At 38.1% G+C, this 288,358-nt stretch overlaps 5 protein-coding genes and 3 pseudogenes across 5 annotated transcripts; 1 reads left to right on the forward strand and 7 right to left on the reverse strand.

Moving 5' to 3' along the window:
* Nucleotides 1-22,778: 22,778 nt before the first annotated feature.
* LOC131903779 (vomeronasal type-2 receptor 116-like) lies at nt 22,779-68,826 on the reverse strand. The gene is made up of 7 exons (XM_059254545.1): nt 68,771-68,826; nt 38,658-38,825; nt 30,207-30,507; nt 29,047-29,853; nt 28,058-28,276; nt 26,249-26,372; nt 22,779-23,707 (listed from the first exon to the last, which is right to left on the reverse strand). Exons 1-7 carry the CDS (start codon nt 68,824-68,826, stop codon nt 22,779-22,781), a joined length of 2,604 nt encoding a protein of 867 aa, XP_059110528.1.
* A 9,727-nt stretch (nt 68,827-78,553) lies between these two features.
* On the reverse strand, nt 78,554-83,017 carry LOC131903790 (vomeronasal type-1 receptor 4-like; annotated as a pseudogene).
* Nucleotides 83,018-92,022: 9,005 nt separating this feature from the next.
* On the reverse strand, nt 92,023-126,632 carry LOC131903796 (vomeronasal type-2 receptor 116-like). The gene is made up of 8 exons (XM_059254565.1): nt 126,559-126,632; nt 109,409-109,594; nt 99,555-99,855; nt 98,392-99,198; nt 97,411-97,629; nt 95,605-95,728; nt 94,935-94,937; nt 92,023-92,951 (listed from the first exon to the last, which is right to left on the reverse strand). The coding sequence occupies exons 1-8, from the start codon at nt 126,630-126,632 to the stop codon at nt 92,023-92,025; spliced, it is 2,643 nt and encodes an 880-aa protein (XP_059110548.1).
* Nucleotides 126,633-136,960: 10,328 nt separating this feature from the next.
* On the reverse strand, nt 136,961-196,501 carry LOC131903803 (vomeronasal type-1 receptor 4-like; annotated as a pseudogene).
* Nucleotides 141,061-142,193, reverse strand: LOC131894502 (poly(A) polymerase alpha-like). The gene is given in 2 exon segments (XM_059244777.1): nt 141,061-142,067; nt 142,070-142,193. Coding segments are annotated over 2 exon segments (1,125 nt in total). The 3' UTR covers nt 141,061-141,066.
* A 15,620-nt stretch (nt 196,502-212,121) lies between the features above and the next one.
* LOC131903813 (vomeronasal type-2 receptor 116-like) lies at nt 212,122-229,672 on the reverse strand. Its single transcript, XM_059254586.1, has 6 exons — nt 229,461-229,672; nt 220,190-220,490; nt 219,029-219,835; nt 218,081-218,299; nt 216,443-216,566; nt 212,122-213,050 (listed from the first exon to the last, which is right to left on the reverse strand). Exons 1-6 carry the CDS (start codon nt 229,670-229,672, stop codon nt 212,122-212,124), a joined length of 2,592 nt encoding a protein of 863 aa, XP_059110569.1.
* A 22,381-nt stretch (nt 229,673-252,053) lies between these two features.
* Nucleotides 252,054-253,022, reverse strand: LOC131903820 (vomeronasal type-1 receptor 4-like; annotated as a pseudogene).
* Nucleotides 253,023-271,732: 18,710 nt separating this feature from the next.
* Nucleotides 271,733-277,526, forward strand: LOC131903826 (PRAME family member 8-like). Its single transcript, XM_059254610.1, has 3 exons — nt 271,733-272,019; nt 275,043-275,630; nt 276,959-277,526. Exons 1-3 carry the CDS (start codon nt 271,733-271,735, stop codon nt 277,524-277,526), a joined length of 1,443 nt encoding a protein of 480 aa, XP_059110593.1.
* The last annotated feature ends 10,832 nt before the right edge of the window (nt 277,527-288,358 follow it).

The following is a 288,358-nucleotide window of genomic DNA, read 5'->3' on the forward strand; positions in this document are numbered from 1 at the left end:
AGTCAGTGTTGGATATGGATTTTATATTGGGGAGTGGGCTTTAAGTCAAATCTCTTAAAAGATGGTGACTCCCACAAGCGTTGAGCCTTTATTACCCTAGCGTATCTTGCAGGCAGTAAACCATTACTGATATAGCGTATATGGCTAACTTGTTTACATTTCTCTTTTGGCAGAATGCAGAGTAAGTTTCTGAACAAAAGATGCTAGAAAGTAAGGGTAAATATTCTTCACAGCCACCAGTTTAATATCTTTTTTTTTTTTTTTTTGGTTTTCTGAGACAGGGTTTTTCTGTGTAGCTTTGTGCCTTTCCTAAAACTTACTCTGTAGACCAGGCTGGCCTCAAACTCACAGATATACTCCTGCCTCTGCCTCCTGAGTGCTGGGATTAAAGGCATGCACCACCACTGCCGCCCAGTTTGACATCTTAATGCTCCATGAGTTGTATAGATATTGTCTTCAGGAATGAGACCTTGTTATCAGTGTAAGGAGAAGAAACTTGTCTTGGCCATTGCCTGGATTGTTTGGGGATTCCCAGGGTACCTCTTGGACCAAGAACCCAATTAGATATAGCCCAATCCTATTCTGCAGTCTTCATTTGGGACAAGAGATGGTCAGTTGGGACTCACTTCCCTTTATATTCCCTTTATATGACAACTTCCTTTAGATCACCTACATATGCGTGTGTACGTGTGTGTGTGTGTGTGTGTGTGTGTGTGTGTGTGTGTGTGTGTATGTGTGTGTATGGGACTTTTTAATGTATTAAATTTCCATACTCATACTATCCCTCAAATACCCCTTAAGTTTCTTTCCTACACTTTACATTGTCCTCCATTCCAGCTCCTATTCCAAAAAATATATACTGTAGAGAAAAAGAATGATCAATGTTATATCTGTTTATATATGCCAGAAAAGTATAATGCATATTTCTTAAAGATTATGTAGTTAAGTAAGTAACCATTTATCTTTTTCAAATGATACTTAAGTATTCATTCCTCTTAGTAAGAAAAAAGTTATGAATATTGGTAAATATGAAAGTTGGCATGCATTTCCAGCTTTAAAGTAAATATTTCAAAAGTGAAAAGAAAGAACATAAAAAAGTAAAGTGTTTTTTAACCTCCTGTGTTGCACGAATCTTAAAAGGGCTTATTAATAAAATCAAACCTGGGGGCTAGAGAGATGGCTCAATGTTTAAGAGCACTGCTTGTTCTTCCTAAGGTCCTGAGTTCAATTCCCAGCAACCACAAGGTGGCTCACAGCCATCTGTAATGAGATCTGGTGCCCTCTTCTGACTTGCAGGGATATGTGCAGACAGAACACAGTAAACACAATAAATAAATAAATCTTAAAAAAAATAAAATAAAATCAGACCTGAAGCCAGGTATTGGGGTTGAACGCTGGATGATCAGAGAAGCAGAATAAGCCACAGCCACCTCACCTCACCAATTCTTCAGCTGATCCTGTTTCCTCAGACTGGAAGCCTCTGAGTCCTCATCCATATGGATCTCAGCTGCACTGCTGCTCAAAACCCTAAAAGCATAACAGACTCTTGTCCCTGGTTTTCATGCCTTTTGTACCTTTTTGCTTGCTGCCATCACTTCCTGGGATTAAAGGCATGTGTCACCATGCCTGGCTGTTTCCAGTGTGACATTGAACTCATAGAGATCTGGATGGATCTCTGCCTCCAGAATGTGAGGATTAAAGGTGTATGTGCCTAGCTGAGAAGTGTCCTGGAGCTTGGTGACATGTTTGCTGCTTTGTGTGTGAGCAGCTGCCTGGCTTGGGCACCCTCAAACAGAAGCAGGGCCTTCTGCCCAGCCTGTGAGACTTCTGCGTGGGTACAGGGCACCCTCCTGGGCCTGGCCTTGGCTATTCAGCTAGAGCCACTCTGCAGGCTTGAGGAAACCAAATCGCACTTCTGAGGTTCTTCTCCAGCCCTGGTGTATAGGGTCTCTGTGCTCTTGAGCCAGGAATCTAGTAGCCTCTCCTCCACATTCCTCTCAAAGCATGGGTCCCCGGGCTCCCAGCCCTGGCTGGCAAGGACGACTAGATCTGCTGTGTTGCTATGTCACCTAATGTGAGGGGTAGAAAAAGGGGGAGGGCATAACTGAAAACAGGCCTCAGGTTAGTACATACCAGCTCTGCCCTGTGAGGCCACATTCCTTTCTCCTCTGTCACTTTCCAGACCAAAAAGAAAACAGAAAGAAAAGAAAAAAAAGGTGTATGTGCCACCATTTTCTGGCCTCTAAGTCCCTCTAGTGGCTGTTCTGTTCTCTGAGCCAGATAAGCTTATTAGGGTGCAATATATTGGGGAACACAATATCATCTGAAGCAAATATTTATGCTATGAATGCATAAAAGTGCTTACTGAAATGTTATATCTATAATGATATTATTATAGATATATAGTGGACAAATTGCTAAAATTCTAATTTTCAAGTATATGTTCTTTGATGTATGAGGATTTATGATGCTATTAACATAAGAAATGGATGTGTATTTGCTGTAATCCACATTAACATAACAAGTAAATCATAATTTCAGTAACTGTAAGAGAAAAGACTCTGCTACATACCTACTTTAAGAGATATTTTGACACTTTGAGGAATAGACACCGGTCATATATTTACCATATGGGTCACCAAGATTGCTCAGCCAGTTGAAAATCCTTCTCATGATTTTGACAAGCTGAGTTTGATCCCAGCATACAAATCAGGGTAGAAGAGAGTCTTCTCTTATGGTTATACACTGACCTACACTTGAGAGACAGTACATGAATGTGTGGGGAAAATCAAACAAAAATAATGAATGGGCTGTGTGGTGGTGGCGGTGGCAGTGGCGGTGGTGGCAGCTGCAGCGGCAGTGGTGGTGCACGCCTTTAATTCCAGCACTTGGGAGGCAGAGCCATGTGGATCTCTGTGAATTCGAGGCCATCCTGGTCTACAAGTGAGTTCCAGGACAGGCTCCAAAGCTACACAGAAAAACCCTGTCTCGAAAAAAAAAATGGAATAGAAAGTTTCAAAATACTTTACAATGTTTCTGATCACAATCCAAACCATTGTTACTGTGGAATAATGCTTTTGTACACTATTTTAATAAAATGCTGATAGGCCAGTAGACAGGCAGGAAGCATAGGTGGGATAAGCAGACAAGGACAATTCTGGGAAAAGGAAGGCTAAGTAGCGAGACACAAGCCCACCCTCCAGGAAGCATCATGTAATGGCACACAGGTAAAGCCATGGAACAAATAGTGACAGATAGATTAACAGAAAATGTCTGAGTATAGTGTAAGAGCTAGTCAGTAGTCAGCCTGAGCAAATGGCCAAGTAGTTTTAATTAATATAAGCCTCTGTGTGTTTACTTGGATCTGAGTGGCTGCAGACTGGGCAGCACACAGGAAAATGTCCAACTACACACTGTGTGCCTAGAAATTAGGAACCTAAATTCAAAGTCCTATGTTTATTCATGTCCCATATCTAACAAATAATTTTATGTACCATCTAAAGAACTGTAACAGCATGAAAACAAGTCCAGTTGGAAACTTGAACCATACCAAAGCTAACATAATAGCCCATGACACTTGTCCACAACTTAGGACATTTTATAGTCATGAAAATGATGAATATTTTTGTGGGTACAAAAAATTAACAAAAGCAATTGGAGAGAGAGAAAGTAAGAGAGAGGGAGGGGCAGAGAAAGAGAGCGAGAGTGAGATGGGCAGATCCACATATTTGTAAATACAGAAGGCAAAACATGTGCTCCACACAAACATGCACTACCACTGAAAAGTGCACATGCCACCTGAACAAACTGTTGAACTCCTGTGTATTTCTATCAACATACCACATCACCTAGATACACATTTATTTTTGTTTGGCACTGTTTAAGACACAAAGAATGTCTTAGGTGCCTAATAAGATATAACTGAATAAAGAAAATGCAACTTATATACATGTATCTGGATGCACAGACTAACATGATGAAGATTTATTTGCCTGCAAGGAAGTAAAAAAATAATAACTGCAGGAAAAAAATAGATAGAAATGGGCACCAGAATTTTAAGCCAAATGTGTCATAATCTGAAAGTAAAACACCATATGTTTCTTACATTTATTATCTACCATATATATTGGAAAGATACAGGATTAGATACTCCATAATTTAATGGTAAAACCCCATTGCTGAAGACACCACATGCTCAATTACATAAAAAAGTTACTTATTGGAAAGATGCACCTCCTCTGGTTTGATTTTATAGTGCTGGGAAACTATGAATCATCTCATAGAAAAAATACAATCAACACATTCACCCAGCTGTTAACCATGATAGGTACAGTAAAAACAAGCCTGTGTGGGGGTAAATGGACAGAAAGTTATGTTTATAACCAACCATTTTCTGATTGGATATAAGGTCCATCCCAGGGTATGGAGCACATGACTGGAAATATAAAAATGACTAAATTTCTGTGGCTAGATTGTTTCTAGGGGAGAAACAACTCTCCCCTAGACTCTAGGGGAGAAACAAATGCTAATATTCTGCAAAATGGACACAGTATTAAAACAAGGCCTAGTTAAATATTGATATACCATAGATTACTGAATCTCTCAAACCTCACCAGAGAAATCCTTTTTGAAGTTGATGACAATTCAAACAGAAACCTACAACTGATCATGTTGCAGACAATAAGAGACTGTGATTCTCACAGCCATAAATGGGGTAAACAATATATTCATCCTCAGGAAACATAGAGATTTTTGGTGAAGGTCTGTAGAAAGAGTGTAAAAGCCAGAGTGTGTGAATAGACTGAGGGAAACACTGTTTTCCAAAGACCACAGGGCAGATGACCATGTGATGTTACAGTGATTGTGATGGTATTCACAAGAGTTGTGAATGCTTAAGTGAAAAAAATAGCATGGCACTGGGAGGTAGGCACAAAATCCCAAATTTCTTTTACAGATTATAGATTATATTCAGGATATATTCTCATACAATATATCCTGATTATAATCCTCCCTCCCTCTACTCCTTCCAGTTTCTCTGACCTCTCCTCCTCACTAAATCCATTCCCTTTCTGTCTCTCATTGGACAGGAACAGGCTTCTAAGAGAAAATAACCAAGCATAACACCCTAAAACATAGTAAGATGAAGCAAAAATATCATATCCAAGTTCAACATAGAGCGAGTTGCCTTGTTTTGTTCCAGATTTTCATGGAGTTGTTATGATTTTTTTTCTCTATTAAGTTCATGTTGGTGATGGACTGGCTGTAAACTGCCTTTATTATGCCGAGGTATATCTCTTGTATCTCAAATTTCTCCGGTAATTCTATCATAAAGAGGTGTTGAATTTTGTCAAAGGCCTTTTCTGAATTCAATGAGATGATCCCGTAGATTTTTTCTTTCAGTTTGCTTATATGGTGGATTACTTTTACTGATTTTCACCTATTGAAGCATCCTTGCATTTCTAGGATGAGGCATAGTTAATAATAGTGAATGACCATTTTGATGTGTAATTGGATCCCTCTGTTTGGAATATAGTGAGAAAATATTCATCTATGTTCATGAGGGAAATAGGCCTGTAATTATTTTTACTTGTTATGTGCTTAATTTGGTTAGGACAATGAATTGGACAATGTTTCTTTACGTTTTGAGAAATAATGTGAGGTGTATTTATATTAGGTCTTCTTTGAAATTCTGGTAAATTTTTGCACTGAAACCATAGATGATCCTGTGGTGTTTTTCTTTTTCTTTTTGGTTGTGCGAGTTCAAATGATTGCTTCTATTACATGAGGAGCTATAGGTCTGTTTAAGTTGTTTGTCTGATCTTGATTTAACTTTGGTAAGTGGTAGGCATTGAGAAAATTATCCATGTCTTTTACATATCTAAGTTAAGTGGAATTAAGTTATTTAAAATATGTCCTTACAATTTTCTGCATTTCCTTGGTGTCTGCTGTTATGTCCCATTTTCTTTTTGAAGTTTGCTAATTTGGGATTTTTTTCTCACCAACTTTAATTAATTTGGACAAGGGTATTTCAATCTTATCATTTTTTTATGGAACCAACTCTTGTTTCATTGGTTCTAGGACTTATATTTGTTTTCATTTCTATTTTATTGATTTAAGCCTTGAGTTCAATTATTTCTTGCTGTTTAATTTTGGGTGTGATTTCTACTTACTTTCTACAGATTTCATGTGCACTGTTATGTTAATAGTGTAATTTATCTCTACTTGTTTTCATGTAGACATTTAGTGCTATGGACTCTCTTTTCAGTACTGCAATTACTGCTTTGAAATAATTTTCAATCAATTTTTGCAAGTCTTTAATTTCTGTCTTAACCCATTTTTCATTCAGTAGTTAGTCCTATATTTTCCATGGGTTTGTAAACTTTCTCCTGTTTCTCTAGTTGTTGATTCCAGATATAACCACAGTGCTCAGATAGGATGCAAGATGCTCTTTCAATTTTTCTTGTATCTGTTGATACTTGCTTCGTATCTGGGCATGTGGTCAATTTTGGAGAAACTTATATAAGCTGCTATGAAGAAGTATTTTTTGTGCATGTTTGAGTGAAAAGTTCCCAAAATAACTCTTAGAACATTTTTTTTAAATATCAGCAAGCTTCAGCATTTTCCTGCTTAATTTTTGTCTGCATGCCTGGTCCATTGATGAGAGTGGGACATTGTAGTCTTCCACTATCAGTGTTTGGGAGTCAATATGTCACTTAAGACATAGCAGTGTTTTATTTTTGTACTAGTGTATCCTTAATTTTAGTACATAGATGTTAAAAACTGCAATGTCCTCTAGGTGGAGTATTTCTTTGATGAGTATGTAGCAACATTTCCTATTTCTTCTCATCAATTTTCTTTTGAAGTGTATTTTATCACATATTAAAATGGCTACACCTGAGTGCTTGTTAGGTCCTTTGCTTGGAATATATAGTTCTGATCTGTTTACCTGAGGTGATATCTATCCTTGATGTAAAGGTGTGTCTCCTAAGCAGATGAATGGATTCTGTTTTCACATCCATTCTATCAGTGTGGGTAATTTTATTGTGGAATTGAAATCATGAAGATTGAGAGATAGTAATGACAAATGATTGTTGATTCCTGTTATTTTGTTGTTTTGATGGTGGTGGTAGTGCCTATTTCGTGTGTGTGTGTGTGTGTGTGTGTGTGTGTGTGTGTGTGTGTGTGTGTATGTCTTTACTCTTCTGATTTGCTTGCCTGGAATTATTTATCACCTAGGGTGTGATTAACCTCTTTAGGGTATATGATTTCTCTATTGCCTTTTGTAGGACAATATTTATAGACAGCTATTGCTAAAATTTAGTTTTATTATCAAATATCTTATTTTGTCCATCAATGGTGACTGTAGGTTTTACTGGGTATAGTAGTCTGGGTTGGCAGCAAAGGTCTCTTAGAGTCTGTCTAATATTTGCCCATGACATTCTGACTTTTAAAGACTTCACAGAGCCAAAAAAAATGCCAGGCGGTGGTGGTGCACATCTTTAATCCCAGCACCAAGGAGGCAGAGGCAGGTGGATCTCTGTGAGTTCAAGGCCAGCCTGGGCTACAGAGTGAGTTCCAGGAAAAGTGCCAAAACTACACCCCAGTCTCAAAAAACCAAAGAAAAAGAGAAAGAAAGAAAGAAAGAAAGAAAGAAAGAAAGAAAGAAAGAAAGAAAGAAAGAAAGAAAGAAAAAGAAAAAAAGAGAGAGTTCACACAGAACTCAGGTGTTAGGCTCTGACTTTATGTGTTAATTGGTTAATTGATCATTTTCCATTTCATCTTCTAACAAACTTTTTTGTTTTATACATTCAGTATTTTTATTATGAACGAAGGGAAATTGTCTCTGGTCCAGTCTACTTACTGTTCTGTTTGCTTCCTGTACCTTTTTAGGCACTTCCTTCTTTGTGTTAGGGAAAATTCTTGGTATGATTTTGTTTAAATATTTTCTGTGCCTTTGATTCGATTTTCTTCTTCTAGTCCAATTATTCTTCAATTTGGTCTTTCCATAATATTCCAGATTTTCTGAATGCCTTGTGCCAGGAGTTTTTAAGATTTTACGTTTTCATTACTAAGGTATCTGTTTCTTCTATTGTGCTCAGTACCTAAGATTCTCTTTTCCTTGGTTTATATTTTGTTTGTGAGGTTTGTACCTGAGGTTCCTGTTTGAGTTCCTACATTTTTAATTTCCAGATTTTCTTCAGTTAGGGATTTAGTTATTGATTCTATATCTACGTTCCTGTCTTGAATGGTTTTATGCATTTCCTTCCATTGTTTATTTGTATTTTCATAGATGTCTTTAAGGGAATTATTTTTTTCATTTTTAAAGACCTCTATTATATTCTAAGTGGTATTTTAACATCTTTGTCATGTGTTCCAGCTGTGTTGCCCCACTCAATGGATACTGTACTAGTGTTGTGGGGCTCTAGTGGAGACATAGTGTTTTGATTATTATTGGTTGTATTTTTACATTGATGTCTATGCATATAAGCTTAGTATGATTATAATTCTAGGTGTTGATATCTGAACTAGTCTTTATTTTGTGGACACTGTGTTTTTTAATTTCTTTTGCCTTCTCCCATTGTTAGGAGAGTATTGTGTCTGATGTTACCTGGTAGGAATTTTGTCTATGATCATTATAAATTCGGTCACTGATCCTTCAGGGTAAAATATGTTTCTAGTTATTGTGAGATGACACTTAAAAATGGATGAGCTCGGAAGGTATCTGAATGAGTCCAAAGGCAGGAGGAGACAAGGTGTTCCACTGAGATCTGCTTAGTTTCCAGGGAACAGGCCTGAGGAGAGTCTTGTTGGCACTGAAGATTGAGATAATAGTGCATGTGGTGAGGAAGGCTGGAAGAAAGGGTCTGCATGATTCACTGGAGATGGGTCTATCAGAGAAGGGGGCCTCAGTAGGTGATCTGTTACAGAGCTGGGGGTGAGAGCAGGGGTTGGAGGTGGAGTGAAAGAGTCAGAGATGAAGATCTGCAGTTAACCTACCTGCATCCCTGGATTGGAAGGAATCCCTGCATTCCTACCAATGGGAGGAGATAAATAAAACAGTTCAAGACATGGGAGAAGAAACAGAATCAATAAAGAAATCCATAACTGAGGAACATCTGAAAATTAAAAATTACACATTTTACTTGTATTAAATCTTCTCATTTTGCTTTTTCTTACCTCTACTCCACTGAGTTTATCCTTAGCTCCCCTCCCATCTGGATGTACCCCTTCTGTCTCATTAGAAAAAAAACAAGCTTCTGAGGGATAACAATAAAATAAAATGAGCCCAAAAATTAATGGAGTAAAACAAGTCAGCAAAGAGATGGAAAATATCCCAAGAAAAGGAACAAGAAACACATAGTCACAGAAAGAGCCACTGTTTCACACACTCAGGACTCAAAAAAAACCCACAAAACGAGAAGCTACAATATTTATTTATGCAAAGGACTTGTATGGCCAAGATACTGAGAGAGAGAAAGAGAGAGAGAGAGAGAGAGAGAGAGAGAGAGAGAGAGAGATTGAGAAAGAGAGAGACACAAAGAGGAAATAAAAATAAAAATAATTTAAAAATGCATTTAAAAAACAGAAAGATTAAATTTAAATTTTTTTTAAAGTTCTGGCACAACACAATGAAGCAAAGAACCTCCTCTCTACTCTGTGAAGATAGAAGAGCTGTTTGGACCCAAAATCATCAAGGAAGTCTTTCCAGTCTCAAGCAGCCAATGTCTGTGGCACTCCTCTACACAGGGGAGTTAACGAGTTGGCTGCAACCAAGTGCTGCCAGATCCAGTCTGTGTATCCTAGCCTGCACCCAATGTTGTGAAGAAACAGAAAATGGTAGAGGAGAGAAGAATTTCCCAGGATTCCAACAACAGTCTATGCAAAGAATATCACCTCCATGGCCATCTCACCTTCAATCGTGCTTTCAAATCCTGCTTGCTAAGGATGAAACTGTGCCTGAAAATGTTAAGCTCAGGCTGCATGCACCATGTGAAATCAAGTCTTCCAATTCATAGTTAGTCTCTCACTGTGCTTCTCTAACTTGTTAGGTCTTAGGATAAAGATTTATTTAAAAGAATTGCTTTATAATTTTAGACACATAGTAGTGTATAGGAATCTACTATGAATGAATCACTCAGTTGTTCCATGAATATCAATTAATTGAAAATCACTGCTACAGAGAAAAACAATGACATCATAAGGTTTGTAGACAAATTGATGGAACTAAAAAATATCGTCTTGGGTGATGTAACCCAGACTCAGAAGAACAAATATAGTATGTACTCACTCATAAGTAGATACTAGATATAAAGCAAAGGATAACCAGACTGCAATCCCCAGCTCCAGGGAGGCTAGGTAGTAAGGAGGACCCTAGGAAAGATGCAAGAATCACCTAGCAATGGAGAAGTAGATGAGATCTACATGAGCAAACTGGGGTTGTGGGGCTATAATGGAGGACAAGGGACCAGGAAATGAGAGTCTAGGGAAGCAGGAGGTTTGAGCTGGAATGGGAACAGAGTGGGAGAACAAGGAAAGCGATACCATGATAAGTAAAAACACCATTGGGGGTAGTGAGAAACAGAGTGCTAGGGAGTTTCCCAGGAATCCACAAGATGACTCCACCATAGACTACTGGCAGTGATCCAGGGGTTGACTGACCTGACCTACTCTGGTTATCAGATGCCTGAATACCCTAACTGTCATTATAGAACTCTCATCCAGTGACTGATGGAAGCAGATGCAGAGATCACGGCCAGGTCTTAGGCAGAGCTCCAGGAGTCCAATCAATGAGAGAAAGGAGGGATTCTATGAGCAAGAGATATTGAGACCATGATTGGAAAAATACAGAGACAACTAGCCAAACTAGTGGAGACACAGGAACTGTAGACCAATAGCTAAGGAGCCCCCATGCTACTGGACTAGGCCCTCTGGATAAGTGAGACAGTTGTTCATCTTGAACTGTTTAGGGGGCCCCTAGGCAGTGGGAATGGGACTCATCCTTAGTGCATGAGCTGGCTTTTGTAGCCTCGTGCCTATGGTAGGACACTTTGCACTTTGTGCAGCCTTGGTGCAGGGAGGAGGGGCTTAGACCTGCCTTAACTGAGGCTCTGCTGACTCTACATGGGAGACCTTGCCTGTAGGAGGTGGGAATAAGGGATAGGTTGGGTGGGAGGGCTTGGGGGTGGGAGGAAGCAGGATAGAGGAATCAGTGGTTGGTATATAAAATGAATACAAAATCTGAATAAAAAAAGAGGAAAAAAGAAAAAAAAGAAAATCACTGCTACAGCTAACATTAAACTGGTAAAGAAAAGTAAGAGAAGTTTTGTTCAATTAAAAATTTGGGTATTAATACTTGATTAATGTGATCAGATAGGATTTAAACTGACAACAAAGATAGAGAAAAACAGGATATATATATATCAAGTAAAACATTGGTTAGTTATAGAAATAAAGAGCAACACAGACTTATTTTAATATAATTACACCATTTTTATCTAGCATTGTATACTTTTGTAGTAAAATACTCCAAATTTATAATTTATTACTAGGAAAAATTAAGGTATCTCCATACATGGAGGAAAATAGAGCTAGAAACTGTCTCATGACAGGTGTGTATTGTTTGAAAATGGTCCAAGGGGCTGGAGAGATGGCTCAATGTTTAAGAGCACTGACTGCTTTTCTAGAGGTCCTGAGTTCAATTCCCAGCAACCACATGGTGGCTTACAACCACCTGTAATGAGATCTGGTGCCCTCTTCTGGCCCGCAAGGACACATGCAGGCAGAATACTGTATACATAATAAATCAATAAATCTTTATTTTTTTATTTTATATTTTTTTTATTTTATAATTTAATTTAATTTTACATATCAGCCACGGTTTCCCTTGTCCTCCCCACTCTTGTACCGCCCCAACCTTCCACCCAGCCCACCCCCCATTCCAATCTCCTCCAGGGCAAAGACTCCCATGGGGATTGAGTTCAACCTGGTAGATTTAGTTCAGGCAAGTCTAATCCCCTCCTCCCAGGTTGAGCTAAGTGTCCCTGCATAAGCCCCAGGTTCCAAACAGCCAGCTCATGAACTGAGGACAGGTCCCGGTCCCACTGCCTGGATGCCTCCCAAACAGTTCAAGCTAATCAATTGTCTCACTTATCCAGAGGGCCTGATTCAGTTAGGGACTCCTCAGCTATTGGTTCACAGTTCATGTGTTTCCATTCTTTTGGCTATTTGTCCCTGTGCTTTTTCCAATCTTGGTCTCAGCAATTCTTAGTCATACAAACCTTCCTCTATCTCAATGATTGGACTCCGGAGCTCCACCTGGGGCCTGGCCATAGATCTCTGCATCCTGTTCCCTCAGTCATTAGATGAGATTTCTAGAATGACAATTAAGGTGTTTAGCCATCACATCCTATCACCAGAGTAGGTCAGTTTGGCTTTCTCTCTCCCATTGGCACTAGTCTATTGTGGAGGTATCTTTGTGGATTTCTGTGGACCTCTCTAGCACTTTGCTTCTTCCTATGAGGAAATCCAGAGAATCATCAGGTCATACTTCAAAAACCTCTACTCCACAAAACTGGAAATTCTAAAAGAAATGGATAATTTTCTCTATAGGTACCACATACCTAAGTTATATCAAGACCAGATAAACTATTTAAATAGTCCAATAACCCCTAAGGAAATAAAGTCATTCATTAAAAGTCTCCCAACCAAAAAAAGGCCAGGACCAGATAGTTTCAGCCCAGAATTCTACCGGATCTTCAAAGAAAAATGAATACCAATACTCTTTAAATTATTCCACACAATAGAAACTGAAAAAACATTGCCAAACTCCTTCTATGAGGCTACATTTACCCTGATTCCTAAACCAAACAAAGATGCAACAAAGAAAGAGAACTACAGACCAATCTCCCTCATGAACATTGATGCAAAAATACTCAATAAAATACTGGCAAACAGACTCCAAGAACACATCCAAACAATTATCCACAATGATCAAGTAGGTTTCATCCCAGGGATGAAAGGGTGGTTCAAAATATGAAAGTTCATCAGTGTAATACACCATATAAACAAACTCAAAGAAAAAAAACACATGATCATCTCACTAGATGCAGAAAAGGTATTTGACAAAATACAACATTCCTTCATGATAAAGGTCTTGGAGTGATCAGGAATACAGGTAACATACCTAAACATAATAAAGGCAATTTACAGCAAGCCAACAACCAACATCAAATTAAATGGAGAGAAACTCAAAGCGATTCCACTAAAATCACAAACTAGGCAAGGCTGTCGCTCTTCCCATACTTACTCAATATAGTACTTGAAGATCTAGCCAGAGCAATAACACAAGATAAGAAGATTAAGGGGATGCAAATTGGAAAGGAAGAAGTCAAGCTTTCCCTATTTGCAGATGACATGATAGTATACTTGAGTGACCCCAAAGATTCAACCAAGGAACTGATACAGCTTATAAACACCTTCAGCAACATAGCAGGATACAAGATCAACACAAAAAATTAGTAGCCCTCCTATATATAATTGACAAACAGGCAGAGAAGGAAATCAGAGATACATCACCCTTTACAATAGCCACAATTGATATAAAATACCTTTTGAGTAACACTAAGGAAGTGAAGGACCTATATGACAAGTACTTTAAGTCCATGAAGAAAGAAATTGAGGAAGATATCAGAAAATGGAAAGATCTCCCATGCTCATGGATAGGCAGAATTAACATAGTAAAAATGGCAATCTTACCAAAAGCAATCTACAGATTCAGTGAAATACCCAACAAAATACCAACACAATTCTTCACAGACCTAGAAAGAACAATACTCAATTTCATGTGGAAAAACAAAAAACCCAGGATAGCCAAAAGAATCCTGTACAATAAAACAACCTCTGGAGGCATCACAATCCCTGACCTCAAGCTCTTCTATACAGCAACAATAATAAAAACAGCTTGGTACTAGCATAAATAAATTTTAATAAAAAATAATATTCAAAAAAAGGTCCAAATCCCAGATTGGTACATACATAATAATTTATTCATAATTATGTAAAAATCACAAATAAATTATAATTAAAAACAGCTTAAGTCAAATGCAATAGCTTAATAGTTATAAAGAAGAAGTAACACAGGATGAAACTTGGGAAGTTTGCCCAGCATTGCCATTGGTCAGAGGACACATTGAATGGCTAATTGATAACTGAGCATGTATTTTTTATTTCTAAGAATGTATTTATTTATTTATTTTACTTAATTAATTTGTTAATTTTACATCATGATGGCAGTCTTCCCTCCCTCCACTCATACCACTCACTTTCCACTTTCCCTGAACCCTGCCTCCATCCACTCTTCCTCCATATTAACCCAGAAAGATGCAGGCCTCCCAGGAGCACAAGAAAACATGCTATATCAAGTTACCATAAGACCAAACACCTTCCCTTGCATTCATTGCTTGTGGAAGTCTAGCCTGAGGAATAGGTTATTAATAGCCAGACAAAACACTGGGACAACACACACTCCCATTGCCAGGAGTCTCAGAAATAGACCAAGCTACAAAATTGTCACATATGCACAGAGGTCCAACAACAGTTGCATACAGCTGAGCGTATAATTTTCTTAGGGATGGAGGAGGACTGATAAATAACCCTACTGTCATGGCAGTGTATACATACTGCCCTATGTTCGCCTGAAAGTTCTTGTTAATTGTATAATTGAAATAATTGATTTCCATACATCAATATATATTGATATTTACATAAGTTTTAAGTTTTTAGCTGTACAGTGCAACATGAAAAGAGTCTAAAGTGCACTCCTAAACTTTTTGCCACATTCAGCACTTGGGAGGCAGAGCCAGGTGGATCTCTGTGAGTTCAAGGCCAGCCTGGGCTACCAAGTGAGTTCCAGGAAAGGCGCAAAGCTACACAGAGAAACCCTGTCTCGAAAAACAAAAACAAAAACAAACAAAAAAAAGAATATGTATGTTCTAGGGGTGTTTTTATGATAAAAAGGTAGACAATTCTTTAAACAAAATGTGTGTGGGGGGGGAATCAGGAACATGGGTTCAGTAAATCTCACTCCAACCCCTCTGGGAAAGCGTCAGCAACCACAATATCATCTGGACTGGCATTTCTCTCTTCTGTACACCACACCAAATGCTGAGGCAGCCATATAGCTTCATTTTCTTCCTGTGAATAAAGGCAAAGATGCCCTCGACCCATATCAAAAGAGGGTTGTGTCTCTTCCATAACCTAGTGCAAAGGTCCGTCCATTTCACCTCAGCAGAAGTTGTTTGAGAGCCATCATGCCAAAATCTATATGTGGCAGATTGCTCATGGGCATCCCATTTCAAAATATTTAAAATAAAGATAGAGTAATTGAATGCATCATATGGAGACTGAGGATATAAGTCCCCTTTTTTATTTTTTGAAGATGGATCTTGAGACTACCATGGGCTCATTCAACAATACCTAGTCCTTTAGGATTATAAGGAATGACTGTGTTATGCTCAATTTTCCATTGGGAACAAAATTGCTGAAATGCTTTATTAATGTATTCAAAACCATTATCTGTTTTTATAATTTTAGGAATTCCCATATATGAAAAACATTTTAATAAATGAATTTTCCCATGCTTGGTAGCTTCCCCAATTTGCCCAATAGCCATCAAAGAACCTGAATAGGTATTGACTGTCAAATTCACATATTTTAATTTGCCAAATTCTGCAACGAGAGTAACATTTATTTTTCGTAAATGATTGGGAAGATGGACTCAAGGATTTACCCCTAAGGAAGGCACAGGCAAATACTGTGGACACACATCACATTGTTTAACAATTTGACTAGCAACTTCCCTAGTAAGGCCAAACTGTTTCCTTAACCTTTGCTATTCTGATAATGAAGGACATGTGACTGTTGAGCCAATTATACCTGGGACAAGGTGGCTATCTGTGTTAATTTATCAGCTGATGTTTTATCATCAGGTAGAGGGGCAAGAGGTTTGTAATGACCCTAATATGAATCACAAAGCATGACAACTTTCTTTGATGACTGGCATCTTGAATTTGTTGAAATAACATCCTAACATGACCATTAGTAGTCCCAATGCAGGAAACAGTCTCTATAAATTGAAGGGCTCAAAAATATAATGACTATCAGTATACAAATTAATTGTGCTATTTACAAAAAAAACTGGAAAACCATAGACACAGATCAAAATTCTGCTACATGAGCTGAAGCTGGAGCTCTTTGTACTGCATAATGATTACCATTAATGACATAAGCACCTATTCCCTTGAAGGAACCATCAGTAAAAACCAGCATAGCATCTTTTATGGGATCTTTTATCACAAATTTAGGAAATATAAATGAATGCATTTGGGCAAATTGAAACAATCAATCAGCTGGAAAATGTTGATCAATTTGGCCCCAAAACCGAGCAAAAGCAATTGCCCAAATATCATTATATTAAAATAAACAATCAGCTTGTTGTTTAGTAAAAGGAATGTTGATCACACTTGGTTCTCTACCAAAATATCACTTAGAATCTATCCAGGTTTTCTGTGTTAAACAAGCTGCTGCTTCATAATAAGAGTTCAGCAATCAGGCTGGTGAAACAGCTAGATTCAAACACAATAACAGCCCATTTTGCAATAACACACCTATTGGAGTATGTCATGTAGGAAGCACATAGATTCCCCATGGTTTTGCATAGTCAACATAGCATACTTGCTGATGTTGAATGGCATGCTCCACCTGAGCCAGTACTTGTCCAGCAACATCTATAAGATAACTAGGGAAATTAGGATCACTATTTACTGTAAGAATCTCACTGAGGGACACCAGATCTCCCACAAACAACTTCAAATAAGGCCATAGCCATTAAATATCTCCAATATTTTTTGAAAACCATTCAAAGTTTGCAAGCTATGTTTCCTAATTTCCATTTTCTGAGGTTTAATTTCTTTAGAATACAATATATGTCCCAAATACTGAAAAGGCAGCTGTCTTTGCATTTCCTGTAGCAATTAACAACCTTGCATGAACAAGACTCTGCTGAAGCTGTATAGATGTGGCAAGAAAAACTCCTTTATTTTTATGGGTAAGCAAAATATCACTGATATAAAACAGTGGGTTCCCCTGGCTGTCCTTCTTTGATTTACATTTATTAGCCCAATGCTTCCTTCTCTTGAATTCACAACAGGTAATCCTCTCGAGACAGGCAAGCTTTGGAAATCTGTTTCGAATCTCTGGGAGGCAAGGCTTCTATCAGTCCCTGGGAACATTTGAAATCCTTGTACATCCTTCCCTCTGCCAGCTGCCTCTTTAACACTAGCTTTCAGGGGAGATGCATGACTAAGGGTGAGGGTTTGACATGTTCCTGGAGGACTTTGCACCATAGCAATCATGGGCAAATTTTCTACACTGACAGATAGATCTAATCCAGCCACTACAGTAGAAAGAGGAGTGCTCTTCCAAGCAGAGGAGACCTGCAGAGTCTCCAATTTTGTGAAAAGGAAACTACTAAATCTCTCAAGCCCTTCAGCTCCTCCTTAGTTTCATCACAAAATCTGTGCTTCTTAACATTCATGGTAAGAAGCAGAGCAGGTGAAAACTCCTGAATATGCTATTTAGTGGCTTCTTCCTTAAGCTCAGCTTCATCACCAGGATTGAACTGATCACCATTAAACAATTTTGTAAAGGAGTCTGTGTCTAATGGCTCCTCTGGTCTCATGGAGTGTTTGTTTCACTTCTAACCACTTCAGGGGGAAATACCTTCTGCTGTTCTTGGCACAAATTAAAAGTGTCCCTGATAGATGCCCACAGAATAAGTGCATCCATTGTGACTTTCCCAGGCCCAGGCTCATTATAAAGCTGTTGGATTTTGACTACAATTATCCTCCATGTGTCTGAGTCCAAGGTCTCATGCTTGGGAACCCAAGGGCACACCTGCTCTACAAACTAAAATTTTCTGTACTGGCTGCTGCCCTACTTTAGCTCCTCTGACTTTTAAAATATCTTTAAGCAAATGTATAAACAGTTGTCTACTATTACCCTGCCCCATATTTACAATTCCACTCCCAAGTTACTCACTGCACTTCCACCACAATAATATTTGAGTGCTCCATTCACCTGAATGTCCTTCATGAAGCCCCCATTTTCAGAACCCTGTTTGGGCACCACATATATGGACCAACTGACCTGTCCAACAGTACCTAAAATGGGGAGTGTAGATTAAAAAAAAGACAAGAGACACAAGATATAATTGGGAGGTCTATAAATGAATACAGCAGTAGCACTAAATTTATTTTGCAAAGCATTTTTTATACACAAAGCAAGGAGGAAAAAATACCTCCTCACCATGGTTCAAGGAACAAATAAGCATAAACATCTCCTTGTTATCAAAACATCTGGTAACCACACCTTTGTCCAAACATCCTGTTATTCAGCTTTGAGGAGCAAAGACAAGCTTCAACCATCTGACCTTAAGTCAGGATGGAATCAAACCACAAGCTGGAGTCAGTGCGGCTCCCACATGTATGTCCTTATGTTTCTCTCAATTTCCTCAGGATCTGTTGTAATGTCATCTCTTTCATATCTAGCTTCATTAATTTGGATATTCTCTCTCATTTTATTGAATAATTTGGCTAAGGCTTTGTTATCTTCTTGATTTTTGTGAGGAAACAACCTTTCATTTCTTTTATTCTTCATTTGGATTATGCTGTTGCTCTTTGTTTCTATCTCATTGATTTCATCCTTGATTTTCACAGCCATGATTTGTAGCCCTCTTATTTCCTTTTTATATACCATTTTCAAATGCTGTTTTTCTAGAGATTTCAAGTGTGTAATGAAGTTATTAATAAGAAATCACTCCAGTATTTTTATGTAGGCATTCAGTGCTTTGAACTTGCCTCTTAGAACTGCCTTCATTGTGTCTCATTGTTTGGATATGCTGTGTTTTCATTTTCATTCTTGGTTTCTGTCTTGACCCACTGTTCATTCAGTAGTGAGTTGTTCAACTTCCATGAGTTTGTGTATTTCCTGTTGGCATTGTTGTTATCCAGGTTTAATTCTTAGTGGTGGGACATAGTCCAGGGTATTATTTTAATTTCTGAATCTGTGGAGACTTGTTTATTCCTTATTTGTGGTCAGTTTTGGAGGAAGCTTTGTGAATTCATGGAAAAAGGAATATTCTTTAGTGTTTGGTTGTTGTATTCCATAGATGTCTGTCATGTCTATTTGATTCATGATGTTATCTGACTCCAGGGTTTCTTTGTTTAGATTATGTCTGGAAGACCAGCCTATTTGTGTGATAAGGGTATTGAAGTCACCTAGTATCACTGTGTTCGGGATCAATATGTGATTTTAGCAGCAGTACTGTTCCTTTTACAAAATTTGTGCCTGGCATTTGGTGCATACATGCTTAGAATTGTTATATGTTTTCACTATATTTTCCCTTTGATTATTGTGTAATATCCTTCTCAACCTATTCTGTTTAGTTTGGGCATGAAATTTATTTTATCATATAATATAAAAATAGCTATGCCTGCTTTCATCTTAGATTCATTTCCTTGTAATATTTTATAATCTTTTTAAAGTATGCAATGACTGACCTTGATTGTGAAGTGTGTATCTTGGAAGCATCAGAAAAATGCACCTTGTTTTTTACTCAATCTGTTAGTCAGTATAGGATGTTAGTAGAATATTAAGCTCACCTGTCCCATAGTTAAAATGAATAAATTATTATTTTCAACATGTTTTTAAAACAAAAAATGTCTATACTATGAGAAATTTTAGTCTCTTTTTTGTTTTTTTAAGACAGGGTTTCTCTGTGTAGCTTTGCTCCTTTCCTGGAACTCACGTGGTAGCCCAGGCTGGCCTCGAACTCACAGATATCTGCCTGGCTCTGCCTCCCAAGTGCTGGGATTAAAGGCATGTGCCACCATCGCCTGGCTTTAGTCTCATTTTTTACTATTAGATTAAAGCTGAGAGTAAGAAGAGTTATCTCCATGCATTCGTTGTCATTAAAGTATAAATCAATTTATTCCATTGTTTTTATTAAAGGACAACTTTTTTTTTTACTCTCTATTGATTTTAATGTCAAGATTCACCTTTTCTCATTCATCTTTACCCTTTGGAGGGGGCTAGCCTTAACACACATTCCCTTGGCTAACATATTTGGTGTACTCTTTCTCTCTTTTTTTATTCATTTTTCATATCATCCACAGAACCAACTCTCTACCCTCCTTCTGCTCTGCCCCTGCCTCCCCAACCCACCTCCAACAGGGTAAGTTCATCCTCTCCTCTAACAACGTAAGTTCTCCCATGGGAGGACAGCTAAGTCTGGTACATTTAGATGAGGCAGGACCAAGCTGTTCCTGACCACATCAAGGATAAACAGGATGTCCTACCACAGGTAATGGGATTCAAAAGCCAGTTCCTGCACCAGGGATAGATCCTGATCACACTGCCAGGGTCCCCTCAAACAGACCCAGCTACACAATCATCTCCCATATGCAGAAGGTCTTCTCTGGTTCCATGCGGGATCCACAGCTGTAGAGGACAACTCTTTCAAAAAAAGTTTGATGTGAATGGAAGGATAATTTATTTCACAACATATTTAATTACTTAGTAAGGAAAGCTAAAGAACAACATTAAAAATATAGATGATATAAATCAACTTTAAATGACAATTAATAGAACTGCATTGTTATTTTTCATATTATAGTGAAATTACATCATTTTTCCCTTCACTTCTCTATGACTAAATGATCCTGAATACCTATTCTTTCTCTATTACAAACTCATGGACTTTTTTTTCAGTTGTTTTTACATATATACATTCAAATATCTGTGAGTATATATTAGGGATATAAATGTATTATAATTCCTATATAAAAATTATACCTTATATAACATACAACATATACATATAATTGAAATTATAACATATAAATTATGTACTATATGATTCATGTATATGAATACATATAAATATACAATCCTAAATTGTATATGAATACCATTTTTGTCTTAGAAATCATTTAGTGTGCTCTGCCTCATGGAAGACTTTTTCTTCCTCTGTCAGCTTTACTTTGTTCCCTGTAATCCTTGTATGGTTGATGTCTAATTAGGTTTGCCATTCACATCTGCATGCCTATTGCTGTGTTCCTAATTCAGCTCATATTTATGAAGTCATGTTGATCATACGTTATGTGTCTTTATGGTTAATGTATAACATTCCTAAGAGACATAATCTCACAGCAAACTCGCAGGTCCTCAGGCACTTAGATTCTTTCTGTCCCATCTTCACCAATGAAACCTGAACCTTAGGGGAATATTTACTGCAAATGTATCAATTGGAACTGGGATCCACAATTATTCAATTTGATTGCTTGTAGCCATGTATAATTTTATGCAACTCTTTCAATATGACATATCCTTAAAGAGATCTGAAGAACAGACTTAATTGTATGTATGAGAACAAATATTTAGAATGTTTAGGGACTATGCTAATTTAGTAAAATGGCAGTTGTGGCTTCTCCTCCGAGATGCAAGACTTCAAAAGTTCTTGGTTGTTGCTTTGGTTTCCATAACTAGGGTTGGTTTCCCTCTTGACAACAGTAATTATATTCAATTACAGCTAACAATAGCATTTGTGAAACCTCCTAGCCTGGGATATACACATAAAAGCAAAAAGTCACCAGAGCTAGGACAAAACTCACAGTAGTAAAAGTCTAACAATTTTATACAATTTTGTGTTTATTTAATAATGTGGAAATAGAAAATATTTTACTTCATATATTGTATGTATTTGTATGAAGTGGTGATGAATTCTGGAGAAATATGTAATAAGAAAGTGGCACGTTTTTACCTATTCATGATTTTAAATGAAGAGTATATACTAATTTGAGGAAAAGCAGTTAATTAGAAGAAGCATTCCGATAAATGATGTGAAATTCCCAGATTAAAAAAGAACTGGGTTTTAAGCTAGACTTAAAACAGGTGGATGTGACATACATCATATGAGGGCAAATAAGGGATCCGTGTAGTTAGACCTAGTTACTTGTTCTGATTGACTGACATTTGACATTGGGTAATAAAATATAATTTGAAGTAAGTCTACATTCTAACTTAGCATGCAACATATTATTCAATGACTGATGAAATATTATGTTCAAGAAGATTATATTTACCTTTTGAAAATCCCATATTCTTCAGTATAATTACATAAACATGAATGAAAGCATAATAATTTAGTGAAGAGCCTTGAGACTTTAACAGGTGGATATTCTTGTAAAAATCTGTTATATTAAAATTTGAATATAAAATAAAATTTTGATCTATATATTTTACCACTGTTATTGAAAGACAAGATAAAATTTTACTAGGATACACTTTCAAAATTGAAAACGTGATGAGTACAATTGGAAAAGAGAATATACTTGATGCTTTCAAGCAATTTAAATAAATAACATGAATTTAGCAGTCTATATTATAGAAGGTTTCAGACAAGCCCAGATATATACTGAGGTCCTGCTCTTATGAAAATACAACCTGGATTTCAAGTGTGGATAACTCCAATAGCTCCACTACAAAGAGACTCTAATACTATTGGATGACTGTAGACAGAAATTTTCCTATAATCAGACGACCATGTAAAAACACAAAGGATCAAACCCTTACTCTAACTGCATAACACATATTTTCAGTAGAGATCAACTGGACTTCATTGTGAAATCATGTTTAATATAAGAACTATGTTGAGTTTTAAACTAGGTTTTGAGAGGGTTATTCTTTCTAGAATGTGGCCTGTTCCTGATATGATGAACTGAGTTCTTATCTGGCCTTATTAAGATAATATAGCACTTAGGGACAAAAATGAACCCAAGGAGGGCTGAACTAGAAGCCAAGATAGAGAAGACTTCCATAGCCACCATGACCTTCCCCTTGGTGCTGTGGTAGACAGGGAGGAATGTGATCCACACACAGAAGAACACCAGCATGCTGAATGACAGGAACTTGGCTTCATTGAATGTGTCTGGCAGATTCCGTGACATGAAAGCCATCGTAAAACTACCAAGTGCCAAGGAGCAGAGATATCCCAGTACACCATGGAAGGCAAAATCTGAGCCTTTGTTACACACAAGGATGATATGTCCATGTTCAGCATGATAGTCTTGGTCAAGGAAGGGAGGAGAGGTCCCTAGCCAGATTCCACAGAGGACAATGTGGATCAGAGTACATATGGGGATGATGAAGTTCGGAGCCTTGGATATTATTAACCACCTTGCCACTCTCCTTGGAAAAGTAACCTTGAAGGCAATAACCACAGTCATAGCTTTGGCCAACACAGTGGCAAGAGCCACAGTGAATGCACATCCAAATGTGATCTGCTGCAGGATACAGGTTGTGGTGTTGGGATGGCCAACGAAGAGCAAGGAACAGAGGAAACAGACAGTGAGTGTGATAAGCAATGTGTAACTAAGGGTCCTATTGTTAGCTTTGACAATTGGAGTGTCTCTGTGCTTCACAAAGAGTCCAAGAACCACAGTTGTGAGTACAGAGAAGCACAGAGCTATGGTTGTGAGAAACATCCCCAAGGGGTCCTCATGGTTAAGAAAGCTCACAGCTTTCTGGAGGCAGTGTTTCTTCTCTTTCTCTGCATAATGACTCTCTGGACACTTCATGCACTTTTCCATATCTGATCAGAAATGAGGTGAGATTTAATCCAAGCTGAAGTTATCCCTTTTATTCTAAGCCATTTTTCTGTACTTTTGGACAGAACTACTATCTATATCACTTTCCTGTTTTCTCAGGGACAAAGAAACACAAACTCTATAGTGAACGTTTTCATATTTATACCACCCAACTTCCTTATCTGATATTTCAGTTATTATTTATGTGAACTTATAAAGTGTGTTGATCCAACTCAGCCCTCTTTCCTCTTGCTCCATTCCTCAACTTCTCCCACTTTTACTTCCCAACTTAATGTGCTCTCTTGTCTCTTCTTTTTACATTGTAATACTCACTGAGTTTATTCAGTGATGGTAGTATTTACATATTATGGAGGCAACAACTGGAATATGGGCAACATTTCAGAGTCCACAACCTTAAATAAAAAGTGATATTCCTCTTTTGGTAGTAGTTATCAATTACTAGTAGCTTCTCATACAACCCATCTTCTTTATAGTGATGTAAATTAAATATACCTTACAGTTTTCTCTCTTATATACCTTCAGGCCTCTTGTGCTATTGGTGTATCTCTTTTGGAAGTTATTAGAATACTGAATTACAATACATAAATATACTTTATTTCTGAAACCACATCATAAGTCATACCACATTATTAATTTGATTAGTGCAAAAGAGTGAGTATGCTCTTGAAATTATTTTCATAAAAATATTGACTCTTCTCTGTGGAAGCTTTAATGAATAGGCATTACTACATTGTTACAGGCTTGACTAGTGCACTAGTGAATAGTCGTCATTCAAACTGGGGAAAGGACAGAACTATTGAGACAGTTTTAGGGTATGAATTAAACAGTGTTATAGTATTTGAAGTACAAGAACAGTGATTTATGCACGCCAGATTTCCATTGTCATTTTTTGTATGATTTTACAAAGAAACTAATCACCAGATTTTCAATTTTATTTTGTTGACAAATTTTATTAACATATTATTGAACTCACTTTAGTAGAATAAAACATATTTCTATATACCTTGTAAAAAATGTTTCCTTCAGCTATCGTGACACATTGTTATATCTGTTCTTAGGACCTACTTTCAAGATATAAACTCAGGCTCTGTTATTTCCTTCTCTTTTATGTGGAGGTGTTCATTTTGTTTTAGTTTTCTAAGTTTTAATGGAGGACTAACATGTATAACTACATTCCTTACTAAAGGCAAATGATACATGTAAGAAAAACGACAATGTGAGTGTGTGTGTGTGTGTGTGTGTGTGTGTGTGTGTGAATTTGTGCATGCATATTCACTAAAAGTTTGGGTTTTTTTAATAAAAGCTTGAGGGCACAATCTTTTACATCTCAGTGTGGGAAATCCATGAAAGAAGTTGCAGAAAAATGTAAAAGTCAGAGGTCCTGAAATACTTCAAGGGAGTAGAAACTTGCAGACACAGCTGGGCAGTTGAATATATAAATTTGAGGTTTGACACCATGCATATAACATGTGAAACCTCAGGGCAGACCAAATATCATTATGTATTGAGAGTTGGCATAAAATACTACACTTAGCTGAGAAGTTATTTGACCTTATAGCTGGTATAATGGAAAGACACTTTAAACTTTAGGAATGTGGCAGTAGGAATTAGTCCATATTCCATCCGTAATTGCACTCCAAATAGTATTTGGGTAGCAGAAACTGAATTCAATGAGTTTTTCTTAATTTTTTTTAACAAGAGAGAAAAGAAGTTAGGTAGGAAAGTGGAAGATTTGGGAGGGTATGAATATGATCCAAATACATAGTATGAAATTCTCAAAAAGTAGAAAACATTTCAAAATTTCAAAATTGAAATAAACCTGGTCACAAATTTAGTATTAGGTATGGAAATATGAGCTTTTAAAGATTTTTTCTTCCCAATGAAATGTGTTGTGAATATGTTCAGGACCTCTTCTTCTAAATGGAGATTCTATATTCCATTGCAGCTCTTAGGTCTTGGTACAACTCTCAGTAACAGACCCTTGGAACTGCTTTGAGGATATTGTTTTATATATGGTTCTCAGAATTGGAGCATAAAAATGGACATAATCCTATTCATTAAGGAAAATTGAAATTTTAGTTATGCTCTACAGTCAAGAATTATATAGTGGGGATATTAAACACAAAATGCTAATTTTCTGTTCTTGCTGGGAAGAATCATTATTAAAATAACCTATCCTACATTTAGGTGAGTTCTAATCATTATTAAAATACAGTTAGGGAAACATCCAATTTGCACACTTTATTACTATGTGTTAAATCATGTGGGGAAATAAAGCATATTGATTAGTACAGAGAAAAGGTGTTTCCTGCAGAAAACAATAGCTGAAATTGATCATAGATGTAAATCAATTATAAATTTCTGTGCCTACTCTGCACTATTTCAAGACATGGTGATGAACATTTCATATACTAAATAAGAGAAGGAATACATTTTTCTGACTTCTTTCTAGATATTTTTCAGGTTTTAAGATAATGCAGAATCCTGTAGAAATGTGGAACCATTCCTGGAAGATTTATTCTTACCTGTGTCATTGGAAATCTCATTGTCTGCACAAGGAGTGCAATCATAGCAGCAAACAGCCTTGCCCTCTAGGGTAATTTTCCTGAATCCAGGCCCACAACTCTCACTGCACACAGAATGAGGAATCTGAGAGAAAATGGAGCAAAATTAACAAATTCTCATGGTTTATTGAAAGTCTCAAGCCGGGCGGTGATGGCACACACCTTTAATCCCAGGACTCGGGAGGCAGAGCCAGGCATATCTCTGTGAGTTCGAGGCCAGCCTGGTCACCAAGTGAGTTCCAGGAAAGGCACAAAGCTACACAGAGAAACCCTATCACAAAAAAAGGAAAGAAAGTCTCAATAATATTTTTAGTATCACATAATTAATTTGCAAGTTTTATTCCTATAAAAGTAGAAAAGGAATTTGAGCATCTGTGATCTATGCAAAACTGGTCTGAGGATTATACCATTATTAGACAGTTTGGATCATAATGAGGTAGGGACAATTTTGATGCACGGAGGTCATAGAAGACATGACCTAAAAGGTCATGCGGTCCTTCCAGATGGATCTTGTCTCTGAGCTTGCTTTCTAATGCATTGAGAAGCTTTTATTTCCAGTATGATCGTAAGTCTTGCTTGTCAACTTAATAGTACTTATAATCACCATGTAAACAAATTGTTGGGCATCCCTGTGAGTGTTTCTAAAGAAAAGTTTAAAGGATTTACTCTAAGAGTGAGCATCATCATTCTGTAGGCTGTTTTATCAGAATTAAGAATGAGAAAAAGGTTATTCATTGTATTCACTTTTTTTCTATTGACTGAGAATATGATGTCATCGGGAACCTCATGCTCCTAGAGCAATAAATTTCGAAAGATAAGGGCTGAAGGTTCATACTGTCATCCAGAAGAAACACCTGCTTAAGTTACATTAGGTATGTATGTATCTTCAGTAGCAGAAAAAGTAATAACATAAACACATGCACGCTATAGTATTTCAATTCAAGGGGTGGATAAAAGAAATGATAACTGTTCATCTTCTGTAATTTTAAGCATGGAATCAAGATGAACTACTCAAATTTTAGATACAGTGAAGGAATTCTAATAGAGACATTGTGTATTGGTTTGAATGAAAAGTGGCAATTATAAACTCAGATATGTGACTATATATTTGCTCAATGGTGGTGCTATCTTGAGAGTTATTGCAACTTTGAGAGTTGCAGACTTATTGGCAAAATTATTTCAGTGGTTGGAGATTTTGAAAATTTATGATCCTCACCTAATTTCAGTATTCACTCTCTGCCTCCAGTGTGTGGACTGAGACATTTTATTTTCAGCTTCCTACCCATCTCTCCACAGATGCGACACACTGGCATGCCTCCTGAATATAAAGCACACTCGAAACTCCAGAACCATAAGTCAGATAAACTCTTTTTTCCAAAAGTCACTTCTGGTGATGGTGTTTGATCATAGCAAGAAAATATAACTTATTCAGTTTTCTGTTGTGAATGTAGAGATTTTCTACATTAGAGTGTCCTGTGAGATATTATGAGGATTGCATATACCACTTCTCAGGTGTACTTAATTTGTTTCAAAATGACAAAATTTAAGCCATGCACCACTGAATATTAGCAGACATTTAAAGCTTAAAAAGTCCTTTTTAAATAATCAGGTGATTATAAAGCACTGTCTTTTAATAGTTATTTTTTTGTCTTTGACTACTGAAAATTTTATAGCATTGGGATTTAATTTCAAAAGTAGAAGTTGTTATACTGGAGGATATATTTGTATTATTATGATAACTTTAATGCATTGAGATAATATATAACCCACCTCTGAATATCTTTCTGGCCATCGTATCATCTTCTCAGATAAAGTTAACTGTTGACTCTGTGGAGCATTGGGCAAAAAATTTCCTACTTTCACTTTAAGTCCAAGACCCTTTGGAAAATTCCAAAAGTTGAGAATATCATACTTATCAACTACTAACTTCTGTTTCCATTCTAAAGCCATATTGGCTCCTGTGTGAATATTCCTCAAGAAAGGATGAAGCTGAAAGTGATGCAAGAACATGTTTTAATGTAGATCTGAGAGTTTGACCACCAATGGATTATAGAATAACTCTCAAAGTTCATAATCTGTGGTGTAGGACACGATAATAATGTAGGTATGATTGAAGATCAGCAATGGTGACCTATGTAAATGGGATACAATTCTACATCTGTGGAACACACAGCTTCAAGAACATCTTCTATACAAACTTAGGAATGGAATCGGTGAGTATTGATTGAAGCAAATCTCAATTTATTTAAAAGAGAGCTATACTCATTTACACACAGGGTTCATCCCAAAGTTCATTAAGTAAAATGTGGATACTTATGACTAAATAGTAGTTAAAAGAAATTATTTATGTACTAACAACTTGGGATAATGAGCTTTCATTGTTTCACTAAGAAAATTCTTAGGTTTCTGGTGTAATCATTACAATGAAAAAATTGTGCAGCTATTTGTGACACAATTTTTATATTCATTAAAATCATTTCCTCCTTGCCACTAGCACCTTATTCCTCAGCAACATGAACAGAAAGATCTGCACTGACATGGAAGATAGGATAACACATGAAAAATCTCCTGTGGATGGACACACACACACACACACACACACACACATACACACAAATACACACACACATGTGTATATGAATGTATACATACATATACTATATGTAAAATTCTGAAATATGTAATACCTAGTTTGGTGCCTCTGAAGACTGTCAAAATTTCACATTGTTGATGCTCTAATACAATGGAAGGAATATTACCTGCCATGGGAAGAACACCAATCTTTCCCCATTTCCAAATGGTTGCATTTGTACTTGATGAAGACTCATCTCATGGAGACTATGGGCCACAGTATAGACAGCCTTGTATGTATTGTAGCTGTCTTCACTCATTACCATGTCAAACATATGTCTAGGCAGTAATTCCAAGGAAGAATTGGGTTGGCAGTTCTCCAAAAGATGACAATCCAGCTTTGAAAATGAGCACTTGAAGAACAGAAACCACAACTTAGGAAGGTAATTGTCTTCTGGGTATTTATAAGGATTAACTGTTTGGATAAAATTTTTAAATTCAGCCACCTCCTCATGGTGTTGTGAAAAAATGAGACTTCCATGGAATGAATCCAGCAAGAAATAATCAGCAATATTAGTAACATCCCACTCAGAGGTCATGACCCAGACTTTTCTTGTCAAAATTTGTTGCCCTAGATTTGTCATTAAACCTTGTAACAAATCATTGTCACCATAAATGATGATAATATTGGCCAATGTTTCCTGGATGATGCCAAGACTTTTCCAGTATTTGTATGAAAATGAATTCCAGGTGCTTTGGATCACTTGAACAAAAGCTATGCAGACTTGATTTTTCTCCATTTTTTCTCTGATATCTGCTAGAAACTGAGTCCCTCTGTGATCATCTGGCATGAGCAGCCCAATCCAGGTCCAGCCAAAATGAAGCATCAAAGAGACCATGGCAAGGGACAGAGTTGTGCCTTGGGGGGCCATCTGGTAGAGAGAAGTAAAATGACCTCGGTCACTGAAGATAGGCTCAAAAGGACCAACAGTGAGCTGAAGAGAAAAAAAAATTGGAAACAAGAGAAAGAACAATGGCATTACGCACAATCCTTGTTCTGCAGAAACAGGTGGAAATGGTAGCAAAATGATGAATTCACCCTGATTTGAAGACAAATTACTGGGAGAGAAGTTTTCAGAAAATTACTGGCCTGTTTTCTATTTTTATTAATCCTCTTTGTACTGCAACCTCCCCTTTCTTTTCCCAGTGATTGAAATAGAGGTCAATATCCAATTGTCTGGACAGTTGTCATTGATATCTAACTAATCCAATTATAACTTTTTACCTATGGACACACCGGAAATGTCAGCAAAGGAGATCTACATTGTTTTCCCATACAACTCCTCACCTGTGGAAATTTGTAGAGCTGAAGCAGTGTCCCAATATGGGCAGATTTTACCCACGATGGTCCTGTTATCACAGCACTTGTCTTTCTCTCCTTTAAACAGTTATAATTACAGTGAAGACTGCGAAGGTTACTCAGGCCTGTGAGCCAAATAAGAGCATTCATAAGAATGTTTTTCTCACTGTATGGGACATTATAGAAGTCAAATCCCAGAGATATGTTTGGTAAAAGATGAGGGTTCCTGTTGATCTCCTCAATGGCAAATACCAGGGCCAGAACCAACTGGTGTATTTTAAAATTATAACTGCAGAGATTGAATAAAAACATACCTGAGGAAATTACAGACCACACAGAACTGCAGATTCCAACTACAAAGACTAAAGCACAGATCCCAGAATTCCTGGGTGCAGCTGGGTATTTCATTGTTTGTGGAAACTGCAATGCCTATACATAAGCACAAAGTAGGAGAACTAAGACCCTAATCTTGACTGGGACTAAATAAAAGACATTCAAGACTTTAAACATATCTCTGATTTTGGCTCAAGCCCTAGAACTTCCAGATGCCCCAAAACCTTTTCATTGCCAGTCCATGACAAAAAAGACAAAGGGGTTTTACCCAAATGTTGGGACCATAGAAATTCCCTGTGATACATCAATCCAAATGATTGGACCCTGTAGCCATACTGAGGAAAAAAAATCATCAACTGTTTAATGACTGTTTGACCCAGTACAAGACTCTACTCCTGGCCCCAACTTGAGTTCAGTTTGTCATGAATCAAGCTATCCCACTTGCCTGATGATGACCTACTACTGCTCAGACAAGACTGTCACCAGATGAATGATGAAACCAGGAATGTTGGAGATGCAATATGTACTTTTAATAAAATTATTAGTGCCTAAACCAGGAACCTCATCCCAGGAAGAGGAACTGATTGTTCTAGCCCAGTATCTCATATGGGGAAAAGAAAACTCCACTACTATATACATGGACCATCAGTTGATATGATTTTACAAGTGGGTATGTCAACTGTGTGATCTATAGAGAAAGATGGCTTCTTATTGTTGGAAAAAAAGGACATTAAAAAATCTGGGCCCTCCTATGGACTATGTGGCTTCCCTAGAAATTGCTGTCCTCCATGGACACACAGTTTAACTCACTGTCCGACAGCTGACACTAAACTTATTGATGTTCTGATGACACATACCACAAACCAGTGCTACCTATGACTGCAGGGTAAAGAAAAATGGTCAGTACAAAACTATATGTAGTCAGGAGGTTTCCTAGGTCCTGGCCTGATGGCAGTTGGGGCAAATCTCTCCCACTTGCATCCCCTAAGTAAACACACAGAGGTTTATATTAATTATAATTGCATAGCCATGGCTCAAGGTTTTTGCTAGCTACCTCTTATATCTTAAATTAGCCCATAACTGTTATTCTATGTATCACCACATATTCTGTGGCTTTACCTGCATCCCATTAAATGTTGCTCATTCAGTGGCTCGCTGGTGTCTCTCCCTCCCTTCTTCCTGTTTGTCTTTTTGAATTTCCCACTGCCTCTAAGCTGCTTTGCTATAAACCAAATGGCTTTATTTGTCAACCAATCAGAACAACACATATTTGTAGTATACAGAAAGACATTCCTCCATCACCTATGTATTGATGGAATGTACCAGAGGAAAAGTTCATTATCTCAGAAATAACTAGCTGGATTCTGGTAACAAACCTTTACCAGGCTATTCCCCTGGGTACTACAAAACCTTCTTATTTGTTCAGACCAATGTTTGTTATACCTATGCGTGACACACAAGTATGGTATATCTCAGCCATATACCAGGATTGTGTTAAAATAAATTGAAAACAGACAGTCCTTACTCAGGAAGGGATCCAAATGAAAGATCAACACCCTGTCAAACGTTGGAAAAACTGATTTCAACCAAGATCTGCCTTGCTGGGGAAAAGAAAAATACTTGCAACTTTCTTAAAGATACTGTTTTTGAGTGGTTAAAAGTGTTCCCCACATAGACTAAAAGTGTTCAAATAGCTAAAAAGATCAGAGATAAATGAATGTTTCCAATTTGACTGCCTTCTAGCAATAGGGTCCAACAATATCCTGATTTTCATAACTCAAACCCTCTTAAATAATAGCTATGGCTTTAGATATAGAGCAGAAACTTCATTGTGTATCTAGACCTCAGAGTTCTGAGCTGGCAGAAAGAATGAACAGGACATCAAATGAAACTCCAACAAAATTCTCATTAGCATCTAGAAAAAGGTGGATAGGCTTCCTCCTTTACTGTGCCTCAGTTTACTGTTTCCCATATAGGGAGGGATTAACTACCCATGAGATAATATTTGGAAGAATTCCCCACCTTCTTCCAAGGCTCAGAGACAAGCAGTTGACAAAACTCTTTAATCATTCCCTTATCAAGTCACTAAAGGCATTCCAGTTCTCCACACAGGGTATTCACTGAATTATCTGAGATACCCAGCCATCTTCTGAGTCCACCACCAATTTCACCTTGCTTAAGTAGAGTGATATCCTCTATGTCAAGTGAATAGCCAAAGGGACAATGGAGCTAATCAGTTAAGGACCCTACAAGGTCATTCTCTTTACTCATATTGTGGTGAATTAAACAGACTGTCAGCCCATTGACTGACATACTTATAGTGACTAGGGCTAGCCTTAATTAACAATAGGACACTTACAAGGGACAAAGAAATTTAATATCCCAAATTGAACCTGCACACTTTGCCTTATTGGGTAGCTGATATTCAGCCTAATGGGATGATTTATAACATTATATATATATATATATATATATATATATATATATATATATATATATAATTTGTATATGTAGTATTATTGGGTCTCTGGGACTACAGTGGTGATTGTAGCAGTGCCCCAGTCCTTAGTAGGCCTCCAGAACTTAGCACAATTGACTGGATGGTGGAAGTGCCATTCAGGATATAAATATCAGCAAATAGACAGCACCACCTTATGAAATGAGAACAACACACATAGTTTTCAGAAAGACTTTAAATGTATTAAACTTGCTTTTTGCTTCTGTGGTTTGAATTCTTGCTCACTGTTCTTGTTAACTGATGTATTTTAACACAGAACATTTTTTTTGTACTTAAAAGCTCATCCTGAGAAAGTCTCCATGCTACCCTGGGATTCTGATCACCCAATATAGTTGCAGGCTAGATAAGAAAGGTTTTCTATTGGCTTAAACAATGTTCCAAAATTCTCCTCTAGTGAATACCCTAAACACTAAATTGTATATATCAAACCAGGAATACAAATTAGTTAACATCATCCAGTTATGAGCCCTGCAAGATGCAAAAATAACTGACCTAATAAGACATGCCTTCTGATGCAATAGGAAAAGAAATGTTACACAAATATTCAAATAATTTTCTGTTTGGATCATGGACATGTTCCATGAGAAGAAATTCATTCATAGCATGGTTATTTGAAACACAAAAGAGACCATAAGCCCAAGGAGAGATAAAAAATATTATTATGCTAAACAGATGTAGAATTGTCATGATTCCTAATAATTTATTTTTCAAACCATAGATGAGAACATTGATCCATTTTTGTCACAGAAACCTCTGCTTGTAGGTGTAAATTAACAGAGACCTTTAACTGATCATTTTGGAGAGAATGAGGCACTGGATAATGCTCAACTTCAGATGAGGAACACACATTATTCTCAGGCGCAAAAATCTCAGTGTTCTTCCAAAGGTTGTAGATAATTAAAAGAAAATTATTTTCCAGATAGAACAGAGTAATTGTAGATACAAATGCATAGTATCAGGGGCACCAGAGCTGCAAAACATCATGCTAGAAAAAAAAACCTCAAGCATAGAGAAGAGAGTTTTGTGTGAAATCACACCACTAGCCGTGGGGATTTTGTCCTTGATAGATTTTGTGATAGTCAGTTATTTTCAAAGCTTTGAACTCCAGTAGGTTTACCATAGTCGAGAGAAGGCTACAGTTTTATGAGTAATACCACAACATAGACAGGATTCTTTGGGGAAAAAGAAGAAATGTCAAATTGGTTGAACAAGAGGGTTATTATAAAGGAGCACATATGGAAAGAGTGGGAGCTGGAGTGAATATAATCAAAACACACTGTACTTAAGTTCTCACTTAATTCATGAAAGCATTTAAACACCAAAAAAGCAGCCAGACACACCAAAATGATAAGTAAAGAAAGGCATGTACTGGAAGGGAAATGGGCCTAAAAGTCCTTCATAGTGGAAACCAAGTTATCTTTCCTAACGGAAAGATTTGAATGTGTGTGTGTTTGTGTGTGTGTGTGTGTGTGTGTGTGTGTATGCATATGTATATATGTACACACATAGAATGCATGCATTTTGAGAATTTCTTACATGTATGTAGTCTTATGAGCATATTATATTCATAATCGCTGTTGTATTTTCCATGTAAAGATAGCAGAGGTGCTCAAAGCCTCCAACCACTAAGCAGTGATAAGGGGATGAAAACTTTAATCACAAAATCAGAACAGTATATGTTAGATCTTTGTTTTTTCTATATATAGAACATCAAAAATTATGTCAAGTTCATATATGATACTAAAATGTGTGTTTTTTGCTGCTTGAATGCTTTATTATTAGATTTTTAAAATGAAAAAGCACTAAGATAGGCCTGAAGTACATCATATTAGTTTCTTGGAAGAGGACAATGGGAGAGAGAAGAAACACAGCCATGCTTAAGTACTTGAGTTCATCAAACATGGAGGTCAGACAGAGATGGAGAAGCCACATTGCAGGGAAAATGGCTTCAGAAAAAAAGAAAGGGAGCCCAAGATATCACTGAAGCATAGTTAGGATCTGCCCAGAACCCAAAAGAAAGAAATAGAAAGAAAAAAAATGAAATTAGGATTTTGAGAATGAGCACTCAGCTGCATTCAAAACCAATGAAAGTTATGATATACACAAGTACGTAAATGTTGTGATCTCGATATTCACTATTGTTATACGCAAGAAAGTTCAATCCTATCTCCTATGTACTAGTTAAAATTGATTCTGGATTTTAAATATATTTCATGGACATTAATTTTTAAAAATTTTGACCAACATGAAAAACATAAAAATTGGCAAAAATGGTGAGAAAAAAAATACAAGATTCTGACTCTTCATAAATATATTTTAGTAACCTATGATGTACAATATTGTCCCAGGATGACAGATGTAGATGATGGACAGACATACTGAAAGGTTTAGAAATCAGAGAAGGAGATGTAGGAATTATTATCCCTGCATTGCCTAATTTCAACTGGAAAACATAGATGTCATTATTTATTAACTCAATTACATTAGGTATGAGAGTGACATTGGATAAATTAATATTTATTAATCTTATTAGACAAAATCAGTCTAAAATGGTCCAAATTATTACTGAATGTGAATACAGTGATAGATAATAACATATATTTCTGAAAGTGACACATTGAGGTAAGTAATAAAAGAATTCCCATAGTGCTAACAATGACAGCTATCAGTATTCACTTCTGCGAAAACCCCAAAAACATTCTTACACCAGGTAGGCTGGTGTGTATCTCATTAGCTGTATGTGTGTTTCTTGCTGTGTTGTAAAATAACATGGAAGATTACACATTCTTTGTGAAACACCCTAAGAAAAGGGGAGCTACCAAATAAGATCTCCATGCTAATGAAAAGTACCAAGTGAGGATAAACAAAGCACAGTGGCTAAAACAGAATGGACACCAAAGAAGGGCTTTCTAATAAATTAAGGCAGTCCACATAGACCTTCATACAAGGATGTAGAGAGCTTTCAAAGATTACTCTGCCCATATGAAGGGAAAAGGCCACAGAGCTTCAATTCATGGAAAGAAGAGATCAATTATAAGGCCACAGGCAGCAATGGAGGGAAGAGCTCAGAATCATGATATAGATAGACATCAAGATATTTTCACTGCTAATACACAAAAGGAAGACAGACTGGGCGGTAACATGAAAGCTGACTTTACTGTCTGAGTTATGCTCCAGAAAATTGATAGATATATCTCTTTATTGCTTTTTTTCAATTCCCCAAAAATACAATGTACCTATATTTATGTGTATGTGGTGTTGCTCTTAACTATTTGTCTTGAAAAAAGATAATAAAAGCATTTATTGTTATCATTAAAAAGCAATGTTGATAAATCTTGGTCATTCCAAGTTAGGTTATTTGTTTGAAAATTTTTACATTTTATAATCAATGTCTTATCCTGAAAGTTTCATGAACATGACTGCCTGAACATGATATGAATTAAGAATACAATAATAGATATACCGAAGTGGCTGGGAGAAAGATCATAGGGTCTTATTTCTAGACAAAGAACTAGAGGCAACTAAGGAAATCAAAAGTCAAAGAAATAGTCTTCTACAAGGAAAAGCAAAACCATCGAATATCCAATATCAAATGGTCATCCTCAAAACTATGCATAGGAGTACATTAATGGAGACTGATCTGTTTGTAGTTAGGAACATGTATATATATGTGCATCCTTATGATTATGTATTAATAATTTTTTAAACAGTCAATAAATTTGGAAGGGAGGAAGAAGAGTTATGTGACAAAGTTTGGAGGTAAGGAAGGAAAAGAGAAATACTCCAATTACATTACAATTTCAAAAATAAATGAAGTAATAAAAAAATTTTAAAACAAGCATCCCACTGCAAAGCATTTTAAAATAAGATGCAAGGAAATGCTTTTCGATTTTGATGTATGAAACTGCTCACAAAAGGGCATATATTTATAGTAGAGGAGGAAAAACTCCTAACATCCAAAATGTAAAAGATAATATTCCTCTGATACATGGATTTTTGTCACATTATTAACATAAGAAATGTTTGGAGATTTGAGGTAATCTACTTTGATAAATCTAGTCAACCAAAATTTAAAGACAATGGGATAGACATGTTCTTCATCTCATACATTTCTAGAGACAGTAACAATTTTAATTTGGAAGGATAACAGGCACCATGTATAACAGGATTTGTCATATGGAAAATAATATAGTTCACCTAGGGCAAAACCCTAGAACTGAGTATGGGATGAATTTGATGTCGACACACACATGGTGGGAGGTTAAGTTGTCCTTCACAGATGATCTCTCACCTGCATGTGAGACCTGAGGCAAGAGTGTCCATGGACACACACAAAAATTTTGGTAAAAATGTCTTGTAAAGTCTGTATCATGTGCACTCCATTAGACTAAGTCATGTTGCCTCAAAAGAAAACTTACATTAATCTGGAAATTAAGATATAATTTTATGTTTGTATATCATATCATCTGAATAGTTATAATATCCCTAACTAAAGTAAAATCTGTTTAAAAATTAAGAGCACACAAGAACCAAAGTAGTGAAGAAAAATTCCTGCCCACAGCTAAGATGTTTTGTAATCTTGATAATTAAGATGATCATTTCTAGGCATGTAAAAATTATATGCACGAAAAAGACAAAGAAAATTAGAGAGCAGACATATTCCCTCTTTGAAAACATATCTGCACTCTCTCAGTGTAATAAAGAATGTAATCAGAAGCCTTACAAAATAATCTTAGCTTTAAGACATATACATTTCTTGTTCCTCAACATGTGTGAAAAATTAGGAAAGGTATTGTACATCGGAAGATTTTGAGGGAGTAATAGAAAGTGAGAAACACACACATATTACTCTTTTGTAGTAACAAAAATACTTCACTACCACAAACTTAATTTTATTTCTGACTTAGTAAGAAACAAACCTAAGTGGCCACAGTCTTCTCTCAATGTTTCTTACGACCACATCCATGAAAATGAGATTAAAAACTTGTTAAAAATGAATGGAAAGACCTGTAAAAGAGAAAATTCTTCTGGTAGTAAGTGATTAGTAAATAATTAATTTAGCTAAAAAATTTTGAAGACAGGCATAGCTGTTTTAACAAGAAGAAACTATTGCCAACTTCTAAATCTGACACCCTTACTGCTAAATCAGTGATATCTAGTATATGCAAACTTGTTACTCTACCATCACATCCCTCCATAGTAACAACTTTTGGTGGCATCACCTCTTTTTACACGATTACATATAGACTTTTGAGTGTCCTGAAGAGCCAGATAAACTTTAATAAACCCATCCTCCCTCTGAAGACCTAATATGAGAAACATGTGGCTGTAAAGGCGTGGCCAAGGAAGATCCAATATTTCAATTGTCATATTTGGAAACAAAAATCAATAAACAAACAAGCAACTTATTGTATCATTTTTGAGAATAAAAAATAAATGAAGAATAACATACAATTAAATAAGGAATTTTTGATTAGAAGAGGGTTTTTCATGATAAAAATAAGAAGCATAGGAGCTTGAATACACATATCACCTGGATCATTTGTAACATGAAATCTGAAAGAGCATAAATGAAGAGCAACACTTACTGTATGCGAAAGTCAGTGTAAATGTTTGGCAGATAAGGATGTGGAACTTTGTTGTCTGTGTACAAAGTATGAACTGGGAAAAATACACCAATGGTTACATCTCCTTCATGGTGAAAATCTTCTTTGATTCTGATATAACACTCAGCGGAGCTATAGGCATATGCATGACTGTGATTAAAGAAGATCCTGATAATAATAACCAAAAGAAAACATCCCACCAACACACATGTCTGCTCAAACATAAGTCTGATGGATCCAGATCTCACAGGGTCCTGCAGGTTTATACTTAGCTCAAGTGTTTCTGACCATATGCGCTTCTAACTTTGTTGATGGGTGAAGCTGTCACAATAACCCAGAGAGCTGTCACAGTGTGAGCACTTTCTTATACCTCTTCCACTGCCACTGAGAATTCTGGAACTCTTTCTTCCCTTGGGCTATGCATCTGAGGCCCTGTGTTCAGGTGAAAAACAAGCTGGAAAATATGTTTATAGATTTTCTTCTGCACCCTTAGGCACTGTGATTTCACCTAAAACAACAGGCAGTAAGAGCTCAGGGATGAACTCCTCTTTGGATAATTTGGTCACAAGAATGAAGCAAGAAACTTTTCAAATGAAAACAACTGAGACTGGTGTTAACAGTCGACATTGGAGGATGGCATTCCAAGTGTAGTGAGTAGAGAAAGGCCCAAAATCCCATGATGTAGGGAACCCAGCAAAATGATTGAGACATCATGATTTTCCAAACCTAAAGAAGTCAGTAGATTCTACCTTGCATAGTGTCTGTGTCTCAGAGATTCTTTGCTTCTATGATACATCTATATATGCTTATTAATACAATGTCCACATCCAGTAAAATCTGCTTATTTCTCACTTTGAGAAATTAATGATCTTACTAAATTATTCAGCTTCAAATGGACCAACTAACTGAGACATGAAGTTTCTTGTTTAGATTCTATGCTTTGAGCTATTGTACCTCTGCTGTCCTAGTTAATCCTCAGTAAATAATTGTGTAGATGTGTTGTTCTGATAAATACCTGTACCTAGTGCAGTGAGTTGACCAGCTACTTACCCTGTTCTGAGAACATGAGGATGATAGGAAATCCTTCTCTTTTCTCTATAAAGCATAATAATTTAATAGCCTCTAAATGTACTCTTCACCTAATAAACCAAATGAAGCTTCTATAAGCAGAGTTCTATTTACTAGTTCACAGGATAAGTTAACACATTGAAAGTCTTTTGTATTATGTTGTATAAATGAGTTGATGCTCCAAAATATTAATTAGTTCCCTAAAGAAAGGATGGAAGAGTGTAGTGAATAAAAACCCACAGACAATTGTCTGAGGATTGATAAACTTTATTTCTTTTGAATCATGTGCATTAGAAGACAAAATTAAACATCAAAATAGTCCAGTTGGCAGTTAAATTAGTAAATCCCTCCATCACTTGTGCTTCAAGAACATAGAAAGCAGGAGGAACTGAATTAACCAAACAGGATATCTAGATGCTGTGTGAATATCTTCTAAGGGATTGCTATTTATGCACAACCCTATTTGGACTTAGTCACTTAGATCCTATGATATTTTGGTTTTTGTTTTAGCATATTATATCTCATTTTATATTTTGTTGTTACCTCTTAGAAGCTCATTCTTTTTAAATGAGAGCCAGAAATCAAGTGAATCTCGATATGATCGAAGAGTGAGAGGGAGTGGTATGAGTAGAGGGAAGGTAAATTGATCAGGATATATTGCATGAGAAAAGTATCTGTTTTTAATAAAAGGAAGAAACTTAAAAAGAAGAAAGCAAAATACTTTCACCTTAATGGACTACATACTTATTCCTTTTATGAATTTGCTTGTCCAGAGCATAATGCACATGTCAACACTAACATTGAGTGCCTTATTGAGTATCTTACACACCATCATGGTATTCCAGACAGCATTGTTTCTTTGTCTGTGTGTGTAGTGTGTGTGTGTGTGTGTGTGTGTGTGTGTGTGTTTCTTTTTTATCACAATCAGTTTCAGCTCCCTCCCCTCTTCAAGAGTCCTCCTCTCCTCCCTATTCACACAACAGACACATCGAGTTCTCCTTCCCTGTTCCTCTCCAGAGACATTTGGGCCTCCCATGGATATCAGACAGCCATGATATATAAATTTCTGTAAAACTGGGCACTTTCTCTTCTATCAATGCTAGAAGAGGCAATCAGAAGGAGGAATCAGGTAACAGAGTCAGACACAGCCCCTCATCTCACTGTTAGGATTCACACAAGAAGACTAAGCTATACCACTGTAACATATATGCACAGGGATTAGGTCAGTCACATGAAGGAGAGTACTTACATAATTGGAATCTGAGGACAACTCTGTGATGAGCTAGAAACCCAGAGGAATGGAAAGTCCCAGGAATAGATGAGAGTGACCCTAGCCAAGTCTCTTAGCAATACAGGATATGGAGACTAAACCAGTCACCTTCAGTGACAAGACACATCTTTCAGTGGAGGGACTAGGACACTAACAGAGCATGACTTCTTACAAAGGAACTCTCTTCACAGGAAGGGAATTACAACATTAGGCCCATATTCATGGAAACCACTAGTTTAATGTGGCCTCCACCATCCTTTATCAGCAAGCTTGGTATAATGGTAAAATGGCTTTTCACAGGTAAGATACCATTTATGTGGTGTTTGCACAAAGGGCTGTGACAGCACTTTCCAGAAGGTGGTAAATGCCTTGAATCAGGATGCAGTGTATTGTATGCTGTCTTTCTTAGCCATCAGTTATGGGTCAAGGAATTCTGTTGTGGAAATTGCAATGTTTCCACTCAACAGTTCCTCTCACGTCCCAGGGAAAAATGCTTATTTATGCAAGGACTTTATGGACTGCTGTCCTAGAAATGTGCTTTCAAGAGCTGGAGTACTACTGCCTGGAAACACTATAATGATTTCTTCAAATTAGAACTTGATATTTAATCCTGGTCAAGTTGAGCTTTCAATGGCTTCATGTGAGCAGGTTACTATAGGAATAATGGTGCTAGGAAATAAGATTAGTCCACACTACTGAGGGAAATACTGGTTGTTTTTGTACAATGAAAGAATAGAAGGTTGTGTCTGGATTACAGCAGATCCTTTAGGAATATGGTCTATGTTACTATGTCCTGTGATTAATACTGTAGGAAACTGAAACCAAAACCAGTCCATGTAGGATGTTACAGAGCCCATGACTTTCAGAATGAAGTTAGACATCATACATTCAGGGAAACACTCAAGACCTTCATAGGTGCTTTGCTATAGTGTGGGGGAAATGAATAATGAGAGATAGTAGAACAAGTTCATTAGTATCGGCACTCACTCTACTGACTGTAACTATTGTTTTCCCTTGCCAGCCTCTCAGGTAGACCCAAGAGTCTGGGATACCCAAAACCCTTCCATTGGTGGACACCATTTGCCTATTGTCATCAAGCTACAAGATCCTGCCAGATATATCACCCAAGCTCAGTACCCTCTCTCACTCCAGAGCCTAAGAGGACTTAAGCCTATCATTTCTGACCTTCTCAGGAAAAAGCTGCTCTGCCTAACCTCTTCACCTTTTAACACCCCCATACTTGCAGTTAAAAAGTCTAATGGAATCTACCGCCTGGTTCAAGACCTCCAGCTCATTAATTCTGCAGCGGTCCCCCTCCATCCTGTAGTGCCTAACCCTTATACTCTCCTGTCCACTATCCCTTCAAGAACCTCTCACTTCTCAGTTCTAGATCTCAAAGACACCTTCTTTTCTATTCCTCTCAGTCCTCAGTCTCAAAATATCTTTGCTTTCACCTGGACTGACCCTGACACTCACCAGTCCACACAGCTGACCTGGACTGTTCTGCCACAGGGATTCAAAGACAGTCCACACCTATTTGTTCAGGCTCTGGCCTCTGACCTGATTTCTCTGTCTCACCCTGGCTCTAAACTAATACAGTAAGTATTATATTATATATGTATGTAAGATATTTTACTCTGCAGCCCATCCTTACAGGTTAGCCAAACTAACACCTTTGCTCTCCTAAATTTCTTATCCAGTCGGGGTTACAGGGTATCTCCTTGTAAAGTTCAGCTGTCAACTCCCCAGGTCACCTATTTGGGTCTATCCATTACTCCAACTCACAAGGCTATTACTATAGACAGAAAACATCTAATTCAGTCCCTCACAGTCCCTTCCACTAAAAAGGAGATTCTGTCTTTCCTAGGAATAGCTGGCTTCCTACAGTCTTGGGTTCCATCTTTTTCTCTCCTTGCTCGCCCCTTGTACGAGGCAGCTTAGGGCTCTCCACATGATCCTCTCATCCATCCTGTCACTAAACCTTTCCAAAAGCTCCAACAGGCCCTTCTTCAGGCCCCAGCGCTTCATATCCCAGACTTAACCCATTCCTTCTCCCTCTATGTAGCAGAGAAGGAGGGATTTGCCCTGGGAACTCTAGGACATCAGCTGGGACCCTCCTTTGCACCTGTAGCCTATCTGTCAAAGAAGCTAGACCTTACCAGTCAGGGCTGGGCACCTTGCATCCGTGCCTTAGCAGCTGCAGAGCTCCTTATTCGGGAATCAAAAAAGATAAGCTTTGGGTCACCCATTATTGTGTTTTCTCATCATAATCTGTCCCATCTTTTAACTTATAAAGGCTTACAAACTTTACCTCCTTCCCGTGCTCTTTCTTTCTAGTTGGCATTACTAGAAGATGTCACACTTACTTTCTAGACTTGTCCACCTCTTAATATTTCAAGCCTCCTCCCTCAACCTAATGCTGACTATTCTCCTCATTTCTGCACTGAAATCTTAGAGGAACTGTTTCCTCACCCTTCACACATACAGGAGGGCACATAGCCTCAGGCTACTTATACCTGGTATACAGATGGCAGCTCCTTTTTATATGAAGGGACCCATAAAGCTGGTTATGCCATAGTGTCAGATACTGAGATAATAGAGGCACAGGCATTACCCCCACACACAACTAACTAACAGGCTACTGTTAGTTACACTACTGAGGGAAAACTTGGTTGTTTTTCTGCAATGAAGGAGTAGAAGATTATGTCTGATTTCCAGAAGATCCTTTAGGACTATGGTCTGCATTACTATGTCCTGTGATTAATGCCAGTAGGAAACTGGAACTAAAACTAATCCATGTAGAATGATACAGAGTCCATGATTTTCAGAATGAATTTAGAGATCACACATTCAGGGAAATAGTCAAGTCCTTCAAAGTTGCTTAGCTATTGTGTGAGGAAATAAATAATGAGAGGTAGTAGCATAAGTTCAGTAACACCAGCTAAGATTACATGAACACCTGTGGAAATAATGATTTTTTTTTGGTTAAAAACAACTTTTTGTGTATAAACAAGCATATATATATCAGTATTTATGATTTAATTAAATATTTCTTATGGGTGAAGACAGTGATTGATATATTCATGGTTACTAAATTTATAGGGAAGAAAGACTAAGTATTCCTTAAAGGACATCACCATCTACTTTTAAATGTATAATGAATTTGACATTGTATTTAAGATTGTTGTATCATATTATTTGGAACATGTGACCGGGTTATTGTTTTTATAAATAATAAAACATGACAGAAAGAGATTTGATTGTGTGTCATGTTGATGTTCGATGGATTTTGAGTGGTTAACCTCTGTTTACAACTATATTGCATCAGAAATAATCTAACAAGCTATTAGGAAATCCTGTATCATATTATCTTAATGAGTTTACTGGAAGCAGAAAGACCTACCATAGACATGGGCATCATTTTCTGGTAACAGATCACACAAAGTGTATAGGACAAAAAAATACAATTTTCAGAGACATGTCCTCACTCATCTACCAAGTCAAACTTTACTGCTGCTCTGGAATTAATTCACTGATATTAGTTCCAGAACCGTTATAATTTCAAGTAAAATGACAATCAGCATCTCTCCAGGAATCTTCACAGACTACAACACCAGATTTGGACTGCTGAGACATCTAGTCTCTTGAACTGAACTACTGGATTTTCTGTCTCTCCAGTGTAAGATATCTATTTCCATTGCTGACCAGCCTGGAACACAACATGGAAACCTATCTCATAAATCCCATAAATATACACATATATGTACTCATTCTCTATGCTGTCTTACTTTAAAGAATCCAGACTAATACAGTGCATTTTCTGTACCCTCATCCTCAACTGTGTAAGTAGTGGATATTTTAATTTCTTATTAGTCTACTCACCAGTCCTAATACTATTTGTTCTTTCATACAATGGTCTAAAATCTCTTTAAAACAAAGAAATAAATAGTACTGTATGTTTTTATAAGCTTCATACTCCATAAACTCTCATAAAGACAGAAATAGTTAAAGCGAATACTTAACAGTTATTTTCTTCTGGATATACCTTTCTTTCTTTGGATCCATGCACTGATGTATTTGCAAAATTCTGCTGCAATAATGAAATGCTTGCTGGGCAGTGGTCGTACATGCCTTTTATCCCAGCACTAGAGAGGCAGAGGCAGGTAGTTCTCTGTGAGTTCGAGGCCAGCCTGGTCTACAGAGCGAGATCCAGGAAAGGTGCAAAGCTACACAGAGAAACCATGTCTCAAAAAACAAGAAAAAATTAATAATTAAATGCTTGGCCTGCAGATATAAACATTACAGATGTGAATTTACTTAATATGTTTATAGTCTGAGAACTCAAACATCATTGCAATGTCAAAGAAGTACTTGTCACCAATAACTTTTGGTAGATGGAATGCAAATGAATAGAGAGAGAGACACACACAGAAGGACACAGAGAGAGAGAGACAGAGAGAGACAGAGATGAAAGAAGAAAAAGTAATATTGAGAAAAGTAATATTGAGCATAGTGAAATATTTTCATGTTATTTTATTTTTTTAATTGTAAAAATATTTTAATTTCAAATATATTTCATTCATATTCTTCCCCTCTCTCACATCCTTCCATATCCTCTCCTTCCTATCCTCCAAATTCAATTTCAGTCTCAAAAAACAAACAGAAGCTCAGTAAAAGAAAACACCCAAAACCCAAAAGAAGAAAATAAAACAACACTAACAAAAAAAACCCACCAGACTACAACCAAATAAAATCACACACTCAAAACTGTGGAGTTTATTATATATTGATCACCAGCTCCTGAACACAAGACCTGCCCTACAGTGGTTGATATACATACTGTTACTCTATAGGAGAAAACTCAATTTCCCTATCACAATAGGTAAAAAAAGAGTTCATATTTAATGTTTGTGTTAGTGGAAAGGATTTTATTCATTCATTCATTCATTCATTCATTCATTCCTTAATTCATTCCACCATCCATCCATTTATATAAAATAAAATATAATGAGATCAAGCAAAACTGTCACATCAAAGTTGGAGAAGACAAATTGAAAGAAGGTAAAGTGCCCCAGAGATGGCACAAGAATCAAAGACTCACTAGTTTTCAAATTTAGAAGTCTATTGAAAGCTTTTGGGTCCCTTGATAACCTTCACTCAGAGTTTCAGAAGAGATGCTGCTGGTGACTGATTAATCTGAGGGATACCCTAATAAATCTACATATATGAAACCCTTTAGTCCATACACTTTATTCTTTGGAGTCAGTTCTCTCTCTACACAGCTTCTTCTCTGCTCTCATAAATTGCTCCTTTCTTGCCTGATTCTCTCTCCCTCTTTCTGCTGTTCCCTCTAAGTGCTATCTTAATTCCTCTTAGTTCTGCCCCACCTAGGTCGTTCTCATCTTGTTCTTATCCACCTAGTTCTTGGCATTTGGCTCTTCCTCGTTTTCCATCTCATCCTTCTTGCTCTCCTTCTAGTTCTCCAGTAAAATATTGTTCTCAAGTCTCTGATGTGCTGTGGGATGGTCTGTATGTCGAGTGTGTTGCTGATTGGTCAATAAATAAAACACTGATTGGCCATTGGCTAGGCAGGAAGTGTAGGCGGGACAAGGAGAAGAATAAGGCTGGAAAGTGGAAGGCTGAGTCAGAGAGACACTGCCAGCTGCCACCAGGACAAACAGCATGTGAAGATGCCGGTAAGCCACGAGCCATGTGGCAAGGTATAGTTTAATGGAAATGGATTAATTTAAGCTGTAAGAACAGTTAACAGGAAGCCTGCCATGGCCATACAGTTTGTAACCAATATAAGTCTCCTTGTTTACTTGGTCGGGTCTGAGAGGCTGTGGGACTGGCCCAGAGATCCTGACTCTGGGCCAGGCAGAAAAGCTCTAGCTACACTGATGTTTACAGTTATACATTCATTCAATAGCAATGCTCTGGCTAAGGCAAGGTCACCAGGCTTGAATTCCCTCAGGATCAAAAGGAGGGACAATAGGATCCACACAAACGAGTAGTAATTGCCAGCCACCATATACAACCCAAAAGGGAAGTGACTGATGGGGAATAGAATTAACTGAGGGCTAAATTCAGTGACCAAAAGGGATTGTATTGTCCAACTTTATTCTTAGATGTAGCTAGTTAAAGCTTTAGGAGTCTATCAGTGACAAATAAAAATAAAACTGCCATATTTCCCTTTGGCCCCTATCTGTCCAAATATTTTGGCTACTGTCATTTTCTGGCAGGGCAGGGGAGTGAACTCCTTGGCTGGGAAATCTGAGTCAACTTGATGTACCTGTAAGCAGAAACCCTTTATTTCTGTGTCAATAGTTAAAGGTAGATCAAAAACTAGAGATAAGACTTTGGAAAGGGAGAAAGTTAGGCTGCATTAGCACATCTGCTAGGCCTTCTCAAACAGTCTGGATGCTTAAGTCTGCTGATAAGATACTTTTGTCTGTCTGGGAATAGTACTGGCCAGATCCTGTTAATGATGATAATTACAGAAAGGCCTGAAATTAGGGATCCTGACCACATTAGTGCACAGAAGGTTATCTAAATATTCCTTTAGTAGAGGGGAAATGGTGCCCAATAAATGATGGAAAAGCTATAATAGCACATGGGAATTCATAGCAGGAAATTGCTAATAATCAAAAGCCAATATCACCAAGATTCCTTGAGCCTTGGCCTCATCCTCTGGAAGAGTTCTTAACTCTTTTAGCTATTGCTTTGCCATAATCAGATAAATTTCTACAGCACATATTTTTTTGCAGCTTGCAGCAGGAATCAAATAAAAATACTAAACTTGAAGCTGTAATCCAAGCAAGGGGATCTAGTGCAGACCTGTGCAAGCCCTGTGTATGCTTGTGTAGTAACTGTGAGTTCATATGAGTTTGATCATATATATTTAGAGACTTAATTTTTCTCATCATTCTTCACTGGCTCTTAAACTCTTTCTTCCCCCTCATACATGTGGTTACCTGAGCTCTGAGAGAAGGGATTTGATGGAGACATCCCATTTAGGGCTGAGTGTTACAATGTCTCATTCTTTGCATAATGTAAGGGGGTCATATATATTTGTTCCAGTCTTCTGCAGGAGGAAGCTTCTCTGATGATAGCTGAAGAAGGTCCTGAGTATAACAGAGTATCACTAAGAGCTCTTTTATCACTACATACATACCCCCACACACACATACACACACACACACACACATATATACATATATATTCTTCATGTCTATACATATATAGATACATAAAATGTAAAATACACTAAATAAGAAAATTTATTTCATGATTAATTTTATATTATCTAATTAATATTATAGATTATATAATAAAAGACAAAATACATATTTTTTTTCTTTTTTAGGCCAGTATTATTTGCTTTTACTGTAGATCCCTAGGCAATCTAATCTCAGGATCTTGTTCACCCAGTATTGGGTGTGGATTATGGAGTGGGCTTTAAGTCAAATCTCTTCAAAGCTGGTGACTGCCATAAGCATTGTGCCTTCTTTACCCTAGCATATCTTGCAGGCAGTACACCATTGTAGATAAAGGGTATGTGACTAAGTTTCTGTTTACACATCTCTTTTGGCAGCAAGCAGAGTAATTTTCTGTACAAAAGATGCCAAAAAGGAAGGGTGAATATTCTACATAGGCACCTATTTAACATCTCCATGCTCAATAAGTTGAATAGGTGTTGTGTTCAGCAATGAGGCCTTGTTATCAGTTATCAGTTTAAAGAGAATAAACTTGTCGTGGCAATAGCCTGGGTTGTTTGGGGATTCCCATGGAGTCTCTTGGAGCAAGAACCCAGTTAGATATACCCAAACTTATTCTAAAATCTTCATTTGGTGACAAAAGATGGCCATTTCCTTTATATGACAACTTCCTTTAGATCATATATACATATGGGAATTTTTACTATATGAAGTTTCCATACTCATACTAGCCTTCAAATAATCTTTAATTTTGGTTGTCTCTCCATATGTTCTCTCCCACAATTCCCTCTCCGTTCCCACTCCTTACTTTATCCTCCATTCCAGCTCATCTACCAAAAAAGTATATACTATAGAGAAAAAGGAAGTTCAATTTTATATTTGTTTATCTATGCCAGAAATGTATAATACATATTTCTTAAAGATTATGTATGTTCATAATTAATAATTTCTCTTTATCAAATGATACTTAAGTTTTCATTCATATTAGTAACACAAGAATGATGAATGTTGGTAAATCTGAAAGTTGGCATGCATTTCCATTTGAAATATAAATATTTCAAAAATCAAAGGAAAAACATCAGACTCTAAAGTATTTCATAAATACTTAAAGCAAATATTTATGCTTTTTATGCAGAAAGTTATTATTAAGAGGATATATATGTACATATATATAATACAAATCATTAAGGATATATGTCTATGATACATGATTTTTATGATGCTTATTAATGTAAGAAATAACTTGCTATAATCCACATTGACATACCAAGTCAATCACATATTCAGTAATTGTAAGAGTAAATACTCTGTTTCATATCTATTGAAAGTGACATTTTGAGATTTGGGGGAAGAATATTAGCCAGCAGATATAAATATAATTACCATAAGGCTCAACAAACTTGCTCAGTCAGTTGAAGATCCTTCTGATGATTTTGAAGAGCTGAGTTTGATCCCAGCACACAAATCATGGTTGTAACTAGAGTATTCCTGCCTGGCCCACAGTCAGGACAAATCTCTGTCACCTGCCAGTCCCACAGCTGCTCAGACCCAACCAAGTAAACACAGAGACTTATATTGCTTACAAACTGTATGGCCATGGCAGGCTTCTTGCTAACTGTTCTTATATCTTAAATTAATCCATTTCTATAAATCTGTACCTTGCCATGTGGCTCATGTCTTACCAGCATCTTCACATGCTGCCTTTTGTGGCGGCAGCTGGCAGTGACTCCCTCCGCCTTCCCGTTCTCTCAGTTCTCCTCTCTGTTAGTCCCACCTATACTTCCTGCCTGGCCACTGGCCAATCAGTGTTTTATTTACTGACTAATCAGAGCAACACATTTGACATACAGACCATCCCACAGCACATGGTAGAAGAGAATCTACTTTTATTGTTATACACTGACCTGGACTTGAGAGACAGAACATAAATATGTGGAGAAAAATCAAACAAAAATAATGAATGTGAGAAGTTTGAAAATACTTTACAATGAATATGACCACAATCTAAGCCACTGTGTGCTAAAAAATAATTACCTTAAAACCTTGCTGAGAGATGTTTGCCAGAAGTAATTGTGATCAAGAATAATTACAATCTTATTGATCCTATCTCTTAATGGGAACACTCTAAATGATGATCTGATAATTGTTCATCATGGGAGGAAGACAAGATCACACAGGGAGTGAGAAAGAAATACTGAATTATGACATGTGAAGGACTGGCAGGGAGCTATGGAAGTTCAATTTCATTCTTTTCTCCACCAAGGAAACAGATTTAGTTATTTCCTACTTGTTTTCCTCAAGAGACTAAATCATTTAAGTTACTAAAGAGAAATGATATGAGACAAATGAGTGAGGAAGAAGACTAAGAGAAAAGACTACCAGATTGATCTCAGTCTGTGGGGAAGGCTTTGCCCTGGAGGAGATGGGAATGGGGGGGCGGGCTGGGGGGAAGGTGAGGGGGGTGGGAGGGGGGAGAACAAAGGAATCCGTGGCTGATATGTAGAACTGAATTGTATTGCAAAATAAAAATTAAAAAAATAATAATACTTTATGGGATGTTACTAAAAGGAAAAACAAAAAAGAAAAGGGTAGTGGAAGACTTTTTTGTCATCCTGAAATTCATCTGTAAACTGGAAATGATCCTTAGCAATAGTCTAATAAAATCCACATTTGAACTATTCCCAGTTTAGAAAACTATTTTTCATTTTTTTCACACAACATTGTTGCATGTACATCTTGTATATTAAAATTTTCTCCACTCTTACATTAATAGCCAATATTTTTGTATTCTGCTGGTATTCGTCAGGATTTAGGTGTGTGATCTGAGACTGATGATAGATTATTCCTATAACACACAATATTTAAATGTATTTGATTTATTGTCCAAAATAAATAACATGGTTTTTAACAGTTCTGTGACATATTACACTTATGTTCCTCTCATGGATCCAGGAAAGGCTTTATGAAACCATGCAATTATAGAGGCATTAACTCAAAGTTTGGCAAGATTCACTATGGGGCAGGTTACTTTCACATTATAGTGTCTGGAAATATTCACTCATATTTTACATTGACCTGAAAATAGAACTTTACATTCATGTGAACACATGATGCAAAAAAGAGGTCAAAGCAGCACCAATGTAGGGTGAGCAGCTATGTGTAAGCACAAAGGAAACACAGCACTCCTGTGTTTGAAGAAGCCACCTGAGCAGCAGTCAGGGAACTACACTGTATCTTTCCATGTTTTCTCTATTGCCATTCAGCCAGGTTCAAGTCCTTGTTCCTATAATCACACCATGAGTTTACAAATCCCTAACCACTCTCTGCTAAATTCATTTTTTCTGTGCTTAGTAAAGTCATGCTCTGCTCAAAGATGGAATAGTGCAGGAGTTATCAAGTCTCCTGTCTCTGAGGCAGCTCTGTGTGAAGGGTACATGCTTAAAAACCCACATAAACATCTTCAAACCTTCCCAATTTCTCAAATAATCATTGTTTCTAGTGAAGGTTTTGTGGACAGAGAATGTAAAATTTTGTTGGGACAGAAATTCAGCCCATGCCTCATGTTCCCCTTCATGATCCTCACATTCAGAAATCAGGAAATTACAGGATGACAGGTATGAATCTGGCTCTAGGAATGATCTTCTTATCACAGACTACATTTGGACTTCTGGGCAACTCTTCTGTCTTTTACAATTCCTTAATGCTTTACTTCACAAGGTACAAGATCAACTCCACAGGCTGGATTCTTAACTATTTGATTGTAGCCAATTTCTTTATTTTATTTTATAATTTAATTTAATTTTACATATCAGCCGTGGATTCCCTTGTTCTCCTCTCCTCCAGCCACCCTCCCCTGCATTCCCCCCAGCTCACCTGCCATTCCCCTCTCCTCCAGGGCAAAAACTCCCCTGAGGATTGAGTTCAACATGGTAGATTCAGTCCAGGCAGGTCCAGTCCCCTCCTCCCAGGCTTAGCCAAGTGTCCCTGCATAGGCCCCAGGTTTCAAACAGCCGACTCATGCAATGAGCACAGGACCCGGTCCCACTGCCTAGATGCCTCCTACACAGTTCAAGCTAATCAACTGTCTCACCCACTCAGAGGGCCTGATCCAGTTGGTGACCCTCAGCCACTGGTTCATATTTCATGTGTTTCTGTTCGTTTGGCTATTTGTCTCTGTGCTTTATCCAATCTTGGTCTCAACAATTCTCGCTCATATAAACCCTCCTCATTCTCGCTAATTGGACTCCCAGAGCTTCACCTGGGGCCTAGTCATGGATCTCTGCATCCAGATCCCTCAGTAGTTGGATGAGGTTTCTAGCACGACAATTAGGGTGTTTGGCCATCCCATCACCAGAGTAGGTCAGTTCGGACTGTCTCTCGACCATTGCCAGCACTCTGTTGTGGGGGTATCTTTGTGGATTTCTGTGGGCCTCTCTAGCACTTTGCTTCTTCCTATTCTCATGTGGTCTTCATATACCATGGTCTCATATTCCTTGCTCTCCCTCTCTGTTGTTGATCCAGCTGGGATCTCCCGCTCCCCCAAGCTCTCTTTCCCTCGACAATTGCCCGTCATTACCCCCACTCATGTCCAAGCTGTTCATGTAGATCTCATTCCATTTCTCTGTCATTGGGCGATCCCCGTGTCTTTCTCCGGGTCCTGTTTTCCAGGTAGCCTCCCTGGTGATGTGAGTAGCAGTCCAGTCATCCTTGTTCCACATCTAGTATCCTGCTATGAATGAGTACATACCATGTTTGTCTTTCTGAGTCTGGGTTACCTCACTCAGGATGATTTTTTCTAGATCCATCCATTTGTCTGCAAACCTCATGATGTCATTGTTTTTCTCTGCTGAGTAGTATTCCATTGTGTATATGTACCACATTTTGTTTATCCATTCTTCAGTTAAAGGGCATCTAGGTTGTTTCCATGTTCTGGCTATTACAAACAATGCTGATATGAACATAGCTAAACAAGTGCTCTTGTGGTGTGGTTGAGCATTCCTTGGGTATATGCCCAAGAGTGGTATAGCTGGATCTTGGGGGAGATGGATTCGCAATTTTTTAAGAAAGTGCCATATTGATTTCCAAAGTGGTTGTACAAGCTTGCATTCCTACCAGCAGTGGAGGAGAGTTCCCCTAGCTCCACATCCTCTCCAGCATAAGGTGTGTTCAGTGTTTTTGATCTTAGCCATTCTGATAGGCATAAGGTGGTATCTCAGAGTTGTTTTGATTTGCATTTCCCTGATGATTAGGGATGTTGAGCAATTTCTTAAATGTCTTTCAGCCATTTGAGTTTCCTCTGTTGAGAATTCTCTGTTTAGCTCTATAGCCCATTTCTTAATTGGACTGTTGGGCATTTTGATGTCTAATTTCTTGAGTTCCTTATATATTCTGGATATCAGTCCTCTGTCAGATGTGGGGTTGGTGAAGATCTTTTCCCATTCTGTAGGCTGTCGCTTTGCCTTATTGACCATATCCTTTGCTCTACAAAAGCTTCTCAGTTTCAAGGGGTCCCATTGATTGATTGTTTCTCTCAGTGTCTGTGCTACTGGTGTTCTATTTAGGAAGTGGTCTCCTATGCCAATGCGTTCAAGTCTACTTCCTACTTTCTCTTCTAGCAGGTTCAGAGTAGCTGGATTTATGTTGAGTTCCTTGATCCACTTGGACTTAAGTTTTGTGCACGGTGATAGATATGGATCTATTTGCAGCCTTCTACATGTTGATATCCAGTTTTGCCAGCACCATTTGTGGAAGATGCTTTCTTTTTTCCATTGTGCACTTTTGGCTTCTTTGTCAAAAATTATTTGTTCATAGGTGTGCGGATTAATGTCAGGGTCTTCAATTTGATTCCATTGGTCCACATGTCGGTTTTTATGCCAGTACCAAGCTGTTTTTATTACTGTAGCTCTATAGTACAGCTTGAAGTCAGGGATCGTGATGCCTCAGGAGGTTGTGTTATTGTACAGGATTCTTTTGGCTATCCTGGGTTTTTTGTTTTTCCATATGAAGTTGAGAATTATTCTTTCCAGGTCTGTGAAGAATTGTGTTGGTATTTTGATGGGGATTGCATTGAATCTGTAGATTGCTTTTGGTAAGATTGACATTTTTATTATGTTAGTCCTGCCTATCCATGAGCATGGGAGATCTTCCCATTTTCTGACACCTTCTTCAATTTCTTTTTTCAGGGACTTAAAGTTCTTCTCATATAGGTCCTTCACTTGCTTGGTTAGTGTTACCCCAAGGTATTTTATGTCATTTGTGGCTATAGTAAAGGGTGATGCATCTTTGATTTCCTTCTCCGCTTCTTTGTCCATTGTATATAGGAGGGCTACTGATTTTTTTGAGTTGATCTGCTATGTTGCTGAAGGTGTTTGTAAGCTGTATCAGTTCCTTGGTGGAATCTTTGCGGTTGCTCAAGTATACTATCATGAAATCTGCAAACAGGGAAAGCTTTACTTCTTCCTTTCTAATTTATATCCCCTTAATCTCCTTATGTTGTCTTATTGCTCTGGCTAGAACTTCAAGTACTATATTAAATAAGTATGGGGAGAGCTGACAGCCTTGCCTCATTCCTGATTTTAGTGGAATTGCTTTGAGTTTCTCTCCATTTAATTTGATGTTGGCTGTTGGCTTGCTGTAAATTGCCTTTATTATGTTTAGGTATGTTACCTGTATTCCTGATCACTCCAAGACCTTTATCATGAAGGGGTGTTGGATTTTGTCAAATGCCTTTTCAGCATCTAGTGAGATGATCATGTGGTTTTTTTCTTTGAGTTTGTTTATATGGTGTATTACATTGACAGACTTTCGTATGTTGAACCATCCTTGCATCCCTGGAATGAATCCTACTTGATCATGGTGGATAATTGTTTTGATGTGTTCTTGGAGTCTGTTTGCCAATATTTTATTGAGTATTTTTGCATCAATGTTCATGAGGGAGATCGGTCTGTAGTTCTCTTTCTTTGTTGTATCCTTGTTTGGTTTAGGAATCAGGGTAATTGTAGTCTCATAGAAGGAGTTTGGTAATGTTCCTTCTGTTTCTATTGTGTGGAACAATTTAGAGAGTATTGGTATTAACTCTTCTTTGAAGATCTGGTAGAAATCTGCACTGAAACCATCTGGTCCTGGGCTTTTTTTGGTTGGGAGACTTTTAATGACTGTTTCTATTTCGTTAGGGGTTATTGGACTATTTAAATAGTTTATCTGGTCTTGATTTAATTTAGGTATGTGGTACCTATCCAGAAAATTATCCATTTCTTTTAGGTTTTCCAGTTTTGTGGAATAGAAGTTTTTGAAGTATGACCTGATGATTCTCTGGATTTCCTCAATGTCTGTTGTTATGTCCCTCTTTTCATTTCTGATTTTGTTGATTTGGATGCTCTCTCTCTGTCTTTTGGTTAGTTTGAATAAGGGCTTGTCTATCTTGTTGATTTTCTCAAAGAACCAACTCTTTGTTTCATTAATTTTTTGTATTGTTCTCTTTGTTTCTATTTTATTGATTTCAGCTCTCACTTTGATAATTTCCTGGCATCTATTTTTTCTGGGAGACTTTGCTTCTTCTTGTTCTAGAACTTTCAGGTGTGCTGTTAAGTCACTAGTGTGAGATTTCTCCAGCTTATTTATGTGGGCATTTAGTGCTATGAATTTCCCTCTTAGTACTGCTTTCATAGTGTCCCATAGGTTTGGATATGTGGTGTCTTCATTTTCGTTGATCTCTAGGAAGTCTTTAATTTCTTTCTTTATTTCTTCCTTAACCCATTGGTGATTCAGTTGGGTATTATTCAGTTTTCATAAGACTGTAGGTTTTCTGTAGTTTTTGTTGTTGTTGAAATCCAACTTTAGACCATGGTGGTCTGATAGAACACAGGAGGTTATTCCAATTGTTTTGTATCTGTTTAGATTTGTTTTGTGGCCAAGTATGTGGTCAATTTTAGAGAAGGTTTCATGGGGTGCTGAGAAGAAGGTATATTCTTTTTTGTTAGGATGGATGTTCTGTAGATGTCGATTAAGTCCATTTGAGTCATGACATCAATTATGTCCTTTATTTCTCTGTTAAGTTTCAATTTGGGAGATCTGTCCAGTGGTGAAAGTGGGGTGTTGAGGTCTCCCACTATTAATGTGTGGGGTTTTATATGTGATTTAAGCTTTAGTAATGTTTCTTTTACACAGGTGGGTGCCCTTGTGTTTGGGGCATAAATGTTCAGAACTGAGACTTCATCTTGGTGGATCTTTCCTGTGATGAGTATGTAATGCCCTTCTTGATCTCTTTTGATTGATTTTAGTTTGAAGTCTATTTTGCTGGATATCAGGATGGCTACACCCGCTTGTTTCTTAAGACCGTTTGATTGGAAAGTCTTTTCGTAGCCTTTTATTTTTAGATAGTGTCTATCTTTGAATTTGAGATGTGTTTCTTGTACGCAGCAGAAAGATGGGTCCTGCTTTTGTATCCATTCTGTAAGCCTATGTCTTTTTATAGGTGAATTAAGTCCATTGATATTGAGGGATATTAATGTCCAGTGATTGTTCATTCCTGTTATTTTTTGGTGGTGATGTGTGTGTACTTCTCTTCGTTGGGGTTTACTGCTGTGGCTTTATCTATTGCCTGTGTTTTTTAGGGTGTATGTGACTTCCTTAGGTTGGAATTTTCCTTCTAGTGCTTTCTGTGGGGCTGGGTTTGTGGATAAATATTGTTTAAATCTGGCTTTGTCATAGAATGTCTTGTTCACTCCATCTATGATGATTGAAAGTTTTGCTGGGTATATTAGTCTAGGGTGACATCCATGGTCTCTTAGTGTCTGCCTTACATCTGTCCAGGTCCTTCTGGCTTTCAAAGTCTCCATTAAGAAATCGGGTGTTATTCTGATAGGTTTGCCTTTATATGTCACTTGGCCTTTTCCTTTGCTGCTCTTAACATTCTTTCTTTATTCTATACATTTAATTGTTTAATTATTATGTGGCGAGGGGACTTTAATTGGAGGTCTAGTCTGTTTGGTGTTCTATAGGCTTCTTGTATCTTCATAGGCATTTCCTTCTTTAAGTTGGGAAAGTTTTCTTCTATGATCTTGTTGAATATATTTTTTATGCCCTTGAGTTGGTATTCTTCTCCTTCTTCTACCCCTATTATTCGTAGGTTTGGTCTTTTCATGGTGTCCCAAATTTCTTGGACATTTTGGTTCATGACTTTGTTGGCTTTAGTGTTTTCTTTGACTGATGAATCTATTTCTTCTACTGTATCTTCAACACTAGAGATCCTCTCTTCCATCTCTTGCATTCTGTTGATTATACTTGCATCTGAAGTTCCCAATCGTTTTCTCAGATTTTCTATTTCCAGCATTCCCTCTGTTTGTGTCTTCTTCATTTTTTCTATTTCCCTTTTCAGGTCTTGGACTGTTTCCTTCATTTGTTTCATTGATTTTTCTTGATTTTCTTTCAGTACTTTATTGTTCTCTTCCAGGACTTTATTGATTTCTTCTAATTTGTTTGCCCTTTCCTCTAGTTGTTTACAGCGTTCTTCACATTTTTTCTGTCTTTTCCTCTACATAAGCCTCTAGCTTCTTCATGATGTCATTCATAAGGCTATTTTCTTCTGCTTCTTCCAATTTCTGATGTTCAGGTCTAGGTGTTTGAGGAGGGCTAGGGCCTGGTGATACTGTATTGCTATTCATTTTGTTGTATGTGTTTCTGCCTTGACGTCTGCCCATCTCCTTGTGGTTTATTCTTGGCCTTATCCGCACACTTGGTTCAGACAGAGCTGACAGATTCAGGAAGTCTCTCTCTCTTGTCCAGATGGGAGCTCTCTTGTCCAAATTGGAAGTCCAGGGCAGCATGGGAGCTCTTGTCCAGAAGGGAAGTCTGGGGCAGGATGGGAGCTCTCCTCTCTCTCTTTCTCTCTCTCTCTCTCTCTCTCTCTCTCTCTCTCTCTCTCCTCCAGAAAGGAAGTCCGGGGCAAGATATGAGATGGGGGCCGGCCTCTAAGTCTCAGGAAAAGGCTTGGGGCTCCGGCGGATGGGCGTGGGGGCAGGGCATGGAGACTGCAGGTTCTTCCAGGGGTCTTGGAGAAGGGGATCCTTCCCGGTGGGGCTAGAAGGGAACCTGCCTGGTGGCCAGAACGTGGGGCCAAGTTGGGCAAGTCTTCCCCTGAGTGGCTGGTGCCCAAGGATGGGGTCCGGGGCAACCTAGGGCACTCACCTGTGCTTCAGAAGGGAAGTCTGGGTCCCACTACCTTTTTCTATATATCCAGACTCATCACTTTCAAATTTTTACAACACAATGCTTTAATTTCCATGTGATTTCAATATTTTTAAAACTGACTGAAGGACACACCTCTAAGAGCTGACATCAGATAGACAGCTTTTCCTTAACTCTTTTTACATACATTTACAGAGAAAATGACCTAAGGGACCCTATACCAATCACACTTGTTTAAGAGATTCAAATGTGTCCATTTGTTTTGTTTTACTTAAACTGATGTCACAAAATCTTCCCATGAACACATGTACAGTCATATGGGAAATAATTCCATTAATATTAGAAATTAGTGCTGGTTCTTATTCCAAGTAGAAATCCATCATGCACACTACCAATGCCAATAAGAATATATTTCATAATTCTTATAATGCTAGTTAAATAGAAGATTATTAACATAATATTGTGTGTCCATGTGTATTTGTTTTGTTACACTTTTCTTCTGTGTAACTTAAAACATTTAATTAGCAAATATTGCAAATAGCAAGGCTATAATGGGAAGGTTGGGATATGTGATTTTTTTTAATTCTAATCACTACATTCACATTCAGTCATACATCTATCACCATTCTGCAAATAAGGGCTAAGGGCAACAAAACATATAATTTATCATTAAACAATATAGATTATGAACATATTCATCCTCCTTTCTTCTTCTCATTCATACTCTTCATAACTGAAAGATTAAATCCTTTAAGGAGATTGGGAGACCACCTTAAACCACTGTTTTCTTTACCCATGAGTTTGTCGCTGCAGAATGTATTAAATATTTGCAGAATCAGGATTGTAAAGTATTTAGAACCCCATGTCTTTTTTTTGACTGACCCTATTCCTCAGGGATGCCTCTCCTTCCTTGATAATTTTGACATACATGCAGGTTCTCTTTCCACTCCACTTTTGAAAGAGTCAGTAACACAGAATTTCCTTTACAAACTCTACTCACACATTGTGGTATGAGGCACATACACTAGTTTTTTTTGGGTTTTTTTTTAATTACTGATCTCACTTCCATAGTCTTTCTGCCCAGGACTTGTGCTATATGGAAGCAGCCAATGTCTGAGATATGGCTGTGTGATTCCATGTCCTCGCCCCACCTCAGTCATGCAATTATCATCTCTCATGTGAGGACAGCAAGTGTGCAGCTATGTGGAACAAAGTGTCGGGACCAGATGACCTGTCCAACAGTACCAGAATAGGAGAGTGAGGATTAAGAAAGAAAAGACAAGAGACAGAAGATAGAATAAGAATGGCTCTCAATGAACACTGCAGCAGCCCCGAATTTATTTCTCATATCCATTTTTTACCCAAAGTAATGGGGGCAAATGAACATTTTACAATGGTTCAAGGAACAAACCAGTGTAAACACCTCCTTAGTTCTCAAAACATCTACTAACCACGCCTTTGGTCCTCTTAATTGGACTTGAGGAGCAAGACATCTAGTAACCATGCCTTTGGCCAAGCATCCTACTGTTCAGCCTTGAGGAGGAAAACTAAACTGGAACTATCTGGTCTTTTTTTTTTTTTTTTTTGGTTTTTTGAGACAGGGTTTCTCTGTGTAGCTTTGCGCCTTTCCTGGAACTCGCTTTGGAGACCAGGTTGGCCTTGAACTCACAGAGATCCACCTGGCTCTGCCTCCCAGAGTGCTGGGATTAAAGGCGTGCGCCACCACCGCCCAGCCACAACTATCTGGTCTTAAGACAAGATGGAATCAAACCACAAGCTTAAGTCACTGTGGACTCCCACAATTCCCCCATTTTTTATTTTCTAGAGGTTCCCCAACTCCTCACATGACTTTGCCTGTCTTAGGTTGCCTTTTTCAACCAACCAGTCTTACCCATCCTTGGCACAATAATTCCACAATTCATGCCCTGTCTTGGGTTGAAAAGTGGTGAAAAGGACTTAACTCTTTTTTGACTGCCAGGCTCTGCAAAATTTCAAGGGAGGGTGCATAGCTTAATTCCATGTAGTTCTGAACCAACTTTCCACTGAAAGTTCACAAGTAACTTCATAATAATAGGCAAACAAATTATGCCTAGCAAATTATGCCTAGCAATATACATGCTCCTATGGCTGCAATACCTTCTAATAAGGGAACAAAGGATGACCAAGATGGAATAGGCATTTATATTGGTTCAGGATGTCTTCAGCAGTTTTAGCTGTATCAAAATACAACTTTGCCGTTTTAACCTCATCAAACCTAAAAACACTTTAGCACCATGACAAATTCCTCTCAGATGATCTCTAAACTTTTCCCATCCAGTAGCACTTTCATAGTCAATAGAAGAGGTTACAAACATTATCAAGTTAGCATCATAATTCTTGTATGACCATTAACAATGAACATATTATTGATTGAATTACAATTCTTATAACTTACCTTAAAAAGAGGGTACATTAACACAAACTAACATTTACACACATTCAAGAGATAAGAAAATGTTCTTGTGGTGGGTGTGGTAGGATTGACTCCATAATTATGAACCTACATTTTCCCCTCTCCTAAAATTCAATGCATTGCTGTCACCAATTTACAAAGATACCTTTGAACTGTGCTTGTCCCTAAGTACCAAATATCATCAGCAAAACCTTTATCCCACCCTTCCTCAGCAGTTTGGGGGGCCTCTTCAGTACCTCCAATTCGGTATCCTGACCAGTTAGCACATATCTCTGAATTCCAGTTATATTTTACTGAAGAGGGTCTTTAGCCATCCATTGCCTCTATAAAATTGAGCAATTGCTCAAATGAATCTCTTTCCCACAGAGGGGTAATCTCTGAGGCACCTGTTGTCCAGACCTTTTATTTCCTCTGGACAACAGCAGGTAGACACTATACTGAAAAAAAGTGACCTCTGCTTTCCAAGATATAGTGTGCATAAATGGACAAATATCCAGTCACAGGCTCATTTTTGAAAATACAGATAGATGTTCTTCAGCCATACACAGAATAATTAAAATTCACAGAGGTCTGGGAAATCTATGCAGCAGGTTTGTCAAGAAGCAGCGGATCATAACCACCACCATCATCTGTGGTGTTGTCTTGTGTCTCTCAATATAATGTGCCTCCCGTAAAATAAAATTTGCCTGGAGATTAGAGGAAAAAGGCAGCCACTATATAGAAGTCACACAATAGTAGCACACACCTTTAATCCCATCACTTGGAAAGCAGGGTTCTGTCTAGAACTATGTGAGCTCAAGGTCACACTGGGAATAGAGCCAGGCATGGTGGCACATGCCTTAAATTCAAACACTAGTTAACTGTGGAGTTTGAAAGTCTGTACATACAGACAGGAAGTGACAGAGCTGGTTAAGAAGATGAAGTGATGTAGCTGGACAGAGAGCGCAAATCAGATGACATAACAGCAAGGCATATAGGCATGGGTAGATAGGAAGTCTCATTTTTTGGAAGCTACAGAGTTTTTGAGGTAAGTTTACCTGTGGCTTTCTCTATTTCCCTGATCTCTCAGGTTTTCACCCATATATTTGGCTCTGAGTTTTTTCTTTGATAAGACTTTGCATAAATTCATTTACAGTAATCTGCTTTCTTTTTCAGAATACAGGATGTAATACGGGTGGAACAAGAAGATAGGTTTAGTAAATCTCACTACAACTCCTTTGGGGGGGGGCATTAGCAACCACAGTATCACCTGGTCTGGCATTCCTCTCTTCTGTATACCACACCAAGTGTTCATGCAGTCAACACATTTCATTTTTCCTGTGAAAAAGAACAAACATGCTCTCAGATCCATATCAAAACAGGGGCAGGGCCCTTCCATAACCCAGTGCAAGGATCCTTTCATTTCACCTGAGCAAAAGTTGCTTGAGTGTCATCATGCCAAAATGTATGCATGGCAGATTGCTCATGGTTATCCACATTGAAAAAAGGTAAAGAGGGCATGATTCAGTGCATTATGTGGTGACTGAGGCTGTATCTTTCCATTTTTAAATATTTGAAGTTGTATCTTGAGCCTGTCATGGGCTTATTAAGCAATATCTTGTTCTTGAGGATTACAAGGAATGCCTGTTTATGCTCAATTTTCCATTAGTAACAAAATTATTGAAATGTTTTACTAATATATCCCAAACCATTATCCATTTTTATAATTTTAGGAATCTACATATATGCAAAATATTTTAAGCTATGAGTTATCACATGCTTGGTGGCTTCCCCAATTTGTCTGATGGTTATCAAAAGCCTTGAATACGTATTGGCTGCCACATAGACATATTTTAATTTGACAAATTCTGTCACATTAGTAACATCAATTTGCCTGAAATGATTGGGAAGAAGGCCTTGAGGATTTATCCATATAGGATACAACTGTGGGCACATATCACATTACTTAACAATCTGAGAAGCAACTTCCCTGGTAGGGACAGAAGTTTTTATTAAACTTCTGCTATTCTGATGATGAAGGGTATGTGACTGTTGAGCCAATTCTACAAAAGACAAGGCAATCATCTGTGTTAATTTATCAGCTGATGCATTACCATCAGCTAGTGGATCAAGAATATTGGAATGAGCCCTAATATAATCCACAAAGTATGGCAAGTTTCTTTGCCTAATAACATCTTGTATTTGCTGAAACAGCATACTAACCTGACCATTAGGACTTCAAAACCAGGGAACAGTCTCTGTAACTTGAAGGGCTCTAGAAATAATGACTATCAGTATATAAATTAAATGAGCTATTTACAAAAATGTGGAAAACCATAGCTACAGCTCACAATTCTACTATCTGAGCTGAAACTGGAGCTGTTTGTACTACATAAACTTTGCCATTAATAACATAAGCAGCTCTTTCATTGAAGTTTTTTCTCTTCCAAAATATCACCTAGAATCTATCCAGCTTTTCTGTACTAAACAAGCTACTGCTTCATAATAAGAGTACAACACTTGGGCTGGGGAAACAACTAGATGCAACCACAACAATGGACTAATTTGCCGTAACACAGATGTTGAAGTATGTTGTGTAGGAAGCACACAGGTTTCCTATAGTTTCCCACAGTCAACATAGCATACTTGCTGGTGTTAAATGGCATGCGCCATCTGAACCAGTACTTGTCTAGCAGCATCCATAAGATATCTAGGGGAATTAGGATCACTATTCCCCTAAGAATCTCATGGAGGGGGTCAAGATCTTTTATAGATGACTTCAAATAGAGCTATAGCATTTGAATATCCCATAATATTTTTTGAAAATTTTTCAAAGTTTGCAAGTTTCTATCTTTCCTAATTTCCAATTTCTGAGGATTGATATCCTTAGGATACAATATATGTCCCGAATATTGAAAAGGCAGTAGTCTTTGCACTTTCTCTGGGACAATTAATAACCCTGCATGGACAAGGCCCCGCTGAAGCTGTAGATATGTTACAAGCAAAACTCTTTATTTTTATGGGCAAGCAAAATACCATCTTTAGAATGCAGTGGATTCCCCTGGGCACCCTTCTTTGATTTACATTCATTAGCCCAATGCTTCCCTCTCTTGAATCCACAACAGGTAATCCCCTCCTGACAGGTAAGCTTTGGCCATCTGTTTCCAATCCCTGGATGGCAAAGATTCTATCAGTCACTGGTAACATTTGCAATCCTGTAGTTGGAAGTTTTTGTGTGTCCCTCCTGTCCTACAGTCACTGGGACAAGTAAACACACAGAGGCTTATATTAATTATAACTGCTTGGCTGTTTGCTCAGGCTTATTACTGACTACCTCTTATACTTAAATTGACCCAAAATTCTTATTTATGTTTAGCCAAGTGGCTTGGTACCTTTTCTCAGTTCTGCCTTGTCATCTTGCTTCCTCTGTGTCTGGCTGGTGACTCCTGACAGCCTTCCTCTTCACAGAATTTTCCTCATCTGCTCACCCTGCCTATACTTCCTGCCTGGCTACTGGTCAACCAGCATTTTATTTATCAACAAGTCAGAGAAACACATATTCACAACATACAGAATGATATCCCACAGCAAACTCATTGCTCATTTTCCCCTCTGCTAGCTGCTTCTTTAACACTAGCTTGCGGGGGGGTGGGGGGGATGCATGACTAAGGGTGAGGGTTTGCCATGTTTCTGGAGGACTTTGCACCATAGCAGACACAGGCAACTTTTCTACTTTGATTTTTGGCCCCCCAGGCATATGTAATCCACTCCTTGCCGTAGAAAGAGGAGTGCTCTTCTAAGCAGAGCAGACCTGCAGAGTTTCCATTTTTTTGTGAAAAGGAAACTACTAAATCTCTCAACCCCTTCAGCTCCACCTTATTCTCATCACCAAATTTCCTCTTCTAAACATATGTGGTCAAAAGCAGAGGAGGTGAAAACTCATTATGCTGGTTAGTGCCCTTTTCCTCAAGCTCAGATTCATCACCAGGATTGAACTGATCATCATCAAACAATTTTGTAAAGGGGTCTGCGTCTAGTTTCTCCTGTGGTGTCATGGAGTGTTTTGTTTCACTTTTAACCACTTCAGGGGGAAATACCTTCTGCTGTTCATGACACAATTTAAAAGTGTCCCTGATAAGTGCCCACAGAATAAGTGTATACACTGTGACCTATCCAGGCCCATGCTCAATATAATGCTGTTGGATTTTGACTCCCAACTATTCCCCATGTGTCTGTGTCCAAGGTCCCATGCTTGGGAACCCAAGGGCACACCTACTGTACAAACGTTAAAAATTTTTGTACTGGCTGCTTGCCTACTTTAGCTCCTCTGATTTTTAAATTATCTTTAAGCAAATGTATAAACAGCTGTCTAATATTACTCTGCCCAATATTTACAATTTCACTCCTAAGTTACTCATTGCACTTCCACTTTAATAATATCTGAGTGCTGCATTCACCTGAGTGTCCTTCATGAAGCCCGCTGTTTTCAGATCCCCTGTTTGGGCACCACATGTCAGGACCAACTGATCTGTCCAACAGTACCTGAAAGGGGGAGTGTAGATTAAGAAAAAAAAGATGAAAGACACAAGATAGAATTGGGAGGGCTCTCGATGAATATAGCAGTAGCCCCAAATTTATTTTGCATAGCATTTTTTATACACAAAGCAAGGGGGAAAAGACTTCCTTACTGTGATTCAAGGAACAAACAAGCATAAACTCCTCCTTAATTATCAAAACATTTAATGACCATAGCTTTGGCCAAACATCCTGTTATTTGGCCTTGAGGAGCAAAAATAAAAAAAAATAATAAAAAAACTCTGTGACATTAAGATGGAATGAGTCCAAAAGCTAGTGTCAGTGTGGGCTCCCACAAGTATGTCCTTATGATTCTCTCATTTTCCTCAAGATCTATTGTAAAGTCATCCCTTCCATATCTACCTTCATTAATTTAGACATTCTCTCTCATTTTGTTGAATGATTTGTGTAAGGCCTTGTCATCTTCTTGATTTCTCTGAGGAAACAACTTTTCATTTCTTTTAATTCTTCATTTGGTTTATGCTCTTGCTGTTTGTTTCTATATCATTGATTTCATCCTTGATTTTTACTACCTGATTTTTCAGTCCTCCTATTTCTTTTTATCTACTACTTTTCAAGTATTGTTTTTCTAGAGATTTCAAGTGCTATAAGTATTATAATTATTAATAAGAAATCACTACAGTATTTTTATGTAGGCATTCAGTGCTTTGAACTTGCCTCTGAGAACTGCTTTCATTGTGTCCCATTGTTTAGATATGCTGTGTTTTCATTTCCATTCTTGGGTACTGTCTTGATCCACTGTTCCTTCATCAGTGAGTTGTTCAGCTTCCATGAGTTTGTATATTTCCTGTTGGTATTGCTTTAATCCATGATGATGGGATAGAGTCCAGGGTATTTTTTTCAATTTTCTTATAACTATGGAGAATTGTTTATTTTTTTTTTTCATTTTTCTTTATTAAGAAATTTCTACTCCCTTCACATACAACTCACAGATGCACCCTATGCCAACCAAGTACTGCCAGATGCAGTCTGTGGACCTTAACCTGTACCTATTGAGGGGAAGAAACAGAACATGGTAGAGGAGAGAAAAATTTCCCAGGATTCCAGCAACAGTCCATGTAAATAATATTACTACCATGGCCACCTCACCTTCTACTATGCTCTCAGATCCTGCTTGCTAAGGATGAAGCTGTGGCTGAAAATGTTAGGAACAGGCGGCATGCACTGTGTGAAAGCCAGTCTTCCAATGCATAGTTAGTCTCTCACTGTGCTACTTTAACTTGTTAGGTGTTAGGATAAAGATTTATTTCAAAGAGTGGCTTTATAACTTTAGACACTTTATACTGTGCCAAGGACGGCATATAAGATTCCTGACCTGCTGCCAGCAGAGACTGGAGAAAAGGGGACCCAAGATTGTGGACCATCAACCCTCTGTGTGTTCCCCTCCAGATCTTCTGCTTAGCAAGCATCTAGAGGCCAAGGCAGAAATGCCTATGTGTCCCAAGGTCATGCTTTATGGCACGCACATGTCATGTCCTCCTCCATATAAATACTTCTTGTAATACTAGTCTTTTTCTTCTATTTGATCTTCATATTCTGTGTTCCTAAATCAATGGTGATTTCTGTGATACAGGAAAGGAGTGAAGTAAATTTCACAGGAAATTACGCAGAGATGATCACCCAGGCTGGGGTTAAGGCAGTTATACAGGTCATGGGAAAGAACCTGCAGCCTGGGGGAGCTTTTCAGGCTTGGATAAACTGTACCGAATGTGTGGTCAACTATAGCACATGGTATGATGTGTGTCAACACACTGGACTCAAATTGGCCATTATGAATAATTCAGTTTCTGAGGATATTATAAGGACATTGTGTAAAACTTGAGACCCTAAGGGATATTAGCTGAAGACTGTGGATGGAGTAACATATAGATGGGATGACAAACTAAAAGTGTAGGAAACTAGAATAGGAGGAAAATTGTGGCTCCCACCAAGAAATAGAGATGGTAACTTTAATTCAGATATTTTTTTTATCCTCTTGAAGGCGTGTGGAGATAATGTGCCAATGGTTGGAGTGATTGCTACAAGTTTTATTCGGTTCCTAGAATAAAAAAAGCTGACTTTTGTAGAACAAAGGACAAGGTCAATAAGACCAAATGACAGCCTACAGAATGGGAAATGATCTTCACCAACCCCACATCTGACAGAGGACTGATTTCCAAAATATATAAAGAACTCAAAAAAGTAGACATCAAAATACTGAACAATCCAATTAAAAAATGGGCTACAGAGCTTAACAGAGAATTCTCAACAGAAGAATCTCAAATGGCTGAAAGGCATTTAAGGAATTGCTCAACATCCTTAGTCATCAGGGAAATGCAAATCAAAACAACTCTGAGATACCATCTTATACCTGTCAGAATGGCTAAGATTAAAAACACTGAAGACAGCTTATGTTGGAGAAGATGTGGAGCAAGGGGGCCACTCTTCCACTGTTGGTGGGAATGCAAACTTGTACAGCCTCTCTGGAAGTCAGTATGGCAGTTTCTCAGAAAAGTGGGAATAAGTCTTCCTCAAGACCAAATTAAACCATTCTTGGGCATATATCCAAGGAATGCTCAATCTTACCACAAGGACACATGCTCAACTATGTTCATATCAACATTATTTGTAATAGCAAGAACCTGGAAACAATGTAGATGCCCTTCAACTAAAGAATGGATAAAGAAAATATGGTGCATATACACAATGAAGTACTACTCAGCAGTAAAAGACAATGATATCATGAAATTTGCAGGCAAATGGATGGAACTAGAAAATATCATCTTGAGTGAGATAGCTCAGACTCAAAAGGACAAACATAGTATGTACTCACTTATAAATGGATACTAAATGTGAGGGAAGGGATGGCCAGACTGCAACCCATAACTCCAGAGAGGCTAGCTAATAGGAAAAGACCCTAGGAGGGACACATTGATGACCCTGTAAAGGAGAAGTGGATGAGATCTTTAAGAGGGGACTGGGTTTGGGGGGGTGGCAGAGGGTGATGAGTGAGGGATGAGCACAGAGAGAAATTGGAGGGTCAAGCTGGAACTGAGACAGTGGGAGGGCAGAGAGGAAGATACCATGATAGATGAGGACATCATGTGAATAGGAAGAGGCAGGGTCCTAGGGAGTCTCTTAGGAATGCACAAGGTTGACCCCACCTTCGTCTGCTTGCAGTGGTCCAGAGGGTGTCTGGACTGGTCTACTCTAGTGACCAGCCTAGCAAATAACCTAGTTGTCATCATAGAGCCTTTGTCCAATGTCTGATGGAGGCAGATACAGAGATCCACAGCCAGGCACCAGGCTGAGCTCCGGGAATCCAATTGATGAGAGAGAGGAGAGATACTGAAGGCGAGAGACGTCGAGATCATGATGGGATGACGTGCAGAGATGATCGGCCATGCTAGTGGAAGCCCATGAACTGTGGACTGGTGGCTGTGGAGCCCCCATGGGACTGGGGTAGGCCCTCTGGATACGGAAGACAGTTGTTTGCCTAGAACTGTTTGGGGAGCACCCAGGCAGGGGGATCTGGAATTGTCCCTGGTGCATGGGCAGGCTTCTCAAACCCAGTGACTGAGGTGTGACAACTTGCACAGCCTTGGCGCAGTGGGAAGGAACTTGGACTTGCCTAGGCTCAGTGTGCTGGGCTCTGCTGACTCCCCATGGGAGACCTTGATTTGGGGGATGTGGTGATGCAGGGTGGTTAGGGAAAGAGGGCTGGGGGTGGGAGGAGGGAGGAGGGGTGATCTGTGGATAGTATGTGGAGTAAGTAGATCATTTCTTATTAAAGAAATAAGAAAAAAAAAATAAAATGAGCTGCCAAGAAAGGTGAGCTTCCTTTCATGGAAGCTCTGAAAATTGGACCAGTTCTTCCTTGGAATTTTTGAGACAGAGAAGGACATAAGTTGCTGACTTTCAGGGACAGATTTCTTGTCTGAGGTCATTGTGGCCCACCAGGCATGGAGCTTGGTGTTCGCAGAGGGCTCAGGAGGAACTTAGGTTGCTGCAGGGGTCTTGAGGTTGGAGCAGGCTGTGTGAGAAGGAAATGACTGTCTGGTACATTCATCACTGTTCTTATTTTTATCTTTTTTGCAAAATTGCATGTTGCTAGCCTCTGGGTCAAGTGCTTAGAAGATTGTATAATCATTAATAATAAAAGTAGATTATGCTTGCTTTGGTGTTAAGCCTGGGATAGTTCCTGTGTTTAGTAAAAGTTGTTGAAGAATATGTTGATGATTTTCTAAGAATAACCTTTGGAATCATGAGAACATTCTGTATTGGGTGATTTCCCGTTTCTTTCTGTTCCCCCTTGCTCGTGATAATAAAAGACTGAGGTTACCAAGGCAAAAGCAGAAGCTAAAGAAGCTGTAGGAAAGAAGCTACTTAGCGACCACAGAAGCCCGAAGTGACCTGTCAGCTTGCACAAGCACTGTCTCTGAGCTGTTACTGCACCCTCCGGGTCCTTTGGACCCCTGAAACTGCTGAGGCTGGTCCCTGGCAATAGTGTATAGGTATCTACTATGAATGCCACACTCATTTCTTCCATGAATCTCAATGAATTGAAAATTCATTGCTATACCTGGCATTCCACTGGTAAAAAAAAAAGTGAGAGAAGATTTGCTCAATTAAATATTTGCATATTCATACTTGATTAGTAATTAGATAGGACTTTTAACTGATTTAACACAGATGCAGAAAAAAAGACATATCTTTATCTCAAGTAAAACATAGGTTAATTGTAAAAATTAGGAGAAAAACTTATTCTTATACTATTAGACCATTATTATCTAGCATTGTATATTTTTTGTAGTAAGAAATTTCAAATTTATAATTTATTATTAGGCAAAATTAAGCAGTCTCTACACATGGAGGGAAATAGAACTGAAACCTGTCTCATAACAGGTGTGTATTGTTTGAAAATGGTCCAAATCCCAGATTGGCACATACATAACCATTTATTCATAGTGATGTTAAAATCACAAATAAAATATAATTAACAACAGATTGAGTAAATGTAATAGCTTAATAGCTATAAAGAAGAAATAAACCAAGATGAAATTTGGGAAGTCTGTCCAGCATTGCCATTGGTCAGAAGACATATTGAGTGGTTAATAGAGAACAGAGCAAAAAAAAAAGAAGTGAATGAAAACCATTAATCTACCCTGCATATTGGGAAACAATTTATAAAACTCTTTCCATTTCCTCTACAGAAATGAACATCAAGATAGTTTGTGTGTATTCTTATTGTGCACTTCCATTTTCATTTATTGAGATAATTATTACTTTATTGAATGTCCTTACCTTTTGCAAATTATAATAGTTTTGACACCTTTTCTTAATGTATTGATTTTTAAAGCTTGCTAAGTTTTCTCATTTGAAGTAAAAAAAATTGGAGCCTACTTTAGAAAAGAAATAGGGAATAGAGCATGCATTTTTTGTTTCTAAGAATTTATTTATTTATTTTATTTAATTAATGTATTAATTTTACATCAGGATGGCAGTCTTCCATCCCTCCTCTCATGCCACTTCTTTTCTCACTTCCCTGAACCGTGCCTCCATCCTCTCTTCCTCCATATTCACTCAGAAAGATGCAGGCCTCCTATGAGCACAAGCAAATCATGATATATCAAGTTACCATGAGACCAACACCTCCCCTTTATTCAGGCTGGGAAAGGAAGTTTAGCCTGAGGAATAGGTTACCAATAGCCAGATAAAGCACAGGGACTGCCCATGCTCTCATTGCCAGGAATCCCAGAAATAGACCAAGTTACTCAATTATCACAAATACAGAGGCCCAAAATCAGTCCCATGAAGCTGAGCATATAATTTTCTTAGGAATGGAAGAAGAATGAGAAGTAACACTACTTTCATGGATATATATATATATATATATATATATATATATATATATATATATATATTCTGCCCTGTGTTGGCCTGAATGTTCTTATTATTATATAATTGAAATGATTGATTTATATACATTAAACTGATATTAATAGTTATACAAGTTTTAGGTTCATAGCTGTGCGTGGCAACAAGAAAAGAGACTGCAGAGTACCCCTCAACTTTCAGCATTCTCTGATTGGATTAGTATGTTAGATGGTTTTTTTTTTTTTGGTTTTTCAAGACAGGGTTTCTCTGTTTAGCTTTGCCCCTTTTCCTGGAACTCACTTGGTAGCCCAGGCTGGCCTCGAACTCACAGAGATCCGCCTGGCTCTGCCTCCCAAGTGCTGGGATTAAAGGTGTGCGCCACAACTGCCCGGCTTAGATGGGTATTTTTGTGATAAAAGGGTAGGCAATTCTTTAAACAGAATAAAAGATTTTACACACATGACTGGAGTTGTTTGGAGTGGATAACGCAAGTGCTAATGTTAATCTTAAGGTGCCTTAGGTGACTTTAAGAAGGAATACAACTCATCATGAGCTCAGAGAGCTGGCCTTACAGAAAGGATACAGTTCCTCTTCCCTAGTGTGCTGACTTAAAGGCATATCAGCCTCCAAGCACTAGATCCAATTTCTGCCCAGGATGACTGGATCCTCTTCACTGTGTGCATGGGGACACTGCAGGAAGAGCTCTTGGGAACCTGACAATTCGGAGGAGGATACGTGTGGAGGGATGAGCAACAGATGGGTTTTAAAACAACTGTCAGTACTTTGAAAAACCAGGTGTCATTATCACTTATATTAAATCAGAGCAGTGTGATTGTGGAATCCTATCCATGTAGGTGATCTAGGATTTTGAGGTCTACAACCTCAGTTATCTGTTGGTGGGTCATGTTTCTCTGGATTTGTTCTGATTGATGATCCTGTCTTTATGTCAGTTACAAACTCACTTGTATTCAGGTGAGGTTATTTACCTTGAATCTTGTGATTGTCTTTTACTTCTGGATTCTGCCTAGAGGAGTACACATGGAGACTATACCTGTAACATTCCTTTTGAAAACATACTGTTCTTGGATCCATGATCTCTGTGACCAGCAGGTGAGCTGCAGGGAGGAATCTAGTGCCTCAGACATGGGTTTTGAGTCTGTGATCTCCCCTCCCCTCAGTCCTGCAATTTTCTCCAGCAGTAGTAATGGGTTTACAGAGCTGTAGTGCCAATAACTTTTCTGAGCAATTTTTTTTCTGGTGACAATAGTAAAAAATGGAAAACATTTCTTGATATCATGGTGAGAACTCCTGAAAACTGCAATCCTGTAGCTCTCTATAGGGTGTGTAGAAATCCACACTGTGCCCCATCTAGGCAGCTAGACATTTGAAGCTCTCCTCCCATAATGCTTTTCTGCTTCTATATCACTGGAGAGAGGTCCTTGTGAAAGTTGCTTGCTTCTGCCTTCCCAGACAAGGGAATTGTTTTTCCTTGAGTACAGTGTACCTTATATGTCCTCCTGAGGTGCTGCTGTTTCAACTCAGAGGAAACTGAAATAAAACAGAGATGGCTGCACTCCCCAGTGGGTGCACAACTGATGACAATGAATATCCATTTTCCAGAGTTCATCTATGTTTATGCAGGGAAAAACAGCACCCAAAAATCACCTCCCTGGTGCTTGTTTGAATGTTGAAAGGCCCAATATTATACAGCCACAGTGCAGGCAACAACAACAGCAAATTGTCATGAGATCTTGACTTTAAGCAAAGAAAAGCAGCTCTGGCTCTCTAGTATTCCTTTCTAATATAGGTACTCCATGCAGGGGTCAGGGAGTTAGGTCAGAAAGTTCATTGACAACAACAATCCTGGTTTGTCCACTCAATCCCCAGAGATACATGCTGGTAACTGAAAAGTTGATTGTAAAAGGGATGCCATATTTATCATGTTATAAATTATCCTTTTATATGCATTCATTTAAAATTCTGATTAGGTTTCTAATAGTATATTATGATTCTGTAAATAAATTAATACAAGATAAAACAACAAAAACAGAAATTTTGTGGTTGTCATAATGCAGACATCACATGTTTAATACTTAACAAATATGCATCCCTGTAGATGAATTTCTAGGCTTATCAAATAAGAAACACAGAGCCAAATAGAGGAGTGCAAGCCATAGAGATCAGAGAAAGAGCCACCAACTAACCTTAGCTCACCACATTGCCATAGCTTCCCAAGAGAACCTCTTCTTATCTAACCTACGCCTTTAATGCTTTCCTGTTCTGCCTTCTTATTGGCTCTAAGCCCAGCCACATCACATCCTCATCACCCCCTGTCTATACAGACCTCCATATCTCTATGGTTGGTACTGGGATTAAAGGCATGTGTCACCACACTTGGCTGTGTCCTTGAACACACAGAGACTCTGGCTGCCATGTGATTGGATTAAGGGCGTGTGCTACCACCACCACCTGACTTCCCATTATGGCTGACTATGACCTCTGATCTCCAGACAAACTTTATTTATTAACATACAAATAAAGTATCACATGTCAGGACAAATAAAATATCACCACACATCCCATGTACTGGCACACACAAACAAATTACAATGTTTCAATTTAAATTGTGTGTCATTTGGTTAGTACCTTTTACAGGAGCTTCAGGACCCTGCATGGGTTACTTGTACCAGATTACCTAAATCCCAACCTTTGCCCTTCAACATAGTCCCAATGGAATTAAGATCAAGGGATTTACTGAGACTTAAGAATAGACTTGCAGTAGAGATCAAGATATGTAAGAAGAACAACATATAATATGTTCACTCTTTGAAGGCTATGAGCAGATATACTTAACATGTTATCACTGAAGATGCAGGACATTGAGTTACACTACTGTAGTTTAGTATTTTTGAAATACAGCTTGTTTGAGGGTATTTGGAGAATGGAACTGATTGGATGGTGATGAGTTTAGTATACAGTCATTCCAGAGGTTCCATAAATGATAGCTATTTTACTGGGTTTTCCAAACACAGAAGTGGCATATTTACTTCTCATTTTGTACTTCCTTATTATATCCTTCATAGCAAGAATTTTATTATTTCTTCTCTTGGAAGTATTGATTTGTTTGAGAATGTGAATAGTATAGGTAATTATCATGTAACAATGAGTACTGAGGTATTTTTGATCAAGAATTACAAACCTTGAAAAGCCCAGTATGTCAAAGACCTGCAAAATGATGTATCTGTGTAATGAACCACACACCTGAGGTGATCTTATGACTTATTCAATCCTCAGATGCCGACCACATACTAGTTAAGGTATGGTTGAAGGAAAGAACACATTATTTCATAAGATGACCTTAAGAACCAATACATAGCTGAGCAAAGCATTGAAACAAATCTGTAGAATGATTTTTATAACACAGACTGTGTACAAAATCTGGTACATTTATGACATGAAGCCATGTATATAACACATGATACAGTTTTTCGGATCAATTTTTATTCATATACTTGCCAAACCTTAGTGCTTAGATCAGGATTAAGTTACAAGCAATACAGAGCAGAGGTAGAGTCCTCTTGTACCTGGACTCATTCACACACTCTTCACTGTCAACAAAGAACATTTCACAAGGGTGAAACAGGATGTGGCTCCCCTGACAAGCTCTGCTATAACTTCTCAGTGTCTGTGTTAGCTGTCCCTAAAGGTCCTCACCAGGCTCACAGAGGAGATGTTCTCATGATCTAATATTAGCATCTCATTCACCTGCCTCCAATGCAAAGTTAGAGAAATTCCTCTGAGACAGTTTCCAGAAACTCACACTTGTCCACAGACCTAGATGCTTCCTGTATATGCATAACTCACTTGAATACAGACATTGACAGATTACCGGTGCCATGATGAAAACTCTCAATCCTGTCTAGGATTCTACAAGTGAGTTGTCAGTAATAGACTGATTATTAAACAATTCTGATACCCTGAAAATACAGTTTAATTCTCACTTGAGTTAAGCCATGTCTATGACTGTGTCTGAAAATTTCATTCAGTCAGGGGAATTGGGTTTGGGGTAGATATAGGAACTCATATTCTTTGCGACTCTGTCTTCATGAATGTCTCTGCTTAGTCTGTGGTGCTGTCACCAACCAACTTTAATCTTAAGTCTTATTTTCCTCATGTGATCATTTAACAGATTTTGGCATCACATTTCATCCATAAGCTCTAATTAGCAGACAGCTGTTAAAAAAGCTCACTAGCTGGGTGCTGGTGGTTTAAAAAAAACCTCACACCTTTCATCCCAGCATTTGGGATGCAGAGGCCATCTCTAGATATCTCTGAGATTGAGACCAGCCTGGTCTACAGAGTTAGTTCCAGAACAGCTACAACTGTTAAACAGAGAAACCCTGTCTCAGAAAAAAAATCACTAACTTTCTAACAGCATTGTTTTCTCCCTGATGTTGACTCAATTACTAGGTCTGGTGATTTAAAATGCCACAGATATGCATCTGTGATTCTGTACCCTCACCTTTCCTCAAAACGGCAAGTATCTTTTCACCTGCCATAGCAAAGGACATACAGACTCCAGCATCAAAGACCCTTCCTGGGAGATGTTTGCCACAAGTAACAGGGATCAAGAATAATTACAAACTTATTGCTCCCATCTTTTAAGGGATTGCTGTAAATAATGATCTGAAAATTCTGCATCATGGGAAGAAGACAAGATCCCACAGGGGGTGAGAAAGAAATATTGAGTTATGACATGTGAAGGACTGGCAGTCCTCTGTGGAAGTCCCATTGAATTCTTTTTTCCACCAGCAAAACAGATCTAGTTATTTCCTCTTTGTTATCCTCAAGAAACTACATCACTTAAGTTAGTAAAGAAATGAAATGAGACAAATAGATGATAAAGATGTCATGGATCATAAGAAAATGACAATAATCCACACTGAATGTTATTGTGTCCTCTGTTCAATCACAGTCTGACACTGTGTACATGCCCATGTCTCATTGCCAATGGGTAGTTATATTTTGTAGTAAGGTGTGGTTTATTTAGAGTGTTATTGGCCACAGGAAAAAAAGGAAAAAGAGTAAGTATAGAAGAAACACTGGAGGTTCTCATATCTCCTGACAAAAGACAGCCTCAGCAGCAGATGCTGTGACAGGCCAACTCTACCATGTCTGTAGCTGTCAGATACACCACTGCTGCCCAATCTGTTAAAAACTACAGAAGATGTTCTCATCAGAGTTTTCTCCATTTCTTCCTACATTCCCAAATCCACAAAACCATCAAGGACAGTATTTGATTTGAGATAAAATGAGAACGAGCATGCAGAGACAGGGATATTTGTCTTCCTGATGACAACCATTGACTGGGGGATGGGGAATAGCAAATATCTTTACCTTGCATTTAATTGATACAGATAGATATAAACACTATGTTTCTTTTTTCTTTTGACAATTTGTGTTTCTTCTACCAAGATCTCTCTGTGCTAATCATTAATGTATTAAGTAATTCTATAGTTCCTGGGATACAGTGAATTTTGTTTTTCATTTCTTTTCATGATTTATACACTAATGTTCTCAAATATTTTCTTAACAAGGATTTTATTCTCTTTTTGCTGTTCATATTCTTATTACATATATTTATTTGTTTTGAGGAGGTGCTTTTCTTAATGAGTTTGGAGGTTACGGGACAACTGTTCTCTCCATTCACATGAGGGCCACCAGAATTGAACACATGATCAGGATGATGATTGATTCAGTGAGTGAGTTTTGCTGAATTTTTTTTCTCTCTGGTTTTTCGGACACTCTTCAAAACATTGGTGTCAGCTCTTTAAAGGTTTGGGAGAAGTCAGCAAAGGACCCATCCAGTCCTGAGATTCTTGTGTCAGGACCATTTTTATGATGCTTCTTCAGTCTTCTATAATTGCTTATACCTTTTGGACTCTTCATATCAAGTCATATGTATATAGGAATTTATCTACTTATATATTTTTCACTTTTTTAGAACAGAAATTTCAAGATGTTTCCTAATAATTCACTGGATTTTACTGGGATCTGCTAAGACACCTGTTTTCACTGCAAATTTTATAATTCTTGATCTAAGTTCTCCTTCAGTTTTACAAATGGCTTCTCTTAATGCAGAAATCTTGGCTCTAAGTGGTTTCCTTATCTTTTTTATCTAATAACTTATTTATTTTGAGACAGAGTCTCTCCATGTAGCCCTAGCTGCCATCCACTTTTCTTCTGAGAACAAGCTGTCCTTGAATGTACAGAGATCCACCTGTCTCTGACTTGCCAGTGCTTGGATTAAAGCAGTGCCCTCCTTAAGTGTTGAACCACATCTTTCCATGGCTGCTAAGTAGATGCTAATGAGAGTCCTGACATCCCTCTGTTGTGTTTTCACTTGCAGAGTGATGTCATTTTCCTTTATATCTTGTAAATTGTTTTACTAGCTATGTGTTTCCCCTTATCTGACTACCAGATGAGGGACAGGGTTTCTTCTCTGGCCATATCTCTCTAGACTCTAAACACCTCTCTTTTTAGAATGTCCATTTCTTTCTCTTCATTTGAAAATTTTCTGTTTCTTCATTAAACACAATCTCTCTGATAACTTTTAACTTAGTTTTGTTCTCTTGATCGTATCCTAGAAATGTTGTGTTCTTTATACACCTTCCTTTCCACTATTGGTTTTTAATCACTGAATGTGGAGTTCCCAAAAGATATTAAAATATTAAAAATAAATAGAGGGAATTTGAAGAAGTGTCAAAACCAGAAATAAGATCATAAGTTTTCTATATGCTTTCATTGCTTTAGAAAACATGACCAATTCCAGTTGTCCCTGTAAATAATGTTTCATAGCTTTAAATTGGATGTGATTCTCAAGACATACAGATACTAACACAAGAATAGAATCAGAGCAAGAAGAAGTAAGTTCTATTTAACAAGCTAATCACCAAACATATCAAGAAAACCTGAACGTAATTGTTCTTTTTAGTCAGTTTATCTAGATCATAGTAATTTTTTTTCAGAATTCTGAATTCTACAGGTATGTTTTTATTTAGCCTTTGTAGTTACAATGTGTTACCAAAAATTGACAAGCACATTGTATGAAGCAGGATAAACAGAATCTGAGTGAGTATTTTTGCAAACTTGCCTAATATAGATGCATAAAAGCACATGCACTAATTAAACACAAAAGTTTATATATGAACACATCAGTGTTCTGTGATGGCTGTCCACAATGTACATAACATTTTCAGGCATGGGGGTTAATCAAGAACCATGTATGATGCTTCAGTTTGTTTTTAATCATATCAGGTTCTGATAAATTTCTCATCCAGGGAACAGAGTGGCTGGATGCTATACAATACTGACTCAGATAGTGACTCACAGCTGCAAAACACCCAGAGATAACTATGGATTGTTTTTACCAGGAGATAGCTAGGATTAATCAAGAACACCAGAAACAGTTGAACGAGACAAGGGATTACATAAAAGAAAACAAATGTACTCACTTCATGAAGGATGGTCTTGATAGCCCTGGAGTAGGTGGAAGAATTTGTGGGAAGTTTTGGTAGTAGGCATGTGTTGCATTCTCTGTTTGGGGCTATACAGGGTAAGAACAGTTGATATGCTGGCACAGACCATGAGGCCCCCCCATACAGCATCAAATAGAGGCAGGAACACAGCATGCAGAATTTTGCCTTTTTTTTTTCAAGAAAAACAGAGCAGTACCTACAGTCTTGTATACTTATGTTTCTACCTTCCAATATGCAAGTCCCGTAGAGGAGATTATAAGAATTTATGAAGAAGTTCAGAATGCAACAGAAGTATAGAAATAAACCACTATGCTGGAATGTTTTGTCTCTAATCTCTGCTCACCTAGAGTCACTGTGGCTGAAGGTAATGGCCTGGAAAACACTTATGAAGCTGCTACTTCAAATGCATGTACTGCTGCCCATTTTTTCAAGGTACAGAAAGAGCTTGCATCCAAAATCAGTTACAAAAACTTTCAGCCTAAAAGCATCCATGGTCTGCAGCAATCCTTTGTAAAGCAGAGTTAAGACAAAGGCTTGAACCTGGATGAATGGCAACGGAGAAAACGTGCAAAGTTAGTGTAGTGCTTGACTGCTGCTTTGATGGTTTCTTCAACCGCAGTTTACAATATTTCCTTTGTGCTTACACATAAATGCTCAGCCTACAATTATGGGGCTTAGAGCTATTTTTTACATCATGTGTACACATGAACATAAACTTCTATTTTCAGGTCACTATAAGTCATGGGTGATTATTTACAGCAACTAACAGATACTATAATGTGAGAGCAACTTGCCCCATAGTGAATCATGTTCAACCTTGAGTTACTACGTGTAAACCTGCATGGTTTCAAATAGTCTTTCCCAGGTAAACGTGAGGAATATAGGTGTAATGTGTTATAGAACTGTTAAAAACCATGACATGTATTTTGGACAATAAACACAAATACATTTTAAAATATTAAGTGTGAGAAAAATAATCTATCTTCGGTCTCAGATCACACACAAAAATATTAATGAATACTAGCAAAATATAAAAGTATTGGCTATTAATATGAGTGAAGAAAATTTTAATATAGAAGATGTATATGCAAAACTTTTGTGTCAAAAATGAAAGTTAATTGTCTAAACTGGGAAGAGTTCAAATGTAGACTTTTTTAGACAATTGCTTAGGATCATTTTAAGTTCACAGATGAATTTTAGGATGTCAAAAAGTTTTCCACATCCATCTTATACATACCCAAACTCATCACGTTCTAATTCTTATACCATTGGTCTTTAATTTCCATGTGATTTCAATATTTTGAAAACTGACTGCAGGGCACACCTCTAACAGCTGGCATCAGATGGACAGCATTTCCTTAACTCTCCTTATCTACATTTATAAAGAAAATGACCCAAGCAACTCCACACTATGCACATTTGTTGAAGATATTCAAAAATTTTCTCAATTAATTTTGTTTTACTTAAATTTATGTAAAGACATCTTTCCATTAACATATGGACAGTCATTCTGGGAACAATTACATTAATCATAGACATTAATGCTAGTTTTTATTCCATGTACAAAACCATAATGCACACTACCAACACCAATATTAGTACATTTTATGATTCTTATATTGCTAGTTAAAAAGCAGATTATTAACATAATATTGTGTTTCCAAGTGTACTTTGTTTTGTTTCACCTTTTTTTGGAAAATTTAAAACATTTAATTAGCAAATACTGCATATAACAAGCGTACAATGGGAGGGTTTGGGATTGTGAATTTGGTATTCTAATCACTACAATCACATTCAGTAGTATCTCTATCACCAACCACAGTGACCACTTTGCAAATGAGCCCTAAGTTCAACAAAATATGTACTTTATCATCGTTCAGTAAAAAATAATGATTATTAACTGCATTCATCCTCCCTTTTTCTGCTCATTCATACTCTTCATAATTGAAAGATTAAATCCTTTTAGGATATTGGGAGTTCACCTTAAACCACTGTTTTCTTTACCCCATAAGTCCTGTCACTATAGAATATATTAAATATTTGCAGAATTTAGCAATGTTAAAAGTCCAGAACCACATGTATCTTTGTTGACTAACCCTATTCCTCAGTGGTGTCTATCCGTCTTTACAATTTTGATATACACACAGGTTCAATCCACACTCCCATTTTGATAGGGCCACTTACCCACACTCTTGACACAGGATTGCCTTTATGAACTTTTGTTGTGGGCTATCTTTCTGTATGCTGTAAATAAGTGTTGCTCCCATTGGTTAATAAGTAGAGCTGCATTGGCCTATGGCAGGGTAGAATGGAGCCAGGTGTGAAATCTAAGAGAGACAGAGAAGAAAAGCAGGGGGAGGGCAGGTGCTGTGAGCCACTGCCAAGAGAATCAACACATGAGAGAACAGGTAGTGTCCCAATGCCATGTGGCAACACATGTCTCTGTCATTTCTAGAATTTTGGAAGTTGCTCACAATGCAATCCTGTTTACTTAGGTAATATTGTATCTTTCTGGGTCTTTGATGGAGTTGAACTAGATAGTTATAATTATAGTTTTTTCTTTGTTATGATAAAAGGCAAATAATATATAAAAGTTTAGCTTCACAAACATAAGATAGATGACAGAATATTTTCTTTAATTTTACCAAATACAAACAGATTAGATACTGTAACTCTTGCTTGATAACTTTTGTTATATAAAACTTTACTCTTGTGGTATGTCTTTCTATATGCTGTGAATATTTGTTGCTCCCATTTGTTAATTAATAAATCTGCATTTACCTATGACAGGGCAGAATGAAACCAAGTAGGAAATCCAATTGAGAGAGAAGAAAAAATTGGTCAGGGCAGATGCTGTGAACTGCTGCCAGGAGAAGCAAGATATGAGAGAATAAATAATTCCACAAAGACATGCAGCAACATGTGGATTAATAGGAATGGGTTGAGTTAAGTTGAAAGAGCTAGCTAATATGAGCTAAAGCCATAGGCCATAAGATTGTAAATAAAATAAGCCTGAGTTATAAGTAGCTGCAGTACCATGGATGGGGGGAATTCAGCCCAATTGCAGGGCCAGGCAGAAAGAGAGAAACTTCCAGGTACAAACTCTACTTGTACAATGCAATATGAAGTATACAACACTAGATCTTTTCTGAGTTACTGATCCTACTTCCAAAGTCTCTTTATCTGGGACATATGCTATAGGGAGGCAGCCAATACCTGAGATATGGCTGTGTGATTCCATGTGTTTCCCTCCAATTATCATCTCACCTGTGAAGACAGCAAGTATGCAGCTATGTGGAGTGTAATGTAGGGACGAGCTAACTTGTCCAAGAGTACCTGAATATGGGAGTGAGGATTAAGAACGAAAAAGACAAAAGACAGAAGATAGAATCAGGATGGCTCACAGTGAATACTGCAGCAGCCCTGAATTTATTTATCATAGCCCTTTTATACACAAAACAAGATTTGGGGGGAGAGGATGGAAAGACCTTCTTACCATGGTAAAGGAACAAATAAGCATAAACACATCCTTAATTATCAAAACATTTAGTAACCACACCTTTGAACAAACACCCTGTTACTTGGCCTTGATGAGCAAGACATCTAGTAACCAGTTCTTTGGCCAAACATCCTGTTATTCAGCCTTAAGGAGCAAAGCCAAATTTGAACTCTCTGAACTTAAGTCAAGATGGAATCAAGACACAAGCTGGAGTCCCTGTTGGGTCTCACAATTCCCTTTTATTTTCTAAGTTTGCCCCAAACCCCTCAGATGAATGTTCCTGTATTAGGTTGCCTTTTTCAACTAACCAGTCTTATCTATCTTAGTCTCATGAATTCCATCATTCATTCACTGCTTAGGTAGTAGAATGGTGAAAAGGACTTATCTGTCTTTAACTACCAGGCTCTGGAAAATTTCAATGGAGGATGCAGAGCTTAACACCATGAAAGTCTAAACCAACTTACCACCAAGAGTTCACAAATAACTTGATAAAAATCGACAAGCAAATAATGCCTAGCAATACACATGTTCCTGTGGCTGCAATATACTCTAATAAGGGAGTGAAGGATGACTAAAATGGAATGACCTTTTTAAATTGGTCAAGGATGTCTTTAGCAGTTTTAGCTGCATCAAAATCCAACATTTCTTTTTTAATCACATCAAATCGAGGACTCAATACCATCACACCAAATTCCTCTCAAGTGAGCTCTAATCTTTTTTCAACCAGTAACACTTTCATTGTTAAAGAAGAGGTTACAAACAATAATGAGTTAACATCATAATTCTAGTATGGTTATTAAAAATGGACACACAATTGGTTAATTCCAATTCTCATAACTTACATTAAAAAGATTGTGCATTAGCACAAGCTAATACTGATCTATTCAAGAGACAAGAAAATGTGTTTTTTGTTGTGAGTGTGGTAGGAGTAACTCCATAATTCTGAATGTCTTATTTTCCCTATCCTAAAATCCAATGCATCACTGCCTCTGGCTTCCAAAGAAAACTTTTGGATGCTACAGTCCCCAAGTACCAAATACCAACAGCAAAACTTTCATCCCACTCCTCCTATTCATTTTGGAGGGCCTCTTTAGTACCTCCTAATTTGGTTTCCTGACCAGTCTAGCACATATCTCTGAAATCCAGTGATACTATACTAAGAGAGGCTTCAGCCACACATCGCTTCCATAATAGTGTTGGATTGCTCCAATAAGTCTCTGTCCCTCAGAGGGAAAATCTCTGAGGCACTAGTTTTCAGGTCTTCTATTTCCTTTTGGCAACAAAAGATAAACACTATAATAGCAAAAGTGACCTCCTTGTCACAAGATATAGGGTGGATAAGTGGTCAAACACCCAATCAAAGGTTTATTTTGGAAAAACAGGGAAGCATTTCTCAGCTGGATCCAGAATAATTAATACTCACAGGCATCTGGAATATAGTGTAGCATGTCTATCAAGAAGCTGAGAATCATTAACTATAACCCTAATCTCCTTCTTTTTCCAGACTAGAGGATGAAATATTGGGAAATCAGGAACATGGGTTCAGTAAATCTCACTCCAACCCCTCTGGGAAAGCATAAGCAACCACAGTATCATCTGGACTGGCAATCCTCTCTTATGTACACCACCCCAAATGCTGAGGCAGCCATCTGGCTTCATTTTCTTCCTGTGAAAAAACACAAACTTGCCCTCGACCCCTTATCAAAAGAGGATTGTTTCCCTTCCATAACCCAGTGCAAAGGTCCTTCCATTTCACCTCAGCAGAAGTTGTTCGAGTGCCATAATGTCAAAATCTATATGTGGCAGATTGCTCATGGGCATCCAATTTCAAAATATTTAAAATAAAAGGGAATAATTGAATGTATTTTATGGTGACTAAGGATATAAGTCCCCCTTTTGATTTTTTGAAGATGGATCTTGAGACTACCATGGGCTCATTCAATCATACCTTGTCCTTTAGGATTATAAGGAATGACTGTGCTATGCTCAGTTTTCCATTGGGAACAAAATTGCTGGACTGCTTTACTAATATATCCCAAACCATTATCTGTTTTTATAATTTTAAGAATCCCCATACATGAAAAACATTTTAAGAAATGAGCTATCCCATGCTTGGTATCTTCCCCAATTTGCCCAATAGCCATCAAAAAACATGAATAGATATTGACTGTCATATGCACATATTTTAATTCACCAAATTTTGCATCATGAGTAACATCCATTTGCCATAAATGATTGGGAAGACAGACTCAAGGATTTACCCCTAAGGAAGGCACAGGCAAATATTGTGGACACACATCACATTGTTTAACAATCTGTCTAGCAACTTCCCTGGTAAGGCCAAAGTTTTTTCTTAAACATCTGCTGTTCTGATAATGAAAGTCATGTGACTGTTGAGCCAATTCAATCTGCGATAAGGTGACCATCTGTGTTAATTTATCAGCTGATGTATTATCATCAGCTCAAAGGGCAAGATGATTGTAATGGGCCCTAATGTGAATCACAAAGCATGACAGCTTTCTTCAATAAATGACTTCTTGAATTTGCTGAAATAACATCCTAACATGACCATTAGTAGTCCCAATGCAGGAAACAGTCTCTATAAATTGAAGGGCTCAAAAATATAATGACTATCAGTATACAAATTAAATGAGCTATTTACAAAAAAAAACCCTGGAAATCCATAGCCACAGCACAAAATTCTACTACCTGAGCTGAAGCTGGAGCTGTTTGTACCACATAACCTTTAGCATTAATGACATAAGGAACTCTTCCATTGAAGGAACCATCAGTAAAAACCAGCATAGCATCTTTTATGGGATCTTTTTTCACAACTTAAGAAATATAAATGAATGCATTTGGGTAAATTGAAACAATCAATCAGATGGAAAATAATTATCAATTTGACCCCAAAACTGAGCAAAAGCAATTGCCCAAATACCATTATATTAAAATAAACAATCAGCTTGTTGTTTAGTAAAAGGAATGTTGATCACACTTGGTTCTCTACCAAAATATCACTTAGAATCTGTAACTAGAATTTTCCTGCTTGGCCCACAGTCAAGACTAATCTCTCTCACCTGCCAGTCCTACAGCCGCTCAGACCCGACCAAGTAAACACAGAGACTTATATTGCTTACAAACTGTATAGCCATGGCAGGCTTCTTGCTAAGTATTCTTACAGCTTAAATTAATCAATATCTATAAATCTATACCTTGCCACGTGGCTTGTGGCTTACTGGCATCTTCACATGCTGTTTTTCATCATGGCTGCTGGCAGTGTCTCTCTGACTCAGCCTTCCACTTCACAGCTTTATTCTCCTCCTTGTCCCGCCTATACTTCCTGCCTAGCCACTGGACAATCAATGATTTATTTATTGACCAATCAGCAACACACTTGACATACAGACCGTCCCACAGCAAGAATCTATCCATGTTTTCTGTATTAAACAAGCTACTGCTTCATAATAAGAGTTCAACAATCAGGCTGGGGAGACAGCTAGATTCAAACACAATAACAGCCCGTTTTGCAATAATACAGCTGTTGGAGTATGTCATGTAGAAAGTAGGAAGCACGTAGATTTCCCATGGTTTTGCATAGTCAACATAGCAAAGTACCTGATGTTGAATGGCATGCTCCACCTGAACCAGTACTTGTCTAGCAACATCTGTAAGATACCTAGGGAAACTAGGATCACTGTTTCCTGTAAGACTCTCACTGAGGGTCTCGAGATCTCCCACAGACAACTTCAAATAGGGCCATAGCCATTGAATATCCCCAATAATTGTTGAAAGCCATTCAAAGTTTGCAAGCTATGTTTCCTAATTTCCATTTTCTGAGGTTTAATTTCTTTAGAATACAATATATGTCCCAAATACTGAAAAGACAGCTGTCTTTGTACTTTCCTGTAGCAATTAACAACCTTGCATGAACAAGGCTCTGCTGAAGCTGTATAGATGTGGCAAGCAAAACTCCTTCATTTTTATGGGTAAGCAAAGTATCACTTAAATAACACAGTAGATTCCTCTTGGTATCCTTCTTTGATTTACATTTTTTTAGCCCAATGCTTCCCTCTCTTGAATCCACAACAGGTAATCCTCTTGTGACAGGCAAGCTTTGGCCATTAGTTCCAATCTTTGGTAGGCAAGGCTTATATCAGTCCCTGGGAACATGAAATCCTTGCACATCCTTCCCTCTGCCAGCTGCTTCTGTAACACTAGCTTGCAGGGGAGATGCATGATTAAGGGTGAGGGCTTGCCATGTTCCAGGAGGACCTTGCATCATAGCAATCATAGGCAAATATTCTACCCTAGTAGACGGCCCCCAGGTAGAAATAATCCAGTCCCTACAATAGAAAGAGAAATGCTCTTCCAAGCAGAGGAGACCTGAAGAGTCTCCAATTTTGTGAAAGGGAAACTATTAATTCTCTCTAGCCCTTCAGCTCCTCCTTAGTTTCATCACAAAATTTGCGCTTCTTAACATTCATGGTCAGAAGCAGAGCAGGTGAAATTTCCTGATTATGCTATTTACTAGCTTCTTCCTTAAGCTCAGCTTCATCACCAGGATTGAACTGATCACCATCAAACAATTTTTAAGGGAGTCTGTGTCTAATGGCTCCTCTGGTCTCATGGAGTGTTTTGTTTCACTAGTAACCATTTCAGGGGGAAATACCTTCTGCTGTTCTTGGCACAAATTAAAAGTGTTCCTGATAAATGCTCACAGAATAAGTTCATCCATTGTGACCTTCCCAGGCCCAGCTCATTATAAAGCTGTTGGATTTTGACTACAATTATCCTCCATGTGTCTGAGTCCAAGGTCTCATGCTTGGGAACCCAAGGGCACACCTGCTCTACAAACTAAAATTTTCTGTACTGGCTGCTGCCCTACTTTAGCTCCTCTGACTTTTAAAATATCTTTAAGCAAATGTATAAACAGCTGTCTACTATTACCCTGCCCTATATTTACAATTCCACTCCCAAGTTACTCACAGCACTTCCACCACAATAATATCTGAGTGCTCCATTCACCTGAATGTCCTTCATGAAGCCCCCCATTTTCAGAACCCTGCTTGGGCACCACATATATGGACCAACTGACCTTTCCAACAGGACCTGAATGGGGAGTGTAGGTTAAAAAAAAGACAAGAGACACAAGGTAGAATTGGGAGGTCTCTCAATGAATACAGCAGTAGCCCCAAATTTATTTTGCAAAGCATTTTTTATACACAAAGCAAGAGGGGAAAAAGACTTCCTCACCATGGTTCAAGGAACAAACAAGCATAAACATTTCCTTGTTATCAAAGCATCTAGTAACCACACCTTTGTCCAAACATCCTGTTATTCAGCCTTGAGGAGCAAAGACAAACTTCAAATATCTGACCTTAAGTCAAGATGGAATCAAACCACAAGCTGGAGTCAGTGCGGCTCCCACATGTATGTCCTTATGTTTCTCTCAATTTCCTCAGGACCTGTTGTAATGTCATCTCTTTCATATCTAGCTTCATTAATTTGGATATTCTCTCTCGTTTTATTGAATAATTGGGCTAAGGCTTTGTTATCTTCTTGATTTTTTTTGAGGAAAAAATCTTTCATTTCTTTTATTCTTCATTTGGATTATGCTGTTGCTGTTTGTTTCTATCTCATTGATTTCATCCTTGATTTTCACAGCCATGATTTGTAGCCCTCTTATTTCTTTTTATCTACATTTTCAAGTATTGTTTTTCTAGAGATTTCAAGTGTGTAATGGAGTTATTAATAAGAAATCACTCCAGTATTTTTATGTAGGCATTCAGTGCTTTGAACTTGCCTCTTATAACTGCCTACATTGTGTCTCATTGTTTGGATATGCTGTGTTTTCATTTTTATTCCTGGTTTCTGTCTTGACCCGCTGTTCATTCAATAGTGAGTTGTTCAGCTTCCATGAGTTTGTGTATTTCCTGTTGGCATTGTTGATATCCAGCTTTAATTCATAGTGGTGGGACATAGTCCAGGGTATTATTTCAATTTCCATATCTGTGGAGGCTTGTTTATTCCTTATTTGTGGTCAGTTTTGGAGGAAGCTTTGTGAATTCATGGAAAAAGAAATATTCTTTAGTGTTTGGTTGTTGTATTCCATAGATGTCTGTCATGTCTATTTGATTCATGATGTTATCTAACTCCAGAGTTTCTTTGTTTAGATTATGTCTGGAAGACCAGCCTACTTGTGTGATTAGGGTATTGAAGTCACCTAGTATCACTATGTTTGGATCAATATGTGATTTTAGCAGCAGTACTGTTCCTTTTACAAACTTTTATACCTGGCATTTGGTGCATGCATGCTTAGAATTGTTGTATGTTTTCACCATATTTTCCCTTTGATTACTATGTAATATCCTTCTCAACCTATTCTGTTTAGTTTGGGTTTGAAATTTATTTTATCATATAATATAAAAATAACTATGCCTGCTTTCATCTTAGATTCATTTCCTTGTAATATTTTATAATCTTTTTAAAGTATGCGATGACTGACCTTGATTGTGAAGTGTATATCTTGGAAGCATCAGAATAATGCACCTTGTTTTTTAATCTATCTGTTAGTCAGTATAAGATGTCCCATATTTAAAATGAATAAATTATTATTTTTAACATTTTTAAAACAAAAAATGTCTATACTATGAGAAATTTTAGTCTCTTTTTTTCTGTTTGTTTGTTTTTGTTTTTCAAGACAGGGTTTCTCTGTGTAGCTTTGCTCCTTTCCTGGAACTCACTTGGTAGCCCAGGCTGGTCTTGAAATCACAGAGATCCACCTGCATCTGCCTCCCAAGTGCTGGGATTAAAGGCATGTGCCACCACAGCCCAGCCTAAGTCTCATTTTTTACTATTACATTAAAGCTGAGAGTAAGAAGAATTATCTCCATGCATTCATTGTCATTAAACTATAAATTAATTTATTCCATTGTTTTTATTAAAGGACAACTTTTTTTTTTTACTCTCTATTGATTTTATTGTCAAGATTTACCTTTTCTCATGCATCTTTATTCTTTGGAGTGGTCTGGCCTTAACACACATTCCCTTGACTAACATATTTGGTGTACTCTTTCTCTCCTTTTTTATTCATTTTTCATATCATCCACAGAACCAACTCTCTACCCTCCTTATGCTCTGCCCCTGCCTTCCCCCCTCCCCCACCCACCTCCAACAGGGTAAGTTCATCCTCTCCTCTAGCAATGTAAGTTCTCCCATGGGAGGACAGCTAAGTCCGGTACATTTAGAAGAGGCAGGACCAAGCTGTTCCTGGCCACATCAAGGGTGAACAGGATATCCTACCACAGGTAATGGGATCCAGAATGCCAGTTCTTGCACCAGGGATAGATCCTGATCCACTGCCAGGGTCCCCTCAAACAGACCCAGCTACACAATCATCTCCCATATGCAGAAGGTCTACTCTGATTCCATGCGGGATCCACAGCTGTAGAGGACAACTCTTTCAAAAAAAAGTTTGATGTGAATGGAAGGATAATTTATTTCACAACATATTTAATTACTTAGTAAGGAAAGCTAAAGAACAACATTAAAAATATTGACGATATAAATCAACTTCAATGTCAATTAATAGAACTGCACTGTTATTTTTCATATTATAGTGAAATTACATCATTTTTCCCTTCACTTCTCTCTGACTAAATGATTCTGAATGCCTATTCTTTCTCTATTACAAAATCATGGACTTTTTTTTAGTTGTTTTTACATATATACATTCAAATATCTGTGAGTACATATTAGGAATATAAATGTGTTATAATTCCTATATAAAAATTATACCTTATATAACATACATCATATACATATAATTTCAATTATAACATATAAATAATGTTCTATATGATTCATATATATGAATACATATAAATATACACTCCTAAATTGTATATGATTACCATTTTGTCTTACAAATCATTTAGTGTGCTCTGCCTCATGGAAGACTTTTTCTTCCTCTGTCAGCTTTACTTTGTTCCCTGTAATCCTTGTATGGTTGAGGACTAATGATGTTTGCCATTCACATATGCATGCCTATTACTGTGTTCCTAATTCAGCTCATATTTATGAAGTCATGTTGATCAGATATTATGTGTCTTTATGGATAATGTATAACATTCCTAAGAGACATAATCTAACAACAAACTCACAGGTCCTCAGGCACTTAGATTCTTTCTGTCCCATCTTCACCAATGAAACCTGAACCTTAGGGGAGTATTTACTGCAAATGTATCAATTGGAACTGGGATCCACAATCATTTAATTTGATTGCTTGCGGCCTTGTATAATTGTATGCATCTGTTTCAATTTGACATATCCTTAAAGAGATCTGAAGAACAGACTTAATTGTATGTATGAGAACAAATATTTAGAATGTTTAGGGACTATGCTAATTGAGTAAAGCGGCAGTTGTAGCTTCTCCTCTGAGATCCAAGACTTCAATAGTTCTTCGTTGTTGCTTTGGTTTCCATAACTAGGGTTGGTTTCCCTCTTGACAAGCAGTAAATATGTTCAATTACAGTTAACAATGGCATTTGTGAAACCTCCTTGCCTGGTATATACACAAAAAAGCAAAAAGTCACCACAGCTAGGACAAAACTATAGTAGTAAAAGTCTAACAATTTTATACAATTTTGCATTTATTTAATGATGTGAAAATAGAAAATATTTTACTTCATATGTTGTATGTATTTGTATGAAATGGTGATGAATTCTGGTGAAATACATAATAAGAAAGTGGCATGTTGTAACCTATTCATGATTTTAAATGAAGAGTATATACTAATTCAAGGAAAAGCAGTTACTTAGAAGGAGCATTCAGATAAATGATGTGAAATTCCTAGATTAAAAGGGAACTGGGGGGGGGGGGTAGTTAGCTAGACTTAAAACAGGTGGAAATGTGACATATATCATATGAGGGCAAATAAGGGATCCATGTAGTTAGACCTAGTTACTTGTCCTGATTGACTGACATTTGACATTGGGTAATAAAATATAATTCAAAGTAAGTCTACATTCTAACTTAGCATACAACATATTATTCAATGACTGATGAAATATTATGTTCAAGAAGATAACATTTACATTTTGAAAATCCCATATTCTTCAGTATAATTACATAAACATGAATGAAAGCATAATAATTTAGTGAAGAGCCTTGAGACTTTAAGAAACAGGTGGGTGTTCTTGTAAAAATCTGTAATATTAAAATTTGAATATAAAATAAAATTTTGATCTATATGTTTTACCACTGTGATTGAAAGACAAGATAAACTTTTACTAGAATACACTTTCAAAATTTAAAACATGTGATCAGTACAATTGGAAAAGAGAATATACTTAATGCTTTCAAGCAATTTAAATCAATAACATAAATCTTAGCCGTCTATATTATAGAAGGTTTCAGACAAGCCCAGATATATACTGAGGTCCTGCTCTTATGAAAACACAACCTGGATTTCAAGTGTGGATAACTCCAATAACTCCAGTACAAAAATGCTCTAATACAATTGGATGACTGCAGACAGAAATTTTCCTATAATCCGATGACCATGTAAAAGCACAAAGGATCAAACCCATACCCTAACTGCATAACACATATTTGCAGTAGAGATCAACTGGACTTCATCTTTGAAATTCATGTTTAATATGAGAACTATGTTGAGTTTTAAACTAGGTTTTGAGAGGGTTATTCCTTCTAGAATGTGGCCTGTTCCTGATATGATGAACTGAGTTCTTATCTGGCCTTATTAAGATAATATAGCACTTAGGGACAAAAATAAAGCCAAGGAGGGCTGCACTAGAAGCCAAGATAGAGAAGACTTCCATAGCCACCATGACCTTCCCCTTGGTGCTGTGGTAGACAGGGAGGAATGTGACCCAGACACAGAAGAACACCAGCATGCTGAATGACAGGAACTTGGCTTCGTTGAATGTGTCAGGCAGATTCCGTGACATGAAAGCCATAGTAAAACTTCCAAGTGCCAAGGAGCAGAGATATCCCAGTATACCATGGAAGGCAAAATCTGAGCCTTTGTTACACACAAGGATGATATGTCCATGTTCAGCATGATAGTCTTGGTCAAGGAAGGGAGGAGAGGTCCCTAGCCAGATTCCACAGAAGACAAGGTGGATCAGAGTACACATGGGGATTATAAGGTTTGGAGCCTTTGATATTATTAACCACCTCACCACTCTCCTTGGAAAAGTAACCTTGAAGGCAATAACCACAGTGATAGCTTTGGCCAACACAGTGGCAAGAGCCACAGTGAAAGCACCTCCAAATGTGATCTGCTGCAGGATACAGGTTGTGGTGTTGGGACGGCCAATGAATAGCAAGGCACATAGGAAACAGACAGTGAGTGTGATAAGCAATGTGTAACTAAGGGTCCTATTATTAGCTTTGACAATTGGAGTGTCTCTGTGCTTCACAAAGAGTCCAAGAACCGCAGTTGTGAGTACCGAGAAGCACAGAGCTATGGTTGTGAGAGATATCCCCAAGGGGTCCTCATGGTTAAGAAAACTCACAGCTTTCTGGAGGCAGTGTTTCTTCTCTGTCTCTGCATAATGATTCTCTGGACACTTCATGCACTGATCCATATCTGATCAGAAATGAAGGTGAGATTTAATCCAAGCTGAAGTTATCCCTTTTATTCTAAGCCATTTTTCTGTACTTTTCGACAGAACTGCTATCTATATCACTTTCCTGTTTTCTCAGGGACAAAGAAACACAAACTCTGTAGTGAACATTTTCATATCTATACCACCACTTTCTTATATGATATTTCAGTTATTATTTATGTGAACTTATAAAGTGTGTTGATCCAACTCAATCCTCTTTCCTCTTGCTCCATTCCTCAACTTTTCCCACTTTTACTTCCAGTCTTAATGTGCTCTCTTATCTCTTCTTTTTACATTTTCATACTCACTGAGTGTATTCAGTGATGCTAGTATTTACATATTATGGGGGCAACAACTGGAATATGGGCAACATTTCAGAGTCCACAACCTTAAAGAAAAAGCGATGCTCCTCTTTTGGTAGTAGTTATCAATTACTAGTAGCTTCTCAGACAACCCATCTACTTTATAGTGATATAAATTAAATGCACTTACACTTTTCTCTCTTATATACCTTCAGGCCTCTTGTGCTATTGGTGTATCTCTTTTGGAAGTTATTAGAATACTGAATTACAATACAGAACATACTTTATTTCTGAAACCACGTCATAAGTCATACCATATTATGAATTTGAATAGTGCAAAAGAAGGAATATGCCCTTGAAATTATTTTCATAAAAATACTCTTCTTAAACATAGGGTCTCAATTTTCTTATCATTATAAAATGCTTCCTGTTTTCTAATATTGACTCTTCTCTGTGGAAGCTTTAATGAATAGGCGTTACTACATTGTTACAGGCTTGACTAGTGCACTAGTGAATAGTCATCATTCAAACTGGGGAAAGGTCAGAACTATTGAGACAGTTTTAGGGTATGAAATAAAACAGTGTTATAATATACTGCTCTTGAAAATTTATAAAGTTCATCTTGTATTTGAAGTACAAAAACAGTGATTTATGCACGCCAGATTTCCATTGTTATTTTTTGTATGATTTTAAAAAGAAACTAATCACTAGATTTTCAATTTTATTTTGTTGACAAATTTTATTAACATATTATTGAACTCACTTTAGTAGAATAAAACTTATTTCTACATACCTTGTAAATAATGTTTTCCTTCAGCTATCGTGACACATTGTTATATCTGTTCTTAGGACCTACTTTCAAGGTATAACCTCAGGCTCTCTTATTTCCTTCTCTTTTATGTGGTGGTGTTCATTTTGTTTTAGTTTTCTAAGTTTTAATGGAGGACTAACATGTATAACTACATTCCTTACTAAAGGCAAATGATACATGTAAGAAAAATGACTATGTGAGTGTGTGTGTGTGTGTGCGTGTGTGTGTGTGTGTGCGTGTGTGTGTGTGTGTGAATTTGTGCATGCATATTCAATAAAAGTTTGTTTCTTTTGAATAACAGCTTGAGGGCACAGTCTTTTACATCTCAATGTGGGAAATCCATGAAAGAAGTTGCAGAAAGAATGTAAAAGTCAGAGGTCCTGAAATACTTCAAGGGAATAGAAACTTGCAGACACAGCTGGGCAGTTGAATATATAAATTTGAGGTTTGATACCATGCATATAACATGTGAAAGCTCAGGGCAGACCAAACATCATTATGTATTGAGAGTTGGCATAAAATACTACATTTAACTGAGAAGTTATTTGACCTCATAGCTGTTATAATGAAAAGACACTTTAAACTTTAAGAATGTGGCAGTAGGAATTAGTCCATATTCCATCCAGGATTGCACTCGAAAGAGTATCTGGGAAGCAGAAACTGAATTCAATGAGTTTTTCTTAATTTTTTTAACAGAAGAGAAAAGAAGTTAGGTAGGAAAGTGGAAGATTTGGGAGGGTATGAATATGATCAAAATACATTGTATGAAATTCTCAAAGAGTAGAAAACATTTCAAAATTTCAAAATTGAAATAAATCTGGTCACAAATTTAGTATTAGGTATGGAAATACCAGCTTTTAAAGATTTTTCTTCCCAATGAAATATGCTGTGAATATGTTCAGGACCTATTCTTCTAAATGGAGATTCTATATTCCATTGCAGCTCTTAGGTCTTGGTACAACTCTCAGTAACAAACTGTTGGAACTGCCTTAAGGATATTGTTTTATATATGGTTTCTCAGAATTGGAGCATAAAAATGGACATAATCCTATTCATTAAGGAAATTTGAAATTTTAGTTATACTCTATAGTCAATAATTATATAGTGGGAATATTAAACACAAATTGCTAATTTCTGTTCTTGCTGGGAAAAATCATTATTAAAATAACCTATCCTACATTTAGGTGAGTTCTAATTATTATTAAAATACAGTTAGGAAAACATTCAATTTGTGCATTTTATTACTATGTGTTAAATTACGTGGGGAAATGAAGCATATTGATTAGTACAGAGAAAAGGGGTTTCCTGCAGGAAACAATAGCTGAAGTTAGATCACAAATGTAAATCAATTATAAATTTCTGTGCCTACTGCACTATTTCAAGACATGGAGATGCACGTTTCATATCCTAAATAAGAGAAGAAATACATTTGTCTCACTTCTTTCTAGATATTTTTCAGTTTTTAAGATAATGCAGAATCCTGTAGAAATGTGGAACCATGTCTGTAAGATTTATTCTTACCTGTCTCGTTGGAAATCTCATTGTCTGCACAAGGAGTGCGATCATAACAGCAAACAGCCTTGCCCTCTAGGGAAACTTTCCTGAATCCAGGACCACAGCTCTCACTGCACACAGACTTAGGAATCTGAGAGAAAATGGAGCAAAGTTAACAAATTCTCATGGTTTAGTGAAAGTCTCAAGCCTGGCGGTGGTGGCACACGCCTTTAATCCTAGCACTTGGGAGGCAGAGCCAGGCATATCACTGTGAGTTTGAGGCCAGCCTGGTCACCAAGTGAGTTCCAGGAAAGGCACAAAGCTACATAGAGAAACTCTGTCACAAAAAAAGGAAAGAAAGTCTCAATAGTATTTTTAGTATCACACAATTAATTTGCAAGTTTTATTCCTATAAAAGTAGGAAAGGAATTTGAGCATTTGTGACCTATACAAAATTGGTCTGAGGATTATCCCATTATTATACAGTTTGGATCATAATGAGGTAGGAACAATTTTGATGCACGGAGGTCATAGAACACATTACCTAAAAGGTCAAGTGGTCCTTCCAGATGGATCTTGTCTCTGAGCTTGCCTTCTAATGCATTGAGAAACTTTTATTTCCACCATGATTGTAAGTCTTACTTGTCAACTTAACAGGACTTATCATCACCATGTAAACAAATTGTTGGGCATCGCTGTGAGTGTTTCTAAAGAAAAGTTTAAAGGGTTCACTCTAAGAGTGAGCATCATCATTCTGTAGGCTGTTTTCTCAGAATTAAGAATGAGAAAAAGGTGATTCATTGTATTAATTTTTTCTATTGACTGAGAATATGATGTCATCAGGAACCTCATCCTCCTAGAGCAATCAATTTCCAAAGATAAGAGCTGAGGGCTCATACTGTCATCCAAAAGGAACACTTGCTTAAGTTACATTAGGTATGTATGTATCTTCAGTAGCAGATAAAGTAATAACATAAACACATGCACGCTATAGTATTTCAATTCAAGGGGTGGATAAAAGTAATGGTAACTTTTTATCTTCTGTAATTTTAAGCATGGAATCAAGATGAACTACTCAAATTTCAGAAACAGTGAAGGAATTCTAATAGAGACATTGTGAATTGGTTTGAATGAAAAATGGCAATTATAAACTCAGATATGTGAATATGTATTTCCTCAGTGGTGTTGGTATCTTGAGAGTTATTGCAACTTTAAGAGTTGCAGACTTATTGGCAGAATTATTTCAGTGGTTGGGGATTTTGAAAATTTATGATCCTCACCTAATTTCAGTATTCACTCTCTGCCTCCAGTGTGTGGACTGAGACATTTTATTTTCAGCTTCCTACCCATCTCTCCACAGATGCGACACACTGGCATGCCTCTGAGTATAAAGCACACTCGAAACTCCAGAACCATAAGTCAGATAAACTCTTTTTTCCAAAAGTCACTTCTGGTGATGGTGTTTGATCATAGCAAGAAAATATAACTTATTAAGTTTTCTGTTGTGAATGTAGAGATTTTCTACATAAGAGTGCCCTGGGAGACATTATGAGGATTGCATATACCACTTCTCAGGTGTACTTAATTTGTGTCAAAGTGACAAAATTTAACCCATGCACCACTGAATATTAGCAGACATTTAAATCTTAAAAAGTCCTTTTTAAATAATCAGGGGATTATAAAGCACTGTCTTTTAGTAGTAATTTTTTTGTCTTTGTCTACTGGGAATTTTATAGTACTGGGATTTAATTTCAAAAGTAGAAGTTGTTATACTGGAGGATATATTGGTATTATTATGATAAGTTTAATGCATTGAGATAATATATAACCCACCTCTAAATATCTTTCTGGCCATCGTATCATCTTCTCAGATAAAGTCAACTGTTGACTCTGTGGAGCATTGGGCAAAAAATTTCCTACTTTCACTTTAAGTCCAAGACCCTTTGGAAAATTCCAAAAGTTGAGAATATCATACTTATCATCATCTAACTTCTGTTTCCATTCTAAAGCCATATTGGCTCCCGTGTGGATATTCCTCAAGAAAGGATGAAGCTGAAAGTGATGCAAGAACATGTTTTAATGTAGGTCTGAGAGTTTGACCACCAATGGATTATAGAATAATTCTCAATGTTCATAATCTCTGGTGTAGGACACAATAATAATATAGGTTTGATTGAACGTCAGCAATGGTGACCTATGTAAATGGGATACAATTCTACATCTTTGGAACAGTCAGCCTCAAGAACATCTTCTATACAAACTCAGAAATGGAATCAGTGAGTATTGATTGAAGCAAATCTCAATGTCTTTAAAAGAAAGCTATACCCATTTACAGACAACATTCATCCCAAAGTTCATTGAGTAAAATGTGGGTACTTATGACTAAATAGTAGTTAAGAGAAATCGTTTATGTACTAACAACTTGGCATAATGAGGTTTCATTGTTTCACTAAGAAAATTCTTAGGTTTCTGGTGTAATCATTACAATGAAAAAATTGTGCAGCTATTTGTGACATAATTTTTATATTCATTAAAATCATTTCCTCCTTGCCACTAGCACCTTGTTCCTCAGCAACATGAACAGAAAGATCTCCACTGACATGGATGATAGGATAACATGTGAAGAATCTCCTGTGGATAGACACACAAACACACACACACACACAAACACATACACAAACACATGCATATGTGAATATGTACATACATATACTATATGTAAAATTCTGAAATATGTAATACCTAGTTTGGTGCCTCTGAAGACTGCCAAAATTTCACATGGTTGATGCTCTAATACAATGGAAGGAATATTACCTGCCAGGGGAAGAACACCAATCTTTCCCCATTTCTAAATGGTTGCATTTGTACTTGATGAAGACTCATCTCATGGAGACTCTGGGCCACAATATAGACAGCCTTGTATGTATTGTAGCTGTCTTCACTCATTACCATGTCAAACATATGTCTAGGCAGTAATTCCAAGGAAGCATTGGGTTGGCAGTTCTCCAAAAGATGACAATCCAGCTTTGAAAATGAGCACTTGAAGAACAAAAACCACAATTTAGGAAGGTAATTGTCTTCTGGGTATTTATAAGGATTAACTGTTTTGATGAAATTTATAAATTCAGCCACCTGCTCATGGGGTTGTGAAAAAATGAGACTTCCATGGAATGAATCCAGCAAGAAATAATCAGCGATATTAGTAACATCCCACTCAGAGGTCATGACCCAGACTTTACTTGTCAAAACTTGTTGTCCTAGATTTGTCATTAAACCTTGTAACAAATCATTGTCACCATAAATGATGATAATATTGGCCAATGTTTCCTGGATGATGCCAAGACTTTTCCAGTATTTGTATGAAAATGAATTCCAGGTGCTTTGGATCATTTCAACAAAAGCTATGCAGACTTGATTTTTCTCCATCTTTTCTCTGATATCTGCTAGAAACTGAGTCCCTCTGTGATCATCTGGGATAATCAGACCAACCCAGATCCAGCCAAAATGAAGCATCAAAGAGACCATGGCAAGAGACAGAGTTGTGCCTTCGGGGACCAACTGGTAGAGAGAATTAAACTGACTTCGGTCACTGAAGATAGGCTCAAAAGGACCAACAGTGAACTGAAGAGGAAAAAAAATGGAAACAAGAGAAAGAACAATGACATTATACACAATCCTTGTTCTGCAGAAACAGAAGGAAATGTTTAGCACAATGATGGATTCACCCTGGTTTTAAAGACAAATTTCTGTGAGAGAAGTTTTCAGAAAATGTCTGGCCTATTTTCTATATTTATTAACCCTCCTTGTCTACTCCAACCTCCCCTTTCTTTTCCCAGTGACTGAAATAGAGGTCCATCTCCAATTGTCTGGACAATTGTCATTGATATCTAACTAATACAACTATAACTTTTTACCTATGGACACACCTGAAATGTCAGCAAAGGAGATCTGGCTCTTCTGTCCACACAACTCCTCACCTGTGGAAATTTGTAGAGCTGAAGCAGTGTCCCAATATGGGCAGATTTTACCCACGATGGTCCTGTTATCACAGCACTTGTCTTTCTCTCCTTTAAACAGTTATAATTACAGTGAAGACTGCGAAGGTTACTCAGGCCTGTGAGCCAAATAAGAGCATTCATAAGAATGTTTTTCTCACTGTATGGGACATTATAGAAGTCAAATCCCAGAGATATGTTTGGTAAAAGATGAGGGTTCCTGTTGATCTCCTCAATGGCAAATACCAGGGCCAGAACCAACTGGTATATTTTAAAATTATAACTGCAGAGATTGAATAAAAATATACATGAGGAAATTACAGACCACACAAAACTGCAGATTCCAACTACAAAGACTAAGGCACAGATTCCAGAATTCCTGGGTGCAGCTGGGTATTTCAGTGTTTGTGGAAACTGCAATGCCTATACATAAGCACAGTAGGAGAACTAAGACCCTAATCTTGACTGAGACTAAATGAAAGACATTCAAGGCTTTAAACATATCTCTGATTTTGGCTTCAGCCCTAGAACTTCCAGATGCCCCAAAACCTTTTCATTGCCAATGCATGACACAAAAGACAAAGGGATTTTACCCAAATGTTGGGACCACGGAAATTCCCTGTGATACATCAATCCAAATGATTTGACCCTGTAGCCATATGTTGGCCCATATGTCAAATATGTGTGGAGAGTACTGCTAGCTAAATAAAAGAATGCAATCGAGTTAACTGTTTTAAGATCTGATAATCACAGTATCTAGTAAAAAAGAGGTCTTCTAATGAGCAAAAAAAAAAAACCAAACAAACAAACAAAACAAACAAAAAAAAAATCAACTGTTTAATGACTGTTTGACCCAGTACAAGACTCTACTCCTGGCCCCAACTTGAGTTCAACTTGTCATCAATCCAGCTATCCTTCTTGCCTGATGATGACCTGCAGGTGCTCAGACAAGACTGTCACACGATGAATGATGAAACCAGGAATGTAGGAGATGCAATACAAACTTTTAATAAAATTGTTTGTGCCTAAACCAGGAACCTCATCACAGGTAGAGGAATTGATTGATCTAGCCCAGTATCTCATATGGGGAAAAGAAAACTCCACTACTATATACATGGACCATCAGTTGATATGATTTTACAAGTGGGTATGTCAACTGTGTGATCTATAGAGAAAGATGGTTTCTTACTGCTGGAAAAAAAAGGACATTAAAAAATCTTGGCCCTCCTATGGACTACGTGGCTTCCCTAGAAATTGCTATCCTCCGTGGACACACATTTGAACTCACTGTCCGACACCTGACACTAAAACTTATTGATGTTCTGATGACACATACCACAAACCAGTGCTACCTATGACTGCAGGGTAAAGAAAAATGGTCAGTACAAAACTATATGTAGTCAGGAAGTTTCCTATGTCCTGGCTTGATGGTAGTTGGGGCAAATCTCTCCCACTTGCATCCCCCAAGTAAACACACAGAGATTTATATTAATTATAATTGCACAGCCATGGCTCAAGATTTTTGCTAGCTAGCTCTTATATCTTAAATTAGCCCATAACAATTAATCTATGTATCACCACATATTCTGTGGCTTTACCCGCATTCCACTAAATGTTGCTCCTTCAGTGGCTCGCTGGTGTCTCTCCCTGCCTTCTTCCTGTTTGTCTCTATGAATTTTCCACTGCCTCTAAGCTGCTTTGCCATAAACCAAATGGCTTTATTTGTCAACCAATCAGAGCAACACATATTTGCAGTATACAGAAAGTCATTCCTCCATCACCTATGTGTTGATGGAAGGTACCAGAGGAAAAGTTCACTCTCTCAGAAATAACTAGCTGGATTCTGGTAACAAAACTTTACCATGCTATTCCCCTGGGTACCACAAAACCTTCTTATTTGTTCAGACCAATGTTTGTTATACCTATACATGACACACTAGCATTGTATATCTCCACGATATTCCAGGATTGTGTTAAAGTAAATCGAAAACAGAGAGTCCTTACCCAGGAAGGGATCCAAATGAAAGAACAACACCCTGTCAAACGTTGGAAAAACTGATTTCAACCAAGATCTGCCTTGCTGGGGAAGGGAAAAATACTTGCAACTTTCTTAAAGATACCGTTTTTGAGTGGTTAAAAGTGTTCCCCACATAGACTAAATGTGTTCAAATAGCTAAAAAGATCAGGTATAAATGTGTGTTCCAATTTGACTGCCTTCTAGCAATAGGGTCCAACAATATCCTGATTTTCATAACTCAAACCCTCTTAAATAATAGCTAGGGCTTTAGACATAGAGCAGAAACTTCACTGTGTATCTAGACCTCAGAGTTCTGAGCTGGCAGAAAGAATAAACAGGACATCAAATGAAACTCCAACAAAATTCTCATTAGCATCCAGAAAAAGGTGGATAGGCTTCCTCCTTTACTGTTCATCAGTTTACTCTTTCCCATATAGGGAGGGATTAACTACCCATGAGATTATATTTGGAAGAATTCCCCACCTTCTTCAAAGGCTCAGAGACAAGCAGTTGACAAAACTCTTTAATCATTCCCTTATCAAGTCACTAAAGGCATTCCAGTTCTCCACACAGGCTATTCACTGAATATCTGAGATACCCAGCCATCTTCTGAGTCCACCACCAATTTCACCTTGCTTAAGTAGAGTGATATCCTCTGTGTCAAGTGAGTAGCCAAAGGGACAATGGAGCTAATCAGTTAAGGACCCTACAAGGTCATTCTCTCTACTCATATGGTGTTGAATATAGGTGCTCTTACATCACAGACCCACCACACCAAGATAAAGAAAGTGGAAGCCATAGATGCTATTCTCAAATGGAATGTCTCTGAACTATGGACCATTAATCATAAGGTATCATTTGTCCACAGGTTCTTGCACTCTTGCTCTTATACCTCTTCCTGAATCTTGTTTTTTTCACTATGGGTACGAACACAAGGTCACAGTCCAAGCCTCACTGCTCTCAGGGCTGGACTGGAGATTGAGGATGACAGATACATGGAAGGTATTAGCTAATGTGACTACAGACCAGCAGCCTTTATCTCATCTTGACCTTTACTTGCTGATGCCTACTACAAGTGTTTGTCTGTATTGGAGAAATGAAGGACTTGAGAGTTTATCTTTTCAGAGAGTAATACAGAGTTTATGATTCCATGCATTCTCCGTAGCTTTGACCCCTAGTTGCCAGCATCAAGGCGGTTTCCATTGTAAAACCAGAGAGTCCTAAAAAGTTTGATTTAAAATGATTCAGGCTGGGCGGTGGTGGCTTACGCCTTTAATCCAAGCACTCGGGAGGCAGAGCCAGGCGGATCTCTGTGAGTTCGAGGCCAGCCTGGGCTACCAAGTGAGTTCCAGGAAAGGCGCAAAGCTACACAGAGAAACCCTGTCTCGAAAAACCGAAATAAATAAATAAATAAATAAATAAATAAATAAATAAATAAATAAATAAATAAAATGATTCAGGTTTTTGGGAGTTAGGAATAACCTAAGAAATCAGACTCTATTCTTCAGGTGGGACCTTAATGATAGAGTTATATCACTCCCATCCAAAATCAGCCAAAATTGCTGGTTATGCTTAGACCACGCCCTCATGCTACTTAGGGATATGAATTAAACAGACTGTCAGCCCATTGACTGACATACTTGTAGTGACTGGGGGTAGCCTTAATTAACAATAGGACACTTACAAGGGACAAAGAAATCTACTATCCCAAATTTTTAACCTACATACTTTACCTTATTGGGTAGCAGATATTCAGCCTAATGGGATGATTTATAACTATATATATATATATATATATATATATATATATATATATATATATATAATTTGTATATGCAATATTACTGGGCCTATGGGACTACTTGGTGGACATATGCAAATGGTTTTACTCAATGGCTTATCTAATTGTTTCCAAACTAAGTAGATATGTTGATCACAACTTAGAGGCATTAAAAGTTCCTGTTTCTGAATAAAAAAAAAAACAGATTTCTTTGCAGAAATGTTCCTACAAAATTGGAGAGGATTAGTGTTCTCATGAAATACAGGAAAGTATGTATGGATTTGGGAAAATCCTGGTTTCTCTTTATTAAATGATCAGGAGCAATTATAGAAGTTCTTGGCATGGTTGTAAAAATGTCTGCTCCCCCTGACAATCTACTCTGCTATTAGCACTTTGTGGGCATCTAACTCTCATTCTGATTGGATCATAAAATAAATGGTCATGACTTGTCTCACTCCCTGAGAACAGTGGTGAATGTAGCAGTGCCCCAGTCCTTAGTAGGCCTCCAGAGCTTAGCACAACTGACTGGATGGTGGAAGTGCCATTCAGCTTGTAAAGCTCAGCAAATGGACAGTACCACCTAATGAAAGCGATAACAACACACATAGTTTTCAGAAGACTCTAAATGTATTAAACTTGATTTTTGCTTGTGTAGTTCCAATTCTGGCTAACTGTTCTTGTTAACTGATGTATTTTAACACAGAACATGTTTTTGTACTTAAAAGCTCATCCTGAGAAAGTCTACATGCTACCCTGGGATTCTGATCACCCAGTAGAGTTGCAGGCTGGCTAAGAAAGGTTTTCTATTGGCTTAAATCATGTTCCAAAATTCTCCTCTGGTGAATACCCTAAACACTAAATTGTTTACATCAAACCAGGAATAAAAATTAGTTAACATCATCCAGTTATGAGCCCTGCAAGATGCAAAAATAACTGAACTAATAAGACATGCCCTCTGATGCAATAGGAAAAGAAATGTTACACGAATATTCAAATAATTTTCTGTTTGGATCATGGACATGTTCCATGAGAAGAAATTCATTCATAGCATGGTTACTTGGAACACAAAAGAGACCATAAGCCCAAGAAGAAATAAAAATATTATGCTAAACAGATGCAGAATTATCATGATTCCTAATAATTTATTTTTCAAACCATAGATGAGAACATTGATACATTTTTGTCACAGAAACCTCTGCTGGTAGGTCTAAATTAACAGAGACCTTTAACTGATCATTTTGGAGAGAATGAGGCACTGGATAATGCTCAGCTTCAGATGAGGAACACACATTATTCTCAGGCACAGAAATCTCAGTGATCTTGCAGAGGTTGTAGATAATTGAAAGAAAATTATTTTCCAGAAAGAACAGAGTAATTGTAGATACAAATGCATAGTATCAGGGGCACCAGAGCTGCAAAAGGTCATGCTAGTAAAAAAAACTCAAGCATAGAGAAGAGAGTTTTGTGTGAAATCACACCACTAGCCATGGGGATTTTGTCCTTGATAGGTTTTGTGACAGTCAGTTATTATCAAAGCTTTGAACCCAGTAGGTTTACCATAGTCGAGAGAAGGCTCCAGTTCTTTGAGTAATACCAAAACATAGACAGGATTCTTTGGGGAAAAAGAAGAAATGTCAAATTGCGTGAACAGGAGGTTAGTATAAAGGACCACATATGGAAGGAGTTAGGGGAGGAGTGAACGTAATCAAAATACACTGTATATAATTTCTCACTTAATTCATGAAAGCATTTAAACACCAAAAAAGCAGCCAGACACACCAAAATGATAAGTAAAGAAAGGCATGTACTGGAAGGAAAATGGGCAAAAAAGTCCTTCATAGTGGAAACAAGAAAAATAGTGGAAACCAAGTTATCTTTCTTAACGGAAACATTTGAATGTGTGTGTGTATGTATATGTATATATGTACAGACATAGAATGCATGCATTTTGAGAATTTCTTACATGTATGTAGTCTTATGAGCATATTATATTCATAATCGCTGTTGTATTTTCCATGTAAAGACAGCAGAGGTGCTCAAAGCCTCCAACCACTAAGCAGTGATAAGGGGATGAAAACTTTAATCACAAAATCTGAACAGTATAGGTTAGATCTCTGTTTATTCTATATATAGAACATCAAAAATTATGTCAAGTTCATATATGATACTAAAATGTGTTTTTTTGCTGCTTGAATGCTTTATTATTAGATTTTTAAAATGAAAAAGCACTAAGATAGGTCTGGAGTACATCATATTAGTTTCCTGGAAGAAGACAATGGGAGAGAGAAGAAACACAGCCATGCTTAAGTACTTGAGTTCATCAAACATGGAGGTCAGACAGAGATGGAGAAGCCACATTGCAGGGAAAATGGCTTCAGAGAAAGAGAAAGGGAGTCCAATATATCACAGAAGCATAGTTAGGATCTGCCCAGAACCCAAAAGAAAGAAATAGAAAGAAAAAAATGAAATTAGGATTTTGAGAATGAGCATTCAGCTGCGTTCAAAACAAATGAAAGTTATGACATACTCAAGTATGTAAATGTTGTGATCTGGATATTCACTATTGTTATACACAAGAAAGTTCAGTCCTATCTCCTATGTACTAGTTAAAATTGATTTTGGATTTTAATATATTTCATGGACATTAATTTTGAAAAATTTTGACTAACATGAAAAACATAAAAATTGGCAAAAATGGTGAGAAATAAAAATACAAGATTCTGTCTCTTCATAAATATATTTTAGTAACCTATGATGTACAATATTGTCACTGGATGATTGCTGTAGAAGATGGACAGACATATTGAAAGGTTTAGAAATCAGAGAATGTGTTGTAGGAATTATTGTCCCTGCATTGCCTTATTTCAACAGGAAATCATAGATGTCATTATTTATTAATTCAGTTATATTAGGTATGAGATTGACATTGGATAAATTAATATTTATTAATCTTATTAGACAAAATCAGTCTAAAATGGTCCAAATTATTATTGAATGTGAATACAGTGATAGATAGACACATATATTTCTGCAAGTGACACATTGAGGTAAGTAATAAAAGAATTCCCATAGTGCTAACAATGACAGCCATCAGTACTCACTTCTGTGAGAACCCAAAAAACATTGGTATACCAGGTAGGCTGGTGTATATCTGATTAGTATGTGTGTTTCTTGCTGTGTTGTAAAATACCATGGCAGATTACACATTCTTTGTGAAACACCCTAAGAAAATGGGAGCTAGCAAATAAGAACTCCATGCTAATGAAAAGTACCAAGTGAGGATAAACAAAGCACAGTGGCTAAAACAGAATGGATACCAAAGAAGGGCTTTCTAATAAATTAATGCAGTCCACATAGACCTTCATACAAGGATGTAGAGAGCATTCAAAGTTCACTGTGCCCATATGAAGAGAAAAGGCCACAGAGCTTCAATTCATGGAAAGAAGAGATCAATTATGAGGCCACAGGCAGTAATGGAGGGAAGAGCTCAGAATCATGATATAGATAGGCATCAAGATATTTTCACTGGTAATACACAAAAGGAAGACAGATTGTGAGGAAACATGAGAGCTGATTTTACTGTCTGAGTTATGCTCCATGAAATTAAATTGATAGTTATATCTCTTTATTGCTTTTCTTCAATTCCCCAAAAATACAATGTACATATATTTATGTGCATTGGTGTTACTCTTAACTATTTGTCTTGAAAAAAGATAATAAAAGCATTTATTGTTATCATTAAAAAGCAATGTTGATAAATCTTGGCCATTCCAAGTTAGGGTATTTGTTTGAAAATTTTTACATTTTATAATCAATGTCTTATCCTGAAAGTTTCATGAACATGACTGCCTGAACATGATATGAATTAAGAATACAATAATAGATATACCAAAGTGGCTGGGGAAAAGATCATAGGGTCTTATTTCTAGACAAAGAACTAGAGCCAACTAAGGAAATCAAAAGTCAGAGAAATAGTCTTCTACAGGGAAAAGCAAAGCCATTGAATATCCAATATCAAATTGTCATCCTCAAAACTATGCATAGGAGTACATTAATGCAGACTGATCTGTTTGTAATTAGGAACATGTATATATATATGTGTGTGTGTGTGTGTGTGTGTGTGTGTGTGTGTGTACCCTTATGTTTATGTATTAATAATTTTTAAACAGTCAATAAATTTAGAAGGGAGGAAGAAGAGTTATGTGACAAAGTTTGGACGGAAGGAAGGAAAAGAGAAATACTCCAATTACATTACAATTTCAAAAATAAATGAAGTAATAAAAAAAATTTAAAACAAGCATCCCACTGCAAAGTATTTTAGAATAAGCTGCAAGGAAATGCTTTTCGATTTTGATGTGTGAAACTGCTCACAAAAGGGCATATATTTATAGTAGAGGAGAAAAATCCTAAAATCCAAATTGTAAAAGATAATATTCATATGATACATGGATTTTTGTCACATTATTAACATAAGAAATGTTTGGAGATTTGGGGTAATCTACTTTGATATATCTAGTCAACCAAAATTTAAAGACAATGGGATAGACATGTTCTTCATCTCATACATTTCTAGAGACAGTAACAATTTTAATTTGGAAGGATAACAGGCACCATGTATAACAGGATTTGTCATATGGAAAATAATATAGTTCACCTAGGGCAAAACCCTAGAACTGAGTATGGGATGAATTTGATGTCGACACACACATGGTGGGAGGTTAAGTTGTACTTCCACAGATGATCTCTCACCTGCATGTGAGACCTGAGGCATGAGTGTCCATGGACACACACAAAAATTTAGGTAAAAATGTCTTGTAAAGTCTGTATCATGTGCAGTCCATTAGACTAAGTCATGTTGCCTCAAAAGAAAACTTACATTAATCTGGAAATTAATATATAGTTTTATGTTTGTATATCATATCATCTGAATAGGTATAATAGCCCTAAAGTAAAATCTGTTTAAAAATTTAGACCACACAAAAACCAAAGTAGTGAAGAAAAATTCCTGCCCACAGCTAAGATGTTTTGTAATATTGATAATTAAGATGATCATTTCTAGGCATGTAAAAATTATATGCACGAAAAAGACAAAGAAACTTAGAGAGCAGACATATTCCCTCTTTGAAAACATATATGCACTCTCTCAGTGTAATAAAGAATGTAATCAGAAGCCTTACAAAATAATTTTAGCTTTAAGATATATACATGTCTTGTTCCTCAACATGTATGAAAAAATTAGGAAAGGTATTGTACAACGGAAGATTTTGAGGAAGTAATGGAAAGTGAGAAACACACATATTACTCTTTCGTAGTAACAAAAATATTTCTCTACCACAAACTTAATTTTATTTCTGACTTAGTAAGAAACAACCCTAAGTGGCCACAATCTTGTCAATGTTTCTTATGACCACATCCATGAAAATGAGATTAAAAACTTGTTAGAAATGCATGGAAAGACATGTAAAAGAGAAAATGCTTCTGGTAGTAAAATATTAGTAAATAATTAATTTAACTAAAACATTTTTTGAAGACAGGCATAGCTGTTTGGACAAGAAGAAACTACTGCCAACTTCTAAATCTGACACCCTTACTCCTAAATCAGTGGTATCTAGCATATGCAAACTTCTTACTCTACCATCACATCCCTCCATAGTAACAGCTTTTGGTAGCATCACCTCTTTTTACACGAGTATATATAGACTTCTAGAGTGTCCTGAAGAGCAAGATAAACTTTAGTAAAACCATCCTCCCTCTGAAGAACTAATATGCGAAACATGTGACTGTAAAGGCATGGTCAAGGAAGATCCAATATTTCAATTGTCATATTTGGAAACAAAAATCAATAAACAAACAAGCAACTTATTGTATCATCTTTGAGAATAGAAAATAAATGAAGAATAACATAGAATTAAATAAGGAATTTTGGATTAGAAGAGGGTTTTTCATGGTAAAAATAAGCATAGGAGCTTGAATACACATATCACCTGGGTCATTTGTAACATGAAATCTGAAACAGCATAAATGAACAACAACACTTACTGTATGTGAAAGTCGGTGTAAACGTTTGGCAGATAAGGATGTGGAACTTTGTTGCCTGTGTACATAGTATGAATTGGGAAAAATACACCAATTGTTACATCTCCTTCATGGTGAAAATCTTCTTTGATTCTGATATAACACTCAGCAGAGCTATAGGCATATGCATGACTATGATTAAACAAGATCCTGATAATAATAACCAAAAGAAAACATCCCACCAACACACATGTCTGCTCAGACATAAGTCTGATGGATCCAGATCTCACAGGGTCCTGCAGGTTTATACTTAGCTCAAGTGTTTCTGACCATATGCGCTTCTAACTTTGTTGATGCGTGAGGCTGTCACAGTAACCCAGAGAGCTGTCACACTCTGAGCACTTTCTTATACCTCTTCCACTGCCACTGAGAATTCTGGAACTCTTTCTTCCCTTGGGCTGTGCATCTGAGGCCCTGTGTTCAGGTGAAAAATAAGCTGGAAAATATGTTTATAGATTTTCTTCTGCACCCTTAGGCACCATGATTTCACCTAAAACAACAGGCAGTAAGAGCTCAGGGATGAACTCCTCTTTGGATAATTTGGTCACAAGAATGAAGCAAGAAACTTTTCAAATGAAAACAACTGAGACTGGTGTTAACAGTCGACATTGGAGGATGGCATTCCAAATGTAGTGAGTAGAGAAAGGCCCAAAATCCCATGATGGAGGGAACCCAGCAAAATGATTGAGACATCATGATTTTCCAAACCTAAAGAAGTCAGTAGATTCTACCTTGCTTAGTGTCTGTGTCTCAGAGATTCTTTGCTTCTATGATACATCTATATATGCATATTAATATAATGACCACATCCAGTAAAATCTGCTTATTTCTCACTTTGAGAAAATTAGTGATCTTACTAAATTATTCAGTTCCAAATGGACCAACTAACTGAGACATGAAGTTTCCTGTTTAGATTCTATGCTTTGAGCTACTGTACCTCTGCTGTCCTAGTTAATCCTCAGTAAATAATTGTGTAGATGTGTTGTTCTGATAAATACCTGTACCTAGTGCAGTGAGTTTACCAGCTACTTACCCTGTTCTGAGAACATGAGGATGATAGGAAATCCTTCTCTTTTCTCTATAAACCATAATTTAATAGCCTCTAAATGTATCCTTCACCTAATAAACCAAATGAAGCTGTTATAAGCAGAGTTCTATTTCCTAGTTCACAGGATAAGTTAACACAGTGAAAGTCTTATGTTGTATAAATGGGTTGGTGCACCAACACACTGATAAGTTCCCTAAAGAAATAATGGAAGAGTGGAGTGAATAAAAACTCAAAGACAATTGTCTGAGGATTGATAAACATTATTATTTTTTTTAATCATGTGCATTAGAAGACAAAATGAAACATCAAAATAGTCCAGTTGGCAGTGAAATTAGTAAATCTCTTCATCACTAATGCTTCAGGAACATAGAAAGCAGGAGGAACTGAATTAACCAAACAGGATATCTAGATGCTGTGTGAATGTCTTCTCAGGGATCGCTATTTATTCACAACCGTATTTGGACTTTGTCACTTAGATCCTATGATATTTTGGTTTTTTGTTTTAGCATATTATATCTCATTTTATATTTTGTTGTTACCTCTTAGAAGCTCATTCTTTTTAAATGAGAGACAGAAATCAAGTGTATCTCGATATGATCGAAGAGTGGGAGGGAATGGTATGAGTAGAGGGAAGGAAAATTGATCAGGATATATTGAATGAGAAAAGTATCTGTTTTTAATAACAGGAAGAAAATTTAAAAGAAGAAAGCAAAATGTTTTCACCTTAATGGACTACATACATATTCTTGTTATGAATTTGCTTATCCAGAGCATAATGCACATGTCAACACTAACATTGAGTGCCTTATTGAGTATCTTACACACCATCATGGTATTCCAGACAGCATTGTTTCTTTGTGTGTGTGTGTGTGTGTGTGTGTGTGTGTGTGTTTCTTTTTTAATCACAATCAGTTTCAGCTCCCTCCCATTTTCTTTTTGTTTGTTTGTTTGTTTTGTTTTGTTTTTCGAGACAGGGTTTCTCTGTGTAGCTTTGCGCCTTTCCTGGAACTCACTTGGTAGCCCAGGCTGGCCTTGAACTCACAGAGATCCGCCTGGCTCTGCCTCCCAAGTTCTGGGATTAAAGGCATGTGCCACCACCACCCGGCTCCCTCCCATTTTCACGAGTCCTCCTCTCATCCCTATTCACACAACAGACACATCCAGTTCTCCTTCCCTGTTTCTCTCCAGAGACATGTGGGCCTCCCATGGATATCAGACAGTCATGGTATATAAATTTCGGTAAGACTGGGCACTTCCTCTTCTATCAATGCTAGAAGAGGTAATCAGAAGGAAGAACCAGGTAACAGAGTCAGACACAGCCCCTCATCTCACTGTTAGGATTCACACAAGAAGACTACTCTACACCACTGTAACATATATGCACAGGGATTAGGTCAGTCACATGAAGGAGAGTACTTAGATAATTGGAATCTGAGGACAACTCTGCGATGAGCTAGAATCCTAGAGCACTGGAAACTCCCAGGAATAGATGATGGTGACCCTAGCCAAGTCTCTTAGCAGTACAGGATGTGGAGACTAAACCAGTCATCTCCAGTAACAAGACACATCTTTCAGTGGAGGGACTAGGACACTAATGGAGCATTATTTCTTACAAAGGAACTCTCTGCACAGGAAGAGATTTACAACATTATGCCCATATTCATGGAAACCACTAATTTAATGTGGCCTCCACCATCCTTTATCAGCAAGCTTGGTATAATGGTAAAATGGCTTGTCACAGGTAAGATACCATTTATGTGGTGTTTGCATAAAGGGCTGTGGCAGTGCTTTCCAGAAGGTGGTAAATGCATTGAATCAGATTGCAGTATATTGTATGCTGTCTTTCTTAGCCATCAGTTATGGAACAATGAATTCTGGTGTGGAAATTGGAATGTTTCCACTTAACATTACCTCTTATGTCCCAGGGAAAAATGCTTATTTATGCAAGGACTTTATGGACTGCTGTCCTAGAAATGTGCTTTCAAGAGCTGGAGTACTACTGCCTGGAAACACTATAATGATTTCTTCAAATTAGAACTTGATATTTCATCCTGGTCAAGTTGAGCTTTCAATGGCCTCATGTGAGCAGGTTACTATAGGAATAATGGTGCTAGAAAATGGGATAAGTCCACACTACTGAGGGAAATACTGGTTGTTTTTGTACAACGAAAGAATAGAAGGTTGTGTCTGGATTACAGCAGATCCTTTAGGAATATGGTCCATGTTGTTATATCCTGTGATTAATACTGTAGGAAATGGAAACCAAAACCAGTCCATGTAGGATGTTACAGAGCCCATGACTTTCAGAATGAAGTTAGACATCATACATTCAGGGAAACAGTCAAGACCTTCATAGGTGCTTTGCTATAGTGTGGGGGAAATGAATAATGAGAGATAGTAGAACAAGTTCATTACTATCGGCACTCACTCTACTGACTGTAACAATTCTTTTCCCTTGCCAGCCTCTCAGGTAGACCCAAGAGTCTTGGATATCCAAAACCCTTCTATTGGTGGATACCATCCACCTATTATTATCCAGCTACAAGATCTTGCCAGATATATCACCCAAGCTCAGTACCCTCTCTCACTCCAGAGCCTAAGAGGACTTAAGCCTATCATTTCTGACCTTCTTAGGAAAAAGCTGCTCCGCCTAACCTCTTCACCTTTTAACACCCCTGCTGTGGGATGGTCTGTATGTCAAGTGTGTTGCTGATTGGTCAGTAAATAAATCACTGATTGGCCATTGGCTAGGCAGGAAGTATAGGCGGGACAAGGAAAAGAATTCTGGGAAGTGGAAGGCGGAGAGAGAGACTGCCTGGAGCCGCCCCCGCCAGTACAAGGAAGATGTAAGGTACCAGTAAGCCATGAGCCACGTGGCAAAGTAAAGATTAATAGAAATGGGCTAAATATAAGAGTAAGAGCTAGACAATAACAGGCCTGAGCTAATGGCCAAGCAGTTTAAATAATGTAAGAATCTGTATGTTTATTTTATAAGTGGGCTCTGGGACTGGCGGGACTTGGTGGCGGGAACTGGAGAGAAATTCTCTAGCTACAAATGGCGTCCAACGTGTTGGCAAGAGTTTCCACCTAACACCTGAATAAAAAGATTCTAAAACGGAGCTAAAAACAGCTTCCTAATTGTCTCTCTCAAATGAGCGGCAGCTGCTGGTTTGAGCTACTGGCACCCCCATACTTGCAGTTAAAAAGTCTAATGGAACCTACCGCCTGGTTCAAGACCTCCAGCTCATTAACCCTGCAGTGGTCCCCTCCATCCTGTAGTGCCTAACCCTTATACTCTCCTGTCCACTATCCCTTCGGGAACCTTTCACTTCTCAGTTCTAGATCTCAAAGACACCTTCTTTTCTAGTCCTCTCAGTCCTCAGTCTCCAAATATCTTTGCTTTCACCTGGACTGACCCTGACACTCACTGGTCAACACAGCTGACCTGGACTGTTCTGCTGCAGGGATTCAAAGACAGTCCACACCTATTTGGTCAGGCTCTGGCCTCTGACCTGCTTTCTCTGTCCCTCCCTGGCTCTAAACTAATAGAGTATGTAGGTGATATTTTACTCTGCAGCCCATCCTTACAGGTTAGCCAAACTAACACCTTTGCTCTCCTAAATTTCTTATCCAGTCGGGGTTACAGGGTATCTCCTTCTAAAGTTCAGCTGTCAATTCCCCAGGTCACCTATTTGGGTCTATCCATTACTCCAACTCACAAGGCTATTACTATAGACAGGAAACATCTAATCCAGTCCCTCACAGTCCCTTCTACTAAAATGGAGATTCAGTCTTTCCTAGGAATAGCTGGCTTCCTACGGTCTTGGGTTCCATCTTTTTCTCTCCTTGCTCGCCCCTTGTACGAGGCAGCTTAGGGATCGCCACATGATCCTCTCCTCCATCCTGTCACTAAACTTTTCCAAAAGCTCCAACAGGCCCTTCTTCAGGCCCCAGTGCTTCATCTCCCAGAATTAACCCATTCCTTCTCCCTCTATGTAGCAGAGAAGGAGGGATTTGCCCTGGGAACTCTAGGATATCAGCTGGGACCCTCCTTTACACCTGTAGCCTATCTGTCAAAGAAGCTAGACCCTTACCAGTCAGGGCTGGGCACCTTGCATCCATGCCTTAGCAGCTGCAGAGCTCCTTAATCGGGAATCAGAAAAGCTAAGCTTTGTTTCACCCATTATTGTGTTTTCTCATCATAATCTGTCCCATCTTTTAACTTATAAAGGCTTACAAACTTTACCTCCTTCTCTCTTTCTCTCCAGTTGGCATTACTAGATGTCACACTTACTTTCTAGACTTGTCCACCTCTTAATATTTCAAGCCTCCTCCCTCAACCTAATGCTGAATATTCTCCTTCTTATTCCTGCACTGAAACCTTAGAAGAACTGTTACCTCACCCTTCACACATACAGGAGGGCACATTGCCTCAGGCTACTTATACCTGGTATACAGATGGCAGCTCCTTTTTATATGAAGGGACCCATAAAGTGGGTTATGCCATAGTGTCAGATACTGAGATAATAGAGGCACAGGCATTACCCACACACACCACTAACCAACAGGCTGAGCTGATAGCTCTCACCCGTGCCTTCCAACTGGCACAGGGACAATCTCTAAGTGTTTACACAGACTCCAAATATGATTTTCATATCCTCCTTCCCACGCTGCTCTTTGGAGGGAGCATGGCCTTCTCACAGCAAAAGGGGGATCCATATATAACTCAGGCCAAATAATGGCCATGCTGGAGGCTTTTCATCTCCCCAGGGCTACAGGAATTGTGCACTGCTGGTCTCACCAGACCGATAGCTCTGTCATCTCTAGGGGAAACAACCGGGCTGACCAGGCAGCCAGGACAGAAGCCCTCCAGGGCCAATTCTCACCTCACCCACCACAGGGAATCCATACAGTACAGCCTACACCCTCATAGGGAACTCCAGACACTAGACAAATTCTTTCCTATCTACACCAGCTCTTTCATCCTAATAATCTTGCTCTGTCTCAATTCGTAAAAGCTCACCTGCAGCCCACCTCGGAGGATTTACAGTTCTTAAGAACTATTACTGCCTCTTGTGAGATCTGCCAAAAAACAGATGCCAATTCCAAGTACAGGAGTCAGTCTTTTCCTACCCACCAGGCTAGAAGGCTAGAGGTTCCCTTCCAGGGACTGAATGGCAGCTTGATTTTACCCATATGCCCACCATCAGGGAAGTTAAATATCTCCTTGTGATGGTAGACTCATTTTCAAATTGGGTGGAGGCATATCCGGTTTCTAATAAGCGGGCACAGACAGTTGCAGGCCTCTTTCCCTGAGGAATTATTCCTCAGTTTGGGCTTCCTGCTTCTCTTCAGTCTGACAATAGCCCAGAGTTCACGTCTCAGATTTCTAAGACACTAGCTAAGGCTCTTAACATTCCTTGGCATTTTCATATCCCATACCGTCCTCAATCCTCAGGAAAGGTGGAGCATACCAACCAGTCTTTAAAAACTATTCTTCCTAAGATGTCACAGGAACTTCATCTTGACTGGGTAAGATTATTGCCTCTAGCTCTTCTCAGGCTCAGGGCTCTTCCTAAAAAGCTTCTTTCAATTTCTCTATTTGAACAAATGTATGAAAGGCCAGTTCTAACACCAGGTCTTTTATCCAACCCTCCAACTGTTCCAGATAGCCTGTTAACTCCCCTTTTATGTCACCTCAGGTCTATCCTGTGGAGCTACGTAGACTGTTCATTACCTCAGCCATGTGACAATAATTGTCCACCTCCAATACACATTGGGGATCAGATTCTTCTCTTCCCTCCAGGCCAGCACCCTTCACCCCTTTCCCCTTAGTGGCAGGGACCCTTCAAGGTAATTCTTGTGACTCCTACAGCTGCTAAACGTGAGAGCTTTCCTCACTGGGTCCACCTGTCTCATCTAAAACCTTTTATCTCACCTCTATCCCAGAAAAATCTCTCTTCCTATACACCAAATCCAACAGGGCCTTGCACTCTCAAGCTCCAGAGGACATCAGGATCCACTGCCTTGTCACCCATTCCAGAGGAATAAGGTATCACCCCTTCCTTTCCCAACTAGGACCACACAGAGCCGGAGGCACAAAGAACAATAAAAAATATCCAGGTGGTAAGGAAAATTATAATACAACAATCTATCATTGTTCAATATTCAGTAGCTGATCACCTGCATTTCCTAAATGCTAAACTATTAAAGGAAACGGGTGCCTTAAATAAACTACCTCTAATAAGGTGTGTCTCAGATAAAAATTAAGCAGAGTACTAAGGCCAGGTCTACCTCAGATAAATGCCAACTCCAAAAATAAAATAATAATGATTCTTTTTTCTCTAAGCTTTTTCTATTTCAACAGTATCTTGTCAAACAGAAGGTTCCCAGCCACAACACAAATGGACAGCTGCAGAATAAAGGGGCGGCAGAACATCTGTACCCCCCCCACCATCCTCCCAGGACTTCACAAGCTACCCTCCCCATTTCCCCAAGAGCCAACCGATGCCCACTCTTCAGCCGTAAGCATTCTTTGAGAGAAACATCACCCTATACCCACTCAACCACATTTTTTTTCTTTTTTAAAAAAGAAGAGTCAGGGATGATGGATTCAAAACATGCCCCCAAGGTTGGGCATGTTTACGTATGCCCGGCAGACCTAGACACTTCCTCCTAGCCAGTTCCAGTTCAAAATAGCCATTTTTGAGTCAAGGTGTCTTGCCTGACCAAGACTCCATGGCTTTGCATGGTTTTATAAGAGTGAGGCAAAGCAACCATGTGATCTGCGCATGCGTGGAGTAGCCACATCGACCGGTGTATGAGTGTGCCACCCAGCCTGTATAAGCCGGCACCATATTCCCAGCCTCCTTCTTCCTCTTCTCCACACACGTGTCTCTCTGCAGGCCTGAGCACTCATCTGTCTCTTTTATCTTAGTAAAACTCTTGTTAGTGGATTCTGTCATGTATAATGACATTTCCTCACAGGGTAAGAGTGCCACTAAATAACTAACAACTACACTTGAGTGCTTGTTAAGTCCATTTGCTTGAAATATATAGGTCTGATCTTTTTTTATTTTTATTTTTTTTAATTTTGCAATACAATTCAGTTCTACATGTCAGCCATGGATTCCCTTGTTCTCCCCCCTCCCACCAACCTCCCCTTCCCCCCAACCCACCCATTCCTACCTCCTCCAGGGCAAATCCTCCTCCGAGGACTGAGATCAACCTGGTAGACTCAGTCCAGGCAGGTCCAGTCCCCTCCTCCCAGGCAGAGCCAAGCGACCCTGCATAGACCCCAGGTTTCAAACAGCCAACTCATACAATGAGCACAGGACCCGGTCCCACTGCCTGGATGCCTCCCAAACAGATCAAGCCAATCAGCTGTCTCACTCATTCAGGGGTCCTGATCCAGTTGGGGACCCCTCAGGCATTGGTTCATAGTTCATGTGTTTCTGTTCGTTTGGCTATTTGTCCCTGTGCTTTACTCAACCTTGGTCTCAACAATTCTTGCTCATATAAACCCTCCTCTTTCTCGCTAATTGGACTCCTAGAGCTCCACCCGGGGCCTAGCCATGGATCTCTGCATCCAGATCCCTCAGTCATTGGATGGGGTTTCTAGCATGACAATTAGGGTGTTTGGCCATCCCATCACCAGAGTAGGTCAGTTGGGCTGTCTCTCGACCATTGCCAGCAGTCTGTTGTGGGGGTATCTTTGTAGATTTCTGTGGGCCTCTCCAGCACTTTGCTTCTTCCTATTCTCATGTGGTCTTCATTTATCATGGTCACCTATTCCTTGTTTTCCCTCTCTGTTGTTGATCCAGCTGGGATCTTGGTATCTATCCTTGATGTAAAGGCATGTGTCCCTAATGTAACAGAGGAATGGATTCTATTTTCACATCCATTCTATCAGTGTGGGTATTTTTATTGTGGAATTGAAATCATTGAGATTGAGAAATGGTAATGATGAATGATTGTGGATTTCTGTTATGTTGTTGTTGTTGTTGTTGTTATTGGGGTGTTTGTGTTAGTAGTGTTGGTTTTGTGTGTGTGTGTGTGTGTGTGTGTGTGTGTGTGTGTGTGTGTGTGTTTAGTCTTTTAATTTGCTTGTCTGGAATTATTTATTCCCTGTGTTCTCTAGGGTGTGATTAGCCTATTTAGGTTATATTATTTCTTTAGTGACTTTTGTAGGACAATATTTACAGACAGCTATTTCTAAAACTTAGTTTTATCATTGAGTATCTTATTTCGTCCATCTATGGTGACTGAAAATTTTACTGGGTATAGTAGTCTGGGTTGGCATCAAAGGTCTCTTAGAGACTCTATGATATTTGCCCATGACTTTTTGACTTTTAAAGACTTCCCAGGGAAGTCAGGTGTTAGGCTGTGCCTTTATGTGTTAATTGTTTAGTTGATTCTTTTCCATTTCAGCTTTTAATATACTTCTTTGTTTTATAAATTCAGTATTTTTATTATTATGTAGCAAGTGAAATTTTCTTTTTGGTCCAGTCTATTTGGTGTTCTGCTTGCTTCTTGTATTTTATTCATTTGTTTGGTTTTCATGACATTGCTAATCAGTGTTGTTTTGGTGCCTGTCCTGGATCTTGCTCTATAGACCAGGCTGTCCTTGAATGGCAATATTCTACACTAAATTTTATTGTGTCCTCTGTTTAATCACACTCGGACTCTTGTACATGCTCATGTTTCATTGTCAATCTGTAGTTATATTTTGTAGTAAAGTGTGGTCTACTTAGACTGTTATTGGTCACAGAAAAGAAACCAAAAGTGTAAGTATAGAAGAAACACTGGAGGTTCTCACAGTTCCTGACAAAAGACAGCCTCAGTAGCAGGTGCTGTCACAGGCCAACTCTACCATGTCTGTAGCTGTCAGATACACCACTGCTGCCCAAATCTGTTCAAAACTACAGATGATGACAACATCAGAGTTCTCTCCATTTCTTCCACCTTTCACAAATCCACAAAAGCATAAAATTAGAAAGAACATAAAGAGACTGAGATATTTGTCTTCCTAATGACAACCATATGACTGGGGGATGGGGAATAGCACATATTTTTTAACTTGCCTTCAATTGATGCAGATGGTTATAAACACTGTTTCTTTCTTCTTTTGGTAATTTATATTTCTTCAACCCAGATCTCTCTGTGCTATTTATTAATGTATTTAGCAGTTCCATAATTCCTGGGACTCAGTGTATTTAAACTTTCATTTCATGATTTATACATTAATATGTCCTAAAATCTTTTCTTAACAAGGATTTTATGCTCTTTTGCTGTTTATATTCTTATTACATTCATTTATTTATTTTGGGGAGGTGCTTTCTTTTATGAGTTTGGAAGTTACAAGTCAACTGTTCTCTCCATTCCACATGAGGGCCACCACAATTGAACATATGATCAGGATTTTGATTGATTCAGTGAGTGAGTTTTGCTGTGTTTCTTCTCTCTCTGGATTTTAGGACACCCTTAAAAACATTGCTGTCAGATCTTTAAAGGTTTGGTAGAATTCAGCAAAGGATCCATCCAGTCCTGGGCTTCTTGAGTAAGACCATTTTTATGATGATTCTTCAGTCTTCTATAATTGCTTATACCTTTTGGAGTAATCAAATAAGGTCATATGTATCAGGAATTTGTCTACTTCAATATTTTTCACTTTTTTTTATAATTGCAATTTTTATGTGTTCCCTAATAATTCACTAGATGTTGTTGAGATCTGCTAAGACACTTGTTTTCACTGAAAACTTTATAATCCTTGCTCTTAGTTCTCCTTCAGTTTTACAAATGGCTTCTCTTAGCACAGCAACCTTGGCTCTAAGCCATGTCCTTATCTTTTTTTATTTAATAACTTACTTATTTTAAGACAGGGTCTCTCTATGTAGCCTTAGTTGCCATCCATTTATCTTCCAAGAACAAGCTGTCCTTGAATGTGTAGAGATCCACCTATCTCTGACTTCCCAGTGCTTAGATTAAAGCAGTGCTCCCCTTAAGTGTTGAACTACATCTTTCCATGTCTTGCTGCTAAGTAGATGCTAATGAGAAGCCTGACATCGTTTTGTTGTATTTTCACTTGCAGAGTGATGTCATTTCTCTTTGTATCTTGTTATTTGTTTTATTAGTTATGTATTTTCTAATATCTGACTACAATATGAGGAAGAGAGTTTCTTCTCTAGCCATAACTGTCTGGACTCTAAACACCTCTCATGCTAGAATGTCCATTTCTTTCTCTCATTTGGGAAATTCCTATCCCTTCATTAAACACAATCTCTATGATAACTTTTAAATTAGTTTTGTTCTCTTGATCGTATTCTAGAAATGTTGTGTTCTTCATTCACCTTCCTTTCCACTATTGGTTTTTGAATGTGGTATTCTGTAGCTTTGTTGTCCATCTTTCACACTCTTACACTGTCAAGTTTTTCTGTTTTGCATTGTGCTTTCTTATTTGATTCAGTAAATCATGCAATTCCACCATTTTCTTTTGAAATTAACTTTACCTAGTGCACTCTATATTCTTGATTTTAGTGAATTGGATGATGATTAACCGGGAAGAATTTTCTTTTGTGCTATGGTTCCTCTTTATGCTGATGATTGTTTACTTTGTGAAACACATGAGTTTTCACTTTCGATCTCTATTTCCTGAAGTATTTCCATACTACTCAGGAAGTCACTGTCTTTACATCAGTGCTCAAATGAATCTCTTTTCCTAGAGTAGTTTTAAGTTCTTGAATTATGTTAAGGTATTTTATAATCCTAAAGTGAGTAATTTACAATGTAATTTAACATTGGATATAAACACAGTGTAGGTGGACACTGACTTTTATAGCTTGTTCTCTTCCAAATGCACTCTTTTCTGAAAAGCATTGTTTAGATTCCTTATCAAGAATCAGAGGATTATATTCAATTAGGCCTTTGCTTTATAAACTTCTATCATACCTCATTCATTTATGTGTCTGCTCTTATTTCACCTTCAAGGACTACATTTTTTGGTAACTAATTTTCCTATAGCAGTAAACATAGTATATTTGATTTTAAATACTATGGTAACTTTGCAACTACCTTTCTTACTGAGGATTGATTTGAACATTAGGAGGTTTGGGGAACTGCTTTATGAAATTTTGGACTAATTTTCTGTATTTTTGAGAAGAATGCACAGGGATTTCTATAGAGATTGGAATCAACTGACTTATGTAGCCATGTGAACTGTATGATATTGCTGGACCATGAAAAAGGGCAGTCTTTGGAAATACTTAGGTTGTTTCAATTTCTGTGTTCAGTGTTTTATAGTTCCCATTAGTAAATCTTTTATCTCCTTGTGTAAGCTATTTGGGTTTTTTGGCTTCTTGAAATTATCATGAGCGGTGATTACTGGGTTTGGGTTTTATTTTGCTTTGCATTGTCTTCTTGATTATTCTTAATATTTCTTCTTGTAGATTTTTTTTATTTTCTTTCTTTGTTTTTTTAGACTTTTTATCTCTTCAGTCTGTTACTTTACATTTCAGACAGGATTTCTGTGTGTTGAATTATTCATTTGACCTTTCAATGAATCACATGTTCCTCATATTTAACGTATTCTTAATGAAAATTAAATGTTCGTAAATGTTCATCTTGTTGACTTGGAAATCAGATATTTACATTCGTGAAGATTTTGCTTCATACTATGGCTGCTTTGAGGTCTTTACTGTTACAGGCTGCCATTGTCCCTCCCCGGTTGTGATATTTTATTTGTGATCTAACAAAAAAAGCTTGCCTGATAATCACAAGGATTAGCTAGATGCTAGTTAACTACAGAGTTCTGGAGGTCTATGCAGACAGACAGGAAGTAATACATCTGGGCAGAAAGAGGAAGTTATAAGGCAGGGTGGAGAGAGGAGCTTGCTTTGTTTAGGCTGAGGATTCCATAGGGGTAAGTAGCAGTGGCTTGATGTTCTGCCTCTCTGATCTTTCAGCTTTTACCCCAATATTTGGCTCTGGGTTTTTTATTAAGAAGACAGTTTAGCAATTCATGTTACATGTTACAACCTAACATTTGTAGAATAAATTCACTAAAAAGCCACTTTTGGCTTTGTATGTCCCTGGCACTGGCCCAAGTTGCATGTAGCCAGAGTCTACACACCATGTGGGCCAGAGTATCTTTGACTTCTTCTCTCCTGGTGGGTTGTGGGCTCTCTCTGGATCCCCACCTCTGACTGCTACCACACTAGGTTGGGCTTCTACTGCTCTACTCAGAAGCAGTCAGCCTCACATCAAAATCATCATTGTCAGCAAATTTGTTGAGTTAATTAAGATTTCTTAAAAGGGGAATTAGTTAAAAGAGAATTTTTTCACACATTAAAACAGGGGAAACATTTTACAATGGAGGAAATTTAGTCTCTGTTTGATAGCACATTAAGTGATCTGAAAATGGAACAATTAAATGGGAGGATAATTAATGTTGATGGGATTTACATAGCATCAATTATGAGTATTATTTGTTTGATCATTTTAGTTCTATCATGTAAAAAAGTTGGTCAAATTGAATGCCAAGATAAAAGTTTTAGAAAGACTTGTTAAAACAGATCATAGAGAAATTCAGACCCAGACAAAGGAATTTAAAGATGAATCTATCTCAGCATTGCATTATATGGTTACAGAGAAACAGCCTAAGGGTTTTAAACAGCCAAACTTGATCTATTCTGTAACCATATAGGAAGTGCCAAATACTCAAGGCTGTATACAAGCTGGTTGGACTCTTGTGAAAATGTTAGATTTGAGGAGACTCAAAGAAGCTACAGTGTCATATGGTATGCATGTTCTGTATGTGAAGCAAATGTTAAACTCGTGATCACTTGTAATAGAATTATTCCTCGAGACTGGAAAAAATTGGTTATAGCTATTTTAGAGTCTGGTGACCATTTACAATGGAGGAGATAGGAGAAAGATGAGGCTAAGACCATTGAACAATGATGTAGGGCTAGAGTATGGAAATTTCACAAGATCAACTTATTGGAGAAGGTGATTGTGTTGATATACAAAGACAATATTTATATGATGAGCACACCCTAATTTTATACCTAATGGCACTCTTGAATACTTGGGACAGAATTGAAGAAGTAGGAAAGAAAATTGCGTCATTTACAAAGTCATACAAGGCCCAAAAGAAAGCTTGACTGATTCCTTACAAAGGCTATCCTCAGCAGTAAAAAGAATGATACCAAACTCAGAAGCCAGGCAGATAATAATTAAATCTCTGGCTTTTTGAAAATGCTAATGCACAATTAGAAAAGGTTAATTAGGACATTAAAGGCAAGATCAGCACCCTTGGAGGAATAGATCCGAGATACAATGAATATTAAATTCCATGACTATGATGATACATGGATAGAGGAGGTGATTTCCAGAGTCTTGAAGAAAAATAGTAATGTCAGGTGTTTCAATTGTGGTAAACAATGTCACCTCAAAAGGGACTGTAAAAAGGACATTTCTAGAAAAAAGTTTTTTCACGGAACAATGACAACAGAATGCCCCTCCCTTCTGGAACATGCAGAAGGTGTGGTAAAGAAAAAACATTGAACTAATGGATATAGAACAACAAGGGACAGTCAAGGTAATCCCTTGCTTTTGCCATTGGGAAATGGCTTCAGGGGCCTCTTGCAGGCCATCATGACAAATTCAGCTCCATCCCTTCCTCCATCATAGAAGAAACCTCTTCCAAGATCAATTAAATAACTTTATGCCTATTGTATAAAAAATACTGTTTGGGGATATAGAACAGATCTAGAACAGAGACCAAAAAATTCCAGAGAAATCATAAAGTGAATTTTTTTGGCAAACTTCTATAAATGAAAAAAGACCAAAACTAAAAATGACATTCTCATTGATGGTCTTGTAGACATAGGTGCAGACATAACAATAACTGCACTAGAATCTTGACATACAAATTGGCCTGTTCAGGAGGTAAATGTTCAGCTCTTAGGGATTGGAATATTATCTCAAGTGAAACAAAAAAAAAAATAGTATGAGATAGCCTGAGTATATAAGGCCAGAAGGAAAAAGGAGAAAACTAAAGCCATATGTAGGTAATATAGCTTTGAATCTATGGGGACATGATTTCTTACAATAGTGTACCCAGATTAACATTCCTTAAACATCAGAAATAAACCATAAACTAACATGTTTCTGAGAAAAATATAGAAATCATTACAAAGAACAGTCACCACTCAGCCAGATTGTACAAGAACAGAGCACAACAGATTCTGATCTTTCAAAGACACCAATAGCCTTCCTTTACAATGGTTAATAGACAAGCCTGTATGGGTTCAGCAATGACCTTTAACAATACAGAAACTAGAGGCCTTAAAACAGATGGTACAAGAGTTAAATACTCAGCATAGTGAAGAATCAACCAGCCCATGGAATTCTCCTGTATTTGTTATTAAAAAGAAATCTGGTAAAAAGAGAATGGTAGCAGACTTAAGAGCAATTAACAAAGTAATTCAGCCAATGGGCTCTCTACAATCTGGAACTCCTTTGCCTACTCTGTTACCCAAATGATGGCCTCTTATAGTTATTGATTTGAAAGACTGTGTCTTTTCAATAACCTTACAAGAACAAGATGGAGAAAAATTTGTCTTCACAGTTCCTACTACTAATAATTCCCAGCCAGCCAAGAGATATTAATGGATGGTTCTCCCACAGAAAATGTTAAATAGCCAAGCCCTGTGCCAATATTTTATACTACAGCCATTGGAAATAACAAGTAAACAATTTCCTAAATTTATAATTTATCATTACATGGACGACATTTTACTAGCTGCTTCAAATGTAGATACTTTAGAATGAATGTGTGATGCAGGACAGAAAATTTTGCCTTGTTTGGGATTATAAATTGCTCCTGAAAAGATATGAAGAGGCCATTCTATTAATTATTTAGGATATAAAATAGGTTGTGGTGAAAATAGGTTATAATGTGAAAACTAGGAACTAGTGCTGGCTAAGCTTTGAGGCTTCTGAGCATGAGTCCAGCTGAGATCCATTCAGATGAGGACAAAGAAGCTTCCATTCTGAGGAAACAGGATCAGCTGAGGAATTGGCGAGGTGAGGTGGCTATGGCTTGTTCTGCTTCTCTGATCTTCCAGTATTCACCCCAAACCTGCCCCTGTGTTTGTTTTATTAATAAGACCTTTTAAGACTCATGCTACATCTGGTGCCCAATGTTTGTTCCATGAATTCAGGAAAAAGCTGCTTGCCTGTGGCCTTGTTGGCCCCAGCTCAGGCCTGAGCTACACGTTGCTGGTTCTGGTGGCACACTGGTTGCATTTACTGAAAGAGGCAGAAGCAGGAGGATCTTGAGTTTGAGGCTGGCCTAGGAGGCTTGCTAAGGGGAAGCTTCAGCTCGGGTTGAGCCACAAATGGTGGTGGGATCATGGAGGCAGTGGCTGCTGCTCTGAGGTGATGGCTGCCTCTCATTGTGTTGGAGGCTGTGGTGATGCTGCTACCTGGGATGAAGGGTTTACTGCTACTTGTGCAGAGAATTGCCAGGACCATCCTGTTACAAGAAAGCATCAGCAAAGTTCAGTTTGTAAAAATTTGACAAGACAAATGGTGGGGAGAAATTGGGCTCTTCTAGAGGAAAATGTTCATGGTTTTGAAAGACAGACAGTTATCAGACTGTGATTGCTCCAAACCACAGAGGAGGCACAAAAATATCTGCAAGGAACCATGACCATACCTAAGAGCAAATTTGAAATCTTAAGAAGGATGATAGGACTCCACAATGATGATTCCACATGGATTATGATAAAGCCATTAAGCTGATTAATACCACAGAAAAATCAGCTTTGAACTACTCAGGACAATTTTGAGATGGCTAGCTGAGATGATCCAGATTCACAGACTACTCAAACAAGGAAAAGCCTTGAGACAAGCCCTGCACATTCCCATTATGGAGATAGTGGACAAATGATATAGCTAACTCTCCCAGGACTTGACAACCCAAAACTTTACTTTTCAGGATCCCCTAAAGATGTCTTTGCCCTTAGAAAGCAGGAAGTAATTTTAAGAAAATGACACTCACTTTCCCAAGAAGTGGGATGCGAGGTTCTTTTTTGAGTCATTTGATGAGTTATGGATATTATCATGGTTTATCATGGTTGGATACAAGTTGTTAATGATCAGAAAAAAAGCTGAACAAGGAGATTAGATTCAGAGCTTTGTTTAAAAGAAAGAAAAAAGGGGACTATAGATATGAGGTAGATCATTTAATCTAGTCTGAGAAAAAAGATAAAGAAATAATAGGATAAATGGTTAGATCATAGAATCTACGCTAAAAAGAAAACAGAGAATACATAAAAAAATGACCAAAGGTAGATTATTGAATCTATTATGAAAAGAAAAAAGAGAGAATATGAATATAATAAGATAAAAAGGGAGATTATTGAATGAACTTTTAAAAAGGAACTACTTGTTATAAATAGGATACGTAATGAAAAATTTTTGTCTGAATTTACCAAATGTTACTGGACTGGAAATTGTTAATATATATAATGGAGTTTTTTTGTCTAAATCTGTTCAATGTTAATGGACTAGACATTTTTAGAAAAGAAACTCACTAAAGAGGTATAAGTGCATAAATTTGATAGACATTATAAGATAGTCTTTTAGTAATATAAGTTAGGATAGAAAGTGTATAAGGTACATTGTGGACTTACCAAAATAGAACAGATAATGAAATTATTTTCTCTGAGTTTGTCAAATGCAAATGGACTAGACATTGTTTAAGTATTTATTGCTTGTATATATTGTATATAGGTATTGTACTTATTGGATATAGTTTTTCTTGTATTAGTTAAGCTTTTTAAATTTTAGACAAAAAAGGGGAAATGTGGTGATACTGTGTTCCCCAATATATCATGGACCCTAATAAATTTATCTGGGGTCAGAGAAGTGTAGCTAGAGTTTTCCTGCCTGACCCACAGTCAGGACAAATCTCTCTCACCTGCCAGTCCCACAGCCACTCAGACCCAACCAAATAAACACAGAGGCTTATATTGCTTACAAACTGTATGGCCATGGCAGGCTTCTTGCTAACTGTTCTTATATCTTAAATTAATCCATTTCCATTAATCTATACCTTGCCACATGGCTCGTGGCTTACCAGGATCTTCCCATGCGGCTTGTCATGGTGGCGGCTGGCAGTGTCTCCCTCTCAGCCTTCCACTTCCCAGAATTCTTCTCCTTGTCCCGCCTATACTTCCTGCCTAGCCAATGGCCAATCAGTGACTTATTTACTGACCAATCAGCAACACACTTGACATACAGACCATCCCACAGCACTTCCCCTTTTCTTTTCTTAAAAAGGAAGGTTTTAACCTTTACACATCTCCAAAGTCAGCTTGGTATATTTGGGAATTTGGGCGTAGTTTCTCTTACCACTTCCTGCTGGAGGGGGGCACTGTATCTTATGGGGACACAAAGAATATTTTAGGATTATGGAGTAGTCCATGAGGGTGTATCGTCTGAGCCAGTTGCCTTGAAACGGTTCTGGATGTTGGATCATCTGGGTCATGGTGTCATCGGAGACCTTTCAGGTGGTCTTGGCTGGTCAAATCTGATGTATCTTAATCTGGAACAAATCCATAGCCTCTGGCTTTCTGTGGAAACAAAAGCAGAGCTTCCTTTCCAAAGCAACATATCCTTACATCCAAATTTTGAAGTCAAGGTACCTTTAAAATATACATTTTGGCATAACTCAACAGCTTTTGTAATCAAATGTTTTTCTTCAGTCACGAATATCAAAGAGAACATAATCCAGATTCTCTGTGTGGTAGCCATCTTTACATGGCTTATTTTTTTATATTAGCTTGAGCCTATTGCTTTAAACTGCAGCCTTCTAAGCCTAAAACAGCACTGGCGCTGTGGCTGCTGGTTCCGCCCACTTCAGCTTCCCAACATGGTGGTAGTACGTTTTCCGCCAGCTCTGGGAGCCATCAACTCTCAGAAATAGTGGGTCTATGCTTCTATCAAAGCAACGTGTAGCCCAGAAACCTCTTTTTTTTTTAATTTTGTTTTGTTTTGTACTAGCAAAGGCTAAATCCACCACACAGCTTAATGTGCCACTTGCAGAGGCCGCATTCCCGCCATACTGCAGGTCAAGCATGCACGCCAGGAACCCGCCATAGTAGCTCAAACACACAGGCTGCCGCTAGCTTGAAAGAGACAACTAGGAGCTGTTTTTAGCTCTGCTTTAGAATCTTTTTACTCAGGTTTTAGGTGGAAACTCTTGCCAACACGTTGGGCGCCAAATATTGGTGAACTTATTTAGGCCACTCCATAACAGCCACTAGACAGAAATAGAGGCCATGAAAATGGTGGCACTCACACCTTTAATCGTAGCCTTCTGGAGACAGAGATCCATCCAGATTTCTGAGTTCAAAGCCACACTGGAAACAGCCAGATATGGTGACTCACTCCTTTAATTCCAGGAAGTGATGGCAGAAAGCAGAAAGGCATATAAGGTGTGAAAACCAGGAACTAGTGCTGGTTAAGTTTTGAGGCTTTTGAGCAGGAGTCCAGCTGAGATCCATTCAGATGAGGACACAGAGGCTTCCAGTCTGAGGAAACAGGATCAGCTGAGGAATTGGCGAGGTGAGGTGGCTGTGGCTTATTCTGCTTCACTGATCTTCCAGTATTCACCCCAATACCTGGCCCTGTGTTTGTTTTTATTAATCAGACCTTTTAAGATTCATGCTATGGGGCTGGAGAGATGGCTCAGAGGTTGAGAGCACTGACTGCTCTTCCAGAGGTTCTGAGTTCAATTCCCAGCAACCACATGGTGGCTCACAACCATCTGTAATGAGATCTGGTGCCCTCTTCTGGCCTGCAGAATGAATACATGTTGTATATATAATAAACAAATCTTAAAAAAAAAAGATTCATGCTACAATAGTTCTACAAAAAAAATAGATCCCCAAAAGTACAAATTAGGAGAGATTGATTATGGACTCAATGGATTTCAAAGATTATTTAGAGAATTTTCCAGTGTATGGAGTGTTAGTGGGGTAAGAAAATATGAATTAAATAATTCATTCAAAACCTTAGAGGATGACAAGGTCATAAATAGTCCAAGAGAATTATCAGCTAAACCCGAGAGAGAATTATCTTTAGAAGAAAAGAAAATACAGGATGCATATGTGGATTGTGTGGATTCAAAGCTTGATTCCATTTTGGTGATTTCACCCTCTAAGCATTCTCCTATAGGTATTTTAATGCAGAGGGAAGATATATTGGAATAGATATCTCTACCAAATAAACAGAGTGAAAAAATTAAAAACTTGCCGGGCGGTGGTGGCACACGCCTTTAATCCCAGCACTCGGGAGGCAGAGCCAGGTGGATCTCTGTGAGTTCGAGGACAGCCTGGGCTACCAAGTGAGTTCCAGGAAAGGCACAAAGCTACACAGAGGAACCCTGTCTCAAAAAACCAAAAAAAAAATTAAAAACTTATGTGGAAAAGACCTCTGACTTGATTTTAAAAGGAAAATTGAGACTGCTCAATTAGCAGGAATAGACCCTGTGGAAATTATAGTACCTTTAACTAATAATGAAATTGATAAATTATGGGAAGAAAGGGAACCTTGGCCAAGAGCTTGCAGTAATTTTTTGGTAAAAATTAACAAAAATATGCCAAAAGTGATAGAATTAACTTATAAAGACATCTAACTGGATCCTGCCTTGAATTGTAGAGGAAACACTAATATTTGGAGCTCGTACATTTTATACAGATGCAAACAAATAAGGAAAGGCAAGTTACAAATCATAAAATTTAAGTAAAATGGTTCAAAGTCTTTAAAATTATGTCCAAAAAATCTGAATTACATGCCATTTTGATGGTATTAATGGATTTTTCCAAATATCTCAACATAGTTACTGACTCTCAATATGCAGAAAGAGTGGTCTTACATATTGAAATGGTAGAATTTATCCCTGATGAGTCAGAATTAACTTTGTTATTTATTCAGTTACAAGAAATAATGAGAAATAGGAATCAACACTAATATACAACTCTCATCCAATCCCATATAGGTCTACTAGGCCTTCTAGCACAAGGTAATGATGAGATTGATAATCTGTTGATAGGAAATGTGCTAAAGGCTCAGAAAAAAAAAACATCATGTCAATAGTAAGGGTTTTAAAGAAAGATTTTTCTATAACTTGGAATCAAGCCAAGGAAATGGCCTACTTATTTTTTCTACAGTCAGACTGAACTACCAGCATTTTGTAACCCAGAGGAATAAAATCTGGCAGATGGATGTGTTTCTCTTTGCAGAATTTTGAAAATTGAAATATGTATACCATACCATTGATACCTATTTCCAATTTCAATGGGCAACTGCTCTGTGTTACAAAAAGGCTGATTCTGTAATCACACATTTGCTAGAAGTTATGGTCATCATACATATACCTGTACAAATTAAAACTGACAATGCTGGAGCATTTGTCTCTGGTAAAATGAAACAGTTTTTTGCTTTTTCCAATATAAAGCATATACCACACAGTTCTATGGGCCAAGCAATCAGAGAAAGATCAAATTGAACTCTACAGGATATATGCTAAATAAACAGAAAGGGGTAACACAAACTCCCAGAAATAGATTACATAATGCTTTATTAACATTAAATTTTCTCAAGAATCATGAGAAAGGAATGATGGCTACAGAGAGACATTTTATAATAGAAAAAAATTATGGAATTAAATCAACTTTTATACTTCAAAGATGCACTCACCTCAAAATGGAAACCAGCATATGTATTACATTTGTGCTCAGGTTTTGCTTTTGTTTTTAAAGGTGTAGAAAAGCTATGGATACCATCAAAATTATGAAGGTTTGATTTGAACAAGAGAGACCTCTTAATTAGAAGTGATAGTTCATCAAGCAGAATGATCATTCAATTTAAATTAGCTTATACCTCTAATAAATGCTTTTCCTCAGCTCTTTTTAATCAGATATACCTTGCCAAAAGGGAACTTCCCCAAAGTTGGGGTTCTTGGTTTTGTCTTTCAGGAGATTGAATGCTAAGAAACTGAAAAAGAGGGGACACATGAGACATATGAAAAAAAAGGATAAATCATCTGGAAAAAAAATGTTCCAAAGAAAAGAGTAAATTGAACTATTGGTATAACACATATAAAATTTCATTAGTCTTTTTAAATATATGTTTCTGTTGCTTTCTACAGAAACATAATGCAAATGGTGTTTATAAAATTCCAGTTCAATTTAAAATTAAAGCTGCCTTTGTAGTTGGAGTGTGGCTCTCTCCTTCTATAAACCCAAGCATGCTTGTTAAAGGAAAATCCAAAATCTCTGTATCATATCAGAAGAACCACCTGATATGGCACAGAAGAAAACCCAAAATTAAAGGACAATTCTCTTGCAACAAAACTCGTAATCCTTTGCTTTTATTTTGACTCTTTATAACTTGTTTTAAGGTATGGATTTTACATCAAAATTAATAAGATTTATATATATTAAACTTTTGTCATAAAATTAATGGTTGCATAGAATAATAACTAATTCTAGATAAAAGGCTTCATCTATCATCCTGTACATAATTTCATGTTTGAGTCTCTATCAGTTTTCTGCAGGGAACTATGATCACACCTAACAGCAAATTTGAAGTCTCCAAATGATGGGGCCCCACAGCGGTGATTTCAATAGGACAATCATAATACCACTAAGCTGACAAACAACACCAAAGATCAGTTTTTGACTACCAATTGCTCAGGACAATTTTAAGATGGCTAGGTGAGATGATCCAGCCTCACAGACTACTCAAGCAACGACTTGAGACCAGCTCTTCATTTTCACATTATGCAGAAACTTGACAAAAAATGATACAGCTACCTCTCTCAGGACTTGACAATTAACTCAAAATTTTTCTTTTCAGGATCCCCTAAAAATGCCTTTGACCCCTGAGAGCAGGAAGTAATTTTAAGAACAGAATGCCCACATTCCCAACAGGTGAGATGGGTGGTTTTTGGTCATTCAATGGGTTATGGATAATTGTCATTGTTTAGGATGGTTAGTTACAAGTTGTTAATTGATAATGGTCAGGAAAAAAGCTAAACAAAAAAACTAGATTCAGGGTTATTTTTTGGGAAAAAAAAGAACATAGATAAGAGGTAGATTATTGAATCTACTGTGAAAATAAGGTATAGAAATGATACAATAAAGTATAGATTATTGAATTTTCTCTGAAAGGAAAAAAGAGAGAATATGAATATGAGAAGATTAAAAGGTAAATAATTGAATCTACTTTTAAAAGGCAACTACTAATTTTAAATATTTTACATTGGAGAGAATTTTTTATATTGTATACAAACTATGTGTACTGATACATATTTGAGATTAACTTTGTTAGAAAATATTGTACATATATTTCTAATCTTATTCAAGGTATTATACTTATACAGTTGAATTAATAATGTATTGCAAATTGCTAGTCAAAATAGGATAGAAAATGGAGTATTTTTCCTGAATTTGTCAAGTGGAAATTGACTAGACATTGTTGATATATTTATGGCCTGTATATATTGTATATAGTTTTGTACTTATTGTATGTAATTTTTCTTATATTATGTATAAACTTTTCTATTTTAGACAAAAAAAGGGGGAAATGTGGTGATATTTAATTTGTGCTGTAACGAATAAAGTTTGCCTGAGAATCAGAAGGAAGAGCTACCACTAGTTAAACATAGAGGTCGGGAGGTCTGTACAGACAGACAGCAAGTGACAGACCTGGGTGGATAGAGGAAGTGATAAGGCAGAGTAGAGAGAGGAGCTTACTCTTATTTGATGTAGGATTTTGTAGGGATAAGAATTAGTTCCTTTAGCTTTTACCCCAATATCTGCTCCAGGTTTTTCTTTTATTAATAAGATCATTTAGCAATTCATGTTATACCCAACTATTGTGGACCATCCTGCAGTGAAAATTCTGGTGTTGTTTTGCTCTGTGAGAATGCATGATACCATGTGCTAACAAACTGGCATTTTCTATGACTTTGTGCATGCAAGTTCCGTAGAAGATCTAGAATCCTATATGTTTATCTTCCAACACTGCTAAATGGAACAAGAAAAGAGAGGATAAAAACAAGAAATGAAGCAAGGGGTGTTCAGGTCCTGTAGTGGTAAGGGGTAATATGATGTACTGTTGCCCTGACTTTTTTCACCACCTCTAAGAGTAAAGGAAGCAGAGGGATGATTGACCTTCAATGTGTGTATACAGATTTCTGATGTCTGAGCATAATTTTTGTAAGTTAATCACAGGCTCTTCCTATAACACTAACTAGCATAAAGTCATGAGAATAATTCTTTAGATGGATGCATGTTGATGGAAACAGATCAAGCCAGCAGTACCTCACAATTTAAGGTTTGTACCAGAAGTTTTCAGAATTTCAGGATCATGATACAAAATAGTTCATACAGTGAATTTAAGATCTTCGAGAAATCACAGCCCAGCTAATTCTGACCACACAATCTTTGTTTCTAATATTTTTGTGTTGTTCTGTTTGTATGCATTTGTGCATGCAGGTGCAAATTTACATGTATGTATATTTATATTTTGAGGAGATATGTGATGTCAGCTGCCTTGTTTCCTAACTCTATATAGTATTATTTGAGGCAAAGTCTTTCAATACTCCCAGCGTACATAACCAGTCTGTGTTGTGCACAGGCTAGCCAGGATTTCATGGAATCATCCTGCCTCTGCCCTTCAGGAGTATACTCCCACCATCACTCTAGGCTTTTCATGAATGCCAGGGACCTAATCACAAATCCCTGTGTTTTTACAATAGGTACTTGATCCACTGAACCACCTCCCATGCAACCTTACTGTACATACAATTTCAACAAGATTATCCCCTCCCTATGGTGATATTTTATCTGTGATGAAATGTGATTTTATTTGTATGTTAATAAAGTTGCCTGGAGATCAGAGGTCATAGACATTAAGCAGAAGACTGGTGATGGTAGTACAAGCCCTTAATCCAATCACATGGCAGGCACAATATCTATATGTTCAGGGACACAGCCAAGCATGGTGACACACGCCTTTAATCACAGTACCAACCACAGAGACCTGGAGGTCGGTATAGACAGGCAGTGACTAGACAGGCAGTGAGGAGGAAGTCATGTGGTTGGGTTTAGAGCCAATGAGAAGGCAGAACAGAAAGGCAATAAAAAGACAGGACACAGGAAGAAGGTTTCTCTCTCCAGGGAAGCAATGGCAGCGAGTGGAAAGCTAAAGGAAGTCATGGCTCTTGTTCTGATCTCATAGGCTTTAACTCTGTATTTGGCTTTGTGTTTCTTATTTACTAAGACCATTTAGAATTTCATCTACAGCTACCAAGGTCTTTGTTTTATGATAAAGGGCCAAAAATTCTTGTTATACTTCAGACGTCATGAGGTCCTTGTGCTCACAGATAAGTTCTTAGGAAACCAAGAATACTAAACTTTCAGGGTTGCCTCTTCAATTGAAGAGATACATAACTTGTTTTTCACCAGGAATGTTGGGACTGGATGTAATTAATAGAATGGTGAACTCTGATATCTGTAGAGCCTGGACACACCTGACTCCCATAGACTTATATGTTTCTTTCAATCCCTCTACTTAGTACTTAGATTGGGAATTGTATCTCAGTTAATAGAACCAATATTTGTAGAAGAGATCCTTTGTACTTCTAAAATGTTTCAATGTTAACATGTCTTAAGCTTTGTTGTACACACTGGAATAAGTTACCACATGGAAACTTTCCCCAAACTTCTGCTGTGCTTAAACATGCCTAATATAAAGTGCCAAGTGTCAACCTCTAGAAATTTGAAACAACAATGTGTAATGAGTTGTATTGTCCTGGATTTTCTTCTTGCCTCAAGTACACCTTATTCTGGAGGTGCCGGTGTTTGCAAACACCCCCACTATATACCTTGAGGGAAAACCTAAATTCATGTACAAATATCTGGATTTGTGCATCAGTATTACAATGTATAAATTGATTGATAGTGTCACTGTTAAATCCTATAAGCTATATATAAATAAACATGAAAATTGAAGGTACATCAAATTTTAAATATCAAGTATAAAGAATTCATGCAGATGTATTCTACAACATTAATTAAAAATCAGTTATGTTAGGCCGGGCGGTAGTGGTGCACGCCTTTAATCCCAGCACTTGGGAGGCAGAGGCAGGTGGATCTCTGTGAGTTCGAGGCCAGCCTGGTCTAAAAGCGAGTTCCAGGAAAGGCGCCAAAGCTACACAGAGAAATCCTGTCTCGAAAAAACCAAAAAAAAAAAAAATCAGTTATGTTGATTTGTGCTGGGAAATGTCACATTTCACAACTCATTGTTTAGTTACAGGAGGGGCCTTAAGGCAGCACATTTGAGATGGAAGATTTTATTCTCACATATATATTATGCATTCAGAGTTTTGTATCATTTCGTAATTTCACTGAACAGTGAATGACTGACTTGCTGATCAAAACATTTTCAAGTGTCTGGAGAGATGTTAAGAGCACTGACTGCTCTTCCAGAGGACCTGAGTTCAATTCCCAGCAACCACATGGTGGCTCACAACCACCTATAATGAAATCTGGTGCCCTCTTCTGGTGTGCAAGGATACATGCAGACAGAAAACTGTATACATGATAAAGATATAAATCTTTAAAAAAACATTTTCAAGAAACATTTCAGTGTTTAAAGCCAAGGTGCTAAAAATGAAGCATAATTATGTCAAGACTCCTAAGAGCAAGTTGGACAGAGAGTGCAGTAAACAGCTTTATTTTCAGGATAAGGTTTTTAATCACAGAATGTGAATTACCAAAAGACATTAACATAAAAAATAAATAGGAAATTTGAAGAAGTGTCAAAACCAGACATTGGATCATAAGTTTTCTATATGCATTCATTGCTTTATAAAGCATGACTATTTCCAGTTGTCCATGTCTAATAATGTTTCATAGCATTAAACTAGATGTGGCTCTCAAGATGTACAGATACTGACACAAGAATAGAATCAGAGAAAGAAGAAGTAAGTTTTATTTAACAAGCTAGTCACCACACATATCAAGAAAACATGAACATAATGGCTCTTGTTAGTGTATCATGATTATAGTAAATTATTTTTCCAGAAATCTAAATTTTACACATGTATTTTTATTTAGCTTTGTAGATTACAATGTGTTACCAAAAACTTGACAAACACATTGCATGAAGTAGGGTAAACAGGACCTGAGTGATTGTTTTTATGCACTTGACTAAACATAGATGCATTAAGGCACATACACAAATTACAACACAAAAGTTTATACATGCACACCAATGTTCTTGTGTGATGGTTGTCCACAATGTACATACCATTCTCAGGCATGAGGGATTAATCAAGAACCATGTACTGTGCTTCAGTTTATGTTTTTAATCATATCAGGTTCTTATAAATTTTTCATCCAGGGAACAGAGTGGCTAGATGCTATAGAAACGTAACTCATGAGCAGAAAGCGACTCACAGCTGGGAAATACCCAGAGATAACTATGGATGTGTTTACCAGGAGCTAGCTAGGATTATTCAAGAACACCAGAAACAGTTGAAAGAGACAAGCAATTATATAAAAGAAAACAAATGTACTCACTTTAAGAAGGATGGTCTTGATAGCCTTGGACTCAGTGGAAGATTTTTGGGGAGGTTGTTAGAAGGCATGTGTTGCATTCTCTGCCTGGGGCTATACAGGGTAAGAACAGTTGATATGCTGACTCAGACTTTGAGGTCCCCACTACATCATCAAAGAGAGGTAGAAACACAGCATGCAGATTGTGCCAGTTTTGTCAAGAATAACAGAGCAGTACCCAGAGTCTTGTATGCTTATGTTTCTACCTTCCAATTTTTAAGTCACATGGAGAAGATTATAAGAATTTATGAAGATGTTCAGAATGCAACAGAAGTATAGAAATAAACCACTATGCTGGAATGTTTTGTCTCTAATCTCTGCTCACCTGGAGTGCCTGTGGCTGATGGTAATGGCCTGGAAAACACTTATGAAGCTGCTACTTCAAATACATGTATTGCTGCCCATTTTTTCAAGGTAGAGAAAGAGCTTGCATCCACAATCAGTTACAAAAACCTTTCAGCCTAAAAGCGTCTATGGTCTGCAGCAATCCTTTGTAAAGCAGAGTTAAGACAAAGGCTTGAACCTGGATGAATGGCAATTGAGAAAACGTGCAAAGTTACAATGCAGTGTACTGACTGCTACTTTGATGGTTTCTTCAAATGCAGTTTACAATATTTCCTTTTCTCTTACACATAAATGCTCAGCCTACAATGCTGGGCCTTTGAGCTATTTTTTACATCATGTGTACAAATGAATATTAAACTTCTATTTTCAGGTCACTATAAGTCATGGGTGAATATTTACAGCAACTAACAGATGCTATAATGTGATAGCAATTTGCCCCATAGTGAATCATGTTCAAACTTGAGGTATTACCTCGAAACCTGTATGGTTTCAAATAGCCTTTCCTATATCCACGTGTGGAATATAGGTGTTATGTGTTGCAGAACTGTTAAAAACCATTCCATGTATTTTGGACCATAAACACAAATACATTTTAAAATATTGAGTGTGAGAAATATAATCTGTCTTCTGTCTCAGATCACACACAAAAATCTTAATGAATACCAGCAGAATATAAAAGTTTTGGCTATTAATATAACAGTGGAGAAAATATTAATATACAAGATGTATATGCAAAACTGTGTGAAAAATGAAAGTTAATTGTGTAAACTGGGAAGAGTTCAAATGTAGAGATTTCTAGACTATTTCTTAGGATCACTTTCAGTTCACAGATGAATTTGAGGATATCAAAAAGTTTTCCACGTCCATCTTATACATATCCAAACTCATCACTTTCAAACTCTGACACCATGGTTCGTTAATTTCCATGTGATTTCAATATTTTGAAAACTGACTGCAGGACACACCTCTAACAGCTGGCATCAGATGGACAGCATTTCCTTAACTCTCCTTACCTACATTATAGAGAGAATAACCCAAGGGACCCCACACTATGCACATTTGTTGAATAGATTCAAATATTTTCTCAATTTATTTTGTTTTACTTAAATTTATGTAAAGACATCTTTCATTAACATATGGACTGTCATTCTGGGAACAATTCAATTAATCTTAGAAATTAATGCTAGTTTTTATTCCAAGTACAAAACCATCATGCACACTACCAACATCAATATTAATATATTTTATGATTCTTATAATGCTAGTTAAATAGCAGTTTATTAACATAATATTGTGTTTCCAAGTGTACTTTGTTGTGTTTCAATTTTCTTTTGTATAATTTAAAATATTTAATTAACAAATACTGCATATAAAAAGTGAACAATGGGAAGATTTGGGATATGTGAATTTGGTATTCTAATCACTACAATCACATTCAGTAAGACATCTATCAGCAACCACAGTGACCACTTTGCAAATGATCACTAAGATCAACAAAATATGTATTTTATCATGGTTCAGCAAAGAATACTGATTATTAACTGCATTCATCATCCTTTGTTCTGCTCATTTATATTCTTCATAACTGAAAGATTAAATCATTTTTGGAGATTGAGAGAACACCTTAAACCACTCTTTTCTTTACTCCATAAGTATTGTCACTATAGACTATATTAAATATTTGCAGAATTCAGCCATGTTAAATGTCCAGAACCACATGTATCTTTGCTGAATAACCCTATTCCTCAGTGGTGTCTCTCTTTCCTTTACAATTTTGACATACACACAGGTTCAATCCACACTCCCATTTTGATAGGGCCACTTACCCACACTCTTGACACAGGATTTCCTATATGAACATTTGTTGTGGGCTATCTTTCTGTAAGCTGTGAATAAGTGTTGCTCCCATTGGTTAATAAATATAGCTGCATTGGGCTATGGCAGGGTAGAATGGAGCCAGGTGTGAAATCTAAGAGAGATAGAGAAGAAAAGCGGGGGGAGGGCAGGGGCTGTGAGCCCCTGCCAAGAGAATCAACACATGAGAGAACAGGTAGTGCCCCAAAGCCATGTGGCAACATATAGATGAATAGGAATGGGTTGAGTTAAGTTGAAAGAGCTAGCTAATATAAATTAAAGCCATAAGCTATACAGTTTGTAATTAATATAAGCCTCTGGATGATTATTTTATAAGTGACTCTGGGACCATGGTTAGGATAAATTCATCCCCACATTAGGACTGGGCAGGACCAGAGAAACCTCTGGCTACATTTGATCCCCAACACTTTAGAAAGAATTTCCACCCAAAACCTGAGAAAATTTTAAAAAGGGTTCTAAAATGGAGTGAAGAGCAGCTTCCTAGTTGTGTCTCTCAGGCAAGCCATAATACAAAGATGCCTCAGCATGGAGGCTTGAGCTACAGTATGGTGTGTTCAGGGCATGTGGACTTGAGCTACAGCATGGCAGATTCCCACCACTGTACACGGAGATGTCTCCAAGCCATGCAGTGCACTGCGTGGTGGATTTAACTATTGCTAGTACAGACAAAGAAAAGGGGTTTCTGGGCTGCACACTGCTTGATGGAGGCATAGACCCACTGCTTCCTAGAGTTGGTGGTAAACATAGCTCTGCCACATTAAAAAGCCAAGAGGAGTGGAGTCAGCACCCAAGTCTGCTGCTTTGGTCCTAGCCACACTGAAGTTTAAAACAATGGTCTGAAGGTATAGACAATCATAATATGTATGGTATATATATATATATATATATATATATATATATATATATATATGTAATATTTAAATAATAAACTTAAATCGCTAAAAAGGAGAATAAAGTAATATAAAAAACTAAGCCACACAAAGATGGAAATTACACAGCCAGTCTGGAATGTGTTGTCTTTGGGATTTTTTTTTTTTGGTTTTTGTTATTTCTTTAAAATTTATTGTAACTTACATTTTTCAACACAACACAATTCACGAGGCTTTTAACTTCTAAGGTGTTAAAGCATTGTATTAAAGACATTAATAAAAATTATACCCACTTAAATATGTTTGCAGACATATTTTTTTGAAAGGGGAAATAGTATTTCAATGATGTGCTACTAATTACTAGAAACATTAAATCAGCCGAACACTGACTTTTTTTGGGGGTCTGTGCATGTTTTAAATACCCTTGTAAGTTGTCAGATTAAATGTAAGAAGTTTCTTGAGAGAGAACAGAAATCAGATAGTGAAAAGCTCACCTGCTTGCTAAGGTGCAGACTGTCCTGTTGACAAGTTGCACACCTAGAACTGAGCTGCTGACGCTCAGTAGGAATGCTAGGTCAATCAAGCAACAAAACTCTAAGGCTGACACATTGTACTGATAAAGGGAAAAACAACAGTTGACTAAAACTCCTAAATCCTTTGCAACAGTAAGGAAAACTCTACAGACACCGGAGGAGAGACTCCAAAGTTCACTAATCTGGCAAGAGAAAATACCACATAGGCCACTGTTAGAACACTACTTAAGAGCAACGTGGCTGACATGCCTTAAAATACATACTTGTACTTCTGAAAGAAGTTTGGAGCTTCAAAAAGTTTGGACCACTCTGCCTTACTCAGCAAAATTTCATCTGTGATAGCAAGACCTTGTTTAAACTCCTCAACCATGAACATCCGTGTTGAAATGCACACATTTTCCGTGGAGTTCTGCTGTGGGTATGCTGGTGTAATTATAGGCATAAGATGGTACCTATCACTGGGGTTTATCCTTGGGTCCCACACAGGCAAATTAAGATTGCTTTCTTCAGGCTGTTTCAATAGCACTGGATTTGGCGATTCCCATTTAGAAAATATCAAGAAAAATCTATGTACAAGAGTTGATGCCATTGCATTTGGATAAAGCTGGCAAGTTCTTGCTACAAGCATAGCCCAGGAAACACCACCGAGGAAACCTAATATATTGGAATAGATGTTGTACCGTTTGGCCCACAGTTTGATGGCTCTCAGAGTTAACCTGAAGTTGTCAATGTTTGGTACTAGATGTAAAATCTCATCGGTTACCCTGCAACCATTAAGTCTTCTTATGCATCTTGTATCTAGGTTTTTAAGCAGACTGTCATCTCGTAGGTCCAAATCTTCTGAAATAGTCTGCAGTGCTAATCTTGAAAACAAAATATCAATCTCTACTCCATCAAAACACAATTTGATAACTGGTACAAATGCCTCTTCAACAGCTCTTAAGTCTTTTACTTCTTCTTGTAATTTCAATTTACAATACAATGAGGTGAAAAAGTCACTCCGATAAACATGTCTTGGTGCAACACACAATGCATCAATATCAGCACCTTTCGTATGTACTCCTAGTCTGTAAGATCCAAATGTAAAAATTTTTCCTCCAATATTTTCAATTACAGATTGTGGAAGATTCTTGCTTTCACTGATTTCTCGTATCCATTCTTTCACCAGGTTATTTAATTTTCCCAAAATTAAAATCCTGTGCTGCAGTTCCTCTTCTTCTTCAAAAACCCCAAAGGGCTTCAGAGTCTCATGAGTTTCTGTGTGAGTAGGCAGTCAGTCTCCTTGGGGGCCGCTAAGCTGATAGGAGAGGTAATGCCACAGTGCCTCTGTTGGGGCTGTGTTTGTTGGGATCCCTGCGTTGTAACTGGAAAAGGCATCCTCTCAGGCTCTGGCACCACCCAGTCACTTACCACCGCCTAAGCTGCCGCCCTGGGCCTGATCCAACTAGGCGGGAGGGACCGACCTGCCTCAGCCCTAGGGACAACCCAGTCCCACAACCGGCCCCACAGTTTTAAGCTTCACCTCCTTCCCCTTCATCCTAACATGATGCCCAAGTGCTACCACAACAACATTCTAGAACCATCTTTGGGATTTTTAACTGGAGAGAGAGATTTGATTATAAAGGCTCCTCATTTAAACCAATATGTATATTTTAAAAGTATCTTGACTTTAAAATTTGTGTCTAAGAATATGTTGCTTTGGAAAAGACATTCTGCTTTTGCTTCCACAGAAGATTAGTACCTGTGGATTGCTTCTAGTCTAATGTGGTTTGATCAACCAAGAACCCCTGAAAGGTCGATAACGCCTCAAACACTACTATAGCCATATTTTAACTATACCTCTTAATTTTCTCAGGATCCCCATAAGATTGCCAGAACCCCCAACAAACAGGAAGTTTTATTAGAAGCTATGCCCAAATTTCCAAATATTGTTTATAAATGTTTATTTTTATTTAAAGGTGGTTGATTATAAATGCAAACTTTTTCTAAAAAGAAAAGGGGATATAGATATGATAGGATAAAAGGATAGATTACTGAACCTTCTTTTAAAGAGCAACAATTTGTTTGAAATGTTTTACATTGCTATGGATTTGGGTTTATTGATACAAATTTAAAGTTAATTTTGTTACACCGTTTATATATTTTTATTTCTGTTGAAGGTATTATGTTTATGTACCTCATTTAAAAATGTAATATACAGTTAAGAAATACAAACTTAATAGTTAATTGTTTTTTGGTTTTTTGAGGTGAGTTTCTATGCATAGTTTTGATGCCTGCCCTGGATCTCACTCTATAGACCAGGCTAGCCTTAAACTCACAGAGATCCACCAGGCTTTGCCTCCAGAGTGCTGGGATAAAAGGCATGTTCCACCACCACCCAGCTAATACTCAAATTTATAGTCATGTAAAGTTTTTTTAGATATACAAATGTGTATTTCAAGTGGGTAGATTATCGTCAAACACTTCAAAGACATACAAAATATGGCATTTGCAGTGTTTTAAGAACTTAGACTTTTCTGAACATTGAGACATGTCTGCTCCATGTAGTACCAACTACTTCAGAGAAGATGATGGGCATTGAAGAAACTCGACATGGAGCTTGCTTTATTTATGACAAGAGTTAGCCATTTGGGAAAAAAACTGTATTTTCCTGGATTGCTTGATAGTATGTCTTATAACTTGGACATGCAGGACCCATAGAAAAATGAACCCTGAATTTTGCAAAAACAAAGCAAGGTGGTCCTCCAGGTTATTGCTTTGCAGAGGAGGCTGCCAGACATTGTTCAGGAAACAGGGAGAAGTAACTGAGAAACTATAGGCCAATAGGCTGAAGATAGATGCCTCAAGTTTAAAGAGGAAATTTGGATGACTTTCCAGGCAGCCAGATGTCTCTGTCATTTCTAGAATTTTGGAAGTTGCTCACAATGTAATCCTGTTTACTTAGGTAATATTATATCTTTCTGGGGTCTTTGATGGAGTTGGACTAGATAGTTATAATTATAGTTTTTTCTTTGTTATGATAAAAGGTAAATAAGATATAAAAGTTTAGGTTCACAAATATAGGAGAGATGATAGAATATTTTCTTTAATTTTACCAAATACAAATAGATTAGATACTGTAATTCTTGCTTGATAACTATTTTTATATAAAACTTTATTGTTAAAGTTAAAAGTCTGCTTCGTATTTAGACAAAAAAGGAGAAGTGTTGTGGGATGTCTTTCCATATGTTCTGAATATCTGTTGCTCCCATTTGTTAATAAATAAATCTGCATTGACCTATGGCAGGGCAGAATGGAACCAAGTGGGAAATCCAATTGAGAGAGAGAAGAAAATTTGGGTCAGGGCAGATGCTGTGAGAAGCTGCCAGGAGAAGCAAGATATGAGAGAATAAGTAATTCCACAAAGCCATGCAGCAACATGTGGATTAATAGGAATGGGTTGAGTTAAGTTGAAAGAGCTACCTAATATAAGCTAAAGCCATAGACCATAAGATTGTAAATAAAATAAGCCTGAGTTATAAGTAGTTGCAGGACCATTGTTTGGGAGAATTCATCCCAATTGCAGGGCCAGGCAGGAAGAGAGAAACTTCCAGCTACAAAATCTACTTGCACAATGCAATATGAAGCATACAACACTAGATCTTTTCTGAGTTACTGATCCTACTTCCAAAGTCTCTTTATCTGGGACATATGCTATAGGGAGGCAGCCAATACTTGAGATATGGCTGTGTGATTCCATGTGTTTCCCTCCAATTATCATCTCACCTGTGAAGACAGCAAGTATGCAGCTATGTGGAGTGTACTGTAGGGACCAGCTGACCTGTCCAAGAGTACCTGAATATGGGAGTGAAGATTAGGAAAGAAAAAGACAAAAGACAGAAGATAGAATCAGGATGGCAGTGAATACTGTGAATACTGCAGCAGCCCCGAATTTATTTATCATAGCCCTTTTATACCCAAAACAAGATTGGGGGGGGGAGAGGATGGGAAGACCATCTTACCATGGTTCAAGGAACAAATAAGCATAAACACATCCTTCATTATCAAAACATTTAGTAACCACACCTTTGACCAAACACCCTATTACTTGGCCTTGATGAGCAAGACATCTTAGTAACCAGTTCTTTGGCCAAACATCCTGTTATTCAGCCTTAAGGAGCAAAGCCAAATTTGAACTCTCTGAACTTAAGTCAAGATGGAATCAAGACACAAGCTGGAGTTCTTGTGGGGTCTCACAATTCCCCCCTTTATTTTCTAAGGATGCCCCGAACCCCTCAGATGAATGTTCCTGTATTAGGTTGCCTTTTTCAACTAACCAGTCTTATCCATCTTAGTCTCATGAATTCAATCATTCATTCACTGCTTAGGTAGTAGAATGGTGAAAAGGACTTATCTGTCTTTAACTACCAGCCTCTGGAAAATTTCAATGGAGGATGCAGAGCTTAACACCATGTAACTCTAAACTAACTTTCCACCAAGAGTTCACAAATAACTTGATAATAATAGACAAGCAAATAATGCCTAGCAATACACATGTTCCTGTGGCTGCAATATACTCTAATAAGGAGTAAAGGATGATTAAGATGGAATGACCTTGTTAAATTGGTCAAAGATGTCTTTAGCAGTTTTAGCTGCATCAAAATCAAACATTTCTTTTTTAATCACATCAAATCTAAGGACTCAATACCATCACACTAAATTCCTCTCAAGTGAGCTCTAACCTTTTTCCCAACCAGTAACACTTTCATTGTTAAAGAAGAGGTTACAATCAATAATGAGTTAACATCATAATTCTAGTATGATTATTAAAAATGGACACACAATTGGTTAATTACAATTCTCATAACTTACATTAAAAACATTGTGCATTAACACAAGCTAATACTGATCTATTTAAGAAACAAGAAAATGTGTTTTTGTTGTGAGTGTGGTAGGAGAAACTCCATAATTCTGAATGTCTTATTTTCCCTATCCTAAAATCCAATGCATCACTGCCTCTGGCTTCCAAAGGTAACTTTCGGTTGCTCCAGTCCCCGAATACCAAATACCAACAGCAAAACTTTCATCCCACTCCTCCTATTCATTTTGGAGGGCCTCTTTAGTACCTCCTAATTTGGTTTCCTGACCAGTCTAGCACATATCTCTGAAATTCAGTGACACTATACTAAAAGAGGCTTCAGCCACACATCGCTTCCATAATAGTGTTGGATTACTCCAATAAGTCTGTTTCCCTCAGAGGGAAAATCTCTGAGGCACTTGTTTTCAGGTCTTCTATTTCCTTTTGGAAACAAAAGATAAACACTATAATGGCAAAAGTGACCTCCTTGTCACAAGATATAGTGTGGATAAGTGGTCAAACACCCAATCAAAGGTTTATTTTGGAAAAACAGAGAAGCATTTCTCAGCTGGATCCAGAATAATTAATACTCACAGAGGTCTGGAAAATTGTGTAACATGTCTATCAAGAAGCTGAGAATCATTAACCATAACCATAATCTCCTTCCTTTTCCACACTAGATGATGAAATATTGGGGAATCAGGAACATGGATTCAGTAAATCTCACTCCAACCCCTCTGGGAAAGCATAAGCAACCACAGTATCATCTGGACTGGCAATCCTCTCTTATGTACACCACCCCAAATGCTGAGGCAACCATCTAGCTTCATTTTCTTCCTGTGAAATAACATAAACATGCCCTCGACCCCTTATCAAAAGAGGATTGTTTCCCTTCCATAACCCAGTGCAAAGGTCCTTCCATTTCACCTCAGCAGAAGTTGTTCGAATGTCATAATGCTGAAATCTGTATGTGGCAGATTGCTCATGGGCATCCAATTTCAAAATATTTAAAATAAAAGGGTATAAATGAATGCATTTTATGGTGACTGAGGATATAATTCCCCCTTTTTATTTTTTGAAGATGGATCTTGAGACTGCCATGGGCTCATTCAACCATACCTTGTCCTTTAGGATTATAAGGAATGACTATGTTATGCTCAATTTTCCATTGGGAACAAAATTGCTGAAATGCTTTACTCATATATCCCAAACCATTATCTGTTTTTATAATTTTAGGAATCACCATATATGAAAAACATTTTAAGTAATGAGCTATCCTATGCTTGGCAGCTTCCCCAATTTGCCCAATAGCCATCAAAAAAAAACATGAATAGGTATTGACTGTCAAATGCACATATTTTAGTTTGCCAAATTCTGCATCATGAGTAACATCCATTTGCCATAAATGATTGGGAAGACAAACTCAATGATTTACCCCTAAGGAAGGCACAGGCAAATACTGTGGACACACATCACATTGTTTAACAATCTGACTAGCATCTTCCCAGGTAAGGCCAAATTTTTTTCTTAAATTTCTGCTACTCTGATGATGAAGGTCATGTGACTCTTGAGACAATTCAACCTGTGATAAGGTGACCATCTGTATTAATTTATCAGCTGATGTATTATCATCAGCTCAAGGGGCAAGATGATTTGAAAGAGCCCTAATATGAATCACAAAGCATGACAGCTTTCTTCAATAAATGACTTCTTGAATTTGCTGAAATAACATCCTAACATGACCATTAGTAGTCCCAATTCAGGAAACAGTCTCTATAAATTGAAGGGCTCAAAAATATAAGGACTATCAGTATACAAATTAAATGAACTATTTACAAAAAAACTGGAAATCCATAGCCACAGCACAAAATTCTACTACCTGAGCTGAAGCTGGAGCAGTTTGTACCGCATAACCTTTACCATTAATAACATAAGCAACTCTTCCATTGAAGGAACCATCAGTAAAAACCAGCATAGCATCTTTTATGGGATCTTTTTTCACAACTTTAGGAAATATAAATGAATGCATTTGGGTAAATTGAAACAATCAATCAGATGGAAATGATTATCAATTTGACCCCAAAACTGAGCAAAAGCAATTGCCCAAATATCATTATATTAAAATAAACAATCAGCTTGTTGTTTAGTAAAAGGAATGCTGATCACACTTGGATCTCTACCAAAATATCACTTAGAATCTATCCAGGTTTTCTGTGTTAAACAAGCTGCTGCTTCATAACAAGAGTTCAACAATCAGGCTGGTGAAACAGCTAGATTCAAACACAATAACAGCCCACTTTGCAATAACACAGTTGTTGGAGTATGCCATGTAGGAAACACATAGATTCCCCATGGTTTCGCATAGTCAACATAGCAAAGTAGCTGATGTTGAATGGCATGCTCCACCAGAGCCAGTACTTGTCTAGCAACATATGTAAGATACCTAGGGAAACTAGAATCACTGTTTCCTGTAAGAATCTCACTGAGGGTCTCCAGATCTCCCACAGATAACTTCAAATAGGGCGATAGCCATTGAATATCCCCAATATTTTTGAAAAACCATTCAAAGTTTGCAAGCTATGTTTCCTAATTTCCATTTTCTGAGGCTTAATTTCTTTAGAATACAATATGTTCCAAATACTGAAAAGGCAGCTGTCTTTGCACTTTCCTGTAGCAATTAACAACTGTACATGAACAAGACTCTGCTGAATCTGTATAGATGTGGCAAGCAAAACTCCTTCATTTTTATGGGTAAGCAAAATATCACTTAAATAACACAGTGGATTCCTCTTGGTATCCTTCTTTGATTTACATTTATTAGCCCAATGCTTCCCTCTCTTGAATCCACAACAGTTAATCCTCTGCTGACAGGCAAGCTTTGACCATCAGTTTCCAATCTTTGGTAGGCAAGGCTTTTATCAATCCCTGGGAATATATGAAATCCTTGCACATCCTTCCCTCTGCCAGCTGCTTCTCTAACACTAGCTTGCAGGGGAGATGCATGATTAAGGGTGAGGGTTTTCCATGTTCCAGTAGGACTTTGCATCATAGCAATCATAGGCAAATATTCTACCCTAGTAGACAGACCCCAGGTAGATCTAATCCAGCTCCTACAATAGAAAGAGGAATGCTCTTCCAAGCAGAGGAGACCTGCAGCATCTCCAATTTTGTGAAAGGGAAACTTATAAATCTCTCAAGCCCTTCAGCTCCTCCTTAGTTTCATCACAAAATTTGTGCTTCTTAACATTTATCATCAGAAGCTGTGCAGGTGAAATCTCCTGCTTATGCTATTTACTGGCTTCTTCCTTAAGCTCAGCTTCATCATCAGGATTGAACTGATCATCATCAAACAATTCTGTACAGGAGTCTGTGTCTACTGGCTCCTCTTGAGTCATGGAGTGTTTTGTTTCACTTTTAATCATTTCACGGGGAAATACTTTCTGCTGTTCATGGCACAAACTAAAACTGTCCCTTATATATGCCTACAGAATAAATGAATCCATTGTGACCTTCCCAGGCTCATGCTCATTATAATGATGTTGGATTTTGACTACAATTATCCCCCATGGGTTTGTGTCCAAGGTCTCATGCTTGGGAACTTTCCCTACAAACTAAAAATTTCTCTACTGGCTGCTGCCCTATTTTAGGTCCTCTGAATTTTAAAATATCTTTAAACAAAAGTATAGACAGTTGTCTACTATTACCCTGCCCCATATTTACAATTTCACTCCCAAGTTTCTCACTGCACTTCCCCTTTAATAATATCTGAATGCTGCATTCACCAGAATGTCCTTCATGAAGCCCCTGTTTTCATATCTCCTGTTTGGGGACCACATATCAGGACCAACTGACCTGTCCAACAGTACCTGAAAGAGGGAGTGTAGATTAAAAAAGAAAAGACAAGACACAGAAGATAGAATGGGGAGGGCTCTCAGTGAATACAGCAGTAGCCCCAAATTTATTTTGCAAAGTATTTTTTATACACAAAGCAAGGGGGCCAATAGACCTCCTCACCATGGTTCAAGGAACAACAAGCATAAACATCTCCTTACTATCAAAACATCTAGTAACCACGCCTTTGTCGACATCCTGTTATTCAGCTTTGAGGAGCAAAGACAAGTTTGAACTATCGGACCTTAAATTAAGATGGAATCAAGCCACAAGCTGGAGTCAGTGTGGCTCCCACAAGTATGTCCTTATGTTTCTCTCAATGTCCTCAGGATCTGTTGTAAAGTCATCTCTTTCATATCTAGCTTCATTAGTTTAGACATTCTCTCTCATTTTGTTGACTAATTTGGCTAAGGCTTTGTCATCTTCTTGATTTCTTTGAGGAAACAACCTTTCATTTCTTTTATTCTTCATTTGGTTTATGCTGTTGCTGTTTGTTTCTATCTCATTGATTTCATCCTTTATTTTTACAGCTCTGATTTTTCCTCTTATTTCTTTTTATCTACTATTTTCAACTATTGTTTTCCTAGAGATTTCAAGTGTGTATTATAATTATTATTAAGAAATTACTCCAGTATTTTTATGTAGTCATTCAGTGCTTTGGACGTGCTTCTTAGAACTGCCTACATTGTGGCCCAATACTTTGGATATGCTGTGTTTTCATTTTCATTCTTGGTTTCTGTCTTGACCCACTGTTCATTCAGTACTGAGTTGTTCAGTTTCCATGAGTTTGTATATTTCCTGTTGGTATTGTTGATATCCAACTTTAATTCATAGTGGGGGACAGAGTCCAGGGTATTATTTCAATTTTCTTATAACTGTGGAGACTTGTTTATACCTTATTTGTAGTCAATTTTGGAGGAAGCTTTGTGAATTCATGAAAAAAGGAATATTCTTTAGTGTTTGGTTGTTATATTCCATAGATATCTGTCATCTCTACTTAATTCAAGATATTATCTAACTCCAGTGTTTCTTTGTTTAGATTATGTCTGGAAGACCAGCCTATTTGTGTGATTATGGTATTGAAGTCATTTAGTATCATTGTGTTCAGATCAATATATGAATTTAGAGGCAGTCCTGTTCCTTTTACAAACTTTTATACCTGGCATTTGGTACATACATGCTTAGAATTGTTAGATGTTTTCACTATATTTTCCCTTTGATTATTATGTAATATCCTTCTCAACCTATTCTGTTTAGTTTGGGATTGAAATTTATTTTATCATATAATATAAAAATAGCTATGCCTGCTTTCATCTTAGATTCATTTTTTGTAATATTTTATAGTCTTTTTAAAGTATGCAATGACTGACCTTGATTGTGAAGTGTGTATCACGGAAGCATCAGAAAAATGCACCTTGTTTTTTACTCAATGTGTTAGTCAGTATAGGATGTTAGTAGAAAGTTAGGCTCACCTGTCCCAAGGTTAAAATGAATAAATTATTATTTTCAACATGTTTCTAAAACAAAAATGTCTATACTGTGAGAAATTTTAGTCCCCTTCTTTTATTAGATTAAAGCTGAGAGTAAGAAGAATTATCTTCATGCATTCATTGTCATTCAAGTATAAATTAATTTATTCCATTGTTTTTATTAGAGTACAACTTTTTTTCTCCATTGATTTTATTGTCAAGATTCACCTTTTCTCAAGGTTTTTTATTCTTTGGAGGGGGCTAGCCTTAACACACATTCCCTTGGCTAACGTATTTAGTGTACTCTCTCTCTCCTTTTTTATTCATTTTGCATACCAAGCACTGACCACCCTCTCTTCCCTCCTCGTGCTCCACCCACGACTTCCCCCCTTCCCAACCCACCTCCAACAGAGTAAGTTCATCCTCTCCTCCAACAATGTATGTTCTCCCATGGGAGGACATTTAAATCTGGCACATTTGGTTAAGGCAAGACCAAGCCATTCCTGGCCACATCAAGGGTGAGCAGGGTGTCCTACCACAGGTAATGGGATCCAGAAAGCCAGTCCCTGCACAAGGGAAAGATCCTGATCACACTGCCAGGGTCCCCTCAAACAGACCCAGCTACACAATCATCTCCCATATGCAGAAGGTCTACTCTCGTTCCATGCGGGATCCACAGATGTAGAGGACAACTCTTTCAAAAAAATTTTATGTGAACTGAAGAATAATTAATTTCACAACATATTTAATTACTTAGTACAGAAAGCTAAAGAACAACATTAAAAATACAAAGATATAAATCAACTTTAAATGCCAATTAATAGAACTGCATTGTTATTTTTTATATTATAGTGGAATTACATCATTTTCCCTACACTTCTCTCTGAGTAAATGATCCTGAATACCTATTCTTTCTCTATTACAAACTCATGGATTCTTTTTTAAAGTTGTTATTACATATATACATTCAAATATCTGTGAGTATATATTAGGAATATAAATGTATGTATAATTCATATATATATACCTTATATAATATATATCCTATACATATAATATCAATTATAACATATAAATTATGAACATTATGATTTATGTATATGAATACATATAAATACATAATTCTGAATTGTATATGAATACCATTTTGTCTTACAAATCATTTAGTGTGCTCTGTCTCATGGAAGACTTTTTCTTCCTCGGTCAGCTTTACTTTGTTCCCTGTAATCCTTGTATGGTTGAGGTCTATTGAGGTTTGACATTCACATCTGCATGCCTATTGCTGTGTTCCTAGTTCAGCTCATATTTATGAAGTCATATTGATCAGACATTATGTGTCTTTATGGATAATGTATAACATTCCTAAGAGACATAATCTCACAGCAAACTCGCAGGTCCTCAGGCACGTAGATTATTTCTATCCCATCTTCATCAATGAAACCTGAACCTTAGGGGAGTATTTACTGTAAATGTGTCAATTGAAACTGGAATTCACAATTATTCAATTTGATTGCTTGTAGCCTTGTATAATTGTATGCATCTGTTTCAATATGACATATCCTTAAAGAGATCTGAAGAATAGACTTAAATGTATGTATGTGAAAAAATATTTAGAATGTTTAGGGACTATGCTATTTTAGTAAAGTGGCAGTTGTAGCTTCTCCTCTGAGATCCAAGACTCCAATAGTTCTTGGTTGTTGGTTTGGTTTCCATAACTAGGGTTGGTTTCCCTTTTGACAAGCAGTAAATATGTTTAATTACAGCTAAAAATAGCATTTATGAAACCTCCTAGCCTAGTAGATACACATAAGAGCAAAAGAGTCACCACAACTGGGACAAACATCACAGTAGTAAAAGTCTAACAATTTTATACAATTTTGCTTTTATTTAATGATGTGGAAATTGAAAATATTTTACTTCATATATTATATGCATTTGTATGAAATGGTGATGAATTCTGGGGAAATATGAAATAATAAAGTGGCACGTTGTAAACTATTCATGATTTTAAATGAACAGTATATACTAATTCAAGGGAAAGCAGTTAATTAGAAGAAGCATTCAGATAAATGATGTGCAAATGCCCAGATTAAAAGGGAACTGGGGGTAGTCAGCTAGACTTAAAACATGTGGAAATGTGACATATATAATATTAGGGCAAATAAGGGATCCGTGTAGTTAGACCTAATTACTCGCTCTGATTGACTGACATTTGACATTGGGTAATAAAATATAATTAGTAGTAAGTCTACATTCTAACTTAGCATGGAACATATTATTCAATGACTGATGAAATATTATTTTCAAGAAGATCACATTTACATTTTGAAAATCCCATATTCTTCAGTATAATTACATAAACATGAATGAAAGCATGATAATTTAGTGAAGGGTCTTGAGACCTTATGAAACAGATGGATATTCTTGTACAAATATGGTATATTCAAAGTTGAAAATAAAATAAATTTTGATCTATATATTTTACCACAGTTATTGAAAGATAAGATAAAATATTACTAGAGAACACTCTCAAAATTTAAAACAACATGTGATTAGTACAATTGGAAAAGAGAATATACTTGATGCTTTCAAGCAATTTAAATCAATAACATGAATCTTAGCAGTCTATATTATAGAAGATTATGGTGGGGAGTGTAACTGGACATCTTTAATCCCAGAAGAGGTGATGTGAGGCTGTCTATCTCAGAAGAGCAGAGGCAGATGTAGGTAGATCTCTATGCATTCAAAATATCATGATATTCACAGAAGATTTCAGACAAGCCCAGCCACATACTGAGGTCCTGCTCTTATGAAAATACAACCTGGATTTCAAGTGTGGATAACTCCAATAGCTTCAGTACAAAGAGGCTCTAGTACAATTAGATGACTGTAGACAAAAGTTTTCCTGTAAGCAGATGACCATGTAAAAGCACAAAGAATCAAACCCATACTCTAATTTCATAACACAAGTTTTCAGTAGAGATCAACAGGACTTCATGTTTGAAATTCATGGCTTAATGTGAGAACTATGTTGAGTTTTGAACTAGGTTTTGAGAGGGTTATTGCTTCTAGAATGTGACCTGTTCCTGATATGATGAACTGAGTTCTTATCTGGCCTTACTAAGATAATATAGCACTTAGAGACAAAAATGAAACCAAAGAGGGCTACACTAGAAGCCAAGATAGAGAAGACTTCCATAGCCACCATGACCTTCCCCTTGGTGCTGTGGTAGACAGGGAGGAATGTGATCCACACACAGAAGAACACCAGCATGCTGAAAGACAGGAACTTGGCTTCATTGAATGTGTCTGGAAGATTCCGTGACATGAAAGCCATCGTAAAACTCCCAAGTGCCAAAAAGCAGAGATATCCCAGTACACCATGGAAGGCAAAATCTGAGCCTTTATTACACACAAGGATGATATGTCCATGTTCAGCATGAACATCTTGGTCAAGGAAGGGAGGAGAGGTCCCTAGCCAGATTCCACAGAGGACAAGATAGATAAGAGTACATATGGGGATGATGAAGTTCGGAGCCTTGGATATTATTAACCACCTCACCACTCTCCCTGGAAAAGTAACCTTGAAGGCAATAACCACAGTGATAGCTTTGGCCAACACAGTGGCAAGAGCCACAGTGAAAGCACCTCCAAATGTGATCTGCTGCAGGATACAGGTTGTGGTGTTGGGACAGCCAATGAAGAGCAAGGCACATAGGAAACAGACAGTGAGTGTGATAAGCAATGTGTAACTAAGGGTCCTATTATTAGCTTTGACAATTGGAGTGTCTCTGTGCTTCACAAAGAGTCCAAGAACCACAGTTGTGAGTACCGAGAAGCACAGAGCTATGGTTGTGAGAGACATCCCCAAGGGGTCCTCATGGTTAAGAAAACTCACAGCTTTCTGGAGGCAATGTTTCTTCTCTGTCTCTGCATAATGACTCTCTGGACACTTGATGCACTTTTCCGTATCTGATCAGAAATGAAGGTGAGATTTAATCCAAGCTGAAGTTATCCCTTTTATTCTAAGCCATTTTTCTGTACTTTTTGACAGAACTGCTATCTACATCACTTTCCTTTTTTCTCAGGGACAAAGAAACACAAACTCTGTAGTGAACACTTTTATATTTACATCACCCAACTTCCTTATCTGATATTTCAGTTATTCATGTGAACTTATGAAGTGTGTTGATCCAACTCAATCCTCTTTCCTCTTGCTCCATTCCTCTACTTCTCCTACTCTTCCCAACTTAATTTGTCCTCTTTTCTCTTCTTTTTACATTTTAATACTCACTGAGTCTATTCAGTGATGCTAGTATTTACATATTATGGGGGCAACAACCAGAATATGGGCAACATTTCAGATTCCACAACCTTAAAGAAAAAGTGATGTTCCTCTTTTGGTAGTAGTTATCAATTACTAGTAGCTTCTCAGACAACCCATCTACTTTATAGTGATATAAATTAAATACACTTACACTTTTCTCTCTTATATACCTTTCAGCCTCTCATGCTATTGTTGTATCTCTTTTGGAAGTTATTAGAATACTGAATTACAATACATAAACATACTTTATTTCTGAAACCACGTCATAAGTCATACCACATTATTAATTTGAATAGTGCAAAAGAGAGAGTTTGCTCTTGAAATTATTTTCATAAAATACTGTTCTTACACATAGGGTCTCAATTTTCTTATCATTATGAATTATTATATATGCTTCCTGTTTTCTAATATTGACTCTTCTCTGTTGAAGTTTTAGTGAATAGACATTACTATGTTGTTAAAGGCTTGACTAGTGCACTAGTGAATAGTTGTCATTCTAATTGGGGAAAGGTCAGAACTATTGAGACAGTTTCAGGGCATGAAATAAAACAGTGTTATAATATTCTGCTCTTGAAAATTCATAAAATTCATAACCTTGTATTTTAAGTACAAGAACAGTGATTTGTGCTCGCCAGATATCCACTGTCATTTTTTGCATGATTTTAAAAAGAAACTAATCACCAGATTTTGAGTATTGAATTCACTTTAGTAGAATAAAACTTATTTCTATATACCTTTGTGGTGGTATTTTACTTGTACTGAAATGTGATTTTAATTGTATGTTAATAAATAAAGTTGCCTGGGAGTCAGAGCTATTAGAGCCATAGCAAGTGTGTGGTGGTGGTGGCGCACGCCTTTAAGCACCTGGAGGGCAGTACATACAGGCAGTGACAAGGCAGTCACGTGTTTAGGTTTACAACCAATGAGAAGGCAGAACAGCTAGACTATATAAAGACATACACACAGGAAGTAGGCCCCTTTTCAGAGAGCTCTCTTGACTGAAGAGGATCACTGAAGCAGGAAGGGTGAGGCTCTTAGCTCTGACCTCTTGGCTTTCTTCTCTGAATTGGCTCTGTGTATTTTATTTAATAAGACGGTTGGTTACATCTTCATTTGGTGCCCAACGTGACAAGAATCCAGTAAAAACCGCTTAACTTGGCTTGGTGGCAGGTCCGGTTTCCCGCCAGGGCGGCCGGCTCCCTAGCCCAGGCCCAGGTCGGCTTGGCCTCAGGCCAGACTAACCTTGAGCTACTTGCTTAAAGCCAGTGCTACAAACAACTCAGGCCTGCCCTGATGAACAGGGCCCCTGCCTGTAAAGCCAACGCACGTGGTTGGAGCTTAAGGTAGCCAGAGCCAAGGCTTGACTAAGCTCAAGCGGGAACACGTGGCTGGATTCAAGCTCTTAGGCAGAACTTGTGGCTAGGTTCTTGTGTGTTCTCTCTCTCTCTGTCTCTCTGTCTCTCTGTCTCTCTCTCTCTCTCACACACACCTCAGACACTAGGTGGCTATTTTGAAACTCCCTCAGATTGGTACTGTTCTACAAGGACTTGGTAAGTCACTTAACATATCAGATATTTTAAAGGAAACTATTTAAAAGAAAAATTTTTTCCACATTAAAAAAAAAATGGGTTTTCTGTGTACATTGGAAGAAAGTTGGGCTTTGTTTGCAATCCTCATTTTACTATTTAAAAAGATAGCCAATTTAAGTGCCAGGGTGACAGCTTTAGAAAAACCTGTTAAACCTGTAAAAACTCAGACAGAAGAAACTAACAGTGAAGTTGCTTCAAGATTGGATCATAGGGTTACAGAAAAAAAGCCTGTTTTCACATAGTCACACTTAGTTTGTCCAGTAATCTTACAGCAGTTGCCTGATCAAATGACTACACAAAATATTTGGGCTCCAATTGAAATGTTAGATTTACGAAGGTTTAAGGAGGCAATAGTATCTTATGGAATGCATTCCCCATATGTAAAGCAAATGTTAAACTCTTGGTCAACATATAATAGGATTGTACCACAGGACTGGCGGGAGCTGGCACAAGCTGTTCTTGAACCCAGTCAAAGGCTTCAGTGGCTAACTTGGTTCAAGGACAAAGCTAAAAACATAGAAAAACAGTGGAGGGATAAAGGAATACAAGTCTGCCAGGATCAGCTTATTGGAGAAGGTCAATATGCTTCAGCACAAACACAATGTTTATATGATGTCCAAACCCTAATTTTATGTCGAACAGCAGCCTTGAATGCATGGGACAGAGTTGAGGAACCAGGAAAAAAAACTAAGTCATTTACAAAGGTTGTACAAGGCCCAAAAGAATCTTTCACAGATTTTTTTACAAAGACTGGCTTCAGTACTAAAGAGAATGTCCCGGATTCAGAAGCTAGTAAGATAATAATTGAATCTTTGGCCTTTGAGAATGCGAATGCAGCATGCAAACCAATAATCAGGCCATTAAAGACAAGATCTGCACCTTTGGAAGATTGGATTAGAGACACGGTTAATGTTGAAGCGCATGAGCATGATGATACGTGGGTAGGAGAAGCAATTTCAAAAGGTTTGAGGAATGTTAGATGTTTTGGATGTGGAAAGCAAAGACATTTGAAAAGGGACTGTAAGCAGGTCATTCCTAGAAACAATGTTTCTTCAAGGAACAATGGCAACAGAATGTCCCTTCCTTCTGGAGTATGCAGAAGGTGTGGTAAGGGAAAACACTGGACCAACGAATGTAGATCAACAAGGGACAGACAGGGTAATCCTTTGCCTCAGTCTTCGGGAAACTCCCAGAGGGGTCTCATGCAGGCCCCAATAGCAAATCCAGTTCAAACCTTTCCTGCAGTCATAGAGGAAACCCCTACTCAGAGCAATTAAATAACCAAATGCCTATTGGAATAAGTCATGCTGGTCAGGATGATGAAACAGAGAGAATAGAAAATTCAGGAGAAAACATAAAGAAGATTTTTTGGCAAACTTCTATTAATGAACAAAGACCAAAATTATCGATAAAAATAAATGGTGTTTTGTTGTCTGGTCTGGTAGACACAGGTGCGGACATTACCATAATTGCACCAGAATTTTGGCATTCAACTTGGCTTCTTCAGGAGGTAAACGTTCAACTGTTAGGAATTGGGACATTATCTCAGGTGAAACAGAGTGCAAGATGGCTCGAATGTATAGGTCCAGAAGGACAGAGAGGAAAATTGAAACCATATGTTGCTAACATAGCTATGAACCTGTGGGGTCGAGACTTGTTGCAACAATGGAATACTCAGATTAACATCCCTCCAATCTCAGAAACAAATCATAAACTAGCACATGTTTCTGAGATAAATATTAGAAGGCATTATTATGAGTGGTCATCAGCCATCCATATTATACAAGAACAGGGCACAACAACTGATGATCTTCCAAAGACATCAACAGCTCTACCTTTAAAATGGTTAACAGACAAGCCTGTATGGGTCCAGCAATGGCCTTTAACAACAGAGAAACTCCAGGCTTTAGAAGAGCTGGTAGAAGAACAGCTCAGCATATTGAAGAATCAACCCTCCCTTGGAATTCTCCTGTATTTGTTATTAAAAAGAAATCTGGTAAATGGAGAAAGGTAACAGACCTTAGAGCAATTAACAAAGTAATTCAGCCAATGGGCTCTCTACAATCTGGAATTCCTTTGCCTACTCTGTTACCAAAAGGATGGCCTCTCATAGTTATTGATTTAAAAGACTCTTTCTTTTCAATACCCTTACAAGAAAAAGACAGAGAAAGATTTGCTTTCACAGTGCCTACTTACAATAATTCTCAACCAGTTAAAAGATTTCAATGGAGGGTCCTCCCACAGGGAATGTTGAATAGCCCAACTCTGTGCCAATATTTTGTACAACAGCCATTGGAAGTGATACATAAAAAATTTCCTAAAGCTATAATTTATCATTATATGGATGATATTTTACTAGCTTACTCAAATGCAGATACTTTAGAAAGAATGTTTGAAGAAGTAAAGAAAATTTTGCCTTGCTGGGGATTACAAATTGCTCCTGAATAGATACAAAGAGGAGATTCTATTAATTATTTAGGATATAAAATAGAGCTACAGAAGATTAGACCCCAAAAGGTGCAAATTAGGAGAGATAGACTACAGACACTTAATGACTTTCAAAGATTATTTGGAGACATTTCTCATCTAAGAACTATTGTTGGGGTAAAAAATGATGAACTGCATAATTTGTTCAAAACCTTAGAAGGTGACAAGGACTTAAATAGTCCAAGAGAATTATCACCTGAAGCTGAGAAAGAATTGGCCTTGGTAGAAAAGAAAGTACATGAAGGGCACGTGGATTGTATTGATCCAAAGCTGGATTGCATTTTGGTTATTTTACCTTCTAGGCATTCTCCTACAGGAATATTAATGCACAGGGAAGATATTATATTAGAATGGATATTTTTACCAAATAAACCAATCAAAAAATTAAAAACTTATGTGGAAAAAATCTCTGACTTGATTTGGAAAGGAAAATTGAGACTTCGTCAATTAGCAGGAATAGACCCAGCAGAAATTGTCGTACCTTTAACTAAGGAGGACATTGAAAAATTATGGACAGAAAGTAAACCTTGGCAAAGAGCTTGCAGTAATTTTTTAGGAGAAATTAACAGCAAATATCCCAAAAACGATAGAATTGATCTTCTAAAGAGAGCTGATTGGATCTTGCCTCGAATTGTACGGGAAAAGCCCATATCTGGAGTTCGTACATTTTATACAGATGCCAACAAACAAGGAAAGGCAGGTTACAAATCAGAAAAATTAAGTAAAGTGGTTCAAAGTCCTTATAATTTAGTTCAAAAATCAGAAATATATGCTATTCTGTTGGTATTAATGGATTTTTCAGAACCTCTCAACATAGTAACTGACTCTCAGTATGCTGAAAGAGTAGTATTACATATTGAGACTGCAGAATTTATCCCTGATGCTTCAGAATTAACTTCACTATTTATTCAATTACAAGACACAATCAGGAAAAGGAGTCATCCTTTATATATAACTCACATTCGATCCCATAATGGTCTGCCAGGCCCTCTAGCACAAGGCAAAGATGAGATTGATAAGTTATTAATAGGAAATGTGCTGGAGGCCTCAGAATGTCATAAAAAAACATCATGTCAATAGTAAAGGTTTAAAAAAGGATTTTTTCATAACCTGGCAACAAGCCAAAGAAATAGTAAAGAAAGGTCCTACTTGTTCCTTCTACAATCAAGCGTCATTACCAGCAGGATGTAACCCAAAGGGTACTCAAAGGAATGAAATCTGGCAGATGGACGTGTTTCACTTTGCAGAATTTGGAAAATTGAAATGTGTACACCACACTATCGATACTTATTCAGGATTTCAGTGGGCAACTGCTTTGAGTTCTGAAAAAGCTGATTCTGTAATCACTCATTTGCTAGAAGTTATGGCCATCATGGGTATACCTGCACAAATCAAAACTAACAATGCTCTGTAGCTTAAGTTTTCCTGCCTGGCCCACAGTCAGGATATATCTCTTTCACCTGCCAGTCCCACAGCCTCAGACCCGACCAAGTAAACACAGAGACTTATATTGCTTTCAAACTGTATGGCAGTGGCAGGCTTCTTGCTAACTGCTCTTACAACTTAAATTAATCCATTTCCATTAATCTATGCCTTGCCACATGGCTCGTGGCTTACCGGCATCTTCACAAGCTGTTTGTCATCGTGGCGGCTGGCAGTGTCTCTCTGACTCAGCCTTCCACTTCCCAGCTTTATTCTCCTCCTTGCCCCGCCTATACTTCCTGCCTAGCCAACGGCCAATCAGTGTTTTATTGATTAATTAGCAACACATTTGCCATACATCCCACAGCACTTCCCCCCTTTTTTTTTTTTCAAAAAGGAAGGTTTTAACCTTAACAAAGTAAAATTACATATAATTTGGGAATTTGGGCGTAGCTTCTCTTATTACTTCCTGCTGGAGGGGGGCGCTGTATCTTATGGGGAAACAAAGAAAATTTTAGAATTATGGAATAGTCCATGAGGCTGTATCGTCTGAGCCAGATGCCTTCAAACCATTCTGGATGTTGGATCATCTGGGCCATGGTGTCATTGGAGACCTTCAGGGGGTCTTGGCTGGTCAAACCTGATGTATCTTAATCTTGAACAAATCCATAGCCTCTGGCTTTCTGTGGAAAGAAAAGCAGAGCCTCCTTTCCAAAGTAACATATCCTTATATCCAAATTTTGAAGTCAAGGTATCTTTAAAATATACATTTTGGCATAACTCAACAGCTTTTACAATCAAATGTTTTTCTGCAGTTAAAAATCCCAAAGACAACACAATCCAGATTCTCTGTGTAATAGTCATCTTCACATGGCTTATTTTTTATATTAATTTTACTGTCTCTTTAAAGACTTTATTTTTTAAAACTATGTATTTTTTTCTATAACTGTATATATCACCTTTTTTGTCTTTTTCAAGCCTACGTATCTTTTACACACATTGTAAACTATTACATCTGAATCTGTCTTATTGTGAATCTCTTGCTTTAAACTGCAGCAGCTGTGGCTGCTGGCTCCACCCACCTCAGCTTCCCAACATGGCTACGTTTACTGCCAGCTCTGGGAGCTGTCGTGGGTCTATGCTTTTATCCAAGCAGCATGTAGTCCAGAAACCTCTTTTTTTGTTTTGTACTGTCAAAGTCTAAATCCACCATGCAGCTTAATGTGCCACTTGCAGAGGCCTCATTCCCGCCAGCAGCTCCAACTGGCAGCTGCCGCTCATTTGAGAGAGACAATTAGGAAGCTGGTTTTAGCTCCGTTTTAGAATCTTTTTTCTCAGTTTTTAGGTGGAAACTCTTGCCACCACGTTGGACGCCATTTGTAGCTTGAGTTTTCTTGCCTGGCCCACAGTCAGGATATATCTCTTTCACCTGCCAGTCCCACAGCCTCAGACCCGACCAAGTAAACACAGAGACTTATATTGCTTTCAAACTGTATGGCAGTGGCAGGCTTCTTGCTAACTGTTCTTACAACTTAAATTAATCCATTTCCATTAATCTATGCCTTGCCACATGGCTCGTGGCTTACCGGCATCTTCACAAGCTGTTTGTCATCGTGGCGGCTGGCAGTGTCTCTCTGACTCAGCCTTCCACTTCCCAGCTTTATTCTCCTCCTTGCCCTGCCTATACTTCCTGCCTAGCTAATGGCCAATCAGTGTTTTATTGATTAATTAGCAACACATTTGCCATACATCCCACAGCAATGCTCCATCATATGTCTCTGTTAAAATGAAACAGTTTTTTGCTTATTACAATATAAAGCATATTACAGGTATACCACATAATCCTACAGGTCAAGCAGTTATAGAAAGATCAAACAGAACTCTAAAAGATATGCTAAATAAACAGAAAGGGGTAACAAAAACCCCCAGAAATAGACTGCATAATGCTCTATTAACTTTGAATTTTCTTAATGCCAATGAGAAAGGAACAACAGCTGCAGAGAGACATTGGATAATAGAAAAAACTACAGAATTAAATCAGCCTATATACTTTAAGGATGTGCTGACCTCAGAATGGAAACCAGGGTATGTGTTACATTGGGGACGAGGTTTTGCTTTTGTTTCTACAGGAGAAGATAAGTTGTGGGTACCATCAAAATTGATAAAGGTTCGATTTGAACAAGAGAAACCTCTTAATTAGAGGAGGTGATAGCTCATCAACCAACATGAACATCCAATTTAAACTAACTTATAACAGTAACACATGTCTTTTCATTTAATCAGATAATAACTTGCCAAAAAGGAACATCCCCAAAATTAGTCTTGGGGAAAGGTTTTTGTTTTTGTCTTTTAGGAGAATGAAGGTTAAGGAATCTGAAGAACACTGAACAAATAAGACAACTGAAGAAAAGGAACAAATCATCTATCCCAGGAAGCAGAGTGAAATGGCGTACGGGTATATATTATCTAAAAAAAATTATGTCTTCCTACATGTTTGTTTCTGCTTTTCTCTAAAGATTTAACACTATTGGTCTTCTAATAGTCCCAGTCCAATTAAAATTTAAAGCTGACTTTGGAGTTGGAGAATGGTTCTCTCCTTCTTTAAACTCAAGCATGTTGTTAAAAGGAAAATGCAAACTCCCTGTATCATGCCAGAATAAAAGAGCCATCTTCTGCTATGAGACAGGAGAAAAGCCAAATTAATTAAGCGACTATTCTATTACTAATCTCAACTCTTTGATTCTATTCTGATTCTTTAAACTTTTCTTAAAGTATAAATTTTATATCAAAACTTACAAGATTAATATATATAGATATATAGATATATAGATACATTTTAAACTTTGTTAAGATATGAATGGTCATATAGAGTACTAATTAATTCTAGAAAAAAAGGCTTCAATTAGCTGCATATATATGTCTTTGTGTTCGAGTCTCTTATCAGTTTTCTGCAGGAATTCACGGCCAGGCCTAACATCAACTGAAGTCTCCAGGAAGAAGTTGGGGCCCCACAACAACAACAATTCCACGTGGACAATAATAACATCACTAAGCTGACAAACATCATCTACAGATCAGCTTTGAACTACAAGGTGCTCAGAGCAATTTTGAGATGATCCAGTCTCAAAGACTACTTGAATAAGGACTTGAGATAAACCCTGAACTTTGGCATTATACACAGACTGGATAGTGAAGGATATAGTTACCTTTCCTAGAATTTGACAATTAACCTAAAATTTTTCTTTCAGGATAAAGATAACTTCGCCCATACCCAGCAGGAAGCAATTTTAAGAATATGATGCCCACATTCCCAAAGAGGTGGTGTGGGGCGGGTGGTTTTTTTGGTCTTTTTAGTGGGTTTTGGATCTGGGATAATTTTCATTGATTAGGGGGGTTGGTTACAAGTTGTTGTCAAGGGCTAGGAAAAAGATTAAGCAGATTAGATTTAAGGTTCTTATTTTTAAAAAAAAAGAGAGAAAGAAAGAAGAAGAAAAAGACAATTACTAGTTTTAAATACTTTACATTGGATTGGATTGTTTTATATTGTATACAAATTATATATATTGAAATTGATATTGTTAGAAAATGCTATGCCGGGCGGTGGTGGCGCACGCCTTTAATCCCAGCACTCGGGAGGCAGAGGCAGGTAGATATCTGTGAGTTCGAGGCCAGCCTGGTCTCCAAAGCGAGTTCCAGGAAAGGCGCAAAGCTACACAAAGAAACCCTGTGTCGAAAAACCAAAAAAATTTAAAAAAAAAAGAAAAAAAAAAGAAATGCTATATGTATATTTCTAATTGTACTTATATCATTCATTTAACAATACAATTTTCTGATCCTTGAATGTTATTATTACCAACTATTAGGATATAAAGAAATGATAGTTAGTAGTTAGACATTACAATAAAACTTGTAGTCATATTAGATATGTTTTAAAAATTGAGCAGATATATTTTAGATAGGTCATCTTCAAACCCTTCTGAGAACTACAGAATATGGCATTTAAAATGTTTTAATAACTTAGAAAATTTTTCTTTTTTGTTATGACTATGAGACATGTCGGCTCCTGGCAGTACCAATCTACTTCAGAGAAAATATGGACATTGAAGAAACTGCGTATGGAGTTAGCTTTCATTGTGGCAAAAGTTAGCCACTGGACAACAAAGTATCCTCGAATCAACTGATGACAAAATGGACAGACAGGACATGAAACAAAGGACTACTGATTCTTGCCTAAACAAGCGTGGTTATGGCTTTATCAAAAGGCATCTTCTGAGGCCAGGACAATATGGCACTATCCCTGACATGGCCTTCGCAACTCAGAAAAGGTACAGTGCCCTTTTCTTCGAAGGCAGCTGAACAGGCAGTGGGCCGATGGCTTCTGATGTGCAATGGAACAGCAGCTGAAACAGTTATTCTTGAAGAGTAACTAAGCTCATGCCTCTCAATAGTAAACTGGCAGTTGATAGAGGGATGTGGAGAACGTGATGCTGAGATGAAGCCATATGTACACAGCCAAGAAGAATGGACAGCTGAATTAAAAAAACATCAACAATTTCCAGAATTTAAAATCCTGAATCATGACATGACACTAGTGGAATTCAGGTGTTTCTGGTACATGGACTGCTCTCACCCAATGTGAGGTTGAACTGTTGACCTTGTGTACATCCTACTTCACAAATGAGTCTGTCAGATATGCTAAGCCTATAGACTGAAGATGATGCCCCAGGATTGCAGAGAAACCTCAGGTGACTGTCCAGGCAGCTGGCTGTTACTGTCAACTCACAAATTTTTTGGAAGTCACTTGCATGCACTTTCTGTTTTTATTTTTGTTAGCTAATATTATTTCCTTCTTGGGTCTCTGAGGGAGTTGAAGATTAGTTAGTTATAGTTGAAGATTAATTAGGATAGAAAGTGAATTAGATACATTTTGGACTTAACAAAATAGGATAATGAAATTATTATCTCTGAATTTGTCAAATACAAATGGACTAGACGTTGTTTAGACATTTATTATTTGTATATATTGTATATAGTTATTGTACTTTTGTATATAGTTTTTCTTTTGTTAGTTGTAACCTTTTTCTTTTTTTCCTTTTTATTAAAATAGAAAAGGGGAAATGTGGTGGTATTTTACTTGTACTGAAATGTGATTTTAATTGTATGTTAATAAATAAAGTTGCCTGGGGGTCAGAGTTTTAGAACCATAGCAAGTGCGTGGCGGTGGTGGCGCACGCCTTTAAGGACCTGGAGGGCGGTACATACAGGCAGTGACAAGGCAGTCACGTGTTTAGGTTTACAACCAATGAGAAGGCAGAACAGCTAGACTATGTAAAGACATACACACAGGAAGTAGGCCCTTTTTCAAAGAGCTCTCTTGGCTGAAGCAAGATCACTGAAGCAGGAAGGGTAAGGCTCTTAGTTCTGACCTCTTGGCTTTCTTCTCTGAATCGGCTCTGTGTTTCTTATTTAATAAAATGGTTGGTTACATCTACATCATTCTTTACTCCCTTATTAGAGTGTATTGCAGCCATAGGAACATGTTTAGGCATAATTTACTTATTATCAAGTTATTTGTGAACTCTTGGTGGAAAGTTGGTTCAGAGCTACATGGAGTTAAGCTCTGCATCCTCCCTTGAAATTTTCTAGAGGGTGGTAGTTGAAGACAAATAAGTCCTTTTTATCAGTTTTCTACCTAAGCAGTGAATGAATGATGGAATTCATGAGACTAAGATGGATAAGACTGGTTAGTTGAAAAAGGCAATCTAATACAGGAACAGTCACCTGAGGGGTTCAGGCCATCCTTAGAAAATAAAGGGGGGAATTGTGAGATCCCACAATGACTCCAGCTTGTGGCTTGATTCCCTCTTGACTTAAGTTCAGAGAGTTCAAGTTTAGCTTTGCTCCTCAAGGCTGAATAACAGGTTGTTTGGCCAAAGAACTGGTTACTAGACATCTTGCTCGTCAAGGCCAAGTAATAGGGTGTTTGGTCAAAGGTGTGGTTACTAAATGTTTTGATAATTAAGGAGGTGTTTATGCTTGTTTGTTCCTTGAACCATGGTAAGAAGGTCTCCCCTTCCCCCGCCTTGTTTTGGGTATAAAAAGGCTATGGTAAATAAATTCGGGGCTGCTGCAGTATTCACTGAGAGCCCTCCTGATTCTATCTTCTGTCTTCTGTCTTTTTCTGTCTTAATCATTACTCCTCTATTCAGGTACTCTTGGACAGGTCAGCTGATCTCTACAATATGGTCCACATAGCTGCATACTTGCTGTCTTCACAAGTGAGATGATATTTGGGAGGAAACACATGGAATCACACAGCCATATCTCAGGGCTTGGCTGCCTCCCTATAGCATATGTCCCAGATTAAGTGATTTTGGAAGTAGGATCAGTAACTCAGAAAAGATCTAGTGTTGTATGCTTCGTGTTGCATTGTGCAAGTAGAGTTTGTAGCTGGAAGTTTCTCTCTCCCTGCCTGGCCTTGCAGTTGGGATGAATTTCTCCCACCCATGGTCCTGCAGCTACTTATAAAATAATCACTCAGTCTTATTTTATTTACAATCTTATGGCATATGGCTTTAGCTTATAGTAGCTAGCTCTTTCAACTTAACTCAACCCATTCCTATTAATCCACATGTGGCTTCATGCCTTTGTGGAATTACTTATTCTCTCATATCTTGCTTCTCCTGGCAGCAGCTCACAGCTCTACCCTGACCTGACTTTTCTTGTCTATTTTACTTGGATTTCCCACCTGGTTCCATTCTGCCCTGCCATAGGTCAATGCAGATTTATTTATTAACAAATGGGAGCAACAAATATTCACAGCATACAGAATGACATCCCACCGCACTTCCCATTTTCTGTGTAATCAGGAAGGAGAGTTTTAACTTTAGCTGTAAAGTTTTATATAACAAAAGTTATCAAACAAGAGTTACAGTTACTGTATCTAATCTATTTGTATTTGGTAAAATTAAAGAAAATATTCTATCATCTCTCCTATATTTGTGAATCTAAACTTTTATATCTTATTTACCTTTATCATAACTAAGGAAAAACTATAATTATAACTATCTAGTCCAACTCCATCAAAGACTCTAGAAAGATATAACAATACCTAAGGAAACAGGAAGTTCATTGTAAGCAACTTCCAAAATTCTAGAAATGACAGAGACATCTGGCTGACTGGAAAGTCATACAAAGTTCATTCTTAATGTTGGGGTGTCTATCTTCAGCCTATAGGCCTATAGTTTCTCCATCACTTCTCCCTGTTTCCTGAACAATGTCAGGCATTCTCCTTTGCAAAGCAAGAACCTGGAGAACCACCTTGCCTTGTTTTTGGAAAATTTAGTGTTCATTTTCTTATGGGTCCTGAATGTCCAGTTTATATAACATAAACAAGCATATATATCAGTATTTATGATTTAGTTCAATATTTCTTATGGGTGAAGACAGTGATTGATATATTTATTCATGGTTACTAAAGTTATGGGGTAAAAAGACTAAGTATTCCTCAAGGGACATCACCATCTACTTTTAAGTGTATAATCAATTTGACGTTCTATTTAAGACTGTTGTATCATATTAGTTGAAACATGTGACCTGGTTATTGTTTTTATAAGGAATAAAACATGACAGAAAGAGATTTTATTGTGTGCCATGTTGATGAAGGATGGATTTTGATTGGTTAACCTCTGTTTACAACTGTATTGCTTCAGAAATAATCTAACAAGCTGTTAGGAAAACCTATAACATATTTTCTTAATGAGATTACTCAAAGCAGAAGGACCTACCATAGACATGGCATCATTTTCTGGTAACAGACCACACAAAAGTGTATAGGACAAAAAAAAAATACAATTTTCAGAGACATGTCCTCACTCATCTACCAAATCAATCTTTACTGCTGCTCTGGAATTAGTTCACTGATATTAGTTTCAGAATCTTTATAATTTCAAGACAAAATGACAATCAGCATCTCTCCAGAAACCTTTACAGACTACAACACCAGATTTGGAGTGCTGAGACACCTAGTCTCTTCAATTGAACTAATGGATTTTCAGTCTCTCCAGTGTGAGATATATATTTCCATTGCTGACCAGCCTAGAACACAACGTGGAAACCTATCTCATAAATCCCATAAATATACACATATATGTACTCATTCTCTATGCTGTCTTACTTTAAAGAATCCAGAATAATATAATGCATTTCTTGTACCCTCGTCCTCTATTGTGTAAGTAGTGGTTATTATAAGTTCTTATTAGTTCACTCACCAAACCTACTAATATTTGTTCTTTCATACAATGGTCTAAGTTCTCTCTAAAACAAAGAAATAAATCGTCTGTGTGTTTTTGTAAGTTCCATACCTCATAAACTCTCATAAAGACAGAAGTAGATAAAGCAAATAACTAAAAGTTATTTTCTGCTGGACATACCTTTCTTTCTTTGGATCCATGCACTGAAGTATTTGCAAAATTCTGCTGCAATAATGAAATGCTTGAACTGCAGATATAAACATTAAAGATGAGAATTTACTTAATATGTTTATAGTCTGAGAACTCAGACATCATTGCAGTGTCAAAGAAGTACTTGTCACCAATATCTTTTGTTAGATGTAATGCAAATGAATGGAGAGAGACACACACAGAAGGAGAGAGAGAGAGAGAGAGACAGACAGACAGACAGACAGACAGACAGACAGACAGAAAAAGACATAGAGATGAAAGAAAAAATGTAATTTTGAGCATAGTAAAATTTTTGTATGTTATTTTAATTCATTGATATATTTTTTGTAATGTAAAGATATTTTAAATTCAAATATATTTCATTCCTATTCTTCAACTCTCACAACTCCTTCCAGATTTTCTCCTTCTCCATATCCTCCAAATTCATGTTCAGTCTCAAAAACAAACATGCTCAGTAAAAGAAAACACCCCAAACCCAAGATGTAAACAAATTTCTAAATAGTCTTATAAAATAAAAACCACAGAGCCAAATATAGGGGTGAAAAGCCTTAGATTTCAGGAAAATAGGAATAGTCACCAGCTACCTTACCTCATCAGCTCTGCAACTTCCAAAATTGAGTACTTCCTGTCTACCCATGCCTTTATTACCTAACTGTTCTACCCTCTCATTGATTCTTAGCAGAGCTACTTCACTTCCTTGTCACTGCCTGTCTATACAGACCTCCAAATCTCTCTGCTTGCTACTTAGATTAAAGGCATTTCTCACCATGCTTGGCTGTTCCCTAGTGTGTCTTTGACCACACAGAGACACTGCCAGCCAAGTGTTCACATTAAGGGTGTGTGCTACCCCTGCCTGAATTGTGTTAATGGCTTGTATTTTGTATCTACATGAGTTGGTCCACTGTTTCACTTTCCACACCTTCTGCATAATCCAGAAGGGAGGGGCATTGTGTTACCATTGTACCTTGAATAAGCATCCTTTCTAGGAATGCCCTGTTTATACTCCCATTTCAAATGGCCTTGATTACCATAACCAAAACATCTGACATTTTAACTCAAATCTTTTGAAATTAACTCTCCTACCCACATATCATCATGGTCATGAGACTCAATATTAATTGTGCCCTTGATACAGTCCTCCAAGGGTGCTGACCTTGCCTTTAAGAGCAAGATTATTCCTTTACATGCTGCATTCACATTCTCAAAAACCAAAGATTCAATTGTTACCTGTCTAGCTTTTGAGTTTGGCATCATTCCACTTACTGCTGAAGACAGCTTTTATAAGAAAACCATAAAGGTTTCTCTGGGTCCCTGTATAACTTTTGTGAATGTTTCAAACTTTTTTCCTACTTCCTCATTTCTGTCCCATGCATTCATGGCTGCCATGGGGCATAGAATTAAGATTTGGTTATCATATAAATATTGTCTTTGTATATCAGAGTATTCACCTTATCCAAGAAGCTAATGCTGGGAAATTTCCACACCTCTAGTTCTCCATTGGTATTCTATTTTCTTAGCCTCATACTTAAGCCATGTTTGCCACTGTAATTGTAGTCCAGACTCCAGGACAGATGTAACCAAACCTTTCCAGTCCTGAGGAATAATTCTATTACAAGTTGACCACAAGTTTAACATTTGCTTTACAAATAGAGAATGCATGCCACATGATACTATGGCTTCCTTAAACCTCCTTAAATCTAATATTTTAACTGGTGTCCAATTAGCAAGCACATGGTCTTGAGCAGGTAATTTATGTAAGGCTATCAGATAAATTAAGTTTGTTTGTTTGAAAACAGGCTGTCTCTCTGTATCCATATAATTTAATCCTGAAATAATTTCACCTTTCAATTCATTTTTCTGGGTCTGAATTTCTCTATAATTCATTTTAACAGGTTTTTCTAAAGCTTTTAACTTGGCACTTAAATTGAGCAACCTTTTTAATACTAAAATAAGGATAATTAAACAAATAATATTCATAATTGATGTTACATACATCCAATCAATATTAATTATCCTCTCATTCAATTGTTCCAATTTTAGACTGCCTAATGTATTATCAAACAAAGAACAATTTCTTCTGTTGTAAAAATATTTCCCCTTTTTTAATGTGGAAAAAAATTCTCCTTAAACTATTTTCTCCCTTTAAGTTATCTTAATTGACTACCAAGTCTGTGTAGAACAGTAGAAGTCCAAGGGAATTCAAAGCAGCAATCTAGTGTGGTAGCAGTCTAAAATGTGAATCCAGAGAGAGAGAGGGAAAGAGAGAGACAGAGAGACAGATAGAGAGACATAGGCAGAGAGATAGAGCCTACTAGCCACCAGGAAAAAAATAAAGCTGAAGAAAGGCCAGTCACATGTTCTGGCCTGAGCTGTGCAGGGCCTGAGCTGTTCAGGGCCTGAGCCAGGAGCTCTGTATTCCCATAAGCTGTTTGGATGCTTGTAGCCAAGGCTGCTTGCACCTACAGTTGAGTTCAACTCTGGCTGCATGTAACCTGGATTGCTTGTAGCTCTGGCCAAGCCTGGGGTCTTGTAAGCTCCAACCAAGCCAGGCGCTTATAACCCATTGCCTTTAAGGCCACCAATGGTTATTTAATGAATTCTTGCCACCAATTGTAGACAAATTTCTAAACAGTCTAATAAAATATAAAACACAGAGCCAAATATAGGGGTGAAAGCCTTAGAGATCAGGGAAATTGTGATAACAACCAACTACCTTACCTCACCATCTCTGAAACTACCAAAAGTGAGCTACTTCCTGTCTACCCATGCCTCTATTGCCTTGCTGTTCTGCCCTCTCATTGGTTCTTAGCCCTGCTACCCACTTCCTTGTCACTGCCTGTCTGTACAGACCTCTACATCTCTATGGTTGGTATTGTGATTAAAGGCATGTGTCATTATGCTTGGCTGTTCCCTATTGTAAGTAAACTTGTTGCAACAACTCTGGGTTTGGTCCTCGATTTTGGCACCAAAACATGAGTTTCGCAACTTTGGGAAAGGTGTCCTTACTACATGGGAGTCAGTCAACACCTTGAGCTTCTTAGGACAGGTCTGATGGCTAAACTGCCAGGTATCCCAGACACCTTGAGCTGCTCAGAACAATAGCTCTGCCCTGAAGGTGTCCCAGACACCTGGAGCTGTTTAGCACAGCTCTGATGGCTGGAACTGCTAGGAGACAATTTAGCTCTGGTGGGAAGTTTTTCTGACTTCTCAGGAAAGTCAGGCCTGGAACTGCTTCAGCAAGGAAAGGTATCCTGACTGTTCAAGAAAGTCAAGGTACGCTGACTGTCCAGGAAAGTCAGACTATACCTGATGTGATGGGGGATGGTCTCCCCTCAGGATATAGCAATCCTGCTCCTCTTCTAAAGAGCCACTACAACTGAGCTTTGCTCAGCCCCCACTTAAGAGCTTCCTAGCAGAGCTCTGCTTCTCAGGCCTAAGAAATTGCAAAAATGTAGCTATCTCCTCCATTTCAGGAGAAAATTATTACTTTTAAGCTCTCTCTTGCTCTGTCCACTGAGGGATGTCTCAGTACTGATCTTCTGTTCAGCTCCCCCTTGCTCAATCCACTATGGGACATCAGAGAAAGGTTCTTCTGTGCACCAGTGAATGAAGGTCTTCACACCCAAAATTCTTTTGAGAAAGACATTTATTTGGGAAGGAAGTCCAGGAGAGTAACTACCTCTACCAGGGTAGAGAGAATAGCTCACAACTTACCAGGGAGGGTGGTTTATATTGGAAGTCCTGGGGGCGGGGTCAACCTGTGATTGGTTAGGTTTTTTAGGCCCAGAAATGGGCAGTTTTTTGGGCTAGGGAGAGAGATGGCCCTGATTTCAGGGCCAAATTATATTTCTTTCACTGTCCTTTCTTGGTTTTCTGACACTATCTCTAAGGCCAGGACACATTTCTTTCACTGACTCTGATTCTAGGGTCCAAGAGTTTTATTTTGTCACCAGTTTTAGCATCAGGGCACATTTCCTTGGTTCTGGGTTTGGGCATAAAATATTCACTTCTCTCGCTCAGGTCCCAAATGCAGGCTGTGTTTCTTTCCCTGGTCCTGGGTCTGGGCCAGGATTCTACTACCCTACTCTGTGATTGGTTGGTTTCACAAGTCAGTTGGCCAGGGGCAGAGATGGTTCTGATCTGAACCAAATTGTGTTTCTTTCACTGGCCTTATTTGAGCCATCTTTCCCTAACTCTGGGCTTCAGGGTCAGGTTGGGTTTTTTTAGCCAGCCCCTTTTCCCTACAACTAGTGTGTCCTTGAACACAGAGAGAGCCTGTTTGCCAAGTTATCAGGTTAAGGGCATGTACTACACCTGCCTGACTTGTGTTAATGGCTTGTTATTTCCTCTGATCTCCAGGCAAACTTTATTTATTAACATACAGATAAAATATCACCACATTTCAGCACAAATAAAATATCACACCAAGAGAAGAAAATAAAACACTAACAAAGAGTAAAGCACCACCAAACTATAACCAAATAAAAATCACCATCACAAAGAACTGTGGAGTCCATAATATGGACCAACAACTCCTGAGCATGAGGCCTACCCTATGGTTGTTGATATACATACTGTCACTCCATAGAAGAAAATTGCATTTCCCAATCACAATAAGTTAAAAAAGAGTTCAAAGTTTAATGTTTATGTTACTGGAAAGGTTTTCATTAATTAATTAATTAATTAATTCACTCATTCATTCATTCATTCCCTCATCTATCCCTTTAAATAAAACAATATAAAATATAATGAGATTAAACAAAACTGTCACATCAAAATTGAAGAAGACAAACTAAAAAAAAAAAAAGTGCCCCAGAGATGACACAAAAATCAGAGCTCCACTAGTTTTCAAACTTAGAAATCTAATAAAAACACTGCACTGTAAGCTACAACACAAGCAAGGAGACCTGGAGCAGACCTGTGCAAGCCCTGTTTAGTAGCTGTGAGTTCATATGAGCTTTGGTCATGTATGTTTACAGACATAATTTTTTCTTCTCAATTGTCACTGGATATTACAAGTTTTCTTCCTTCTCATATATGTGGTTACCTGAGCTCTGAGGGGTGGAATTTGAAGGAGACAATCCATTTGGGGCTGAGTGTTACAATGTCTCTCATTCTTTGCCTAATATAAGGGGATCATATTGATATTTTTTCCAGTCTGCAGGAGGATGAAGCTTCTTTAACGATAGCTGAATAAGGCCCTATCTATGAGTATAACAGAGTATCACTAAGAGCTATTTTATCACTATATATATATATATTCTTCATATCTAAAAATATCTATCTATATAAAGTAAATAAATTATAGAAACTTTTATATGATTATTTTTGTTTTATCTAATTAATACTATATATTGTATAATAAAAGACAAAATACATTTTTTATTAAGCCATTATTATTTGCTTTTACTATAGATCCTTAGGCAAGCTAATCTCAGATTCTTGGTCACCCAGTCAGTGTTGTAAATGGATTTTATATTGGGGAGTTGGCTTTAAGTCAAATCTCTTAAAAGATGTTGACTCCAGCAAGCATTGGGCCTTCATTACCCTAGCATATCTTGCAGGCATTACACCATCACAGATATAGAGTATATGGCTAACTTGTTTATATTTCTATTTTGGCAGCATGGAGAGTAAGTTTCTGTACAAAAGATGCTAGAAAGTAAGGATAAAATTCTTCATAGCTGCCAGTTTAACATCTTTTTTTTTTTTTTTGGTTTTCTGAGACAGGGTTTTCCTGTGTAGCTTTGCGCCTTTCCTAAAACTCACTCTGTAGACCAGGCTGGCCTAAAACTCACAGAGATCCTCCTGCCTCTGCCTCCTGAGTGCTGGAATTAAAGGCATGCACCACCACTGCCGCCCAGTTTGACATCTTAATGCTCCATGAGTTGTATAGATATTGTCTTCAGGAATGAGACCTTGTTATCAGTGTAAGGAGAAGAAACTTGTCTTGGCCATTGCCTGGATTGTTTGGGGATTCCCAGGGCACCTTTTGGACCAAGAACCCAATTAGATATAGCCCAGTCCTATTCTGCAATCTTCATTTGGGACAAGAGATGGTCAGTTGGGACTCACTTCCCTTTATATGACAACTTCCTTTAGATCACCTACGTGTGTGTGTGGGGGGGGATTTTTAGTGTATTAAATTTCCATACTCATACTATCCCTCAAATACCCCTTAATTTTAGTTGTCTCTCCATTTTTTCTCTCTCACAACTCCCCCTTTTTTCCCACTCTTTACATTGTCCTCCATTCCAGCTCCTATACCAAAAAATATATACTGTAGTGCTGTGGGATGGTCTGTATGTCAAATGTGTTGCTGATTGGTCAATAAATAAATCACTGATTGGCCAGTGGCCAGGCAGGAAGTATAGGCGGGACTAACAGAGAGGAGAATTGAGAGAACAGGAAGCTGGGTGGGGGAGACACTGCCAGCCGCCACCATGACAAGCCGCATGTGAAGATCCCGGTAAGCCATGAGCCATGTGGTAAGGTATAGATTAATGGAAATGGATTAATTTAAGCTGTAAGAACAGTTAGCAAGAAGCCTGCCACGGCCATACAGTTTGTAACCAATATAAGTCTCTTTGTTTATTTGGTTGGGTCTGAGTGGCTGTGGGACTGGCAGGTGTCAGAGATTTGTCCTGACTGTGGGCCAGGCAGGAAAACTCTAGCTACACTGTAGAGAAAAAGAGTGATCAATTTTATATCTGTTTACATATGCCAGGAAAGTATAATGCATATTTCTTAAAGATTATGTAGTTAAGTAAGTAACCATTTATCTTTTTCAAATGATACTTAAGTATTCATTCCTATTAGTAAGAAAAAAATTATAAATGTTGGTAAATATGAAAGTTGGCATGCATTTCCAACTTTAAAGTAAATATTTCAAAGGTGAAAAGAAAGAACATAAAAAAGTAAAATGTTTTTTAACCTCCTGTGTTGCACGAATCTTAAAAGGGCTTATTAATAAAATCAAACCTGGGGGCTAGAGAGATGGCTCAATGTTTAAGAGCACTGCTTGTTCTTCCTAAGGCCCTGAGTTCAATTCCCAACAACCACATGGTGGCTCACAGCCATCTGTAATGAGATCTGGTGCCTTCTTCTGGCTTGCAGGGATATGTGCAGACAGAACACAGTAAACATAATAAATAAATAAATCTTAAAAAATAAATAAAATCAGACCTGAAGCCTGGTATTGGGGTTGAACGCTGGATGATCAGAGAAGCAGAATAAGCCACAGCTACCTCACCTCATCAATTCTTCAGCTGATCCTGTTTCCTCAGACTGGAAGCCTCTGAGTCCTCATCCATATGGATCTCAGCTGCACTGCTGCTCAAAACCCTAAAAGCATAACAGACTCTCGTCCTTGGTTTTCATGCCTTTTGTACCTTTTTGCTTGCTGCCATCACTTCCTGGGATTAAAGGCATGTGCCACCATGCCTGGCTGTTTCCAGTGTGACATTGAACTCATAGAGATCTGGATGGATCTCTGCCTCCAGAATGTGAGGATTAAAGGTGTATGTGCCTAGCTGAGAAGTGTTCTGGAGCTTGATGACATGTTTGCTGCTTTGTGTGTGAGCAGCTGCCTGGCTTGGGCACCCTCAAACAGAAGCAGGGCCTTCTGCCCAGCCTGTGAGACTTCTACGTGGGTACAGGTCATCCTCCTGGGCCTGGCCTTGGCTATTCAGCTAGAGCCACTCTGCAGGCTTGAGGAAACCAAATCGCATGTCTGAGGTTTTTCTCCAGCCCTGGGGTATAGGGTCTCTGTGCTCTTGAGCCAGGAATCTAGTTGCCTCTCCTCCACATTCCTCTCAAGGCATGGGTCCCCGGGCTCCCAGCCCCAGCCTGCAAGGCTGCCTAGATCTGAGATGCTGCTATGTCACCTACTGTGAGGGAGAGAGAAAGAGGGAGGGCAGAACTGAAAACAGGCCTCAGGATAGGACATACCAGCTCTGCCCTGTGAGGCCACATTCCTTTCTCCTCTGTCACTTTCAAGACCAAAATGAAAACAGAAAGAAAAAAAAAAGGTGTATGTGCCACCATTTTCTGGCCTCTAAGTCCCTCTAGTGGCTGTTCTGTTCTCTGAGCCAGATAAGCTTATTAGGGTGCAATATATTGGGGAACACAATATCATTTGAAGCAAATATTTATGCTATGAATGCATAAAAGTGCTTACTAAAATGTTATATCTATAATTATATTGTTATAGATATATAGTGGACAAACTGCTAAAATTCTAATTTTCAAGTATATGTTCCTTTGATGTATCAGGATTTATGATGCTATTAACATAAGAAATGGGGGCCTGGAGAGATGGCTCAGCGGTTAAGAACATAAGAAATGGATGTGTATTTGCTGTAATCCACATTAACATAACAAGTAAATCATAATTTCAGTAACTGTAAGAGAAAAGACTCTGCTACATACCTACTTTAAGAGATATTTTGACACTTTGACGAATAGACACCAGTCATATATTTACCATATGGGTCACCAAGATTGCTCAGCCAGTTGAAAATCCTTCTCATGATATTGACAAGCTGAGTTTGATCCCAGCATACAAATCAGGGTAGAAGAGAGTCTTCTCTTATTGTTATATACTGACCTACACTTGAGAGACAGTACATGAATTATGTGGGGAAAATCGGCGGTGGCGGCGGCGGCGGCGGCAGCACACGCCTTTAATTCCAGCACTCGGGAGGCAGAGTCAAGTGAATCTCTGTGAATTCGAGGCCATCCTGGTCTACAAGTGAGTTCCAGGACAGGCTCCAAAGCTACACAGAAAAACTCTGTCTCGAAAAACCAAAAAAAAAAAAAAAGGGATAGAAAGTTTAAAAATACTTTACAATGTTTGTGATCACAATCCAAACCACTTTTACTGTGGAATAATGCTTTTGTATACTATTTTAATAAAATGCTGATAGGCCAGTAGCCAGGCATGAAGCATGGGTGGGATAAGCAGACAAGGACAATTCTGGGAAAAGGAAGGCTAAGTAGTGAGACACAAGCCCACTCTCCAGGAAGCATCATGTAACGGCACACAGGTAAAGCCATGGAGCACATAGTGACAGATAGATTAACAGAAAAGGTCTGAGTATAGTGTAAGAGCTAGTCAGTAGTCAGCCTGAGCAAATGGCCAAGTAGTTTTAATTAATATAAGCCTCTGTGTGTTTACTTGGATCTGAGTGGTGCAGACTGGGCAGCACATAGGAAAATGTCCAACTACGCATCATGTGCCTAGAAATTAGTAACCTAAATTAAAAGTCCTATGTTTATTCATGTCCCATATCTAACAAATAATTTTATGTACCATCTAAAGAACTGTAACAGCATGAAAATAAGTCCAGTTAGAAACTTGAACCATACCAAAGCTAACATAATAGCCCATGACACTTGTCCACAACTTAGGACATTTTATAGTCATGAAAATGATGAATATTCTTGTGGGTATAAAAAATTAACAAAAGCAATTGGAGAGAGAAAAAGTAAGAGAGAGGGGGCCAGAGAAAGAGAGCGAGAGTGAGATGGGCAGATCCACATATTTGTAAATACAGAAGGCAAAACATGTGCTCCACACAAACATGCACTACCACTGAAAAATTCACATGCCACCTGAACAAACTTTTGAACTCCTGTGTATTTCAATCAACATACCACATCACCTAGATACATATTTATTTTTGTTTTGGCACTGTTTAAGACACAAAGAATGTCTTAGGTGACTAATAAGATGTAACTGAATAAAGAAAATGCAACTTATGTACATGTATCTGGATGCACAGACTAACATGATGAAGATTTATTTACCTGCAAGGAAGTAAAAAAAATAATAATAACTGCAGGAAAAAAATAGATAGAAAAGGGGACCAGAATTTTAAGCCAAATGTGTCCTAATATGAAAGTAAAACACCATATATTTCTTACATTTATTATCTGTCATATATATTGGAAAGATACAGGATTAGATATTCCATAATTTAATGGTAAAACCCCATTGCTGAAGACACCACATGCTGAATCACATAATAAAGTTACTCATTGGAAAGATGCAACTCCTCTGGTTTGATTTTATAGTGCTGGAAAACTATGAATCATCTCATAGAAGAAATACAATCAACACATTCACCCAGCTGTGAACCATGATAGGTACAGTAAAAACAAGCCTGTGTGGGGGTAAATGGACAGAAAGTTATGTTTATAACCAACCATTTTCTGATTGGATCTAAGGTCCATCCCAGAGTATGGAACACATGACTGGAAATATAGAAATGACTAAATTTCTGTGGCTAGATTGTTTCTAGAGGAGAAACAATTCTCCCCTAGACTCTAAGGGAGAAACAAATGCTAATATTCTGCAAAATGGACACAGTATTAAAACAAGGCCTAGTTAAATATTGATATACCATAGATTACTGAATCTCTCAAGCCTCACCAGAGAAAGTCCTTTTTGAAGTTGATGACAACTCAAACAGAAACCCACAACTGATCATGTTGCAGACAATAAGAGACTGTGAAGCTCACAGACATAAATGGGGCAAACAATATATTCATCCCCAGTAAACATAGAGATCTTTGGTGAAGGTCTGTAGAAAGAGTGTAAAAGCTAGAGTGTATGAATAGACTGAGGGAAACATTGTTTTTCAAACACCACAGGGCAGATGACCATATGATGTTACAGTGATTGTGACAGTATTCACAAGACTTGTGAATGCTTAAGTGAAAAAAAAATAGCGTGGATGGCACTGGGAGGTAGGCACAAATCCCAAATTTCTTTTACAGATTATAGATTATATTCAGGATATATTCTCATACCATATATATGCTGATTATAATCCTCCTTCCCTCTACTCCTTCCAGTTTCTCTGACCTCTCCTCTTCACTAAATCCATTCCCTTTCTGTCTCTCATTAGACAAGAACAGACTTCTAAAAGAAAATAGCCAAACATGACACCCTAAAACATAGTAAGATGAAGCAAAAATATCATATCCAAGTTCAACATAGAGCGAGTTGCCTTGTTTTGTTCCAGATTTTCATGTAGTTGTTATGATTTTTTCTCTATTAAGTTCATGTTGGTGATGATCTGGCTGTAAACTACTTTTATTATGCTGAGGTATATCTCTTGTATCTCAAATTTCTCCAGTAATTCTATCATAAAGAGGTGTTGAATTTTGTCAAAGTCATTTCTGCATTCAATGAGATGATCCTGTAGATTTTTTCTTTCAGTTTGCTTATATGGTGGATTACTTTTACTGATTTTCACCTATTGAAGCATCCTTGCATTTCTAGGATGAGACATAGTTAATAATAGTGAATGACCATTTTGATGTGTACTTGGATTTATCTGTTTGGAATATAGTGAGAAAATATTCATCTACGTTCATGATGCAAATAGGCCTGAAATTATTTTTACTTGTTATGCACTTATTTGGTTAGGACAATGAATTGGACAATGTTTCTTTCTTCACATTTTGAGAAATAATGTGAGGTGTATTTATATTAGGTCTTCTTTGAAATTCTGGTAAAATTTTGCACTGAAACCATCTGATCCTGTGATGGTTGTCTTTTTCTTTTTGGTTGTGAGAGTTCAAATGATTGCTTCTATTACACGAGGAGCTATAGGTCTGTTTAAGTTGTTTGTCTGATCTTGATTTAACTTTGGTAAGTGGTAGGCATTGAGAAAATTATCCATGTCTTTTACATATCTAAGTTAAGTGGAATTAAGTTATTTAAACTATGTCCTTACAATTTTCTGCATTTCCTTGGTGTCTGCTGTTATGTCCCATTTTCTTTTTGAAGTTTGCTAATTTGGGATTTTTTTCTCACCAACTTTAATTAATTTGGACAAGGGTACTTCAATCTTATCATTTTTTTATGGAACCAACTCTTGTTTCATTGGTTCTAGGACTTACATTTGTTTTCGTTTCTATTTTATTGATTTAAGCCTTGAGTTCAATTATTTCTTGCTGTCTAATTTTTGGTGTGATTTCTACTTACTTTCTACATATTTCATGTGTACTGTTATGTTAATAGTGTAATTTATCTCTACTTGTTTTCATGTAGACATTTAGTGCTATGGACTATCTCTTAAGTACTGCAATTATGGTATGCTTTGTAATAATTTCCAATCAGTTTTAGCAAGTCTTTAATTTCTGTCTTAACCCATTTTTCATTCAGTAGTTAGTCCTATATTTTCCATGGGTTTGTAAACTTTCTCCTGTTTCTATTGTTGTTGATTCCAGATATAACCACGGTGCTCAGATAGGATGCAAGTTGCTGGTTCAATTTTTCTTGTATCTGTTGATACTTGCTTCGTATCTGGGCATGTGGTCAGTTTTGGAGAAACTTATATAAGCTGCTGTGAAGAAGTATTTTTTGTGCATGTTTGAGTGAAAGGTTCCAAAAATAACACTTAGAACCATTTTTTTAATGTCAGCAAGCTTCAGCATTTTTCTGCTTAATTTAATGCCTGGTCCATTGATGAGAGTGGGACATTGTAGTCTTCCACTATCAGTGTTTGAGAGTCAGTATGTCACTTAAGACATAGTAGTGTTTTATTTATGTACTAGTGTATCCTTAATTTTAGTGCATAGATGTTAAGAATTGGAATGTCCTCTAGGTGGAGTATTTCTTCGATGAGTATGTAGTGACATTCCCTATTTCTTCTCATCAATTTTGTTTTGATGTATATTTTATCAGATATTAAAATGGCTACACCTGAGTGCTTGTTAGATCCTTTGCTTGGAATATATAGTTCTGATTATTTTACCTGAGGTGATATCTATCCTTGATGTAAATGTGTGTCTCCTAAGCAGATGAATGGATTCTGTTTTCACATCCATTCTATTAGTGGGTGTAATTTTATTGTGGAATTGAAATCATGGAGATTGAGAGATAGTAATGACAAATGATTGTTGATTCCTGTTATTTTGTGGTTGTTTTGATGGTGGTGGTAGTGCCAATGTCGTGTGTTTGTGTTTGTGTGTGTGTGTGTGTATGTCTTTACTCTTTTGTCTGGAATCATTTATTCCCCGTGATTCCTAGGGTGTGATTAACCTCTTTAGGTTATATGATTTCTCTAGTGCCTTTTGTAGGACAATATTTATAGACAGCTATGGCTAAAATTTAGTTTTGTCGTCAAATATCTTATTTTGTCCATCAATGGTGACTGTAAATTTTACTGAATATAGTAGTCTGAGTTGGCAGCAAAGGTCTCTTAGAGTCTGTATAATATTTGCCCATGACATTCTGACTTTTAAAGACTTCACAGAGCCAAAAAAAAAAAATGCCGGGTGGTTTTGGTGCAATCTTTAATCCCAGCACCAAGGAGGCAGAGGCAGGTGGATCTCTGTGAGTTCAAGGCCAGCCTGGACTACAGAGTGAGTTCCAGGAAAGGTACCAAAACTACACAAAGAATCCCAGTCTCAAAAAACCAAAAAAATAAGAGAGAAAGAAAAAAAAAGAGAGAGAGTTCACAAAGAACTCAGGTGTTAGGCTCTGACTTTATGTGTTTATTGGTTAATTGATCATTTTCCATGTCATCTTCTAATAAACTTCTTTGTTTTATACATTCAGTATTTTTATTATGTACCAAGGGAAATTGTCTTTCTAGTCCAGTCTACTTACTGTCCTGATTGCTCACTGTACCTTTTTAGGCACTTCCTTCTTTATGTTAGGGAAAATTCCTGGTATGATTTTGTTTAAATATTTTCTGTGCCTTTGATTTGATTTTCTTCTTCTAGTTCAATTATTCTTAGATTTGGTCTTTCCATAATACTCCAGATTTGCTGAATGCTTTGTGCCAGGAGTTTTTAAGATTTTATGTTTTCATTACTAAAGTATCTCTTTATTCTATTATGCTCAGTACCTAAGATTCTCTTTTCCACAGTTTATATTTTGTTTGTGAGGTTTGTATTGGAGGTTCCTGTTTGAGTTCCTACATTTTTAACTTCCAGACTTTCTTCAGGTAGGGATTTAGTTATTGATCCTATATTCCCATTCCTGTCTTGAACGGTTTTATGCATTTCCTTCCATTGTTTATTTGTGTTTTCACAGATGTCTTTAAGGGATTTATTCTTTTCATCTTTAAAGACCTCTATTACGTGCTAAATGGTATTTTTACATCTTTGTCATGTGTTCCAGCTGTGTTGTCTCACTCAGTGGATACTGCAGTAGTGTTATGGGGCTGTAGTGGAGACATAGTGTTCTGATTATTATTGTTTGTATTTTTACATTGATGTCTAGGCATCTAGGTTTAGTATGATTATAATTCTAGGTGTTGATATCTGAACTAGTCTTTCTTTTGTGGACACTGTGTTTTTTAATTGATTTTGCCTTCTCCCATTGTTAGGAGAATAGTGTGTCTGATGTTACCTGGTAGGAACTTTGTCTATGATCATTATGAATTTGGTCACTGATCCTTCAGGTCACTGATATGTTTCTAGTTATTGTGAGATGACACTTAGAAATGGAGATGAGCTCAGAATATATCTGAGTGGGACCAAAGGCAGGAGGAGACAAGGTGTTCCACTGATATCTGCTTAGTTTCGAGGGAACATGCCTGAGGAGAGTCTTGTTGGCACTGCAGATTGAGATAACAGTGTATGTTGTGAGGAAGGCTGGAAGAAAGGGTCTACATGATTCACTGAAGATGGATCTATCATAGAAGGGAGGCCTCAGTAGGTGATCTGTTACAGAGCTGGGGGTGAGAGCAGGGGTTGGAGGTGGAGTGAAAGAGTCAGAGATGAAGATCTGCAGTTAACCTACTTGCATCCCTGGATTGGAAGGAATCCCTGCATTCCTACCAATGGAACGAGATGAAAAAAACAGTTCAAGACATGGAAGAAGAAATAGAATCAATAAAGAAATCCATAACTGAGGAACATCTGGAAATTAAAAATTACAGATTTTATTTGTATGAAATCTTCTCATTTTGCATTTTCCTCCCTCTACTCCACCAAGTTTCTCCCTAGTTTTCCTCACATCTGGATGCACCCCTTCTGTCTCATTAAAAAACAAACAAGCTTCTGAGGGATAATAATAAAATAAAATGAGTCCAAAAATAATGGAGTAAAACAAAGTCAGCAAAGAGATGGAAAAGATCCCAAGAAAAGGAACAAGAAACACATAATCACAGAGACAGCCACTTTTTCACACACTCAGGACTCAAAAAAACCCCACAAAACCAGAAGCTACAAGCTATATTTATTTATGCAAAGGACCAATATGGCCAAGATACAGAGAGAGAGAGAGAGAGAGAGAGAGAGAGAGAGAGAGAGAGAGAGAGAGAGATTGAGAAACAGAGAGACACAGTGAGGAAATAAAAATAAAAGATAAAATTAAAAATGCATTTAAAAAACAGAAAGATTAAATTTAAAATATTTTTAAAAAGTCCTGGCACAACAAAATGAAACAAAGAACCTCCTCTCTACTCTGTGAAGATAGAAGAGCTGTTTGGACCCAAAATCATCAAGGAAGCCTTTCCAGTCTCAAGCAGCCATTGTCTGTGGAACTCCTCTACACAGGGGAGTTAACAAGTTGGCTGCAACCAAGTGCTGCCAGATGCAGTCTGTGGATCCTAGCCTGCACCCAGTATGGTGAAGAAACGGAAAATGGTAGAGGAGAGAAGAATTTCCTTGGATTCCAACAACAGTCTATGCAAACAATATCCCCTCCATGGCCATCTCACCTGCAACCATGCTCTCAGATCCTGCTTGCTAAGGATGAAACTGTGCCTGAAAATGTTAAGCAAAGGCTGCATGCACTGTGTGAAACCAAGTCTTCCAATTCATAGTTAGTCTCTCACTGTGCTTCTTTAACTTGTTAGGTCTTAGGATAAAGATTTATTTAAAAGAGTTGCTTTATAATTTTAGACACACAGTAGTGTATAGGAATCTATTATGTATGCATCACTCAATTCTTCCATGAATCTCAATTAATTGAAAATCACTGCTACAGAGAAAAACAATGACATCATGAGGTTTGTAGGCAAATGGGTGGAACTAGTAAATATTATCCTGGGTTATGTAACCCAGACTCAAAAGGACAAATGTAATATGTACTCACTCATAAGTAGATACTAGATGTAAAGCAAAGGATAACCAGACTGCAATCCACAGCTCCAGGGAGGCTAGCTAGTAAGGAGGACCCTAGAAAAGATGCAAGGATCACCCAGCAATGGAGAAGTAGATGAGATCTCCATGAGTAAACTGAGGTTGAGGGGGCATAATGGAGGGCAGGGGACCAGGAAATGAGAGCCCAGGGAAGTGGGAGGTTTGAGCTGGAATGGGAACAGAGTGGGAGAACAAGAAAAGAGATACCATGATAAATAAAAACACCATGGGGGTAGGAAAAAGCAGAGTGCTAAGGAGATTCCCAGGAATACACAAAGATGACTCTATCACAGAGTACTGTCAATGATCCAGGGGTTGACTGACCTGACCTACTCTGGTTATTAGACGGCTGAATACCCTAACTGTCATTATAAAACTCCCATCCAATGACTGATGGAAGCAGATGCAGAGATACATGACTGGGTCCCAGGCAGAGCTCCAGGAGTCCAATCAATGAGAGAGAGGAGGGATTCAATGAGCAAGTAATATCCAGACCATGATTGGAAAAATTATAGAGACAACTAGCCAAACTAGTGGAGACACATGAACTGTGGACCAATAGCTGAGGAGCTCCCATGCTACTGGACTAGGCCTTCTGGATAAGTGAGGCAGTTGTTCAGCTTGAACTGTTTAGGGGGCCCCTAGGGAGTGGGAATGGGACTCCTCCTTAGTGCATGGGCTGATTTTGTAGCCTAGTGCCTGTGATGAGACACTTTTCACTTTGTGCAGCCTTGGTGCAGGGAGGAGGGGCTTGGACCTGCCTCATCTGAGTGTACCAGGCTCTGCTGACTCTCCATGGGATACCTTGACTTGGAGGAAGTGGGAATGAGGTGTAGGTTGGGGAGGAGTGCTTGGGGGTGGGAAGAGGCAGGACAGGGGAATCAGAGGTTGGTATGTAAAATGAATAAAAAAATCTCAATAAATAAAAGGGGGAAAAGGAAAAAAATCACTGCTATAGCTAACATTACACTAGTAAAGAAAAGTGAGAGAAGTTTTGCTCAATTAAAATTTTGTATATTAGTACTTGATTAATGTGATCAGATAGGATTTAAACTGACAACAAAGATAGAGAAAAACAGGACATATAAATATCTCAAATAAAACATGGTTAGTTATAGAAATAAAGAGCATCACAGACTTATTTTAATACAGTTACACCATTTTTATCTAGCATTGTATACTTTTGTAGTAAAACACTCCAAATTTATAATTTATTACTAGGCAAAATTGAGGTATCTCCAAACATGGAGGAAAATAGAGCTGGAAACTGTCTCATGATAGGTGTGTATTGTTTGAAATGGACCAAGGGGCTGGAGAGATGGCTCAATGGTTAAGAACACTGACTGCTCTTCTAGAGGTCTTGAGTAATTCCTAGCAAGCACATAGTGGCCTACAACCACCTGTTATGAGATCTGGTGCCCTCTTCTGGCCCGCAAGGACACATGCAGACAGAATACTGTATACATAATAAATAAATAAATCTTCATAAAATAAAATATAATAAATATATATTCTAAAAACAATGGTCCAAATCCCAGATCGGTACATACATAATCATTTATTCATAATGATGTTAAAATCGCAAATAAAGTATAATTAAAAACAGCTTAAGTCGGCCAGGCAGTGGTGGTGTATGCCTTTAATCCCAGCACTTGAGAGGCAGAAGCAGGCAGATCTTTGTGAGTTTGAGGCCAGCCTGGTCTCCAAAACGAGTTCCAGGAATGGCCCAAAGTTACACAGAGAAACCCTGTCTGGAAAAAAAACAAAAACAAAAATAAAAAACAGCTTAAGTCAACTGCAATAGCTTAATAGATATAAAGAAGTAACACAGGATGAAACTTGGGAAATTTGCCCAGCGTTGCCCTTGGTCAGAGGATACAGTGAATGGCTAATTGATAACTGAGCGTGCATTTTTTTCTTTCTAAGAATTTATTAATTTATTTTACTTAATTAATTTATTAATTTTATATCATGATGACAGTCTTCCCTCCCTCCTCTCATGCCACTCCCTTTCCCCCTTCCCCTGAATCCTGCCTCCAACCATGATTCCTCCATATTCACTCAAAAAGATGCAGGCCTCCCATGAGCACAAGCAAATCATGGTATATCAAGTTACCATACGACCAAACACTTTCCCCTGCATCCATTGCTCATGGCAGTCTACCCTGAGAAATAGGTTATTAATAGCCAGACAAAGCACTGGGACAACCCACACTTCTATTGCCAGGAGTCTCAGAAATAGACCAAGCTACACAATTGTCACATATGCACAGAGGCCCAAAATCAGTTCCATACAGCTGTGCATATAATTTTCTTAGGAATGGAGGAAGACTGATAAGTAACCCTACTGTCATGGCCATGTATACATACTGCCCTGTGTTGGCCTGAAAGTTCTTATTAATTGTGTAATTGAAATAATTGATTTCTATACATCAAATTATATTGATATTATGTAAGTTTAGGTGCAACGTGAAAAGAGTCTACAGTGCACCCCTGAATGTTTTGCAACATTCTCTGATTGAATATATATGTTAGATAGGTGTTTTGTGATAAAAAGGAAGACAATTCTTTAAGCAAAATAAAAAATTTTATATATATATATATATATATATATATATATATATATATATATATATATATATATATGACTGGAGGTGTTCGGAGTGAATAATACTAAGGCTAATGTTAACCTTAAGGTTTTTTTTTTTTTGCTAGAGTTTTCCTACAGTAGATTGATTAGATCTTGTTTTTATGTCATTTACAAAATCACTTGATATTCTAGTGAGGTCATTTACTCGTACTCTTTTGATTGTCTTTGACTTCTGGACTCTGACTGGGGAGAGAGTCATGGGTTACTTGCACCAAGTTACCTAAATCCCAACATTTCCCCTTCAACTTAGTCTTAAATGGAATTAAAATCAAGAGGTTCACTGAGATGTTAAGAATAGATTTGCATCATAGAGATGTCACCCGTGAGAGGAACAACATAAAACATGTCTTTGAATTCCATGTGCAGATACACAACATGTTAACACTGAAGTTGCAGGAAACTGAATTACATCACTGTAGTTTAGTATTTTTGAAAAACAGCTTGTTTGAGAGTAGCTTGAAAGCTTTTGAGGGTGAGCCTGAAAGCTTAACCAGCCAAATGCTTCTAGTTTCTGGTCTACACGCCTTATATATCTTTCTACTTTCTGCCATCACTCCCTAGGATTAAAGACTCATTTCTGAGGGAAGCAGAGGCGGCAGGCCTCAGAGGCAGGCAGGCAGAGGCGGCAGGTGGCGGCCGAGACGCAGCTGTAATAAAGACCAGAAACTGAGCTATTACCCACTGAATAGTTAGTGAAAACAAGCTCTTAATCAAGAGCTTGGAACAGGGATGCCTTTAATTCCAACACCCGGGGAAGGAGCTGTCTCCATGAGACGAGACCAGAACAGAACTGTATACTCTGTCTGGGGCCAAGCCAGGTCCCAGCTGCTGATCCTGTGAAACCTAACAACTTGGAGGTGTTGGTGAGACTACCCTGCTCAGCTGAAATCCATCCAGGAAAGGATTCAGAATCCTACAGTTTGAAGTCTAAGAAAAAAAAGATCAGCTGAGGAGTTAACAAATGAGCAAAACGTGACCTGAGAACACAGAAGAAGGCACCGCCCAGCCACTGAAGCAGATCACCAGAATCCTAAGTATACACTTCACCGACTGAGAACAGGTAAGCTCCCATCTCCAGATGGACAGATCAGGTCTCTAACCCCTAGGCCCTACCCATCAGAGTCCCATCAACCAGACAGCTGCTTTTCCCTGCTCCCCCACCAATCCCCCCCAAAAAAAACAAAAAAAACCCAAACCCCTACGAACCTTACAACCACTGAAACCATAAGCTCACCCTACACCAACTGGGAACAATTGCTCCCAGAGACAGAACCCACTAACACTGATTTGACTAAGCTGCTCCTGAAGAAACAGAGCCCAACAGTACCAATTCGACCAAGAACTGCTAGTGAACCAAGACTGAAAATTAGAACAAGAGAGGCACCTTCAGACACAGACACAGCCTGCACCGAGCAGAGGAAGAGATGAGTAGACGCCAGTGCAAAAATACAGGCAAAAACACAAAGACCTATACGACAACATCAGAACCTAGTGATTCTACACCTGCAAGACCTGAACACACCAAGGCAGAAGAAACAGAAGAAATCAATCCTAAAAATGACTTTAAGAAGATGATCGAGGCTCTTAAAGAAGAAATAAAAAATTTCCTTAAAGAGGAAATAAAATTTCCTTAAAGAGGAAATGAAAATCTCCATTAAAGAGGAAACAAAAATTCCCTTAAGGAGGAAATGAAAAACTCCATTAAAGTGGAAATAAAAAACTCCCTTAATGAGGAAATAAAAAAAAATTCCCTTAAAGAAATGGAAGAAAAAACAAACAAAAAATTAGAAGAAATCAAAGAAAGCCAAGAAAAATTAATTAAACCAATGAAAGAAACATTCCAAGATCTGAAAAATGAAATTGAGACAATAAAGAAAACACAAACTGAGGGAATGCTGGAAATAGAAATCCTGGCTAAATGAACAGAAACTATAGAAACAAGCATAACCAACTGAATACAAGAGATGGAACAAAGAATCTCTGACACTGAAGACACAATAGAGAAAATAGATTCATCAGTCAAAGAAAACACTAAAGACAAAAAAGTCATAACACAAAACGTCTAGGAAATTTGGAACACCATGAAAAGGCCAAATCTAAGAATAATAGGAATAGAAGAAGGAGAAGAATGCCAACTCAAAGGCAAAGAAAATATATTTAACAAAATCACACAAGAAAACTTTCCTCACCTAAAGAAAGAAATGCCTATGAAGATACAAGAAGTTTACAGAACACCAAATAGACTGCATCCAAAAAAAAAGTCCCCTCACCACATAATAATCAGAACACTAAACATACAGAACGAAGAAAAAATATTAAGAGCCGCAAAGGAAAAAGACCAAGTAACATATGAAGGCAAACCCATCAGAATAGCACCAGACTTCTCAACAGAGACTATGAAAGCTAGAAGGTCCTGGACAAATGTTATGCAGACACTAAGAGACCATGGATGCCTACCCAGACTATTATACCAAGCAAAACTCTCAATCCCCATAGGCAGAGTAAACAAAATATTCCATGATAAAACCAGATTTAATCAATACCTGTCCACAAACCCAGCCCTACAGAAAGCACTAGAAGGAAAATCCAACCCAAAGAAACTAAACACACCCATGAAAACTCAGGCAATAGAATATCCCACACCAACAAACACCAAAGAAGGACAACACAACAGGACCACAAAAAATAACAGGAATTAACAATCACTGCTCATTAATATCCATCAATATCAATGGTTTCAACTCACCTATGAAAAGACACAGACTAACAGAATGGATAAGAAAACAGGATCCATCTATCTGCTGCATATAAGAAATACACCTTAACTTCAAAGACAGACACTACCTCAGAGTAAAGGGCTGGGAAAAGCCTTTCCAAGCAAATGGACCTAAGAAACAAGCTGGTGTAGCTATCCTAATATCTAATAAAATAGACTTCAAACTAAAATCAATTGAAAGAGATCAGGATGGATATTACATATTTATCACAGGAAAAATCCACCAAGATGAAGTCTTGATTCTGAACATTTATGCCCCAAATACAAAGGCACACACATTTATAAAAGAAACATTATTGAAACTTAAATCGCACATCAAACCACACATATGTAGTGGGAGATTTCAACACACCACTCTCACCAAAAGACAGATCTACCAGACTGAAACTTAACAAAAAAATAAAGGACGTAACAGATGTTATGACTCAAATGGACTTAATAGATATCTACAGAACATTCCATCCTAACAAAAAACAATATAACTTCTTCTCAACACCCCATGGAACCTTCTCAAAAATCGACCACATGCTTGGCCACAAAATAAATCTCAACAGATACAGAAAAATGGAATAACCTCCTGAATCTTATCAGACCACCATGCCTTAAAGTTAGACTTCAACAGCAACAAAAGTTGTAGAAAGCCTACAATCTCATGGAAACTGAATAATGCCCACATGAAACATCAATGGGTCAAGGAAGAAATAAAGAAAAAAATTAAAGATTTCCTAGAATTCAATGAAAATGAAAGTACAACATACCCAAGCTTATGGGACACTATGAAAGCAGTGCTAAGAGGAAAATTCATGGGTCTAAGTGCACACATGAAGATGGAGAAATCCCATACCAATGAATTAACAGCACAACTGAAAGCTCTAGAACAAAAAGAAACAAACTCACCCAGGAGAAACAGATGCCAGGAAATAATCAAATTGAGTGCTGAAATCAACAAAATAGAAAACAAGAAAACAATACAAAAAATCAATGAAATAAAGAGTTGGTTCTTTGAAAAAATCAACAATATCGACAAACCCCCTAGCCAAATTAACCAAAAGGCAAAGAGAGAGCACCCAAATTAACAAAATCATAAACGAAAATGGAGACACAACAACAGACAATGAAAAAATCCAGAGAATCATCAGATTATACTTCAAAAACCTGTACTCCACAAAAATGGAAAATCTGAAAGAAATGGACAATTTTCTTGATAGATACCACATACCAAAATTAAATCAAGACCAGATAAGCCATTTTAATAGACCAATAACCCCTGAAGAAATAGAAACAGTCATCAAAAGTCTCCCAACCAAAAAAAGCCCAGGACCAGATGGTTTTAGTGCAGAATTCTACCAGAATTTCAAAGAAGAACTAATACCAATACACTTAAAATTTTTCCACACAAAGGAAACAGAAGCAACACTGCCAAACTCTTTTTATGAGGCTACAATTACCCTGATACCCAAACCACACAAAGATGCAACAAAGAAAGAGAATTACAGACCAATCTCCCTCGTGAACATTGATGCAAAAATACTCAACAAAATATTGGCAAACCGAATCCAAGAATACATCAAAAAAATTATCCATCATGACCAAGTAGGTTTCATCCCAGGGATGCAAGGATGGTTCAACATAGAAAAATCTGTCAATGTAATACACCATATAAACAAACTGAAAGAAAAAAAAACACATGATCATCTCATTAGATGCTGAAAAAGCCTTTGACAAAATCCAACACTACTTCATGATAAAGAACTTAGAGAGATCAGGAATACAAAGAACAGAACATTCTTAAACATAATAAAGGCAATTTACAGCAAGCCAACAGCCAACATCAAATTAAATGGAGAGAAACTCAAAGCGATACCACTAAAATCAGGAACAAGACAAGGCTGCCCATTCTCCCCATATTTATTCAATATAGTACTAGAAGTTCTAGATAGAGCAATAAGACAACAAAAGGATGTCAAAGGGATACAAATTGGAAAGGAAGAAGTCAAACTTTCACTGTTTGCAGATGATATGATAGTATACATAAGTGATCCCAAAAATTATACCAGGGAACTCCTAAGCTGATAAACTCCTTCAGTAAAGTGGCAGGATACAAGATCAACTCAAAAAAGTCAGTAACCCTCCTATACACAAATGATAAAAGGGCTGAGAAAGAAGTCAGAGAAACATCACCCTTTACAATAGCTACAAATAATATAAAATACCTGGGGATAACACTAACTAAACAAGTGAAGGACCTTTTTGATAAAAACTTTAAATCTCTAAAGAAAGAAATTGAAGATCTCAGAAAAAGGAAGGATCTCCCATGCTCATGGATTGGTAGGATTAACATAGTAAAAATGGCAATCTTACCAAAAGCAATCTACAGATTCAATGAAATCCCCATCAAAATCCCAACACAATTCTTCGCAGACTTGGAAAGAAAAATACTCAACTTCATATGGAAAAACAAAAGACTCAGGATAACTAAAAGAATCCTGTATGATAAAGCAACCTCTGGAGGCATCACCATCCCTGACCTCAAGCTCTACTGTAGAACTATTTTAACAAAAACAGCTTGGTACTGGTATAAAAACTAACATACAGACCAATGGAATCGAACTGAAGACCCTGACATTAATCCATGCACATATGAACACCTGATTTTTGACAAAGAAGCCAAAACTATACAATGGAAAAAAGAAAATATCTTCAACAAATGGTGCTGGCATACCTGGATGTCAATATGTAAAAGATTACAAATAGATCCATATCTGTCACCAGGCACAAAACTCAAGTCCAAGTGGATCAAAGACCTCAACATAAATCCAGTGACACTAAACTTAATAGAAGAGAAAGTAGGAAGTATTCTTGAACGCATTGGCACCGGAGACCACTTCCTACATATAATACCAACAGCACAGAAACACCAAACACAACAATTAATAAATGGGACCTCTTGAAACTGAGAAACTTTGGCAGGGCAAAAGACGCAGTCAATATGACAAAAAGACAGCCAACAGAATGGGAAAAGATCTTCACCAACCCCACATCTGACAGAGGATTGATCTCCACAGCATATAAAGAACTCAAGAAACTAGACATCAAAATACTGAACAATCCAATTAAAAAAATGGGCTAAAAAGCTAAACAGAGAATTCACTAAACAAGAATCAGAAATGGCTGAAAGACGTTTAAAGAAATGCTCAACATTCTTAATCATCAGAGACATGCAAATCAAAATGACTCTGAGATACCACCTTACACCTGTCAGAATGGCTAATTTCAAAAACACTGAAGACAGTTTATGTTGGAGAGGATGTGGAGCAAAGGGAACACTCCTCCACTGTTGGTGGGAATGCAAGCTTGTACAACCACTGTGGAAATCAATATGGCTGTTTCTCAGAAAATTAGGAGTCGAACTACCTCAAGATCCAGCCATAACACTCTTGGGCATATACCCAAGGAATGCTGATTCATACCACAAAGATACATGCTCAACTATGTTCATAGCAGCACTATTTGTAATAGCCAGAACCTGGAAACAACCTAGATGCCCCTTAACTGAAGAATGGATTAAGAAAATGCAGTACATATACACAATGGAGTACTACTCAGCAGAGAAAAACAATGACAGCATGAAATTTGTAGGCAAATGAATAGAATTAGAAAAAATCATCCTGAGTGAGGTAACCCAAACCCAGAAGTACAAACATGGTATGTACTCACTCATAAGTGGATTCTATATATAAAGTAAAGAACAATCAGACTACAACCCACAGAACCATGGAGGATATAATATATAGCATGGAGGTCCCTAGGACAACTGTGGCTCATAATAAATTTCGGTTTCACTTAAAAAAAAAAAACAGGTTCAATAGTCTATCTTTTTATCCTATCACATATATATATATATATATATATATATATATATATATATATATATATCCCCATTTCCTTTTAGAAAGAGATTGCATTTTTTCTCAACCACTTCATCGCTTTCATAATAGTGTTGGATTGCTCCAACAAGTCTCTTTCCCACAGATGGAAAATCTCTGAGGCACTTGTTTTCAGGCCTTCTATTTCCTTTTGGCAACAAAAGATAAACACTATAATGGCAAAAGTGACCTCCTTGTCCCAAGATAAAGTGTGAATAAATGGCCAAACACACAGTCACAGGTTTATTTTGGAAAAACAGGTAGGCATTTCTCAGCTGGATCCAGAATAACTAATACTCACAGAGGTCGGGAAAATTGTGTAGCATGTCTATCAAGAAGCTGAGAATCATTAACCATGACCATAATCTCCTTCCTTTTCCAGACTACAGGATGAAATATTGGGAGATCAGGAACCTGGGTTCAGTAAATCTCACTCCAACACCTCTGGGAAAGCATCAGCAACCACAGTATCATCTGGACTGGCAATCCTCTCTTCTGCACACCACACCAAATGCTGAGACAGCCATCTAGCTTCATTTTCTTCCTGTGAAATAACACAAACATGTCCTTGACCCCATATCAAAAGAAGGTTGTATCCCTTTCATAACCCAGTGCAAAAGTCCTTACATTTCACCTCAGCAGAAGTTGTTTGAGTGCCATCATGCCAGAATCTATATGTGGCAGATTGCTCATGGGCATTCAATTTCAAAATATTTCAAATAAAGAGGGAATAATTGAATGCATTATATAGTGACTGAGGATATAAGTCCCCCTTTTTATTTTGTGAAGATGGATCTTGAGACTTCCATGGGCTCATTCAACAACATCTTGTCCTTGAGGATTATAAGGAATGACTGTGTTATGCTCAATTTTCCATTGGGAACAAAACTGCTGAAAAACATTACTAATATATCCCAAATCATTATCTGTTTTTATAATTTTAGGAATCCCCATATATGAACAACCTTTTAAGTAATGAGCTATCCTATGCTTGGCAGCTTCCCCAATTTGCCCAATAGCCATCAAAAAAAAAACCTGAATAGGTATTGACTGTAAGATTCACATATTTTAATTTGCCAAATTCTGCAACATGAGTAACATCCATTTTTCGTAAATGTTTGGGAAGACGGACTCAAGGATTACCCCTAAGGAAGGCACAGGCAAATACTGTGGACACACATCACATTGTTTATCAATCTAATTAGCAACTTCCCTGGTAAGGCCAAATTGTTTTCTTAAACTTCTGTTATTCTGATAATGAAGGGCATGTGACTGTTGAGCTAACTGTACCTAGGATGAGGTGACCATCTCTGTTAATTTATCAGCTGATGTATTATCATCAACTAGATGGGCAAGATGATTGCAATGACCGTAATATGAACCACAAAGCATGACCACTTTCTTCAATAAACAGCATTTTGAATTTGCTGAAATAACATCCTAACATGACCATTAGTAGTCCCAATGCAGGAAACAGTCTCTATAAATTGAAGGGCTCAAAAATATAATGACTATCAGTATACAAATTAAATGAGCTATTTACAAAAAAATTGGAAAACCATAGACACAGCTCAAAATTCTACTACCTGATCTAAAGCTGGAGCTGTTTGTACTGCATAACCTTTACCATTAATGACATAAGCAACTCTTCCATTGAAGTAACCATCAGTAAAAACCAGCATAGCATCTTTTACGGGATCTTTTATCACAACTTTAGGAAATATAAATGAATGCATTTGGGTAAATTGAAACAATCAATCAACTGGACAATGTTGACCAATTTGACCCCAAAACTGAGCAAAAGCAATTTCCCAAAAATCATTATATTAAAATAAACAATCAGCTTCTGTTTAGTAAAAGGAATGTTGATCACACTTGGTTCTCTACCAAATTATCACTTAGAATCTATCCAGGTTTTCTGTGTTAAACAAGCTACTGCTTCATAACAAGAGTTCAACAATCAGGCAGGTAAAACAGCTAGATTCAAATACAATAACAGCCCATTTCACAATAACACAGCTGTTGGAGTATGTCATGTAGGAAGCACATAGATTCCCCATGGTTTTGCATAGTCAACATAGCATACTTGCTGATGTTGAATGGCATGCTCCACCTGAGCCAGTACTTGTCTAGCAATATCTGTAAGATAACTAGGGAAACTAGGATCACTATTTCCTGAAAGAATCTCACTGAGGGGCTCCAGATCGCCCACAGACAACTTCAAATAGGTCCATAGCCATTTAATATCCCAAATAATTTTTGAAAACCTTTCAATGTTTGCAAGCTATGTTTCCTAATTTCCATTTTCTGAAGTTTAATTTCTTTAGAATACAATATATGTCCCAAATACTGAACAGGCAGCTGTCTTTGTACTTTCCTGTGGCATATAACATTGTTGCATGATCAAGACTCTGCTGAAGCGGTATAGATATGGCAAGCAAAACTCCTCCATTTTTAAGGGTAAGCAATATATCATTTATATAACACAGTGTATTCCTCTTGGTATCCTTCTTTGATTTACATTTATTAGCCCAATGCTTCCCTCTCTTGAATCCACAACAGGTAATCCTCTGCTGACAGGCAAGCTTTGACCATCAGTTTCCAATCTTTGGTAGGCAAGGCTTTTATCAATCCCTGGGAATATATGAAATCCTTGCACATCCTTCCCTCTGCCAGCTGCTTCTCTAACACTAGCTTGCAGGGGAGATGCATGACTAAGGGTGAGGGTTTGCCGTGTTCCTGGAGGACTTTGGACCATAGTAATCATAGGCAAATTTTCTACCCTAACAGACGGTAGGGTAGATCTAATCCAGCCCCTACAGTAGAAAGAGGAGTGCTCTTCCAAGCAGAGGAGACCTGCAGAGACAAAATATGTATTCTTAATACTCATGGTCAGAAGCAGAGCAGTTGAAAACTCCTGATTATGCTATTTAGTGGTTTCTTCCTTAAGCTCAGCTTCATCACCAAGATTGAACTGATCATCATCAAACAATTTTGTAAAGGAGTCTGTGTCTAGTGGCTCCTCTGTTGGCATTGAATGTTTTGTTTAACTGTTTCATGGGGAAATGCCTTCTGCTGTTCATGGCACAAATCAAAATTGTCCCTGATAAGTTCCCACAGAATAAAAGCATTCACTGGTACCTCTTCAGGCCCATACTCATCATAATGCTGTTGGATTTTCATTCCAATTCTCCACCATGTGTCTATTTCCAAGGTCCCATGCTTGGGAACCCAAGGGCACTCTTGCTTTACAAGCTCTAAAATTTTCTATATTTTACTGCTTCCTTACTTTTTAGCTCCTCTGGCTTTTAAAATATCTTGAAGCAAATGTATAAACAGATGTCTACTATTTTCCTGCCTTATATTTACAATTTTATTCCCAAGTTACTCACTGCACTTACACTTTAATAATTTCTGAGTTCTCCATTCACCTGAGTGTCCTTCACAAAACCACGAGTTTTCAGATTCCTTGTTTGGGCTCCACATGTCAGGACCAGTCAACTTGTCCAATAGTACCTGAGTAGGGGAGTGAGGATTAGGAGAGAAAAATACAAGAGACAGAAGACAGAATCAGGAGGGCTCTCAGTGAATACTACAGCAGCCCCAAATTTATTTCTCATAGCCTTTTTATACCCAAAGCAAGGGGGCAAAAGACCTTCTTTCTCACCATGGTTCAAGGAACAAACAAGCATAAACATCTCCTTGTTATCAAAACATCCAGTAACCACGCCTTTGTTCAAACATCCTGTTATTCAGCTTGAGGAGCAAAGACAAGCTTGAACTATCTGACCTTAAATCAAGATGGAATCAAGCCACAAGCTGGAGTCAGCGTGTCTCCCACAAGTATGTCCTCATGTTTCTCTCAGTTTCCTCAGGATCTGTTGTAAAGTCATCTCTTTCATATCTAGCTTCATTAATTTAGATATTCTCTCTCATTTTGTTGACTAATTTGGCTAAGGCTTTGCCATCTTCTTGATTTCTTTGCGGAAACAACCTTTCATTTATTTTATTCTTCATTTGCTTTATGCTGTTGCTGTTTGTTTCTATCTCATTGATTTCATCCTTGATTTTTATAGCCATGATTTGTAGCCCTCTTATTTCCTTTTTATATACCATTTTTAAATGTTTTTCTAGAGATTTCAAGTGTATAATTAAGTTATTAATAAGAAATCACTCCAGTATTTTTATGTAGGCATTCAGTAATTTGAACTTGCCTCTTAGAAATGCCTTCATTGTGTCTCATACTTTGGATATGCTGTGTTTTCATTTTCATTCTTGGTTTCTGTCTTGACCCACTGTTCATTCAGTACTGAGTTGTTCAGCTTCCATGAGTTTGTATATTTCCTGTTGATATTGTTGATATCCAGCTTTAATTCATAGTGGTAGGATATAGTCTATGGTATTATTTCAATTTTCTTATAACTGTGGAGATCTGTTTATTCCTTATTTGTGGTCAGTTTTTGTCAGGAGCCAAGTAGCCTAACTGATTCTCATGGGAAAAAGCTGTGTACCCAATCTTCCGTTAACAGTTTCAATAGCAACCATTTTTCAACAAGACCAGAGTATGTACCTTTTGATCTACTCCCTGAAACATAATGGTTTGCTGTATGGTCCGTTGATCAGGCCCTGGAACAAAGAGACCTTTTCCTGAACCCTACCTTACCCTAACTTCCTCCTAGTAACTTTCCATACCCCTATCTACTTCTCCTAGCTCCTAGCATATATAAACCTGATTCCCCTTGCAATAAACGAGACCTTGACGCAACTCAGACTGACTTTGTCTTCCTTTACGCGCCTGGTCTCCTTTCTCTCTCACCCCCATTGATCTTTCAGGAGGTGCCTCCTCGGGTCTCATCAAATAACGTGGCCCGCGGGACGGGTCAAGTGGTGCCCGAACGTGGGGCTCGAGGCACGGTGACCTACCGGACGACGGATAACAGAAGGGGCCCCGGAGAGAATTAGGGTAGAGACGCCCGGACCGCATCACTCGTGCAACGCGGGAGAGTCTTGAGGTAAGTGTCGTCCAATCGATCAATGGGAAAAAATTTATCTAAAGAGGCTATTTTTTTAAAGGAGATGAAAAGGAATCTTCGGGAGAGAGGATTAAGAGTTAAAAAAAAGGATTTAGTAAAGTTCTTTCAATATGTGGAGGAGAAGTGTCCCTGGTTAGTGATTGATGGACCAGGAATTCACCCTTTGACTTGGAACAAGGTTGGGAAAGATATTAACAAATTACTCAGAGACGGGGAAAATGTCCCCGATGCCTTTTTTAGTTTTTATGGTGTGATTAGAGATGTTCTAAAGGAAGCAGAGGGAGACGGGCATGTTTCACATTTATTAGCCCTTGCAGAGGATCTTCTCTCAGACTCCCCCTGCCTGACTCCCGACAATGAGTCTGGAGGTGCGGCGGCCACTCCGTTAAAAAATGAAAGTAAAACAAAAACGGCCGCTTCCCCTCTAACAGAGGCTCAAAAGAACATTGAGATCACGGGCGACCCTGCAGCCACCCCGGTCTCGCGTGCCCCCTCTCTTATCTATGAGCCTATCCCTAATGAGTTAACACCCCCCCTACTAAAGCCACCCACTGCCGCTCAATCTTGTAAAAAGATCTACCCTGTCATTTATAAAAATGTGTCAGGTGATGAATGGCTTGACCCTTCATCTGAAGTAAGCTTGGGAGAGGAGGCAGCACGCTATGAAAAAGAAAGATATGACCCCTCTCCTTTTACTCAGTCCCAGGTTCTATTTGGTGAGAGGCGCCTTCGTTGGCCCCCCCTGCCTCCCTATATCCCTCCTATTCCTAACGCCCTGAAGGCCCCTACTCATAGAGAAACAGTGCTGGGACAAATGGGCTGTCCTATACCAGGAATGCAGGGTCTCTTAGAGGCCAAGGAATCTTTTCTAAACCAGATCACCAATTTAAAAAATGTTCTTTCTATGAAAAGAGAGTTGAGGGATCTTGCCCAACAGATACAGGAGTTACAAGCTGACCTTACAGGAGAGGCCAACACCACCCTTCCTAACGCCTCCGGTAATTCCCATCACTCAGACTCCCAGTCGAAGGCCAAACCAAAAGTAGAAAAAATCAAAAAGACACTGCCCACCGTTTCTCTCTCCTTCCCGGTAATGACCCGCTCTGGTACTCAGTCCCAGGATGCGGGGGGACAAGTTGACACCACTCAGGATGATAGTGAGGACGCTGAGGGTGCAGAGCAAGGCGCCTCAGCCTCCGAAGGGGAGGAGGAAGACCTAGCGGAGGAACAGGGGGGTGGTACTAATGGCCAGGTCATATATAGAAAACTAAAAATCAGGCATTTAAAAGATTTGCATTCAGCAGTGAAAAATTATGGTATCAACGCCCCCTTCACAATTTCAGTCCTTGAAGGGCTGGCTCAGGGGGGCAGTTTGTTGCCTCATGAATGGAACAAAGTGGTACAGTCAGTGTTAACTCGAAGTCAATTTTTGACCTGGAAGGCTGAATTTATAGATAGAGCTGAAACACAGGCTGTCATAAATAAAAAAGGCTCCCAGACGGCCTCATGGTCTTCAGATAAAATTACGGGAAGGGGCAAGTATGCCACAGAAGAAAAGCAACAAAAACTCCCAGCAGGGCTTCTGGTGCAAACAGCCCAGGCAGCGATGGCTGCCTGGCGGGCTGTGCCTGCACCAGGGACAGCCACTACTTCCCTGTCTAGGATAGTCCAAGGCAACAATGAACCTTACGCCCAGTTCATTGCCAGGCTACTAGAAGCGGCTGAACGAATCCTGGGAGATGATGGGTTAGAAAATATTATGGTTAAACAATTGGCCATAGAAAATGCCAATGCAGCCTGCAGAGCAGCCTTAAGAGGCAAAACTAAGGCCATGGATCTCAATGGCATGATCAAGCTATGTAATGAGGTAGACTCCTTTGATCACAAGATCTCTAAATCCATTAATATGGCCATAGGTGCCGTGCTTCAGGCGCCCATCAGAGGGCCAAATTATGGAGTCAAGAGCTGTTTCAAATGCGGGCGCCCAGGACATTTCGCCAGAGAGTGCCCTGGCACCCAAGGTGAAGGATCCTCTTTTAATAATAATCTAAACAATCTACCCCCAGGGCTCTGCCCTCGATGCAAAAGGGGGCGACATTGGGTCAAAGACTGCCATTCCAGGACTGATATTAATGGCCAGCCATTGTCTGTGGTATCGGGAAACGGGATGCGGGCCCCATTTCGGGGCCCCACCCATCCATTACAACCCCATGTAAACCCCAACAACCCCTTCCGCAACAATCAGGAACAGGGGACCCCGCTGCCCCAGATAGCCTTGGCTCAGCTTCCTCAGGCCTATCCCGAGCCACACCAGGAAGTGCAGGACTGGACCTCTGTTCCCCCACCACCCGGGTTGTAACTCCGGAAGAGGGCACAGTGATTATAGAAACTGGGGTCCTTGGCCCTCCCCCACCTGGTATGTTCTTCCTAATTATAGGCCGAGTCTCCAGCTCATTACAAGGGCTCTCCATTGTTCCCTCCATAGTAGATGCTGATTATCAAGGAGAGATAAAATGCCTGGCCATGGCTTCTCCGGGTCCTATCACCATCCCCGCAGGCCACCGCATCGCACAGGCCCTTCCTCTCCCAATGGTTGGACGATTCCCCCATAAGGGTCCAACTCGTGGTCACTCAACACCAGGATCTTCAGATATATTTTGGGTACAACAATTAACAGAGGGCGGGCCTATACTCAACCTCTCCTTGGAGGGGAAGCAATTTTCGGGGATTCTTGATACAGGCGCTGATGCCACCATTATAGCAAAAAAATACTGGCCTGATTCATGGCCACTGGAACCCACTGCCACACATTTAAAGGGAATAGGCCAAATCCAAAATACATTACAAAGCTCTAAATTTTTAAATTGGAAAGACCCTGAGGGAAATACTGGAACAATAAGGCCCTTTATAGTTGAGGGGTTGCCAACCAACCTGTGGGGAAGAGACATTTTGACACAAATGGGGGTTATTATGATGAGTCCCAATGATAAAGTGACCCAAATGATGCTAAAGACAGGCTTTCTGCCTGGCAAAGGGTTGGGGAAGTTTGAACAAGGACGAACTCAGCCCATCATGCTCACCCCTAAGCTGGATAAAAGGGGATTGGGGACAGACCTTTTTTCCTAAGGACCACTGTTCCTCCTGCACGCCAAGCCGATAAAATAACTTGGAAGTCAGATGATCCGGTTTGGATAGATCAGTGGTCAATGCCTCAAGAAAAGGTACAGGCTGCCCTTCAGTTGGTGCAGGAACAGTTAAAACAAGGGCATCTTGAACCTTCCACATCTCCATGGAATACTCCCATTTTTGTGATAAAGAAGAAGACAGGAAAATGGAGGCTATTGCAGGATCTCAGGGAAGTAAACAAAACCATGGTCCCCATGGGAGCGTTACAGCCTGGGTTGCCATCTCCTGTGGCCATTCCCAAAAAATATTTTAAGATAGTCATAGATATTAAAGATTGTTTTTTCTCTATTCCCCTGCATCCTCTGGATTGCAAACGCTTTGCCTTTTCTATACCTGTTGTGAATCATGTTGGGCCTAACCCTCGATTTCAATGGAGAGTATTGCCCCAAGGAATGGCCAATTCCCCTACGTTATGTCAAAAGTATGTAGCTCAGTCTATAGATCCAGTGAGGGTCCAGTACCCTGAAGTTTATATTATACATTATATGGATGATTTGCTAATAGCAGGAAAATCTGAAGAAAAAACACAAAATGTAGCTCAAAAGATAATTATCACACTTCAGGACCGAGGATTTCATATAGCTCCAGAGAAGATACAAACCCAATACCCCTTCCTGTTTTTAGGGTTCGAGTTACACCCGGACCTCCTCTATACACAAAAAATCCAGATTAGAAAAGATACACTTCGTTGTCTCAATGATTTTCAAAAGCTTTTAGGGGATATCAATTGGCTGCGACCCTATTTAAAAATAACCAAGGGAGAGTTACGCCCCCTTGAGGATATCCTCAAGGGAGACTCCGACCCTCAATCCCCTAGATACCTTACTGTGGAGGCAGAGAGGGTGTTACAAAAGGTTGAAACAGCCATCACTCAACAACACACGGGTTATTTTGACCCAACTCTCCCATTGTATTTGATCATTTTTTCTACAGATTTTGCCCCTACAGGCCTGCTTTGGCAAGAGTCCGTACCTTTACTGTGGATACATCTTCCTGTTACTAAAAGAAAAATCCTTCCTACTTATCCTTCCCTGGTTTGCCAATCAATAATGTTAGGAATAAAAGCCTCCACTCGATACTTTGGACATGACCCTGATATTATTGTTATGCCATATGATAAAGAGCAACTTGAATGGTTATGCACCCGTAGTCCTGACTGGGCCATTCTTGTCTGCACCTATGAAGGGAAACTTGATACACAAATGCCCAGTAATAAACTCCTACAATTCTTCTCCCTTACTTCTTTTGTTTTTCTTAAAAATACCCGAATGGAGCCCATCCCGGACTCCCCTGTGCTTTTCATAGATGGGTCAAGCAATGGTAAAGCTGCTTATGTCCTCAATGGCCAAAAGAAGGTTATGACAACCCCTTTTAAGTCAGCTCAGCTGGTGGAGCTATATGCTGCCCTTGCTGTCTTTAAAAATTTTGAAGGTTGTTCCTTTAATTTGTATTCAGACAGTAGATATGTGGTAGGGGCTTTACAGGCTTTAGAAATGGTCCCAATAATCCAACCCATTACTCCCACCTTCCAAATGTTTTCTGAATTACAAAAATTAATCCGACAAAGGTCGCTACCCTTTTATGTTGGCCATATTCATGCCCACACAGGCCTACCTGGACCCCTAGCTCAGGGAAATGAACTTGCAGATTCTGCTACACGTTCTATCTTGATTTCTCACTTGGAACATGATCAGGTAGCAGCTGCTCGTGAGGCGCACCGCCTTCATCACCTCAATGCTCAAACTTTGAGACTGAGGTTCTCAATTACTAGAGAACAGGCTAGGGAAATTGTAAAAATCTGCAAAAATTGCCTGATGCTCTTACCTGAACCTCATTATGGAGTAAACCCCAGAGGGCTTATTCCTGGACAACTATGGCAGATGGATGTCACCCATGTTCCTTCTTTTGGCAAATTAAAGTTTATACATGTTACTGTAGATACCTTCAGTGGATTTATTTGTGCCTCTGCTCATAGTGGAGAAGCCACCAAAGATGTTATCAATCATATGTTACATGTCTTCACAGTGCTAGGTCAGCCGAAATGTATAAAAACTGATAATGGTCCAGGATATACTAGTAGCAAATTCAGACAATTTTGTTTACAATTAGGAATTAAACACATCACTGGAATGTCCTATAACCCTCAAGGCCAAGGTATCGTGGAGAGAGCTCACCAAACTTTAAAAAATACTCTTAATAAACTTAGCTCACAAGAGACACTATTTCCCCTTAAAGGAAACCACAAAGCTCTGCTTTCTCACGCCCTATTCGTATTAAATTTTCTGACATTGGACGCTTTTGGAAAATCTGCGGCTGAGCGACACTGGCACCCAGAAACCAAACAAGGATATGCGCAGGCCCTTTGGAAAGATCCAATTACTGGAATATGGAGTGGTCCTGATCCAGTTATAATCTGGGGAAAGGGGTCTGCATGTATTTATGACTCCAAGGAAAATGGGGCTCGTTGGCTACCAGAAAGACTGATTAAGCCTTACTCTACACAGATTGCCTCCCTAGACTAAGGAAAAAATAACTGTTATGTCCAGGACACAACCCTGAGACAAAAATTCTCTCTTTTTCTTTCAGAAATGCCTCCAGCTTGGAAAATAAAGGGAACCACGGACATCTCAATGGCAGGACCTGTTCGTCACGAGCCTTGGAAAACCAACCCCTGCTTCATCGTTTGCTTACTACTCTTTCCCCTTCCCCTCTCCTGCATCTCCAAGGAAAGCCCCCATGCTATTAAAAAGCTTACCTGGCGAATTTTCACAGTAACAGGGGAGGAGGTCTGGAAGGTTACTGCAAACCATGCTCCCTATTCCTGGTGGCCATCACTCACTCCTGACTTCTGTCAGCTGGCTGCAGGATTGGATTCTTGGGATATACCTACTATTGGCCAACACCAGTTAAATGGTACAGGGGTTCAAACGATTCCAAACTGCAATCAATTTCCTCACAGTCCTAAAACCACTTGGACAAGCCCTTGTGGGACATTCCATGATAATGACCCTGCTGTGATGACTGCCCCGGGCTGTGTTAGTCTTACAGCTCATTGTAGGTTAGCACAATCTGACTTTTATGTCTGCCCTAAGGATGGTAGAAGCCGAGCCACGGCTGCTAGATGTGGGGGATTCGAGACCTTCTTTTGTGCTCGATGGGGTTGTGAAACTACAGGGGCAGCTTACTGGAAACCAACTTCATCTTGGGACCTTATTTCAGTTACAAGGGGATACAGTAAGCCTAGCACGAATAAACATTTTTGCTTTAGCTCCTATACTGGGACAGCCTATAATCCTGGGCTATCATTACCTTTAAACATAACCTTCACCCCTCAGGGTAGGGCGAATCGAGAATGGCCCTCAGGAAAAACATGGGGACTCCGCTGGTATCTTGATGGTACAGATAAAGGAGTCATTTTCAAGATCTTGCTAACAATAGAAGACCTGTACCCACAGTCGGTAGGACCCAATGTAGTTCTCTCTGACCAAAAAGTTCCCTCCAATCATGAAAAGGTGCCATCACCTCCTTCCCCCTCACCTCATCCTCGTCCCTTTCCCTACCATATAGGCACTGTGACTACCATCGTAGGTTCCAGTAATGGCACTCTCCTTACTCCTTTTGGAGGAACAGGAGATAGATTGTTTAATTTGGTCCAGGGAGCTTATCTGGCCCTAAATGCCACAAATCCAAACAGAAACTTGGGTTGCTGGCTCTGCCTTACCTCCAGTCCCCCTTATTATGAAGGAATTGCCTTTCAGTCTATTGCCAATAACCTCACTTCCCCGAGCAATAGGTGTCAGACTAAGCCACATAAACTAACACTCCCTGAAGTCTCAGGACAAGGTTCTTGTCTGGGCAAGATTCCATCGACCCATAGTCACCTCTGTAAACAAACTCTGACACCCTATAAAGGGAGCTATTATCTTGAAGCACCCAACGGGTCCTACTGGGCCTGTAACACAGGATTGACCCCTTGCATATCTGCTCAGATATTTGATGATTCCCATGAATTTTGTGTGATGGTCCAATTATGGCCTCGTGTCACTTATCATCAAGAAAGCTCAGTGATGGAATTCTTTGAGCAGAGAGGCAGATACACTCGAGAACCTGTGTCTATGACTATTGCCCTATTGTTAGGTATTGGAGGCATTGCTGCAGGAGTTGGTACAGGAACTGCTGCCCTCGTGCAGAGCAACCACCTTATGCAGTTACAAATGGCTATGACTACTGACCTAGAAGCCATAGAAAGATCCATTTCTGCCCTGGAGAAGTCTTTAACCTCGCTCTCTGAGGTTGTGTTACAAAATAGAAGAGGTCTGGATTTACTATTTTTAAAGGAGGGAGGTTTATGCACAGCCTTGAAGGAAGAATGCTGCTTTTATGCTGATCACACTGGGGTAGTTAGAGAATCAATGGAGAAACTAAGAGAAAGATTAGCACAAAGAAAACGTGATTTTGAAAATCAAAACAATTGGTTTGAGGGCTGGCTAAAGGGGTCCCCTTGGCTTTCTACTCTGATCCCCACCCTCCTGGCCCCCTTGATAATTTTCCTTCTCCTCCTCACCTTTGGTCCTTGGGCTTTTCAACGACTAACACAATTCATCAAAAATCAGATTGATTCGGCCCTATCAAAAACTGTTTCAGTACATTACCATCGGACAGAAACTTGAGAGGAAACTATTGAAACAGGTGAAAGGCTCAGGTTCAGTGGCCTACGAACCTAAAAACCCCTATAACTAAAAGCTAGAGGGTACTCAATGACGGGAATAGTATGGGTCCTGTGCTGGGAGCACAACGTACAGAGGTCGCCAGAGACCGGCTCAACATGGCACGTTGCCAGACAGGCCTGCACCCCATATAGCCTAAGACAGGGGCCCTCTCGATTTATGACCAAAGCCTGCTTTGGCCATTTTATAGAAAGAAGGGGGAATTGTCAGGAGCCAAGTAGCCTAACTGATTCTCATGGGAAAAAGCTGTGTACCCAATCTTCCGTTAACAGTTTCAATAGCAACCATTTTTCAACAAGACCACAGTATGTACCTTTTGATCTACTCCCTGAAACATAATGGTTTGCTGTATGGTCCGTTGATCAGGCCCTGGAACAAAGAGACCTTTTCCTGAACCCTACCTTACCCTAACTTCCTCCTAGTAACTTTCCATACCCCTATCTACTTCTCCTAGCTCCTAGCATATATAAACCTGATTCCCCTTGCAATAAACGAGACCTTGACGCAACTCAGACTGACTTTGTCTTCCTTTACGCGCCTGGTCTCCTTTCTCTCTCACCCCCATTGATCTTTCAGGAGGTGCCTCCTCGGGTCTCATCAAATAACGTGGCCCGCGGGACAGGTCAAGTTTTGGAGGAAGCTTTGTGAATTCTTGAAAAAAGGAATATTCTTTAGTATTTTGTTGTTGCATTCCATAGATGTTTTTCATGTCTATTTTATTCATGATGTTATCTAACTCCAGTGTTTCTTTGCTTAGATTATGTCTGGAGGATCAACCTATTTGTGTGATTAGGGTATTGAAGTCACCTAAGATCTCTGTGTTCCTATCAATATGTGATTTTAGCAGCACTACTGTTCCTTTTAAAAACTTTTATGCCTGGTATTTGATGCAATGCTTAGAATTGTTAGATGTTTTCACTATATTTTCCCTTTGATTATTATGTAATATCTTTCTCAACCTATTCTGTTTAGTTTGGGTTTGAAATTTATTTTATTATATAATACAAAAATAGCAATGCCTGATTTCATCTTAGATTCATTTCCTTGTAATATTTTATAATCTTTTTAAAGTATGTAATGACTGACCTTGATTGTGAAGTGTGTATCTTGGAAGCATCAGAAAAATGCACCTTGTTTTTTACTCAATTTTTAGTCAGTACAGGATGTTAGTAGGATGTTAGGCTCTCCTGTCCCATAGTTAAAATGAATAAGTTATTATTTTTAACATGTTCTAAAACAAGAAATGTCTATATTGTGAGAAATTTTAGTCTCATTTTTTACTATTAGATTAAAGCTGAGACTAAGAAGAATTATCTCCATGCATTCATTGTCATTCAAGTATAAATTAGTTTAATCCATTGTTTTTATTAAAGGACAACTTTTTTTTTAATTCTCTATTGATTTTATTGTCCAGATTCACCTTTGCTCAAGCATCTTTTTTTTTTTTGTAGGGGGCTAGCCTTAACACACATTTCCTTGGCTAACATATTGGGTGTATTCCCTCTCTCTTTTTTTTAATTCATTTTACATAGCAACCACATAACCCCCTCTCTTCCCCCCTCCTGATCCGCCCCTGCCTTCCCCCATCCCCAACCCATCTCCAACAGGGTAAGTTCATCCTCCCTGCCAACAATGTAAGTTCTCTCATGAGAGGACAGCTAAGTCTGGTACATTTGGATGAGGCAGGACCATGCCATTCTTGGCCACATCAAGGGTGAGCAGTGTGTCCTAACACTGGTAATGGGATCCAGAAAGCCAGTTCCTGTACCAGGGATAGATCGTGATCACACTGCCAGGGTCCCCTCAAACAGACCCAGCTTCACAATCATCTCCCATATGGAGAAGCTCTACTCTGGTTTCATGCAGGATCCACAGCTGTAGAGGACAACTCTAAAAATTTGATGTGAATTGAAGGATAATTAATTTCACAACATATTTAATTACTTAGTAAGGAAAGCTAAAGAACAACATTAAAAATATAGAAGATATAAATCAACTTTTAATGCCAATTAATAGAACTGCACTGTTATTTTTTATATTATAGAGAAATTACATTATTTTTCCCTTCACTTCTCTCTGAATAATGATCCTGAATACCTATTCTTTCTTTATTACAAACTAATGGACTCTTTTTTTAAGTTGTTATTATATGTATACATTCAAATATCTGTGAGTACATATTAGGACTATAAGTGTATATATAATTATTATACATAATATATACCTATATAATATATAACCTATACATATAATTTCAATTATAACATATAAATTATGTACTATATGATTCATGTATACAAATACATATAAATATACAATCCTAAATTGTATATGAATAATATTTTGTCTTACAAATCATTCAGTGTGCTCTGCCTCATGGAAGACTTTTTCTTCCAATGTCAGCTTTACTTTGTTCCCTGTAATCCTTGTATTTTTGAGGTCTAATGAGGTTTGCCATTCACATCTGCATGCCTATTGCTGTGTTCCTAGTTCAGCTCATATTTATGAAATCATATTGATTAGACATTATGTGTCTTTATGGATAATGTATAACATTCCTAAGAGACATAATCTCACAGCAAACTCGCAGGTCCTCAGGCACTTAGATTATTTCTGTCCCATCTTCATCAATGAAACCTGAACCTTAGGGGAGTATTTACTGTAAATGTATCAATTGGAACTGGGATCCACAATTATTCAATTTGATTGCTTGTGGTCTTGTATAATTGTATTCATCTGTTTCAACATCACATATCCTTAAAGAGATCTGAAGACTAGACTTAATTGTATATGAGAACAAATATTTAGAATGTTTAGGGACTAAGCTATTTTAGTATAGTGGCAGTTGTAGCTTCACCTCTGAGATCCAAGACTTCACTAGTTCTTGGTTATTGGTTAGGTTTCCATACCTAGGGTTGGTTTCCCTCTCGACAAGCAGTAATTATGTTCAATTACAGCTAACAATGGCATTTGTGAAACCTCCTAGCCTAGTATATAGACATAAGAGCAAAAGAGTCACCACAGCTAGGACAAAACTCACAGTAGTAAAAGTCTAACAATTTTGTAACATTTTGTGTTTATTTAATGATGTGGAAATAGAAAATATTTTACTTCATATATTGTATGTATTTGTATGAAGTGGTGGTGAATTCTGGAGAAATATGTAATAATAAATTGGCAAGTTGTAACCTATTCATGATTTTAAATGAAGAGTATATTCTAATTCAAGGAAAAGCAGTTAATTGGAAGAAGCATTCAGATAAATGATGTGCAAATGCACAAATTAAAAGGGAACTGGGGGTAGTCAGCTAGACAAAACGGGTGGAAATGTGACATACATTATATAAGGGCAAATAAGGGAACCATGTAGTTAGACCTAGTTACTTGTTCTGATTGACTAACATTTGACATTAGGTAATAAAATATAATTCATAGTAAGTCTACATTCTAATTTAGCTTGCAACATATTATTCAATGACTGATAAAATATTATGTTCATGAAAGATTATATTTAAATTTTGAAAATCCCATATTCTTCAGGATAATTACAGAAACTTGAATGAAAACATGATAATTTAGTGAAAGTCCTTGAGACTTTAAGAAACAGATGGATATTCTTGTACAAATCTGGTATATTAAAAGTTGAATATAAAGTAAAATTTTGATCTATATATTTTACCACAGCTATTGAAAGACAAGACAAAATTTTACTAGGAAACACTTTCAAAATTTAAAACAACATGTGATTAATACAATTGGAAAAAAGAACATACTTGATGCTTTCAAGCAATTTAAATCAATAACATAATTCTTAGTAGTCTATATTATAGAAGAATATGGTGGGGTGGTGGGACTGGCCATCTTTAATCCCAGAAGAGGTGGTGTGAAGCTGTCCATCTCAGAAGAGCAGAGGCAGATGTAGGTAGATCTCTTTGAATTCAAAATATCATATTTACGGAAGGTTTCAGACAAGCCCGGATATATACTGAGGTCCTGCTTTTATGAAAATACAACCTGGATTTGAAGTGTGAATAACTCCAATAGCTCCAGTATAAAGAGGCTCTAGTACAATTAGATGACTGTAGACAGAAATTTTCCTGTAAGCACATGACCATGTAAAAGCACAAAGAATCAAACCCATACTCCAATTGCATAACACATATTTGCAGTAGAGATCAACTGGACTTCATCTTTGAAATTCATGTCTTAATATGAAAACTATGTTGAGGTTTTTTTTTTTTTTTCTTTTTGGTTTTTCGAGTCAGGGTTTCTCTGTGTAGCTTTGCGCCTTTTCCTGGAACTCACTTGGTAGCCCAGGCTGGCCTCAAACTCACAGAGATCCGCCTGCCACTGCCTCCCAAGTGCTGGGATTAAAGGCATGCGCCACCACCGCCCGGCTTGAGTTTTGAACTAGGTTTTGAGAGGGTTATTGCTTCTAGAATGTGGCCTGTTCCTGATATGATGAACTGAGTTCTTATCTGGCCTTATTAAGATAATATAGCACTTAGGGACAAAAATGAAGCCAAGGAGGGCTGCACTAGAAGCCAAGATAGAGAAGACTTCCATAGCCACCATGACCTTCCCCTTGGTGCTGTGGTAGACAGGGAGGAATGTGATCCACACACAGAAGAACACCAGCATGCTGAAAGACAGGAACTTGGCTTCATTAAATGTGTCAGGCAGATTCCGTGACATGAAAGCCATACTAAAACCCCCAAGTGCCAAAAAGCAGAGATATCCAAGTATACCATGGAAGGCAAAATCTGAGCCTTTGTTACACATAAGGATGATATGTCCATGTTCAGCATGAGCATCTTGGTCAAGGAAGGGAGAAGATGTCCCTAGCCAGATTCCACAGAGGACAAGGTGGATCAGAGTACATATGGGAATGATGAAGTTCGGAGCCTTTGATATTATTAACCACCTCACCACTCTCCTTGGAAAAGTAACCTTGAAGGCAATAACCACAGTGATAGCTTTGGCCAACACAGTGGCAAGAGCCACAGTGAAAGCACCTCCAAATACCATCTGCTGCAGGATACAGGTTGGGGTGTTGGGATGGCCAATGAAGAGCAAGGCACATAGGAAACAGACAGTGAGTGTGATAAGCAATGTGTAACTAAGGGTCCTATTATTAGCTTTGACAATTGGAGTGTCTCTGTGCTTCACAAAGAGTCCAAGAACCACAGTTGTGAGTACAGAGAAGCACAGAGCTATGGTTGTGAGAGACATCCCCAAGGGGTCCTCATGGTTAAGAAAACTCACAGCTTTCTGGAGGCAGTGTTTCTTCTCTGTGTTTGCATAATGACTCTCTGGACACTTCATGCACTGATCCATACCTGATCAGAAATGAAGGTTGATAAGATAAAAAAAGGGAGGTTATGGAATCTACTTTTAAAAAGGAACTAATTGTTTTAAATAAGATAAGTGATGAAAATTTTTGGTCTGAGTTTATCAGATATTACTGGACAGGACATTGTTAATATACATAATGGAGTTTTTATTTAAATCTGTTAAATGTTAATGGACTAGACATTGTTAATGTAATCTTGACTGTGTATATTGTATATACTTACTGGATATAATTTTTCTTGTATTAGTTATAAGCTTTTTTAAATTTTAGACATAAAGAGAGGAAATGTGGTATTGTGTTCCCCCAAATATTGAGCACGCTAATAAACTAATCTGGGGTCAAAGACAGAGCAGCCACAATATTAAACATAAAGGATAAGCAGTGGTAGCACACACCTTTAATTCTAGCACTCCAGAGGCAGAAATCCATGTGTTCAAGGATACAGACAGGCATGGTGACTCATCATGCCTTTAATCCCAGAAAGCAAGTGATGGTAGAAAGCAGAAAGGTATATAAGGCGTGAGGACCAGAAACTAGAAGCATTTGGCCTGGTTTAGCATTTGGCTGGTTAAGCATTCAGACTTTCTAGCAGCAATTTTGCTGAGAACCATTGGGATGAGGACAGAGAAGCATCCAGTCTGGCAAACAAGACCAGCTAAGGATCCGGCAAGGTGAGGTAACTGTGGCTTGTTCTGTATCTCTGATCTTCCAGCTTCACCTCAAGGTTTGATATTATTAATAAGACTCTTTAAGATTCATGCTACAGAAGGTGAGATTTAATCCAAGCTGAAGTTATCCCTTTTATTCTAAGCCATTTTACTGTACTTTTTGACAGAATTGCTATCTACATCACTTTCCTTTTTTCTCAGGGACAAAGAAACACAAACTCTGTAGTGAACACTTTCATATTTATACCACCCAACTTCCTTATCTGATATTTCACTTATTATTTATGTGAACTTATAAAGTGTGTTGATCCAACTCAGCCCTCTTTCCTTTTGCTCCATTTCTCAATTTCTCCCAATTTTACTTCCCAACTTAATGTGCTCTCTTATCTCTTCTTTTTACATTTTAATACTCACTGAGTCTATTCAGTGATACTAGTATTTACATATTATGGGGGCAACACCTGGAATATGGGCAACATTTCAGAGTCCATAACCTTAAAGAAAAAGTGATGTTCCTCTTTTGGTAGTAGTTATCAATTACTAGTAGCTTCTCATACAATCCATCTTCTTTATAGTGACATAAATTAAGTACACCTTACACTTTTCTCTCTTATATACCTTCACGCCTCTTGTGCTATTGGTGTATCTCTTTTGGAAGTTATTAGAATACTGAATTACAATACATAAACATACTTTATTTTGGAAACCACATCATAAGTCATACCACATTATTAATTTGAATAGTGCAAAAGAAGGAGTATGCTCTTGAAATTATATTCATAAAATACACTTCTTAAACATAGGGTCTCAATTTTCTTATCATTATAAAATGCTTTCTGTTCTCAAATATTGACTCTTCTGTGTGGAAGCTTTAGTGAATAGGCATTACTACTTTGTAACAGGCTTGACTAGTACACTATTGAATAGTCGTCATTCCATTTGGGGAAAGGTCAGAACTATTGAGACAGTTTTAGGGTATGAAATAAAACAGTGTTATGATTTTGCTCTTGAAAATTCATAAAATTCATCTTGTATTTGAAGTACAAGAACAGTGATTTATGCATGCCATATTTCCACTGTCATTTTTTGTATGATTTTTAAAAGAAACTCATCACCAGATTTTCAATATTATTTTGTTGACAAATTTTATTAGCATATTATTGAATTCACTCTAGTAGAATAAAATTTATTTCTATATACCTTGTAAATAATGTTTTTTTCAGCTATTGTGACACATTGTTGTATCTGTTCTTCAGACCTACTTTCAAGTTATAACCTCAGGTTCTGTTATTTCCTTCTCTTTTATGTGGAGGTGTTCATTTTGTTTTAGTTTTCTAAGTTTTAATGGATGACTCACATGTATAACTCCATCCTTACTAAAGGCACATGATACATGTAATGAAAACTACTCTGTGTGTGCGTGTGTGTCTGTGTGTGTGTGTGTGAATATGTGCATGCATATTTACTAAAATTGTGTTTCTTTTGAATAACAGCTTGAGGGCACAGTCTTTTACATCTCAATGTGAGAAATCCATGAAAGAAGTTGCAGAAAGAATGTAAAAGTCAGAGGTCATGAACTACTTCAAGGGAATAGAAACTTCCAGACACAGCTGGGCAGTTGAATATATAAATTCAAAGTTTGATATCATGCATATAACATCTGAATGCTCAGGGCAGACAAAATATCATTACATATGGAGAGTTGGCATAAAGTATTACACTTAACTGAGAAGCTATTTGACCTCATAGCGGTAATAAGGGGAATACACTTCAAACTTTAAGAATGTGGCAATAGGAATTAGTCCATATTCCATCAGGGACTCCACTCCAAAGTGTATTTGGATAGCAGAAACTGAATTCAATGAGTTTTTCTTAATTTTTTTTAACAAGAGAGAAAAGAAGTTAGGTAGGAAAGTTGAAGATTTGGGAGGGTATGAATATGATCAAAATACATGGTATGAAATTCTCAAAGAATAGAAAACTTGCCAAAATTTCAAAATTGAAATAAACCTGTTCACAAATTTAGTAGTATGGAAATAGCAGCTTTTAAATATTGTCTTCCCAATTAAATATGCTGTGAATATGTTCAGGACCTCTTCTTCTAAATGGAGATTCTATATTCCATTGCAGCTCTTAGGTCTTGATACAACTCTCAGTAACAGACCATTGGAACTGCTTTGAGGATATTGTTTTATATACTGTTTCTCAGAATTGGAGCATAAAAATGGACATAATCCTATTCATTAAGGAAAATTGAAATTTTAGTTATGCTGTACAGTCAATAATTGTATAGTGGGGATATCAAACACAAATTGCTAATTTTCTGTTTGTGCTGGGAATAATCATTATTAAAATAACCTATCGTACATTTGGGTGAGTTCTAATCATTTTGAATTACAGTTAGGAAAACATCCATTTTGTGCACTTTATTACTATGTGTTAAATTATGTAGGGAATTAAAGCATATTGATTAGTACAAAGAAAGGGGGTTTCCTGCAGGAAAGAAGAGCTGAAGTTGATCATAAATGTAAATCAATTATAAATTTCAGTGCCTACTCTGCACTATTTCAAGACATGATGATGCACACTTCATATCCTAAATAAGAGAAGAAATAAATTTTTCTGAATTCTCTCTAGATATTTTTTAGTTTTTAAGATAATGCAGAATCCTGTAGAAATGTGGAACCATTTCGGTAAGATTTCTGCTTACCTGTCTCATTGGAAATCTCATTGTCTTCACAAGGAGTGCAATCATAGCAGCAAACAGCCTTGCCCTCTAGGGTAACTTTCCTGAATCCAGGACCACAGCTCTCACTGCACACAGACTGAGGAATATGAGAATAATGGGAGCAAAGTTAACAAATTCTCATGGTTAATTGAAAGTCTCAATAATATTTTTAATATTACATAATTAATTTGCAAGTTTTATTCTTATAAAAGTAGAAAAGGAATTTGAGCGTCTGTGATCTATACAAAATTGGGCTGAGGATTATCACGTTGTTAGACAGCTTGGATCATAATGAGGTAGGGACAAGTTTGATACAAAGGGGTCATAGAAGACATGACCTAGAAGGTCAAGTGGTCCTTCCAGATGGATCTTGTCTCTGTGCTTGCTTACTAATGCATTGAGAAACTTTTATTTCCACTATAATTGTAAATCTTGCTTGTCAACTTGACAGGACTTATAATCACCATGTAAACAAATTGTTGGGCATCCTTGTGAGTATTTTTAAAGAGAAGTTTAAAAGGTTCACTCTAAGAGTGAGCATCACCATTCTAGAGGCTGTTGTCTCAGAATTGAGAATAAGAAAAAGGTGATTCGTGGTCTTTACTTTTTTCTATTGACTGACAATATGATGTCATCAGGAACCTCATGCTCCTAGAGCAAAAAATTTCCAAAGATAAGAGCAGAAGGCTCATACTGCCAGCCAAAAGAAACACTTGCTTAAGTTACATTAGGTATGTATGTGTCTTCAGTAGCAGAACAAGAGATAACACACACATGAACGCTATAGTATTTTAATTCAAGGGGTGGATGAAAGAAAGAATAACTGTTTATCTTCTGTAATTTTAAGCATGGAATCAAGATGAACTACGCAAATTTTATATAGAGTGAAGGAATTCTAATAGAGACATTGTGTATTGGTTTGAAAGAAAAGTGGCAATTATAAACACAGATATGTGACTATTTCCTAAATGATGGTGTTATCTTGAGAGTTATTGCATCTTTGAGAGTTGCAGACTTATTGGCAGAATTATTTCAGTGTTAGGGGATTTTAAAAATTTATGAACCTCACCTACTTCTAGTATTCACTCTCTGCTTCCAGTGTGTGGACTGAGATATTTTGTTTCAGGTTCCTGCCTTTCTCTCCATGGATGTCACACACTGGCATGCCTCCTGAGTGTAAAGGACACTGGAAATTTCGGAACCATAATTCAGATAAACTCTTTTTCCCAACAGTCACTTCTGGTGATGGTGTGTGATCATAGCAAGAAAATATATCTTACTCAGTTTTCTGTTGTGAATGTAGAGATTTTCAACATCAGAGTGTCCCGTGAAACATTGAGGATTGCATATACCACTTCTCAGGTGTACTTAATTTGTGTCAAAGTGACAAAATTTAACCCATGCAACACTGAATATTAGCAGACATTTAAAGCTTAAAAACATCCTTTTTTAAGTATCAGGAGATGATAAAGCACTGTCTTCTAGTAGTTATTTTTTGTCTTTGTCTACTGGGAATTTTATTGTACTGGGATTTATTTTCAAAAGTAGAAGTTGTTATACTGGAGGATATATTTGTATTATTATGATAAGTTTAATGTATTGAGATAATATATTACCCACCTCTGAATATCTTTCTGGCCATTGTATCATCTTCTCAGATAAAGTCAACTGTTGACTCTGGGGAGCATTAGGCAAAAAATTTCCTACTTTCACTTTTAGTCCAAGACCCTTTGGAAAATTCCAAAAGTTGAGAATATCATACTTATCATCATCTAACTTCTGTTTCCATTCTAAAGCCATGTTGTCTCCTACATGGACATTCCTCAAGAAAGGATGAAGCTGAAAGTGATGCAAGAATATGTTTTAATGTAGGTCTGAGAGTTTGACCACCAATGGATTATAGAATAATTCTCAATGTTCATAATCTGTGGTGTAGGACACGATAATAATGTAGGTATCACTGAAGGACAGCAATGGTGACCTAAGTTAATGGGATACAATTCTACATCTGAGGAAGAGTCAGCCTCAAGAACATATTCTATACAAACTTAGGAATTGAATTGGTGAATATTGATTGAAGCAAATCTCAATTTCTTTAAAAGAAAGCTATACCCACTTACACACAGGGTTCATCCCAAAGTTCATTGAGTAAAATGTGGGTACTTATGACTAAATAGTAGATAAAAGAAATCATTTATGTACTAATAACTTGGGATAATGAGCTTTCATTGTTTCACTGAGAAAATTCTTAGGTTTCTGGTGTAATCATTACAGTGAAAAAATGTGCAGCTATTTGTGACACAATTGTTATATTCATTAAAATCATTTCCTCTTTGCCACTAGCTCCTTATTCCTCAGCAACATGAACAGAAAGATCTACACTGACCTGGAAGATAGGATAACACATGAAGAATCTCCTGTGGATGGATACACACATACACACATATATGTATGTATATATACATATACTATATGTAAAATACTGAAATATGTAATATCTAATTTGGTGGCTCTGAAGACTCAAAATTTCACATTGTTGATGCTCTTCTACAACGGAAGGGATATTACCTGCCAGGGGTAGAACACCATTTTTTCTCCATTTCCAAATTGTTGCATCTGTGTTTGCTGAAGACTCATCTCATGGAGACTGTGGGCCACAGCATATACAGCCTTGTATGTATTGTAGCTGTCTTCACTCATTACTATGTCAAACATATGTCTAGGCAGTAATTCCAAGGAAGCATTGGGTTGGCAGTTCTCCAAAAGATGACAATCAAGCTCTGAAAATGAGCACTTGAAGAACAAAAACCACAATTTAGGAAGGTAATTGTCTTCTGGGTATTTATAAGGATTAACTGTTTCGATAAATTTTTTAAATTCAGCCACCTGCTCATGGTGTTGAGAAAAAATGAGACTACCATGGAATGAATCCAGCAAGAAATAATCAGCGCTATTAGTAACATCCCACTCAGAGGTCATGACCCAGACTTTACTCGTCAAAATCTGTTGCCCTAGTTTGCTCATTAAACCTTGTAGTGAATCATTGTCACCATAAATGATGATAATATTGGCCAATGATTCCTGGATTATGCCAAAACTTTTCCAGTATTTATATGAAAATGAATTCCAGGTGCTTTGAATCATTTCAACAAAAGCTATGCAGACTTGATTTTTCTCCATATTTTCTCTGATATCTGCTAGAAATTGAGTCCCTCTGTGATCGTCTTGGATAAGCAGACCAACCCAGGACCAGCCTAAATGAAGCATCAAAGAGACCATGGCAAGAGACAGAGTGGTGCCTTGGGGGGCCATCTGGTACAGAGAAGTAAACTGACCTCGGTCACTGAAGATAGGCTCAAAAGGACCAACAGTGAACTGAAGAGAAAAAAAATGGAAACAAGAGAAAGAGCAATGGCATTATGCACAGTCCTTGTTCTGCAGAAACAGATGGAAATGGTTAGCACAATTATGGATTCACCCTGATTTTAAAGGCAAATTTTTGTGAGAGATGTTTTTAGAAAATTACTGGCCTATTTTCTATTTTTATTAATCTTCCTTGTCTACTCCAACCTCCCCCTTTTTTTCCCAGTGACAGAAATAGAGGTCCACTTCCAATTGTCTGGACAATTGTCATTGATATCTAACTAATCCAAATATACGTTTTTCCTATGGACACACCTCAAATGTTTGCAAAGGAGATCTGCATTTTTATCCCATACAACTCCTCACCTGTGGAAATTTGTAGAGCTGAAGCAGTGTTCCAATATGGGCTGATTTTGCCCATGATGGTCCTGTTATTGCAGCAATTGACTTTCTCTCCGTTACACAGTTATAATTACAGTGAAGCCTGCGAAGTCTAATCAGGCCTGTGAGCCAAAAAAGAGCATTCATAAGAATATTTTTCTCACTGTATGGGACATTATAGAAGTCAAATCCCAGAGATATGTTTGGTAAAAGATGAGGGTTCCTGTTGATCTCCTCAATGGCAAATACCAGGGCCAGAACCAACTGGTGTATTTTAAAATTATACCTGCAGAGATTGAATAAAAACATACCTGAGGAAATTACACACCACACAGAACTGCAGATTCCAACTACAAAGACTAAGGGACAGATTCCAGAATTTCTGGGTGCAGCTGGGTATTTCAGTGTTTATGGAAACTGCAATGCCTCTGTACATAAGCACAAAGTAGGAGAACTAAGCTTCTAATCTTGACTGAGACTAAAAGAAAGACGTTCAAGGCTTAAACATATCTCTGAATTTGCCTCCAGCCCTAGAACTTCCAGATGCCTCAAAACCTTTTCATTGCCAGTCCATGACACAAAAGACAAAGGATTTTTACCCAATGTTGGAAAGATAGAAATTCCCTGTGATACATCAGTCCAAATGATTGGACCCTGTAGCCATAGGATGGCCTATCTGTCAAATATGTGTGGAGAGTACTGCTAGCTTAATAAAATAATGCAATCAAGTTAAATGTGTTAAGATCTGATACACATAGTATCTAGGAAAAATGTGGTCTTCTACTCAGAAAAAAAATCTTCAATTGTTTAATGACTATTTGACCCAGTACAAGACTTTACTCCTGGCCCCAACTTGAGTTCAGTTTGTCATCAATCCAGCTATTCCTCTTGCCTGATGATGACCTACAGGGGCTCAAACAAGACTGTCAGCAGATGAAAGATGAAACCAGGAATGTGGGAGATGCAATACTTATTTTTAATAAAATTATTTGTGCCTAAACCAGGAACCTCCTCCAAGGTAGAGGAACTGATTGATCTAGACCAGTATCTCATATGGGGAAAAGGAAACTCCACTACTATATACATGGACCATCAGTTGATATGATTTTACAAGTGGGTATGTCAACTGTGTGATCTATAGAGAAAGATGGCTTCTCACTGCTGGAAAAAAGGACATTAAAAAATCTTGGCCCTCCTACAAGCTATGTGGCTTCCCCTAGAAATTGCTATCCTCCATGGGCACACAGTTTAACTCACTGTCTGACAGATGACACTAAAACTTATTGATGTTCTGATGACACATACCACTAACCAGTGCTACCTGAGACTGCAGGGTAAAGAAAAATGGTCAGTACAAAACTATATGTAGTCAGGTGATTTCCTATGTCCGGGCTTGATGGCAGTTGGGACAAATCTCTCCCACTTGCATCCCCAGGTAAACACATAGAGGCTTATAATTAATCTGTGGCTTTACCCACGTCCCATTAAATGTTGCTCCTTGAGTGGCTCACTGGTGTCTCTCCCTGCCTTCTTCCTGTCTCTCTCTTTGAATTTCCTGCTGACTCTAAGCTGCTTTGCCATAAGACAAATGGCTTTATTTATCAACCAATCAGAGCAACAAGTATTTGCATTGCACAGAAAGACACTCCTCCATCACCTATGTGTTGATGGAAGGTACCAGAGGAAAAGTTCATTTTCTCAGAAAGGACTGGCTGGATTCTGGTAACAAACCTTCACCAGGTTATTCCCCTGGGTACCACAAAACTTTCTGAGTTGTTCAGACCAAGGTATGTTATAGCTATACTCGGCACACTACCATGGCATATCTCAGCGATATACCAGGATTGTGTTAAAAGTAAATCTAAAACAGAGAGTCCTTACCCAGGAAGGGATCCAAATGAAAGAACAACACCCTGTCAAATGTTGGAAAAACTGACTTCAACCAAGATCTGCCTTGCTGGGGAAGAGAAAAATACTTGCAACTTTCTTAAAGATACCGTTTTTGAGTGGTTAGAAGTGTTCCCCAAATAGACTAAAAGTGTTCAAATAGTAGCTAAAAAGCTCAGGCATAAATGGGTGCTCCAATTTGGCTTCCTTCTAGCAATAGGGTCCAACAATATCCTGATTTTCATAACCCAAACCCTCTTAATTAATAGCTATGGTTTTAGACATAGAGCAGAAACTTCACTGTGTATCTGGACCTCAGAGTTCTGAGCTGGCAGAAAGAATGAACAGGACATCAAGTGAAACTCCAACAAAATTCTCATTAGAGTCCAGGAAAAGATGGATAGGCTTCCTCCTTTACTGTGCCTCAGTTTACTGTTCCCCATATAGGGAGGGATTAAATATCTATGAGATTATATTTGGAAGAATTCCACACCTGCTTCCCAGGCTCAGAGACAAGCAGTTGACAAAATTCTTTAATCATTCCTTTATCAAGTCATTAAAGGCCATCCAGTTCTCCACACAGGCTATTCACTGAATTATCTGAGATACTCAGCCATCTTCTGTGTCCACCACCAATTTCACCTTGCTTAAGTAGAGTGATATCCTCTGTGTCAAGTGAGTAGCCAAAGGGACACTGGAGCTAATCTGTTAAGGACCCTACAAGGTCATTCTCTCCACTTCTCTGGTGGTGATTGTAGGTGCTGTTACATCACAGACCCATCACACCCAGATAAAGAAAATGGAAGCCACAGATGCTATTCTCAAATGGAATGTCTCTGAACTACGGGTCCATTAATAATAAGGTTTCATTGATCCCCAGGTTCTTGCACTCCCTGCTCTTATACCTCTTACTGAATCTTGTGTTTTTCACTATGGCTATGAACACAGGGTCACAGTCCAAGGCTCACTGCTCTCAGAGCTGGACTGAAGATTGAGGATGACAGATACATGGAAGGTATTATCTGATGTGACTACAGATCAGCAGCCTTTATCTCATCTTGACCTTTACTTGCTGATGCCTACTTTAAGTGTTTGGCTGTACTGGAGAAATGAAGGACGTGAGAGTTTATCTTTTTAGAGAGTAATACAGAGTTTATGATTCCCTGCATTCCCTGTGGCTTTGTCTCCTAGTTGCCAGCATCAAGGAGGTTTCCATTGTAAAACTGCAGAGTCCTAAAAAGATTGATTTAAAAAGATTGTGGTCTTTGGGAAATAGGAATAACCTAAGAAATCAGACTCTATTCTGCAGGTGGGACCTTAGTATAGAGTTATATCATTCCCATTCAAAATCAGCCAGAATTACTGGTTATGCTTAGACCATGCCCTCATACTACATAGGAATATGAATTAAACAGACTGTCAGCCCATTGACTGACATACTTACAGTGACTGGGGGTAGCCTTAATTAACATTAGGAGACGTACAAAGGACAAAGAAATCTAAAATCCCAAATTTTTAACCTACACACTTTTCCTTATTTTGATAGCTGATATTCAGCCTAATGGGATGATGTATTATATATATATATATATATAACTTGGCCTCTGGGACTACTTGGTGGACATATAGTAATGGTTTGACTCAATGGCTCTTCTAATTGTTTCCAAACTTGGAAGATATGTTGATCAGAACTTAGAGGCATTAAAAGTTCATGTTTCTGAATTAAAACTGATCAGGAAAAATTAGAGAAATTCTTGGCATGGTTGTGAAAATGTTTGCTCTCCTGGCAAACTACTCTGCTATCAGCACTGGGTTGGAATCTAACTCTCATTGTGATTGGATCATAAACTAAAATAGTCATGATTGGGCTCATTCCTTGAGAACAGTGGTGAATGTGGCAGTGCCCTAGTGCTTAGTAGGCCTCCAGAGCTTAGCACAACTGACTGGATGGTGGAAGTGCCATTCAGCTTGTAAAGCTCAGCAAATGGACATGCTTTTTGCTTCTGTAGTTCCAATTCTTGCTAACTGTTCTTGTTAACTGATGCATTTTAATACAGAACATATTTTTGTACTTAAAAGCTCGTCCTGAGAAAGTCTCCATGCAACCCTGGGATTCTGATCACCCAGTATAGTTGCAGGATGGTTAAGAAAGGTTTTCTATTGGCTTAAATCATGTTCCAAAATTCTTCTCTGGTGAGTACCTTAAACACTAAATTGTACACATTAAACCAGGAATATTAATTAGTTGACATCATCCGGTTATGAGCCCTACAAGACTCAAAAATAACTGACCTAACAAGATAAGCCCTATGATGCAATAGCAAAAGAAATGTTACATGAATATTCAAATGATTTTCTGTTTGGATCGAGGGCATGTTCCATGAGAAGAAATTCATTCATAGCATGGTTATTTGGAACACAAAAGAGACCATGAGCCCAAGGAGAGAATATAATAATATTATTCTGCTAAATGTGCATAGAATTAGCATGAATACTAATAATTTATTTGTCAAACCATAGATGAGAACATTGATCCATTTTTTTTTGTCACAGAAACCTCTCCTGGTAGGTGTAAATTAACAGAGACCTTCAAATGATCATTTTGGAGAGAATGAGGCAATGGATAATGCTGAGCTTCAGATGAGGAACACACATTATTCTCAGGCACAGAAATCTCAATGATCTTCCAGAGATTGTAGATAATTAAAAAAAAAAAACATTATTTTCCAGAAAGAACAGAGTAATTGTAGATACAAATGCATAGTATCAGTGGCACCCGAGCTGCAAAAGTTCATGCTAGAAAAAAAAAAAAACCTCAAGCATAGAGAAGAGGGTTTTGTGTGAAATCACACCACCATCCGTGGGGATTTTGTACTTGATAGCTTTTTTTGATTGTCGGTTATAATCAAAGCTTTGAACTCCAGTAGGTTAACCACAGTCCAGAGAAGTCTCAAGTTTTATGAGTAATACAACAATATAGACAGGACTCTTTGGGTAAAAAGAAGAAATGTCAAATTGGGTGAACAAGAGGTTAGTATAAAGGAGCACATACGGAAGGAGTTAGGGGAGGAGTGAATGTAATCAAAACACACTGTACTTAAGTTCTCAATTAATTCATGAAAGCATTTAAAAACCATCAAGAAAGCAGCCAGACACACCAAAATGATAAATAAAGAAAGGCATGTACTGGAAGGGAAATGAGCACAAAAGTCCTTAATAGTGAAAACCAAGAAAAATAGTGGAAACCAAGAAAAATAGTGGAAACCAAGTTTTCTTTTCTAACAGAAAGATTTGAATGTGTGTGTACATACAATGCATGCATTTTAAGAATTTCTTACATGTATGTAGTCTTCTGAGCACATTATAATCAAAATCCCTGTTATATTTTCCATGAAAATACAGCAGAGGTGCTCAAAGCCTATAACCACTAAGCAATGATAAGGGGATGAAAACTTTAATCACAAAATGTGATCAGTATTTGTTAGATCTCTGCTTTTTTCTATATATAGAACATCAAAAATTATGTCAACTTCATATATGATACTAAAATGTGGGATTTTTTACTTGAATGCTTTATTATTAGATTTTTAAAATGAAAAAGCACCAAGATAGGTCTGGAGTATATCATATTAGTTTCTTGGAAGAGGACAATGGGAGAGAGAAGAAAGACAGCCATGCTTAAGTACTTGAGTTCAGCAAACTTGGAGGTCAGACAGAGATGGAGAAGCCACATTGCAGGGAAAATGGCTTCAGAGAAAGAGAAAGGAAGCCCAAGATATCACAGAAGCATAGTGAGGATCTGTCCAGAACACAAAAGAATGAAATAGAAAGAAAAAAATGAACCAAGGAAAGTTATGACATACTCGAGTACATAAATGTTGTGATCTGGATATTCACTATTGTTATACACAAGAAAGTTTAATCCTATCTCCTATATAGTAGTTAAAATGATTTTGGATTTTAATATGTTTCATGCACATTAATTTTTAAAAATTTTGACTAATGTGAAAAACTTAAAAATTGGCAAAAATGGTGACAAAAAATACAAGATTCTGTCTCTTCAAAAATGTATTTTAGTAGCCTATGATGTGCAATATTGTCACTGGATGACAGCTGTAGATGATGGACAGACATATTGAAAGGTTTAGAAATCTGAGAATGTGTTGTAGGAACTATTGTCCATGCATTTCATAATTTCCACTGGAAATTAGAGATGTCATTATTTATTTGTTCAATTACATTAGATATAAGAGTGACATTGGATAATTTAACATTTATTAATCTTATTAGACAGTCTAAAATGGTCTGAATTATTACTGAATGTGAATACAGTGATAGATAGTCACATATATTTCTGCACGTGACACACTGAGGTAAATATTACAAGAATTCCCATAGTGCTAACAATGACAATCATCAGTACTCACTTCTGCAAGAATCCAAAAAACATTCTTACACCAGGTAGACTTGTGTGTCTCTGATTAGCTGTATGTGTGTTTCTTGCTGTGTTGTAAAATACTGTAGCAGATTACACATTCTTTGTGAAACATCCTAAGAAAAGGGGAGCTACCAAATAAGATCTCCATGCTAATGAAAAGTATCAAGTGAGGATAAACAAAGCACAGTGGCTACAAGAGAATGGACACCAAAGAAGGGCTTTCTAATAAATTAATGCAGTCCACATAGACCTTCATACAAGGATGTAGAGAGCATTCAAAATTCACTGTGCCCATATGAAGAGAAAAGGCCACAGAGCTTCAATTCATGGAAATAGAGATCAATTATGAGACCATAGGCAGCAATGGAGGGAAGAGCTCAGAATCATGATATAGATAGGCATCAAGATATTTTCACTGCTAATACACCAAAAGAAGACAGATTGTGAGGAAACATGAAAGCTGACTTTACTATCTGAGTTATGCTCCAGACAATTGATAGTTATTTCTCTTTATTGCTTTTTTTCAATTCCTCAAAAATACAATGTACATATATTTATGTGTATATGGTGCTACTCTTAACTATTTGTCTTGAACAAGATAATAAAAGCATTTATTGCTATTATTAAAAAGGAGTGTTGATAAATCTTGGTCATTCCAAGTTAGGTTATTTCTTTGAAAATTTTTACATTTTATAATTAAAGTCTTAACCTGAAAGTTTCATGAACATGACTGTCTAAATAATCTAAATGATATGAAGTAAAAAGACAATAATAGATATTCCAAAGTAGTTGGGAGAAAGATCAAAGGGTCTTATTTCTATACAAAAAACTAGAGGCAACTGAGGAATATCAAAAGTCAGAGATAATCTTCTACAGGGAAAAGCAAAGCCATCGAATATCCAATAGCAAATGGTCATCCTCAAAACTATGCATAGGAGTATATTTATGTAGACTGACCTGTTTGTAGTTAGGAATATATATGTATATACATATATACATATATGTACATATATATATATATGTGTGTGTGTGTGTGTGTGTGTGTGTGTGTGTGTGTGTGTGTGTACTCACATATGGTTTTGTGAGTCCATAAGTTTGGAAGGGAGAAAGAAGAGTTATGTGACAAAGTTTGGAGGTAAGAAAGGAAAAGAGAAATACTCCAATTATATTACAATTTCAAAAATAAATGAAGAAATAAAAATTTTTAAAACAAGCATCCCGCTGAAAAATATTTTAGAATAAGCTGCAAGGAAACGTTTTTTGATTTTGGTGTGTGAAACTGCATACAAAAGGGCATATATTTATAGTAGAGGAGAAAAACTGCTAACATCCAAATTGTAAAGGATAATATTCATATGACACATGGATTTTTGTCACATTATTAACATAAAACATGTTTCGAGATTGGGGTAATCTACTTTGACATATCTAGTCAACCACAATTTAAAGTCAATGGGATAGACATGTTCTTCATCTCACACATTTCTAGAGACAGTACCAATTTTAATTTGGAAGGATAACAGGATTTGTCATATGGAAAAAAATATAGTTCACGTAGGGCAAAAACCTAGCACTGAGTATCTGATGAGTTTGATGTCGACACACATATGGTGGGAGGTTAAGTTGTCCTTCCACAGATGATCTCTCACCTGCATGTGAGACCTGAGGCATGAGTGTGCATGGACCCACACAAAAATTTTGGTAAAAATGCCTTGCAAAGACTGTATCATGTGCAGTCCAATAGACTAAGTCATGTTTCCTCAAAAGAATACTTACATTAATCTGGAAATTGATATATAATTTTATGTTTTTATATCATAACATCTGAATAGTTATAATAACCCTAAAGTAAAATCTGTTTCAAAATTTAGACCACACAAAAACCATTGTAGTGAAGCAAAATTCCTGCCCATAGCTAATATGATTTGTAATCTTGATAATTAAGATGATCATTTCTAGGCATGTAAAATTCTATGCATGAAAAGAGACAAAGAAACTTACATAGCAGATATTCCCTCTTTGAAAACATATATGCACTCTCTCAGTGTAATAAAGGATGTAATCAGAAGCCTTACAAAATAGTTTTAGCTTTGAGATAAATACACTTCTTGTTCCCCAGCTTGTATGAAAAATTAGGAAAGGTATTTTACAATGGAAGATTTTGAGGGAGGAATGGGAAGGGAGAAAGACACACATATTACTCTTTTTAGTAACAAAAATAATTTGCTACCACAAACTTAATTTTATTTCTGACTTAGTAAGAAACAAACCGAAGTGGCCACAATCTTGTCAATGTGTCTTATGACCACATCCATGAAAATGAAATTAAAAACTTGTTAGAAATGCATAGGAAGACATGTAAAAGAGAAAAATGCTTCTAGTAGTAAAATATTAGTAAATAATTTAACTAAAAAACTTTGAAGACAAGCATAGCTGTTTTGATGACAAGAAACTAATGCCAACATCTAAATCTGACACCCTTACTGCTAAATCAGTGGTATGTAGCAGATGCAAACTTGTTACTCAACCATCTCATCACTCCATAGTAACAACTTTTGGTGGCATCACCTCTTTTTACACGAGTACAAATAGACTTCTAGACTGTACTGAAGAGCCAGGTAAACTTTGGTGAAACCATCCTCCCTCTGAGACCTAATATGAGAAACATGTGGCTGTAAAGGAATAGCCAAGGAAGATCCAATCTTTCAATTGTTATATTTGGAAACAAAAATCAATAAACAAACAAGCAACTTATTGTATCATCTTTAAGAATAGAAAATAAATGAAGAGTAACATACAATTAAATAAGGAATTTTGGATTAGAAGAGGGTTTTTCATGATAAAAATCTGCATAGGAGCTTGAATACACATATCACCTGGGTCATTTGTAACATGAAATCTGAAACAGCATAAATGAACAACAACACTTACTGTATGTGAAAGTCGATGTAAACGTTTGGCAGATAAGGATGTGGAACTTTGTTTACTGTGTACACAGTATGAACTGGGAGAAATACACCAATGGTTACATTTCCTTCATGGTGAAAATCTTCTTTGATTCTGATATAACACTCAGAGGAGTTATAGGCATATGCTTGACTGTGATTAAACAAAATCCTGATAATAATAAAAAAAGAAAACATCCCACCAACACACATGTCTGCTCAGACATAAATCTGATGGATCCAGATATAACAGTGTCCTGCAGGTTTATAATTAGCTCAAGTGTTTGTGACCATATGCGCTTCTAACTTTGTTGATGACTGAGGCTGTCATAGTAACCCAGAGATCTGTCACACTCTGAGCATTTTCTTATACCTCCTCCACTGCCACTGAGAATTCTGGAACTCTTTCTGCCCTTGGGCTATGCATCTGAGGCCCTGTATTCAGGTGAAAAATAAGCTGGAAAATACGTTTATAGATTTTCTTCTGCACCCGTAGGCAACATGATTTCATCTAAAACAACAGGCAGTAAGAGCTCAGGGATGAACTTCTCATTGGATAATTTGGTCACAAGAATGAAGCAAGAAACTTTTCATCTGAAAACAACTGAGATTGTTGTTAACAATCTACATCAGAGGATGATATTCCAAGTGTAATGGATAGAGAAATGGCCAAAATCCCATGATGGGCAAAATGATTGAGACATGATTTTTCCAAACCAAAGGAAGTCAGTGGATTCTAACTTGCTTAGTGTCTGTGTCTCAGAGATTCTTTGCTTCTATGATACATCTGTATATGAATATTAATATAATGTTCACATCCAGTAAAATCTATTTCTCACTTTCAGAAAATTAATGATCTTACTAAATTATTCATTTCCAAATGGATCAACTAACTGAGACACGAAGTTTCCTGTTTAGATTCTATTCTTTGAGCGACTGCACCTCTGCTGTCCTAGTTAATCCTCAGTAAATAATTGAGTAGATGTGTTGTTCTGATAAATACCTGTACCTAGTGCAGTGGGGTTACCAGCGAATTACCCTGTTCTGAGAACATGAGTATGATAGCAAATCCTTCTCTTTTCTCTATAAAGCATAATAATTTAATAGCCTCTAAATGTCCCCTTCACCTAATAAACCAAATGAAGCAGTTATGATCAGTGTTCTATTTCCTAGTTCACAGGATAAGTTAACACAGTGAAAGTCTTTTCTATTGTGTTGTATAAATGAGTGGATGCTCCAACACAATAATAAGTTCCCTAAAGAAAGAATGGAAAAGTGGAGTGAATAAAAACCCAAAGACAATTGTCTGAGGATTGATAAACATTATCATTTCTTTTTCAGTCATGTGCATTAGAAGACAAACTGAAACATCAAAATAGTCCAGCTGGCAGTGAAATTAGTAAATCCCTTCATCACTTGTGCTTCAGGAACATAGAAAGCAGGAGGAACTGAATTAACCAAACAGGATATCTAGATGCTGTGTGAATTTCTTCTAAGGGATTGCTATTTATGCACAACCCTATTTGGACTTTGTCACTTAGATTCTATGATATGTTGGTTTTTGTTTTAGCATATTATATCTTATTTTATATTTTGTTGTTACCCCTTAGAAGCTCATTCTTTTTAAATGAGAAACAGAAATCAAGTGTATCTCGATATGATGGAAGAGTGGGCAGGACTGGTATGTGTAGAGGGAAGGAAAATTGATCAGGATATATTGTATTAGAAAACAATCTGTTTTTAATAAAAGGAAGAAAGTTAAAAAGAAGAAAGCAAAATGTTTTCACCTTAGTGGACTAGTTACTTATTCTTGTTATGAATTTGCTTATCCAGAGCATAAAGCACATGTCAAAACTAACATTGAGTGCCTTATTGAGTATCTTACACACCATCATAGCATTCCAGAGAGCATTGCTTCTTTGTGTGTGTTTATATGTGTGTGTGTGTGTATGTGTGTGTGTTTATTTGTTTTTTTTTTCTTTTTAAATTCCAATCAGGTTTCCCTCCCTCCCCTCTTCACGAGTCCTCCCCTTGTCCGTATTCACCCAACATACCCATCCACTTCTCCTTCCCTGTGTCTCTCCAGATACATGGGGGCCTCCCATGGATATCAGTCAGCCATGGTATATAAAGTTTCAGTAAGAATGGGCACTTCCTCTTCTATAAATAATAGAAAGGCAATTAAAAGTCAGAATCAGGTAACAGAGTCAAACACAGTCCCTCATCTCATTGTTAGGATTCACACAAGAAGACTAAGCTATACCACTGTAACATATATGCACAGGGTTAAGGTCAGTCCCATGTTGGAGAGATAATTGGAATCTGGGGGCATTTCTTCAATGAGCTAGAAACCTAGAGCACTGGAAATTCCCAGGAATAGATGATGGTGACCCTAGCCAAGTCTCTTAGCAATACAGGATATGGAGACTAAACCAGTCATCTCCTGTAACAAGGCACGTCTTTCAGTGGAGGGATTAGGACACTAATAGAGCATTATTTCTTACAAAGGAACTCTCTTCACAGGAAGAGAATTACAGCATTAGGCCCATATTCATGGAAACCACTAGTTTAATATGTCCTCCACCATCCTTTATCAACAAGCATGGTGTAATGGTAACATAGCTTTTCCAAGGAAAGATAACATTTATGTGGTGTTTGCATAAAGGGCTGTGACAGTGCTTTCCAGAAGGTGGTATATGCTTTGAATTCAGGATGAAGTATATTGTATGCTGTCTTTCTTAGCCATCAGTTATGGATCAAGGAATTCTAGTGTGGAAATTGGAATGTTTCCACTCAATGTAACCTTTTATGACCCAGGAAAAAAATACTTACTGCTGTAGTGACTTTATGGTTTGCTCTCCTAGAAATGTGCTTTCAGGAGCTGGAATACTACTACCTGGAGACACAATAAGTATTTCTTCAAATTAGAACCTGATATTTCACCCTGGTCAACTGAGCTTTCAGTGCTCTGATGTGAACATATTACTAAAGGATTAACAGTGCTAGGAGATGTGATTAGTCCTCACTAGTGAGGGAAAACTTGTTTTTTTTTCTACAATGAAGGAGTAAAAGATTATGTCTGGATTACAGCAAAACCTTTAGGACTATGGTCTGTATTACTATGTCTTGTGATTAATGCCAGTGGGAAACAGAAACTAGAACTAATCCATGTAGGATGATACAGAGCCCATGAATTTCAGAATGAAGTTAGAGATAACACATTCAGGGAAATTATCAAGACCTTCAAAAGTGCTTGGCTATTGTGTGGAGAAATAAATAATGAGAGGTAATAGTGTAAGTTCAGTAATATCAGCTAAGATTACATGAACAGCTGTGGAAATAAGATTTTTTTTTTGGTTAAGAACAACTTTTTGTGTATAAACAAGCATATATATCAGTATTTATGATTTAATTCAACATTTCTTATGGGTGAAGACAGTGATTGATATATTCATGGTTACTAAAGTTATGGGGAAAAAAGACTAAGTATTCCTCAAAGGACATCACCATCTACTTTTAAATGTATAATGAATTTGACATTGTATTTAAGATTGTTGTATCATATTAGTTGAAACATATGACCTGGTTATTGTTTTTATAAGGAATAAAACATGACAGAAAGAGATTTGATTGTGTGTCATGTTGATGTAGGATGGATTTTGATTGGTTAACCTCTGTTTAAAACCGTATTGTGTCAGAAATAATCTAACAAGCTGTTAGGAAATCCTGTAACATATTATCTTAATGATATTATTGGAAGCAGAAAGACCTACCATAGACATGGTCATCATTTTCTGGTAACAGACCCACAAAGTGTATAGGACAAAAAAATAGAATTTTCAGAGACATGTCCTCACTCATGTACCAAGTCAATCTCTACTGCTGCTCTGGAATTAGTTCATTGATATTAGTTCCAGAATCTTTATAATTTCAAGACAAAATGACAATCAGCATCTCTCCAGGAATCTTCACAGACTACAACACCAGATTTGGACTGCTGAGACATCTAGTCTCTTGAACTGAACTACTGGATTTTCAGTCTCTCCAGTGTGAGATATCTATTTCCATTGCTGACCAGCCTAGAACACAACATGGAAACCTATCTCATAAATCCCATAAATATACACATATGTACTCATTCTCTATGTTGTCTTACTTTAAAGAATCCAGACTAATACAGTGCACTTTCTGTAACTTCATCCTCAACTGTGTAAGTAGTGGATATTATAAGTACTCATTATCCTACTCACCAGACCTACTACTATTTGTTCATTCATAAAATGGTCTAAAATCTCTCAAAAACCAAGAAATAAATAGTACTGTGTATTTTTATAAGCTTCATGCCCCATAAACTCTCATAAAGCCAGAAATAGATAAAGCAAATACCTAACAGTTATTTTCTGCTGGACATACCTTTCCTTCTTTGGATCCATGCACTGATGTATTTGCAAAATTCTGCTACAATAATGAAATGCTTGGCAGGTGGTGGTGGTGCACACCTTTAATCCCAGAACTTGGGAGGCAGAGGAAGGCAGATCTCTGTGAGTTCAAGGCTAGCCAGGTCTACAGAGATAGATCCAGGAAAGGTGCAAAGCTACACAGAGAAACTCTGTCTCGAGAAACCATATATATATATATATATATATATATATATATATATATATATATATATATATATATATATATATATATAATGAAATGCTTGACCTGCAGATATAAACATTACAGATATGAATTTACTTAATATGTTTATAGTCTGAGAACTCAAACATCATTGCATTGTCAAAGAAGTACTTGTCACCAATATCTTTTGGTAACTGTAATGCAAATGAAAGGAGAGAGAGACTCACACAAAAGGAAACAGAGAGAGAGACAGACAGAGACAGAGAGATGAAAGAAGAAAGAGTAACATTGAGCATAGTGAAATTTTTGCATGTTATTTTACTTCATTGGTATATTTTTGTAATGTAAAAATATTTTAAATTCAAATGTATTTCATTCATATTCTTCCCCTCTCACAAGTCCTTCCAGAATTTCTCTTTCTCCCTATTCTCCAAATTTATGTTCAGTCTCAAAAAACAAACAAGCTCAGTAAAAGAGAATACCCAAAACCCAAGATGTAGACAAATTTCCAAATAGTCTTTTAAAATAAACAACACAGAGCCAAATACAGGGGTGAAAGCCTTAGATTTCAGGAAAGTAGGAATAGCCATTAGCTATCTTACCCATTCAGCTCTGCAACTTCCAAAATTGAGCTACTCCCTGTCTACCCACACCTTCATTACCTTGCTGTTCTACCCTCTCATTGATTCTTAGCAGAGCTACTTCAGTTCCTTGTCACTGCCTGTCTGTACAGACCTCCAAGTCTCTATGGTTGCAACATGGATTAAAGGCATGTGCCACTATCCTTGGCTGTTCCCTAGTGTGTCTTTGAACACAGAGACACTGCCTGCCAGGTGTTCGGATTAAGGGTGTGTGCTAAGCCTGCCTGAATTGTGTTAATAGCTTATTATTTATATCTACATTAGTTGGTCCAACGTTTACCTTTACCACACCTTCTGCATAATCCAGAAAGGAGGAGCATTGTGTTGTCATTGTTCCTTGAATAAGCATCCTTTCTAGGAATGCCCTGTTTACAATCCCTTTTCAAATGGCCTTGTTTACCACAAACACAACATATGACATTTTTTCCTCAAAGCTTTTGAATATAAATCTCCTACCCACATATTGTCATGGTCATGAGACTCAATAAAAATTGTGTCCCTGACCCAATCCTCCAAAGGTGCTGACCTTGCCTTTAACAGCAAGATTATTCTTTTACATGCTGCATTCGCATTCTCAAAAACCAAAGATTCAATTATTACCTGTCTAGCTTCTGAATTTGGTATCATTCCATTTACTGCTGAAGACAGCCTTTGCAAGAAATCCATGAAGGTTTCTCTGGGTCCCTTTAAAACTTTTGTGAATGATTCAATCTTTTTTCCTGCTTTCTCAATTCTGTTCCATGCATTCATGGCTGCCTTGGGGCATAGAATTAAGGTTTGGTTATCATATAAACATTGTCTTTGTATATCAGAGTATTCTCCTTCTCCAAGAAGCTGATGCTGGGAAACTTCCACACCTCTAGTTCTCCATTGGTGTTCTATTTTTTTAGGCTCATACTTAAGCCACGTTTGCCATTGTAATTGTAGTCCAGACTCCAGAACAGATGTTACCAAATCTTTCCAGTCCTGAGGAATAATTCTATTATAAGTTGACCATGAGTTTAACATTTGCTTTACAAATAGAGAATACATGCCACATGATACTATAGCTTCCTTAAATCTCCTTAAATCTAACATTTCCACTGGAATCTAATCAGCAAGTACATGCCCATAAGCAAGTAGTTCCTAGAAGGTTATCAGATAAATTAAGTTTGGTTGTTTAAAAACAGGCTGTCTCTCTGTATCCATATAATTTAACCCTGTAATAATTTCACCTTTAAATTCATTTGTCTGAATGAATTTCTGTATAATTGATTTTAACAGGTTTTTCTAAAGCTTTTATCTTGGCACTTAAATTGGCCAACATTTTTAATACTAAAATAAAGACAATTAAACAAATAATATTCATAAGTGATGTTACATACATTCAATCAACATTAATTATCCTCCCATTCATTTTCAGACTGCTTAATGGGTTATCAAACAAAGACCAATTTCCTTACATTGTAAAAATATTTCCCACTTTTTAATGTGGATAAAATTCTCCTTTAACTAGTTTCTCCTTTTAAGTTGTCTTAATAGACTTACCAAGTCTGCATAGAAAAGTAGAAGTCCAAGGGAATTTCAAAGCAACTACCTAGTGTGGTAGCAGTCTAAAATGTGGAGAGAGAGAAAGAGAGACAGAGACAGAGACAGAGAGAAAGAGAGAGAGAAAAATAGCCTACTATCCACCAAGAGAAAAAAAGCTTAAGAAAGTCTAGTCACGTGTTCTGGCCTGAGCCATGCAGGGACTGAGACAGGGGCTCTGTATCCCCATAAGCGCTTTGGCTGCTTGTAGCTAAGGCTGCTTGTACCTACAGTAAAGTGCAGCTCTGGCTGCATGTAGCCTGGATTGCTTGTAGCAAAGGCCATGCCTGGGGGCTTGTAAGCTCCAAACAAGCCAGGGGCCTGTAACCCCTGGCCTGTAAGGCCACCAATGGTTATTTAATGAATTCCTGCCACCTGGGCACCAACTGTAGACAAATTTCTAAACACCCTTATAAAATGTAAAACACAGAGCCAAATATAGGAGTGAAAGCCTCAGAGATCAGGGAAATAGTGATAGGTGCCAGCTACCTTACCTCACCATCTCCAAAACTTCCAAAAATGAGCTACTTCCTGTTTACCCATGCTTCTATTGCCTTGCTGTTCTCTCCTCTCATTGGCTCTTAGCTCAGCTACCTCACTTCCTTGTCACTGCCTGTCTGTACAACCTCCACATCTCTATGATTGGTACTGGGATTAAAGGCACATGTCACTATGCTGGGCTGTTCCCTATTGTAAGTAAATTGGTCACAACAATTCTGGGTTTAGTTCCAGATTTTGGCACCAAAACATTAGTTTTACAACTTTGGGAAAGGTGTCCTGACTACCTGGGAGTCAGGCAAAACCTTGAGCTGCTTGGGACATCTCTGATGGCTAAACAGCAAGGTATCCCAGACATCTCGAGCTGCTCAGAAAAACAGCTCTTCCCTGAAGGAGTCCCAGACACTTGGAGCTGTTTAGCACAGTTCTGATGCCTAGAACTGCTAGGAGACTGTTTAGCTCTGGAATGAAGTTTTTCTGACTTTTCGGGAAAGTCAGGCCTAGAACTGCTTCAGCAAGGAAGGGTATCCTGACTGTTCAGGAAAGTCAAGGTATCTGGACTGTTCGGGAAAGTCAGACTATACCTGGTGTGATGGGGGATGGTCTCCTTTCAGGATATAGCAATCCTACTCCTCTTCTGAAGAGCTGCTACAACTGAGTTTTGCTCATCCCACACTTAAGGGGGCTTCCTAGCAGAGCTCTGCTTCTCAGGCCTAAGAAATTGAAAAATGTAGCAATCTCCTCCAGCTCAGGAGAAAACCATTACTTTTCAACTCTCTCTTGCTCTGTCCACTGAGGGATGTCTCAGTACAGATCTTCTGTTCAGTTCCCCCTTGATCAATCCACTATGGGATGTCTCAGCAAGGTTATTCTGTTCAGCTCCCCCTTACTCAATCCACTATGGTACATCATAGAAAAGTTCCCCTGTGCACTAGTGAATGAAGATCTTCACACCCAAAACTCTTTTGAGAAAGAGATTTATTTGGGAAGGAGGTACAGGACAAAAGCTGCCTCTACCAGGGTAGAGAGAACAGCTCACAACTGACCAGGCAGGGTGGTTTATATAGGATGTCCTGGGAGCAGAGTCAACCTGTGATTGGTTAGATATATTCATCTCCCCTAAACATAGAGATCTTTGGCGAAGGTCTGTAGAATGATTGTAAAAGCCTGAGTGTGTGAACAGACTGAGGGAAACATTGCTTTCCAAACACCACAGGACAAGTGAATATATGAAGTTACAGTAATTGTGACAGTAGTCACAAGACCTGTGATTGCTTAATTAGGAAAGAAAAATCTGGCATGGCACTGGGAAGTAGGCACAAAATCCCATGTTTCTTTTATTTTTCTTTTATAAAAAATAGATTGATTTGTAGATGTAACCAACATTCTTATTAAGTAAGAAACACAGAACCAATGTAAGGAAGAAAGCCAAGAGGTCAGAGCTAAGAGCTAAAACCTTACCCTTCCTCCTGCGGTGGTCTTACCTCTCCAAACCAGAGCTAACCCTGTGTTAAAGTCTTTATATAGAGTTCCTGTTCTGCCTTCTCATTGGTTGTAAACCCAACCACATGACAGCCTCTTCACGGCCTGTCTGTATAGGCCTCCAGGTTTTCTGTGATTGGTATTGAGATTAAAGGCATGTGTATCCAATACTGGCTGTATCCCTGAACACACAGAGACTTACCTAGCTCTGCCTACCAAGTGCTGGGATTACAAGCTTACAGCACCACTGCCCTGCTTTCCTATGGCTTGCTAATAGCTCTGACCCCCAGGCAGCTTTATTTATTAACATACAAATAACATTTTAATACAAATAAAATTTCACCATATTTCCCCTTTTCTATTTTAATAAAAAGAAAAAAAGAAAAAGCTTATAACTAACATAAGAAAAACTATATACAACAGTACAATAACTATAAACAATATATACAAGTAATAAATACCTAAACAATGTCTAGTTCATTTGTATTTGACAAATTCAGAGAAAATAATTCCATTATCTATCCTATTGTATCTAATTCTATCCTAATTAATCTTCAACTATAACTAACTAATCTTCAACTCCCTCAGAGACCCAAGAAGGAAATAATATTAGCTAACAAAAAATAAAAACAGAAAGTATATGCAAGCAATTTCCAAAAAAATTGTAAGTTGACAGAAACAGCCAGCTGCCTGGACAGTCATCTGAGGTTTCTCTGCAGTGTTGGGGCATCATCTTCAGCCTATAGGCTTAGCGTATCTGACAGACTCATTTGTGAAGTATGATGTACACAAGGTCAACAGTTCAACCTCACATTGGGTGAGAGCTGTCTATATACCAGAAACACCTGAATTCCACTAGTCTCATGTCATGATTCAGGATTTTAAATTCTGGAAATTGTTGATGTTTTTTTAATTCAGCTGTCCATTCTTCTTGGCTATGTGTGTATGTGGCTTCATCTCAGCATGCCGTTCTTCTCCACATCCCTCTATTAAATGCCAGTCTACTATTGAGAGGTGTGAGCTTAATTACTCTTCAAGAATACCTGTTTCAGCTGCTGTCCCATTGCACATCAGAAGCCATCAGCCCACTGTCTGTTCAGCTGCCTTCGAAGAAAAGGGCACTGTAGCTTTCCCGGATTGCGAAGGCCACTTCAGGGATGGTGCCATATTGTCCTGGCCTCAGAAGATGCCTTTTGATAAAGCCATAACCACACTTGTTTTGACAAGAATCAGTAGTCCTTTGTTTAGTGTCCTGTCTGTCCTCTTGGTGAGCAGTTGATTCGAGGATACCTTGCTGTCCAGTGGCTAACTTTTGCCACAATGAAAGTTAACTCCAATTGCAGTTTTTTCAATGCCATATTTTCTCTGAAGTAGATTGGTACTGCCAGGAGCCGACATGTCTCATAGTCATGACAAAAAAAGAAAAATTTTCTAAGTTATTAAAACATTTTAAATGCCATATTCTGTAGGTCTCTGAAGGATTTGAAGATAACCTGTCAATCTAAAATATATCTACTCAATCTTGAAAACATACATATATGACTACAAGTTCTATTATAATGTCTAACTACTAACTTTCATTTCTTTATATCCTAGTAGTTGGTAATAACAACATTCGAAAATCAGAAAATTGCATTACATTGTTAAATGAATGGTATAAGTACAATTAGAAATATACATATAGCATTTTCTAACAATATCAATTTCAATATATATAATTTGTATACAATATAAAATGATCCAATCCAATGTAAAGTATTTACATTTTTCTTTTCTTTCTTTTATTTTTTTAATAAGAACCTTAAATCTAATCTCCTTTGCTTAGCCCTTTTCCTAACCCTTGACAACTTGTAACCAACCCCCCTAATCAATGAAAATTATCCCAGACCCAAAACCCATTAAAAGACCAAAAAAAAACCCACCCGCCCCACACTACCTCTTTGGGAATGTGGGCGTCGTATTCTTGAAATTGCTTCCTGCTGGGTATGGGCGAAGGTATCTTTATCCTGAAAAGAAAAATTTTAGGTTTATTGTCAAATTCTAGGAAGGGTAACTATATCCTTCGTTATCCAGTCTGTGTATAATGCCAAAGTTCAGGGTTTATCTCAAATCTTTATTCAAGTAGTCTTTGAGACTGGATCATCTCAGCTAGCTCTCTCAAAATTGCTCTGAGCACTTTGCAGTTTATAGCTGATCTGTAGATTATGTTTGTCAGCTTAGTGATTTTATTATTGTCCACATGGAATTGTTGTTGTTGTGGGGTCCCATCTTCTTCCTGGAGACTTCAGTTGATGTTAGGCCTGGCCATGATTTCCTGCAAAAAACTGATAAGAGACTCGAACACAAAGACTATATATGCGGCTTTTTAGAATTAGTTAGTACTCTGTATGACCATTTATATCTTAACAAAGTTTAAAATGTATATATATATATATATATATATATATATATATATATATATATATATTAATCTTGTAAATTTTGATATAAAATTCATACTTTAAGAAAAGTTTAAAGAATCAGAATAGAATCAAAGAGTTGAGATTAGTAATAGAATAGTCCCTTAATTAATTTGGCTTTTCTCCTGTCCCATAGAAGAAGATGGCTCTTTTCTTCTGGTGTGATACAGGGAGTTTGCATTTTCCTTTTAACAACATGCTTGAGTTTAAAGAAGGAGAGAGCCATTCTCCCACTCCAAAGTCAGCTTTAAATTTTAATTGAACTGGGACTATTAGATGACCAATAGTGTTAAATTTTTAAAGAAAAGCAGAAACAAACATTTAGGAAGACATAAATTTTTTTAGATAACATACTCATATGCCATTTCACTCTGTTTCTTAGGATAGATGATTTGTCCCTTTTCTTCCATTGTCTCATTTGTCCAGTGTTCTTCAAATTCCTTGACCTTCATTCTCCTAAAAGAGAAAAACAAAAACCTTTCCCCAAGGTTTTTTGGGGATGTTCCTTTTTGGCAAGTTATTATCTGATTAAATGAAAAGGCATGTGTTACTGGTATAAGTTAGTTTAAATTGGATGCTTATGATAGTTGATGAACTATCACCTCCTCTAATTAAGAGGTCTCTCTTGTTCAAATTGAACCTTTATCAATTTTGATGGTACCCACAGCTTATCTTCTCCAGTAGAAATAAAAGCAAAACCTCATCCCCAATGTAACATATACCCTGGTTTCCATTCTGAGGTCAGCACATCCTTAAAGTATATAGGTTGATTTAATTCTGTAGTTTTTTCTATTATCCAATGTCTCTATTCAGCTGTTCTTTCTTTCTCATTGGCATTGAGAAAATTCAAAGTTAATAGAGCATTGTGTAGTCTATTTCTGGGGGGTTTTGTTACTCCTTTTTGTTTATTTAGCATATCCTTTAGAGTTCTATTTGATCTTTCTATAACTGCTTGATCTGTAGGATTATGTGGTATACCTGTAATATGGTTTATATTATAATAAGCAAAAAACTGTTTCATTTTAACAGAGACATATGATGAAGCATTATCAGTTTTGATTTGTGCAGGTATAACCATGATGGACATAACTCCTAGCAAATGAGTGATTACAGAATCAGCTTTTTCAGAACTCAAGGCAATTGCCCATTGAAATCGTGAATAAGTATCGATAGTGTGGTGTACATATTTTAATTTTCCAAATTCTGCAAAGTGAAACACATCCATCTGCCAGATTTCATTCCTGTGAGTACCCTTTGGGTTACATCCTGCTGGTAATGGCATTTGATTGTAGAAGGAACAAGTAGGACATTTCTTTACTATTTCTTTGGCTTGTTGCCAGGTTATAGAAAAATCCTTTTTTAAACCTTTACTATTGGCATGATGTTTTTTATGAAATTCTGAAGCCTCCAGCACATTTCCTATCAAAAATTTATCAGTCTCATCATTGCCATGTGCTAGAGGGCCTGGCAGACCAGTATGGGATCGGATGTGAGTTATATATAAAGGATGACTCCTTTTCCTGATTGTATCTTGTAATTGAATAAATAGTGAAGTTAATTCTGAAGCATCAGGAATAAATTCTGCAGTCTCAATATGTAATACTACTCTTTCAGCATACTGAGAGTCAGTTACTTCATTGAGAGGTTCTGAAAAATCCATTAATACCAACAGAATAGCATTCAATTCTGATTTTTGAACTGAATTATAAGGACTTTGAACCACTTTACTTAAATTTTCTGATTTGTAACTTGCCTTTCCTTGTTTGTTGGCATCTGTATAAAATGTACGAACTCCAGATATGGGTTTTTTTCCTCACAATTCGAGGGAAAATCCAATCAGCTCTCTTTATAAGATCAAGTCTATTGCTTTTGGGATATTTGCTATTAATTTCTCCCAAAAAATTACTGCAAGCTTTTTGCCAAGCTTCATTTTCTATCCATAATTTTTCAATGTCCTCCTTAGTTAAAGGTACGACAATTTCTGCTGGGTCTATTCCTGCTAATTGACAAAGTCTCAATTTTCCTTTCCAAATCAAGTCAGAGATTTTTTTCCACATAAGTTTTAAATTTTTTTATTTGGTTTATTTGGTAAAAATATCCATTCCAGGGGCTGGAGAGATGGCTCAGAAGTTAAGATAGAGCACTGGCTGTTCTTCCAGAGGTCCTGAGTTCAATTCCCAGCAACTACATGGTGGCTCACAACCATTGATATGAGATCTGGTGTCCTCTTCTGTGTACATAATAAATAAATAAATCTTTAAAAAAAATCCATTCCAATATAATATCTTCCCTCTGCATTAATATTCCTGTTGGGGAATGCCTAGAAGGCAAAATAACCAAAATGCAATCCAGCTTTGGATCAATATGATCTACGTGTCCTTCATGTACTTCCTTTTCCACTAAGGCCAATTCTCTCTCAACTTCAGGCAATAATTCTCTTGGACTATTTAAGTCCTTGTCACCTTCTAAGGTTTTAAACAAATTATTTAGTTCATCATTTTTTACCCCAACAATAGTTCTTAGATGAGAAATGTCTCCAAATAATCTTTGAAAGTCATTAAGAGTCTATAGTCAATCTCTCCTAATTTGCACCTTTTGGGTTTTAATTTTTTGTAGCTCTATTTTATATCCTAAATAATTAATAGAATCTCCTCTTTGTATCTTTTCAGGAGCAATTTGTAATCCCCAGCAAGGCAAAATTTTCTTTACTTCTTCAAACATTCTTTCTAAAGTATCTGTATTTGAATCAGCTAGAAAAATATCATCCAGGCCGGGCGGTGGTGGCTTACGCCTTTAATCCCAGCACTCGGGAGGCAGAGCCAGGCGGATCTCTGTGAGTTCGAGGCCAGCCTGGGCTACCAAGTGAGTTCCAGGAAAGGTGCAAAGCTACACAGAGAAACCCTGTCTCGAAAAACCAAAAAAAAAAAAAAAGAAAAATATCATCCATATAATGATAAATTATAGATTTAGGAAATTTTTTACGTACCACTTCCAATGGCTGTTGTACAAAATATTGGCACAGAGTTGGGCTATTCAACATTCCCTGTGGGAGGAACCTCCATTGAAAGCTTTTAACTGGTTGAGAATCATTATAAGTAGGCACTGTGAAAGCAAATCTTTCTCTGTCTTTTTCTTTTAAGAGTATTGAAAAGAAACAGTTATTTAAATCAATAACTATGAGAGGCCATCCTTTTGGTAACAGAGTAGGAAAAGGAATTCCAGATTGGAGAGAGCCCATTGGCTGAATTACTTTGCTAATTACTCTAAGGTCTGTTACCATTCTCCATTTACCAGATTTCTTTTTAATAACAAATACAGGAGAATTCCAAGGGCTGGTTGATTCTTCAACATGATGAGCATTTAACTGTTCTTCTACCAGCTCTTCTAAAGCCTGGAGTTTCTCTGTTGTTAAAGGCCATTGCTGAACCCATACAGGCTTGTCTGTTGACCATTTTAAAGGTAGAGCTGTTGGTGTTTTTGGAAGATTATCAGTTGTTGTGCCCTGTTCTTGTATGACATGGATGGCTGGTGAACACTCATTAGAATAATATCTTCTAATATTTCTCTCAGAAACATGTACTAGTTTATGATTTGTTTCTGAGATTGGAGGGATATTAATCTGAGTATTCCATTGTTGTAACAAGTCTCGACCCCACAGGTTCATAGCTATGTTAGCTATATATGGTTTCAATTTTCCTTTCTGTCCTTCTCGACCTATACATTCAAGCCATCTTGCACTTTGTTTCACTCGAGATAATGTCCCAATTCCTAACAGTTGAACGTTTGTTTACCTCCTGAAGAGGCCAAGTTGGATGCCAAAATTCTGGTGCAATTACAGTAATGTCCGCACCTGTGTCTACCAGACCAGACAACAAAACACCATTTATTTTTATCGTTAATTTTGGTCTTTGTTCATTAATAGAAGTTTGCCAAAAAAATTTCTTTATGTTTTTTCCTGAATTTCCTATTTTCTCTGTTTCATCATCTCGACCAACATGATTTATTCCAAGAGACATTTGGTCATTTAGTTGCTTTGAGTAGGGTTTTCCTCTACAACTGCAGGAAAGGTTTGAACTGGATTTACTGTGTGGGCCTGCCTGAGGCTCCTCTGGGAGTTTCCGAAGCTCGAGGCAAAGGATTACCCTGTCTGTCCCTTGTTGATCTACATTCGCTGGTCCAGTGTTTCTCTTACCACACCTTCTGTATACTCCAGAAGGAAGGGGCATTCTGTTGCCAGTGTTCCTTGAAGAAACATTATTTCTAGGAATGACCTGTTTATAATCCCTTTCAAATGTCCTTGCTTTCCACATCCAAAACATCTAACATTTCTCAAACCTTTTGAAATTGCTTCTCCTACCCACATATCATCATGGTCTTAAGCCTCAACATTAACCATGTCTCTAATCCAATCTCCCAAAGGTACAGATCTTGCCTTTAACAGCCTGATTATTCTTTTGCATGCTGCATTTGCATTTTCAAATGCCAAAGATTCAATTATTATCTGACTAGCCTTTGAATTCAGAACCATTTTCTGTACTGCTGAAGTCAATCTTTGTAAGAAATCTATGAAAGATTCTTTTGGGCCCTGTATAACCTTTGTAAATGACTCAGTTTTTTTTTCCTGTTCTTCAACTCTGTCCCATGCATTCAAGGCTGCCGTTCAACATAGAACTAGGGTTTGGACATCATATAAACATGGTGTTTCTACTGAAGCATATTGGCCTTCTCCAATAAGCTGATCCTGACAGACTTGTATTCCGTTATCCCTCCATTGTTTTTCTGTATTTTTAGCCTCATTATTGAACCACATTTTCCACTGAAGATTTTGTCCGAGTTCAAGAACAGCCTGTGCCGAATCCCACCAGTCCTTTGGTAGAATCTTATTACAAATTGACAAGGTGTTTAACATTTGCTTTACATACGGGGAATGCATGCCATAAGATGCTATTGCCTCCTTAAATCTTCGTAAGTCTAACATTTTAACTGGAATCCAAGTATTTTGTTCATTCTCTTCATCAGGTAGCTGCTGTATGGCTACCGGATAAATTAAGGGTGATTGTGTGAAAACTGGCTTTCTTTCTGTAACCTTATGATCCAATTTTGAAACAACTTCACTGTTAATTTCTTCTGTCTGAATTTGAATTTCTCTATAATTCATTTTTACAGGTTTAACAAGTTTTTCTAAGACTGTTATCCTGGCACGTATATTGACTATCTTTTTAAATAGTAAAATGAGGATAAGAAAAGTAATAAACTGAATAATTTGATCAATATTAATCTTCTCATATTGTCAGAGTGCCTAAAATTTCAAACAAAGCCCAATTTTCTTCCAATGTACACATAAAACCCATTTTTTTAAATGTAGAAAAAAATTCTCTCTTAAATAGATATGTTAATTGACTTACCAAGTCTGCATAGAACAGTAGAATCCAAGGGAATCGCAAAACAGCCACCTGGTGTTCGAGGTGTGAATCCAGAGAGAGAGAGAGAGAGAGAGAGAGAGAGAGAGAGAGAGAGAGAGAAAGCGTAGCCGCTTGAGCCCCGAGTCAAGCCTTGGCTTTACAGGCAGGGGCCCTGTTCAGCAGGGCAGGCCTGAGTTGTTTGTAGCAGTTGCAAGTAGCTCCAGCTGGGGGTCAGTCAGGCCTGGGCCTGAGGTAGGGAGCCGGGCCACCCAGGTCAGAAACCGGACCTGCCACCAAGCCAAGCAGTTTTTAATGGATTCTTGTCACGTTGGGTACCAAATGTAGATGTAACCAACCTTCTTATTAAATAAGAAACACAGAACCAATGCAAAGAAGAAAGCCAAGAGGTCAGAGCTAAGAGCTAAAACCTTACCCTTCCTCCTGCGGTGATCCTACCTCTCCGAACTAGAACTACCCCTGTGTTAAAGTCTTTATATAGAGTTCCTGTTCTGCCTTCTCATTGGTTGTAAACCCAACCACATGACCGCCTCGTCATGGCCTGTCTGTATAGGCCTCCAGGTTTTCTATAATTAGTATTAAGATTAAAGGCATGTGTATGCAATACTGGCTGTGTCCTTGAACACATAGAGACTTACCTAGCTCTGCCTACCAAGTGCTGGGATTACAAGCATTCGGCACCACTGCCCTGCTTTCCTATGGCTTACTAATAGCTCTGACCCCCAGGCAGCTTTATTTATTAACATACAAATAACATTTTAATACAAATAAAATATCACCATATCACATGATCAGTATTACGATTAATTCAATGAGCCATTTTTGCTGTTTTTTGTTTGTTTGTTTGTTTTTTAGGACACTCTTCAAAATATTAGTGTTAGTTCTTTCAAGGTTTGCAGAAGTAAGCAGAGGACTCATCCAGTCACTGGATTCTTTTGTAAGGACCATTTTCGTGATGCTTTCTCAGTAATTTGTAATTGCTTATACCTTTTGGAGTTATTGTATCAGGTCATATGTGTCTAGGAATTTGTCTACTTCTAGATTTTTCACATTTTTTAGAATAGAAATTTCAAGGTGTTTCCTAAATATTCACTGGATTATATTGGGATCTGCAAAGTCACTTCTTTTCATTGCAAATTTTGTAATATCTACTCTTAGTTCCCTTGCCTCTTTCCAAATTACTTTTCTCAGTGCAGCAATCTTGGTTCAAAGTTGTCTCCTTTTTTTTATTTATTTACTTATTTATTTTGAAACAGAGTCTCTCTCTATGTAGCCCTAGCTGCCCTTGGCATGTACTTGTAAAACAGGCTGTCCTTGAACTCATAGAGATCCACCTACCCCTGCTTTCCCAGTGCTTAGATTAAAGCAGTGCCTTCTGTTGTTGAACTACATCTTCCCATGCCTTGCTGATCAATAGATGCCAATGTTGCGTTTACACTTTCAGAGTGATATCATTTTCCTTTACAACTTGTGATTTGTTTTACTAGTTATTTATTCCTCAACATCTAACTACAATATGAAGCATAGGGTTTTTCTCTAGCTATAACTATCAGGTCTCTAAATACCTTTCCTGTTTGGAATGGCTATGTCTTTCTCTACATTTGAGAAATTCCTATCCCATCACTAAATACAGTCTCTCTGCTAACTTTTAATTTAGGTTTGTTCTTAATTATATCCCAGAGATCTTGTATATTTTATTCTTTTCACTTCTGAATGTGGTATTTCGTGGCCTTTTCCTCCATCCTTCTTACTTCTATACTGTCAAGTCTGCCTACTTTGCACTGTGCTTTTTTATTTGATTCATTGACTCAAGTCCACTATTCATCTTATGAAATTAACATTCCTTATTTCACTGTATATTCATGGGTTTAACGCACTAGGGAATGGTTAGCTGGGAAGACTTTTCTTTTGTGCTGTGGTTCCTCCTTATGCTGCTGACTGTTTTGTTTGTAAAGCAAAAGAATTTTCTCTTTCTTTCACTATTTCTTGATTTATTTACACACTACTCAGGAAGTCACAGCCTTTACATCAATGTTGAAATGAATTTCTGTTCCTACAGTAGTTTTAAGTTCTTGAATTTTGTTAAGGTATTTCATCATCTTAAGTTACTTACAAGGTGATTGGTGAAGACCAGGTTAAGCACAGTACAGGTGGACACTGGTTTTACAGCTTCTTTTATTTTAAAGGCTCTCTTTTCTGAAAAACAGTGTTTAGTTTCCTTATCAGTAATCATATGGCTGAGGTTGGTGAGTCCAGACAAGGAGAGGAGGGATTCCATCAGCAGAGGGCCTTAGGATCATGATGGGGAAACCTACGTAGACACCAGACCAAACTAGTGGGAACTCATGTACTTTGAACCAACAGCTGTGGAAACTCCATGGGACTGGACTAGGCCCTCTGCATAAGCAAGACAGTTGTATAGCTTGATCTGCTTGAGGGGTCCCCTGGCAGTGGGATCAGGATCCATCCCTGGTGCATGATCTGGCTTCTTGGAGCCCACTGCCTATGGTGGGACACCTTGCACAGCCTTGATACAGGGAGAGGGGTTTGGACTTGCCTCTGCTGAATGTACCAGGCTCTGCTGACTCCCCATGGGAGGCCTTACCTTGTTGGAAAGATAAGGGGGCTGAGTTGGTAGGGGAAGACTGGAGAAGCAAGAGGAGGGAGCAGAGGGAGATCTGTGTTTGGTATGTAAAATGAGCAAAAAATTCCTTCATATAAAAAAGAATCATAAGGCTATGCATAACTCAACCTTTGTTTTGTAAACTTCTACCCTGCACCATTCCTTTTTTATCTGTCCTTATTGCACTTTCAAGTATTATTTTTGGTAACTAATTTTCCTATGGCAGTAAACATAGTGTACTTTGATTTTAGATATTATAGTAAACTTCCTACTGCCTTTTCTGCTCAAGATTGATTTGATGTTTGGAGGTTTGGGGAAGTGCCTTACGAATTTTAGAACTATTTTTCTCTTCTTCTGTGAAGACTATTACAAGGATTTCTGTAAAGAGAAGATTCAACTCATTGTGGAGTATTCATGTGGATTGTATGATACTGGTGAAGCATGGAAAAGGTCATTCTTGGATTATACTAGTGTCATCTTCAATTTTTGTATTCAATGTTCATAGTTCCCATAAGAAGTGTTGCATCTCATTGGGTAGGCTATTTTGCCTTTTTGGGCTTCTTGAAAATATAGGTGAACTGGGAATGAGGGGTGGGCAATTAAGGGTAGGGGATGGGGGAAGAGAACAAAAGAAATGGGATGGTCAACCTGGAACAGGGATGGAGGGGAAAAGCAATGAAAGATACCATGATAGAGGGAGACATCATGGGGATAGGGAGAAACCATGTGCTAGGGAAGTTCCTGGGAATTCACAAGGATGACCCCAGCTTAGACTTAGCAATAGTGGAGAGGATGCCTGAACTGGCTTACACCATTAATCAGATCAGTGAATACCTTAACTGTCATCATAGACTCTTTCTCTAGTAACTCATGGAAGCGGATGCAGAGATACACAGACAAATACCAGTCCGAGCTCCAGGAGTCCAGTCAAAGAGAGGGAAGAGAGATTCTATGACCAAGGGCTTGAAGATCATGATGGGGAAACCTACAGAGACAACCAAACCAAACTAGTGGGAACTCACAAAATTTAGATCGACAGCTGTGGAGCCTGCATGGGATTGATGAAGCCCTCTGCATAATCCAGACAGTTGTATAGCTTGATCTGCTTAACGGGCCCCCTGACAGTAGGATCAGAATCTATCCCTGGTACATGAGCAGGCTTTTTGGAGCCCACTACCTATGATGGGACACCTTGTACAGCCCGCTGGCAGAGGAAGAGCTTGGACCTGCCTCTACTAAATGTACCAGGCTCTGCTGACTCCCCATGGAAGGCCTTACCTTCTTGTAGAAGGGAATGGGGATTGGGTTGGGGGGTAGGCTGAAGGGGCTGGAGGAAGTAAGAGGGGGACTTTTGATTTGTTTGTAAAATGAATAAAATTTTTTCTTAATAAAACGAAAGAAAATATCATGAGTGGTGTGTTGGGGGGGTTGTTTTGTCTTGTTTTCTTATTTTGTTTTGTGTTAACTTCTCATATTTTCTTAATATTTTCCTTGCAGATTTTTTCTTTCTTTTCTGAAGACTATTTTTTCCTTTTTTTTTTCCCTCCTGCCTCCACCTCCTTCAGGAAATCCTACCGGAGTTTGCCACCACAACCGGCTTCTGAAGACTTTTTATTTCTTTAGTCTGTCACTAGACTTTTCAAACAGGATTTCTGTGTGTTTAATTATTTATTTGACCTTCAATAGATCACGTGCTCCACATGTTAAACATATTCTTAATGAAAAGTAGCTGTACTACATAGAGGCCAGTGATTTCAGGGAATCCTCCTGCCTCTGACCTTCAGTAATGAGGTAGAAGACCTCCACCATCATTCTTGGCTTCACATGGATGCTAGCAATCTAACCACAAATCCTTATGTTTGTGCAGTATGTACTTGACCCACTGAACCCCCTTCCAGGCCACCTTGTTTCATATAAAATTTCACCAAAAATATCTTCTACTGATATCTGTGCTCTTATTACAGAAGCCAAAATTCCAAGTGATTGTACTGTAGAGGACACAGTTCCTTGTACTCACAGATAAGCACTTGGAAAGCCAAAAGCGCTAAACATTAAGGGTTGAATCTTCAGCTTCAAAGATATGTAACTTGTTTTCCACCTGGAATGCTTGGAATGGATATAATTAATAGCATGGTAACCTGTGTTATCTGTAGGGCTAGGAGACACCTGCATCCTGCAAGCTATTATGCTTTAACTCAATATATTCCGTAGATTTTAAGCCTTGTTTCTCAGTCAATAGAATCCGTCCTTGTAGGGATATCACATGTACTTTACAAAAGCCTCGGTGATCCCTGTGTTATCTGTAGGGCCAGGCCACACCTGACTCCCATAGACTTTTATGTTTATCTCAATCACTTTCCTTAAACCTTATATTGAACGTTGTTTCTCAGTTATTAGAACTCACATTTTTGGAAGAGATAATATGTCCTTTGCAAAGAGTTTCAATATTAATGTGACTTAAACTTTGTTGTACAAATGGAAATGAGTAAATTATCATTTAGAAAATTTTTTTCCAAAATTGTGCAAGAAATTCCAAGAAATGCAGATACTGACATAAGAAATAGAGCAAGGAGAAGTAAGTTAGATTTAAAAAAGTAATAATCAAACATGAAGAAAACATGAATATAGTTGGTTTTGTTAATTTATCATGGTCACAAGGTTTTTTTTTTTAGAAATCTAAAATCTGAATTTATATATTTTATTTACCCTCTGTGGGTTACGTATATCACCAACAAATTGGCAAATACATTGCACAAAATAGAGTAAACATAACATGAGAGAGACTTGCCTAAACACAGGTGCATTAAAGCACATACACACATTGAAACATAAAAGTTTATGCATGCACACCAATGTTCTTGTGTGATTACCTTCCACAACATGCATAACATTCTGAGGCATGAGGGATTGATCAAGAATCATGCATAGGCTTTCAGTTCATTTTACTTTTTTACCAGTGTTCTTGTATGATGACTGTACACAATGTGCATAACATTCTGAGTTATAAGAGATTATTCAAGAGCCATGCAGAGGCATTCAGTTCATGCTTTTTTAAAAAAGATTTATTTATTTATGGCGTATACAGTGTTCTGCATGCATGTGTGCCCACAGGCCAGAAGAGGGCACCAGATCTCATTGCAGATGGTTGTGAGCCACCATGTGGTGGCTGGGAATTGAACTCAGGATCTCTGGAAGAGCAGCCAGTGTTCTTAACCTCTGAGCCATCTCTTCAGCCCCTCAGTTTATGCTTTTAATCATGTCAGAGTCTTATAAATTTCTCATCCAGGGAGCACTGTGGCTGGATGCCATAGAATAGTGAGTCATGAGAAGAAAGGGACTCACAGTTGGGAAACACTCAGAGATGACTATGGATGTGTATACTAGGAACCAGCTAGGATTATGCAAGAAGACCAGGAGCAATTGAAAGAGGCAGGTGATTATATAAAAGAAAATAATTGTACTCACCTGAAGAAGGATAGTTTTGATGGCCCTGGACTCAGTGGAAGATCTTGGGGAAGTTTGGGTCCTGGGCATGTGTTGCATCCTCTGCTTGAGCCTGTACAAGGTAAGAACAGTTGATATGCTGGCCCAGACCATGAGGCCCACACAAACAGCATCAGGGAGAGGCAGGAACACAGCATGCAGGATTTGGCCAGTCTTGTCAAGACAAACAGAGCAGTAGCCAAAGTCTTATATACTTTTCATGTTTCTATCTCCCAATTTTCAAGTCAAGTAGAGGAGATTATAAATATTTGTGAGGATGTTCAGAATGCCACAAAAGCATGGGAAGACGCCAATGTGTTTAAATATTTTGTTTTTAAACTCTGCCCACCTGGAGTCCCTGTGGCTGATGGTGATGACCTGGAAGACACACATGAAGCTGCTGCTGCAAATACATGTACCCCTGCCTACGTTGTGAAGGTAGAAAAGGAGCTTGGATCCAAAATCAGTTATGAAAACTTTCAGCCCAAAAGCTGCCATGGTCTGGGACACTCCTTTACACAGCAGAGTTAAGAAATTGGCTGCAATCAAATAGTTCAGAATCCAATCTGTGGAGTTCAGCTTGTACCTTGGGAAGTAAAGTAGTAAGTAATTATAGAAGACAGAAGAGTTGCCCAGAAGTCCAAATGTAGTCCGTGACAAGAAGATCATTCTTAGAACCAGATTCCTGCCAGTCATCCTATCATTTCCTGATTTCTGAACCTGAGGATCATGCAGGGGAACATGAGGCATGGGCTGAATTTCTGTCCCAACAAAATTCCACATTCTCTATCCACAAAATCTCCACTAGAAACAATGATTATTTGTAACATTGGGAAAGTTTGAACATGTTTATTTCGGTGTTAAAGAATGCTCCTTTCACACAGAGCTGCCTAAGAGACAGGAGATTTGATAATTCTTGCACTCTTCAGTCTGTGACCAGAGCATAAAAGTGACTTTACCAAGCACAGAGAAAATGACTTAGGCAGAGAGGGGTTATGGATTTCTAAATTCATGCTCTGATTGTAGGAACAACAAGGACTTGAACCTGGCTGAATGGCAATAGAGAAAACATGGAAAGATACAGTGCAGTTCCCTGACTGCTGCTCAGGTGGCTTCTTCAAACACAGCAGTGCAGGGTTTCCTTTGTGATTTCACATAGCTGCTCACCCTACAGTGCTGCTGCTTTGACCTCTTTTTTGCATCATGTGTTTACATGAATGTAAAGTTCTATTTTCAGGTCAATATAAATTATGTGTAATTGTTTCCAGCAACTAACAGACACCATAAATGTGGCAATAACTTGCCCGATAGTGAATTATGTCCAACTTTGTTTGATACATTGCCCCTATATTTGTATGATTTCAGACAGACTCTTCTGGCTCTATGTGAGAAACATAGGAGTAATGTGCTACAGACCTATTAACAACTATGTCATATAGTTCAGACAATAAATAAGGGTACATTTAAAAATATTGTGTGTAATAGAAGTAATCTATCTTCAGTCTTAGATCACACACTTAAATTCTAATGCATAACTTCAGAATATGAAAACATTGGCTATTAATGTAAGAATGGAGAAAATTCTAATATACAAGATGTACATGCAACATAGTTGTGTGGAAAATGGAACTTAATTGTCTGAACTGGGAATAGTTAAAATGTGGATTTTCTTAGACTGTTTGCTTATGATCACTTTCAGGACACAGATGAGATTCAAGATGTTGAAAAGTCTTCAACATCACCCTATTCTATATCCAGACTCATCACTTTCAAATTCTGATGGGTGACTTATTCCACTTGATTTCGATATTTTGAAAACTGACCACAAGACACACCTCTAACAGCTGACATCAGATAGACAGCATTTCCTTAACTATTCTTATAAACATTTACAGAGAAAATAACACAAGGGACCCAAAACAAGGTGTATTTGTACAAGAGATTCAAATATTTTCTCCATTTATTTTGTTTTGCCCAAATTTATGTAAAAAAAGACAACCTTCCATTAACAAACGAATATTTTCATAAATAATTCAAGTAATCTGAGAAATGAATGCTTTATCTTCTTCCAAGTACAAAACCTTCAGGCGGGCTGGAGAGATGGCTCAGCGGTTATGAGCACTGGCTGCTCTTCCTGAGGTCCTGAGTTCAATTCCCAGCAACCACATGGTGGCTTACAAACATCTGTATGAGATCTGGTGCCCTCTTCTGGCCTGCAGACAGAACACTGTATACATAAGAAATAAACCTTTAAAATAAAACAAAAAAAAAACCCATCAGGCACACTCAACACCAACAAGAATATATTTCATGATTCTTACAATGCTAGTTAAATAGCTGATTATTAATGTAACATTGTGTTTCCATGTGTTCTTTGTTTTATTTCACTCATCTTTTCTACAATTTAAAATACTTAATTAGAAAATACTGCATATGACAAGGGTACAGTGGGAAGGTTTGGGATATGTGAATGTTGTAATCTAATCACTACATTTATGTTCAGTCATACATCTATCACCATCTCACAGTTACCATTTTGCATATGAGGACTCAGGACAACAAAATATGTACTTTATCATGGTTCAGTAAACAATACAGATTATTAACCACATTCACCCTCCTCTCTTCTGCTAATTCAGGCTCTTTATAATTGAAAGATTAAATGCTTTAAGGAGATCAGAAGATCACTTTACACCACAGTTTTCTTTACTACATGAGTCCTGTTGCTGAGAGCCATGGGAATGTTCAGCAGATGACAACTAGTGTTTGACCAGTCAACCCACCAGATGTGTAACTACCTAATAGGGAGCCCCACCTGGCAAAGCCATGGGGTCACTGGCTGTGGAAAACAATTGTTTTCCATCTATAACTATCTTGGATGCCATTGCTATGCCTCTCTAATAAGAACAGCTGTGGGGTTCCTTCCACAGCCCATTGGTAGTGCGTTTTACATCTTTGGGCATACTATAGTTGTGGATGGTCAGGTTATGATTTATGTTTAAGCTGTATAGTTCTGATGAACAGAATTATTACCAGAATATTCTTCTTTACTGACACAGGAAAGTAATAGTATTCTCAGTCTCAAAGACAGCCTTTACACATTTTTCAAAGACCTTAGAACAAGTCCAAAACAGATTAAGCTGCCCCTACAGAAAATACACAAAGACTAATTCCCAGTTGTTGTTTATTGCTAAGTCAAGGCCAGGCTGTCTACATCAAGACATAGTCCTTGCAGTGGCTCTCTTTCTGCATGTACTCTAATTGCTGAAGGTTCAGCCAATTGTTTTTTTTTTTTTTTTTACTGTCTGGAATCCCTCACCAACTTAGAGCTATGTGCATGGATCAAAGTGCCATTACTAGCCTAAGAGAAACTACGTGACTTACCCTGTGTTTTGAGAGTTGGTAAGACCCTGAAAATGTAACTTATAATTGTCCAGAGTTCAGCTGTTGAGAAGCACAGCAGCAGCAGCAGTATGGAGAGAGATGGCCGTGTAGATAGATCTATGTGAGAGCTGCTGCAGAATGTGAGTGAAGTGCGTGTGTGTGTGTGTGTGTGTGTGTGTGTGTGTGTGTGTGTGTGTGTGTGTCTCGAGTGATAAAGAAAGAGCATGTGAGAAGTGAGGGAGTGAGGGGTGAAAGAGTGAGTGAGTAAAGAGCAAGTGAATAATCTAGAAAAAATACATGTGTAAGTGAATGTGAGAGAGAGCTATGTGAAAGAGCTGCTGCTACAAAGAAGAGCTAATGCCTAGAACTGTGGAAAGCACTCTGTGGTGAGAGAGCTATGTAAATGAGATTTTAGCTGTGGCTGGGTGGAGATTTGTAAATGTCTGGAGGCAAGGAAGATGAAGCTGAATAGAAAAGGTATGTAGAAGAGAAATGTATGTAAAAGAAAGACGTGTAGCCATGTGAAAAGATGTATGTATGTAAAGATATATAGCTGTATGCACCAGTGTGGAGATATGTAACTGTGTGGTGACAGAAAGAGTCAGAGACCATTCTTAAGATGAAGTAAAAGAGAAAGATAACATCAGAAAACATATGTGTTTCCTTATTTTACTAGTCAGACAGACAGAAACTTACTCCTAAAACGTTTCCTATCCCTTGCTACTTTGAGGCATCCCTTTTATTACCCTGTGCTGATTGTGGGAGCTGATCTCTCATGGTCCATGATATCCTGTCACTGTCGAACACACTCATTGTTGCGGAATTCTTCAGTGAAGGGTGTCTGGAACCCCATGTCTCTTTGCTGGCAGATCCTATACCTTAAGAGGATGTTTCCTTCCTTCATAGTTTCTACATACACACAGGTCGAATTCTCACTCCCCTTTTGATATAGTCACTTACCTACACTGTTGACATAGAATTTGCCTTATGAAATCTACATGCATATTGCAATGTGAAGCACACAACACTAGATCTTCTCTGCATTGCTAATCCCACCTCCATAATCTTTTTGCCCAAGACATGTGCTAAAGGGAGGCAGCCAGTGCCTGAAATACGGCTGTATGATTCCATGACCTCACCTCCCCTCAGACCTTTAATTATCATCTCACCTGTGAGGGTAGGTAGTATATAGCTGTGTGGAGACAAGAATTTTTCTAGGCTGTCTTTAGGGTATATTATTCAAAACACAAATAATAGTTCTTGCTAGAGTCCTTTGAGTGGATACTGTAGAGGCTATGAGTATCTGGCCTGTCCAAGAATACCGGGAACATGTATTGTCTTCCAGGAGTTATAAGGAAATGCCTAGTTTCAACAAATCAATAACTATCATGTAGCAGTGTATGTCTCACTGTTCCTTGACTCTATGTTTTGTTATATGTCCCATAACTTAGTAATTTCCTATCCCCTCCTCAGTGATGGTCACCATCACTTTAGTCACAGAGAAAAAAACGAACGGAAACACATGAACTATCAACCAATGGCTGAGGGGTCCCCAACTGGATCAGGCCCTCTGAACGGGTGAGACAATTGATTGGCTTGATCTGTTTGCGAGGCATCCAGGCAGTGGGACCGGGTCCTGTGCTCATTGCATGAGTTGGTTGTTTGAAACCTAGGGCCTATGCACGGTCGCTTGGCTCGGCCTGGGAGGAGGGGACTGGACTTGCCTGGACTGAGTCTACCAGGTTGATCTCAGTCCTCAGGGGGAGGCTTTGCCCTGGAAAAGGTGGGAATAAGGGGTAGGCTGGGGGTAGGGTGAGGGGGGCGGGAGGGGGGAGAACAAGGGAATCCATGGCTGATATACAGAACTGAACTGTATTGCAAAATAAAAAAAAAAAATTAATGAGACAAATGTCAGAGAAAGCATTCTATTTACTTGTTTTTGTTTTGTTTTGTTTTGTTTTGTTTTGTTTACCGAGGCAGGGTTTCTCTGTATAGCTTTGGGGTCTGTCCTTGAACTCATTCTGTAGACCAGGCTGACCTTGAACTCACAGAGATCCGCCTGCCACTGCTGGGATTAAAGGCGTGTGCCACCACTGCCCGGCACATTCTATTTACTTAGAAATTACTTTAAATGGATATGCCTTTATAGGGTTTCTTATAACATAGGGAAATGATCCACACAAGATAGTTATTCACTACCACATGATTAAGCCAATTAAAATTTCTTTTTATTGGTGGCCAGACCAAGAAGTGGCTTATACCAGTTTAAAAAATCAGTTGGTGCCCAAGCTTATGAAACACAGAATTCAAAGGCAAAACCCAGAAGGACCACTATTTATGTCAAAGTGAAAGACCCTAACCCTTCAGGCTTACACCCCTAAGCCTCAGGAAAAGAGAAACTTTAAGCACCAGGAAATGAGAAACTAAAAATCTAGTTCCAAGGGCAACCTGACTCAGCCATTAATCTCCCCTGCAACTACATAACAATGTAAAGAGATTTCTATTAAGAGGTGTGCTCATGCCGGGCGGTGGTGGTGGTGGCGGCGGCAGCTGGCGGCGCACACCTTTAGACCCAGCACTCGGGAGGCAGAGCCAGGCGGATCTCTGTGAGTTCGAGGCCAGCCTGGTCTCCAAAGCAAGTTCCAGGAAAGGCGCAAACCTACACAGAGAAACCCTGTCTCGAAAAACCAAAAAAAAACAAACAAACAAAAAAAAAGAGGTGTGCTCAACTGTGACTGGGAAAGTTGCAAATGTTCCAGGAGGACCACCGTGACCTGTATACGAACTCCAGTCCCACCCTGATACCCCCCTTGAGGTTTCAAGAAAAAATGTGCACACTGATGTAACTGTAACCCCCTCTGTGATCACTCTGTAACCAGACAATGATTTTATGAAATTAGCTTCTAGACATAAATCAATCGAAGTGACATTGTATGGGAATTGTAATCTTGTGGGTTTTGTGGGTTTTTCCTTTAAAAGCCCTTATGGGGCCGCAGTAAGTTGCGGCTCTTGCTCTTAGGAGCAGAGTTTGCCCTTCTGTACAGAAGCCAATAAATCCTCGTGCTGTTGCATCAACTGGACTGGAGTCTGGTTTCTTGGGGCGCCCACTTGAGACCCTAAACTTTGGGGTCCAACAATAGTAATGTTAATGTCAGAGTAACCTTGAAATGTTCATTCCTGGCAAAGCATAGTAATTATTTTAGATATAACATGCTGACTATTTAAATACTGTACATAGTTACCAAATGTCTGAAGTATAATAGCTGAACATTTTCTGCTGTTATGGATACTATATTATCTACTTATAGTTTCATTTAATTTATAGAAACTTTATAAAATCATGAAGTCCCATGTATCTCACTTTGACATGCTAACTGAGCCTGAAAATAAAATTATGAGTAAAAAAAAAAACCTGGGGCTGGAGAGATGGCTCAGAGGTTAAGAACACTGGCTGTTTTTCCAGAGGACCTGAGTTCAATTCCCAGCAACCACATGGTGGCTCACAACCATCTGTAATGAGATCTGGTGCCCTCTTCTGGCCTGCAGGCATACATGCAGACAGACCACTGTATACATAATAAATAAATAAAATCTTAAAAAAAAAAAGTTTAAAAAAAAAACCTACAACTTTAAAAACATTGTAGAGTTTCATTCCCTGTGAGATCATTTGCCTTCAAAGTTTATAAAGATACATTGCTAATAATTTTTTACATTTTCTGGAATTTTGGATCCAGGCTTTCAAATATGCCAGGAATGAACATTTCAAAGTTACTCTGACACTAACATTACTTTGACATAAATAGTGGTCCTTCTGGGTTTTGCCTTTGAACTCTGTGTTTCATAAGCTTGGACACCAAGCTGCAATGGATGACCTTGAGTCTCTTTTCTGGTCCTTCTCTCAGGAGTGTTGGGAGCAGTTTTGCATCCTTGTGCCCCATTTATTCAGTAATGAGCTTGAACCCAGACTTCAAGCATGTTAAAAATCACTACTCCGTCTGAGACATGTCCTAGCATGTCTTTGAGGGGGCTGTGGTTCTGGTACTGGTATGTAGGAATTCTGTACTGATATTCCTCCTTTAAATGCAGAAACCATGGATCTTTGTCTCCAAATCATTTTAAGTCATTAATCAGCTAATTGGTTCATTTACATTTGTAATTTGGTTTCCTGGAGATGACCTGTAAGTCAGTATGTGGTCTCTCCTGGCTGAATATTTGTTTATCAAGCTGCCTCAGACATTGGGATGTTGGAATAGAGCCTTGCACCACACAATCTTTTCTCACTCTTTTTATGAGATTTGTCATGTTATGTAGCACAGACTGGGCCTCTAACTCACTCTGGAGATCAATTCTCCTAATGCCTGAAACTACTGGTGTGAGACTCAGAGACATCTTTGATACCATTTGTTTACTTCCATTTAAGAGTCTTTGTTTTACCTAGGCATGATCTCCTCTAGTTAAAGATGGATAGGGACTCACTAATTAAACTGTGTAGCCAACATTCTTTCCTGAACATGAGCTTTAAAATTGTAAAAACAAAAATAGAATATTTGTACCAAAAGGTATTATGGATAAGCAATTATGAGCATGTACAGGAGGGGATATGAGGGTCTTGGTATGTAGCCTAGGATACTCCACCAATGAAAGGTGGTTGAAATATGCTCAGCACACCACATTGAGAATGTAAGAGGAATCATTTTGGTAAAGCTTCACATCCAGGGAGTTGGAGGAGGCACAATCATGGTTTTGAGGTTTGCATGTGTGTAAGTGGGAAAGCCACTGGAGTGCAAAAGGAAGTACCTAGCATTGTAGGAGAGCAGGAAACAAGGAGAGGAAGGAAGTCAGGGTGGCTAGTGAATACGAAAACAGTATTTGACATATATATGTGTATATACATATATAATATATGTGTATATGTGTGTGTGAGTGTGTGTGTGTGTGTGCTCTCGCGTGCGTGCGTGCGTGCGCGCGCACAAGCACGCGCGTGTGTGTAAATGCCATAATGAAACCCAGCAGTTTGTATGTCAACTTCAAAGGTTAAGGGTGGTTAACCTGTGTGTAGATTGTTTTTAAATATCCTTTTATGTTTATTTTATGTGTATACATGTTTGTTTGTGTGTTTGTGTGTATTTCGTGTCTGTTCATACCATGGGGCTTGATGCTCATGGAAGCAGAAAAAATTCAATGGATTCCCTAGAACTAAAGGTTGACATATTTGAGAGGTAGAATTCAATTTGGCTCTGTGGAAGAACAGCGAGTGCTCTTAACCATTGAGCTATTTTTTCAGTTGCTGAATCATGATTCTTTTTATTAAAGATAAAGTATGTTTCAATTATTAATTTGTGCATGCAAACACACAGAGGTATGGTAACAGTGCTCTCCTTCCACAAACTGAAGGATTTGTCAAGTAATAACAAAGATGCATCCAGAAACTAAGTGTTTTGTTTAATTCACTCTTCAAATCCAGGTGTGGGGCATACATTTGTAATACAAGGAAAAAGGGATGAAAACAGCAAGTGTATGATGTCAGCAGAGCCCACACACCTATCTGGACAGTGTCATGAGAAAAATTGTCAAAACAATAAGAAAGGAATGGGGTGAGCCTTATTTGTCACAGTTCTTGTGCATCATCCACCTGTACTTGGATTAATCTCCAGCAAGCCATAAAACTGGTTGTCCTGTAAGCCTGTATCCCACCATTGTGAGCCCTGGGAAGAGAAATGCTATGAGATGAATTCCTGTGGTATTGTACTTCAGGCCTCAGGAGAACCTGGGACACAGACAAATAAAAGAGAGAAGACAGGAGAGGAGAGGGGAAGAAGGAAGAAGGGAGGAAGACAAAGGTCTGCCAGCCCAGCACTCTGGAGGTTGAAGAAGGAATAACTTCTTTCAAGTAAAGCATGATTAGAGGTCACCATCTCTTAAAAGACCTGTTGAAAGGTCCGGGGTATAGTTCTCTTATAGAACACTTACATACCATGTACAAGAACCTCAGGTGTATTTCAAAACTACATACTTTCACTGAATTAATAGAGGTATTCTTGTAAGAAAGTGGACTGACCAAAAAATGTAAAAAGAGAACTGTAATGAAGAAGTCTCTTACACCTTTGTGTTGAGAATGCGTCCTGAATACCTGAGTGTGAAATAAGAATTTGTCTGTTTGTGTTTTATTAAGATAAGTTCTCCTATAATCCAGAATGTCTATGTAATGCCCAACCACAAAGGTGAGTATGACCTTCAACATCACATCTCCAACATCTAATTGTGAAGCAATAAAAAGACAGGTGTATATCTCCCAGGTTTGTTCATACAGTTTTCTGGATCCAACCAAGGCCTCCTACATGCTAGGTAAGCACTCACCCTAATCAGCTCCATTCCCCACCCTCACCCATCGATTACTGTGTTCACTTCTTCTGATCCTATGCTATATAACATAAATTTGAAATAACATATGTAGAATCTTTACCTTCCTTGGGCATTTTAGTGTTTACCAGAAACTGGGTTTTCTTTACTTCTGTTTTAATTTTTAATACCTGGTCTCTCTGCTTACCCCAGGTCCTTTTTGACCTCTTAATCATCTGCCTCAGCCTCCATACCATTAGTATTTTCTTAAACCCATGAAAACTAGATATTCTGATGCACTTTCCACTAATCTGCTCCTGAAGTTTCCACACATAATACAATCTTAGAATTTAGAGGATCCCCAAACATGCAGACTATTCTTATTCCATGACCCATACATCAGTGTTACATTTTCCTTGGGATATTCTTCCATAATTTCCTTGGACAATTGTTCCCAGGTGCTGAGGACAGCAAGTAGTGCATCCAATGTGGTAGGGTAAGGTGGTGCATACATAGGAGGCACACTAGCTAGATCTCCATTTTTTTAAACTATCCTGTTCTACACAATGAGTGCCAGAACAGCCATGGCCCTATAGATCTTCTCTATTTCTCAAATAACAATGTAAAAAAACCAGAACTCTACATCCTCAGAGAGCCAACCAGAAATTACTCCTGCTTCTTAGCATCCTTCATCCTGAAATACAAATTGAACTTTCTCCCGATGCTTGGGGGAAAAGGTAAGGGCTCCTTCAGACATTGCTGTATCGCTTTTAGCAATCCTGCAAAAATTAGAAGCCTATTCCCAGAAGGAAATAGCAGTGCTCCGTGAGTCATTAGTAGTCTTGCTGAAGCTGCTGTCCTGCCTATTCACCCATCTCTCACTAAAATGGGAGTTCATCATTTGGACACTTGCCTGGACATCACAAATCTCACACACCTGATCCCATTCCCTTCACCTTACAAGACCATGCTGTGATTGCTTCTTCCCTAAGCTCAATATTTCCCTTTTCAAGATAAAGCAAAAAACACATCAGTGGACAGATGATGTCATCAAGAGAACACAGAAGGACCAACAATGAGATACCTGTAACCATCCTTGGTGTTCCAAGCTTTGACTCTCTGAGTCTCACTTCCCTAGCACAAACTCTGTCATGTTCAAAAGGCTTCCTTGATGCAGGGCAGTGGTGGTGCACACCTTTAATGCCAGCACTCAGGAGGCAGAGCCAGGTGGATCTCTGTGAGTTAGAGGCCAACCTGGTCTACAGAGCGAGATCCAGGACAGGACAGGCACCAAAACTACACAGAGAAGCCCTGTCTCTAAAAACCAAAAAAGAAAAAAAGGGTTTCCCTGTGTCCCTAACTAATGTCAGTTATCTCTCTTTTACACAGCCACTACTTGTGGTCAAATTGTCTTTAACCCACAGGAATCAGAGGCACTGATCCTGTTCAAACTGATCTGAGGATCTGAGGACAGAGCTGACATAAGGCAATCTGTAATATAAGTACACAAACCTTTTGTGTGTCAGTTTTCCGTTTATATGGATTGCAAGAGGAGGCATTGTCCATAGCATGGACACATATATCATAGTCTGAGTTTACTGAGGTGACAATTCAGGATGCTAGAGTAGTAGCAAGATTACTAGATTAATTATTCTAATTTCACATTAATATGAACTCTACAGTGCCTTGGAAGCCACAGGTATGTAGAAACATTTAATGCACCCCAGAAAGATTTTGTTCTGGCTAGTAGAGGGAGCTCCTTATCCTTCCTCACTTGAACACTAGTTCCAGGTATGCATTCAGGAAATACATTCAAATAGAGATGCTGGAGCTTGTTGAGTTTTGAGAATGGGGGAAGGATCTCTTTAGAAAATCAATGTTCCATCCCTTGTTATCCAAGCAGCTCTAAAGGTACTGTATTTCATTTAGAAGTGATTCCTGAAATTTTGTCTCATGGCCCAGACCAGGGCTATCAATGCAATGGTGACCATAATTCTTCATGTATTCATATGCAATTCCTGTATAGAGCCTGTCTTGTCTATGGAAGCTCTATAGTATTATGGAAAAGATGAAACAAAATTCCATCTTTTGACAGATCATATGTAGTGCATCTTTTCTCTGCTAGAAACTCTAAAAACTATTCCATTTATGTACAAGATTGGCTGGACTAGACAGAAATATTTGTCTATATAGTCAGAACCTCTTCCTCCCTTTATCTGGGATGACACACCACAGGTTGAGTCTTCCTGTGACATCTAATGAGAAGATATCATCTTCTGCTCCAAACCACACATTCCAGAAATTGTGAAGGGCAAACTACAAATTGAGCACTTCCAGTTTCCACTTCCTGTGGGTCAAAAATGAAGAAGATTCGGATGACAGGAGACCCAATTTTTTTAATCAATATTAACCACACATCTCAATTTCCCTTTATTCCATTTCTTGAATCAGTCTGTTTCCACTTCTTGTATTTGGGTGAAGAGGCAGGCACAGAATCCTTCCATGTTGACTAAATCTGTTCTGTGCTGTGCTCCACACAACATTAGCCTTTTCTCTTGTCTTAATTCTCCAAGCTAGTGGCATTAGAAGACTCTAATTCACCTTGGTCCACATTCTAAACTCTGTATTCACTTCCATCCCTCCATTTACTTACCCTGCATGCTACCTTTGTCTCAATTACCCAGGTTGAACCTTTTGTGCAATCACCAAATCCAGTCCACCCAGTACAGCCTTCAATGTCTCTAGATGGGGAGCCTTCATTAGGGACCTCAAAGGAAGGCTTTGAAGTCCCAAGTTGCAATCATCATTATAAGATTGTTAGGTTTCTTTTTTTGCCATTAATTTAACCATGGATAGTGTTGTGAAATACTCCATGGGCAGGTCCTGCAGAACAAAGATGGCCAAGGATTCATCTTTCAGCAGGCTACTTCTTGCCAGTTTCCAGAAAGTCGTTAGTATTTGGAAGCTCCTTCTGACCTTCAGGAAGGCAGAAACTATGGAAGCATCCAGTGGAAGAAACACTTTCAGGCAAAATACTTTTAAGAAGCTGCTTTTGTCATCTCATGAAAAACAACAACAACAACAACAACAAAACAAGCACTCAGTCATGACAAAAACTCAGTTACCTCTCTGGCAGTGGTGGTAAAGTTGTGTTTCCCATTACTCAATGTCTGTCTTTATCAAATCCACAGTTCTTTCACAGGCATCCTGTAAGATCCATAAGCTGCCCTTTGAAGAGATCTTCCCTGTTAATTCTGCCTAATCTCAACCACTTCTGAAAGACCCCATTTATAGCAGGCTTTTACTTAGCATAAGAAACGCCATTCTGCGAGGCAAGTACCAGAAAAACAGGGCGTCCTTGGCCTAACTGCAAAATGTACGTTTAGATAAATCACTTGGCATAAACCGTAATCAGCCAGCTGCAAAAGCCTGGGACCTAGGAAACACTCACCCTGATCACCCGCCCTGGGAGAGAAACCGTTGAGTCAAAATAAGATATCTCTGGTTGGCCACTTGGCCTTGGGGAATAAACAATTGGGCTGGGAAAGCACCCCCAAGGCCAAGTCAGCCACACACATAAAATTTCCGAAAATTAAAAATATGTCCCTAAGTTCACCCTGGCCTTCTTTGAGTCAACCAATGGGAACCCTGTAACTATGCTTCTCGCTTCTGTAACTGTGCCTCTGCCCCTGGGATCCTATAAAAAGTCCCCTTTACCCAAGGAGGGCGCGCAAGTCCTCCGAGAGACTTTGTCGCCCCGGGTACCTATGTATCTGAATAAACCCTCTTGCAGTTTGCATCTGATCCATGGTTTTGGTGTGTTCCTTGGACTTGGGGTCTCTCCTGAGGGAAGATCTCCTCCAGGGGTCTTTCACTTCGACCCCTGGATTCTACTCTACTGAGAAGTAGGTAAGAGGAGACTCAAACTTATAAGGGACAATTAAATCTAAATATCTCTGATGGCCCTCAATGGGAAAGTGAATGGTCCCATGCCCAAGCTATACTTTGAGTTCAAAACAAGCTAGGGATGTGTGAGGATAAATCTGTGACATTGATGCAGTTACTCCCAAAAGCTTTAGATTCAGGAGTTTGCTGAGATCCAGCCTGTTTTTCAGGAGATTGAGGGCTGGGAATTCTGAATTAGATGCTGTGCTGGAATTCACAAACTTGTGTCTTATGTCATAATGTTTTCTTCATTTTTACTTAATGAATCTATAATCATTTTGAATTGAGAACATTTAAGCTATATCTAGAGATGCTGGTTTGTAAATAGTGTTATTCCCAGTTTTCCTGAGTCCTTTAATGATGCATCCTCAGCACTCTCTAAAGAGGGCAACTCAGCTTAAAGTCTCAAAATTTTGGAGGTGGAGGTAGAAGTGTCAGGTTTTTCATGACCCTTATGGAGTTTTAAGCTAACCTGGGCTACATGAGGTTTGTTGCTTTACTATAGCGACACCAAACAAATAAAGGAAACAGCAATAACAACAAAACAGAAATATTGAGATGGAATAAGAGACTGTCTGGGTTGGTGAGATGGTATGATGTCTATTTCTGACTGTGAAATTGACTGTGTCTGGAATGAACTATAACCCAAGATATGGAGAGCACACTTGTTATCTGGATCTTGAGGCAGGGAAACAACATGCCTTTCTTTGACTAGGACCTTGAGGCTAGATGGCACACGCCTTTAATTGCCTTTAATTCAAACCTTGAACCTGGCTTACACACACCTTTAATTCAGACCTTGAGGCTAAGAGGCACACCTTTAATCTGGGCCACACCGTGTGTTGGAATACACTTAAGGACAATGGAAGAAGGTTTTTGCCTGCTTGCCCTCACCTCGGTCATTGCATCCATTCCTTCATGATCCCAGCAGACCAGATGAGACACCCAGCCTCGTGGGACTGAGCAGCTCCTAGATTCTTGGATTTCCATCCATAATTAGCCACTGTTGGACTGCAGCCTGTAAGTCATTCCAATAAATTCATATATATTTTTTCATTGAAAAAAAAATATATATATCAAAACAGAGTCTCATATAGGCAAACTTACCTAAAAGCCACTAGGTAGCCCAGGCTGGCTTTAAATATCTGATCTTCCCGCCTCTGCGTATCTCAAAATTACAGCACATCTTGTCTGTCCGGAGGCCAGGGAAAGTTGTAGACAACCAGGATTCCCTCACTGACTCACTCAAACCCAATTTTGATTAACAGTTGCCTTCAGGGTTCTGAGTGTCATAGCAGAGTGTTTTACCTGTTTCTGATATTAGAAAGCATCGTATGGCTGGGTGGTAGTGGTGCATGGTAGTGCATGCCTTTAATCCCAGCACTCAGGAGTCAGAGGTAGGCAGATTTGTGGATCTGTGAGGCCAGCCTGGCCTACAGAGGAGTTCCAGGAGAGGCTTCAAAGCTACACAGAAAAACCTTGTCTCAAAAAAAAGTCATTATAAGTAGATCATTATAAGTAGTCAGTTGAAAATCATGAATAGTCTGAGTTCAAGTTGCCAGGCTGGGTTTGGTGATGGGAGCCTGTATTGGCAATTATTCAGGACGATGATGGAAGCCTGTATTGGCAATTATTCAGGACGATGCACATGAAATTAAAATGTGAATCTCTGTCTTGGATTAAGAGTGAGTTCAAAGCCAGCCTGAGGAATTCATATGAAAGCTTGTGACCCAATGGAAGGAAAAGTACAGTAAGCTGTGTTGCCTGCATGATGATGCTGGCCTGAAATGTGGATAGCCTGTGATATAGATGTCACTGTCTCAGAAAGAGGTAAAGGATGGGATGTAGGATAGAGCAAGTGAATGCATATATATACATACATACATATGGAGAGGTGCTACTTGGGTTATAGACCAGCAATAAGTCTTGATGAGCATGTTAAATATGTAATAGGGCAGTGGCTGCTATGTGGCTATGTTGGGGGGATGCAGGGCGATAGCCAAGCTGTATGTTCCATCTAGTAACTTGCATTAACATGAATTTCCTAGTTATGTAGCATGCCCAAGGTACAGTGGGAAAAATAAAACTGACGTATTTTTTGTTTTGAGTGTGGCCTTTTGAGTGCTGGGATTAAAGATATGCACCACCATTGCCTGTCAATAGAATTAACTTCTTAAATTAATATATCATTTATCTAATACCTTTACTAATCTGTTGAACATTGAGAGCCCTCTTCCCTAAGCCCAGAATTCTCTGACATCCACAAATGGGATAAATTTTATTTGCTTCACTGGCTGTACTTCGACTGCCATGCCAGCTTCACCTGCTTAAGCATCCTGCATTATTAAGGGACTTGGTCTTAGGAAATCCCTCTCAGGCTATATCTCTTTATGGAACCTAGAAAAATCTATATTATTTAAAACACGGGCTTAAATCCCCAGGGATACAAAGAAAGAGAAGAACTTGGAGTGACTGCAGAGCTGCCTGACACCCAAATCAATCTTTTAAAATGGTTTCGTTTGTTTACTTTTCTTCTCTTTGATTTATACATGGTCTCATGTGCCCAGGCTGGCAAGACACTTAAGTCACTAAAGATGATCCTGAACACCTGATCTGCCTGCCTTCCCTAGAAATATCCAAACCTTTCTGGAACTCACTATGTAGTCTGTTTTTTTTGTTTTGTTTTGTTTTGTTTTGTTTTTTTAACTCATTGTAAAACCCCTGAGTCAGCTTTACCAATAATGGACCTAATGGGCATGAGATGCTGCAAATCCTGGCTTTTATTTTGTTGTCCTTCATACATGGCAACAGGGAAAACTGGCTGACTTTGCTAATCAGAAAGAGATCTCTAGTGAAGGAGCAGGACTTAGGAGAAATATAACTGACTTCAAGCATACCTTGTGATCTTTCAGCAGAGGGAACAGTGAGAAGCAATCACTAGTGAATGACGGAAGAATTGGCATATAATTTTACCCTGCCTTCTGAATAGTTCTGTAGTGCCATTGCCTTCACTGGCTCAGTTAACAGCTAATACGACATGTCTAGTCTGGCTGCATATCCCACTGCCTACTGGCCTTCTCTTTGCTTCTGGGTGAGCTAATCCCACAGCCTGGTTTTGTTATTCCTACCAGATCCTGCAATAGCCAATAATGCCTTTTTGCATCACAAAGGCCCAAGTCTTCTGAATTTGCACCAAGTCTGTTCCTCCATTGTGGACCACTTGCAGTGCACATTTGGGACTCAGGCTTCTATCCCTTATACAGCAGAGGTACAGAACTCATTAAAACAATTCCCAAGGAAATTTTAAAAAAGAAAAATTTCATTTTCCTAAGTGGGTATGGTTGTATTCTATATTGCTTGACATTAGCTATATAAAAATGTTTGATCTAAAGCAGGCTGCTGATCCTCCAGCCTGTGTCTCTCAGTCTGAAATTCACTACATATATACACTAAAACAATATACACAAAATAAAACACACACACAAATATAAGCGTATTGCCACATGTACTACATATTTAATCAATCAATACATAATCTCTTCATTTTCTCCTTAGTTTTGTAATTTTGATTTCACACAAGTTTCTTCGATTCAAGCAAACTACACCAGGAAAAAATAATCATGTTCTTGGGAGGTGGGCTACAAAGTAAGGGTGTGAGGTGAAAATTGTATAAAAGAGTCTGAGTCCTGGAGTGTGGAGTTGCTCACTGCCAGGACCTGCTGGGAATAGGAACTCTGTCAGCAGTTTCCAGAGCAAGTAAATCACTCACCTCCATCAGAAGGCCTCTGGCATGGTTGGAAGGCCTTATCAGCAATGCAGCTACATTTCAAGGTTTTATAATTAAAAAGGAAAATCAGCCAGAAGGTGGTGGCACATGCCTTTATAATCCCAGCACTCGGGAGGCAGAGGCAGGCAGATCTCTGTGAGTTGGAGGCCAGCCTGGGATACAGAGTGAGTTCTAGAAAAGGCCCAAAGCTACACAGAGAAACCTTTTCTTGAAAAACCACAAAAAATAAATAAGTAAAAATAATTTGAGGGTTGTTTTGCCTTTGGATTTGGTATTTCTTTCTTTCTTTCTTTCTTTTTTTTTTGAGGTGCTGCTTTGGTATGGTTTGGTGTTAATGGAAAATGCCTATTGGACTGAAATTTACACATTAGCTTTTTGTCCCTTTGATATATTTTGGAGGCTGGGTCTCAGGTAGGCAAGGCTAGCCTTGAATTCCAGCTCCTTGGTTTGCATATCCTCCTAGGCTCATTCTAGAGTTCAAGTTAGGATCTGTCTTGAAGTTTAATCCTCTGTGATTCCTTAATTTATGTTTCACAGATCAAGTTTTTGCAGTTGTTTAAATTGAAAGATCCTTTTAACTGTGATTATAAATAGTCCTGGGGTCTACTAATAGTTTTATGAATACAAGATGCAAGTCTTAGCTGATCCAGGAACTGAGACATCAGGAATGTGGATGCTTTAGCCTTGACTATTTGGCATAACATTTTCTGAAAGGAAAATCAAAATAAAGTTAAAGCAAAAGAGTTCCAGGTAGCAAACTCCAGCCATACCTTGTGAGTAGAATAAAGGTCCTGAGTAGAGAAGATCCCAGATCCAGAGATCCCTTAAACTGATTGGCCTGAAGTACACTCTATAGATTAGAATTCTCTGGAATGCACCTGATTCTTCCTTGAAAGTGCTGTCATTGCAACCATGCCTGTCATCTACTCAGTGTTTTAAAGGGAGAGTGTGCAAGCCAGACCTGGGAGCTTGAACAGAACACTGCCAGTGACAGGCAGGCTTATGGTCAGGGGCACATGCCTGGGCTGCATAATGATTTCCACTCAACTTTGGAAGCATAGACAATTCCACTCAAGCCTCCACTGTGTGCAAAACCATACTTCAAAAAGTAAAATAAACTACATTTTCCACATTGTCTTCCTTAGCCAGGGCCATAGCCAGCCTTTGTGAATAGGGTTGATTAGAAGCTACTCTCAATTTACTTGAGGTAAATCTTCTATGTCAACATGTTTATACCATGCAGCACAGCTTTCAATATCACCATATCAGTTGATATATTCAATATATGTAATGTACATATATATGTACATGCAAAACACATACAAAATAAATCAATGAATTAATTAACTATTCAAATTCTTACAGTATTTTTGTTTTCACACAGGGAGCTATGACTCAGTCAAAATAAACTAAGTAAAAATAAAAGACAGTTAAGTGTATGAACAATCTATCTCCCAGTTAGAAAAAAAGTATTTCCTTGGGATGTGGGGCTCAAGAGGGAAGGTATGAGAAGAAAAGAACATAAAAGGATATAGGAGGTCAAAATGTGAGGCACTTGTGATATCTCTCAGTGCTTCCCATGTAGACTGAACACGTGGAATGGAGAATATGGGTGGGTTGTACATATGACTTTAGTACTCTCTTTTGTAAGGAACTTGAACCAGTCTCAATTTGCCACAAGAGGTTTGTGTGATTGCTTGCTTCTGAATAATCTTTCCAAAGGGGATTTAGATTCAGAGGAGCAGAACTTGGTATCTGGTGGGACAATGGTTGATTTGTGCCCGTGCCAGCTCTTATGTGATGATTCACATGCTGAGGGTGATGGGAATTTGAGATTACCAGATGTTATAAGAACTCACACTGAGTTCTTCACCGTTGCCAGAGCAGGAACTCTGGCCCTGGGGAGGGGATTCCTATGATGGGTGAGACATACAAATTCCTAAGACATAGCATGGAAATAGGTCTCTTGAATGTTTTACCAGGTCCTTCTGTCTGAAGATCCATCAGAATGATCTATCAGGCCCCATCCACACTCCTGGGACTGGCAGTGAAGAGTCTGCTGAGGCATGAGGCCTTGGCCATCTCAGTTCTGCAGCAGCTCCCCACGGAGTTCTTCCCGTCCCTGTTCAAGGAGGCCTTCAAGAGCAGACATATGAAGATACTGACAGCAATGGTGGCAGAATGGCCCTTCTCCTGCCTCCCTGTGGGGGCACTGATGCAGGTCCCAGATCTGGTGATACTACAAGCTGTGCTGGATGGTGTAGACATGATGTTGGCACAGAAGGTTCACCTCAGGTAAGGCCGTTGGAGAACAGAAAGGGAGTCACCAGGTTACTGGTATGGAAATGTGTTGTCAAGTAGAATGAGGTCAGTGGTGGATTGCAGGCATCTGATGTTCTCAGCTTGCAAGTCTGTAGCAGCCTCTGTTTATAATTAAACTAATAATGTAACCTTCTTTCAGCAGTGCAAGGCACCTCTGTGTAGATGTAGTCATAGGAGGTTTAGTCTTCTCTATCCTACACACTAAGTAATTAGAAAAGAATTCAACAGTAACTGAATGAAAGGAAGCAGGACAAGTATTCAGATGTAGCTCATGCAAGGAGCCCTTGCCTGGCAGGTGTTGCTGACATTAGATAAGTAGAATGACAGCTGACTCTGTTTTGGTCCTGTTCTTTCATTGTGACAGTTGTATTTTAAAAACACCGGAAAGGAGTCACACCATGCAACAGGTTTATTAGGGGGAAGAGCAGTGAAGGGGGCAGAGAAGGGTCCCTGGGGATGAGAGCAAAGGAAGAGAAAGAGACAGAAAGTGGGCAAGGGCCACCTTCTATTAGGAAACACAGCGAAAGCACATAGGAAGTGCTCTTAGTGGCTGCAGCTGAGGATATATCCTTTCAGGGCAGGCCAGCACAGATGCCTAAATGCTAACATTCCTCCATTTTGCTTATTTTAAAAAGGTGGGGAACTAGAAAGGGGTAGCAGGTAAGGGGGGATGTGGGTGCTGTGTTCTTAAGACTGCTTCCTGCTGACCTGGGGGCACTGAGCATCTTTTGGGGACCTGAGATAGCTAGGTGGTTGGCCACATCCTGGGACAGCTGGCTGTCTCACTTCACTGTCCAGGCTCTGTGGAACCATCAGGTTCTGCTTGAACCTGGCAAGATGCTGTTCAGGTGGATCAAAATGACTCCTTGGAGCTCACAAGAAATCATGATGAGTTTACCAGCCAAGATGGAGGAGAGCCACGTGGTGACTGTTAATAGTTACATGCACACACACACAGAATTAAACAGAAGCTAAGTAAACAGAAAGGGAGAACCAGTGTGTGCTGAGCAAGATGAAACTGGCTTCTGCATCTCTTACTTGCATGTTGCTGCAGAAAGACAGATCATTTAGAGAGGGAGTGCAGACATACACAAGCAGGTCTTGGAGCAAGGAAAAAGAAAGAAAATGGAGAATTATTTCTTGGTTCCCCAACAGCCTCATCCAAACAATGGTCAGTGGGCCTCTAAAAGACATCCCAGTGGGGCAAGGAGGTATATGAACCAGTTTCCAAGGATGAAGCAGAGAGAAGATCTAAAAGCCTGAATGTTCTGGCATCTCAGGCATCCAGGGAGGATCAAATTATGTGGGCACAAGCTGTTCAGTATGCCATCACACAAAAACAGGGGCTGAAAGCTAAGAGATATAAGACAAAGAGACCTACTTTCTGTATACCCATGCCTATATGCCTTTCTGTTCTGCTTCTTACTTCCTCTCTCCACCCAGCTACATCACTTCCTGTCTGTGTAGACCTCCAGACATCCATGGTTAGTGCTGGCATTAAAGGTGTGTGCTACCATGCCTGGCCCAGTTCCCAGTGTGGCATTTTCCCTTTTTTTGTCTAATGTAACAAAGTTATAACTAATATAATAAAAACTATATACAATAAGTACAATAACTATATACAATATATGCAGGCAATATATATTCAACAAATACATCAACAACATCTAGTCCATTTGCATTTGACAAATTCAGCAAAAATATTCTACTATGTATCCTATTTTATATCACCACAAAGAGCCCATAAGAGACATAGTCACCTGGGACCAGGACTTTGAGAAAAGCCAGAAGGTGAGGAGAGGACTGTGCTCAAGAAATGAAGCCTCACATCTAGGGAAGTGGTCAAAAGCTAGTAGTACCACCAGAGACCCAATTGTTGCTATTGAATGGAAGGCAAAGTTGTTAATGAATGAGAAAGCAGATTATTTGCAAGTGAAAGAGAACAGATCTGCTGCCAGTGAAGCAGGTGGGTAGGGTCCTAGCCCTGAAGTGAGTAGCTTTGATGGACTCTGTCAAGCATTGCCACTAAAGAAACATGCCATATGCATCAGTTAGTGCAAGAGGTTTGAGGGAGGGGGAGAGCCGAAAATGAAAGTATGAAAGAGTGAAAGACCATGTTGGAGTAGGGGAGGGAGAGACAGGCAGATGAGAGGGAAAAGAAGTGAGAGAGGAAAAGGAGGCATAATGTAGGGAAAGGGGAATATCTTTCCATTTCCTTGATCGCTCAGAGGAATCATAAAGGTCCCAAAAATTATAGCATGTTTTCCATGGATAAGAGGGCGAAAGGAATCACTACAGCCTGTATTTGTGAGCATCCCCCAGACTAAAGGAAGGACCAAATGAGGATCAAGCCTTTAAAGAGGGACATCCCATACTCAATGGTGGTCCAGCTTACCCTGGCTAAGCCAGAGAAATCTCGGCACCTGGTACCAGGTTTTTCAAAGAGGCCAGGAGGCACCAATGAAAATTGAGCTCTGAGAGGGATCTCATCCATAGGAAAAGGCCAGGGATGGTGTTGGCAAAAGCCAGAAGGGCCTAAAGCATTTGTGGGACTGTGCACAACTCTGGAAGGGGCAGAACAACCCAACTGAAACTTAACATGATTGACACTGGTGGATGTGAGTCTGAACAACTGGATGAGCAAGAAGGAGAACTCTTTGCTGCAGCCATGCTCTCGCCAGGACTTTTTTGGCTGATGGCTGGTAATGACTGGCCCTTCTGCATCTCTGTCCTCCCTGCTAACACACAATGGCCTGTGCTTTTGACAGCAGCCTTTTAGCTGCACCCTCCTAGGTAATGAGAAGATGTTGCTATGGTTTCCATGTGTATCTTATGAAGTTCACTGCTGAGTCTATAGTCAGGGCCAGCTGTGGACAGGAGCTATCTCAGGCTCCGTGCCTTACAGGTGTTGCTGTCATTAGATAAGTGGAATGAAAGCTGACTCCATTTTTGTCCTGCTTTCATTGTGACACTTCATTCATCTTTTTCTCCCAAAGAATATCAAAGCTTCAAGTCCTGGACCTGAGGAATGTGCACCATGTCTTCTGGGATGTATGGCCTGGAACAGAATATGGAGAGAGCTCAAAAGGGACATTGGGTAAAGAACAAACAGGAAATGGTCCTAGATATGCCCTGAGACGGCTTTTGAAGGTGGTCACTGATTTTGACCTAAGAACTCACCTGGATGAAGAGCAAGCGTACTTATTGCAGTGGTCCCAGCAACAAAAACGTTTTGTGCAGCTGCGCTGTATGAAGATGACAATTTTTGAGACACCTATGGAGACTATCAAGATGGTTTTGAACTCTTTCCAGCCATACTACATTGAGGAACTGGAACTATGCACAAGCTGGACTCCTGAAGCACTGAGTCATTTTGCATGTTGTTTTGGCCAGATGAAAAATTTGCACAAACTCCATCTATCATGCATTTACATTTATACCAACAAAGCTGTAAATACCCTAGAAGACATAGAGGGCAAGTATATTGCGAGATTCATCTCTCAAATCTCCAAATTCAAATGTCTCCAACATCTCTCCATGAATGGTACCAACTTCTCGAGTAAGCACATGAAACAGTTGTTCAGGTAAGGAAGGATGGAGAGCTGTTTTTGCTACCACAGCAAAACTTCCTCTTTGCCATTAGAGATTAGTGAGCAACTGAGATCAGCCAGCCACTGTGACTTTCACAGCTATGGCCTCTCACAACATCTGAGAATGCTCTGACTTCCATCTTAACTGGGTCAGAAGCTTAATTGCTTCACTGACCGCTCACCAATTGCTAAGATGTTGTTAGTGACTTGAAGAGAGTTTTCTTAGTAGTAGACACACTGTATGGCTCACATAGAGTCTCACTGTGTGTTATGTATTCTTCCTTGGAGTCCTGTCCACCCTAATGAGAGGTAACAGGACAAAGCAGAGGGTCCTAAAGTAGGGAGAAGCCATACCTGCAGTTTTGGCTGGGATCTCTGTCCTCATATTTTTATGAACAGGAACTACTTTGTTCCCATGTAGAACCTCTGTCAGCTTTTAACTCCCAGTGGATGGACAGATGTTGTAAGCACATTTTGCACTTAGTAGATATGAAATTTGCAGAAATGGGCTGAGAGTCAATTTCAAGGATTGATGCAGAGAAGAGGACACGGGCTATGTTGGGAAGGTGGGACTGTAATGAGTTCTGCTTGACAGAAGCCAAGACATTGTCAGAACCATTCAAGACTAGCCCACTTTTGGAAAATCCTTCTAGGTTGTATTGGCCACCTCTGGTACTCTGACATATTGGGAATGAGAAGCTGCAACACTGGATTCTGAGACTATCAAATATGATGGTGATAAGCCTGGAAAGCAATGGTGTGGCTCCAGTGAGGGAACACCAATAGTATTCAACTCCCACATAAAGACACACTGACTTTGCTCTTCTGGTACCCTTTGCTGTCTAATTTCATATCAAATTGACACAGCCTAGAGTCACCTGATAGAGAGGTACTCAAAATTAGGAAATACCTTCAAAATATTGGCCTGTAGGTAAGCCTGTAGAGAATTTTTTTTATTAGTGATTGATGTGGGAGGACCCAGGCTATTGTAAGTGGGGCCATTCCTGGGCTGGTTGGCTTTTGTTGTCCATAATGTAGGCTCAGCAAGCCATGGAGAACAAGCTAATAAGCAGCATTTCTGCATGGCCTCTCTGTATATCAATCGCTTCCAGGTTGTTGCCCTGTTTGAATTCCTGCCCTGTCCTCCTTCAGTGATGGATTATGGATTTCTAATCACAAGGCCAATAAATCCTTTCCTCTCCCAATTGCTTTGGGTCATGGTGTTTTATCATAGCAACTAAGGCATTATCTCTGTAGTAATGTCAACACTGAAATGCTCTCCCAGACCAGAAGACAGACCTCATCTCTTATTCTTTCCTTAGATGCCTGAAGAGCCCCTTGGAGTCTCTGTCCATCGATTTCTGTGAGTTCTCACAGTCCGACCTGGAACACCTATGTCAGTGTCAGAGGCTTTTTCAGCTGAAGCACCTGAATCTCTTTGGCATAGAGTTATTCAACGCAGGTCCCATACCTTTCCAATTTCTCCTTGAGAATGTAACAACCACTCTGCAGACTCTGGAGTTAGAGGACTGTGGTATTGGAGACTCTCAGCTCAGTGCCCTCATGCCTGCTCTGAGCCAGTGTATCCAGCTAACCAGGGTAAATTTCTATGACAATATCATTTCCATGTCTGTCCTGAAGGACCTTCTGCAAAGCTTGGCCAATATGAGCAAGATAACTGAGGAGTTCTACCCTGCCCCACTGGAGTGCTATGATGACCTGGGATATGTCTCAGTCAACAAATTTGTAAAAGTGTGTCCTGATCTCCTGAATACACTCAGAGTCAAAAGACAGCCCAAAACTATCTACTTTGCCACAAACATTTGCTGCAAATGTCTCCAGCGCTGTGTCTTTGATGGGAAGACCAGACTTTGTCATTGTTGGTCATAAACAGGAACTGATTGAACCAAGAAACTGAGAAATGAAAGTCTGGGGATAGGACTTTCAGTAAGGCGTTCAAGAACCTGTGGTTTCAGACAGTGTTTGATATATCAGGAATAAAATAGTGTTCATTGGAATCAAGCTATAGGGAATGACTTGATGAAGAACAATGGGACCAGGGTGGCAGATATCTTGTAGAATCCTTAAGACAGATCTGCATCTCCAAGTGTACTTCTGTCAGCATGTGATCTCCAGTGGCTTCCCCATGCATGGTAGTTGTAAACTTATGCATGTTTTTTTCTGGTTCCCTATTCAGTCATTGAAGTCAGTTTTTCATTCAAAGTCAGGATGCTACCTTTGTGGTGATATTTTGTGTATACACTAACAAATAAAACTTGTAAGAAGATCAGATGGCAAAGCCAGCCACTAGTTAGATATAGAGGCAAGGCAATGGTGGTATACACCTTTAATCCCAGGACATGGGCTCTCGTGCCTTTAATTCCAGTACTTGCAGGCACACATGCCTTTAATCCCAGCACTAGGAAGGTTGAGACAGGACTTGATATGACTGGGTAGGCTGGAGGAGACAGGAGCTGTCTTTCTGGCCTGAGGATTTGGTATAGGTGAGACATCTCTCTAGTATCTGGCTCCTTTATCTTTCTCTGATCTTTCAGTACTCTTGCTACATCTTGCATCCAACTTTTGGGACATGAGAACAAAAAAAGCCACTTTCCTATGGCTTTGCAGCCCCCAGCACAAGCCAGGACTCCATGTGGCTGAAGTCACTACCCTGTTATGAAGAAAGTTTTGGTGAATGGAGAGAATTACAACCCAGGATAATCAGATAGGAGGCACTGTACATACATCTAAGTTTGCTGGAACAAAATTCCTTATCTGTGCCTACTGCACTGAGATCTGGATGTTAGTATTCAGATGTAAGCTCTTCTTTATTCTCTTAATGGAGTACCCACTCTAACTATTACCCTCCTTTTTTCAAAATACACATAGCAATAAGTTAGTTTTAAATCCTACACTTTTTCTTTGATTTTCATTAGAATATACAATAGCAGTCTTTTATTAAAGGTCACTTGTACTGCATGCTATCCCAATGTAATATACTAACTTGTTTTTATTAAATTACACAATAAATATGCATCTTTGTATTCTTCTATATATTCACATCCAGTTATTCCAGTAACATGTTGAAAGATGCATTCTTATTCACATATTGTATAATTTTGACATCTTAGTGAAGAATTAGATGTTCATATTGTGTTAAAAATTATGTTTGTGGGGCTGGAGAGATGGCTCAGCGGTTAAAAGCACTGGCTGCTCTTCCAGAGGTCCTGAGTTCAATTCCCAGCAACCACATGGTGGCTCACAACCATCTGTAATGAGATCTGGTTCCCTCTTCTGACCTGCAAGCATATATATATATATATATATATATATATATATATATATATATATATAGAGAGAGAGAGAGAGAGAGAGAGAGAGAGAGAGAGAGAGAGAGAACATTATATACATAATAAATTAAATAAATAAGTCTTTAAAAAATTATGTTTGTGTCTTCAATTCAGTTCCATTAATCAACTTGTCTATTATTATACTAATACCATTCAGTTTTTTATTACTATAGTTCTGCATCAGAGCTTGAAATTGGGATGGTGATACATCCAAAAGTCCTATTACCATACAGAATTTTTTTTTTTTAGCTATCTTGGATGTTTGTTTTTCCATATGAATTTGAGTATTCTTTAAAGGCATATAACAAATTTTGTTAGGATTTTAATGCCAATCAAATTGAATCTTTAGAGTACTTTGTGTAAGATGGCAATTTTTCCTATGTTAATTCTACCGGTACATGAGCATGGAAGATTTTTTCACCTTTTGATATTTTCCAATTTCTTTGTTTTAAGATTTGAAATTCTTGTCATACAAGTCTTTCACTTGCTTAGCAAGATATTTTATATTATTTGTGGCTATTCTGAAGGGTCTTATGTTCATGATTTCTTTCTCATCTACAAGGATGAGCCCACCTCAGACTCCTAACAACTGCAGACATGTAGCCTGAACTGGTCATTGCCTGTGACCAGGCAAGACTTCCATTGGAGGGGTTGGGACAACAACCCAGCCCACCTTCAAAATACAATCTGTCCTGCTCATGGGATGTGCTGAGGTAAGGATTTTTTGGAGATTGTGAGTGGGAGTGGCTAAAAAATGACTGGTCCAGCCTGAGACCCATGTCACCAGAGTGGACCTACAAATGTCATTGAATTGCTAGCACTCAGATGTTGGACAGCCCAGAGACATATAGGAAAAAAGATGTCATGGAGGAAAAAAGATGTCAATGTAATGATGCCTAAAGATATTCTGCTATATTCATAGATTGATGTCTAGCCCAAAAGTTGTTAGAGTGACTTCATCCACCAAATGGTTAAAAGCTTGGGAAATTCTATTGAAGTGAGGGAGGAAGGATTATAGGAGCCCAAGAGTCACGGACATAATAAGAGATCCCACAGAACCAAACACCTGGGCCTATACGAGGTCATAGAGTCTGAATCAACAACCAGAGCGTGTGCATGGGACTGACCAAGGCCCTCTGCATATATGTGACAGTTATTTAGCTTGGTCTTCTACTGGAAATCCTAAAGGTGGGAGCAGGGGCTGTTTCTGACGTCTTTCCTGAATTGTGTCACCTTATTTCTCATACTGGTTGCTTTTACTCAGTCTTACTACAAGGCAACGTGATCAACTTGATATGCCGTGTTTTGTCAATATCCATGGAAGGCCTGCCCTTCTGTGAATAGAAATGGAAGAGGAGTGATTAGGGTGGGGAGTCAGAAGGGAGGTGGGACTGAGTGACTGGGAGAAGAGGGAGGGGAAATTGTGGATAGGGTATGCAAATAACTAAGAGAAAACAAAACAAAGTACACACTAATAGGTGTTTTTTGACCAGTCACTGTACTGCCTGATAACTCCATATGACCTAATTGGGGAGGGCTGCTGAAAAAAATCACTCTGGGCAGAACTGACGCTATAAAGATAGCATAATGCTTACATAACCCCTGAAAACCAAAACTTTCTAAAAAGGGATATTGGCTGGGCTTTGTTGTCTCATGCCTTTAGTCCTACCATTTGGGAGACAGAGGCAGATGGAGCTCTGTGAGTTCAAAGCCAGCCTGGTCTACAGAGTGAGTTCCAAGACAGACAGGGCTACACAGAGAAACTGTGGGACATGTGATAGCATTAACAATTCAATCAACACACAGGAGTGGGCTATCACACACTACATACTAAGGGTCTACTATAATATAGGGTGTGTTCTTGTTATTCCAAAATGTGTCTGAATGTCAAGTTCCAAACTACAGCTTGTTTGCAGCCAGTATAAGCCATAGTAAATCTATCCAATAGGAGTCTGATGTATTTCCATGGAAACTTATTCACTGAAGTGAGGAGACAGTGTAACCTGGGCTTCATGTTTGGGATTTCTAGTGTCCATGTGCTTCCAGGATACTTTAAAATAATGGAGTGGCTCCTGGTTAGAAGTGCCTTGTGTGTGTATAGTGGGGATTCATCCTCTTTCTTCTGGATCCTCAGCTCTGGATACAGCTTCAGATCAAAGCCCATTAATCTGAACCTTGTAGCTCTGTCTCAGCTACTCACAGTGCTGCTGTGCTCCCTCCACAACACACACATCATCTTTTGGGGAATCTGCTGTCTGCATAAACAATCTATAGAATCAACTCATACCCTCCTTTCTGAGAACAGATTATCTGGTCCTCTGGTATTTACCACATATCAAATTAGTACAGCTTAGAAACTGGAGTGTTGGCTCTGCATTTGAAGGCACATGCAACTCTTTCAGAGAAACTAGTTTCATATTCCAACACTCATTTGATGACTTCAAACATCTCTAACTCCATTTGCAGTGGATCCCATGACCCATGCTTTACTGCTTGGACAACCTATGTGAATCCAGTGTATATAAATGAATGCAGACAATATATGCACATAAAGTAATGTATATAAATATAAATCAACCTTTGGATGCCTAAGAAAATACACTGTATAGTAATGGACAATCAATTGGTGTGCTCTTCTCAGTTAAAGCCACCTCTCCTTTTCCTAAGCCTTCCTCGGTTGCCTATAGTTTTTTGTGTTGGTTTGAAGCCTTATGGGATTTTCTTTTTCCAATTCCCTATATTTATTTATGTAATTCTTGTTAAGCTCACCTGTTGACAATTATGTTGATGAGATTTAATGGAGGTAACTTCTGATACTACTATGAGACACGGTCTCACAGCAAAAGTCATGATTCTCTGGCTTTTATAATCTTTCTATTTCTTCTTCTTCAATACCCCCTGAGCCTTAACTATGGGGTAGTTTGGTAGATGTATCTATTGGTGTCAGGATCCAGTAGTCTAAATTTTGGTCAGTTGTTGTTTTCAATAATGGCCTCTCTCTGTTGCAAAAAGAAGTTTCTTTGATGAGCGAAGAAGTACATGGTATCATATAAGGACAGATGTGTAGAAGGAAAAATGTTCTTAGTTGTTAAGTATCGTGCTAGTCTAGCACTTGCTTTGTTGCTGTAGATTCTCCTAAATGGTCAGTCCTGAATAAATTCATCAAGATAGCATATGTTTTCAACAGGTTATATTTAGGTATATTTATTATGTATATGTAAATGTATGTATGTACATTTAATACATATATGCATTAAATAACAGTAAAAAATGAGATAGTGGTCTTGAAAGAGGGGGGAGGGACATATCGGGGACATTGGAGGGAGGAAATGGAAGAGTGAAATGGTATAAATAAATTATTACCTCAAAAAGAAAAGAGAAGAAAATTTCCTGACCTAGCCAAGTGTATTTTGTTAGTAAAACAGGTGGTCTGGAGGGTGAATGCCATCATATTAGTGTCAGATGCAAGAAAACAGGCAGCCTTTTCATAATAACTCATGTTATATCCTGAATATTAGACCTATGCAGTGTGTATAGCAAATTAAGCAGTATGCAGAACATCAGTTGTCCATCAGTAAGAATATTTCCTTTGTTTAGAAACCATGGAAAAGAATTTTGGGCTCTGATATGTGAACCATAGATAAGATATTGTCATTGTTGTAATACAACTTGCAAGCTAAAATATTGATGTCAGTGGAGGACATAATTTTAGTCTCTATAAAAGCAGTAGGCAATCTAGGAAGAAATTGAGTCCAATAAATACTCTCAGTATGTCTAGTAGGACATGCCTGTAGGGTCAAGGAAATTGACTCAAACCAGTTGACAAGGCATACACATAGAGTCTGCCTGAGAGCCTAGCAATAGGCACTGTCAGAGGTCCTGATCACTGTTAGAGGTCCATCATGCCTAGCCAATGAGGGGTAAGCACACAATCTCACCAAATCTCTATCAGAGTTCCTGATGGTACCCAGCCAATGAGGGATGACCATGCCATATCAGCAGATTGGAACACAGCCTGCATGCTGGGAGAAGGGTATATAAGCTTTCCCCATTATTGAATAAATGAGTCTGCTGTTTTCCTTTCCCCTGACTCCAAGTGTCTTTGTCTTTGATGCTGTGCCTTCTCACCCGCTTCCCTGAGGGAGCTGTTAGGACCAGCAACAAGTATGGAGGTTAAGAGGTTCAGGATTGTGTTTTATGGCTATGAGTGAAATTTTTTTAACTGTAAATGCTGTGGGGAAACTCTTCCCAGTGTGGCTCACAAATTTTACACTCTTGGAAATAGTGTGAAGTATTATATATACCACTAATTCAGAGAAACTAAGATTAGTGAATATTCTCTACACTCCAATACAAGATTTAAAACTGACAGCAGAAAAACTCCTTACGATTTCTTATTTTAAAACATGTATGAGCTTCCATAAAGAATAAAGACTATTTAAACTTCCAGGGAAACCAAAAATATTAGCTTGAAACAAAGAATGATTACAGTAAAGAGAATAATTTATATGTTTATTGAATAGACAAATTATAATATCCAGCTACATACTACTTAAGTGAGCCACTATGTGATATATTTGTCTTATCAAGATATCTAACATATCCAATTTATCATAATTTTTCAAGTGAAATTTGGGGACAAATTAAGCCATTCATTAGGATGATTATGGTTTTGAAACAGTAGTCCACTGGGAATGGAATGAGTACCTATTAAACAGGCAATCAATTCTTTGTGGAATCCGATCAGAATAATAGTGTATTTAGTGCTTCATTAATATGGATTAGGGATGATAGAACACTGTGATCTGTGAATCTCATTAAGGATTTGTTTGAGTCCACTTCAAGTTTCTGAAGGAAGGATAGCAAACCACCAATAATGACCTGTAGAAATGAACTTATCCAGCAAATATCCCCTGATAGCTCTTGAGGAGCATGTGGTGTAATTTGATTATGAAACTGAATTTGAGGAGGGTTTGCAGGTAATGTGCACAAATCTATAACAACTCCAGAAAATTAAAAGGTGAGATTTTCAAAGGCATCTTTGAACCCTATATTGTATAAACTTGTCAGAGCCACTCCTTTATACAACAAAGGTATGATGTTGGCTACAGGGAAATGCATCAGAATCCAGTCTGTGGACATTAACCTGCACCCCATGAAATCAAACAACAGATAATGGTGGAGGAGATAGGAATTGTCCAGAACTCCAATCATAGTCTGTGACAAGAAGATCATTTCTACAGCCACCTCACTGGCTCCCATGGCATCAGGTCCTGCTATCAGCCTAAGGATAGTGCATGAGAAGAGGATGTTGGGGCACCATGTAATGAGTCATTCACAATGAGTTTTACTAGAAATATTCAGCTGATTTTTTTCCTTGCCAAATTGTTAGGAAATTTCCACCAATTTGAAAGCATATGTCATTTATCGTACATAGATCACACATACATGCAATTCTCTTATGATTTTCATTCAGTAATGTTGTTTAACACATCACCTGATTTTATGTAAATCTATTGCTAGTCACTGTGTTGATAATTTCTTCTTTTTGCTGCAAAAATTACATATAGTTATAAATGCTTATTTTGTTGGTTAATTAAAATATCAGTAGGTACTGAGTCATCTGAGTAAATGTTGGTACATTTCAGACATTATAATGCAACGTGAGCCTGAAGCCCAGTTTCAAAGAGGCCATAAGCTCACAATTACAGGAAAGCCACTGATGACTCACACAATGGATATAAGAAATAGTAAGCCAAACAATTATGATAGTCACATATCATGTATTCAGTTTTGTTGAAAAAAAATGTAGTACATTAAAAATCATGTATTATATTAACAGAATATTATCATTTTCAGATCACATCTATATAATAACTTACATTCTTTTTCTGCTATGACCATTCTCATAAGTTTTACTATGAGTACTCTACCATTGGCAATCGTTTATACTCACAATATATACCTCTTTTTAATAGGATGCTGATCTCAGTTCCATGGTCCCAGAGGTCAGGAGTTCAGCAGGAATTGTGCAGTCTCTGCCTGAGATATGGTTCTATGATTTTATGACCTCACCTCCCTTCAGACATGCAATTATCATTTCACCTACATTAGCCATGTGGCATGATCAGTCAGTCATGAACTTTTCTTAGTAATTTTCCCAAAGATTAGCTAAGGCAATTGCAAGAAACTTCCCAGTGTGACCTAAGTGAAATGTGAAGAGACTGGAAACACTTCCTTACCTATCTTTGATCTCTGGAGGCAGACATTATCTTACAGTGAGGGAATGAAAACACTGAAGTCTGAAATGGGAAGGATTGAAAGTCAGCTATGTGTTTTTATTGAGTTCCTGGATTTCCTCAACAAGAATTTGCCCAGAATCTAGTTATTTCAATACTTTATCTCTGTAATTTGCCCTATGGTTTTAGTTCCCATAAGATTTGTAACTAGACAAAATGGATTGGGTGTGGGGGGGGCTTTCCCACCAATTCATATCCTCTACATTTTCACATAACTGAGTCTGCCATTTTGAAGTTCCCCCCAAAAACTTGCAAACACAGTAATAGTCTAATTTATGTTTTTTTTTTCCAGAAGAAACTCAACTAGTGAGCTTATCTCCATACTAGTTAAAGTCTAGATAGGTCCCTGCAGAAATAAATCAATATAAGGCGTTGTCATTGGTCTTGATTCCCTTCTATAACTGGATGAAAACACCTTACTGTGGTAGACAGCACATATTTTAATTTTAGGACACAGAAAAATAAATTTTGACCTGACAAACAAGATTTCCTCACTCACCAGATTTCACAGTGTTACAAGATGTTGTCTAGGTTGTTTATTTAGAAAAAATATTAGTGTCTTGTCCAGAAATAAACACTGAAATCTCCTCTGTTGACATTGAGATAAATATTCTCACTGGAGAAACACTGGAAAGGTACTTTAAGTGATAACTCACTACTCCCTTCACTGGAATGGAGTACGGCGCCACAGGATTAAATTAATGCCAGGAATTGTAAACCAACATTTAGTTAATCTAGGGATAAAAGAGTATTGATAATTGTTTTTCTACATGTCTATGTTGTCAATCACTCCTCTCTCTCTACATATACATATATATGCATTGATATATTAGATAGATAGACAAATGATTGATAGATAGATAGATAGATGATAGATAGATAGATAGATAGATAGATAGATAGATAGATATCTTCTCCCAAATTCAGTCAAGAGAAGCTTGCAGTAGGTAGTGATGAATGTAGAATGCATTGCTGCTGAAGGTGCTAGAACAATCAACTGTGAATGCCTAGCTGTGTATAGACCATTTGTATTAATGTTCCTCTGAAAATCTCAGTAAACATTGCCAAAAGCGTGTGGAAAAATATAAAACTCAGAGGACAGTGTATGCTATCTTTGGGACATTTTTTTCAAAAGTGGCTGAAACACGTTTGCACTCTCACCAGGAACAGATAAGTTCTTCTTTTCCCTACATCCCTACCAGAACGAGCTATCATTTGTTTTATTGAGCCTGGACATGCAGAGTTTTCTAAGATGATATATGACATTTGTTCTAACTTGCATTTTAGTGATGATTAATTGTATTAAATGTTTAAGTGCTGCTCAGCCACTTTGCTTTTATTTTTCAAGAACTTGTTGCTTAGTTCTGTGCTTCACTTTTAATTGAGTTGCTTAAGATGTTTAATTTTTAGTTCTTTATGATTTTAATACTAATGATCTGTGGGTGGTGTCAATATTTCATAGTGAGGTGAGATTCATGGATGCAATATAAAGATTTTTACAACCTGTTAGTTATTCCAATGTGTAAATAGGTGCCATTTTATTAGAGAAATGGGACTGTTAATACTGAGGGTTATGAATCATCAGTGTTCATGAATCCCTGTAGTCAGAATTTATAGACTGCACTCCAGAAAATGGCTAACTGTGAATAGAAAGTTCAAGAATCTAGTAGCTGTTCAGTCACAGGAGGCTTCTGGGTGTCACACCTGGGATTTTTTTTTTTTTTTTGTATATGCTAGAATCACACAGAAGCAGCTTCAATACCAGTGAAGAAATGGATGTGCTGACAATGTGAGGGAAAGTATACCAAGAATTAATAAACAACCTTCCTTCTTCCATTGTCCTCAGCAGAAAATGTGACCCAGATTAAAGGCATGCCTTCTAGCCTCAATGTCTAGATTAAAGGCGTGTGTCATCCAGCCTCAGGATCAGGATAAAAGGCATGTTGTCTTTTTACCTCAAGGTCCAGATCACAACTCCAACCTCCATTTCTGAATTATAGCTCATTCCAGATATAGTCAAACTGACAACCAAGAAAAGCCATTACAATCCACCCCTTTTCAACTTGACACAAAATCGTATCACATTATGTCAATATTAATTTCCAAATGAAAAACAATAAACAGGTTATAATTGTGCCTAACATAACTATCCCAACATAAATTTGTAAATGCATCATATATTTAGAATAGTGGTAATGTCCCTTTGTGGACATCTTCCTAGTATCTCAAACTTACATCTGATAACCACTGATTATTCTCTTAATTGATGTTGCAACATATGATAAGAAAATTGAAAGAACATATAAATATCTGTACAAATAGATTATTAATAAAATACAAAAGAATCACTCATGCCAGTTATAATCTTCATTCTGTAAATGGTCACATGGCCTATGATGCTATTTAGAACTACCTTCCTTTTTTAATTTTTTTTTTAATTTTATAATTTAATTTAATTTTACATATCAGCCACAGATTCCCTTGTTCTCCCCCCTCCCGCCGCCCCCCCTCCCCCCAGCCCACCCCCCATTCCTATCTCCTCCAGGGCAAAGACTCCCCTGAGGTTGAGTTCAACCTGGTAGATTCAGTCCAGGCAGGTCCAGTCCCCTCCTCCCAGGCTGAGCCAAGTGTCCCTGTATAAGCCCCAGGTTTCAAACAGCCAACTCATGCACTGAGGACAGGACCCGGTGATAGGATGGCCAAACACCCTAATTGTCGTGATAGAACTACCTTCCTTTATTAATAATTCTGTATTTCTTCTACCCTCTGCAAACACTTCAGCATGTCTTAGGTCTTTTCTTGGAGAAGTGACCCATACCTTCATTCATAATGGGTTTGTGCCCTTTGTTATCCTTTCTGGATTAGATTGTTGTAGTTTCCAATTAACTTTAATCACTGGGCACAGTAGCACCAAGAGATGACAAAGAAACTCCTGCATTACAGACATAATCCTTATTGCCTCCATTGTGGAGAGTCAATTTAATTTTCCCATGGTTATCAAGATATATACCCCTCCTAATATTGTTATTCCTTTCTTAGTCTGTTTAGTTTAAGAGTATTTGAAACACAAAAT

This window comes from Peromyscus eremicus, chromosome 1, assembly GCF_949786415.1.
Source record: "Peromyscus eremicus chromosome 1, PerEre_H2_v1, whole genome shotgun sequence".
Classification (NCBI taxonomy): Eukaryota; Metazoa; Chordata; class Mammalia; order Rodentia; family Cricetidae; genus Peromyscus; species Peromyscus eremicus.

What these genes read in the sequence shown, in the direction of transcription:
- LOC131903796 (XM_059254565.1), bottom strand. Translation starts at nt 126,632, where the DNA reads ATGATAAACCATGATAATATCCATAACTCATCAAATGACTCAAAAAAG. An exon ending in AGCTCTACAAATTTCCACAG is followed by an intron (nt 99,199 to 99,554) that starts GTGAGGAGTTGT and finishes TTTCCTCTTCAG; the next exon opens with TTCACTGTTGGTCCTTTTGA. An exon ending in TGGTGTTCTTCCCCTGGCAG is followed by an intron (nt 97,630 to 98,391) that starts GTAATATTCCTT and finishes CATCACTTTCAG; the next exon opens with CTTCATCCTTTCTTGAGGAA.
- LOC131903826 (XM_059254610.1), top strand. Translation starts at nt 271,733, where the DNA reads ATGATCTATCAGGCCCCATCCACACTCCTGGGACTGGCAGTGAAGAGT. An exon ending in GCACAGAAGGTTCACCTCAG is followed by an intron (nt 272,020 to 275,042) that starts GTAAGGCCGTTG and finishes TTTCTCCCAAAG; the next exon opens with AATATCAAAGCTTCAAGTCC. An exon ending in CACATGAAACAGTTGTTCAG is followed by an intron (nt 275,631 to 276,958) that starts GTAAGGAAGGAT and finishes TTCTTTCCTTAG; the next exon opens with ATGCCTGAAGAGCCCCTTGG.
- LOC131903813 (XM_059254586.1), bottom strand. Translation starts at nt 229,672, where the DNA reads ATGTTTTCTTTTTTTATTATTATCAGGATTTTGTTTAATCACAGTCAA. An exon ending in AGCTCTACAAATTTCCACAG is followed by an intron (nt 219,836 to 220,189) that starts GTGAGGAGTTGT and finishes TTTTCTCTTCAG; the next exon opens with TTCACTGTTGGTCCTTTTGA. An exon ending in TGGTGTTCTACCCCTGGCAG is followed by an intron (nt 218,300 to 219,028) that starts GTAATATCCCTT and finishes CATCACTTTCAG; the next exon opens with CTTCATCCTTTCTTGAGGAA.
- LOC131903779 (XM_059254545.1), bottom strand. Translation starts at nt 68,826, where the DNA reads ATGGCCGATCATCTCTGCACGTCATCCCATCATGATCTCGACGTCTCT. An exon ending in GGCCAGAAAGATATTCAGAG is followed by an intron (nt 26,373 to 28,057) that starts GTGGGTTATATA and finishes ATTTTCTCTCAG; the next exon opens with ATTCCTCATTCTGTGTGCAG. An exon ending in TGAGATTTCCAATGACACAG is followed by an intron (nt 23,708 to 26,248) that starts GTAAGAATAAAT and finishes ATTTCTGATCAG; the next exon opens with ATATGGAAAAGTGCATGAAG.